Source organism: Perca fluviatilis, chromosome 9 (genome assembly GCF_010015445.1).
Source record: "Perca fluviatilis chromosome 9, GENO_Pfluv_1.0, whole genome shotgun sequence".
In the NCBI taxonomy this organism is placed as follows: domain Eukaryota; kingdom Metazoa; phylum Chordata; class Actinopteri; order Perciformes; family Percidae; genus Perca; species Perca fluviatilis.
The window spans coordinates 31,357,908-31,572,933 of NC_053120.1; the positions used below are offsets into that span (position 1 = coordinate 31,357,908).

The 215,026-nt window shown below is 41.1% G+C and overlaps 2 protein-coding genes and 1 long non-coding RNA gene across 5 annotated transcripts; 1 reads left to right on the forward strand and 2 right to left on the reverse strand.

Moving 5' to 3' along the window:
- Positions 1-3,375: 3,375 nt before the first annotated feature.
- scp2b (sterol carrier protein 2b) lies at positions 3,376-43,851 on the reverse strand. 2 transcript variants are annotated; one of them, XM_039810884.1, is made up of 6 exons: positions 43,595-43,851; positions 37,972-38,071; positions 34,792-34,848; positions 34,486-34,615; positions 33,600-33,679; positions 3,376-4,068 (listed from the first exon to the last, which is right to left on the reverse strand). In XM_039810884.1, exons 1-6 carry the CDS (start codon positions 43,705-43,707, stop codon positions 3,973-3,975), a joined length of 576 nt encoding a protein of 191 aa, XP_039666818.1. In that variant the 5' UTR covers positions 43,708-43,851; the 3' UTR covers positions 3,376-3,972. The 2 variants fall into 2 exon arrangements, with proteins under 2 accessions (XP_039666818.1, XP_039666819.1); XM_039810885.1 differs by lacking the exon at positions 34,792-34,848 and having other exon boundaries at positions 3,936-4,068; positions 43,595-43,847.
- Positions 43,852-45,865: 2,014 nt separating this feature from the next.
- On the forward strand, positions 45,866-156,009 carry uhmk1 (U2AF homology motif (UHM) kinase 1). The gene is made up of 9 exons (XM_039810883.1): positions 45,866-46,691; positions 47,324-47,453; positions 143,750-143,936; positions 149,350-149,541; positions 153,491-153,585; positions 153,743-153,819; positions 154,001-154,099; positions 154,225-154,313; positions 155,407-156,009. The coding sequence occupies exons 1-9, from the start codon at positions 46,385-46,387 to the stop codon at positions 155,551-155,553; spliced, it is 1,323 nt and encodes a 440-aa protein (XP_039666817.1). The 5' UTR covers positions 45,866-46,384; the 3' UTR covers positions 155,554-156,009.
- On the reverse strand, positions 105,504-106,784 carry LOC120565258. Of its 2 annotated transcripts, none has more exons than XR_005640212.1 (5): positions 106,733-106,784; positions 106,326-106,402; positions 105,954-106,031; positions 105,631-105,708; positions 105,504-105,534 (listed from the first exon to the last, which is right to left on the reverse strand). It is a non-coding gene; the product is annotated as an uncharacterized LOC120565258 (long non-coding RNA). The 2 variants fall into 2 exon arrangements; XR_005640211.1 differs by having other exon boundaries at positions 105,506-105,534; positions 106,326-106,384; positions 106,733-106,783.
- Positions 156,010-215,026: the final 59,017 nt, after the last annotated feature.

The following is a 215,026-nucleotide window of genomic DNA, read 5'->3' on the forward strand; positions in this document are numbered from 1 at the left end:
CAGGTCCCCGGGTCATCGGGGGCGACTGGCGCAGCTCCCTGGGGCATCCGGGGCGACTGGCATCGGAGGCTTGGGCCCCGTTATACAGTACAGGCCAAAAGTTTGGACACACCTTCTCATTCAATGTGTTTCTTTATTTTCATGACTATTTACATTGTAGATTCTCACTGAAGGCATCAAAACTATGAATGAACACATATGGAATTATGTACTTAACAGAAAAGTGTGAAATAACTGAAAACATGTCTTATATTTTAGATTCTTCAAAGTGGCCACCCTTTGCTTTTTTTGATAACTCTGCAAACCCTTGGTGTTCTCTCAATGAGCTTCATGAGGTAGTCACCTGAAATGGTTTTCACTTCACAGGTGTGCTTTGTCAGGATTTATTAGTGGAATTATTTCCCTTATTAATAAAAAAGCAAAGGGTGGCTACTTTGAAGAATCTAAAATATAAGACATGTTTTCAGTTATTTCACACTTTTTTGTTAAGTACATAATTCCATATGTGTTCATTCATAGTTTTGATGCCTTCAATGAGAATCTACAATGTAAATAGTCATGAAAATAAAAAGGAAACGCATTGAATGAGAAGGTGTGTCCAAACTTTTGGCCTGTACTGTAGCTGTTTGCAGTTCTAGTTACAGTTTGAATTTCGTCATGCCACTTATATATCAGTTACCCCAAGGTCTTATAAAGCTAACAATTGTGGTGTCCCTTCAATCCTATGTGTACAGTTCGCGGCTAGTTGGCTACACTTTCGGCATAACTAGAGTATATTTACAGTTTGAATTTCGTCACGCCACTTATAACAGCTCCCTAAGGTCAACAAAGCTAAGCTCTTAACAAAGCTAAGCTCAGATTTCAATTTAATGCATTTTTGTGAATTTTAGAGGTCTTATTAGGAGGAGGCAAGCTAGCTATCTCTCATTGATAGAGCTCCATCCAGCTCACTCGCGGACAAGAGGCGTTTATTTCCCCGATCGTTTGTTTAAATAACTCAATACACATATCCATTATAAGATTAACTGGAACCTGTGGTAAGAGATTGCTGACCGTGCCCTCATTCACACAGACCGGCCATTTAGCAGGAAGAGGGGAGCTGCAGGCCCTGGAGCTCTGTCAGGACAGCGGCGTTTGGTAGTCCACTAACCCAGAAATGATGACTTTGCGCGGGTATCGAGCACTGTGGGCTGCCAGCCGTGACGGAGCTCCATCTACATCACAGCAGGCCGGTTTAGCCATCACTTTTTGTAAAACGGCCCATATTTGACCTCTACATAGTTGATTTCTCGCATAAAAAAGTCTCAGAAGTGAATTCAGTGGTAAAACAGCAGATGAACAATTTCTGAGATCTGCGCCACCTAGTCAGAAGACTAACTGACCTCAGATCAGTTAGTGACACTATCTACATTTTGGGGCGTTACAAAGATAGAAAGGTAGAGCCAAATAAGGAGGAGTTGAGAAGTTGACATCAACTTTTAGCTTTGTTCAGATTCACCCGTTTTCAGAGGCAGTTTAAAATTGTGAGATTTGCAGAGGAAAGAGGTGTCAGTGGGATTTTGAGGTTCTATGTATGTCCTATTTACTCACCAAACTGTCGTTATTCAACTATGATTCAACTATATTTGTGTTTTGTGTGAAATTCATTGGAATAAAACTGCTTAAAACAAATTATATCCACACTGCCCAAAAAAGGCCTAAATGTATTAACTACATGGTTAAAATTGGAGCTAATTTGACAAACATGATTGTGCAATTATAAGGTTCAATACAACTTTTATGTCTGTACAGCTTAATTTAGAAGACACTGGAAACAGCTAGCTTGGCTCTGCTGCCTTTAATCTCACACAGGGTGTATCACTTCAGGGACATCAGAACCCATTCTTAATAAATGTTTTTAACAAGTGCATATGTACTTACTCAATACTGAGCGCTTGCACTGGGTCTTTTGCAATTAGTGAGAGTGATGGGGTTTTGGGAATTACTTACTGATTACATGTCTACTGAGCTGCTGTTTTTAGGCTGAGAGAGAGACAGACCTCGGTTTGTAGCCTTGAATCCCCTTCTGAAATGGGAGAAAACACTCTGAACCATTCTTTGGTTATTACTCATCATATTTTTTGGCAGGCTCTCTGCCCCTCAGATGGGCTCTGGTCACTGTGACTGTGACATGTTTTTAATAAGTTTCCACTAATAATAATAATTCATTTTTTTTAATTTTCACTTGAGTAGAGCTTGTATGACATTATTCTACTTTTTAAAGGGTAAATGGTTTTTTTCAACCTGGATACTATTTTCCTATGTTTTTGTGTGTTTGTTTTTGAAACAAGCTACAAGTAATAGGGCAATTGTCCAGCTTGTATTTACTTTCACAAAAGTGCTCGTTTTGCCACTGACCGGCTCAGATTAACATTCTAAGTGTCTGACAACATATGGAAAGGATCCCTTCAGAGATAGACCTTTAAAACCTCTTTGAGATCTTTCTGTTTAACCAGGAACCGCTCTGAAGTCGCTGGCACTAAACCCACCAGACTCCATTTAAAAACTCAATACTTTTAGCGTGTATAGAGCCAACATATTTTCACATGTAAATCTGTAACCTATGTGTTTATTTCAATCAAAACTAGAGTTGTCATGGTTGGAAAAGTGGAAAGACGACCCAAAACGGCTTTTCCTAGTTTCATTTTGTTTCTGTCGACAGACACTTAATCATAATAACTTATTAATCTGAGCCTGACAGTGGCAAAATGAGCACGTTTGTGAAGGTCAAGCTGGACAAAAAGGAGTCATTAGTGACCAAGGAATAACACTACCGTGACTACAGAGTGCAAGAGCCAAGGCAAAGCTGCAGTAGAATCTAGGTCAGAGCTAGTTAACAGATTTGTCTTTCAGCCATGTTCCTCCATTTACAAAGTAAAAACTACAATGTAGCAGACTGGAACAAGGTGGCTGCAGTGTTGGGAAAATGCAGGGTCCTCCCAAGCCCAGCCAACTCAACAGTGACTTCCAAGTACTGTCACGAGTGAACAGAGAGACATTATTGGTTAAGGTCACACTAATACAGTATAATCTCAAATAGGATCCCTATATTGCAACTTGTTTGTTGATATATTGTGGAGCCAAGGAGTATGATCATGTGAATTTAACATCTACCACAGTGAATAAACCCTGAAGCTTATGTTAGGACATCAGGCCAATACAGTATTTTCATTTTAACATCCATAAATTCACCATTACTATTTGATCATAAAAGTCAAGAAGCCCTCATTTTAAAAATCAGGGCCAGCATAGAATTCTAAAGTCAATGGCATTACTTAAGTGTGTGAGCTAAATACAATTACTGCTTAAGAAAAACAGACCCACGTCAAGACCACATTGCTGCAAAAGAAAATTTATTAAGTAGAAATCCTTTTAGAGGTTCATACAATAATGACAGTACAGCAGAAAAGTACAACCCCCTCTGTTAAAACATTGGGCGATCACAGTGAAAAACATGTTATTGGCTAAAAACCTTAGAGCGAACTGCAAGTCTGAGACGAGGAGGCACTTAGGCTGCTGTCCATGATTGTGGAAAATTACATCAATCTGCTCTACTCAAAACATTTCCAGACACAGTACACTAAAAGAAAGATTTCTTTAGCAACAGACATGGGAAGTTATTGAAAACTGGACATGAACTGAATTAGTATCTATAAGTAGGGAGCACTTGTCACTACTCTAGTGTACTGAGTATTATTGTGAGAGGGACTTAATTAGAGAATATGTCTATCTTATTCTCCAGTTATATTGGCAGGGCTGCTGACTAATCCCCTGGTCGATCAGTGAGGTTGCTTGAACAAAAGTGGTTCAGACCTGTAATGAGAAGCTTTACAGACCTTTGAGATTTATCTGAAACTAGACTTGCTGTAATATTCTTCGTGGTTAACTATTCAGTGTTCAGAGGTGTAGTTGCAGCTAGCTCAGACATCTCATCTACAGCTTGGCGTTGCCCGGCTGCAGCTGCAGGCTCTGAAGCTTCATGGCCAGTCCCATGTTCCCCGTGATCTTCAGCTTGCCCTGGAAAAACGCCTGTGAAACAGAGAGGGAAAAATGTCATCCAGACAGTTGTGAATCTGAAGTACGGTTCAGTCTGTATTGGAGAGAACTACATGCTGCTAGTTTTAAGAGATACTGTGAGAGATTAACTCAACCCAGGGAAAGTGGGACACAGCAAAAACTACAAAAAAAGCTTATGAAATGTCAGGAAACTGCATGGCACACAGGCACAGAATGGGTAGAATTAGATAAATGAATGTTTGTGGACCGGAGTACAGGAGGTTATGATTTAACCACTCTGAATGAGCAGAAATTCTTAGAATATTAATAAAGTTCTCAGAAGGAAATAGAAAACTTTTTTTCATAGTGTGACAGAAATTGTAGAACTGAAATTATCAATTTTTCTTTTGTATTAAAAACATCATGCAAATGGACAACCTGTCCAAACTCTAAATGTTGGGGGATAAAGCAGTGGAAAAACTGCATTTGGAGCATGTACAGCTGTACAGCTTCATGACATAAACAGTGCAGTGATGGCTTTTGTGGGGGACTCCTGATAATGTAACTGCTGTAAATGGCTGTGTACTGATGGCAGAGAGGTGGTCATGACATAAATCTTCCAGTACAAATGACCTTGGTTGACCTCATGATTCACTGCTTTTGCAAAGCACAATGTTTTTGGAGAACACAGCATGAAAATCATGAAAGAGAATACAATAAGATAAGATTAAGGTTTAATTCATTCCTCACTGAAAAATTATGTATGGGCAAAGGCTGGAAAAAGATAAGAAATGGAGACCACTTTGGCATCACCAAGGTAAAAAAATAAAATAAAAATTGAAGAAAACATAATGACCATTATCAGGATATTTGAGACTAATCTTGAAGGAAATGGCTAGTGCTTTTAAAAAAATATATTTTTCTTATCAATCAATCAATCAATCAATCAATCAATCAAAATGTATTTATATAGCACTTTACAGCAACCAACAGGTATCCAAAGTGCTTAACATCAGAAACCAAGAGTAAAAACACATATACAATAGAAAGAATGAACATAGAAAACAGTGAAGTCAGAAAAGGTTACAAAGAAACAGAAGAATGAAATCGTCACACCACTGCTACTTATTAATAGCCAGACTAAACAGGTAAGTTTTGAGTTTGGACCTAAAAAGAGCTACATCTGTGTTAGTGCGAATATCAGGGGGTAACTTGTTCCAGAGTCTTGGGGCAGCAACAGCAAAAGCCTGATCACCCCACCGTTTATACCTTGACCTTGACACTTCTAAAACTTGCTAATTTGAAGAACGCAATGACCGGTTGTGTTCCCACAAAGTTAAAATTTCAGACAAATACTCCGGGGCCAGACCATTTAAGGCCTTGAAAGCAAACAATAAAATCTTAAAATCTATTCTAAAATGCACAGGGAGCCAATGTAGGGTGTAGAGAAGGGAGTGATATGTGCACGTCTAGATGTATTTGTTAAAAAGCACAAAGTTGAAGCTTAGCTTTAAATGCACAAGTTGAAGACGTGAGATGGAGGTCTGATTCAGACCAACATAAAGAGCATTACAGTAATCCAACCTTGAACTAATAAAAGCAAGAATCGCCTTTTCTAGATCGTGCCGGTTAAGGAAGGGCTTAACTTTAACCTATGTGTTTAACTAAATAACAAAAGACAATGATGAGATTAAGTAGTGTGTGTGTGTGTGTGTGTGTGTGTGTGTGTGTGTGTGTGTGTGTGTGTGTGTGTGTGTGCATGCGTTTTAAGATGTAAGATGTGTTTTTAATAGTTATTGGACAACAAGATCCTGGCACATAGAAATAAGATATATCAGGCTTTGGATACACAATACTTAGTAGGATCAATTAAAGGTCCAATATGTAATATATTTACTGTAATAAATCCAAAAATGACCCCAATGCGTCATCAGATATTAAGGAAACATGTTAAGTTTAAATACTATCTTTTCTGACAACAATGGCATTAGCGAGTAATTTCTCCTTTTGAAATTTCCGTTCCGTGACAGAATTTCGGTTTGTGTTTTGGCCTGTGTGTTGTTATCAACTGCCCAGTTTGACAGCCAGGCCGGGTTGCCAAATATACCTGTAAAAACGTAAACCCAGCGCACTACAGCTGTAACGTTAGTGCAGCCATGAAAGCAGCAAACAAACAAACAGGATCAACAGAGATAGATTCTACCCGACCTAAAAAAAACAGCATATTTCTAACAGTTGCGTGACCGGGTAAATATTGGAGATGTATTTTAAAGATGGAGACAGCTTAAAGCCCAAAAGGTCGCAGAGTTGGCTAATTTCCTCCTGAAGAGGTAGCTAAGCATTAGCTTCAAGCTAATTTATCACGGCTACAAGGGACAGGCATTTTATGTCATTTCAACATTTGTGTACTCACATTGAATTATATAGCTAGAGTACCCAAGCTGGTTACTTGCAAAAACAATTGAGACACAGCCAGTACAGTGATCCCGACTGGTCCTAGCTAACGCTGCCATGTTACCCTGCGGTAACACTGCTAACGTTACCGGAGGACCAGGCAAGCGGGCCACGGCTGTTTGCAACGTGTAGCCTGTTCAGCAGCCGTAGGCGACAACGGTGAGTTATTTTAACCGGTCCGGGCCTCCCTGTGTAAGTCGCCCTCAACGACAGTCGCCCCCGATGACCCGGGGAGTGTGCGAAAGCGGGACCCAAAGCCAGACGGTGGGGAGGCAAACGTCAGGAGATATCGAGAGGTGTGAGCTGCAAAGTCTGCGGTACATTGCTGTTGCAAATGTAGTGGTTAACGGTTCATCTCCATGCATTTACAGACTACCTTTAACAATTATTTACAATAAACAAACTTCTCAACCCCCCTGACCACAGGGGACAGCAGAGAGAAATGAGAGAGTGACTGAGAGGGTGGAGGGGGGGAGGCAGGTGTGGTGGTTGAAGGAGCAGGGCAGGTGATTAAGTTGTTGTAAATGGTGTCATAGGTGTCATAGTGTTTTCCTCTGTGGGTGCTCACAGGCGCACGCCCTTTAAAAAGAGAAGTGTGAGCTGCAAGGTCTGTGGTACATTCCCATTGCAAATATGCCATTCACATTGATTGAGTAAAAGGGCCAAAACTCGTCTACGTTGATTATAGCGCCCCCTAATGGCTGATCTTCACCACATTTTGTACAGAGCCTCAGAGCGGCATGCCAAGCGAGCATCACAAGTTTTGATTGTCAGAGATATTGCAATTGCAAATTTCCCATTTAAATGCATTGAGTTATTGGCCAAAACACAAACGTTGATTATAGCGCCCCCTAATGACAGAGCTTTGCCAAATTTGGTACAGAGCATCTTTGCTGATAACATTTACCCTGCCCTGTGAAGCAACTTTGAGTCTATGAAAAGCGCTATATAAATTCAATTTATTATTATTATTATTAACATTTAATTTGGCCGAGGTATATGATATATGTGTGTGGTACCTAGCTAGGAAAATTTGTTCGTCAAATGCGCATACTTTAACATAACAAAATTCTTTTAATAACTTTTGGTCAGGTCCATCTGTAGATGCTATGTAACAGGTTTCGTGCAGATCAGTCGAACTGCCTAGGACAAGTCGGAAAAAGTTGGTTTCGCGTATTGCCCAAAAAACTTTTAAGCAGAAATGGCCGTGGCCTATATCATGAATCTAGACTTGGATCCCATAGGCCACGCCCACTTTGACCCCTCAGTACCCCACTCTAGGGTTGGCCTCAAGAGTGGCCTAGATGGTGCCCATCAAATTTTGTAAAAGTCAGATGAGCCGTTCATGAGATAAACTTTTTGTACTTGTAGCACTCCCTAGTGACCAATTTCCGTAAACGTGTGGGGGACCTCCAGAGGGTCATGGCAAACAAGAATCTAAAGTTTGGCGTTGATAGCATTCATTTTGGCCGAGATATAGCAAAGTTGGTGTTTTCATAGTTAACTACACAAATTAGTTTGTGCATAATATGCGCAATTTTTATCCTATAAAAATTATTTTAATAACTTTTTGTCAGGTCCATCTGGAGATGCTACCTGCCAAGTTTCATGCCTGGTCTCAGTGGTCTCACGGTCTACACTCTAAGAAATATCTGTACATTAACAGTTGTATGACTGTATATTTTAACAGAAATTGTCCTTAGTACGTGATTCACAGGTATATTTCTGTTAATTTACACTTCAAATTGCATTATGGGAACTTCATCTCTGCCAAATCAGTTTCTGGCGGCCATATTCCATCCATGTACAAAGCGGGATAAAGCGGTACGAATTTGACCTGCATTTCAGCGGTAAGTAATTTTATGCAAAATATGTTATATTGTCTGTTTTGGTAGCATTCAATTCTTAATTTTCGATGGTTAATGCTAATATGGTTAGCTAAAATTAATGTTAGCTAACATGAGCTGGTGTTCACAACGGCATTACCGTGTGCTATTAATCAGCACTTTGAGATTTGGAGATTAAAAAACAGATTTTTTACCAACTAAGCAGCTTTGTATGAGGTATTTTCTGTAACGTTAGGTCAAATAAGAACCCATTATGCCCTGCTTCAACATTATTTGTGGGTCCTTATGAATTATTTACAGTACATCGTCTGTATTTTTAATCTGAGCGGGACTTTTGCGGCTCATGAAACATTAAAGCTGCAAGCAGCGATGGACGGGCCCTCGTGCCTCTGCGGGCGTCGGGGTTACTGGCGGATGTCGTTACTGGCGGACGCCGCTCCTTGCGACCGTGCATTTGCGCAGCACTCAGACACTGCAAATCGTCACCAATGAAAAGGGAACTCCCTGCTGAGTTCATTGATACCTCACATAAGACTCTACCTTAAACGGGTCACCATTTATGAAAGGGGGCGTGGCTCAAGCATAGGGAGTGGGCCAAACCATCACCAATGAATAAGGAAGTCGCTGCTGAATTCTTTGATACCTCACATAAGACTCTACCATAAACGGGTCACCATTTATGAAAGGGGGCGTGGCTAAGCACAGAGGGGCGGGCCAAACAATCACCAATGAATAAGGAACTCTCTGCTGAGTTCAATGATATCTCACATAGGGCTGGGCGATATGGCTGAAAACTGTTTCACGATATAAGTGTTTCTTATCGGTCAATATTGACAATTATTGATATTTTTTATGACCTACAGTACAGGCCAAAAGTTTGGACACACCTCATTCAATGCGTTTTCTTTATTTTCATGACTATTTACATTGTAGATTCTCACTGAAGGCATCAAAACTATGAATGAACACATCTGGAATTATGTACTTAACAAAAAAGTGTGAAATAACTGAAAACATGTCTTATATTTTAGATTCCTCAAAGTAGCCACCCTTTGCTCTGATTACTGCTTTGCACACTCTTGGCATTCTCTTGATGAGCTTCAAGAGGTAGTCACCTGAAATGGTTTTCCAACAGTCTTGAAGGAGTTCCCAGAGATACTTAGCACTTGTTGGCCATTTTGCCTTCACTCTGCGGTCCAGCTCAACCCAAACCATCTCGATTGGGTTCAGGTCCGGTGACTGTGGAGGCCAGGTCATCTGGCGCAGCACTCCATCACTCTCCTTCTTGGTCAAATAGCCCTGGAGGTGTGTTTGGGGTCATTGTCCTGTTGAAAAATAAATGATGGTCCAACTAAACGCAAACCGGATGGGATGGCATGTCGCTGCAGGATGCTGTGGTAGCCATGCTGGTTCAGTATGCCTTCAATTTTGAATAAATCCCCAACAGTGTCACCAGCAAAGCACCCCCACACCATCACACCTCCTCCATGCTTCACGGTGGGAACCAGGCATGTAGAATCCATCCATTCACCTTTTCTGCGTCGCACAAAGACATGGCGGTTGGAACCAAAGATCTCAAATTTAGACTCATCAGACCAAAGCACAGATTTCCACTGGTCTAATGTCCATTCCTTGTGTTTCTTGGCCCAAACCAATCTCTTCTGCTTGTTGCCTCTCCTTAGCAGTGGTTTCCTAGCAGCTATTTGACCGTGAAGGCCTGATTCGCGCAGTCTCCTCTTAACAGTTGTTCTAGAGATGTGTCTGCTGCTAGAACTCTGTGTGGCATTCATCTGGTCTCTAATCTGAGCTGCTGTTAACTTGCGATTTCTGAGGCTGGTGACTCGAATTAACTTATCCTCAGCAGCAGAGGTGACTCTTGGTCTTCCTTTCCTGGGGCGGTCCTCATGTGAGCCAGTTTCTTTGTAGCGCTTGATGGTTTTTGCGACTGCACTTGGGGACACATTCAAAGTTTTTGCAATTTTCCGGACTGACTGACCTTCATTTGTTAAAGTAATGATGGCCACTTGTTTCTCTTTACTTAGCGGATTGGTTCTTGCCATAATATGAATTCTAACAGTTGTCCAATAGGGCTGTCAGCTGTGTATCAACCTGACTTCTGCACAACACAACTGATGGTCCCAACCCCATTAATAAGGGAAACCATTCCACTAATTAACCCTGACAAGGCACACCTGTGAAGTGAAAACCATTTCAGGTGACTTCCTCATGAAGCTCATTGAGAGAACACCAAGGGTTTGCAGCGCTATCAAAAAAGCAAAGGGTGGCTTGAGGAATCTAAAATATAAGACATGTTTTCAGTTATTTCACACTTTTTTGTTAAGTACATAATTCCATATGTGTTCATTCATAGTTTTGATGCATTCAGTGAGAATCTACAATGTAAATAGTCATGAAAATAAAGGAAACGCATTGAATGAGAAGGTGTGTCCAAACTTTTGGCCTGTACTGTATTTAGGCCTTTATTTGTTCTCAGGGTTGGACTCTTATGAATTCTGAAAAGTTTCGAGCCAACTGGACAATGTACACTCAAGTTACACCCACTTCCTGTTTTGAAGGTGAAATGCACAAAATGGACGCCCCGCCACGCCCTATGACGAACAGTTTTTCTTTTAATAACTTTTCATCTTTAACGTCTTAAGATAGAACAGACCGAATTTGAAGTTGACTGGATGAAATCTCTAGGAGGAGTTCGTTAAAGTATGACATGTGGAAATGGCCAAAATCACACTAATTTCTTTCAATTCAAAATGGCAGACTTCCTGTTGGGTTTACGGTATGGCTCCAATGACGTTTTCTGTGCGTCTTGACATATTACATATGTGTACCAAGTTTCGTGAGTCTATGTTAAACGCAATGCAGGGGCTACATTTTTTTAACCCTGTAGGGGGGCGCTAGGGAGCCATTTTTGTGCGCCTATTCCCGAACCCCTTAAAATACGTACATTTTCACCAGACTTGATGCGACCGCCAATTTTTGTGAGTTTTTGATTATGTTAACCCCAAAACAAAATTTTTTCAAAAGAAAAAAATACATTCGTTTCAATAATAATAATTAATATCAGTGGCCTAATATTTTCAAAAATTTGGGGGTCGCCAAAAATGGCCCAAAAGGGCATTTTCAGTTTTCGGCCGAAATACTTTCATCACCGAAACAATACGGCCGAAAATGTTGTGATGATGCAAACAGAAACCGCGACCTGCACGTGTGTCAGTACCCGATCCACCTGCAAAGCATCTCCAAAGCAAAGAGGTTGAGACGGACCACGGAGTGAAAACAATGAAAAGTACGCTCTTAGAGTCTGTCAGCACACGTTTCAGTGAGATCTATTCGGATCCTCTGCACTTCATCGCGACTGTACTTGATCCGCGTTATAAAGACCATTACTTGGATGCGGAAATAAAGCAGGGCGCACGAGAAATGATCCAGGTCGCGATGGATGCGGAGAACCCGCGTGGAGACAGAGCGCACGGAGCAGCGCCCAGCGCAGGAGGAGATCAGAGCGCAGAAAAAAAGACTCGTCTCTCTGCACCAGATGAGGGGCATGCACCCTCGTTGTCTGATATGTTCAGTGAAATCCTGCAAGAAAGTGCCTCAAATAATAATAATAACAATAGGTAAGCTATTCTGTTCTTAGGCTACTGTATACTGTATGTGACAGACTGTATCAGATTGTAGCCATATTTCTGCTAGATTTTTTTAAAATTAAACTTTAATATGAATTTATACAATTGCAATGCCTTGATTTTAGTAAAGTTAGTACACAGTCATAGCCATAAATGCAATGGTACTAATAATTGGCTTAATTTCTTTCGGTGTTTCGGTTTTCGGTCTTGGTTTCCTCTTTTGTCGGATTTTGGTTTCGAGAATTTTCATTTCGGTGCATCACTAATCGTCACCAATGAAAAGGGAACTCCCCGCTGAGTTCAACGATACATCACACAAGACTCTACGTCATACAGTTCATTAGCTGTGAAAGGGGGCATGGCCAAAGTATAGGTGGCGGGCCAAACCCTTTACCAATAAAAAGGAAGTTTCTGCTGAGTTCATTGATACCACACATAAGACTACCTTAAACGGGTCACCATTTATGAAAGGGGGCATGGCTTAAACATAGGGGGCAGGCCAAACCATCACCAATGAAGAAGGAAATCTCTGCTGAGTTCAATGACACCTCACACAATGGTCTACATCAAACGGGTCATTAGTTATAAAAGGGGGCGTGGCTAAAGCTTAGGGGGCGGGTCAAACCATCACCAGTGAAGAATGAAGTCTCTGCTGAGTTCAATGATACCTCACACAAGGGTATACCTTAAACGGTTCAAATGTTATGAAAGGGGGCATGGCCTGAGTAAGTGGGCGTGGTTAAAGTATAGGGGGCGGCTCAGTATCACATGTAGACCACACATTATATGTTTGATGTAAATCGGATGATCTTTGTTTGTGGCTACTTTGAAGAATCTAAAATATAAGACATGTTTTCACCTGTGAAGTGAAAACCATTTCAGGTGACTACCTCATGAAGCTCATTGAGAGAACACCAAGGGTTTGCAGCGCTATCAAAAAAGCAAAGGGTGGCTACTTTGAGGAATCTAAAATATAAGACATGTTTTCAGTTATTTCACACTTACATAATTCCATATGTGTTCATTCATAGTTTTGATGCCTTCAGTGAGAATCTACAATGTAAATAGTCATGAAAATAAAAAGGAAACGCATTGAATGAGAAGGTGTGTCCAAACTTTTGGCCTGTACTGTATGTCATGTGCATGTGCAACAAGAGGGGAGACTGTCAAGGCTATCATGCAAGGCTATTAGCAATAGCACCTAGCGTTAGCCTTAGCCAACTCCTTCACCACTAACAGACCGAGCTGGAAAATCAAACTTTTCCCGAAGCCCGTGTGGAGGGCCACAACATCATGGCCACCAACAAAACTCAGCAAAGATTGTTCTTCCTCGGGCTTTAACTTCTGGATATTCAGCAGCGTTGCCACAACGGACCGAATGGCTTCGCTCGCATCTTTCTCCCCCACAACTCTAGCGCAGGGCCTCAACGTCATCTTTCTTCGCCACTCCCTCTGTTTAGCTGATTGTACAAAAACTTTGGTCAAGAAAACCCAAGACTATACCGCAAACCCAGACTGAGTACTGAAGCGAAATTAAAATAGAACGGAAGTACGTAGGAGGGTCGGAGTCAGGCTAGGTCTGCGGTACTCTGCCGTTGCAAAATATCCCATTAACATTGATTGAGTAGAAGGGCCAGACTGGTCTACGTTAGATACAGCGCCCCCTAATGGCCGATCTTCGCCGTGAGCGGCATGCCGAACGAGCATCACATCTACAGTCAGAGGCGCGGGAAGTCGTTTTCTGCAGGGGGTGCGGGGTGCTGGCGGGGGGGTGCGCAGACCACTCTACCTCTGCCTCTCCCCCCCTCCATGAAGTAGGCTACATGGTACGGTGCGTACTGCACAGTGAACTAAATAGGCATACATAAATCACATGCCAAATCACTATTGGTCAAAAGATGAATGACTTGGGGCGGCCTCTAACTCCCCCAGTAAGAGCTTGCGCCACATGTAGGCTGAGTGCTTTGCAGCGGCCCGGGTTTGAATCCGACCTGCGGCACTTTGCTGCGTGTCATTCCCCCTCTCTCTCTCTCTCCCCCTTTCCTGTCTATTCACTGTCACTATCTAATAAAAAATAATCATTGTAAACAACTTATTTTATTCTGATTGGATAATTATCACCATAACGATTAATGCCAATTGGGTAATCCGGGCTTGATCGCAGTTTGCAAACAGAGGGTGCTGCAGCACCCCCAGCAGCCCTACTTCCCACGCCTATGTCTACAGTTCTATATATTTGGAATCATCCAGTGCAAAAATAAATATATTGAACATTATAACTCATACAGGACAAACTATTAACATTTCTTACACACCGTGTATCAATCTTGGATGTAACAGTATGGATTAATTGCACAAAGACCCGAAAAACTCTCGATTTCTAGGCTGGATGCAAAACCTTCTGTAAGGGCTAGGAAGACAACAAAAACATGAGCAGAAAGGGGCAACTGTTAGCTTTTAGCTCCAAAAGACCCTACGTTTCTACTATTTATAATTATAAAGTTATGAAGTTATGAATCAGAGGTGCCGTTTGGCATTGTATACAACATGCTCGACCTCAGAAGGGTTTAAAAGGCCCAAACTGGTCTATGTTGACTATAGCGCCCCCTAATGGCCGATCTTTACCAAATTTGGTACAGAGCCTCGGAGCACCATGCCGAACGAGCTTCATAGGTTTCGTGTTGATAGCATTTACTGTGGCAGAGATATTGCAATTGCAAATTTCCCATTTAAATGCATTGAGTTATTGGCCAAAACAAACCGAACCGATCTTCGGTTTGTTTTGTTTTGGTACAAAAACCATTATAGCGCCACCTAGTGGTCCACATGTGTAATTTTTGGTAGGTGTGGTCCATGACCCATTGTCCATCTACCCTGTAAATTTAAAGTTGTTCACATTAGCGTAAGTGGTGAATCTAGACTTGGGTCCCATAGGCCACGCCCACTTTGACCCCTCAATACCCCAATCTAGAGTTGGCCTCAGGAGCGTCCCTAGACGGTACCCATCAAATTTTGTAAAAATCAGATAAGCCGTTAATGAGATATAAACTTTTTGTACTTGTAGCGCCCCCTAGTGACCAATTTTCGTAAAACGCGAGGCGGACCTCCAGAGGGTCATGGCAAACAAGAATGTAAAGTTTGGCATTGATGGCTTTTATTTTGGCAAAGATATGGCAAAGTTGGTGTTTTCATAGTTAGCTACACAAATTTGTGCGTAATATTCGCTATTTTTATCCTATCAAAATTATTTGTATTAACTTTTTGTCAGGCCCATCTGGAGATGCTACCTGCCATATTTCGTGCCAATCGGTCTCACGGTCTAGGAGGAGATCGAAAAAGTAGATTTTTGATAAATCGCGATTTTTGACGGAATAAAAGTGTAGGCGGAAATGGGCGTGGCCTATATCACGTGATTCAATTGGATCCAGGGAACGCGTGGATGTATGGTTTTTGAATGTCGGGTGTACGGTGTGGGAGTTATAGGGCCAAACGCGTTTTTTCTGCTATAGCGCCACCTAGTGGTGGAAGTGGGTACATTTTTGCGCCTGAGGTCCTTGTGGAGTTTTGGACCACTCCTGAAAATGGCAACCCCCCCCACCCTGTACAGTTTAGGCTGTAGTCAGAGTTTTAGGCGGAGAAGAATAATGATGGAAAATCCTTCGAAAAACAATAGGGGTCCACAGCCCTGCTGTGCGAACAGCATAACTCTTGCTACCGCCGGTTCTTGCAGACTCGGGCTTCTTTCAGTTCAATAGGGCCTTCGTCGCTGTCGGCGCTCGGGCCCTAATAATTAATGTTTCCCTCGCTTTGACCCTCCCCCCGCTCCACCGTGTGTGTGAATGGCCCAATCCCAAAGTAAGCCACGAGGACTAAGGACTCACAGACTTAATTGATCTCAGGTACTAAGTGAGTGAGTGTGTGAGGCCACATGGGCTCAGATAGGTAGAAATGGGATCGGGACAGCACTTCACGAGATCACATGTTACCTTGGCGACGTTTAATAACAAAGATATTGCTGACACTTGCCGGTTTGGGGATTTTCATTTTAAGTTTGTTGCTTTCCACACGGCCAAGGCCCAGGAGACGGCTACCTGATTCCAAACTCTTGTTTTACAAGCTGGACAACAGGTTGGTCCGTTCCGTGGTCGTGTGTCATGCTGTTGTTTACCTTCATAATTTCCGGATTTCCCTATAGTCTCCGCGGTAAACGTCACAACGCTTTGAACTCTGGGTAATTCCCTTTGGTGAAGTCTGCATCGATGCAGACTCACGGAAAGGGCTCGGTAAGTGTGTACTCAAACCCCCACACCCTTTGAAATTCCACATTGGGACAACCCTAAGACCTTACGAATTTCGCGAGAACGTGCACCAAAGTCCGTGAGTCTGTGAGTCCGGACTTTGGGATTGGGCCTCTGTCAACCACTGTGTGAAGAATAAAAAATTTAATGTTAATCTCCTCCAGCTCCGCTTTGTGTAAAAGGTAATTATTTCATGGACATTTAGAAGAATATGAGAAGGTTAATTTTGTTGGTATTGTGAGTTTATGTTTTGTTTGGTTGTGGTCAGACAGGCTTACGTTAATGTTAATATATTGCAGCGCGACATTAGTGGTTCATACTTAATTGTCTTGCCAACTAATCCAACGTTGATTTCGTTAATGCTGTTGCTAGTTCCATGGGGTCTGGCTTGTCTCAGTTTGGCAGTTAGCTACGTTAACGCTATGAGGAGGCGAGACAGAGCGAGGCTGTTAACGTTACATGACACATTATCATATAATAGGCAACTCATTCCAAAGTTAATCTCTTGTCTCTAAGCACTGATCCTGATGTTGACATTGATAGTATTATAACATTTTTTATTTTTTCGACTGAAATCAGAACAAATATATAATATATGGCACCTATACAGAGAGAATATTTATATTATCAAGCAAATTCACTTGTCAGTACCCCATTTCCGGTTTAGCGTGCTTTTATTTTGAAGGCTTTTCCGTTTGCAAGTGCTAATGTTTTGATAGCGCGTCAAGTCGACAGAGTGAGTTCAGGATAAAGACATTTAGTAACGTTTTGAGAGTAAGTAAAAAAAAAATTATATTTTTGGAGATACAGGCTACAGGCTTACATGCATATTTTAACATTGGTGTTGGCTAGTTATTTCTTCTGGAGTGAGTTCTAGGCTAGTTTGTGTGACGTTACGGAAGCTAACGTTAGCTAGCCATATTCCCTAGCTGTCTCTCCTTTGCCCCAGAAATCATTACTCATCACATTACTTTTCTTGGCAGGCAGGCACAACTCGGTAAAATATGTGTGTGTAATAATCGCCTTTAACTCAAAGTATGTTTCCCACATATGAAGGGAAATATGTTGCAAAATGGGAGAGCTTGTACACTTGAGAACTTGTATAAAAACATTGAATACACTTGTATTCAATATGCATACACATTTGAGCTGATAAAATGGAAGCTTGTATAAATTTGCTCTTAATGAAATTTTTACTCACAGAAAATATTTACACCATTTTCTGAATGGGGTGTCACTAAAAAAGTGTACATTGATGTTTACATAACTACAATGACAGCTAAATATTTCACATTTTGCAACATTTACCTTCATATCCACAGCGCTTAGTTGTTAGGTTTGTGTGGCTTTTTGACTTAACTTTTAAAAAAGAGGCAGTATATATAGTAGACATTAGAACAATTTGACTACAATGACTGTACTTTGAACTAAAATAACTGTTGTACTTGGTGTTTTCAGATTTCTACCAGTGCAAACAGCAGTTGGATGTCTCAGAAGACACCAAAGAAAGCCATGCGGTCTTGCTAGCCTTTACGACGCCTTACTACTGGTAAATTAATGGGATACCATGTTTTGTTTTTTTGCTTGCTCTCACTATATTTAATTGTGGCATATGCAAGTTTAGAAATGCCTCAGTTTCTGACTATGTAAAACATTGTAGAACACATATAAACATTAACAGGGCCATTTTTCCCTGTGGGTTTCCAGACGGCGGAAGAAGCTTTTCCCTCTTACAATTCTTTTAATGTGCACTTGTCCAGATTTCACCATGAGGGGAGGAAGCTGTCTTTTAATCGTAACGTATCTTTGCAGTTGAAGTGTTCTTGGGAGTTTTGTGGCAAAGAATGTGGAAGCATAAAATGTCTTGTAGCTCACCTTAAGTGTCATTTGCAAGAGGGTCTTGAAGTGACATGTCCTTATAGTGGATGTGCAAAGACTTTTAAAGTCATATCCTCTTTTACATGTAATTTATCAAGATGTCACAAGCAGTGTGATGTTACACACATTGATCAAAGTTATATCAGGGAAACAACAGAGTATGCACCTGCTGGTTTGGATAATGCGTCAGACATTGATAGTGAAGTACAAATAGTGCAGCAAGCTGGAGAGTCTGACCCTGGGTCAGCCCAGGATAAGTTCACTGAAAACATGGCTCTTTTTTTTTCTTGGTTTACAAGCAAAAAATCTGGTCCCTGCATCTACAGTCACGGAGATTGCAAGTGAAATGACTACAGACTACAGGATATGCAGCATGAGTTTACTATGGATTTGTTTTCAAGAGGTCTCCAAGAATATGGTGTGCAAGATGATGCTTTACAAAATCTAGGGAACTGTGTATATGAGCAAAGCCCTATGCAGCGCACTCTACATGCAAGTAGTGGCACCTTAACCACACACCACAAAAGACTTGTTTTACAGGAGAAAATTCAACTTGGTAGAACCAGTACAAATAACTTTAGGCCATGATGACAAAAGCAAGACAAGACATTTTCACTATGTTCCCATTTTAGAAAGCTTAAAAGCTATCTTGAGAAATGAAAGTGTACAGCATCAAATTCTAAATCCTATTCATGCCGACGAGAGCATGCTATGCGACATTGGTAGTGATGTTACCCGTGAACCCCCTTCTTCGAGGCATATATCGAAGAAATGAACCAATTTGGAATGAAGCTTTGTATCGGAGCTTGATTCGTTTTGAGATAATCACGTGACCAGTGACGTCCGAAGCTTCGTTTCACACACACTCACGTGACTGCTTCGAAGTTGAATTCAAAGCTTTAAAAATAGTGCGACACAGGGCGCGCATTTGTGGGTTGTTGCAGTAGGAGAGTCAGGAGAGTTAGTGAATATAGAGAGATTATTATAGCGAGTAGAGAGTTCATAGAAAGTTTATAGCGAGTAGAGAGTTCATAGAAAGTTTATAGCAAGTAGAGAGTTTATTGCAGGTAAGTTTATAGCGAGTAGACAGTTTATTGCAGGTAAGAAAAGAATATAGGCTCAGCCCAGGAACAGTGGAAAAGATTCTGTTTCTGAATAAAAATGACATGTGATGTCTATTCCCACAAACATTTGTCACCAAGCACAATAATATCCCCCTGACCTGTCCACGAGTACGATTATTCTCCATAAGCACCATCACTGTCCCAAAGTATGTCCTTGCCACTGTCAAAGCACTGCCCCAATCAATTTCTATAAACACCACACTGGCAGTAGACTACATGTCACACTGTTAGATTGCTCATATAGCCTACGCCTTCTGCACTGCCTATCTCACCTATTTGGCTGAGGAAACAATGTTGCTCTAGGCTACGTACTCAATATAATCACAGAAACGTGTGTACAATATGTTCTACATTAATTTCCCTCCAAAATTGTTATATTTGTTTACAAACACAAGAAACGTTCACAACCAAAATCCTAACTTTATAGTTTTATTTTGTGGAGATGACATTTTCATTGATGCAAGATCACAAATAGTCATTATTTATCCATGAATTCATACACAAAATGTACTCATCTTCGACTCAAAGACATTCGTGACTAATATTTGTGAAACTTATATTTTTGTTGTGACCTAATATTTATATTTATACAATTAAAGCGCCCATATTATGCTCATTTTCAGATTCATAACTGTATTTTAACAGAGAACTCCGGGCAATTTTTACGTTAATCTTGATCGCTATATGTATATGAGTACTGTCGATAGCAAAAAAAATGAGCCGAATCGGTGCTAGCAACACGGAGTTGCTGCAGCTAATGCCGAGAGCTCCCACTCAGCTAAAACGGCAGTTATGGGGGCATAAGATAAAGAGTGTCTTTGTGCCTCTTAACAGACACAAAATGCAATTAAAATGTTTGTGCAACACGAACAGGGCCCTTACATGACAAGAATGGGTTGCGAACTTAGCCATTGTTTAAATTCACCTACCCTCTTAGCTGCTAGCTGCCGTCTGGGATGAGTGAGTGTGTTCAGCCAGGCTCCGGTAATAATCATCACGCAGCAGTTCCATGTGTATTGTAGCATATATATCCATTTTGTGTGCTGTCGTTTTTTGTTGAATTTGTTGATTCAATTGTGTGGTAGTTTCCTTAGCCAGGCTAGCAGCCCCGACCGGGCATCCTTCTACTTCCTCCCCGCCGTAATGCTAGTTACTTTACAAGAAACAGGCATCATTTGGTCTGTTTCCATGTAGAGTTACATAGTCTCTGATATGATCATAACCACTACAGTGCTCAATTACCTATTTTTGAGGGGGGAATAAACTTCAATATTTCGCCGTGAAAGCATGAACTGTCCTCTGGAGGACATCCACCAGACCAGCGGGCGCCTGTGGATTGTTGTGCGACGGCATGCAAGGGAGGCGGGGAGGAAGTAGACGGATGCCCGGTCGGCGGCTAGCCTGGAACGAAGAAACTACCACACTACGCCACTGTAGAGACTCATATTCACCAACGACAGCACACACAATGGATATATATGCTACAAATACACATGGAACTGCTTCGTGATGATTATTACTGGAGCCTGGCTGAACACACTCACTCATCCCAGATGGCAGCTAGCAGCTAAGAGGGTAGGTGAATTTAAACAATGGCTAAGTTGCTAAACGCATCTTGTTGTCATGTAAGGGGCCTGTTCGTATTGCACAGACATTTTAATTTGCATTTTCTGTCTGTTAAGAGGCACAAAGACACTCTTTATCTTATGCCCCCATAACTGCCGTTTTAGCTGAGTGGGAGCTCGGCATTAGCTGCAGCAGCTCCGTGTTGCTAGCACCGATTCGGCTCGTTTTTTTTGCTATCGACAGTACTCATAAACATATAGCGATCAAGATTAACGTAAAAATTGCCCGGAGTTCTCCTTTAAGGTTTTACCAGAATAGGTTTACATGGTTTAATTTTCAAAAAACACCATATTGTTGTTGTACTGCACAGCTCTCTCTCACTGCTGCAGATCCTCTTTTCACCTGGTTTCTGTTTTAGCTACAGAGTGAGACCTCTTTTCATCTTCTTCTTCTGTACTATCTTTGATTGCACCGCGCATTACGCGCGTAGCTCAGATGTAGAGCATGTCAGCTAGCTAACTCTAGAGACAGTAAAAGAAAGCCTGTTTCTCCAACTTTGGTCAGTTACAAGGCAGGAATAGCTGGGAGACTTCTTAATGGAGCGCACATGTAAGTAGTTCTTTTGTAGATTATGGTGAACTTGTGTGTGTTGTAGCAGTGCTTTGCTATTGAGAACGACGTAGCATGCTAGCGTAGCCCGGTTAACGCTAGCATTAAGCCGGCTTACGCACGCTATGAGCTAATGGTTGTGGTTAGCCGCACAGTTCATTTGGACTGTGACGTCACAGTCCGAGGCCGATTTTGAACAGCTCACTAGGAGACTGAAAGCAGGACACATTCAGAAACCTGTATCTCACTCAAAACAGCATGGATGGATTTTTTTCCAAAGTTTGTGTGTGGAAGCACCAGAGACACAAAAGAACACCCCAAATCCCAGAAAAAGTGTTTTTTTCATAATATGGGCACTTTAACAAACAATACACTGGGACATAACGCGTCCCAGGAGCATCTGTGAAACAGTTTGTGACACAAGGCTATTCTTCCTTGTCCTGTCCTCATAGAGTATTGAAGCTTCGAGTATCAAACCTTTTTTCGATACAATTGGATTGAAAGCTTCAGTTCGCCATCACTAGACATTGGAGATGGTTCGGTCTCTAAATCTAGTGAACTGTTTGCCTCTGATCCATATGCTCTTCGGATCATGTTGTTTCAAGATACTTTTGAAGTCGCAAACCCTCTGGGGTCCGCCAGACTAAAACACAAAGTTCTTGCTGTGTACTACACTTTAGGTAATGTCTATGCACAGCACCGTCCACCGTTGACTCAATACAGCTTGTACTACTTTGTTTGGAGGACTGTAAGTTGTTTGGACCGGAGAGAGTTTTTTATGTTTTATTATCAGACTTGTGTGACCAGAGGCCTGTACTACGAAGCAGGATTTGGCGTTAACAAGCTAACTTCAGGTTCAACCCAGGATTTTCTGTATCACGAAGGTGGATCAGTTGTTACCGGGTTCAATCGCCGTGGTAACTTATGCTGAACACCTAACCTGGTCGAGAGCAGAGAGTTCATTGAGGAGTACATAGAAACGAGGCATCTCCTCTTCCAACTTAAAAAGCTTAGACCCAAACATCACTACCTTTTACATTATTCAGATCTCACATTACAGTTTGGACCCTTAATTCGTATATGGACTATGCGATTTGAGAGCAAGTACAGCTTTAAGAGGTGTATTCGGGCAAGTAAGAACTTCAGAAACATCACAAAATCCCTTTCAGAGAGGCATCAGCTGCTGCAGGCCTACCAAAGCATGGGGCAATCTGTTCACCCGAGTTGATCATGTCTGACTGTACAAGGTTTTACCCAGTTGTATGATAGTCAGGTTAAGGACGCATTTAAAGTGTTTGATGTCTCAACATCAAATTCGGTAGTGACAGACAAAATTACTGTACGAGGCACATGCTATGCAAATGACATGCTTGTTATTTTGAGCTGCGAGGGTGGATTGCATGCATTGTAGTGAAACAACAAAAGACTGTGCTTCTTTTGCTCCGACAGAAAAGATCAAGTCTTGATCAAGATCATGGTGTTTTTGAAGTAGAGAGTGAAGGTGGTACTTTTATTTGCCAAAGACTTGATGGGCTTCTTGATTACATCCCACTTAGACACTACCGTAGAGGTGGCAGACTGCTGGTTGTTCTTAAACACAGTCCACCATAGAGCCTGTAAGGGAGAAGATCAGAAGCACACTGCCTTCGCTGGAAGAGGAGCAAATAGAAACTCTTGTCACAAAGTTGATGGATATTGGAGTTACAAATCTGGAAGACTGCACGTTTTTAACAGCAGCTGACTTGGATGGGATTTTGTCGTTGATACAGTCCAGGCGGCTGATAAATGCATTCTCCTCAGGTAGGTAATGGGTTTGATTAGACATTTAAACACACACGCGCACACACACACACACACACACACACACACACACACACACACACACACACACACACACACACACACACACACACACACACACACACACACACACACACACACACACAACCTTCTTGGCATGACAGTACATTCAGCTCTTTCTCAGTGTCTCTGCCTCACACAATCGTTCTCCTTTTTGAAATTCACATTTTTTGATCGATTGTTCCTCCCTAGCATCTCAGAGCACCTCGGTTGTGTCCAGTGCGCCAATCGAGCATCTGGTGGGGACGCCAACTGTGGTGCTAAACGAGCATCTGGTGGGGACGCCAACTGTGGTGCTAAACGAGCATCTGGTGGGGACGCCAACTGTGACACCTCCACAGAAGTTTCAAATCCCATGGCAGAAGTTCCCAGTTACGTTGATGAATGCACTGAAGGAGAACAAGAGACCACCACCAGAAGGCATATGATCCGGTTCATCATGGAAAACATGATGGCACACAACAGGCAGAAGCAAGTTGAAGCAGGTTGCACAGTAGCTGGTTGAGAGATACCCTGATTCCTTCTTGGACAAATGTGACATAAATGTTGTGGGTCAAGGTTTTGCATCCCTTGTAATGCAAATGGAGAACAAATAATACATGGTATAAATAAAGCTCACGTGCAAATATTAATGTGTATTAATGTTATATGAAGGAGAATGTGTAAAACTGTTACAGAATCTAAAATATTTTATTGTGCAAACTAGGGGTGTAACAGTACACAGAAGTCACGGTTCGGTTCATACCTCGGTTAAGACATCACGGTTCGGTACGAGTTTGGTACAATGGAGTGTTGAACGAGGGTATTTGAAAATCCAAAAACAGCTAAAATCATACTCCTGCTTCTTGAAATGTATTTGTATTAATCCAAAAAACAGACAAAACTATACTTCTGCTTTTTGAAATGTATTTGTATGAATCAAAAAAACAGTCAAAACTATACTTCTGCTTTTGAAATGTATTAGCTCAAGAACAGTTGAGACTGTACTTGTTACTGTTACTGTACTGCAACCCAAAAACAGCTAAAATATATTACTGCTCTTGAAACTATAATACTGCTTTTGATTTTGGTTTGTGAGTGTTGATTCACTTCTAAAACTATATGATTGCTTAGAAATATAATCATGCTAAACGTTGTGTTACTGATATTATTATAAACATGGTTAGAGACATCTTAGTGTGAATTACTGTGTGTAACTGCCTGTTTGACCCTGCAGCCGTAGAGAGGAAGTATTTGCAAAAGGCTTCAGATGGATAAGTTGTATTGTGCAACTGTCTGCTTGAACCTGCAGCTGGAAAGAGGAAGTGTCCAGTGAGGCCCTAGATGCACACAGGAGAGATAAAGATGGCTGCATTGACCTAGTGATGAACTGAGCTGTTAGATTGTATGTTAGATGGTAAATGCATATGCATATAGGAAATATCGTCACATGAGATGTTTTTTACGTATGTCCAGCCTGATAGCTGCATTAAGATTGTATTGCCATGTAAGGTAAAATAAGATGGTAAAACACACCTCACTGTGATTGGGGGTTGAACCCCATGAAATGTGTATATAAATATGGGTGTCGGCAGCAGGGTGCGGCTCTTGGCTCTCTCGACCTTCACCCTTGCTGTAGGGGCATCTTAGTTCATTTAGCCATTTATTCATTTTTTTGCTTATTTGTTTTTTCTTGTTAACTTTTTGCTTCAAATAAATTAAATCCACCTGTGTTCATCTTGAGCAAGGGGACCCAAAAAGTCTTTTTTGACTTTTTTCCTTTTTTTTTTCTCCTTGTCCTCCACTTCACCCGTGTGAGTGGGGAACACCCTGAAAAGGGGAAGTGGGGACTCCTCTTCAACCGCGTGGTTTGCAGCAACCCCGGGGACCGATCTGACAAGCAGGCCTTTGATCCTCCAGCTGAACGGAAGCTTCTGTGACCAAGGCAGAAGTGGCTGTCCGAATGTGAGTAATTAATTGTAATTGTTTGGTTGTAAAGATCGCCTGTGTGCTGTGTATTTCACATACGGGGGACATCTAGGTTGTCGATCAAAAGCCTCGTCTCGTCATCGGGTTTACACCGTAGCGAGGACCTGTTAACGCGGGTGTGTGTGTCTCTCTCTAAAAATAATCTAAACCATAGGGAAGTATCTGAAACAACTCCTTTAATATAGGCTTAACCATCCGCCCCGCTGACCGTATCTGTAATGGCTGTACGGCAAAAGAGGGCATAGCGGGCGAGGGTTATTGAGGGGGAGCAAAGGGGTTGGCTTTAAAAGAAAAAGTGATACTATGCCTCGATAACTGTCACATCGCTCCACAGGAGGGAAAAGCAAAACAAAAATGCAGAAGGCAATTTTTTTTTTATTGTGCATGTCTCAGGCTGTACCACCTAGTGTCATGTTCGGAGTCGCGACACTGGAAACGTAACACTAATCTACAACAGCAGTCTTATCCACCACTCTCGCCTGTACTGCTGGAACTGACTGGGAAACCAAGTTTTCCCATACTTGCGATCTTAAAGAGGCTGGCGGGTCCTTTAACTCAAGTGGGTCGCCACCACTCGCCATATTCGTCCTCAGTGCTGCTATCTCTAACTGCATACATAGGCAGAGCTCAGCTACATAGGTGCCAATCACAGCTTCAGAGCTAAAGCAGGGCTACAGATTAGGTGTGCCTAAAGAATCCGTGTATCTAACAGTAGTTTCGCATTACATTAATTAATTTTCATGCAAGTTTAATATATACCGTGTATTCTCCATGTAAATTCATGCATCGAACCGTGACGCCGGTACCATTTCGGTTCAACATGATTACATGTACCGTTCCACCCCTAGTGCAAACTGCAAACTAGTAAAATAAACAAACGCGGTTTTAATTTTATTTTTTATTAATTAGAAAAATCCCTATAAACCCTCCTAGAGCGTGAGTCCCATCTGCACCAAAATTTGCGTGTAAACTTGGTGGACCCTCATGACAAAAACGTATTAAAAGAATTTCCGTAGTTGAAAATGTGCATGAACATGTGCATGTTATAGAAGACCGACTTCCTGTATGTGCCAATCAAAACAGGAAGTGTTGCGTATCTTGGCAACAGTTATTCTGAATCAGAGGAAACTCGGCACAGCTGTTCCCTGTGCTCCGCTGAGACTGTGTGCAACATTTGAAGTAAATCGCCCAGGCATCCCACCAGTACCTCTGACGTGCTGCAAGGAGCGAGGGCCCGTTCAAAGCTGCTTGCAGCTTTAACTATTAATTTTACGTTTTTGTTTTAGAAAGAAACTAACTCATTTCATTTCTGACAAACGATAAATAAACCGTTAAAAGTGTAGTGTTCATTTTATTATTACTGTTACTGTATATTGCTATGAAATTGGTAATAAGTAATTCTGTTTTTGTTTTACAGCAGAAGAAGCATCTTAAACGGACAGAAAGGAGAGGGATGTGTGTCTGTGTACAGCTATCTTTATGGAGGACAACCATGGGGTATTAACATTTTTTTAAATGGAGGACCTTTTCGCAAAGTGAGGACATTTAAGCCGGCCTCACTTTATTTTCACTGTAATGGCCTTTAGAAGTTATTTACATGCTTCTTTGAAGTTTTCAGTGAGATCCTCAGAAAGGTGCAAAAATCAGTTACTGTGCATCTATGCCTGTGTACGTACTTTGAATACACACTTTTGCTCTCTATTGCCCTCTTCTGATATGGATTTATTACACCGGAGCAACTTTTTGGTTTCTACTGCCCTCTTCTGACATGGATTTATTGCACCGGAGCAACTTTTTGGTCTCTATTGCCCTCTTCTGATATGAATTTATTGCACTGGAGCAACTTTTTGGGTCTCTACTGCCCTCTTCTGATATGGATTTTATTGCACTGGAACAATATTTTGCTCTTAATTGCCCACTTCTGGCATGGATTTGTTTGCACTGGAGCAACTAAAACTACCGAAAGACATGTCACATGGTTTGAGTAGGTGAAATGAAATGCATATTCACTTTCATTTTGGTTTATTTAACTATACTTGTGATATATTGTAGAAAGTATTTTCATACTCTGACTGAGATTTACTTACTTAAATGTAACTTTAAAAGGTTCCATGGCATGAAAATTTCACTTAATGTTTTTTAACATTAATATGCATTCCCCCAGCCTGCCTAGTGGCTAGAAATGGTGATAGGTGTAAACCGAGCCTTGGGTATCCTGCTCTGCCTTTGAGAAAATGAAAGCTCAGATGGACCAATCTGGAATCTTGCTCCTTATGAGGTCATAAGGAGCTAGGTTACCTCCCCTTTCTCTGCTTTGCCCGCCCAGAGAATTTGGCCCACCCATGAGAAAGAGAGAGACATCATGGCTTTCAAACGAGCAAAGTGGCAGTTGGTCAAGGCCACACCCCCACCCTCCACCTTGCCCCTCCCCCCCTCTCTCTCCTCCTCAATAGCTACAGACACAGAAATGGCACATCCTAAGGAAAGCTCATTGTGGGACTGGCTCTAGTGGCTGTAATTCTGAATTCTGGGAAAGAGACTTCAGATACAGTATTAGGGGACCACTAAGGTCTATATAAAAGTATCCAAAGATCACCATGTCATGGGACCTTTAAATTCCAAACTGACTTACTCTCAATGTATAGCCTTTTTGTGAGAAATGACTGTTATGTTACAGCCTGACCGAGGTTTCAGTGGCCGTTTTATTACTCTGCATTCTGCACTGTTGTACAACAGAAATACACTTGCTGTGTTCATCAGCATACACCTTGTTCATGTTATTGATAGGCCAGTTGGTTTCAGATGCTGGTTGACCTTTAGTGGGAGGACTGTATTTTTCTTAAAAATGTAAACTTCACTCAACTCTTCAGATGTGTGCTTACACAGGCATACAGTATTTATGGATGATTTAAATTCCAATAATGCTTTTGTTGGATGAAAACTGGGTGTTAGTGGCTTAGATTGTTATTGTTACACATGCTAAACCTGTGTCCAATACATAAAGATAACCAAAGCTCTCAAGCATATTTACTATATGCACACATGTTCTGATAGTGATGTTAATAGGGTTTTAAGTGAGTGCCCAAGAACCACAAGTCATTTGTGTGGGTCCCAGGGAAATTTAGTGGGTCTCCGATAAGGCTGCACAATGAGGAAAATGTGCAGCGTTGTTGAATATCGCGATAATGATATAACTTGTAATGTGACAAATTGTGTTAATGTTGTTAAACTTAATATGGTTTCCCTTTGGGTAATGTTTTTGTCCTTTTGTATTTTCAAGGAATTTTACAAGATGAGTTAATAAAAATCTTTTTTTCATCAGATTTGTTTAAAATGTTTTACAGAAATGTATTACCATATACGTACACCATTAATTAACAGAAAAGTTAAATTTGTATTGCTGTAAGTAATATTAACAAAAACAGTCTTCCTTATTTACTGTGTTAAACCTTAAATAGAAAATTGCAATTATTTTAATTACAGGACAAAATCCCGGTAATGAGCTGCCAGTACTTAGTTTACAGATTTATTTCTTAGAGTGTAGGAGGAGATCGAAAAAGTAGTTTTTTTTTTATAAATCGCGATTTGTCATGCATAAAAGTCTAGGCGGAAATGGGTGTGGCCTATATCAGGAGATTCAGCTGGATCCAGGGAACGCGTGGATATATGGTTTCTGAATGTCTGGTGTACGGTGTGGGAGTTATAGGGCCAAACGCATTATTTTTTCTATAGCGCCACCTAGTGGTGGAAGTGGGTCAATTGTTGCGCCTGACGTCCTTGTGGAGTTTTGGACCAGTCCTGAAAATGGCACCCACCCACCCACCCCTCCAACATGTATGGTTTAGGCTGTAGTGGGAGTTTTACTCGGAGAAGAATAATGGAGGAAAATAATCCATAGGAAAACAATAAGGTTCCGCAGCCCTGCTGTGCGAGCAGCGTAGCTTTGCTACCGCCGGTTCTTCAAGACTCGGGCTTGGACCCCTAATAATAATACTCAGGAAAGCAATAGGGTTCCACAGCCCTGCTGTGCGAACGGCGTAGCTTTGCTACCGCCGGTTCTTCCAGACTCGGGCTTGGACCCCTAATAATTCCTTTAGGCTCACGCAAGGGTCTACCTTAAATGGTTAACATGTTATTAAAGGGGGCGTGGCTTAAGCATAGGGGGTAGGGTCTGAGAAGAAACTCTCTGCTGAGTTCAATAACACCTCACACAAGACTCTACCTTAAACAGTTCAAATGTTATGAAAGGGGGCGTCTCAGTATCATATGTAGACCACACATAAGTTTCATGTAAATCGGATGATGTTTGTCATATAAGGCTGATTTCCTGTTGACAGCGGAGGGCGCTATGACCAAAAGTCAATATTGGCCTGTATATGTCCTCAGGCCTGGACTCTTGTTGATAGTAGAAAATTTCAAGCAGATATAACAATGTACAGTTACAGCCACTTTCTCGTTCATCGCTAAACACTCAAAATGGCCGCCACGCCACGTCCACACCATTTGATGAAAGTTTTTCTTTTAATAATTTTTCATCTGTAAGGTTTTGAGATGGTACAGACCAAATTTGAAGTCCATCGGATGAAATCTCTAAGGAGGAGTTTGTTAAAGTATAGCAACTTGACTTTTAGGCCTACTTCCCGTTGCCACTAGGGAGCGCTATGACTTGGAGTCAATTTTGTCTGGTAAATGTCCTCAGAGTTCGAGGCTTATGAATCATGAAAAGTTTCAAGACAATTGGACAATGTACACTCAAGTTACACCCACTTCCTGTTTTGATGGCGAAACGCACAAAATGGCCGCATCGGCCACAGCTATGCCCTGTGACGAAAAGTTTTTCTTTTAATAACTTTTCATCTTTAACGCCTTAAGATGGCACAGACCAAATTTGAAGTTGATCAGATGAAATCTCTAGGAGGAGTTCGTTGAAGTACGACATGTGGAAATGGCCAAAATCGCACTAATTTCGAACTTTCAATTCAAAATGGTGGACTTCCTGTTGGGTTTAGGGTATGGCTCCAATGACATTTTTTGTATGTCTGGACATGCTACATAGGTGTACCAACTTTCATGAGTCTACGTTAAACACACCGCAGGGGCTCAATTTCTTTTACTTTGTAGGGGTGCTAGCGAGCCATTTTTGTGCGCCTCTTCCCGAAACCCTTAAAATACGTACATTTTCACCAGGTTTGATGCGACCGCCAATTTTGGTGGGTTTTTGAGTATGTTAAGCCCCTTAAAAAGGTGATTAATTTGCCGGACGAAGGAATAATAATTCCTTCAGTTTCAATAGGGCCTTCGCCGCTGTCGGCACTCTGGCCCTATTAATTCCTTCAGTTTCAATAGGGCCTTCGCCGCGGTCGGCGCTTGGGCCCTAATTAAAAAAAATTAAAACAGCGCCATCTAAAGGCCGATTGACGCCATATTTGGCACACAGCCTCATTGGCACATGAGGAACCACTGTGTTAAGTTTTGTGTCCATCGGAATAGCTGTTGGCGGAGCTAATGAAGGTAAATATGTCCGCAATGATTAGAGCAATATGTGTATTAAATCTGGTGACGATCGGAGCAACTATGTCCAAGTTGAGCCCTTCCAGGCCTTAGGGGGCACTATGGAGCCCGCTTACAGGTATGGGCTAAATCACCGTACAGTCTCGCAAACCTCCCAGGTGTTTATGTGGGCGCCAATTTTTGTGAGTTTTCGTATATATTTTGAGGCCGTCAAAAATGTGCCCAAGAGTTAAAACTATTTAGGGGGCGCTATAGACCAACCATACCACTCCCAAGCCTAAATGTGAATTCAGTTGAAAGAGTTTACTATTCTGCACATGGCTGCAAAATTTGGAGAGTTTTCGTGCATCCTAAAGTCCTCAAACAAGTGTTGGTAAAATGAAGATTTTTGCAGGAAAAGCAAGATTTGGGAAATTTCAGAATTTCAGAATAAAAATAGCACCATGGACTACAAAATGAGACCTATGTCCCCTCCAAATTTGGTATATTAAAGGGGTGATAGAATGCAAAACCGATTTTACCTTGTCATAGTTGAATGATGACAGTTTAGTGGGTAACTAGGACATACACAGAACCTCTAAATCCCATTGACACCTCTTTCCTCTGCAAATCTCACAATTTGAAACTGCCTCTGAAAACGGGCAAATCTCAACAAGCCGCCTAGTTGACGTCAACTCGGCGGCTCCTCCTCATTTGGCTCTAGTCTCTCTCTTTGTCATGCCCCAGTATTTACATAGGCTACACAACTGACCTGAGATCAGTTAGTCTTCTGAATCTAGGTCATGCAGATCTCAGAAATTGTATACTGTATATTGTAAAAGCTGCTCCTCCTAACAAGAACCCTCACATTCATAAAAATGCCTTAAATTCAAATCGGACTGTTAGCTTTTGTTAGCTTTGTAAGACCTTGGGGTAGCTGTGATATAAGTGCCGTGACGAAATTAAAACTGTAAATATATTATAGTAATGCCGGCAGCCGGCCGCGGAGTCCTGGTAGTGCAGTGTAATCCACAAAGGGTGACTTTGCCCTGGGTATGGAGCCCAGCAGGCTGCCGCTTTCTCGTCAGACTGTGTGGAGCTCCTAAAGTCCGACACGTCTTACCAAATTTGCAATTAGCCATACATTTTCGTAAAACGGCCCATATTTGAGCTTTATATAGTTGATTTCTCGCATAAAAAAGTCTCAGAAATGAATTTGGTAACGAAACATTGCAGTGTCTGGAATATGAGATTCTGTCACGTCTCTAATGTGTGTGTATGTGGATTCGCTCAACCAATCAGCGCGCAGCTCATCTAAATATTCATGAGCATACCATATTTGGAAGAAAAGCTCTTGTTGAAAATAGGGTCAAAACACAGGGATGCATAAGGGCCAATAAAATATCAACCAGGCCATTTTCAGCCCAACCAATGTTACATACCCCATTAGGAGACCATAAGGAACAGTGTGAAATACCCTATGTAATCATTCTATCACCCATTTAACTTATTACTTTTGGCCAATTTAAGGCTCACGTTAGGGGGCACTATGGAGCACCCTGGCAACGCAACCCAACCACTACAGAACTTTGTAGTTTAAAATAGGTCTGACATGTGTGCAAATTTTTGTGAATTTTCCAGCATGCTAAGCCCCTCAAAAATGCGAGTTACATGTCGGAATAATAATAATAATAATAATAATAATAATAATAATAATAATAATACTTACAAAAACAATAGGTCCTTGCAGTTTCACTGCTCGGGCCCTAATAATATATATGATAATATATAAGAAACTTTAAAGAATTTGGTGTGGTGGTCTTTTATTTTACCTGACCGAAAGTTCCGTGCCTTTTTCCATCATCTGATGTGAAAATCAAATTTTCACACAGTCAAATAAATACAAAGAGTGCAGTGATTCAACAGATAAGATTTGACTCAGGTGCTTCTCAATTGTTGGTGTGAATCATTAATGTTTAGAGACTAGCTCTTACATTCTGAAGTTCAACTGAAGCAAAAATGAGGCATAAGAGTTTCTTCCAAAGTTACGGTCTTTTAGTACAAAATTCCCTCTTCATGTAATGGTTCTTCCACAACAGCTCGGCGAGAAAACACAGTCCAGGAAAACACAAAGAGGGAATTTCATACTAAAAACATTGCAACTTTGGAAGATACCCACTTGATTTTACTCTATTCTTTTGTTTTGACTGCACTTTCAAATCTGTTTTTGCACAGACAGAACTGTGGATTTGTCCCCCATCACTTACATTGGAATTGCTTTAGGAAGCGATATCTTTATGGCCAATATGTGGAGGAGAAACAATTACAGCAAATGGAAACTGTTCCAATGCACAGGTAGATGTACAGTAGCCTATGTGTTGTTTCAAAACATAAAATGTTTACCTATTCTTAAAGACGAAGTGCATCAATATTAACTCTGAGTCAATTAAATAAAGGAATTCATATACTATACATTCATTAGTGAATTTCCCATTTCATAGACACAAGCTGCTCTGACAAAAATAGAGCTGATGCGCAAGAATAACAGAGGAGTAAAGCAATTCAAATTTTTTTTCTGACCAATAGCCGACCCTCATTAAGCGATCATTAACCGTTACCCACCAAGCCCAGAGGCTCAGACATACTTCACGGCTGAATCCAATGGACAATGGGGGTAAGACAGGTACAATCTAAATACTTCCACACACTTGACTTAAGACAAAAAGGTAAATGGTATAGTCTACTTATGACTTCTCTGAATCAGAATCATCATCAATACTACATGCAAAGGTGTCCACTCAAACCACAGAGAGATTGAATACTCACAGACTGTGGGTTCATCTTCCCTGTCATCAAGGCCAACAAGTCTGTATCTGACATGGCAATGGTGCAATCTGCTTTCTTAGCTGCAGGGCAGAGATACAGGAGATACGCTTAGTTAAAAAACAGAAACAGGCATCTCAGGGATATTTATTCAGTGACTTGCAGGTCTTTGAAGGTGTAAAGGCAAAAAGAAATATAAATGTCTAATAAAGCACACACAGACTAAGCAAAAAAACAGTCTGCACAGACCTTGAACTTTAAAATGCATTTCAACCTATAGTTAAGTATTAAAGTGCTCACATTATGCTCATTTTCAGGTTCATATTTAGAGGTCATATCAGAATAGGTTTACATGATTTAATTTTCAAAAACACCATATTTTTGTTGTACTGCACACTGCTGCAGCTCCTCTTTTCACCCTGTGTGTGGAGCTCTCTGTTTTAGCTACAGAGTGAGGCATCACACTTCTCTTCCATCTCTGTTGGGAGTCGCACATGCGCAGTAGCTAAGTAAGGACTACTACCCAGTCAGAAGCAGAGTATGAGGGCGTGCCATGCTAGCAGCTAGGCGAGCATTATAACGTGTGTTACAAAGTGATGCACGTTCGTCACGGAAGTAAAAGCTGGACTACAATAGAGCCGTTTGGTGCAGTTTGTGAACAGTGTTTTCTGTTGGAGATGGTCCCTTTGGGTGGACTTTGGGCTTTTTCACTTTGTAAACCTATAATGTGCACAAAAAAGATATATAACACAGTAAAGGAAAGGGAAAAAGACATAAAAAAGCATAATATGAGCACTTTAACAAAAGCACATTTCACAATAACTTTCCACTGTCACATGAAAGAAGAGAAAGCCCTGATACTGTTTTACAGGCCCCTGAGTTTTCTTACCGGCGTCATTGTGAACACAGCCTTTGCCGTTCTTCACGTCCACAAACCAAATTGCCTCCTGTCCATTTGGGCCGTCCTTTACTTTGAAGGCAAACACTCCCCCAATCTTTTTCACAAACTGCTCCCCTTCCTGTTCAAAGTACACAGAGATTTTACACACAGTAAACCTTACAGCATCTGTATTACACATGAACTAAGTTTTTTCGCTACCTATATTTACAAGCTTATGGCATAGTCACTTAGCTAGGGGCCACATACTATCAGGGTCTAGGACTAGGGTTGGGTATCATTTCGGTTTTCCCATACCTGTGCTAAAACGATTTGTTTTTGTATGTCCTCTTCATCTCCAAGAGCTTCTGCATGCTGGACAACACAATTTTGTAAACATTGCCATCTATCCATCTATCTATAAATTGCAGGAACGTCTGTCTGTTATGCGCATACCTCTCAAACCATTAGTCCAATGGATTTAAAACTACGGGCAAGTAGTAAGTGCAGTGCCAAGTTTGATGTTGATTGGATGATAAATGCAAAAGAAGCACACATTGGCTTTTGCCGCTGGCCACACACACACACACACACACACACACACACACACACACACACACACACACACACACACACACACACACACACACACACACACACACACACACACACACACACACACACACACACACACACACACCACACACACACACACACACACACACACACACACACACACACACACACATCCATGAGGCTTATGTCTGATTACTAAATCAGGAAGTTAGTAGTATACAGGAGAGTTGCATTTGAAGTGGTTTGGGGTCCTTCTGTAAGTACTTTTTGGGGTACAATTTGGTTTAGATGAATTCTACAAGCAGCAATACCACAGGCCAGCAATCGTCCCGTTCCAAACAGGAACTTTTTCAATGGGTAGTACTGAGAAATTTTATGGAGCTGATAGGCTTAATTAGCTTTGTATCAAATCAACGAACGTTCATTAATATAAAATAGTTGTGTACTGTTGCTTTAAGTGTTAAACACAAATACACATAATTTAAACATACCTGTCAATATACACAGTATATACTGTCATATCCACCTACCTCAGATATATCAGCAAACATTTATATTAATAATTCTTTATTTATTCCAGCACCATTTGCACGTTTGCATTATCAAATCCTCAATCCAACAATCCAATAGAGCTGTTTGTTTACATAAGTTAACACCACCTGTTTTCCGGTGCGTCAAGCACCGGAAAACAGGTGTTGTTCGGTACCGAACGCATACTTGTCTACTTGCAATGGGAAAGTCAATCTATCATTAGCAGATATTCCCTCTCAAAAACCTGCATATATGCGCAAATTTTTGGTGGGAAACTAACAAGACTGACTTGTGATTCTTATTCATAGGCCTACTATAGAGTCACACACCATTATGTAGCCGGTTACGCTGCCACCTGGTGGAGATCCCAATACACTACAAACTTAAAATGGCCAATACTTTAACAGCTATATTGGCTGCTATGACTAAACAAAAACGTATCGGCAGCTAAAAAAAACGTAAATGACTGTATTTATATAGCGCATTTCTAGTCTTAAGGACTACTCAAAGCGCTTTTACATAGTACAGGAACCATTCACACACATTCATACACTGTGGCGAGGCTGCCGTACAAGGTGCCACCTTCTCATCAGATACACACACATCAGAATCACACAGAATCACACACATTTACACAGGACACTTCGACATGGGACTGCAGGGCCAGGGATCAAACTCCCAAACTTCCAATTGGCAGGTGACTGCTGTATCACTGAGCCACAGCCACACCTCTAATCACACCTCTAATGTATGTTTATTGATATATACACTACCGGTCAAAAGTTTTAGAACATCCCAATTTGTTTTAGTTTTTTATTGAAATTTTAGCAGTTCCAAGTCCAATGAATAGCTTGAAATGGTACAAAGATAAGTGGTGAACTGCTTGAGGTTAAAAAAATGTAAGGTTACCCAAAACTGAAAAATAATGTACATTTCAGTATTTTACAAATAGGCCTTTTTCAGGGAACAAGAAATGGGTTAACAATGTAAAGCTGTTCTGCAGGAATGGAGGTTGATCAAGCTTTGAAAGTTGGTGCTACCAATTCCCACAGGTGTTCCAACTTGTCTGGATTACTTACAACCCCCTCTGTTTGTATAAAAGTATTGTTGGAACACACTGTGGTACCGTACCCTCGTGAACATTATTTGAACAGTATTGTACTGCAGAAAGTAGTGTGTTGCTATAAAAGTGGCGGGAAAAAGGCAGTTAACGGAAGAGAGACGGACCATCATAACACTTAAGAATGTTGGTCTTTCCTACAGAGAAATTGCGAAGAAAGTCAAGGTGTCAGTGAGTACAGTATTCTTCACCATCAAAAGGCACTTTTGGGGGAAACTGACAGGAAGAGGTCTGGCAGACCCAAAGCCACAACAGAATCAGAAGACAAGTATCTGAGAGTCAACAGCTTGTTTGATAGGCCGCTCGCAGGACAACAGCTTCAAGCACAGCTTAATAGTGGTCATAATAAGCAAGTCTCAGTTTCAACTGTAAAGAGAAGACTTCAAGCTGCAGGTTTGATAGGTCGAGTTGCAGCAAGAAAGCCATTGCTAAGACGTCAGAATAAGAAAAAGAGGCTTGCCTGGGCCAAGAAACATCATCAATGGACTACTGAAGACTGGAAGAAGGTGCTATAGACTGATGAAACAAAATTTGAAATCTTCAGTTCATCACACAGGATTTTTGTACGCCGTCGAGTAGGCGAAAAGATGGTTCCTCAGTGTGCGACATCAACTGTTAAACATGGAGGAGGAAGCATGACGGTCTGGGGCTGTTTTGCTGGATCCAGGGTTGGTGATTTGTACAGAGTGAAAGGCACCCTTGGCTACCACAGCATTTTGCAGCGCCATGCAGTACCCTCTGGTATGCGCCTAGTTGGTCAGGGGTTCATCCTACAGCAAGATAATGACCCAAAACATAAGTCCAAGCTATGCCAGAACTACCTTAGGAAAAAAGAACTAGATGGTAAGCTTAAAAACATGGAATTTTGAAACCGCACTAGATACCAGAACCCATTAGTAGGATCGGAATACTGTACAATGAAAGACATTTATGGGAACTTCTGCAACAGAGTTGGGAAGAACTTTCTGAAGAATATTTGATTTCCATTGCAGAAAGAATGCCACGAGTGTGTTCAGCTGTTATATCTGCCAAAGGGGGCTACTTTGATGAGTCAAAAATTTAGAATACATTTTGGTTTATAAATTGATTCCATGATTTAAATTGCTCATTTGTTCTATTCTTTACAATAGTACAATAAGACATTGAACTGCATGAATTTCAATAAAAACCTGGAAAAATTGGGGTGTTCTAAAACTTTTGACCGGTAGTGTATATATAGTCACAAGTCTGCAATTAACGACAATATCTTCTATTCTAAGTCATGTAATCACCTCTTGGAGCTTCTTGTTGATTTCCTGGAACACAGCGTGTGCCTTGAACCCCTCCAGTCTGTTACTAGTACTAGTGTTGCTTGAATTAATAGCTTGAATCCTTGAAAAGATAAAGGGAAATGAATGAGAATGAAAAAATTAAGGTTAGCAATGTAAGAAATGGATTAAAACCCTGCACAGAAACATACATGGTTGCTGAAGACAAAACAATCACTGATTAAACATTCACTTTGATAGTTATTGTCATGTATGGATCTTGCCATTGGATCTCACAATAGTTTGTTTACCCTTGTACATTTCAAATTGTAACAGTGTTTCCGCTAGGATTTTTTCCATCAGCGAGGGTGGGGGTTTTTTTACGCAGAAATATGTATCCGGCTGCACGAGTCAAAGTCAGAGGGACCACAGCGTTCACCAACGTTGGCTTCTTGTCCCACCTGGGGTCTGAAACAGTAGATTCATCAAATTAAATGCCCATAACGCTATTTTACAAGATACCGTAGCTGTTATATTTCACAGGACTAGCGTGGTTTTCATGGTAAATTATCCATCAAGGCTTTCGCCGCTGTTTGTCCCTCTGTTAGACTCGTTTTTTTATTTGGTTGCCATGACTTCGCGAGTGATGACGTCCTGTCACGGTTCCGGTTGCTCACCCTTAAAGAGGAGAGAGAGAGAGGATGACCGTTTGCTTGAGTTCAGTAAAGCAAACGGCTCTGCAGAGTCATGTAATTCCGACAGTGTCTTTGCAAATACATTCATATGTAAAATAGATGGTGGCGATAAGAGATAAGGAGGTGTAAAAAAAAAAAAATGGATGAAGCTTCTGGGTCTGAAAAATAATCAAATGCGAAAGTGCCTTAAACCTGCATTCAATCTAATTTCCAGCAGGTAACTCCATTGGTTGCAAAAAGAAGTCCGCTTCTATAGAAGTCTATGGAAAAATCTCACTTGATTTATTTCCTATAACTGCCGTTACCTAACGTGACACACACAACGTCGAAGGGGATTTGTTTTTGATTCTCGGCATGTGGCTGTTGCCACAGCCAGAAGAATTTTTTTTTTCAAAAGACGCTGGAGGCAGCAAAAGGAAACGCGAGTAGAGTCAAGCAGGTACCATGTAATGGGAAACCGCCATTAGCTATGCATATCAATGGCTCTGTGTACATTAACCCAATCCTACTCTCCGTGAGGGTTGGGTTCCGAACCCATACTGTTTTTGGGTACCAAGCGAATTACGTCGGTACTACCGAGGGCCGAGTCACAATAAATCAAACAGTGCCAAATTTCGGTACATGAGTGCGCAATTAAGTGCAAGCTTTTCTGTCCTCTCTGCAAGTTGACAGAGAGCGGGGCTCCGACACACACACAGAGCTGTGGAGCGGACAGAGCAAAACTACGCAGACTCTACAGTTTGTTTAAGTCACAGCAATGCTGGTTAAGCAGTTGCAAGTGTAGTTACACTTTTATAACTCCACGCAGACACCGTTCACTATAATATTAATGGCGAGCCGAAAGCGGTCGCTAGTGATAGGCGGATCGATCCAAATATTGATAAGAATGATACCAACGTTGGTATTGATATTGATCAATACCAGTGTAATAAGACCGATACTTTAGTTTCAGTTTCTCTCCAGTATGCACCGCTGCGGTTTGAGCAAAGATGCGACCTGGCTGTCTGTGTAAGTGCCGCTGCTTTAAAGTGGTCAAGTCCTGTCACAGCGCAGAGCAGGTACACTTTGCTCCTCCTCCCCCCTCTTGTGATTTGATGTTGTATATGTTTATATGGATATGGTTTAATGAGTGTTTAGCGTTACATGACCCATTCCTTCTGTAAAGCCGTGCCTGTGTTTAGATCTCTCCTCCACGCAGCCCCGCCGCCATTCACACACACACTGCGCACCTGCAACATGGAGAGAGACAGCACCACCAGTCCACACTGCTGACATTTGTCTACAGTTTTAATTGTTATTAACACAGCTGTATATTGTTAAGTATAAGAGGGAAACCTGTATTGGTACCAGTGTTTCCGCTGGTAACTCTCTGTTATTGCGGCCGCCACGGCAAAAAACACATTAGAAGTTATTAAATGCAACTAACTTCAGTTGGTTGACTAATAGCGTGTAAGATGGAGCCTGCTGGATCATAGTTCATAAAAATGCAGCGCAGTGACGATACAGACCTATCATAGCCTACACAAGACGGGTTCGACCCGTGCTGGACCCACTCATAATGAGTCAGCCGTCACTCTCTGAGTAGCATATGCTTCAGTCCATCACACTCCCCCTCTCTTCCTCGGTCTCCCTATGTCTTTCGGTCTGTTTTTTCTTTTTAAGATTTTGGCCTTTATTTTGATAGGAAAGCTGAAGACATGAAAGGGGAGAGAGAGGGGGGAATGACATGTAGGAAAGGCTGCAGGTCGGAGTCGAACCTCTATATTTACCAACTGAGCTATCCGGGCGTCCTCTTTCTCTTTTAATCAGTCTGTTATTGTTGTTGAAAACAAGTGAAGGAGCTTTCTCAGAGATATATTTTTTTATATATCCTAGGCTATTTATTTCAGATAACTTTCATTTACATGTGTTGCAGCTGTATATTTTCAAACTGGTAAAGGAAACCCTGTCTTTGCATTTTATTTTAATAAATCTGTTTTAAGAAAAGAGCTTGTGAATAGTGGCTCTGACTTAAAACTGAATATTTAGCCCACTTTCTAAAAAAATACAGAGCTATATATCGCGTATCGCCATTCAGCGCTAATGGCGATGCGAGGAAAAATTTGGGTGCACCTAAATTTTGTGCTGGTGCACCTAAATAAAAAAGTTAGGCGCACCAGTGCAACCAAGGCAAAAAGTTAGTCTGGAGCCCTGGGGTTCCGACAGATCTGCCCCCACTGCTAAAAAAAATCCTAAAGGAAACACTGTTGTAGTAGCGGTAACGTTGACTTCTTGGACATCTTCCACACGAACACGCTGGTCAATCAGTCAACAATTTAAAACTTTGTTGTCTATGTATATTTCTTGAAGAGCACTTATCCGCCCTAGTTTTTCCATTCTTCAATATGTGCCAAAATAGTATCTACTGATATAGACCATGTTGATCGATTTGATCTGCTAATGATAGCATGCTATCTCGGAGCCCACCGATGTCTTCTATTATGTCCGCACTTTGCCAGCCTTTTTTTGCCCACAGCTCTGTTCTGAATGTGAGAGATAGCCACGTCCCCTGATTTGCATATAAGAACTGGAAATAAATAGAGGGAAATCAATAAATGTGGGATTAGGAAATAAAAGTACCATGAAATAAAAGTAAAACATTTTAATATATTTAATTGATTCATTTATATGTGAATATTTACATGTATTTTATTATTTATGTATTTATTGCCTCATTTATTTATTTCATGATGTATTTCAAAGGCATATTTATTCATTCATGTATTGACGTATTTATTTATTCATTTAATACTGAATAAAACGGCATTCCATAAATTGGCTGTACAAGTTTTAAACTACAACTCAGAGTTGTTTGAATGACAGAAATCTGCTCAGATGAGATCTTAATGAGTGCAACAGGACATGTACAGTACAGAACAGTAGGCTATGTTTAGGATCCCCAAAACATAGATAAAAAACTTCAAAAAATGAACAATTATCTAACAAACAAAATTAACAAGAACTTACTTTTGATAGCCCTAGTCTTATGTGATTTAACAGGAGTTTGCACAGAGGAGCAGGCAGGAGCTGACAGCAGCTCTCCTCTGCTCCCTACTATGTTCACATAATCTGCAATAAACGGCTGGTTGCTATGGACACTGCTATAAACCCACGGACGGAGCTAGCATATTGTTTGAATCATGTGTGTAATGAATATTACAACTATTAGCCTTATCGTGTTTACATGGCAGAGAAATCAGGTTGTTGTTCTCTCTCTCTCATCATTATGTTGAATGTAGCTTAAAAAAAAAAAAAAAAAAAAAAAGACAAATGTATTGACAGTAAACAAATATCAATAAAAGAGGTTTAATCCCTGGTCGGATCCGCTTGTTGTAGGCCTATTTAAGGACATTTTACATGGTGCAGCAGATCTGCCAGCTGGTCGTAGCCATTATGCTAACTAAAGCTGGTTTTCATAGTGTATCACAGGTAGGAAGATTCGCTAGGGATCGGGGATCATTTGCTTTTGTCTGGTTCTCCGATTTGACCAATCATGTTTGCTTTAAACTGAGGTTAAGACCTCTGACCTCATTAGCATTTGACAAAAATGTAAAAATATATTTAATGCATTTATTTAGTCATTCTTTTATTTATTCTTTATTTACACAATCATTCACACATTTATTTATTTCAGGATTTATTTATTCATTTATTTATGCATTTATTTATGTATTTATTTAAACATTTATTTATGCATTTATTTATTTAGACTTAAAAGGAGAACTCTCACCAACACCAGATGGATCACACACACAAAATGGATATATATACTACAAATACACACGGAACTGCTGCTTGATGATTATTACCGAAGCCTGGCTGAACACACTCACTCATCCCAGACGGCAGCTAGCAGCTAACAGGGTAGGTGAATTTAAACAATGTCTGAGTTGAAAACGCATCTTGTTGTCATGTAAGGGCCCTGTTCATGTTGCACAGACATTTTAACTGCATTTTGTGTCTGCCGTTTTAGCTAAGTGGTTCTGTCCTCCATAACACACAGGCCAAAACAAATACAGACATTCCATCCCGGAATACAGGCTTTAGCATTGTTGTCAGAGAATATAGGATTTAAACTTAGCATGTTTCCTTAATATTTTGTGACAAATTGTGGTCATTCTTTTATTAAATACAGTAAATATATAAAATATTGGACGTTGAAAATGTCAGTTTTCACGGTTGATTTGTTTAACTGTTTAAGTTAAAAAAAATACAACATCTTTCCAAAAGACAATGAGTAATCGTGTTAAATAATCGTAATTTCAATATTGACCAAAATAATCGTGATTATGATTTTTTTTTCATAAACGAGCATCCCTAATATGGCTGTATCCCAGCACTGTATATCTGGTAAAACAGCTGACATGACACAGCACAAAGCCCACTTAATCATTTATTACTTGCACAAAAAATGACTGTGGCCTCCCCCTTTTACACCTTCACTTCCTAGTTCACAGTCGGTGAAACATCAAAACAGCGACTTTCAGTTAAATCCAGGATGTCACCATGCACCTGTCAGCTAGCTAGCCGAGGAGAAGCTGACACTGCACAACAAAACAAACTAACTGTGCTGGTAACATTAGTCCACAATCAGCTAATGAAAAGGACAGCAGTAGATTTATGTAACGTTAGCCTACTTCTATCACAGATTTACGGCAGTTAAAACTACATACAACTACAATATCGTATGTGCTAATTATGTTGTAACCAACAGCAAGCTAAAGCCTTGTATTGTATGAAAGAGCTAGAGTAGCTAGAGACTTCAACATACGTTAACGTAACTAACGTTAGCTGTTTGTTTGACATTTCGTAGCTACTTGGAACAAAGACGGTGACCTCAATGAATGATTTAAAAACATGTAACCTTAACGTGTCACAATAATACGGTACGTTACGGTGTTTAGTATTCTTACCTTGGTGTCAGTATTTCAGGCATTTTGCTAGAAAGGTAGGTGAACCGAGAGTGCCGCAGTTGTAACAGACCAACAGCTAACGTTAGCTTGTACTTGACTGCTGTGCTGTCCATATATATATAGCTATATATATATATATATATATATATATATACAATGGCCTGCTGTCTGGTTTGCTCTATGCTATATACTGTCTATGGCTCTGTGGGTTTGCTAACTAACACTTCCTTGTTTCTTCGAAGGAAAAAAAGATGTCACGCGTCATATCATTACGGTAAAACACATGCGCAGTAAAATCTAGACTGCACCCAAAGGTTCAGAGATGGTTTAGAATAATAATAATAATAATAATAATAATAATAATAATAATAATAATAATAATAATAATAATAATAGTATAAAGGCTCTTTGATAGGTTCTTGCAATAGCAGTTCTTGATAAATAATTTCAGTTTTAAAGGAAACCCCTTTTTAACTTTGTTATTATTACAGAATTTGTCTCCAACTAGTCACATTTCCTGCCAATTCATGTCTGAGTAATCTGAGTAAATCTTGTATGTAATTCCTGATGTGTTTATTTGAGCATTTATTGTTGTAATGTCAACTTCTCCAAGAAACATACTACTATTAAATGGATCGATCATTGAAACTTTGATTACTGCACCTCTAATAAGTCAACATATCCTCATTTTATTTATATTCTAGTAATTTATTTTATGTCTTTGTTGTTTATATAGCCAACCTTATACTTGTTTTTGTTTTTTAACTGCAGTGCTTACTTGTGTTCAATTTGTTGTTGTTTGTTTAGGACTCTTGTAATTGTAATTGCTCACTATATATTTTTTTCTTCTCTTCCTTAGGTGAGATTCCTTCTATAAACCCCTAGGGGTTTTATTAATCTCACCTGCACAATCTTTATTTTATTACTTTATTTTCTTTTGTTACTGTTGTCTTGATTTTCTTGTGCAAAATAAACAAATAAAAAACACACTTAACATTTGGCACAGCATCAAAAACTTCTGCATATTCTTTTGGCATAACTGGTAACCCGAATTTGAATTATACATGCCCTAAACGCACCTACGCCATGCACTTCACGCCGTGCGCTTAGATCGTTAAAATAGGGCCCAAGGAGTATATTAGATTCAGTAAAGCACAGTCCAGTTAAATCTTTAAAAGTAGTAATTTGCTTGGATTCTGCAGCAACAATACAAAGTTTTAAAGGTCCTATGACATGGTGCTCTTTGGATGCTTTTATATAGACCTTAGTGGTCCCCTAATACTGTATCTGAAGTCTCTTTCCCGAAATTCAGCTTTGGTGCAGAATTACAGCCACTAGAGCCAGTCCTACAATGAGCTTTCCTCAGTATGTGCCATTTCTGTGTCTGAAGCTATTGAGGAGGAGAGTGGGAGGGGCAAGGTGGTGGGTGGGGGTGTGGCCTTGACCAACTGCCACTTTTCTCGTTTGAAAGCCATGATGTCTCTCTCTCATGGGTTGGCCAAATTCTCTGGGCGGGCAAAGCAGAGAAAGGGGAGGTAACCTTGCTTGTTATGACCTCATAACAAGCAGATTCCAAAACGGCTCATCTGAGCTTTCATTTTCTCAAAGGCAGAGCAGGATACCCAGGGCTCGGTTTACACCTATCACCATTTCTAGCCACTGGGGGACCATAGACAGGCTGGGGGAACTCATATTAATGTTAAAAAACCTCATAAAGTGAAATTTTCATGCCATGGGACCTTTAAGTCAGGACAAACGACAAGGAAAGATCTATTTATAGAGGTATATTCGAAGCTCCTAAATTTACAGCATCTAGGAATAGATATTCATTTTTGTTGAATTCCAGCACATGTGGGTAGAGGGAAATGAGATAGTGGACAAAATGGCTAAAAATGCATTACATAAAAATAATAAACTAAACGTTAGGTTGTGAAGAGCAGAAGTAAAATCAATCATTCATCAGAGAGTTAATATTAAATGGCAGGAAATCTGGGACAAAGATACAAAAGGTAGAGAGTATTACAAAATTCAAAAGGCGGTTAGGGTGAGAAGATATGAAGGTAAAGGTAGAAAAGAAGATGTCAGGTTTACTCGGTTAAATTGTAATACAATTAACCAAATAAATGTAAGCCATTTACATACACAAGTAGGCCTGATACAATAGTTGGAACTGTAAAAATCAGCAGGTTTTTGCACATCCTTCAGAAAGAGAACATTCATGTACCATTAGTCTATGATACCATTGAGAGGAAGTATTGGGATACGCCTTACCGTAAGGGGGCAGACTGCAGGTAAAGATGCACCGGAAAGTAGAGACGAGGAAATTAGAAACGGAAGTAAGACTGATAACAACCAAAACTTGATTGCAGTTAAAACTAATAACGTTACACTCTAACGTTATTGTTTTCGATACAAATGCTGTATTATGGGGGAAGCATTTCCCTGTGTGTTGTGGAAGTGGTTTGTTTTTGTGCTGAAACTCAGTGGCTAACGTTAGTTTAGCCATTTGGAGCAGCAAACTTAGCTAACTTTTTCTCAGCTGACTTGCGTGAATTCATTTTGACAGCCTCAGTAACTTTAAGCAAACAGTAACAGTCTAATATGCCCAGGAAGTGCTATATGCTTATCAAGTTTGCGGGCGCAGCTGGATTGTCTGCTAGCTGTCGTTGACACGTCCTAGTAGTTTTATGTGGCGTTGATATAGCCCGGTTTGCTCGCAATGCTTCTGCAGCTGCCCCCACTTGTCAACTAACGTTAGCTGGCTCCGCTCCTCCTGTCTGTTGTTGCCCGATGGCTCACTGCGGTTCCCCCGAGACGAGCCCAAAGGTACAGGCACCGCGTCCCGAAAGCATCGAACCGACACAGGGTAGCGTAGACCAAAACATAAAGCCGGTACTGTTCGAGATCTTCGGCGAGATATGGACGGTTCAATCACGGCTCGGCCAGGGAGTCTCAGCCTCGGTGTACCGGGTCAGCTCAGGCAGAGCCACCACCACCGCCGCTGTCAAGGAGTTTCAGACCGACACTCATGGAGGAGATTACGGGTATCACAAGGAGAGGTCCGTGCTGGAAGATATCCAGGGACATAAAAACATTGGTAAAAACATTAACGTTAGCCAGTTTTACTAAAACATGTTGACCTGTGTCCGTGGTAGCAGGCAAAGAATACTCTAGGGCTTCTCCTTTTAGTAAATTAGTTGACTTAATGCTGAATAAATTATTTCCAAGAAACTCATGAGCACATCGTAAGCACACGATTTAAAGTGGTGCTTTTGCATGATTAAATGTCATTATTTACTATGAGCTAACAGATTACTGCTTTCATGACAGAGTATATAATACTACTGTTTTCCTTATGTGATGTCTTTTACAAATAGAAAATGCCAAATCATTTTATTTGAATTTTGCTTGTCTGTGGAATACACCTGGCAGAATATTTTGTAAAACAATTCTTGAAAAAATATGATGTGCTTTTTAATTCTGCATATGATAACCTATGAAACCATATCTGATTTCAGTAAAACATTAAATTTGTCAGTGTTCAGCAAAAATAATTATGGCTGACAATTGTTGCTCTATAAACCTATTGAAAAAACAAACTTTTATTGTCATTATCCTGTAGTTAATGGTATTGTCTAGTCGGAGGGTTCATTTACTTTTTCTTAAACGTGATACAGTGCAACAGTGTAGGCCTAGCTGCTTATAATGACAGCTTTGTTCTCCTCTCAGTGACACTGTACGGGGTGTTCACCAACCACAGCTGTATGGGTGTTGCCACCCGCTGTCTTCTGCTGGAGCTCTTGGATGTCAGTGTATCTGATCTGTTGGTGAGAGGCAGCAGTGGTACCCAGGTTGGTAGGTAAGTGAAGAGATGCCCCTGCTTCTCATACAGTATAGCCTAACTCTGACTGTACAAGGTTGCCTGTTCAGCAAGAGTGGCTGCACCATGTATAGATTTTAGTGCTTAGGGCTCCAGACTAACTTTTTTTTTTACTAGGAGCACTGTAGCCCCTAACTTAAAAAAAGGGAGGTGCACACCTTAAAGGGTAACTACTGTTTTTTTCAACCTGGACCCTATTTTCCTATGTTTTTGTGTCTAAGTGACTGATGGGAACAACAATCTTTGACCTTGAGCAAGAAAGCTGCAGTCGGCGAAGCAAGCTACAATGTAAGTTAATAGGGCAATTGTCCAGCTTGTATTTACCTTCACAAAAGTGCTCGTTTTGCCACTGACAGGCTCAGATTAATATTCTAAGTGTCTGACAACATTATGGAAAGGATCCCTTCAGAGATAGTCCTTTTAAAACCTCTTTGAGACCTTTCTGTTTAACCAGAAACCGCTCTAAACATGTAAATCGGTAAACTATGTGTTTATTTCAACCAAAGCTAGAGTTGAGATGGTTGGAAAAGTGGAAAGACGACCTAAAATTCCTTTTCATAGTTTTATTTTGTTTCTGTTGGCTTTGAATGAAGTGTATTTTGCGATGCTAAAATTACTGTTTATTCGCATGTCTGGTGGGTTTAGCAAACGCGATTCTGCGGATGTTTTTAAGTTTAAAAAAAAAAGGATCTTGCTCTTTAACAGAAACGTCGACCTCCTTAGAAATCCTTTCCTTAATGTTGTCAGACTTCTAGAATATTAATTTGAGCCTGTCCGTGTCAAAACAAGCACTTTTTTGAAGGTAAATACAAGGTGCACAATTGACCCTTTGCTAAGCCCCGCCCTCCGTAGTTACTGTTGCTACGCCTGACAAGCTTTTGCACCTGGCACATCTAATTCAGTATGTATACACCAGTGTCAGACATTCCCAAGGAGATAATTAGTAATTTTTGGATTTTTGGCGAACAGGTGAAATATCTGAGAGAGCAAGACAAAGAGGACTGCAGTATGCATTCAAGGGATATATCTACGACATAATATGCAACCGATTAGAGAACAATTTTATCAAAATTTTTATTTGAAACAGGGACAATGCACAAATAAAAATTAAACTTGTAATACAAGAGAATATGTCTTGAGCCAGATTGAAGCTAAAAGCCTATAGGTCCCAGCGCAAGCAACAGCCGCCTCATACGCTGACCATTCAAATGGGAAACACACAAATTGAGGAACAGCTATGTTCATGCACAACAGGGTAAGTGAAATTTGAAACTAATAATTATAAATCAAACAGTTTATCCATAAGTCTTGTGGAATAAACACATTCTTCCGCTTATATTTTTAGTGCGCCAGGCTACTGCTCACACATCGTGGGTCTAATCTACACCTTAACCTGGCAAGATCCAGAGATGCTGAGCTTAGCCATACATCATCAACAACACAAACAAAGTCCTCCTGCACGAGTCTACCACAGCAGTGGCACGAGCCAAGGGATAACAAAATAAGGGCAGTGCCAATATCATTGGTAGTTGTCGCTAAATATATATATGTTTTAAAGTATGTCAGTGAGCCTCCGTCTTGCCTTTAATCATCTTATTTTATGTTCAAATATATGCATTATGAACAAAGAACCGTCATTATTTCAAAGCAATGCTGTGCTGAATTAGCTCGCTAGCTAACATTAGTGTGTTCTTACCTTAGAGCAAACGTAGGTGTTTTTGTTAATCCTGTTGACATTTAGTTGTGAATTGGGCCTCCCACACTGCTTGATCCATGCCCTTTGGGTTTTAGTTTTCGGGAAGGGAAAAAATTCCACCACCCCGTCCAAACTTTTAGAATACCGGGTATCCGATTTGCACAATCCATACGCACAATGCTTGGGCATGTTTCCCTCGCTCGAAAGCTTGCAAGACCTCCTGCGCCTAGTTATGGTTGCTAAGCCACGAGACCTGGTGCTAATAAGGCACCGGTACCTTAACGACCGTTATCGGACCAAATAGCAACGCGGATTTCGGCGCCTTATTTAGGTGCCACTTAAATGCCTGCGCTTCTCTCTGATGCTCCAAAAACAGACGTTAGAGGGAACTGAAACATCACCGCACGGGACACTACACTTGGCAGCAGGTAACGTTAGCCTACAGTTAGTTAGCAGCTGGAGTAAACACGGTTAAAATGCTGACAGCTAAACGGTGTGACAGTGTTTCTGTATTTCACTGTAGAGGATTCTAACACCAGACTGTATCTGCCGTTGTCTGAAAAACAACACAGACTCAGCCTCGCCTCGCCAGTGTCGTGCTGCATTCAAAGTAATTGTAAAATACCTTTTTCCCATCCAGTGGTTGTTTTTGTTGTTAACAGGAATTTACTGGTGAAATAAGTTATTGTTATTACATTTATAATAAATCATTTAATTTTGACCCTGTGGCCTTAGCAATACACAAGCCGTACTTTTGTGCTCCTTTTTTGTTTTTTTAGATCAACTTTTTATTGTTTTATATTTTTGAACAGACAAATACAATTGAACAAGGTGCTTTATTTATTTATATATATATATATATATATATATATATATATATATATATATATATATATATATATATATATATATATATATATATATATCTATCTCTTTCAGTTAACTTACATTGTTTCGCCGCTGCAGCAATCTTGCTTAATACTGGACCAATTTCAAAGATTGCTGTTCCCATCAGGTTGAAAAGAAAAACGGTAGTTACCCTTTAAATCGACCTGCTAAAAATATCAAAAAAATACATAATGGCTTGCTCATTTCTCTAACTGTCGACAAGAAAACAATTGTCTTAAACTAAAAATCAAAAAACGCCAAAAATATCAACAACTGGATCAACCTATCAGAATACATATCTATGGAAAAGATAACCGCTCATAACAATAACCATCTCATAGCATTTACATAAAGATGGTCCCCGTTCTTACACTCCTTTGGGCTGGGCTAATGCTGGGCACATTCCCATACACCTAAATTCCTATACCTCTACATATTATGTTTTCATACTGACACACACACACACACACACACACACACACACGTATATTCAAGCTATTGTTTATGTTTACCATCTACTGACCATCTTCACTTGACTTATTCATCTATTCTTTTCATCCTTCTCTCTCTCACATACAAATCCATTCACTGCTTGTCATTTCAACAATTTTTTCATAGTATTTTAATTGTACTTTGTATTGTAATGACCAGACTTAATTATGAACACCATGGCATTGATGGCTACCCTTAATATATTAATAATAGCATTGTCTTATTGTATTATGTTTATTATTATTGATGTTACTCTTACCATCCGGGGTTTTTTTCTGGCTCAGAATAGGCCTTTTGGTTGACGCATTAAGCAAGTCTTTTTGAGCATACATCAAACACTAAATGTCCTGCATTCTGATAAATTTTTTGCACCAACTCATGGTGAAAATGTCTTTATTCATGTGAAGGAAAAAAAAATGGACGTTAAAACTGGGATCCAATAGAGAGCCGAAGTCACGCCTTTCTACTTCCGGCCAATGGGACCTAGCTTTCGAAAAAATATGAACGAGGGTCAATGGAGAGATAATTATTTTTTGATCCCATTTGAATTGAGCCATGGATTACAAATATGATGTTCGTCAGTTTAAAAGATAATTTTTCAACCGAAGAAAGTCTCAGTTTATTGTTAAACTGTTGAAGTATAAGACCGTGAAAATACGTAATTAGAAAGACTATACACTTCATGGATGACATCTCGCTGTGTTTATCGTACCGGGGATGTAACGTTACTCTAATGAGCAGAGGATCTCGCTTGTTCTTTTGCTTATCTGCTGAAAACCCTTCACTGGATAAAACCCAGCAGTTAAGATAACGTTACATGTGTTGTGGAACAGAGCTAATCTAGCTAGCTAGCGAGCAAGCTGAGCATTAAGCTAGGTGAGGTAGCTAGTGTGAGACGGGAGATGTAGTTCACTGAGCGGTTTCACACAAAACTAAGTGGTACTATGACAAACTTACGGCTAACTGAGACATTCTTCGGTTGAAAAATTATCTTTTAAATTGACGAACATCATATTTGTAATCCATGACTCAATTCAAACGGGATCAAAATTATAATTTGCCTCTACCCGTTCACTACCGTTCATATTTTTTCCGAGTTTAGAACCCATGAGTTCCACCGGAAAGGGTGTGACTTCGGCTCTCTATTAGCGCTAGCTTCACAGTGGAGCGCTCAGGTCCAGTCACAACTATGCAGCAGCTTGCTTATCAGTGAAAGCTGCATTCGTAAAATATAGCGGCTGTGGATAAGACTAGTTGACTAGTTTGACTTTGAAGTCAAAGACGTTTTGGCGCTGGTGATTTTCCTGTGGCGCTGACTAAAACTCTTCGGGGGGCACCAAAAAAATTCTCTATGCAGGAAAAACCTTGATTAACATAACACACAAACCTGCCAACTGACTTTGTGGTTGCACAGGTACTCACTCGCCTAGCAACATTGAGGCTAAAGCAAACCATCTCTTTATTCTGTTATAGTAATGAGCTTACGTCTGTTACATAAAAGCCAGTGCTCACTGCATCCAAAGAGAACTCTGGCTGGTCTTAATAAGAGTTAATAAAATGTGCAGTGTTCTACGGTGTCAATTCATGCCATGTTATCTGAGGTGGCCAGTGAGTTTTTGCGCATGTATCATGCTTGCTTTTTGATTGGAGAAAAAGATTCCTTTGCATGTCGTTGAGGGTTGGCGCCAGAAACTGACCCAGTTTCAATACCTAAGGAGTAAATCTCATCAGCATCAGTGAGCCAATAAGCATGCAGCATGGTTCTACCAAGATCTTATATTGCTGGTGATTGGCTGTCTAACGTTACACGTCGTAGAGACGAGCAGGAAAAACTCTATGTTGCGCTCACATAGTAGGAGCTCAAAATAAATAAAAAGATTTGTGCTATAATGTGTAATGTTGCAATTTCCTTGTGTTTTATTAAATTGGTATCGAAAAATAATTATTGTTTAGGAACTGGTATTGAAGGCACGGTATTGGTATCTGTATCTAAATTTTTAGGTCCCGAGCGCCGACAGCGGCGAAGGCCCTATTGAAACTGAAGGAATTATTGTTTCTTTCTTTCTATTTAGGGCCCGAGCACGAAAGTGCAAGGCCCCAACGGTGCCTTGCACTGAAAGTGCGAAGGAACCTGTTGTTTTTTGTCAGATTATTTTTCCGAGTCCATCGTCGCATTTTTGAGGGGGTTAGCATGCACGAAAACTCACAACAATTTGCAAACATGTCACAACTGGTGAAAATTGCAAAGATTCAAAATAATTACACATATGCAGGTGGCACTATTGCAGAAAACCCCGCGTTTGGCCCTATAACTCCCAAGCCGTACATCGCACATTCAAAAACCATATATCTTCGCATTCCCTGGATCTAGCTGAATCTCCTGATATAGGCCACGCCCATTTCCGCCTAGACTTTTATGCGTGAAAAATGGCGATTTATTGAACTGCCGAACTCCTCCTAGACCGTGCGACCGATCTGCATGAAACTTGGCAGGTAGCATCTCTAGACGGACCTGACAAAAAGTTATCCAAAGATTTTTTATAGGATAAAAATTGCACATATTACGTACAAACAAATGTGTGTAGCTAAGTATGAAAATACCAACTTTGCCGTATCTCAACCAAAATAAATGTTATTAATGCAAAACTTAAGATTCTTGTTTGCCATGACCCTCTGGAGGTGCCCGACACATTTTACGAACATTGGCCACTAGGGGGCACTACAAGTACATAAAGTTTATACCTCATGAACTGCTCATCCGATTTTTACAAAATTTGATGGGTACCATCTAGGGCCACTCATGAGGCCACCCCTATAGTAAAGTACGGACTGGTCAAAGTGGGCGTGGCCTATGTGACCCTAATTGGTTTTAGCCCTTGGGCACATTTTTGACGGCCTCAATATACACGAAAACTCACAAAAATTGGCGCACACATAAACACCTGGGGGCTTTGCGAGACTGTACAGTGATTTGGGCCATACCTCTAAGCGGGCTCCATAGCGCCCCCTAAGGTGTGGAAGGCCTTAACATGGACATAGTTGCTCCGATCATCACCAGATTTAATACACATATTGCTCTAATCATTGCGGACATATTTCCCATTTACCTTCATTAGCTCCGCCCAACCGGAAGGCGGCCATTTTTAATTATGCAATTTTCAGGTGTTTTACATTCTTTCGAACTCGTCCTAGGCCGTGATTTCAATCTTCTCGAATCTTTGCAGGTAGTATCTGTTGACCCTCATGACGAAAAGTTATCCAGAGAATTTTGATAGTTGCAAAAATGCACAAGTTATAGGAACTTCCTGTCTAAACAGGAAGTTGCCTTATCGTGGCAAGAATTATTCGGATTGCCGCGAAACTTGACAAGGTTGTTCCTCATGACCAGTTAAGGCATCTGTGCCAAACCTGGTGGCAATCTGCCATTAGATGGCGCTGTTTAGATTTTTTTAAATTAGTCAGCAAAATATTGATATATGGGAAACATACTCTGTCTAACTACTCCTGGGGAGTGAGTCTGATCGGCACGAAAACTTGCATATAGACTCGGAGGACCCTCGTGACAAAAACTTATCAAAAGAGTATTGATAGCTAACACAATGCGCAAGTTACAGGGGACCAACTTCTATAGGTGGGTGTCGAAACAGGAACGGTTGTATCTTGCACACGGCTATTCCGATGGACACAAAACTTAAGACAGTTGTTCCTCATATGCCAGTGAGGCTGTGTGCCAAATATGGTGTCAATCGGCCTTTAGATGGCACTGTTTTCATTTCTTTAATTAATTAGCAAATTCGCTTTATGCAAAACCTACTTTTTTTAACTCCTCGTAGAGCGTGAGTCCCATCTGCACAAAAATGTACGCATGGACTCTGTGGACCCTCCTGACAAAAAGTTATCAAAAGAATTTTGATAGCTAACACAATGCGCAAGTTACAGAGGACCAACTTCCTGAAGGTGGCTGTCGAAACAGGAAGTTGCGTATCTTACCAAGACTTAGTCCGATTGCCACCCAAAATGACACAGTTGTTCCGCATAGGGGCTTGAGCATCCATGCCAAATTTAGAGCGAATCGGCCATTAGATGGCACGAAAACTTGGATATAGACACGGTGGACCCTCGTGACTAAAAGTTATCAAAAGAATTTTGATAGCTACAACAATGCGCAAGTTATGGAGGAACAACTTCCTGTAGGTGGGTGTCGAAACATGAACGGTTCTATCTTTGCAAAAGTCATTCCGATTTACATGAAACTTAGAATGTGTGGTCTACATGTGATGTTGCATTTGCCAGTACCCCCCGGGGCAAGAAGCGAGGGCCCGTCATCGCTGCTTGCAGCTTTAATATTATTATTTTCCCGTCAAATGAATTGCCTTTTTGAGGGGCTTAATATATATAAAAACTCACCAAATTTGGCGGTCGCATCAAGTCTGGTGAAAATTTACGTGTTTTAAGGGTTTCGGGAATAGGCGCACAAAAATGTCTTGCTAGCGCCCCCTAGAAAGTTAAGATAATTGAGCCCCTGCAGTGCGTTTAACGTAGACTCACGAAACTTGGTACACATATGTAACATGTCAAGATGTACAAAAAACCTCATTAGAGCCATACCCTAAACCCAACAGGAAGTCCGCCATTTTGAAATAAATGTTCGAAATTAGTGCGATTTTGGACATTTCCACATGTCGTACTTTAACGAACTCCTCCTAGAGATTTCATCCGATCAACTTCAAACTCGGTCTGTGCCATCTTAAGAAGTTAAAGATGAAAAGTCGTTAAAAGAAAAACTTTTCGTCATGGGACGTGGCCGTGGCGGGGCGGCCATTTTGTGCGTTTCGCCGCCGAAACAGGAAGTGGGTGTAACTCGAGTGTACATTGTCCGATTACCTCGAAACTTTTCAGGATTCATAAGAGTCCAACCCTGAGGACAAATAAAGGCCGATATTTACTTAAAGTCATAGCGCCCCTGGTGGCAACAGGAAGTAGGCCTAAAAGTCAAGGTGCTATACTTTAACGAACTCCTCCTACAGATTTCATCCGATCAACTTCAAACTTGGTTTGTACCATCCCAACACCTTAACGATGAAAAGTTATTAAAAGAAAAACTTTTCGTCAGACGGTGTGGGCGTGGCGTGGCGGCCATTTTGAGTGTTTAGCGATGAACAAAGAAGTTGTTGTAACTTGAGCGTTGTCGTATCTGCCCGAAATTTCTCACGATTGACAAGGGTCCAGGCCTGAGGACACCTACAGGCCAAAATTTACTTTTGGTCATAGCGCCTCCTGCTGGCAACATGAAATGCGCCTTATATGACAGACATCATCCGATTTGCATGAAACTCAGAATGTGTGGTCTACATGTGATACTGAGCCGCCCCTTATAATATGACCACGCCCACTTACTCAGGCCAAGCCCCCTTTCATAACATTTCAAACGTTTAAGGTATACCCTTGTGCGAGGTGTCATTGAACTCAGCACAGACTTCCTTCTTCATCGGTAATGGTTTGGCCCGCCCCCTATGCTTTAGCCACGCCCCCTCAGGGCTCCACACTAACTTTTTGCCTTGGTTGCACTGGTGCGCCTAACTTTTTTTATTTAGGTGCACCAGCACAAAATTTAGGTGCACCCAAATTTTTCCTCGCATCGCCGTAACGCTGAATGGCGATACACGATATATAGCTCTGTATTTTTTTACAAAGTGGGCTAAATGTTCAGTTTTAAGTCAAAGCCACTTTTCACAAGCTCTTTTATTAAAACAGATTGTGATTAAAATAAAATGCAAAGACAGGGTTTTCTTTACCAGTTTGAAAATATACAGCTGCAACACATGTAAATGAAAGTTATCTAAAATAAATAGCCTGAGCTCCTTCATAAGCTTTCAACAACAATAACAGACTGATTAAAAGAGAGAGAGGACGCCCGGATAGCTCAGTTGGTAAATATAGAGGTTTGACTCCGACCTGCAGCCCTTTCCTATGTGACAGGCATGAAAACGGGTCAGGGGTGAAAAAGGTGAGAAGGATATTACCCCTCTAGGGGGGTCCTGGGGCATGCCCCCCCAGAAGAAAATTTTAAATATTCCATATTTTAAAGCATCAATCTGATGCATTTTGAGATGCATTTTTTGCCAACCAACAGTGTAATATTTCAATATGCACTCATTAAAGTTAATATGACTGGCAAAACAGTTAAAGTCCTTCTGACATTACACAATAATAAAAGTCATAATTTTTAAAGACTAAAAAGTTTTGGATACATTTGTACTTCTTCCAACCATATATTAAATAAAGAGTCAATGTGGATTTACATATTGCAATAATATCATAATCCTACAATGAATCATTGTGAAAACTAAAATGTACTACTTTGGCCAGGTCATCATCAAAAAAGCAAATTAGTACATTCATGATTTTGTCCATGCTGATATTAGCTGCTTTATTTACATTTATTAAAAACGTGGCATTGTTTATCTTTTCATATAGCTAGAAGTCTAAACTCTGGGACAAGGCCGTTATGTTTAAATACCTGCCATGCTGATTCCAAACAGACAGCTTTATCAAGGCAGTTTGGGCTTCAGATAGCTTTTACAAATCATGATCCGCTATGAACGTGCACACACGTATTGTTTGTATCACGGTCGGTCAGTAAAGGAACAGTCGCAGTCTTAACGGTAGCGGTCGTTGCCGGTAACGTACTCTTATTACAGAGGCTATGAAATGTCTGTATCGTCACTGCGCTGCAATTTTATGAACTATGATCCAGCATGCTCCGTCTTACACGCTATTACTCAACGAACTGAAGTTAGTTTAATAATGTGTTTTTCGCCGTGGCGGCCGCAGTAACAGAGTTACCAGCGGAAACACTGGTACCAATACAGGTTTCCCTCTCATACTTAACAATATACAGCTGTGTTAATAACAATTAAAACTGTAGACAAATGTCGGGAGTTTGGACCAGCGGCGCTGTGTCTCTCCATGTTGCAGGTGAGCCGGCCGGTGTGTGAGTGAATGGGGGCGGGGCTGCGCGGAGGAGAGATCCAAATCCAAACACAGGCACGGCTTTCCAGAAGGAATGGGTCATGTAACGCAACATTAAACCATATCGATATAAACAACATCGCTCCGTTAGTGGAGAGGCAGCGGATGCGAGGACGTTAGGTGCACCTTACAAATTTTGGTCGCATTTGCGACCAAATTGGTCGCACTCTCGAGCCCTGCCCCTTTCACAGCTTTCAGTTGTTGTATTGGGCTATAATTCCCTGGCGCTAAGGTTATGTAAATTTGTGTCTCATCTGCATAACTATGGTAACTTATTTTGTTGTTTTCCATAATCTGAGCCAGTGGAAGCATGTAGATGTTGAACAGAAGAGGCCCCAGAACTGAGCCTTGGGGAACTCCGCACGTCATATTTGTATGCTCAGATGTATAATTACCTATAGACACAAAGAAGTCCCTATTCTTTAAATAGGATTCAAACCACTTTAGTACTGAGCCAGAAAGACCAACCCAGTTTTCAAATCGGTCAAGTAATATGTCGTGGTCGACTGTATCAAATGCAGCACTGAGATCAAGTAATACTAAGACTGAAATTTTGCCACTATCTGTGTTTAAGTGGATGTCATTAAAGACTTTAACGAGACCCGTCTCAGTTCTGTGGTGTGGTCGAAAACCTGACTGGAAGGCATCAAAACTGTTGTTTAGTGATAAGAAAAGGTTGAGTTGTTGAAAAAACGCTTTTTCTATGATTTTACTTAAAAATGGAAGGTTTGATATCGGCCTATCAGTTGCTCATTAGTGACGTATCTAGATTGTTCTTTTTTAGGAGTGGCTTGATGACTGCAGTTTTTAGGGCCTGTGGAAAGATCCCTGAGAGCAGAGATGTGTTTACAATCTGTAGAAGATCAGAAGCCAAACAATTCGAAACATTTTTGAAATCATCCGTTGGTAGAATATCAAGGCAACAGGAGGAGGTATTCAGGTGTTGTATAATGTCCTCCAGGTTTTTACGGTTAATCGTATTAAATTGTGTCATATTTGATTTTGTTTTGTGTGAACACTGTGACAACACATATCCTGTACTTGATATGGAAGCACTGACTTTGTCTAATTTTCTGAATTTTGTCTGTGAAGAAGGAGGCAAAGTTATTGCAAGCCTTGGTAGACAATAGTTCAGATGCTACTGGTTCTGGAGGATTTGTTAATATATCGACAGTAGCAAACAAAGCACGTGAATTATTATTGTTTCTGGCGATAATGTCAGAGAAAAAGGACCGCCTTGCATTCCTTAGTTCCAAATTATAAATGCGAAGTCGCTCTTTATAGATCTTATAATGGACCTGGAGATTAGATTTTCGCCAACTGCGTTCAGCTTTTCGACACTCTCTTTTTTCTGTTCTCACCACTATAAAATTTCTCCATGGAGATCTTTTCTTACCAGAGACAGCTTTGACCTTAGTGGGAGCAATAGCATCAATAACATTTGTAATTTTACAGTTGAAATTATCTACAAGCTCAGTGACTGCAACCCCTGAGAGGGTGGGCGTGGAGGAGAAAAGCTGAATGAATGATTCACTGGTGTTTTCAGTGATATACCGTTTTCTGATTAACTTTGTTTGAACACTTTTGGGCACCGAGATAGTGCCGTTAAAGAAAACACAGGAATGATCAGAGAGAGCAACATCAGTCACCACAACCTTGGAAATGTTTAGACCCTTGGAGATAATCAAGTCCAGTGTGTGCCCCTTATTGTGCGTGGGCTGTGTCACATGCTGAGTCAGTCCATAGCTCTCAAAAACACAACACAGTTCTTTGGTCCCTCGGTCCTGGGGGTTGTCAACATGAATGTTAAAATCACCAGCAATAATTACACGGTCAAAGTTAATACAGATTATAGACAGCAGTTCATTAAAATCGTCAAAGAAGTTTGCACTGTATTTAGGTGGCCTGTAGATATTTAGAAGTATAGCTTGAGGGGAGGATCTTAGCTGAAGAGCCACATATTCAAAAGAAGCAAAATTTCCATAAGATAATTGCGTACGTTGGAATGAGTCATTAAACAAAATGGCAACTCCACCTCCATTCTTATTCACTGTATTCTCACTCATACAACTGAAGTTAGGGGGGGCTGACTCAATGAGAACAGCAGCACTGTTGTTATGGTCCAACCAGGTTTCAGTTAAAAACATAAAATCAAGATTGTGCTTAATAATAAAATCATTGATTAAAAATGATTTTCCTGCCAAAGACCTGACGTTTAGTAGAGCTAGTGTGGTCTCTCATGGTCAAATCCTTGCTCAGGTGGGGGCTGTGGTGGATCACTGCCGCACTTTGTTGTGTCTTCCTCTTGTTTTGTTTGTGTTGATTTATCTTGTCTCATGCCCTTGGCCGAGGGAGTAGATGGGTGGTGCAGAAAGTAAAGTAGGCTAGAGGTGAACAGCTTTACTCCTGGCTTGTTAAGGAAGAGTCCGTCTGCTTTTTAAAAAGATGTCTGCGGTCCCAGAAAATGTTAAAATTGTCAATGAACTGCAGAGAATGGTCGGTACATGCAGTTGAAATTCATCTATTCAGTGCCAGCAGTCTGCTGAATCTCTCAGCTCCTCTTCTGACTGGCGGTATAGGGCCACTGATAAACACCTTCGCATTTATGGAGCTGACTGTGTTCAGCAGATCCATAAACTCACGATTCAGCACTTCAGACTCGCTTTACAACATCATTTGACCCTATGTGCAGTATAATGTTCTTAATAGTTGGGTGTGCTGCTACGATATCTGGGATTCCTTGCGCTAAGTCAGACACCATGTCTTTGGGAAAACAGAGTATTTTGGTGTTTTTACTGCTTTTGATATCTTTTACAACAGCGTCACCCACAATCAGAGTTTGGGGCCCAGTCGTTAGCTTTCTCTGTAGTTTTATAACTTTATAATTGCTCTCAGTCCTTACCCTGCTGTGTGACGGTGAGATGCAATCCAGGTTATGTCCAGGGTCCTGCAGCAGAGGAGCAAATCTGTTCTCCACCTGCACACTCAGTTGTTGGGGAGGCATTTTGTTGCTAATTTTCCCTTTTGCAGCTGTCCACGGCTGTGTCGTACTAAGTACAGGGGTTGAAGAGGCGCTCTGCCTGGATGGTAATGCAGGCCAGCCGGTCATATCACAAATCTCAGGGCGCTATGCCCTGCCCGTTAGTCGTCCTCCCAATTGACCGTTCGCAAAAGCCACGCCCCCTAGTTATTGTTACTACGCCCGTCAAACAATTGAGAACCAGACACATAGCCATGGCGGACCAAGTGATGCCTGTTTCTTGTAGAGTAACTAGCGTTGCAGAAGGCTGTAGTCTTGCGCTTAAGTCCCGTGGGAATTCAGTTGTAGCAGGAAAAGGTAAACAGCAGTGTGCAGATCGGAGCTTAATGTGTGAAAAGTGAAGAGCGGAGGTGTTCACAAGGGAAGAAGCTTGGAGTAAATATGATAAATAAAAGAGCTAGCCTTCAGTGGCGCTGTTACTGTACGGGAAACAGGCATGATTTGGCCCGTTTCCATGTAGTTACATAGTCACTGATATGATCATAACCACTACAGTGCTCAAATACCTATTTTTGAGGAGGGAATAAATCTAAAAAATTTTGCGCAGCATGAACTGTCCTCTGAAGGACATCGCCCGTAGCATGAACTGTCCTCTGGAGGACATCCACCAGACCAGCGGCCCCCTGTGGAGTTGTTGTATACGGCGAAGCGAGAGAGGAAGTAGAAGGATGCCCCGGACGGGGCTGCTAGCCTGGCGCGAAACTACCACACAATTCGCCACTGCAGAGACTCATATTCACACAAAATGGATATATATATATATATATGCTACAAATACACATGGAACTGCTGTGATGATTATTACGGAGCCTGGCTGAACACACTCGCTCATCCCAGACGGCAGCTAGCAGCTAAGAGGTATAGGTGAATTTAAACAATGGCTAAGTTGCTAAACACGATCTTGTTGTCATGTAAGGGCCCTGTTCATGTTGCACATTTTAATTGCATTTTGTGTCTGTTAAAGAGGCACAAAGGCACTCTTTATCTTATGCCCCCAAAACTGCCGTTTTAGCTGAGTGGGAGCTTAGCTTTAGCAGCTCCATGTTGCTAGCACCGATTCGGCTCGTCTTTTTTGCTATCGACAGTACTCCTATACATATAGCGGTCAAGATTAACGTAAAAATTGCCCGGAGTTCTCGTTTAATCAGTGTTCAAAAAGGACAACGTTGAGGTTGTTTGGGGTACGTTTGTACCATAGGCGCATCGTTTCACGATCTTGCTGAAATCGCAATGTTTGACGGGGGTCCTTCTCCTTAGTTACAGTTGCTGAGCTAGGATTGGACGAGGACCGTTCGAGGGCGGGGTTTTGCGAACGGTCAATTCCCAGGAAAATTATTTACTCTTAGGCTTTGCACCAAGAGAGTTCCAGGGAGGACTACCACTTGTTGATTTATTATCCGTTCCACAGCTCTCCTGTTTGTTTGTGGTCTTGCTGGTGCTAGTTAGCCGTGTGTTAGCATGCTTTTGTCCATTGTTTTGGTTCAGTGGTAAAGTGGTGTCATTTCCACAAGATCTGTTCACTTCCACGTTTACTTCTAACCGGTAAATTTTGGTTTCCAGAACTGCAATCTTCTGAAGGAGTTTGTAGTAGTCCTCCATGGAGAAGGGAGGCATATTGCTGCTAATTAGCTTTAGCTACAGTCACTTTGACAGGCTTGAGCTATTTGTAGGCCATGCTCACGCAGAAAAATGTTGAAAAATGGCAATAGCCTACTATGCCTATAAAAAATGTATAGTCCAGTGATTTATAAGTATCCAGAGCCGTTGCTCATAGTTTCTCTCAGAGGGAAAGCAAGATTATCAGCAGAAATATGCAAGCAGAGGCAGGAGCAAGCAGCAAAGCGTCTGCACTGTAAGAAGCAGGAGTTTAAGATGAATGACTTGGGGCGGCCTCTAACTCCCCCAGTAAGAGCCCCATGTAGGCTGAGTCCTTTGCAGCGGCCCGGGTTTAAATCTGACCTGCGGCCCTTTGCTGCGTGTCATTCCCTCTCTTTCTCTACCCCGTTCCTGTCTATCCACTGTCACTATCGAATAAAAAATAATAATAAAAAGATGAATGACTAGTCCAGCTGAGCAGGCATCAAGTATGCCTTTCCAGTTCAATAAACCAAGTACTACCACATTTAGCCGCCCGATTCTGAAATGCTAATATCCCTCTGGGTAGAATTTACTCCCGGACTGTCTCTGTAACCTGTCCCCATAGTGCAGGGTCTTCAGAGATGATGGTACCTGAGGTGCCATTACCTTGTTCTGTAATGCTGATGACCGGCCTCATCTCTGTCTTTTACCACAACAACTTTGCTAAAGTTAACGTTAGCTGGTAGAAGGCAGCGATTCTTCCAAGCTAACGTTGGTTAGCTCCTCGACATCCTCCTCTTCGTCATTCCCAGCTCTTTTTAAAAAGCTATTTATTCGCGGGGCATTTTTTATAGCAGCCGCTTCTTTCTCTCCCTTTTCCACACTTTCACTTGCTGATACAACCCAATCTGACCGGGGATCAGTTACAAATTAATTCCACTCTTTCAATCTCAACTCGTTCTTAGAAAGCTGATCTTGAATCAGTACGATGTAAACAACCTGCTCTATGCCCACCCACCTTTCCATTAGCCAATCTACACCGTGCATGCGGCCTTCTCCCAATCATTACCTGTCCAGTCATCATACTGACTTATAAAACACACAATCACAAGACTTAATCTTTTTGGTAAACATCTTTTATTTTATTCTGATTGGATAATTATCACCATAATGATTAATGCCCATTGGGTAATCCGGGTTTGATCGCAGTTTGCTAACAAGGGGTGCTGCCACCAACAGGGGGTGCAGCAGCACCCCCAGCACCGCTACTTCCCGCGCCTATGGTCGCCGGTCATGGCTGAGCACGTGAAAATCGGCCAATTCCGGTCACTGGCCGGTCAATCGGTGCATCTCTAGTTTTAATCTGTGCTCCAGTACGGTTTGCATTAGGTGTTAAAACCAACTGTATCAAAACCGAATTGGACTACTATGGACTACGCGACGAGACAGTTTTAACCGGTCATTAAACTGTCTCAGTGTAATAATGATGCCATACAGACAGCAGTTGGACAAAGCAGCTTATCAGCACCAGCCGCATGTGTAAAATATAGCAGCTGTGGATGAGAGGGAGGCTGGCATCTGGAAATCAGACACTTTGGTGCTGGTGATTTTCCTTTGGCGCTGGCTATAAACCTCTTTGGGGGCGCAAAACCTTCTCTATGCAGGAAAAACCCTGCCATCATTCCTACTGTTATGCATTACACAGTGGGGCAAAAATGTATTTAGTCAGCCACCAATTGTGCAAGTTCTCCCACTTAAAAAGATGAGAGAGCCCTGTAATTTTCGTCATAGGTACACTTCAACTATGAGAGACAAAATGAGAAAAAAAATCCAGAACATCACATTGTAGGATTTTTAATGAATTTATTTGCAAATTATGGTGGAAAATAAGTATTTGGTCAATAACAAAAGTTCATCTCAATACTTTGTTATATACCCTTTGGTGGCAATTACAGAGGTCAAACGTTTTCTGTAAGTCTTCACAAGGTTTTCACACACTGTTGCTGGTATTTTGGCCAATTCCTCCATGCAGATCTCCAGAGCAGTGATGTTTTGGGGCTGTTGCTGGGCAACACAGACTTTCAACTCCCTCTAAATATTTTCTATGGGGTTGAGATCTGGAGACTGGCTAGGCCACTCCAGGACCTTGAAATGCTTCTTACGAAGCCACTCCTTCGTTGCCCGGGCGGTGTGTTTGGGATCATTGTCATGCTGAAAGACCCAGCCACGTTTCATCTTCAATGCCCTTGCTGATGGAAGGAGGTTTCACTCAAAATCTCACGATACATGGCCCCATTCATTCTTTCCTTTACACGGATCAGTCGTCCTGGTCCCTTTGCAGAAAAACAGCCCCAAAGCATGATGTTTCCACCCCCATGCTTCACAGTAGGTATGGTGTTCTTTGGATGCAACTCTTCTTTCTCCTCCAAACACGACTGGTTGAGTTTTTTGGTTTCATCTGACCATATGACATTCTCCCAATCCTCTTCTGGATCATCCAAATGCTCTCTAGCAAACTTCAGACGGGCCTGGACATGTACTGGCTTAAGCAGGGGGACACGTCTGGCACTGCAGGATTTGAGTCCCTGGCGGCGTAGTGTGTTACTGATGGTAGCCTTTGTTACTTTGGTCCCAGCTCTCTGCAGGTCATTCACTAGGATCCCCCCGTGTGGTTCTAGGATTTTTGCTCACCGTTCTTGTGATCATTTTGACCCCACGGGGTGAGATCAGTGGTCTTGTATGTCTTCCATTTTCTAATAATTGCTCCCACAGTTGATTTCTTCACACCAAGCTGCTTACCTATTGCAGATTCAGTCTTCCCAGCCTGGTGCAGGTCTACAATTTTGTTTCTGGTGTCCTTTGACAGCTCTTTGGTCTTGGTTCATAGTGGAGTTTGGAGTGTGACTGTTTGAGGTTGTGGACAGGTGTCTTTTATACTGATAACAAGTTCAAATAGGTGCCATTAATACAGGTAACGAGTGGAGGACAGAGGAGCCTCTTAAAGAAGAAGTTACAGGTCTGTGATAGCCAGAAATCTTGCTTGTTTGTAGGTGACCAAATACTTATTTTACCGAGGAATTTACCAATTAATTCATTAAAAATCCTACAATGTGATTTTCTGGATTTTTTTTTCTCATTTTGTCTCTCATAGTTGAAGTGTACCTATGATGAAAATTACAGGCCTCTCTCACTAATCACAGCACTCGCGGCACTAATCACTTAGCCACAGAGGTGGGGTCGGGCTGGATGGGGCGGTGTCCTCGTGGCTGGCCTCTGATGGCGTGGGGTTAGAAAAAATAAATAAATAAATCCCGAAACAAACGATCAGAAAAAAATGTATTGTCACTTCTTAGCAGACAAACTCCCTCCCACTCGGGTCTGGGAGAGGTCCACATACAGGATGGGGCATCTGGGTGGGACAGACCTACAACGGGCCGGCGACCACCCAAGGGTTTGATCGGCGGCTCAGAGAAAGACATCACGAAGTTTAAACACAAAAACATTTAATAAACTAACATGGAGGGGCTGCCCCACCTGTCTCCTGCTAGGTCTTTCGATCGTGCTGTGGCGGCCCCGGTGCAGGGTCCCTGGCTCGGTCAGGTCCGGCCTCTCTTCCCACTCCACATAAAGTTCAGCGAGATACACCTCGCCACCGCCAATTATTTTACCATTACTAGTATGTTGTACATAAATACCATTAGCCTATATTATACTTATGTATTATTCACACCATGTATTATTGAATAAATATTTTATACGTGACAAAAGTGCTGATACAGCTATACTAATTTTCAATTATGTTACTATTTATTGATTACGATTGTACTTTTTTTTTAAACTTTTTTTTACTCTGGTTTAGTTGTTTTTCTTCTTTAAAAAAAAATGTATCTCAATTATTATCATCTCTGCCACAATTATTACATTCCGTCCTACTAAGGCTCACCAAACATGTACGTACACCATGCTGGTCATCCAAACCTCAATTGACATGAATACGCCATCCATACACACATTTACCTTATATATGAATTGCACATTTGTACATTCAATCTTCAATCACACCAACCTTTAACGAAACCGCTGTATATATTTTTTGACTATCTGTAATTATGTTTTCTACATATATGTATTGTTTGCTCTATATGTCACCTTTCTGTAACACACTATCTTCACAAATAAAAAAATAAAAAATAATCGACCTGCAATGCAATATTTCACATTTCCCCCATTGTAATTTTTTAATTGAATGGTGCTTTACAAATGCACATTCAGAAATGTAAACCATGTATTATTATCATCGATTATAACCAGTGGCGGCTGGTGATAATTATTTTTGGGGGTGCTTTCTTTGTGTGAAGAGGATGCAAATAAATACAAAGCAGTATCAAAAAGCATGTTAACTACTTAAACATAAATTTTGCTCTCCTTTCCTTCTGGCAGGCAAATTTCTCAATGACTCTCTGATTAAAGTCTGTCATCTCAGTAACAAGTCTCTTTTCCATGGACAGCATGGCCAGTGCATTCTGCCTCTCCTAGGTCATGGTGTTTCTGAGAAAAGCTTTTATTCTTTTCAAGGTTGAGAAGCACTCTCAGCTTCAGCCGTGGTCATGGGTGTGGTAATGACAACTTTTAGGAGAGTCACAGTTTCGGAAAAGACTTCTTTGAGATTATTCTCCATGAACAGCTGGAATAGGTCCACAGCACCATGGTAGGCTTTGAACTCTTCCTTGCTGTAGAAGAGACTGAGCTCTGTCTACAGCTTGCTTCCACTGAGCAATCGGGTACACTTTCATGGTGCTGCTCAATGCATCTTCAGGAAAGGTATCCTTGTACTCCTCAAACCCGTCCCCCTGCAACAAGGTGGCACAGACAAAGGAAGGAGAAACGCTCCCTAGTGTGTCCCAGGATGGTGTCACAGACCTATAGAGATAATAAAATATATATATATATATATATATATATATATATATATATATATATATATATATATATATATACACACATTTATATATATAAATGTGTAAATGTAAGGTAGTAGCCTGGAGTAGGCCACTAGTTGTCACTGTTGCAATGGCTTTCAAAAGAAAAATAGAGCCAGTAGTAGTTTTTGGTGGCTTCATATTTCATTTAATCATTATTTTTATGTTGCGAATTTATTATTTTCAGGATGCTGTTGTATAATATTAAAATTATTTTAGCGTATCTGGAGGATTTATTGTTAACATTAACAAATTGAGATCGATCAGAGAAATAGGACTTAAACCAGCTTAGTGCGATTCCTTTAATGCCAACTAAATGTTCCAATCTCTGAGGCAAATCCTTTGTCAGCAGCAGTTAGAAGGTCGTTAGTAATTTTCACCAGTGCTGTCTCTGTGCTATGATGCATTCTAAATCCTGACTGAAAGTTCTCGAATAAACTATTGCTATGTAGAAAATCACATAACTGATTAGCGACTACCTTCGCAAGGATCTTGGAAAGAAAGGGGAGATAAAGGTCTATTGTTGGCGAAGACATCAGGATCGAGGGTGGGTTTTTTCAGAAGAGGTTTTATCACAGCTACTTTAAATGACTGCAGTACATAACCTGTTAATAATGACATATTGATCATATCTAGTAATGAAGTGTTAACCATGGGTAACGCTTCTTTAAGTAGCCTCGTTGGGATGGGGTCTAAGAGACAGGTAGAGGGCTTAGCTGAAGAGACCTTTAACATTAATTGTTGAAGGTCTGTAGGATAAAAGCAGTCTAGCATATGTCAGGTCTTGTCTTTCTTTCTAGCAGTCCTGCATTTAAAGGTGAACCGTTAGAATTTGAGGGCAAAAGGTGATGAATTGTATCTCTAATTGTTTTAATTTTATCATTAAAGAAGCTCATGAAGTCATCACTACTCAGAGCTATAGGAATAGATGGCTCAATAGAGCTGTGACTATCTGTCAGCATGGCTACAGTGCTGAAAAGAAACCTTGGGTTGTTCTTATTTTCTTCTATTAGTGATGAGTAATAGTCTGATCTGGCATTTCTGAGGGCCTTCCTATAGGTTTTCAGACTGTCTTGCCAATCTAAATGAGATTCTTCCAGTTTGGTGGAACGCCATTTACTTTCAAGTTTTCGCGAGATTAGTTTTAATTTGCGAGTTTGGGAGTTATACCAAGGTGCTAGTTTCCTTTGCTTCATCATCTTCTTTTTGAGGGGAGCAACAGAGTCTAAAATCGTCCGTAGGCAGGCCGTAGCTCCGTCTACAAAATTATCAATTTGGGAGGGACTAAAGTTAACATAAAGGTCCTCTGTTATATTAAAGCATGACATTGAGTTAAAAGCTGCATGCGCAACGTGAGAGGTCGGAGAGGTTAAAGCGTCCATATTATGCTAATTTTCAGGTTCATAATTGTATTTTAAAGTTGTACCAGAATAGGTTTATATGGTTTAATTTTCAAAAAACACCATATTTTCATATTTCTGCACAGCTCTCTCTCACTGCTGCAGCTCCTCTTTTCACCTTGTCTCTGTTTTAGCTACAGAGTGAGACCTCTTTTCTTCTGTGCTATCTTTGATTGCACTCGCACATGTGCAGTAGCTCAGATCGTAGATCATGTCAGCTAGCTCCATAGACAGTAAAAGAAAGGTTGTTTCTCCAACTTCGGTCAGTTACAAGGCAGGATTAGCTGGGAGACTTCTAAACAAGGGCGCACATGTAAGTAGTTCTTTTGTAGATTATGGTGAATTTGTGTGTGTTGTAGCAGTGCTTTGCAATTGAGAACGAGGTAGCATGCTAGCGTTAGGATGCTAGCACTAGCATGCTAACGCTAGCATGTCTAACGCTAGCATGCTAACGGTTGCGGTTAGCCAGCTCGTTTTGGCTAGTGACGTAAAAAGCCGTGCAGACTTTGAACAGCTCACCTGGAGACTGAAGGCAGGACACATTCAGAAACCGTATCTCACTCAAAACACCATGGATGGATTTTTTTCAAAGTTTGTATGCATGTGGAAGCACCAAAGACACAAAATAACACCCCAAATCCCAGAAAAAGTGATTTTTTCATAATATGGGCACTTTAAGGGCTCCTGGTCCCATAGGGCTTATTTGATCTAAAAATGAGACTTTATTTACAAAAAAGTGCAAAAGTAAAGCCATAAATGAAATAGTACAGTGCAACGTTAATCCCTACCAACTAAACAACGGTGGATAACAAACAAAAGCGCAGATGTGCATGAATACAAGATCCCAAACTGGAAAAATGCTGCCAACAAACGCTGCTAGATTTTACGATTTGGACAGTAAACTTGATAAGCTCCTGGCATTACAAACGGAGACAAACTCTCTCGTGTCGTCTCTATCGAAGAGAGTGGACTCAATTGATAACAAACTTTAGATGCTTAATGGAGAAATGCATGTCCACGCCACTTAATTAAGTGCACAGAAAGGACGCATTGATGAGCTACCAGAAAACCTTGATCAAGCATTGGAATACAATGACAAATTGAAGAACCGACAGCGAGAGAAAAATCTAAAACTTTTGAATGTGCCGGAGTCCTTTTCTGGTGAACCTAATACAGGTTGAATGGGGTTTAATGCTACAGGAGACGAATATTGAGAAGGCGCATCGACTAGGCCCACGGCAGAAAAAACCACGAAATCCACGAGGCATAATATTCCAGGTCCAGCATTTCCAAACAGTTGCAAATCTTGAAAGCCGTTAATGCAAGCGCAGCAAACCAGGCAAATCTAACCGAGGAGACGGAGCCAAAGACTAGTAAGTACAGAATAATTTCTGACATTTCTGTACAATTAAGGAAGAAACGGGATGCATTCTGGCCTCTGAGGGAGAAATTGCACAAGCTAAACATCACAACTAGGATGAGACATCTAGCAGTTCTGTGGGTCGTGATTGGAGATGAAGTACTAAGATTCCCAACTGTATGTGAAGCAAAAGATATCCATCGATTAAACTGTGAGAGAGGGCCAACTAACCAAGTAGGTCCTGAGGCAGCTCAGTGAGTGAAGAGAAGGATTTGAACTGAACTTTCTTTTTTTTCTTTTTCTTTTTACCCTTCTATCCTTCTCAATTTGGGAAATTCAACGACTGGAGAACAAAAAACTAACTTTTTTTCATTGTTAAATGTATTGTATCTCAAGGCTTTTTTTTTTTCTTCTCTCTTCCACTTAACTGAGACGTTTCCGTCCTCGACAATTAATGGATAAAAAATGGACGACTAGGGTTACAGACATGTTTTGTTGCTGTTGTTGGTGGTGTTGCTGCCTGTTAAACTAACGTAGAGATATATGATACCCAAAGGACGGATCTGATGTCTGATTTAATTTATAATAAGGGATAGCTGTTTAAATTTGCGATACATTATTTTCTCTCCTTCTCCCGGCTTTCTTTCCTCAGTCTTCTCATTTGAATAGGAATTCTGCTCTCTCTCTCTCTCTTTCATATCCATGTAGAGACGTGTGTGGGGGTTGTTGAGTGTGTGTGTGTGAGAGGAGTGGTGGTGGTACTTTGTGTTTGGGAGGGGTGGAGCGGGAGACGGCTTGGTCCTGTATGTGTGTGTGTGGGTGCGTGTGAGTGTGTGTATATGTGGGTGGGAAACATGCTTACTGAGCGAGTGGGAGGTCGGGGAGGGGGGTTAGAGATGAGGGGGAGTGGGAGGGTGGGTTAGGGAGGGGGGGGGAATGTTTGTTTGCATAAAACCAATGTGCTATTGTATAAGTAAGGTACCAGGAACTTTAAGTCCACACAAATGTACACCTTTTGATTTGGGACAGTGTGTGTTGAATGTATTTCTGTTCAATTAAGGTTCCAGGAAAAAAGCTTTAAGTTGATTTACTAAAATGATTATGTACATTAAATTTGATTATAGAATCATAGATCATGGCCCGACGCAAAGGAAGGAGTAATTAAACCTTAGCAATGCATGCTCTTTAAGGAGGGATCCTTAGGAGGGAATAGGTTTAAGGGTTGTAAGGGGATTGGGGGGCAGAGTGATAAATGTCTGTGTGTTTGAGCATGAATGGATGTTTGAATGTGTGTCTTTCTTAGTTTTGTCTTATCAATTTATGTTGGGTTCTATTGACAATAGCTAGAGGAGCATTATAAAGGAGATCCATTAGCTTATTACTCTATGGCTTATAAAAGTATTGCGCAAAACCTTCCGAATACAATACAAATTGCGACCTGGAATGTAAATGGGTTACAGGAAGGTACTAAAAAGCATAAGTTCCTATACCATTAGGGAAATTATCCTCTTACATTGTCTTTCTTCAGGAGCTTCATTTTAAAACAGGACAGATAGAGTACCTTAAGAGACAATGGGTAGGAGAAGCCTTTGAAGCAACACTTACATCTAGGAGCAGAGGGGTGGGCATTTTAATAAATAAAAGGTTATCTTTCAAACTAATTTCACGACATCCAGATAAATATGGCAGGTACTTAGTAGTTAGGTGTGAATTGTTTGGAGAGATTTTTACTCCTATAAATGTCTATAATAATGTCTGTATAAACCTATATCTGATGTCTTTTCTAAGAAAGATACAGACAGTCTTAGATCAGGGGTCATTATATTTGGGGGAGATTTGAATAATATCTTTAGTTCAAAGGACAGCTCAACAACAACCAGAAAGGTAAATCCACCAAATAAATTCCTCAATTTCTTATTTACTAATGACCTTCAGGATGTATGGAGGACCTTACACCCTAATATAACAGATTATACATACTTTTCACATGCACAGAATAGCTATAGTCAAATTGATTATTTGTTTATTTCTGGGAATGAATTAGAGTTGTAATGAGTAAAATCAATGATATTGTAATATCTGATCATGCTATAGTGACATGCATGTTGTCACCTTAAGAAAACATAACGTCTCACAGGATCTGGAGAATGAATAGGAAATATCTAATGGATACTGACTTTCTGGAATATGTCAATAGCCATATAGATCTATTTATAGAAACAAATGTGAAAAGTGGGGATCACCAGGACAGACTGGGTATTGACATAGTTTGGGATACTTTTAAGGCATACCTAAGAGGAGTTATGATCGGATATGCATCAAAAAAGAAAGTGGAATTTGACAAGGAATTAGATAAAGTGAGAGGAGAGATAAAATTACTCCAGAGAGCACATAAGACTCAAACAAAAAGGAAGCTAAATTAAAACTGGACAGTCTGTTATTTAAGAAAGTAGAGGACTTTAAGCATAATTCTAACAAAAAAAAATTATATAGCTGCCAATAAATCAGGCAAGCATCTGACCTCTTTAATAAAGAAAGTTTTGAAAAGGAAACCTATAGTTTTAAGAGATGTAAACTCAAACAAAGTCCACGCAAATAATCAGGCCATAAATAATGAATTTAGATCATTTTATGAAGAATTGTATACTTCAGAAATAAAAGCCCAGGACCCTCTCCCTTTCTTAAAATCAATTAACCTAAAAAGTCTTTGTCCTGAGCAAATTGAAGATCTTAGCAAGGATATAACTAGGGATGCACCGAAATGAAAATTCTTGGCCGAAACCGAAAACCGAAAAAGAGGAAACCAAGACTGAAAACCGAAACACCGAAAGAAATTATGCCAATTATTAGTACCATTGCATTTATGGCTATGACTGTGTACTAACTTTACTAAAATCAAGGCATTGCAATTGTATAAATTAATATTAAAGTTTAATTAAAAAAATATCTAGCAGAAATATGGCTACAATCTGATAGTCACATACAGTATATAGTAGCCTAAGAACAGAATAGCTTACCTATAATTATTATTATTATTATTATTTGAGGCACTTTCTTGCAGGATTTCACTGAACATATCAGACAACGAGGGTGCATGCCCCTCATCTGGTGCAGTGAGACAAGTCTTTTTTTCTGCGCTTTGATCTCCTCCTGCGCTGGGCGCTGCTCCGTGCGCGCTCTGTCTCCGTCTCCACGCGGGTTCTCCGCATCCATCGCGGCCTGAATCATTTCTTGTGCGCCCTGCTTTATTTCCGCATCCAAGTAATGAGCAAGCAAGCAACGCAGATCAAGTACAGTCGCGATGAAGTGCAGAGGATCTGAATAGATCTCACTGAAACGTGTGCTGACAGACTCTAAGAGCGTACTTTTCATTGTTTTCACTCCGTGGTCCGTCTCAACCTCTTTGCTTAGGAGACGCTTTGCAGGTGGAACGGATCGGGTACTGACACACGTACAGGTCGCGGTTTCTGTTTACGTCATCACAACATTTCGGCCGTATTGTTTCGGTGATAAAAGTATTTCGGCCGAAAATTTTCGGTGGCCGAATATTCAGTGCATTCCTAGATATAACCAACATAAAAATACAATCTGCTATAAAAAACTTCCCCCCAAAAAAAGCTCCAGGAATGGACTGTTTTCCTATAGAATTTTACCCCACATTCTGGGCTTCTTCCTTCCTTCTTCCTTATTCACAGAAGTGGTTAACTGCAAAAAAAAACAATAGTCTTCCTGAAACAATGTACCAAGCGACTATATCTGTTATACCAAAACCAGGTAAGACTTGTGAAGTACCTTCTGATTATAGGCCTATAAGCTTAATGAACTGTGACAAGAAGATCGTAACCAAAATTTTGAATAATAGACTGGTACAAATTCTGCCAAGCTTAATTAATTACGACCAAGCTGGTTTTATACAACATAGGGATTTAATTACTAATACCAGAACTTGTATCTCCCTCACACAATATGCAAAGAAACGTAAAATAGATTTAACATTAATGGCAGTTGATGCAGAAAAGGCTTTTGATCGACTAGAATGGTCCTACTTATTTAAAGTTTTGGAGGTATACAATTTTCCATTAAATTTTATGAATATTAGAACCCTGTGCAAGACTCCTAAAGCATACGTATATACAAACGGAATTCTATCAAAACCTTTCTCATTAACTAGAGGAACTGCCCAAGGATGTCCTCTTTCACCATCATTATTTGCATTAGCAATTGAACCCTTGGCTCAAAAAATTAGAGAGACAAAAGAAATAGAAGGTATCGAGTTGGGAAAAAACAGTTTAATTAAAGCCTATTCGCGGATGATTTATTACTTTACTTAAGTAATGCAGTCACCTCAGTTCCATACGTTATGAAAATAATTACAACCTTTTCAGGGATCTCAGGTTATAAAATGAACACTGCAAAAACGGAGCTATTGGCAATAGACTTCTGCAAAAAGGACTCGGAGAATCTCACACAATTTCGGATACAGAAAAAAAATATAAAATATCTTGGAACCTATATTAGCCATGATAAGACCCAGTTGTATAAATATAACTTTCTTCCACTTGTGAAAGACTTTAAGAAGGATGTTAGGCAGTGGCAAGACTTGAAGATTAATTTAATAGGAAGAGTAACCTCTTTAAGATGATGTGGCTACCGAAATTCTTATTTAAATTTCAAACTATTCCTATAACGCCTCCTAAAACCTTTTTTAAAGAGGTAAACTCAATACTTTCTTCGTTCATTTGGTCAAATAAAGCATGTAGATTGAAAAGGAAACTTTTGTATCACTCAAGAGCAGAAGGGGGTCTAAATCTCCCTAACTTAGAGTTCTATCACGTAGCAGCTCAGTCATTTTATATTGATCGCATAATAAATAAAACAAACGAAGATCCATGGATAGACATAGAAAACAATCAATTACAGTGCAACAGTTTACTGTTAGCACCTTTTTCTAAGGGCAACATCAAATCAACAAAATTTGTTATTAATAGTACATTAAAAGCCTGGAATAAAATAAAAAGAATTCTCCATCAAGAAATAGGGCTTCTCAGGCATATACCTATTTGGAGCAATCCATCAATAAATATACAGAGCACGCAGCTTTACTGGGAAACAACTGGGATAAAAGGTGGAATACAGCAGTTGTCAGATGTCACAAACCACGACACTGTTGCACCATTCAGTGAATTAAAAAGCAAATCTACCTAAAAGATACAGAATTATTTAGGTATATGCAACTGAAAAACCTGATTACCTGCAATTTTGACTTGGAAAAGAACATCAGCCCTGAAATATCTAACATTTTAAGCCAAAGCAACAAAAAAAGGAGGCTGATCGGCTCTATGTACAATTTACTGATAAGCATGGAAAGCAGTGATGCATTATTACAAAGTATATACAATAAATGGATGGAAGACCTAGGGGTTGACGTTAAAGAAAAATGGAAAGAAAGCTTGTCACTTACATACAAATTAACTACTAACGAAAATCTGCGTCTAATACAGTTTAAGATAATGACAAGACTATATTAACACTAGAGATAAAATAAACAAGTTTGATAACACATCATCAGATATGTTTAAAATGTAATCTATATGGTGACTCCCTTATGCATGCCTTTTGGTACTGCAAAGGAATTAAGAAGACTTGGCAAAGTATAGAGACTTGGTTATCTAAGTATACTAACAGAAAAATCATATTTTTTTCTGCGGAAATACTATTAAATCTTCAATTTCGATGCCATATGCCAGCACAAGGTTGAGGGTGTGGTTAAAACTGTGATTGACCTTATGCACACTCTGACTAAAACTAATTGAATCTAGTAGTGAGTTGAAAGCAATACTAAGGCGATTGCTGTCAATGTCCACATGGATATTAAAATCACCTACAATAAGTACTTTGTCTGATTTAAGAACTACACATGACAAAAACTCAGAGAATTCCGATAAAAATTCAGAATAAGGACTTGGAGCTTGGTAGACAACAACAAATATAATTGGCTGTAATGTTTTCCATGTTGGATGTTGAAGATTAAGAACAAGGCTTTCAAATGAGTTATAATTTAGTTTAGGTTTAGGATTAATTAACAGGCTTGAATCAAATATGGCTGCAACTCCCCCTCCTCGGCCTGAGCCTCTACGAATTTGAGTATTGTTGTGACTGGGAGGACTGGCTTCATTTAGACTAACATATTCTTCATGGCACAGCCATGTTTCAGTAAGACAGAATAGATCAATTTGATTATCTGATATCAAATAATTTACTAGTACTGCTTTAAAAGACCTGAGATCTGATATTTAATAGTCCACATCTAATTTTCCTATTCTGGAAATTCTATATCATTGCAGTGGTAGTTTTAATTCCAATTAGGTTAAGTATAGCCCCTCTTTTGTTTACCTTTGATTTAACTGATCTGAGTCGGGGGACAGACACCGTGGTTATGGGATTATGACCAATAATAATATCATTGATTAAAATTGTTAGTGTATTAAAAGAATTATCTGTCTCATTTTTTGGGACAGGCTGTGGCTGACGGGGAATGGATGCTAAATTGACTATGCTATGTTGACTGTGAGAGGCAACAGGGACAGAGATTGTATTAGTGCGTGGTGGAGTGAGAGTAGTGCAGGGCAGAGTGGAATCAAGACATCTAACAGTGTGTGTGTGTGTGAGGGGTATTTCCGATGATAATGGTGTCAAGGAACTGTTCATTTACCTGAGGGGGGGCATCGTGTAGCTTGCTGGTTAGCTAGCAACAACGTTGACGGAGGCCCTCTCCAAAAACCGAACCCTCTTCACTTGCACTTCACAAGTCAGCACTCACAGATGCTCCTGCTTGTGTTAGCAAGCTGTGGATAATATGTCACTGCTGCCAAAATATAGAATATTAGCAAGCTGTGGATAATATGTCACTGCTGCCAAAATATAGAATAAAATTCCATGGAGGCAAAATCATGAGGGATCAGCTTCACCTCCCCGCTAGCAGACAGGCTAACTAGCCGTTAGCATGACAACTAGCTAGCCGTTAGCTAATGGAGCAGAGGAAAGTTTTACAAACGGCGGAGAAAATGTGGCTCGGTGTCGGTCCGTCGCGGGTCTCTGGGCCAGACCGGTCCAGTTCTGGTCTCGGAGTCTCTGGGGCACACAGCTCCGGCTCTGGTCTCGGTTTTCTGGTCGCTGTCTCTGTAGGTTACTGTCTTCAGGACCGACCGGTGGACACTGAGCTGACTTCCGTTACCTGTTTCCTGTGTTACCTCTAACCAAGCAACACATTGCCCTTGTCAAGGGCAGCTTTTTATGTTTTATGTTAAACATGAACAATGTTAGAAAAACCTTCGAACTAGGTCTCAACCAGCTATTAAGTTCTGAAATGGGCTATGCGAAAAACACACCAGCCTAGTAGGAGTAATAGACATAGATTATAAACTGAATAGTCTGCATTCTTCATGTTTTTCCAGCCTAATTAAATGTTCCTTTAAAGTTTGGTTCCAAAACTTGCATACAGTGCTCTCGAGTCAAACTTGTACAGTACTCCAGATAGTGCTAGTCCATAGCTGCTGAGTGCGCCAGCCCCGGTCCCTACGCCGGCTCCAGCATCAGACGAGGAGTCCCCCCGCCGTCCTCCAGCCCCGACCATGGCACCTGGTCCAGCCGCGGAGCAGCCCGTGTGGATGTTGCGCCATTCTCCCAGTCCAGCTCCTGACAGAAAACGTCCGCATCCTTGGCTGTAGTGAAGGTGAGCACTCTCCCTCCATCAGTTAATCTCAGTGTGGCCGGTTAAATACGGAAGTTTGAGACGCCTTTAGTATGTAGCTTGCGCTGTGCTCCTATTAAACAACGGCACCCGGTCCAGCCGTGGAGCAGCCCGTGTGGATGTCGCGCCATCCTCCCTGTCCAGCTCCCGACAGAAAACGTCTGCATCCTTGGCTGTAGTGTAGGTGAGCACTCTCACTCCATCAATTAATCTCAGTGTGGCCGGATAAATAAGGAAGTTTGAGACGCCTGTAGCATGTAGCTTAGCTGTGCTCCTATAAATTATTTGTGCCGCTGGACAGTGAATGCACTGTAGTCAGGCTTAAAGCGTAGACCTTTCTGCTGTACTTGTCTCGCCCCCTGAAGGATTGCTTGGCGGTCCTGATATCTCAAACACCTGAAAATCAGAGTAGGTGTCGTTGTACCCTTGCCGTAGATTCTGTGTGCTCTGTCAATCTTGATGATAGCCCTGTTTTGTAAGGAGGGGATCCACACTGGTAACTGATTTTGCAGGAACCCAACTGGGTCATCTTTTTCGCTGCCTTCTTTTAGTCCAGTGATGCGTACATTGTTGCGTCGTGATCTGTCCTCCATTTCGGCTAGCCCTTTTTGTTGTTTTTCCAAGACCTTGGCCATCATGTTTTCCATGTGTAGGTGCGCCGCCGCCGCACCTGAATTAAATATATTATAGGTTCAATACCATTTCACCAGTGATATTATACTTGTTATTAAATATGATATTAATACACTATATTGGAACTTACGCATTTACTCTATCAGCAATTTTCTCCCACGCAAATTCTCTCTTTTGCAGCAGCCGCTTTGTTGCTTTTTAAATGAAATACCGTGTATATTCAAACACGCTGTATGTGCGCATGAGTATTTCCGCCAACCAGTTTGTTTGTGGTTGTTACCATGGTGAATTGTAGTATCATGGCTCCATTCGTGCTGCCTTTTTATTGTGGTGGTGCACGCGCTTAACTCTGAGTGAACCTACTCCGAGTTGATTGAACCAACTCAAATCAGCTGGACCCGAAAACTCAAGAGTTTCCCATCTCATGGTAAATCAACTCAGAGATCAGTGTTAGACTCGTGGCCAGATGTACGTACATTTGCGAATGTAGTGTTATCAGCACCATGGCCAAACTGCAGAAAGTGCAAGCTGTGATTCTTCAGTTTACGTCGCATTTACCAATCTGCATGACAATAGACTCGGTGTACCCTCGTGACAAAAAGTTATCAAAAGAATTTTGATAGCTAACACAATGTGCAAGTTATAGAGGACCAACTTCCTGTAGGTGGCTGTCGAAACAGGAACGGTTGTATCTTGGCAAAAGTTATTCCGATTTACATGAAACTTAGAATGTGAGCCGCCCCCTATACTCTAGCCAGGCCCATGTACACAGACCACGCCCACCTCCATAACATGAGAACTGTTTAAAGTGCCCATATTAAGAAAAAAATCACTTTTTCTGGGATTTGGGGTGTTATTTTGTGTCTCTGGTGCTTCCACACACATACAAACTTTGAAAAAAAATCCATCCATGCCGTTTTGAGTGAGATACGGTTTCTGAATGTGTCCTGCCTTCAGTCTCCGGGTGAGCTGGTCAAAATCTGCACGACTTGTGACGTCACAAGCCAACACAAGCTGGCTAACCACAAACGTTAGCATGCTAGCGGCTAACGCTAGCATGCTACCTCGTTCTCAATAGCAAAGCACTGCTACAACACACACAAGTTCACCATAATCTACAAAAGAACTACGTACATGTGCGCCCTCGTTTAGAAGAAGTCTCCCAGCTAATCCTGCCTTGTAAGTGACCGAAGTTGGAGAAACAACCTTTCTTTTACTGTCTATGGAGCTAGCTAGCAGACATGATCTACATCTGAGCTACTGCGCATGTGCGAGTGCAATCAAAGATAGTACAGAAGAAGAAAAGAGGTCTCACTCTGTAGCTAAAACAGAGACCAGGTGAAAAGAGGATATGCAGCAGTGAGAGAGAGTTGTGCAGCACAAAGTAACAAAAATATGGTGTTTTTTGAAAATTAAACCATGTAAACCTATCCTGGTACAACCTTAAAATAGAATTATGAACCTGAAAATGAGCATAATATGGGCGCTTTAAGGTAGACTCTTGTGACTGGTATCATTGAACTCAGCAAAAAGTTCCTTTTTAATTGATGATGATTTGCGCCGCAACATATGCTTAAGCCACGCCCCCTTTAATAACTAATGATCTTTTTCTTGTACACTATTGTGTGAGGTATCATTGAACTCTGCAGAGAGTTCCCTTTTCATTGGTGATAATTTGCAGTGTCTGAGTGCCACGCAAATGCACGGCCGCAAGGAGCGTCGTCCGAGGGGCGAGGGCCCGTTCGCTATTCAAATTCGCTATACGTTATTTTTCCTAGATCGTGAGTACCACAAACATTAGCAGGTAGACTCGGTAGCCCCTCATGACAAAAAGTTATCAAAAGAATTTACGAGTTATAGAGGACCAACTTCCTGTAGGGGGCTGTCGAAACAGGAAGTTGCGTATCTTGCCAACATTTATTCCAATTGCCACAAAACATGACACAGTTGTTCCTCATGGGCCAATGAGCATATGTGCAAATTTTGGATTTCAGGTTGCGCTGTTTTGATTTTTTTTAACCTGTTATAAAACAAAAATTCCATGCTTTTGAGGCGGCCTCTAGCTCACCCAGTAAGAGCGTTCTCCCCATGTTGGCTGAGTCCTGCAGCGGCACAGGGTTGGAATCCGACCTGCTGCCCTTTGCTGCGTGTCATCCCCCATCGCTCTCCCCCTTTCATGTCTATCCACTTTCAAAATAAAGGGAAAAGCCCCCAAAAAATAATCTTTAAAAAACATAATAAAATGAAATTCCATGCTTTTTGGTCTATACGGCATACCCAAATTAAAAGTGGTACAGCTCCCATATACTTTGACACTTTGGGGTGTGCTTGATATCATTGGAAAGGTAACACTCAAGTTTTTGTTACAAGTGTGGTGATTCTAGGCCTTACTGACACAGAGTTACAGAGGGTAGACTGGAGGGGTCTGTAAACACATCTAGGGGAGATACAGACAACACAAGACCAGAGCCACATGTCTCAACTTACTACAGAAAACATTTGAGACATGTATGTCTGTCCTTTTTTCTTAGGTCCATTTGGAAAGTGCAAAGCAAAAAGACAAAAAAGTGCAAAATACAAAACCTATCAAATACACAAACATACATCAATCACACACAAACTTGTGTAACAATATCACCGATGTGGATGAAGGGAGATTGAAAAGGTATGAATGCACACTCGACTCTCGACACTAGCTGCACAGTCTTTTTCAGTGTCATGGCAACTTTATTACAGTTGTATAACTGCTATAAACCATCTTATGCTTTGTGTGTGGGCTTAATTGAATCATGAGAGGCTACGCTTTCAATTGTTGTGTCGCATGACCATATATTTTGAAGATTTATATATATATATATTAGGGCTGGGCGATAAAACGATAACGATATGTATCGCGATAGACACGTAATCAATATCAATAGAAAATGCGTTCGATAAAACGTTCGATAACTTGTTTTTCTTCTTCGGAAGAAACCAGAAGGCACTCACTCTCTGGTAACCTAGCAACGTAGGGAGTGACACTCTAACAGCCAATCATGTAACAGTATCAAGTTTGGTTGCGCCACATCGCTGTCTCGTGTTGGATTCTACAATAACGGAACCGGCGGCGTGGAGCGATAAGTGGAAAGTGAGTGCCGCAGCGAGCGAGGAAATTGTTGATAAAACATGAAAAGTCAGTATGGCAGTTTTGGGGATTTTATAAGTCTGACCGTCGTCCCCACCAACACTACCGCAAACTTGTTTCACCACCTTAGCCGCGCTCACACTTTGGAGCACAGCCGTATTCGCCAGCAACGTCCAACAATATCTGCAGCTGCTACACCGCACAAGCAGCAGACCGCCATGGAGAGGTACTCTGCATCAGCACTTACTAAACGCTACAAAGAAATAACGGAGGCAGACGTGCTGAGCACTGTCCAGAAGCCAGGTTACCAACCTAGCACTAAACCTGCAGAAAATAGTTCTTCTCAGGTTTCAGGTTTCTCTATGTTTATATTTAACACTTTGCACCATTTTATTACACCTTATTAAGCAATTCTTACTTATTCTTTCTTCACTGTGATTTTAGACTTATGTTTACATTTTAATTTTGATTTCCATGGTTGTGTTGACATTTCTGCTTTTATAACTGAGGGGATTATAATCAGAGGAAGGTTAAGTTTAAAATAAAAATGTTTAAATTTAATATATTTTTCTCCTGGTCCTTATTTTAAAAAGGTCATAAAAAATATCAATAATTATCGATATCGACCGATATGAAACACTTATATCGTGATACAGTTTTCAGCCATATCGCCCAGCCCTAATATATATATATATATATGCACCGGCTATATATGATGAAAACTCTCAATGAATATTCACTAATTATAGGAGGAGACATGAATGCGGTACTAGATTTAAATCATTTTAAAGCCCCAAAACACATATCGGACATGTTCAATGCAGTTGTGGAATCCCACCATCTTACAGATATATGGAGGATGCACAATCCTACTAGCACGTGTACGTGTCAGCGCTATTCTCGCACATGTAGGGAACCTCGTGAATTAACCTGCAACATGTCAGCTGTTTGGAAATTCTTCAGCGTGTGTGCAGAGGATAACAAGTTTTCAATATGCAACACTTGCATGGAAAAAGTAGGGCGTAGAGGGACTACACCAAAAATCAAAATCACATTTTTTTTGTTGGATATTGGATGTGAAAATAAGGAAATGGTTCTAACATTGCACTTTAGATGTGTGTGAATTTCCCACACCAGGAGGAATTTATATAGTTCTATTTTATAGTGATCCATTATCTGTTCAAAAAATTTTCTATGTTCTGTGCAAAATGTTCTATTAAAGAAAAGATCGAAAATAAATATTTGTGTGTGGTGTTAAGTGGTTAGAAAAAATTAAATCAGAATTGGCTAAAATCGGTATCGGCTGGCCTAACTCAAACAAAATCGGAATCAGCCTATAAAGTTGTAATCGGTGCATCTCTACCTTCTTCCTTTATCTTCGCTTAAGATCAGCCCTAAAATGCACCCAATCATTAAATGCTTTTGCTCACAAAACAACACATTTGCTCACCATTTCTACCCTCTTCTTTACTAAGGCAAATTGTTTGCTCTTTAGTTCTCTGCCACTTGGATTATTGCTCAGTAATCTGGTCACCTGCTTCAAAAACCCTACTTAGAAAACTTCAAGTAGCACAAAACAAAGCAGTCACACTTGTTCTGACGTGCAGTTCTAGGTCCAATGTTGTTAAAATGCATGAACATCTTAAATGGTTGGAGTGTTGAAAAAAGACTATTGGCCAATGTGCTTACTTTGTTGCACTCTGTTATTCAAACTCAGACACCATCATTTATTTTTGCTAGCATAACTTACAGTTCAGATATCCATACTTATTTAACAAGAGGAGCCAGAAGGGGGCAGATGACTTTACCTTTACCAAAATCCAATAACTTGAAAAAAACTTTCATTTAAAGTTCTTTGTGGAATAAAATCCCAAGTAACATTCGTTTTATTACAGGAAAGGTATATTTTAAAAAGAAAGTCAAATCTTGCCTTCATTTAAATTATTTATCATGAGCTTTCTGATTGTGTGGGGAAAAAATATCAGATTTCCGTCTATTTCAATGTGAGTTACCTTAATGTTAGCCATGTAACATACTGTAATATATAACTTAGTTTTCAAGATATTTCTCTATTTGCTTGGTTATTTTTTTCATTTAATTTTAATTGTAATTTTTCTTCTTTGTTATTTAGTTTTGTAATCAGATATTGTGGTATTTAGTTTCTTTTTTTTCTTCTTTTTTTCAGTATATGTTATTAAATGTTTTAATATTGTATGATTAAATGTTGTTTTGGACCCCAGGAAGACCAGCTGGTCGTCTAGGTGTCAGCTAATGGGGATCCTTATAATAAATATAAATACAAATACAAATATGGCTTTTTGATTTTCCGGTGAGAGGATTAGTTTCCAGGATTTATACTAAACTGATCCAAGTATCCGTAGGAGAACTCCCAATAGTAAAGAAATGGGAGCTAGAGCTGAGCCCGGAGGGGAGCGTAATTAATTGGGAGACAGTTTGGGACAGCATTTCCCACTGTTGCAAGAACCCATATCACCAGCAGATCCACTTCAACATATGTCATAGGACATATTGGACTCCTCAGAAGAGATACATCTCTAAAGTCATTCCTACTTCCTATTGCACGTCCTGTCAACCTGAACAAACTAGAACTTTCCTGCACATGGTCTGGGAGTGTGAACAGGTGCATGAGTTTTGGAATAAAACATCAGTAATATCTGATGTGATAGGATGTCGAATTCTTACTGACCCAATTGTTTTGTTACTCTAAATTACACCTACTTGGGAGCCAAGAAAATGATAGCTCAGCGCTGACATTTTAGCAGTTCAAGTCCAATGAATAGCTTGAAATGGTACAAAGGTAAGTGGTGAACTGCCTGAGGTTAAAAAAAGAGTAAGGTTACCCAAAAACGAAAATGAATGTACATTTCAGAATTTTACAAAAAGGCCTTTATCAGGGAACAAGAAATGGGTAAACAACGTAAAGCTGTTCTGCATCAATGGAGGTTGATCAATCTTTGAAAGTTGGTGCTACCAATTCCCACAGGTGTTCCAACTTGTCTGGATTACTTACAACCCCTCTGTTTGTATAAAAGTATTGTTGGAACACACTGTGGTACCATACCCTCGTGAGCATTATTTGAACAGTATTGTACTGCAGAAAGTAGTGTGTTACTATAAAAATGGCGGGAAAAAGGCAATTAACAATGGAAGAGAGACAGACCATCATAACACTTAAGTTGGTCTTTCCTACAGAGAAATTGCGAAGAAAGTCAAGGTGTCAGTGAGTACAGTATTCTTCACCATCAAAAGGCACTTAGAAATGGGGAAACTCTGACAGGAAGAGGTCTGGCAGACCCAAAGCCACAACAGAATCAGAAGACAAGTTTCTGAAAGTCAACAGCTTGCGTGATAGGCGGACACAGGACAACAGTTTCAAGCACAGCTTAATAGTGGTCGTAATCAGCAAGTCTCAGTTTCAACTGTAAAGAGAAGACTTCGAGCTGCAGGTTTCCCAGGTGAAAAAGAATGCTATTAAAAATATACTTTAATAAAGTATACTAAGTATATTTTCTACATTTTGTACTATTTTCGTCAAATCCAAGCATAGTTAAATGTATTCAATTATGTATTAACTTCAACTTAACATCTATTTGACTACACTTCAAGTGTAAATAGTATACTAAAATGGAACAACTTTTTTTAAACTTCAAGTGCACTAAAATACACTAATGAAAATCAAGATTCATGAGCAATTAAGTACACTTACAGTACAATTGCATTGTATTGCCAGTTTAATGGAAATACACTTAAAAAGGCTTTGCAGCGCAACTTATAGTTGTGTTTAAGTACATTTTGTGCATACTGCCATCAAACTTATAATTACTATAAACAAATATAAATTTAATTTAGTATGCCTCTGTAATATTTCAAGTGATCTAAAAAATGCACTTCATAACTATATTTAGTGCTTTTAAAGTGTCCCACTAGGAAAATAATAATGTGTTTGAAGTGAAGTTCAATTACAACCTAAACATCATAGACACGTACTTTCAGTGCAATGTTATTATAGTGTAAGGTAGAAATGAATTGTTTGAAGTATACTTCATCTGTACTTTTATCCGCATTTTGTAATACTTAAGCATGAATGTTGCTATTACACTACAAGTGTATTATATTACAATTCAGTTAAAGTGCATTACATCAACAGATTACAAATTGCACTTCAGAAAAGGATCTTTATTATTGACACAAAAGTAACACACAAAAGCAGATATTGGCAAAAGCAGGAACCTTGAACCGTCGACTTTCTCTGAAATGCCGGGAAGAGAACAATGGTGAACAACTTACTACACATGCACATCTAGCTCTGACTTAGGGCTGCACGATTATGGCCAAAATGATAATCATTTTGATTATTTTGAGCAATATTGAGATCACGATTAGTTATCAAGATTATTCGTTGATTTGAACCAAAACAAATTTTATTGTCACATAGGCTAATTATAACTGCTTTTACATCCATATTGTGCTACATTCCTGCTAATACATCCATATTGTGCTACATTCCTCTTTCTTTATTGAAGGATACTGTGAAGGAGTATGCCATTTCAGCTGTTGTGCGACCGCTTTCCACACATGCACGTTTGCCGTCAAAGATACAGGCAATGCCATTTTCTGTTCATGTTAATGGTACATGTGGTGCCCGGTATCTATTGGACGAAATAGCAACGCGGATTTCGGTGGCTCATTAGCCTGGGTAAACCCTGACGACCTTCCGGCAAATTTTAGATTTGCTCTGCAGGTCAGTCTGGCGAAGAGCCCATTCAAACCCATTTCCAATGTCCTCAAAATTGAGGCACCAATCACAACCGCTGAGGTGGGCTTTACACCAATCACAACCGTTGAGGCGGGCTTTACGCGACGAGGATAGCGCAGCGACGGCAGGTCAGTCTGACGTGACGATTTTATACCGGTCAATGCTATAATTAACTGACAACATAAGTTATACGAGTTACAGTTCTCAAGGACGCACGCACACACGGACAGAGACACTGTCTCTTTCTCCTTTCTCTCAACTTCTCCGCCGTGTGTGGCGTGTACCCGTTCGCGGTGTGAAGCGTGTGTCCGCGCTATTCTTGCACATGTAGGGAGCCTCGTGAATTAACCTGCAACATATCAGCTGTTTGGAAATTCTTCAGCGTGTGTGCAGAAGATAACAAGTTAGCAATATGCAACACCTGCAAGGAGAAAGTAGGGCGTGGAGGGACGACACCAAAAACCAGAATCACATTTTTTTTGTTGGATGTGAAAAGCGTCACCCGGATCGTTGGTCTGATTGGTTGAAGGACTAATCCAATGGCACCCAGAGGTATTTGAGTGGCGTCCGTTGGTGACGCCCCTCTGGAAATGAACTGTCAATGAACCTTTCCCAGACCCACTCTCAGTTACAGCTGAGATGGGTCTGGTGTTAACCAGGCTAGTGGCTCATTACACTGCCACTTACATGTCTGCATTGCGCTCTGATGTTCCGAAACCCGCGTTAGAAGCAACATAAACATCGCTGCATGTCACGCTAGTAAACACTAATAACACATTACACAGCAGGTAACGTTAGCCTACTGTTAGCTACAGTAGTAACTGGATTAAACACGACTAAAATGCTGATAGCTAAATGGTGTAGTGTGACTGTATTTCACTGTAGAGGATTCCAACAGCAAATAGTCTGCTGCTAAAGCTATGAGCTAAAAGACACAAACTAGCACTATGGTCACTGCTGTTGTCTGAAAAACAAAACATACGGGACAAAATGTTGCGTTTACTGGTAAACTGGTAAACATCGTGACCGGCTTATGATGACCGACTGCTACCTGTTGTGGAATTTTCCTCACGTTACTCTGTCCTCTGTGACTGTCTACATCTAGAAACTAAGCTGCACGGTGCAGGGAACAACTCTGATTGGCTCATGGAGGCACGTGATCAGACGGTGGTTTATGGAGCGCTAGATTGGCTTTGCAAAAACTTTGATAAGGAGCGTTCTATGAACTGAATGACGCATTTTAAATATCACTCGATCACGCAAATTTGATCATGGGAAGCCAAAATCGTGATCGTGATTAAAATTTGATAAATTGTGCAGCCCTACTTGAATTACTAGAGGCCTTGTAGCTCTCATTGTTGCACTTCCTCCGTAGAAAGGCCCGGATCTCTGCCACCTCGTGTTGGGGAATCGCTCCCTCACTGCATCTGTGAAAACAGGAAAGAGACATGGGCATGAATTAAAACAAGATAGACAATGTATAACATTGAAATACAATCATTGATGATAATGGATTTGTCAATCAATCATGACAATGGATTTGGATTCATAATTATGACATTACTCAGGGTTTATACACATTTCCAAGGTCAAATTCAAGCACTTTTCAAGCACTTTCAAGGTCCATTTTAAAGCTTTTTCCAGCACCTTACACCACCGTAAAATATATACCAATACATAGTCAAAATTATTATTTAGTGTTTTTGTCACAGTAAAAGACATACTACTATAAACAGACAAAATTATGTTTCGTAATAGCAGAAGGATCAGATAATTAAGCAAAACACAAGTTTTATTTTTCAAAATGTATCACTGTCTAAGCTATCTAACCTGCTTGAGTCAATGTAAAAACAATTACCCCAAACAAAATCACTTGACAGGTTCACTTCACTAACCCTGAATTATCACCTTCTCTTCATGGTTCCTAACATAATATACAGTAAGACAGCTATGGAGAGGAGCACTGAGTGGGGGGGTCTGAGCCAAACGACATGCAGCTGAGTCATTGTGTGTCAAAATCCAGGAAAACAGTTGATGCACCCTCTTAGATTTTGCTCAAAGTTTATGCTACCCTTAATGTCCTTTCACACTTTTTTCCAAATCTAGGGCATGCCGTACAAACTTGTAACGGTTCAGTCATATTGACATGTTTGTCTTCCACCCTACAAAGTTTGGGCTGCCTATGAATTAATGTCAAAATATTGCTTCCCAGATAATGTGATTTTCAGACTGTAAAACTGAAGTAAATAGCTAGCTAGGCGCTAACGTGTACAGTAGGCTACAGTTGGCTTACTTGAAACTTACCTCATGTGACTCGAGAGCGCAGACTCGCCCATTGTGAAAAGCTGCACATCTTTTTTGCAGACTTTACAAGAGGCAACTCGTAGGGTTTGTCCCCGTTTAATCCATAATAATTTTTCATCTTCCAGCCAACGTTCATTGAAACGACAACCTGTCGGCAGCGTTATTACCATTCGAATCCCACCATAGATATATGGCCACGCCAAGACCCGCCCTTCAATACCATTTATTGGCCAGGTGTCCATGATGCTTACGCAAGGTAACGTAACCGTGACCAATCGGCTATCCTAACCTTAACCAATCGAGCTGCTTCCTAGGGCGGGTCTTGGCGTGGTGGCAGATCGTGTCAATACACTTTCCATTAGTAGGCTACAGTAAATTAATAAATTACTAAATTTCCACCAAAAGTGTTTGCATTTTAGCATATTTTATGACAGTACTTTGATATGCTAATAAAAGTACACTTATATTTTAGTGCACTTTGTTTACAGTGTACTAAGATTACACTACTGATGAAGTGAAATCAGTGTACACTTTCAAAAATTATACTAACTCTGTATTACAAATAAGTGTACTTACTATAAGTACACTAAATTACCACTCTACATTTTTGTATTTTAACATATTTTATAAAAGTACTCTGAAATGCCACTAAAAATACACTTATTTTTAGAGTGTACTGTATAAAGTGTACAGAAGTCACACTTCTAATGAAGTGAGATCATAGTACACTTTAAAAAAATATACTAACAATTAATTTCCAAAAAATATACTTCCCATAAGTACACTGAATTGCCACTCTAAGTATGCCTTTTTTCTTTTTTTTTTTTTTTTTTTTCTTTTTTTTTTTTTTTTTTCCTTTTTTTTTTTTTTCCTTTCTTCTTGGGGGGGGGGGGTTTTTTTTTTTTTTTTTTTTTTTTTTTTTTTTTTTTTTTTTTTTTTTTTTTTCTTTTTTTCTTTTTTTTTTTTTTTTTTTCTTCCCTTCTTTTTTTCTTTTTTTTCTTCTTTTTTTCGGGGGGGGGGGGGTTTTTTTTTTTTTTTTTTTTTTTTTTTTTTTTTTTTTTTTTTTTTTTTTTTTTTGGTTTTTTTTTTTTTTTTTTTTTTTTTTTTTTTTTTTTTTTTTTTTTTTTTTTTTTTTTTTTTTTTTTTTTTTTTTTTTTTTTTTTTTTTTTGTATGTCAAATTGAATACACTTAAAAAAATATACTTCTATACAATTTAAAATACATTAACAAAAAAGTACACTTTCAAAAAGTACATTTAAAAAATAATTTGATTACTGGTAAATTAGTATACTTACTTTTTGGACTCTGAAGTTGAACTTGAAGTTGAATCTATTTTGAAGTATACTTTTAAAAAGTACATATTAAATACTCTTTAAATAAAGCACAACAAGTAGAAGCATACTTGTTTTATACTTCATGTACTTCATTCATATTTCTAATACACTAAAGTATACTACTTTTTTACCTGGGTTGATAGATCGAGTTGCAGCAAGAAAGCCATTGCTAAGACGTCAGAATAAGAAAAAGAGGCTTGACTGGGCCAAGAAATATTGTCAGTGGACTACTGAAGACTGGAAGAAGGTGCTATGGACTGATGAATCAAAATTTGAAATCTTCGGTTCATCACGCAGGATTTTTGTACGCCTTTGAGTAGGCGAAAGGATGGTTCCTCAGTGTGTGACATCAACTGTCAAACATGAAGGAGGAAGCATGATGGTCTGGGGCTGTTTTGCTGGATCCAGGGTCGGTGATTTGTACAGAGTGAAAGGCACCCTGAACCAAAACGGCTACCACAGCATTTTGCAGCGCCATGCAGTACCCTCTGGTATGCGCTTAGTTGGTCAGGGGTTCATCCTACAGCAAGATAATGACCCAAAACATAAGTCCAAGCTCTGCCAGAACTACCTTAGCAAAAATAACAAGATGGTAAGCTTAAAAACATGGAGTGGCCAGCACAGTCACCAGACTTAAACCCCATTGAGCTGGTTTGGGATGAACTGGACAGAAAAGTGAAAGCAAAGCAACCTACAAGTGCCACGCATTTATGGGAACTTTTGCAACAGAGTTGGGAAGAACTTTCTGAAGAATATTTGATTTCCATTGTAGAAAGAATGCCACGAGTGTGTTCAGTTGTTATATCTGCCAAAGGGGGCTACTTTGATGAGTCAAAAATTTAGAATACATTTTGGTTTATAAATTGATTCCATGATTTCTTTTTTAACTTAAATTGTTCATTTGTTCTATTCTTTCATTTCAGAGTACAATAAGACATTGAACTGCATGAATTTCAATAAAAACCTGGAAAAATTGGGGTGTTCTAAAACTTTTGACCAGTAGTGTACACAAAACACTGTGGCTCAAGTGGTGTTACACATTTAAAATATATAAAAACAACATACAAAACAGGCTACATTTAGTGCACACACATTATAGGCTCCGTAAAGTTCAGCTAACGCATACTAGCATTAGTGCTTGGTGGGCTGTAAACGCAGCCGTAAATTTGCGTGGAATGTAGAATGGTTGGCATTTGGTCACAAACTCCACTAGCAATTAGTTGGATACAACCACCCCATTTCTGCACCAGTCCGTGTTAACACAGCCCACCTCCACTAGTCTTACCCGGCGACAGAGCAGCAGGCCTGGTAGCTGGATAGTCCGGTACACTGTTATTCAGCCATGTTTCCACAACAACAAAAACACAGCAGTCTCTGAACTCGCGTTGGGAGTTTTGTTGAAGTTGGATGTAGTCCAGTTTGTTGTCTAATGAGCAGGATTGATGGAACAGGTGGCCGGCTAGCATTAGCTTTCCACTTAGCTAGGTCATACTCCAGCCCTTGTTTGCGTTTCACCGATGAGGATGTCCCCTTACCGGCTAGCGGCATCGGGCGACACCGCAGGCTGAGGTGCTGGTCTCCGTAGCAGGCGAAGCTCGCGGAGTGTGTTGAGTATTCCGTCTGTAATAAAGTTTCCTGCATATTCTCCGATCTGTACCAATGTATCCCTGTGGTACACATGTGCGGTAGTTTGAATGCACATAATTGTTGTAAAAATGTTCTACTGAAAAGAGAGCCTGTTTAGCGAAGCTTCAAGATGGCTGACACTTGGTTTGCTTCGGTAAACTTTGTGTAAAGACAACGGTCCAACCTCCTATGGACGGGTTGAAAACATGCGAAAGTATCACCTACTACTGGCTGTAGTCCATTGCCTCTGGGCAAAAAATCTTTCGATGACGAGGGAAGCACGGTCATTCGAAAATACTACCTTGTTTCAACTGATACAAAGCTTAATGCTAAATCGGTGACGTATCCCTTTAAGGCAGTGGTTCTCAAACTTTTTCGGTCATTCCCTACTTTGGACAAGGGGGAATTTGTAGCTTTTCTATCTGCATTGGCAGACAAAAACTCATGATAGACCTCTTCAAATTATAGCATAGGGCCTCTTGAAATGATAATCATAAAACAAGCTCTATATATATATATATATATATATATAGCTTGTTTTATGATTCATTAGGAGTATACAGTTTTAGTGTATTAGTAAATGGCACTTTGTTGAAGTATTTAATGTGTCAACTCTCACTGATTCTTGCTGACTCATTACATGGCGTTAGTAGTTTTAGGAGTAGGAGTTGGTATACATATTCAGGGGAGCGCAAGGACAGGTACAGCTTTATCAATACTAGTTAAACAGTTGTACAGTTTTATTCCCAACGTGTATATATTTTCAATTATTTGTTCTTATATTCTATCCTATTATTATTTCATGTATATTGTATCCTATTATTTCATTTATATTCTGTGTGTGCTGTGTGTCTGATATTGTGCTGCTGCAACACTGGTATTTCCCATTTTTTTGGGTTCAATAAAAATCTATCTATCTATCTATCTATCTATCTATCTATCTATCTATCTATCTATCTATCTATCTATCCATCCATCTATCTAAATATCTATCTATCAATCTGTCTGTCTGTCTGTCTGTCTGTCTGTCTGTCTGTCTATCTGTGATCTTATGTGGTGGGCCGGTCTGGGCCAAAATGTCAGGTGTGATTTTTGGTCCCAGTCCGTCCCAGCAGAGAGGAGCTTTTCCAAACTAAAGTTGATCAAGTCATACCTGAGGTCACCATGTCCCAGGAATGGCTCACTGGCCTCGCCGTCATCAATATCAATCACTCAATAGGGGAGCAGATTTCATATGATGACATCATTGATGATTTTGCATCAAGGAATTCCAGAAAGGTCAGGTTTTAGTTTTAGTTTGGGTTTTCTGTTCTAGGTGCTATAGTGTAATAATTACATTCTGTTTAGTGTGTTTTCACATTTGTGTGATGAAGGATTTGTGCTATTTCGAATATGGGGGGCACTTTCGGGGGGGGGTCACCGCCCGTCAATTCCACCCGGGCTCAAACCTTATTACTTTTGCAAACCTGATTTTAGCGATGGAATAGGATAAATGACGACAGGTTCAGCTCAGTTGTAGCCTAAAGTCAACAGCCTGTCTGCGATTCCCTGAATGAGGGCGCCTCAGTCAGCCTACTGTTTAGTCTGCGCAGATAACTTTGGGGAATTCGGTCGTCAGAGTATGGCTACTTTCAACCACTCAAAAGGTATGGCTAATGGAGTGAAAATTAAATCTAATCAAATGAACACGTTAAGTAGGCTACAGGTGTAGGCCTAGTATTTGTGGAACCAATCTGTGATCCCTGATCACAATTATGGCAATTATATCTGAATTAGCCTAGCTTATTCACCACAGAGTCCAATTTTGTTGTGCAACGTTAGACAAAATTGCTAACTGTAGGCATGTGTAGCTTAGGAGTAGCCTATAATGAGTTTTTAAAGTGTGCTATAATAGCCTGCCATAACAGCTTGAGCACCGCTACCTCCCTACCAGACACTTTCTTATTTTTAACTGTCAATGCCAATGAAAAATAAATAATTCGACCTGACGGATCATCAGACTCATTCCTATCAGAACTGAAACACTGGAACAACAAACCCTGACTCACAGTTTCCCAATAGATGGATATACGTTTCTTTGTTTAAAGAAAACAGCCAGGTTCAGGTGAGAAAGTATAAGATAAGCCTTTAACATTATCCCACTGCACTGAACAGCAACCCCATATTCACTTATGTTATAAATAGGTGAATTTATAACCTTTGGTAGCCTACACGATTCATTCTCTGTTGATTAGTTGATTACATTTGCCTTCTGGTTGACAGCACAAAGGAGTGAGGAGAATAGAGAGGGAGAAGGGCAGAGAGAGCAATATGAACAAGGTGAGAAAATGGCTATAAGATATCTATATGTATATATATATAGTAGGACTACTGTGTTTTGTTTTCTCTTTTATTTGAAGATTATTTTCTAGTGGATTACAAAATGTTTTGTATATGATTGTCAGTGATATGATGGAGGGAGGGAGATAGAGGGAGAGAGGAGGATGGAGAGAGAGAGAGAAGGATGGAGAGATAGTGGACAAAGAGAGGGACCTGGAAGAACCAGGTGAGAAAGTGGACATATACGGGCAAAAACACTTAAAACATTCCATTCACATTATATTTACGTATGCATTTAATGGAGGACTAGGCTCTTAAGAAAAAGAGATGTTGTGTTTTCCCCATCTGGTTCAGAGGCGTTATTAGATTAGATGAAAAAGTTGAAAATTAACAGCAGAAAAAAACATGAATAATCCTGTCTAAAAATATGTTAAGGCTTATTTTACCATTCAATGTATGTGCAGGGGCGTAGCTCCAAATTCTGGGCCCTGTAGAAAGACATTTTCTGCCCCCCTGGGCCTCCCCCTGCAGCAAAGCTATGAATTCTAGCATATTTTTGGGCCCTCCTCACATGAGGGCCCTGGGCACTCAGTCCCCCTTTTCCCCCCAGTGCGACGCCCCTGGGTATGTGTTCTGCAATAATCATGCTTTGTAGTTTCCATCTTTTTTCACAGCAGATGGCTTGAATCTGTTGATAGTTTGTCATAATTGCATGTCTCAATCTGCCTATTTCTTTCCCCAAAACTCACCAGAAGTCATGATTCAAGGGTTTAAAAAAAAAAAAAATCTCATGGGGGCATGCCCCCGAACCCCCTAGCTTAACTGCTATCAACTTTTCATTAGGGGCTGAGCACCCGCAAAGGTCAGATCCTAGAATCGCCCCTGGTTGACTCCCAACGGTTCTCATGGGCTTTATAACGTGGTTTAATGTACCAAAACAACGATCAATCAGCACATTTCTGGTTAGATTTTTTTGACAGTTTTCAGTGGTTATGTAGCCTGGATGCCTGCCGAACTTAGCCCCGCCCACAAAATTTGAGGTCGGCAAGTTCGGTCTGGACTCGCTCCGTTGAGAAGCAATTATTGCCCGAACAAGATCTGTTCAGATTGTCGGACAGATGATCAACAGTAACAGAATCAATCACGTCACCAAAGAACGCTTGGGTTGAATTTGTTTACATCAGGTGGCTGCCGCTGGAGAACTGAGATGTGTAGATTCCTCCATCGCGTCTGTTACAGACGATATCGACAGCGCATTCATTTTAAAATCCTCATCGGAGGAGCTCAACAACTGCCCGAAAGCATGGTGGCGTTATATGGTGGAGCGAGATAGAGAGAGACTGTGAGAGAGAGCGTTATTGGTGGAAATATAGAGATAAGACTGAAGAGAGAGCGTTATATGGTGGAAGAGACGGAGAGACGCAGAGAGAGAGCGTTATATGGTGGAGAGACATAGAGAGAGACTGAAGAGAGAGACGTTATATGGTGGAGAGACATAGAGAGAGACTGAAGAGAGAGCGCGTTATATGGTGGAGAGACATAGAGAAACTGGAGAGAGGGAGGGCCCAGCTGCAAACAAAGCGTCGAATCAGAGAAAAAAAACGTATTCCCGATTCATCTGTAGAAACGCAACTGTAGCAAGCATGTCACTATCACTAACGTTATCTACATTTATATTTACACGCAACAAATGATATATCCAGCTTCTAAAAGTCGGAAGTTAGAACGAATGCATTGTGCAAAAAAAAAAGGAAAATTTCCTCCCGTTTGGCGCGCCCCACCTGTCACGTCTCTATTCCCCACCAGTGGGGCGCGCCCCACACTTTGAGAACCGCTGCTTTAAGGTGATGTTGTATTAGGTGAACTAAATTTAACTTTTCCTCGTCATACTGCAATCCCCTTGATATTAGTACAGTGATCACAACATACCCTGGTAAATAAATGCTTCTCCTACATTCAAGTCCAAATGTATCTGCAGTTGTGCATGGTTGGCCCTGATAAAAAAATCACAACACTGAATCTGCCATGTTTTACAGACTCTCCAGACTCTCCTCACAGTATGAGAAAACCATCAGAGGAGGAAGTTATTGCTAGACAGGTGTCATACTTCAGTCAAGCGATGGTCTAAAGCACAGCGGCCAAGAGCATCAGGAAATCCTGAGTCTCAGTATCCACAGGAAGATGTCATGGTGACCACTGTGACCTTAGACCCTACATTACTAGTTGACACAACTTATACAAGAAACCCTTTACTCTGATGGAGAACATGATCTCTGGACAGTTTCCATCAAAGTTAAAGTTGCTGCTCTGTGGCATATTTTAAGGAGCTCCTTTGGTGTGAAGTATAACATTAATTACAATAATTACATTCATAAGTCCACAACAGGTGATATGAAAAACATATTTCATTACAGTGTTTCCCACACATAGACTAATGTGTGGCGGTGTGCCACACTATCAACACACCGGCCGCCGCACATTGCGTTATTAATAATTTTTTTTAAATGCTATTTAAAACACGTTCCGCTGCATTTCCTTTCCCTGCTCTGTCTGTCACTTGTGTCTCGCTCACATATACACACACACACACACACACCCAGCTCCTCCCACCGTGCTGTGTTTGGTGTTTTTAGCCCCCATGTCGCCTTCCAGGCAGCGCGGCAATGGTTATAATTAGTGTTAATGTGAGGGTTAGCTGCCTGGAAGGCGACGTTGGAGGCTTAAAACACCATCGAGCCCACCGTGCACACAGCGTCTGTCTCCATAAAGGAGAGAAGACGGCTGGCGAAATTCACAAGTTCACGAAAGGTTGGTATATATCTCGTGAACACCTTTACACAATCACAAATTCACAATCACCGACCCGACTCTCAGCAAACAAGCTAAAGCCTCAACTCTCTAAAGCCTGCTTTAGAGAGTTGAGCCATCACGATGGACGATGATATTGTCCATCGGCACAACCCTAATGCCTACTGGGCACTAGTTGAGGGTTTAGTCCCGGCCACGAACATTACCTGCCTGACGCTCTATCCCGGCTTTGATGCCTGCTGCCTCAACCCGTTCTCGCTGCAGGTAGCATACCTCAACTTCAGGCAGGAGTATGGCCCTCTCCAAGCCAACAGACCAGAGTATGTTTAGATGAGAGTAATTTATAACACTATTATATTATTATACACTTCTATTATAGTCGTCAGTTTTCTACACAAATAACAAACTGTATTAAAATAATGAATGTACATTCTGTAACTACTTATATATATAGCCATATTCTACTGCACTTCATACTATTCCTCCTGCACATACAGTGCACTTATTCTTACGTTACCGTTTCTGCACTACAATGGTACTGTTACCACACTGCACATATCTGTCTATGTGGTTCATACTGAATATCCATATTTATTCCGCTTTTCGTATAATATCAAATATTATTCTGTTAATACCCTGCATATATCTATATTCTTACTATGTTACTCCTACTACATTGCACATATCTGTACATGTTGTTCATTACTTACACTTAGTTATACATATTTGATTTTTTTTCACTTCTGGTTGGACGCAAATTGCATTTTGTTGTCTTTGTACTTGTACTCTGCACAATGACAATAAAGTATAATCTAATCTAATGTGCATTATTGATGCTGAGGGATTAGCAGATTTTTAAACTCTGATGTGCATACATACCTTTTATGGAATAGAATAACTGAAAATGTTACATCAAATAAGTCTATCACTCTTGATCATATTGACTATGTTAACAGGATTATCAATATCAACATTGCACCCCTATCATTCTCTAGGCAATTCCGATACACAGCCTACAGGCAGGTGGTCCGATAGACATATGGGTTTCTGGGCAGGGAGATCAGGAAGGCAATACCAGCTTGCGTTGTGGCCGCAATCAGGAGGCAGTTTCCAGAGGAAGGGAGGCAATCAATAAATATATTTTGTTTTGACTTAAAAGTTTAACAAGTATTTATTTAAGTAAAATCATAAGAGCATAAACGTGTACACGGGTCTGAGTTGAGCAGGCACACAGGCTTCTCTCATCAGACTGAATTTTCTGGCTTATACATCTCTAAGAGCATTTTGATTTGTTTATTAAAAGTTGGAGGAGTACCGTGGTTTAGACTTGGCGTCCCCTGGTTGGTGCACAGACTGGTCCCAGTCTTTTGGCACATGCCCTCTTCATCAGTTGTTAGACAGACTTTAGCTATGCTGATGATCAGAGAGAACAATGCACTGCTGTTGCCTGTCACAGGTTGAGGAGTAACTTATTTTCATGGTCAAACTGATATCAAACTGATATTAACTTCATTGCTGCACTCTTGTTGCTCTCTGACCACCGTCATACAGTGCTGCTTTCTGCACGTACAACAGTATCCTTTTCTCATTTTGCCTTACCAAGCTGTCACAGTGCTCTTCCACTAAACACACTAAACACACAATACTATTCAACTATAATTTGTATCCGCATAAAGCATAGCCAGCTTGACTGATTATTTTTATTTCTTACAGATCCCCCTTTTCACACCTCAGGTGTGAATACTACTAAGCTTTGGCCCTCAAACTGGTAAACAATTGGCCGCACTAGGGGAAGAAGAAGCAAGATTAATATAGCATAGCATTACATTGGTGATTCACTTCCTTCATTGTCCGAATCAGTCTCATCACCATCCTCCATCCCCAACAGGGGCATGGAGTAGGCTGGAGGAGCATCTTTCTGGAGATCTTTTTTGGTCAGAGCCACATCAGTCCATCTGTTCACCAGAGTGCGACAACAAGGGATGCAACAGCATCCACAACACACCAATATGCCCAGAAACACTGCCACGGACATAAGCATGGAGAGCACAATTGCTTTGCCAAAAACGTCCTCCAGCCAACTGGTGATGGGGTTTTCAGCCACACCCGAGTTCTCTGCTAATTCATTGGCTAGAGAGGTCAACCCCTCCAAGGCTCTAGTGATGCTACCATCTGGGGCAGTATTATTGGGAATAAATGTACAACAAGCATCTCCAAACATGTGGCACACACCCCCTTTTTCTGCCAACAACATGTCTAGTGCCATACGGTTAAACCTTGGCTGTGTGACATTGGGAGCGAACAAAGATGTGTTGTAAGTGTACATACAAAACTTCTTAGGTAGGTGTCCCACATTCATGGTAGAGCTGTTGGATTGTGTGATGCAAGTATAGTTACCAGGGTAGGCGACCACTCCTGGAGGCGGTTGTATTGCTCGCACTCTGGGATACAGGAGAGACAGGGTCCTGCAGACATCACTTTCCATGGTCACATCACTTTAAAGACTTAACATACAATTATAACCAATAGGGTCGTCCACCGGTGAGAGTGGGAATGGTACTGTCCCCAAATGAGGTCTTGCTTTAGCACAGATAACACAGTCAGACATGTTATGCGTTCTAGCAGTATATTTCATCATTTTGAGCCACGTGTTACCTGAGAGTGTGAAACCGGTTTCCATCGCCAACCTTTCCTCAATGGTAAAGTCCTCTAGGTTCAAATATTTTAATAATGGCCCTTTAGAGTCTTTCAGGACACCCATACATGTGTTCATTGCGTCAACCTGGACAGTAATGGATGTGGACAGTGTACTATTACTCCATGGGTCTGTAACTCGAATGATGAACTGTCCTAATGGATCTTTCCCTTCAGCATACAATCCCATAACATAAGTCCCTGCATCCTCTGGTTTTGGATCCTTCAACGTCACATATATAGTATTACATTTCCGTTCCTGGCATCTTCCTTCCTGCTTTCTACCGACACTCAGTCTGGATTTCAGGTCTCTACGTGTTATCGTAAGGTGCATTGTATCATATGGTTCACATCCCACATTTCCCCAATCTGAGCCTGTGTTAGCTATGGCACACTTCCAACTGCCACACCACTTGTCTGAGTTGGTCGTGACGCATATGTATATGACTTCCTCTCTCCTGTCTTTGGTGGTGCATGGCACTATGTCGCATATGTCTAATAGGGCTGTGCCAGTGTTTCCCCTAATAAATGACAATGTGATCTGTCCCTTCGTTCTAGTCACCTGAACCTCCCTTCTTCCTCTGTCATATTTGGCATGTATGAACCAAAATAACAACATAACGAGTATGGCTGTAGATATTAGCATACCTATCCAGACCTTCCATGTGCATCTATAGTAGTATTTTGGTCTGGGTTCACTCCCTTGGCCTGATTGCCTAAGTTTGAACGGGAGTGGCATTGTTGATCAAATCAGCTCTAACTTCCCTCAAATCACGGGAAGGTGTAGGTGCTGGGGCACAATATGTCAGGTGGTGCCAAGCAGCTCCTGCCATGCCTTTTACTTGGACAGAGTGTGAGGTAACCTCCCTCACTTCGTACGGTCCAAGCCACCTGGGCTCGGTCCACTTTCTCTTGTGGACTTTCACTCACACCCAGTCACCTACCTTGACACTGCTCCGGGGCTCCTCTTCTCCCGGGGTCTGTGCTCTGGCAACCTGTTCAGATAAAACTGAAGAAAGACTGGTCAATGCCTTCATGTTGTCATCATATTCTTGTTTACACACATCCAGAGATGGCATATGACCTCCATCCCTGGGTGGGCCTGGCATTTTTCTTCCAGTCAGTAACTCATGAGGAGATAAGTGTGTGTCGGATCCTGGGGAACTGCGCATAGACATAAGAGCTAACGGCAGTGCTTCTACCCATGTTAGTTTTGTACCTTCACACGCTTTAGCGATTTTTCTTTTCAGTGTCTGGTTGGCCCTCTCCACTAATCCCTGTGATTGTGGATGATAAACTGACCCATATCTGTGTATGATCCCTAATGCCTCTTCTACTTTCTGTAGATGTTTGTTAGCAAAATGAGATCCATTGTCTGATCTGATTGTGCGTGGTACGCCATATCTGGGTACTAGTTCATTTTTCAGCCATTTTACAACGGTCTGTGCTGTTTCATCTTTACTTGGTATCGCTTCAACCCATTTTGTGAATCTGTCTACCATTACAAGGAGATACCTTTTTCCCCCTACTCTGTTCTCTGGCCCCATATCTGTGAAATCTATGGTGATGTCTTGAAAGGGGGCTGTAGGCACAGGGAATTTTCCTGCTGGTGCCTTGAATGGTTTCTTGTTATTGTGTTTGTTGCATGTGTCACATTCTTCCACACAGTTGGTGATGATGTCTGACATCCATGGGTGCCACCATAGTTCTTTCATGTTTGTCAAGGTTCTTCTGGTTCCCTCATGGGTGGGGCCTTGCATGGTTGGGAACAATAGTTGACATAGCTTTGCCGCAGCCACTATGTGTCCAGTGTGTGACCTCCAAATGCCGTCTTTATCCTTGCATGCTCCTTTTCTCTGCCATTCTGAATGTTCATATGGTCCGGCCTCTTCTTGGATGTCTTTTATGTTTTCTGTGGTTAGTTCTGTTGGTCCTCCCTCTGGTTGCAGTGTCATTTGTCTGGGAGTGTACCCTCCAACTTCTTTGGCTCTTTGGTCTGCTGCTTCATTTCCTTTTGCCACTCTTGCGTCTGCTTTGTCATGTCCTTTGCACTTCATTATTGCCACTGCTGCTGGCGCTTTTACTGCTTAGTAGGGTTACCAGTTGATCCTTGTGCTTGACAGGAGTCTTGCTAGTGGTCAGGAAATTCCTCTTCTGCCATTGTGGTCCATCTATATGCACCGCTCCATGTGCGTATGCTGAGTCTGTGTAGATATTGACCCTTTTCCCTTTTGACCACTGCAGTGCTTTTGTGAGTGCCAATATTTCAGCCATTTGTGCTGATGCAGGTTGTGGTATTATTCCTGAGTCCACTTCGGTGTGTGTACCGTCTGCGTGTTATTCCATCACTGCATAAGCAGCCACATTTCCATTTTCTCCTTTGTAGCAGCATCCATCTGTGTACAGCCAATGTTGTGCATCTGGCAGAGGTTTGTTTTTCAGGTCTGGCCTGAGTTTCAGTTCTTGTGCTGCCACTTCTTCACAGCTGTGGGGTTGTCTCAGCTCCTTCTGTATTTTCAGTTTTCGTTCAGTACTGAACGTGAATGCATTGCTCTGCAGGAATGCGGTCACTCCGTGGTCCGTGTGGATCTGCAATGGGTGATGCATGACCAGCTGGGTAGTTTTTTGGACAGCTTTCGATAGTGCAGCCAGATGTTGAGCACAGGATGTTTGTCCTTGTTCATGGTGTCCAATTTTGAGCTGTGGTAGGTTAGCACTAACCTGTCTCCCCCTTTTTTCTGGAAAAGAGCGGCATGAACATGTCCGTTCTTGACAGAAACATCAAGATGAAATGGAATGGTGTAGTCAGGTGCAGCCAATATGGTGGCCTGGGAGAGTGCTTCCTTAGTGAGGGAGAAGGCAGTTTCAGCTTCAGGAGACCATTGAAGGAGAGCATTTAGGTTTCTGTTTCCAGCTTCCGCCACTAGGTCTCTGAGTGGTTGGATGAGGAGGGTGTAATCAGGGATATAGTTTCTGCTGTACCCCGTCAAACCCAGGAAAGAGAATTGTTTCTGTGGCGTTCCCGAGACTCCAACCACCACAGTGCTGCCATATGATAAGGGAAGCTGAGTTGTGATACAGGAATATGTAGCCCCAGAGTCAGCCAACATTAAGTGTTTCCTTCCATTTATGGTGCATTCAACGAGTGTCTCTTTCGGGGGTGAATACGTGTCCAATTGGTTGGCTGAAGTCTCTGGGCCCCATCAGTATTGTTCTCCCATCCAAACCTGAGTGGGCAGGTGGGTTATTATTAGTCTTTTCTGGTATTACTTCAGTTGTGCCACCAGATGTTGCCAGCTTATCATTTTTCCTTTTCAGTTTACCCAGCAGTTTAGTCAGCCCCCTTGTGACATCTTTCGCTACAGCTTTCTTTTGTTTACGCCCCCATGCAGGTCCCCACCTACTACTTCCTTTTTCTTTCCATTCTGTGTCTGCCACTCGTGCCTGACTCTCTGCTCTGATATTCAAAGTTCTCAATACACTCTCATCTCTCCCTATGTCTGTTAACAGTCCTTCCTCTTCCCACTTACAGAGTATCTTTTTCCCTGTCTCAACCCATTGTTTCTGCTGCCCCCCCCTCGGTGCTTTCTTCCCCAGTTTCATCAACAGAAAAGCTTTCAGTTCTTCCATTTCAGCACCGTATGCACAATCTTTCACTTCTTTATGCTATGATACAGTCCGAAACACACCATATATGAGAAACCGTATATTATTTTCAACGAACAATTGTCTCTGCTTTTCAAAGTGTCAATTTGACTCTGTAACGTCAGTCTGTCCCTTGTCCTGCTGTATGTTGCTCTCAAAATCTGAGTCTAGCTCTAAACTCACTTCGTCACCACTACCTGTTACTGTTTCACTCTTTTCCTAAAGTATTCTCCCCTGTCCGTTCTGACACTTTACACAATGAATCCTCAATAGTAATTTTTTTTACTTCAAGCTGTGCCTTATTAATTATATCCTCTTCACAGTATACCTCAAAATCAAACAGCGCTCTGGTAATTTTATTCTCTTCACAATATACTTCAAAATCTGCCTCCGTATCGAAATGTAAAAAGTTTTCTGTCATTGCATTGAATTCACAATCATTGGCTTTTTAACAGTATCTACCAACCAACAGACTGCGATTCCTCTAATTAAGTCAAATTAAACCAACTCTCCAATTTTTCTAACCAAGAGCTTTTTACGGTGAATTCACAAACATTGGCTTTTTACAGTATCTACCAACCAACCGATTGAATAAACAACCATTGGCTTTTTACAGTATCTACCAACCAACCGACTGCGATTCCTCTAATTAAGTCAAATTAAACCAACTCTCTGATTTTTCTAACCACCCAGATAGCAATGAGTTGGCGGACCACCGGCGGTGCTCCAGAGGCAGTAGAAGCGTCAGAATGGGCTCGCGAAAACCGTTTGCCGGTGGCCGCCGGCAGCGCCGCTTTTAAAAGCGGCTGCCGCGCCCTACCTATCGTTCGAGGCCGGCCCGCGGACAACCGCCCGTTCGCCGCCGTTATACCAAAGGTGGCCATTCTGCGGCCCGTCGGAGGCAAACGCTATTTCTGGCGATCTGCCGCCGGTTATTGTGTGTATATATATATATTCATTTATTTATATTTAATATTTATAGCATGCAGTTTATCAAGAATAATGATTGATCAAACCAGACAAATTTCCATTTGGCGTTTTAATTCCACATTTCAAAGTACAGTAACTGTCATTGAAACAAGACGTGTCAGATCACTTAAATACACACACATATATATTATATATTTACACATACATACATACTGAGGTAAAAACAGTAGTAGAACAGACATGCATAACTGCAATGCTGACTTGTGACACAAGGATTTACAAGTTCTATTTAACAATAGAATAAAAGTTAAGCACTGTGACAAAACGAAAAAAGCAAATGTTAACAACAGAGTAAGTAGAATATTTGGTGAAATAGGATTTCCAAGCTATTTTTAATAGAATAACAGTTAAGCACACTGATGGAATGAAAGTAGAATTTTGGTACTAGTTAATGTGCAATATCAAGTAACAGGTATGAAATTTACAGACTATAATACCATTGTTAAGCACTGACAATGAAATAAGCCAATACTAAAGTTACGTTAAAATATTTGGTACCAGAACAGATAATGAGCAGATATCAAGTATTAGAGGTATAATCTAGGATTTACAAGCTATATTTATAAATAGAATAGTTAAGCACTGTAACAATGAAATAAGCAGCAAATTGTATAGGAAGTAATTGAGATCTTTGGTATCAAAGAATGTGCAGGATACCAGGTAATATACATTTTGACATTAAATTTACACATGACAACAAGTGGGAACAAACACAGTTAACAGCAGGAAATCTGGCTGTAGAGAACACAGCCAATCAGAACGTGTGGAGTGGTTGGGGTCTGCGTGGGGTAGTGGGCTAAGAATTGCGGGACAGTCTAAGTAATGATAATCAGTCTTTCAAGCCTGACTACGGGATCTCCAGAATGAGGCAGCGCAAAATGGGCATATCTTCAGTGATCCCTCGTGCGCCTGTATAAAGGACAAACAACCTCACCATCCCATATCCATCAAGGAGCTGCCCTGAAGGCAGGGTCATGGGGAATAAAAAAAAAAAAAAAGAAGAAGAAAAAATAATTTCCACAGAGAATAGTGTGGATTGGGTGAGTGTAGTCTGGCACTTCTGGCTTCTTGATGTTACTGACTGCAGGATAAAGAAAGTGTTCCGTTGTCCAGTGAGCGGGGTGTCAGTAGTCAGCCTAGGTTTAAAGGGGTCGGCTGTGGGTCCCTCTCAGCTGTCGCGGCGCCTTTTCCGCCTTCACGGTCAGATGCTTTCAGGTAACGCGTAACGTTAACCTGGACCGCCTCATCAGTGGCTCTCCAACAGACACATTGGCACTGAAATGTTGCTGCATAGTTTCCATTTTGTTGTCCATGCCTTACGCATCACATCTCAAACTCCAAAGGCGTCGCAGCATTAGGGTCTGATCTGCACCTACAGGGGTTCCCAGAATAAAAGAATAAAGTAGTCAGTCCTGGTCCCACAACTACTAAACTATGACATTTATATCTAGGTCTACTACATGTTCAGGTGGCCCCAGTGGGAATTAAACCAACAACCACAGGTGTTTGCAAGTTTACCTGATTGCCAAGTGCAAGAAAAACGTCTTCAACATTGTCCCAACTTGCTTCACCTGCTCTTGAAGTGAGCCGCTGTCCCAAAGCTACAAAATGAAAAGGCATATGGTAATTTTGAACCTAAATTACACACAAAAAAAGTAAAATTTAAGAAAGAGTGCATATTCTCACCTGCTCGTGCATTGCTTTCCCTCAGGGTGTGGTTCTCCTCCCTCAGAGCTTGGTTTTCATTCTGGAGTCTCTGGAAATCTACATAAAATAAATAAATAAATACCATATTTCCTGGAAGAAAAGTTTAGCAGTAGAGATAACACACATCAGGTACTGATAAGAGAAATAAGGGTTAAAAGCAAAATTAAAGAAAATGATACATGTACACATACACTATATTATGTCTCGTATGACCGCTTCATCTCATTAGACACCATTGCTTATTATAGTGCATTCACATCTTTGTGTGTAAAAAAAAAAAAAAGAAAGAAAATTAAACTCACAGCCAATTTCTGATCCATCATTCAGGGAATGTCTGAACCAATGATAGCGCCAGGGCCTCTTTTATGTTTGTGGATGGCCTGTAAATGTAAAAAAAAAAACACTTTCAGTAAATAAACAAACAAGTGACATTACAGATTTAAATTTCCAGATATTTAAATATTTCCAAAAGTAAGATAATCTGAAAATATCAGAGACATTGAATTTCAAGGCACAAGTATCATTAACTATAAGGGTTATATGGATATGCATACCCCACTGTCGAAGAAGTTGTGACTTTCACAAAATCTTCCACCGACACATTCAAGCCCCATTAAAGAAACATGTCTAGGTATAGAGAGATTATGTCAGGGCAGTAAGAGTAAAATGCTCACCTCTAAAATTCTCTGTCAGCTCAGACAGCCGCCAGTCAGTTAGCTTATCAGCGACAAAGCTGTCCATTCAAAATAACCTGGAGAAAACATAGCAATATAGCTAGAGGTTAGCAACAATTCGAAGACTTGACCCACTTCTTAACTAACTCTCACTACTTCAACCAGTAGAGCACTGTTTAATATGATAAGCACGGCACAGCTGGTAAACATTAGTCAATTATTGTGTTGCGTCGCGATAGCCGTGGCTACATGCCAACCACAGAATTAGCTACCACGGCTAACGCTAGTCTCAACGTAGCAACTAGCTAAGCCATGGTCATTTATTTCAGCAAATGGTGCTAAACTAGCAACGGGGACATGGACACAGAAAAGTTTACGTTACATCAACAGTGAAAATAATCGCTTACCTTGAATACACGACGAAGTTTCACCGAAGAAGCACAGGCCAAAACGGATAGATGGCCGCGGTTTACTTCAACGACTGTTGTGAGAAAATTCAAAATTCCAACAACTGGGGGGGTGGGGGGCCTTCTTCTTCTACGGGGGTAGAGAGGGCAGGAGGTGTTTCTTCTTCCTCTTCTTCTGAATTTCTGGCAGACTGATGTGTATGTTATAGGAGCAAGGGTTTAATATATGAACTTATTTCTTCTACTTCTTAGTTAATATATCCATGTTTAGAGGGTGTGTCAATTTATTTCTCCTACAAATGGTGATACTGTTTTATCATAATGTACACAACACACAAGTGTGATTGTTCATATTATAAATGTTGACATGACAATATAATAATTAAAAATACATTGAGAGAGAGAGAGAGTGAGAAAGCCAACCCTATAACCCAGAAATGGTTACTCTCTGAAAAAATAACCCACGATTTTAACCCAACATAAATAACCCAGAAACTGGGTTGAAGAAATAAACCAGGAGTTTATATAAATAATTTGATATATTTTACATATATTACTGTATAATCGATTCAGAGTTTCAAAGTAATTTAAATGTCATTTCCTAAATCATACCTTATCATGGAATCAAAAGTCAAGAATCTGTTATAAACCCTAATGGCTTTGGAGCAAAAAAACTATTTGATGTAATTCACATATAGGCTATTATGATTTTATAATCGCTTCAAATGTGAAAATTAGTTAAAACGCTGTCAGTTCCACTCTAACTCCCAACATGCCAAACCAACATGGCTGGTCGATTCTGAGAGTAGCCTTGTATTTCAAAGCGGCTTGCCACCAGCCGGCCGCGGTCCATTAGACAGAGGCAACCGCCAGAGAAAGTGAAGCAGTCGGCCCGCCAGCTGTTCGCCGGCGGCATCTCGCAAGAAATGGGAGTGACGTATTCGGCGGCAAACGTTTCATCCCCGCCAGCGGGACGCACCTATAGCCGACAGTTTAGGGCCGGCGGCAAAAAGAAGCCCTGCGGATATTTTTTGCTATCTGGGCAAGAGCTTTTTACGGTGAATTCTCAATCATTGGCTTTTTACAGTATCTACCAACCAACCGATTGAATAAACAACCATTGGCTTTTTACAGAATCTACCAACCAACCGACTGCGATTCCTCTAATTTAGTCAAATTAAACCAACTCTCCGATTTTTCTAACCAAGAGCTTTTTATGGTTTTATTTCATCCAATGTATTCAACTTTCCGACCAGTTGTAGATCAAAAGCTTTTTACGAGTCTCTTATAGCCAATTTATAGGTCTCGTCAGACCATTGAACCTTCGAAGGTTTACCTCTTTGATTTTAGTTTTGCCCAACTCTCCGGTCTCAATGAACCAAGAGCTTTTTACAGGTCTAATTTAGATTTAATTTTTGTTGCCCAACTCCCCGAATCACGGCGGACCAGGAGCTTTTTACAGGCTAATTTAGATAAAAAAAATGTTTGTTGCCCAACTCCCCGAATCACGGCGGACCAGGAGCTTTTTACAGGCTTTCTTTTCACTCTGTTAACAGTTCTTATTTTGCAATTTCGTTTTACTGTTTAGTTTTCTTTTATACTCTTAAGATTTCATTCAATTTACCAACGGCACTCTTGTTCTTCTTCACTCAAAAATTTGGTTATGCTCAATGTGCAGAAGTTAGATAGTAACAGGTCTCTGCTTACCTTATTTTTGACAGCGCGCTGTTTTGAGTGAAGGAAAAACTGGAGTCCGTCCTGTCTGCTCAATTCAGGGGAAGCCTAACCGGTCTGAATTGAAATGCAGGGGAAACTGGAGTTTGGGGCTAGCTAGCTGCCTGCCAACAGCTCATAGCTAGCTTAATAAAATGCGGGGGAAACGGGGGTGTTTGTGCTAGCTAGCTGCCTGCCAACAGCTCATAGCTAGCTTAATAAAATACGGGGAAAACGGGGGTGTTTGGGCTAGCTAGCTGCCAACAGCTTATAACTAGCTTAATGCAAACTGCATTGCTGTCAAGGCAGACAATTACGAAAACCTGTTCTAAAGCTCAGTCTTCCCCTCCCTCTCTCTGTATACTGAAGCCCTGATGCTAGGAATTTGCAGTCAGCGCATTTTTAATCCAGATGAGGGAATGATTTCAGACGCAATTTTAGCTACTCCTGTCATCAAATCATCAGCTACCAAATGTTAGCTAATGCAATAGCCATGTATGTTACTAGTTAGATGGTGGATTGCCCAATACATACATGCTCAAATCACTTCTTTATTCTGAAATTATTAGACTAAAACATTACGAAATCAGCCAAATTAAGAGTTACAAGAATTAAAAGTAAGACTTAATCTGCTAAGAGCTCTTTTTCGGTGCATGGAATTTCTGCAGGTGCTAGCACTTGGTCCTCCAGTCTTGCCCGCGCCTGATTCAGGTGAAAGCTTTGATGGTGGTGGACTTGATTCCATCGAGTGCACCGAGGGAACAGCATCGGTAATCAGCCTCACACGAGACTCCAACAAATCTCCAGGTCTATAACTCTCCGGAGTGAAATGAGCACCACAAACGACTGAGTGTGTGGTGACAGACGCGGCAAGTCTGCTCACTTCACCTGCACAAAACGCACCCAAAAACGAAAAACCTTGCTTTTCCTACAAGGAAAATGATGTACACGATTTCCTGACAGACTGGACCTTGTGCAACCAGCACAAACACAATAATTTACCATTATGACTTACATAAACTTCCTCTATATCTTGCTCTCTCTCACCACTGTAGAGTGAGAAGCAAGCGGGAGCACAACCTATTGTTTGCCTCTGCCTACGTCATATGATGCGTTGCTAGCGGGAAAGGCTACTTCAGAGCCTGGCTTAAAAATGGGCACCCTTTCATCAAAATTTCTGCTTTAGGGTTTGTGTAACAAAGCAATTTCTACTTATGTGTTTTTAAAAGACCTAAACCTAAACATTACGTATTAATTCAGTTATGAATTCAACCTGCACATTGCTCTTTAAGCACCGCCCGAGTCATTACCATAGATTGTATTACACCGTATTCAGTGTTGTATAAAGTACTAGAAAGCAAAAGTATCGTACTAGAAAAAGACTTTGGTAGAAGTGAAAGTTACCTTTTAGAATATTACTTAAGTAAAAGTCTTAAAGTATCTGATATATACTGAACTTAAGTATCAAAAGTAATTTTCTGATATTTAATGTACTTAAGTATTTTAAGTAAAAGTAAAAGTTTTTTTTTTTTTTTTTTTTTAAAGCAAGCGGAACTTTTATTGTGGCTTTCTTATAGTAAAGCATATTTAGGGTTCCCATATTTCTTAATCTCACTCATCAAATCAAAATCACATTCTTTTCTAGGACTTTTCAGGCACAATTATCTTAAGTTCAAAGAACAAACAGCATAGTTTTAGAGCTGACATCAATGTACAGAAACATTTCTTGCAACACTGGTGTATGACGTTATCTTCACCACTACCCTGTTCACCGAGTTCACCACTATCGCCGGGTAGTCGCAGGGCTCAACATAAAAAAAAATCCCCACTGGCCCCCGGGGCCAGTAGATCAGAGTTTTGCTGGCCCCTTCTACATTTTTACTGTCCCTGAAAGAAATATCATAGGTGTGATTGGAAAAGGACAAAAAAGCAGGAAAATATACGCATAATATATGACGCTTTAGAAAATGGTTCTAACCCAGCTAGCCACTGCCACTGGATGTTTAGCCTTTAGCAGCAAAGCTAGACCAGGGGTCATCAACTACATTTTTCCAAGGGCCAGAATTGTTTTAAGCAGACACTCCAGGGGCCGGACTTTCAAATAAAGAAAATAAAATTATACCTAATACGCATCATCTTGTTTGATATTTTCACTTTCTTACTAAATTAATGCTATATTTTTTACATTAGTAAGCAAACCCCTAAAAACATGGAAAATCCATAATGATAACTAGATAGGCTACTTAACTAGAAAATGATCTCAGATTTGTCCTGTATGCCTAATTTGAAATAACACAATTCTGTTGCTAAATAATACAACCGGCAACATCATCAAGAATGAAGAACGCGTCATTCACGTGCATATTAAGTAGCCACATGTATTTGTTTTGGTCTTATAACACATCCATAGGTTTACCGCTCCAGCGGAGAGGATGGCTCGTTTAGACAGCAGCTACGTTTACAAGCTTTTGTCCAAAGTTCAATATTGGTTGCAAATTAAGACAAACCGCAAAGTCGCTATTTGCAGAGTAGAGCTGTGTTTGCACAGCGCGGTGGACGAGAGTGGACAGCGCAGACTTAGATATCGGTTTCTATGTGTTTCTGCCTGTAGAACAGGTAGGTGGGTTATTGTTATTAAGTATTGACTTTTTAATCATGGAGGTTTTATTGTAGGCTACCTACTTACAGTAACGAGTTCAGACTGATGTTGGCACCCCCCACTCAATTAGCATACAGGCACAGGGAAAAATAAATGTGGAAATACAGAAATAAATAAATGTGGAAATACAGAAATAAATAAATGTAGAAATGTGGAAATACAGAAATACAGAAATAAATAAATGTAGAAATAAATAAATAAATAAATATAAGGGCCGCAGGTCCGATTCAAACCCGGCCGCTGCAAAGGACTCATGGAGCACAAGCTCTTACTGGGGGAGTTAGAGGCCGCCCCAAGTCATTCATCTTTTGACCAATAGTGATTTGGCATGTGATTTATGTATGCCTATTCAGTTCGCTGTGCAGTACGCACCGTACCATGTAGCCTACTTCATGGAGGGGGGGAGAGGCAGAGGTAGAGTGGTCTGCGATCCCCCCAGCACCCCGCACCCCCTGCAGAAAATGACTTCCCGCGCCTCTGTCTTCCACCACTGTTTAACACTAGGTTATGTTATGGTTCGATGCTGAGGCTTGCTGTCTCAGTCGAGGATTGGATGAATTTTCATCACATGGCTGTGCGTCACACTGTAAACATGATTTCCCTTTGAAGCTAAAAAAGCGTAGAATTTTATGCATTTTACAATTTCTTGATCATGCAAATGGTTGATTTTTTTGCAAATTGTTGAAGGACATTTTCAATGGAATTTTATATCCATTTGTGATTTTTTTTATTTTTTTTAATTTTTTTTGGCTTAACTTTGGAGCTTTTTTCATAATGTCGGCAGGTTCTACCAAGACGCATTCAGGGACGGTCAGAATTTTGAGAATCCGACGAACAATTTGTTTTTTTCAGCTTCTTTATAGGGTAAGTGTTTTTTTCTTTTAAACAAAACATGCTTTTTACAGACTGATCTCATTAAAGTGATGGTTCGGTGTAATTTCACTCTAGGGTCCTTTGCACCATGACCTCGAGCCAAACACCCCCCCAGAAGCTTTCTTCAACATTAGGAGAGTTAGCGTAGAGTAGCGTTATCAGCTGAATAGCTTAGTGCAGGGGCTAATGGACCCACATTTGTATCTCGTAAATGACCCCACTAATAATGCCCGAAATGATACCAAACTTCTACACTAGTACAAATAGGTTATGCACTCCTAAAACGATGGATTGGAAAGTTTGTAAGTACACCAGAAGTTTATGAACACTTTAAGTGGCGTATGTATGACACGCCAATTCGTATGCCATTATGGTGTGTTATCAAGACGCACAATCGCTTTTTAGCGTGTTTATCAACGCCGTTTGGCCTCCATTGACCTACATTACATGTGAATTATCGCCGTAGCGAGTAGAATGAAAGGACGGAAGTCTGCAGAAGGGGTTGGGGGTGGATGGGTAAAACATAGGACTTTCACCCAGTAGAGCCGGGGATCGCGTCCCGCATGTGGCGTTTATCAACCATTTCTTTTTTTTTCTTTTTTAAGCCTTCCCCAGTGTTTTTTTCCTAAACCCAACCGTTTATTGTTTTCCTAAGCGTGTGACGTTGGTCACCGTCGGGTTTTTGTCATTTTTTTTTTAGTGGCAACGCCACATGGTGTCTGTTTACATCCGCTATATACAGCGTAGACATACACGTGGATAGCTCAAAATGTGTACAGATAACACGCCATTTGGCTTTAGGAAAGTGGCGTGTATGTTTACACAAAGTCATGATGCCATGTTGCTTTTTCAATCCCACCAGCGGGTTTTGGGGTTAAGAGGGTTTAACTTTATTGTGTTGACAGATGACACTATATAATTATACAATATACTCTACAGTACTTCAAAGGTACATAATCTGTAGCTTGACGAACATTTCACAGCATAAATATGGCAATGGCAATGAAAATGTATTAAGTGAAAAGATCTAAGTTACTCTGTGAAAAATGGACACAGCACAGTCCTCACAATAGCTTTTGATACTTTAATTACTAAGCAGTCAAGGAGCAAGACACCTGTCCAGCAATAACTTCCTCCTCTTATGGTTTATCATGCTGAGGAGAGTCTGGTGGGTCCAAGAACACCTCATCTAACAAGAACCTTCAGGACCGAGCATCTGGTCAACATGGCAGATTCAGTGTTGGACTATACTGTCACTTTTGATCAAGGTAAAAAATGTACTCTACAACTGCAAATACATTTGGTCTTAAATAAAGGAGAAGCATCTATTTAACAGTGTGTGTGGTGATCAATACTAATATCAAGATGATTACAGTATGATGAAAAAAAGTTTCATTTGTATTCTTTATTGTTTAACTTACTACAACATCATCTTAAATGTAGTTATGGCAACACCTAGTTACTCAGTTTAGTCAAGTATGGAGGAAGAATTTGATTAGCTATTAAAACCCATTTTCATTCGTATAACTCGAGTTAAAGGTATGGCTGGGCAGTCGAAATGTTAAGTAGTGCTAATTAAACCCACCAGCGATCTCGGCCGACACTGTCTTTTAGCAGGCTCAGTTGTAAAACCTAAAGATATTTGGTATTGATGACAAAATCCTCGTAATATAAACCTACCCGGAGGACAATGTCAAGCCGATTCGTGCCTTTGAGCACAGCAGTGAATTGACTGCATTTTTATAGTGCTTTTATAGTCTTAACGACTACTGAAAGATCTTTTACATAGTACAGGTACCATTTACCATATACAGTACACACACATTCATACACTAGTGGCCAAGGCTGCCATACAACTTGCCACCTGTTCATCAGAGGAACATTCACACACATATGGCGCAGCATCGGGAGCAATTCAGCGTTCAGTGTCTTGCCCAAGGACACTTCGACATGGGACTGCAGGGGCAGGGATCGAACCACCGATTGGTAGATGACCACTCTATCACCTGAGCCACCCTACTTGAATAAAAAAACTATAAAACTATTACCATTCAGCTTTGGAAAGGCAAATAAGGTGCCCGGACAGTTAGAGGCGAAGGCTTCTTATTCTGTTTAGTTTAACAGCAGTTGGCATCCATCGATATTATATCGATATCGATATATGAGGCTAGATATCGTCTTACATTTTGGATATTGTAATATCGCAAAATGACACAAGAGTTGTCTTTTTTAGGTTTTAAAGGCTGCATTATAGTTAAGTAATGTAATTTTCTGAACTTACCTGACTGTTCTAGCTGTTCTATTATTTGCCTTTACTCACTTATTACTGATGATTATTTATCAAAAATCTCATTGTGTAAATATTTTGTGATAGCACCACTAGTCAACCCTACAGTATCGATGTATTTTATCAAAAATTTGATTTTCTCCATATCGCCCAGCTCTAGATGAGAGGTCAACAGACTCCTTTGAAAATGGCCTAACTTAAGTTATTTAGCCCCCCTTATCGAAAGCTACTTTCATTTGATACCAAATATCTTTAGGTTTTACAACTGAACCTGCTAAAAAACTGTTGAGTCAGGACCACTTTGTCAATAAATAGATTTTATTCATTCATTTGTATTTGGCGGTATGGCTCTGTTCTGGGGCCTCCCCGCTCTTCCACATGCATACGTAGAAAACCTGACGCAGGAAGAGCACACCTCCTAGCCCTTCCATGTGCATACATGGAAAGCCTTAAGCAGGATGTGTGGCAGGATCCTTCTAGGGCACAGAACAGAGCATCATCAATAACAACAGACAGCACATTGACTAAGTCAGACAACATGAATGTAAATGTAAAAGGAGGAGCTGGGATGGAGGTGGGTTGCAAGCACTATCAGAGATGCAGGGAGGTAGGCTGAGAAAAGCAGTTTAAATAGAGCGCTCTATTTGGGAAATCCAATTATATGCTAAGAGGGAATCAGCTGAGCCATCAGCTGGTGTGCTGGGTTAGGGACTATCAGCTATGAGCTGAGATAATAGCCAAGTGTTGTGGTTATGGACATTTCTGTTGAGGTTGTTCATATTTCTGTTACTGTTTTGTATATGTATGGTTGTGATTGGGTATTTTTCTGTTCTCCTGGGGCCTGTTTCACAAAACCAAGATAAGGGATTAAGCTGGGATTTCCCCGTTATCCTGGATGAATTTAGCCTTGACTCGGTTTCACGAAAGCGGAGGCACATAAATCACCATGGAGATTTATTCTGTGCAGCTAGCCTGCCCCCGACCAGGCTAACAGCCAGCATTTATTTAATCCTGATCCCCCAGCAGTGGTTTTACCCTATTGTTATCAGCCTGGATTAAAATACAACAGGTGCATATTGCTGTTCATTTAAGTACTGTTATTATTTAAAATTGTGACCATTATTTTTTTTTTTATAATTATTCATGTGACAGTCACTGTTAGGGCGCTGACACACCAGGCCGATTATCGGCCGTTAGACAGACTGGCGAGGTCAGTGACTCAAATCTGTTCGGTGTGTCTGATATCGGGTAATGACTCAGAAATGATGTTGGGAGAACTCAAAGATGACGACCAGTCCAAAGAGTACAAATCAAATGCAGCTTTATTTACACAGTGAACAAACTCTCATGACAATGAGACAACCATGGGCATACAAACATGTCTGCTCAAGGGTGACCAATATGTACATCAGAATGAATACCTTTTAAACTCTCTGTTTGTGCTTACACAGCATGAGACATCTATTTCAGTTGGAACAGTTTACTCTTAAACTACACCTTTTATGGCCGATGCTCCTAATAGATTCCCACATTCCTGGCTCCGATTCCTCTGTGTGAAAGTTGTACCCAAACTCATAATAGATTTACACATTCTTGTGGGTGAAGTTTGTCCCCAGACTAACCTTCTTGTGTAGTACCCTACATACAAGATATAAAATACATTTGAAACATGTAGGCTGAAATATCCAACCTATCAATCCTCCCTTTTTTATCCTAGTTAAGATACAGTGCTACAATGTGATATGTAACAATATGAACCCCTGGAATGCATTTTGAATGATGATTATCCCCATACATCACTTACATTAAAGATAAACAATGCTAATCATGGCAGAGGCGAAAACCTGGTGGCTGTTTCTTTACCAGGACAAAATTCCTCTGCGATCCCCTCATCAAATTGCTGCCAGCCGAATCTTTGGGGCGATCACATTATTCTTCGTCATGATAGCATAGTTCCTCCATCATTTCCTACATATTCTTAACCCATTTACATTTAATTTTTTATTCACATCTTTTAATCCACTTGGAAAAAAAACATTTCCAGAGTTACAAAACTCCGTTGTTGGAATTAATTCTACTAACACTTTAGGCTTTCCTACAATTACCCCGTCAGTAGGTGACTTGTATTAAACAGTCATTCTTACTTCTCTGAAATCAATACAAGTAATACTAATACTATTTATGTAAAATGCCCTTGTCGCATTTGTTCTTAAAGGAAGTATTATACATTGCGTTTTTGTCATTGAGTGGAGTGATGTCATCCTTATGTCCAACACCCCCCCTCTTTAAACCTCATCTGTTTAACATTACTGTATAAACTAGACAGATGCTTAGCAATAACATGACACTCAGCAATATACTATCTTATAAAATAGACCCATGCATATTTTAGTCAATACCAATTTCCCAATGCATTCAAATTTAGACCGATATTGCAATTATTCAACTCAAATAACCATTTCAACCCATCATTGTAAACACTGTGAAATGTGAAAATTATCTTAAACTCTTCTGATTTTACCTCTGTTAATCAATAAGCCAAAATCGAAATCATTATTAAAATTCAATGAATTGCATAGCTCCACTCTGGAGTCAGTTTAAGTTGTTTTACCTTCTAACAGTTACAGTAACACCACTTTTCAGCTTATGCAGAATAGTGACCTTCACGTCAGATTTCTAAACCTCTATGTATGTTACAAAAGATACTAATTTTGATATGTAGCACTAATCTTGGAAGAAGCTGTCACCGGAAAATTCAATACAAATTTGATAGAATGTATATCACCAGGTACAGACAAAATGTCATTTTTCGCTACAAAGTTGCTTGATATCGAGACATCTCTTAACCCTTCATATAGGTGTGTTTACCTATGTGTTTACCTATGTAATAACCTTATTTTGAAATAATTACTTCTTTAGAGTATGTGTGTTTCCAAAATGTGTACATCAGAATGAATACCTTTTAAACTCTCTTTTTGTGCTTACACAGCATGAGACCTCTATTTCAGTTGGAACAGTTTACTCTTAAACTACACCTTTTATGGCTAATAGATTCCCACATTCCTGGCTCCGATTCCTCTGTGTGAAAGTTGTACCCAAACTCATAATAGATTTACACATTCTTGTGGGTGAAGGTTGTCCCCAGACTAACATTCTTGTGTAGTACCCTACATACAAGATATAAAATACATTTGAAACATGTAGGCTGAAATATCCAACCTATCAGTGTCCTATGCCGTCGTCCGTCTGGGGGGCTGTCGGCATTCATTTTGGCCGACCTGACATGTTCGGTCGGCGGCAGGGCAGTCGGGACTCACCCGGAAATAACGAGCGGGATGAGGTGACTAGAGTCTCTCAAAATCTGACGAAAATCTTTTAAACTGATCTTTGTTGAGCTGAAATGAAGACAGATACAGCAACTGCATGGCCTATTTCTCGCTTAAAATGTTTTCAGAAACCTGTTTCAGTGAACTATTTTAGTACAATATGAGATCGTATTCTGAACGGCCCATGTGACGCGTTCGTCCAATCAGCTGCCGGTTTTCATTTCTTGGGCAACATTACAGATTAGCACCGCCTGCTGTTATAGAGATGTATTACGTCTCGTCTCCTCTCGTCTTTTTGGTCTGTTCTGTGGCAGTTTTTTGGACCTCGGGGACGCGACTGATCATATCGACGGGGTTTTCTGTCAACGGTCGGCCATCGGCTATATGTGTCTACACCTTTACTGTTATATTGCTGTATGAAGACTGCTGTTCATATTGTTAGAAGTTTGATGAATATATTATGGCAGTTGTTGAGATAATTAGAAAAGGCTGATCAAATTTCAAATGTGTTTAAAATGAAGTCTGTTACTAAGCGCAATACATACAATGCTGTACATTTCTATAGTTGACCAATGCACCTTGAATTATTTTAGTTGATTAATTTTTTACTTTTAAATTCTTTAACAATAAGGATCATGTTTGTTCCTCTTCCATGTGCATTGTATTTGGCATTCTTAGCACACAATTTGTGTTGTCCAGTAAACTGGGACTATAATTTGGGAGGATTGTACAATTTTAAGAACATATCCTGATTGTACAATCCTCCCAAATTATAGTCTTCGTTCACTGGACCAGTGACTATCTAGTGTTGTAGACTACTGTACATTCATGTAACAACAGGGAGAGGACACCTCACTGGTTTTTGACCTTATATTTTGCTGGGGGGAAATAACTGATGAATATACTCTGTTCCATTCATGTTTACAGTGTGCATGTAATTTATCACTTAATTATCTTTATAGTTTCTAGATTTTAGAGTGTGTTTATTTTCTGTTCATATATACGAGGGAGCAAGGCATATAATATGTAGAGAAGGAAACTCGTCCTCTATAAAAAATCAAAAAAACACGTGGCAGATAATAGCGGACAGACTGAATAATAGTCTAAAAATATACATTTATGAACTACTGCTCTTAACTGAAACCCTTCAATGAGTCACTGTCATTTGCAAAAACTAACAGTTGTACACTTTGCATTAAAAGCGAGCAGTGGAAGTTAATATGACTTAGGGAATTTATATTTTAGCCTATGAGAGAGAAGGAGAGAAAGTGAAAGATATATTTACGCATCATAGTCCAACGTAGAAAATTGATCTTCATGGTAAATTTCCTGAGTAACATTATCTTCTCCTCACTTTTAAGGCAAAGAGTACAACTGTTAATTTGTGCAAATGATTAGAGTCCTAATCCTTGAAGAGTATGATTATGACGGTTTCAAGTCAGAGCAGTGGTCAGTTAATGTATATTTTTAGGCTACATACGCATTCAGTCGGTCCGCAATCGTCGCTACGCTTTCTCTCGCTGTTTCATTACAGACACAGTGTTTCTTTTCTTTTTATACAAATAATGTGTTTCACGTCCTCATACTTCCACAAGAAGCTGCTGCTCACTCTGTATAAAGTATGTACAATGCGTATTCTCCATTTTGGCATCAGTAAATCTGTGATCGACCTCGCGATCTTTTGAGGAAAGCCATGGACGCGCATCTATCTGAATTACTTCAGCCTGGCTCGACCTAGTCACTCCTCCTCAGCCTGGCTTGGCCTTCGTGAAATGCACCAAGCCAGGATGCACAGATTAGACTAGGTCAAGCCTCGCTTTATTGGTTATGCTGGATTTTTAAATTCTGGGGCCTGTTGCACAAAACCATGATAAGGGATTAAGCCGGGATATTCAGGTTATCCTGGATGAACTGATCCGAAATAAACGTGTTTAACAGTTATTCCGTTGTCTTCTGAATGTGTTCCGCTTCATTTTATTAACATGCATTACTTGTCACTATTGCTGTCACAAGTTTGATTTAAATCCTACGATTGCAGTTGTTGAGATGGTAATAGTAAAAAGTGGGACGATACGGAGGAAATGGGCTTTTCCTCCGCTGCTGTCTCCGTGAAATGTGCCCCCGCCCGTGCAACGCAGGGAGGCGGGGGGAAGCAGGGGGATCCTCCCACACCGTGCAGCGGACTCTAAAAGCGGACTTTTAGCATCAATAACGACGACAATGGCACCTGATCAAACGTCCTTTTTTTACCAAATGGGAGTGAGAATGTGCCATAGAGCTTCTTAATCATTTTATTTTGGGGCTGTCACTTGTCATCTTGGGAGTGAGAAAAAACATGAATAATAACAGGCTACATTGTTTTACAGATATGCTTACAGTGTGTATTGAAGTCACTTCTTCTTCTAGTTTTTGTCCAGTCATGCTTGTTCTGTATGAACATTATTTGTAGAAAGATATTTAGAATTAGACATAGCTTACGGAGATTTGTGCATATGGTTGTAAAACATATTCTCGCATTATGAATAAGCTTCGAAATTAACCCTAGTCCTTATAAATTTCCCAGGAACAAGAATTATTATTTTTTAGTGCTTTACAGGCTACTCAAAGACACTTTACACTAAAACCAGCACATTTAGCGCATAAAAACATATACAGTAATAAAACCAACACATAAAACAAGCATATTAAAGCAATTAAAACGTGGAGTGACTAAGTCGATTTTTTTTAAATCCATACGTATTTAGTCGGTCCGCTATTGTCTGTCGGGCTTTTTTTTTTTTGTTTGATAACAGCCGTATTTCCCTTTTTGCATATTATATGTTTTACCTCCTCGGTAATTTCCATTAGAAGCTGCTGCACACTGTGAAACATATGCGATGGCACGCCTCTTTTCCATTTTGGCATCAGTAAATCTGTGATCGATACCGTGGTCTATTTAAGAAATCCGTGGACGTGCACTTATCCCAGCTATCTACTCCTGGCTTGACATAGCTTCACCTACTTATCCTGGCTTGGCAAACGTGCAACAGATTAAGCCGCGATGAGCGGATCACACTAAGTCAAGCTGCGCTTTTTCAGTTATCCTGGATTTCTTTAGTCTACTTTTGTGCAACTTTTTTGTGCAACTTAGCCTACTTTGCCTTAAAAGTGAGCAGAGGGAATTCTTACCTTTATTAACCCTTATTCATAATGCGAGAATATGTTTTACAGCCATATGCACAAATCTCCATAAGCTATGTCTAATTGGGGGAATGCTGTTTTACAGCATTCCACCTATTGTTATCCTGTTCTTTATTGGGGGAATGCTGTTTTACAGCATTCTACCTATTGTTATCCTGTTCTTTATTAGTGGGAATGCTGTTCTACAGCATTCCAACTATTGTTATTCGGTTCTTTATTTTTCTTCTTATTATTATTATTCCGTACGTTTTTTGGCTCTCCGTAACTTCTGCATACTTTCAGCTATTTGGGGGAATGCTGTTGTGCAGCATTCCACCTATTGTTATCCTGTTCTTTATTTTTTTTAATTGGGGGAATGCTGTTTTACAGCATTCCACCTATTGTTATCCTGTTCTTTATTGGGGGAATGCTGTTTTACAGCATTCCAACTATTGTTATTCGGTTTTTTATTAGTGGGAATGCTGTTCAACAGCATTCCAACTATTGTTATTCGGTTCTTTATATACTTCTTATTATTATTCCGTACGTTTTTTGGCTCTCCGTAACTTCTGCATACTTTCAGCTATTTAAACCATTCAACTTTTCAAATGTTCAGCTCTTTCAGCTAATGATGGGACTTCTTCAACTTTTTTTCTACTATTTATACTTTTAAAATTTTAAGCTTTTTAACACTTTTTTTTAACATTGAAGTGAATGAGAGCAGCCTTCAACTCCTTAAAATCTTCTCCCGCCCCAAAATTTTCAGCTCGCCTTCATACTTTCACCTACAGACGCCAAACAAACTTTAAAATGTTCACAAAATATTCAGCTATCCGGCTATGGCTTTTCAGTTTGATACCTTTTACAGTTTTTTGGAAAAAGCTGTTTAAGTTTGGTGATCATTTCCGGAAATTTTATCGATTAAACAGAGTGTGTTGTATGAGGTAGAGTGGATGATGTCATAGCTAGAGGGTGAAGAGCGAAAAATTATCTTTGTCCCTTCTCAATAAATTGTTCTTCCCCACAATATCTACTTTTCATACACAATTCATACATCAAAAGCGTAGGTAGTTTTTGTCTAGTTTCAGCCAATCTGCTTCAGTTTTGGTGATAGCCTTTTACTTTTGGCGGGTTGAGCTTCCAAATGACAAGAGGTCCATATCTTTCTCCATTGGCTCCAATGTTAAAACTCCTGGATATTTCCCAGCGAAACACTGAACGAACCACTTTTTGAAATCGCTGATATGACCACATTTTAACGTTTATCCATATAAATTTTATACCGATATGTTCACAAAGGCCTTGTGGTGCTCAGGATGACGTCATTTGACTGATAGCAGTTATCGTTTTGCCACTGTGAGGCTTTGTTTGAGAGCTCGCTCTCAGGGACTCTGAATAGCTGAAGCACAGCACAGCTGACAGATTCAGCAGGTGTTGCTCATCAACTTGATTACAGACATCAAAGCATGTTTATAAACATATCCACTGGCCATTCGTTACCATGACAACACTTTCACAGACACACCCAGATACTACAGGCAGTAATATGAACAGTAGTCTATACAGATACTACAGGCAGTAATATGAACAGTAGTCTATACAGATACTACAGGCAGTAATATGAACAGTAGTCTAGATCTGTTGCATTCCACTTCTGTCTGTCTCCTAATCTGTCTCCCTCCCTCCCTCCCTCCTTTTCTCTCTCCGTCCCTCTGTTTTTTTGTTTTTGTCTCCCTCCTCCTCCCTCATTCTCCGTCTCTCGCTGTCTCCTACCCTACTTCTGTCTTCTTCCCTCTGTCTCCTTTCCTCCCTCTGTCTTCTTTCCTCCCTCTGTCTGTATCCCTCCCTCCCTCCTTTTTCTATTCTGTCTCCCTCACTCCCTATCTATCTCCTTCCCTCCCTCTCTGTCTCTCTCCCTCCCTCCATCTCTCTCTTTCCCTCTCTCTCTCTGTCTCTTTTTCTTTACCTCTGCCTCTCTCTCTATCTCTTTCTCTCTCCCTGTCTCTCTCTCTCTTTTTCTCTCTCTCTCCTTCTCTCTTCATCCCTCCTTCTCCCTCCCTTTCTTCCCCCCTCTCTTCCTTTCTCTCTCCATCTCTTTCTTTCCCCCTCTCTCTCTCTCTCTCTCTCTCTCTCTTTCCATCTCTCTCTCCCTCTCTCTCTCTATCCCCCTCTCTCTCTCTTTCCTTCTGTTTCTCTCTCTTTGTCTCTCCCTCTCAGACCTCACAATGTTCTACATATTTTGTCATTTTTCAACTTTTGAGCTCAACAGTTCAGTTTAAGCGTCAACTCTTTTAGCTTTTTAATGAAATTCATACTTCTTAAAACGATTTCCACCTTTTTTCTACTACTCTCTTAACTACTGCAACTACTACAAACATTCACTGGCCGTCGTTATAATGACAACAGATACACAGCCAGATACTACAGGCAGGAATATGAACTTTAGTCTGTCTTCTTTGTTCTATTCTCTTGTTCTGGTCTGTCTGTCTGTCTTCTCGCTTCCCCCTCTATCTCTCTTTTTCCATCTGCCTCTCTCTCTCCTCTCTATCCGGCTCTCTCTCTTCTCTCTCTCTATCCCCTCTCTCTCTCTCTCCTTTTTCTTTCACTCTCTCCATCCCTCCCTCTCCCTCCCTGTCTCTACCTCCCCCTCTCTCTTCCCCTTCTTTCTCTCTCTCTTATCACTCTGTCTCTTTTCTTTCCCCTTTGCTCTCTCTCCTCTCTCTCCTCTCTCTTTTTCTCTCTCTCTATCTTTCTTCTCTCCTCTTTCTCTCTCTTTGTCTCTCCCCCTCTCTCCTTCTCTTTCTCTCTCTCTTTGTCTTTCCTCTCTCTCTCTCTCATCCCCTCTCTCCTCTCCCCCTCTCTCCATCCCCTCTCTCTCTCTCCCTGTCCCTCTCTCTCTCTATTTCCTTCTCCTCCATCCCTCCTCCCTCCCTCCCTCCCTCCCTCCCCTCCCCCTCTCTCTCTCTCTCTATCTCTCTATCTTTCTTTCCCTCTCTCTCTCTCCTTTCCTCTCTATCCCTTTCTTTCTCTCTTTGTTTGTTCTATGCATATGGATATGGCTGATAATAAGTCTTTTTAGTCAATTTGTTGAAACTTCCACTTTTGACAGTTTGTATAGTTTAGCTTACTTGCTTTTCTACAAATGTATTTCAAAGAAATTATTTTATTATTATATATTATATTATATTTTATTAGTGGTGTTCTTCAACTTTTTCAATGAAATTCATATTTATTGAACCAATTTCCACTTTTCCAACTATTCTTCAGCTTCAGCTAAAGACCTCACAATGTTCTACATATTTTGTCATTTTTCAACTTTTATAGCCAACAATTCAGTTTTAGCGTCAACTTTGAACTTTTAACGATTTCCACTTTTCAAATATTCTCACTACCTCAACTTCTTCTTACGGTTTGAGCTATTTATCCAGTTTAGCTTTAGCAATTCAGCTATTCAGCATTCCTGTCGCATTTTCTGCACGGAAATGCATGGTTTTTTCTTGCTTATTCCGTACGTTTTTTGCTCTCTGTAACTTCTGCATACTTTCACCTATTTAAACCATTCAACTTTTCAAATGTTCAGCTCTTCTCAGCTAATGATGGGACTTCTTCAACTTTTTTTTATACCTATTTGGCGCCGTTTTTAAAATTTTAGCTTTTTAACACTTTTTTTTAACATTGAAGTCAATGAGAGCAGGCTTCTACTCCTTAAAATCTTCTTCCGCTCCCAAAAGTTTCAGCTCCTTCATACTTTCACCTACAGACGCCAAACTAACTTTAAAATGTTCACAAAATATTCAGCTATCCGGCTACTACTTTTCAGTTTGATATCTTTTACAGTTTTTGTGAAAAATCTTTTCAGGAAATTTTATCGATTAAACAGAGTGTGTATTGGGCTGCTTAGAGTGATGATGTTATCGCTCAGAGGGTGAAGCTTCAAAAAAATTATCTTAGTTCCTTCTCTAAAATTGCTCGTACACCCACAATTTTTACCTCTCATACACAAATTATACATCAAAACTAATTTTTGTCTAGTTTCAGACAATCTGCTCAGTGTTGTGATAGGCCTTTTACTTTTGGCTGGTTGAGCTTCCCAAATGACAAGAGTAACACAACTCCCTCCATTCACTCTCCTGTATAACTTTTTGCATTTCCCAGCAAAACGACGAACCACTTTTTAAATCGCTGATATGCCCACATTTTTATGTTTATTCACATAAATTTTATACCGATACGTTCACAAAGGCCTTGTGGTGCTCAGGATAACGTCATTTGACTGATAGCAGTTATCGTTTTGCCACTGTGAGGCTTTGTTTGAGAGCTCGCTCTCAGTCTCTGTATAGCTGTAGCACAGCACAGCTGACAGATTCAGCAGGTGTTGCTCGTCAACTTGATTAAACAGATCAAAGCATGTTTATAAACATTCACAGGCCATTGGTTACCATGAAAACACTTTCACAGACACACACCCAGATACTACAGGCAGTAATATGAACAGTAGTCTATACAGATACTACAGGCAGTAATATGAACAGTAGTCTATATAGATACTACAGGCAGTAATATGAACAGTAGTCTATCTCTGGCCTTCCACTTCTCTCTGTCTGTCTTCTCTCTCCCCCTCTCTATCTCTCTGTTTCTCTTTCCCTCTCTCTCTCACTCTCTTTCCCTCTGCTCTCTCCTCTCCCTCTCTCTCCTCTCTCTCTCCATCCCTCCTTCTCCCTCCCTGTCTCCCTCTCCCTCTCTCTCTCTATCTCTCTCCTCTCCATCTTCTTTCCTCTGCCTCTCTCCCTATCCCTCTTTCCTTCTCTTTATCTCTCCTCTCTTTCTTTCCCCGTCTCCTCTCTCTCTCAACAACAAACCCAAAAGACTCTGCTCTTTTTTTCTTCGCCTCTCTCACCTCTCCTCTCTCTCCCTCTCTCTCTCTTCCTCTGCCTTCTCTCTCCTCTCTTCCTTCTCTCTCTCCCCCTGTCTCTCTCTCTTCTCTCTTCTTCCTCTCTCCATCCCTCCTTCTCCCTCCTCTCTTCCCCCTCTCCTCCCTCCCTTTTTTTCCCTCTCTCTCTCCTCTCTCTCCCTCTCTCTCTCTCCCTCTCTCTCTATCTCTCTCTCTCTCTCCTTCTCTCTCATCCCTCCTTCTCCCTCCCTCTCTTCCTCTCTCTCCCTCTCTTCCTCTCGCTCCCTCTCTCTCCTTCTCTCTCCATCCCTCCCTCTCCCTCTCTCTCTCTCTCCCCCCATCCCTCTCTCTCCCTCCCTCTCTCTCTCTCTCTATCCCTCTGCCTCTGTCTCCCTCTCTCTCTCTCTATCCCTCTGCCTCTCTCTCCCTCTCTCTACCTCTGCTGCCTCAATCCCTCTATCCCTCTGCCTCTCTCTCTCTCTCTACCTCTGCCTCTCTATCCCCTCTATCCCTCTGCCTCTCTCTCCCTCTCTCTCTCTCTACCTCTGCCTCTCTATCCCTCTGCCTCTCTCTCCCTCTCTCTCTCTACCTCTGCCTCTCTATCTCTACCTCTCTATCCCTCTCTCTCTCTCCCTCCCTCTGCCTCTCTACCTCTCTCTCTCCCTCTCCCTCTGCCTCCCTCTCTCTCTCTCTCTCTCTCTCTCTGAGTCATTATCAGTTAGAACATATACTCAGACCTCACAATGTTACACATTTTGTCATTTTTAAGCTATTCATCCAGTTTAGCTTTAGCAATTCAGCTATTCAGCATTCCCACGCATTTTCTGCAGGAAATGCATTTTCTAGTTCTAAATATCTTTCTACAATTAATGTTCATACAGAACAAGCATGACTGGACAAAAACTAGAAAAAGAAGTGACTTCAATACACACTGTAAGCATATCTGTAAAACAATGTAGCCTGTTATTAGGGCCCGAGTGCCGAAAGCGGCGAAGGCCCTATTGAAACTTAAGGAATTAATGTTTCTATTCTTTCTTTTTCCCATCAAATGAATTGCCTTTTTGAGGGGCCATCAAGTCTGGTGAAAATTTACGTATTTTAAGGGTTTCGGGAATAGGCGCACAAAAATGGCTCGATAGCGCCCTCTAGAAAGTTAAAATAATTGAGCCCCTGCAGTGCGTTTAACGTAGACTCATTAAACTTGGTACACATATGTAACATGTACAAAAAACTTCATTAGAGCCATACCCTAAACCCAACAGGAAGTCCGCCATTTTGATTTCAAAGTTCGAAATTAGTGCGATTTTGGCCATTTCCACGTCTTACTTTAACGAACTCCTCCTAGAGATTTCATCCGATCAACTTCAAACTCGGTCTGTGCCATCTTAAGATGTTAAAGATAAAAAGTTGTTAAAAGAAAAACTTTTCGTCATAGGGCGTGGCCGTGGCGGGGCGGCCATTTTGTGCGTTTCGCCGCCGAAACAGGAAGTGGGTGTAACTCGAGTGTACATTGTCCGATTACTTCGAAACTTTTCAGGATTCATAAGAGTCCAACCCTGAGGACAAATAAAGGCCGATATTTACTTAAAGTCATAGCGCCCTCTAGTGGCAACAGGAAGTAGGCCTAAAACTCAAGGGGCTATACTTTAACGAACTCCTCCTAGAGATTTCATCCGATGGACTTCAAACTTGGTCTGTACCATCCCAACACCTTAACGATGAAAAGTTATTAAAAGAAAATTTTTTCGTCAGACGGTGTGGGCGTGGCGTGGCGGCCATTTTGAGTGTTTAGTGATGAACAAAGAAGTTGTTGTAACTTGAGTGTATGTTGTTGTATCTGCCCGAAATTTCTCACGATGGACAAGGGTTCAGGCCTGAGGAGACCTACAGGCCAAAATTGACTTTTGGTCATAGCGCCCCCCCTCTGGCCACAGGAAATGCGCCTTATATGACAAACATCATCCGATGTACATGAAACTTAGAATGTGTGGTCTACATGTGATACTGAGCCGCCACCTATAATATGACCACGCCCCCTTTCATAACATTTGAACCGTTTAAGGTAGAGTCTTGTGTGAGGTGTCATTGAACTCAGCAGATTCTTTGTTTTTAATTGGTCATGGTTTGACCCGCCCCCTATGCTTAAGCCACGCCCCCTTTTATAACATTTGAACCCTTTAAGGTATACCCTTGTGTGAGGTATCAATGAACTCAGCAGAGACTTCCTTCTTCATTGGTGATGGTTTGGCCAGCCCCCTATGCTTAAGTCACGCCCCCTTTCATAAATGCTGACCCATCTAAGGTAGAGTCTTGTGTGAAGTATCAATGAACTCAGCAGAGACTTCTTTTTTTATTGGTAAAGGTTTGGCCCACCCCCTATACTTTGGTCACGCCCCCTTTCACAGCTAATGAACCGTATGACGTAGAGTCTTGTGTGAGGTATTGTTGAACTCAGCGGGGAGTTCCCTTTTCATTGTTGACAATTTGCGGCGTCTGAGTGACGCGGAAATGCACGGTTGCAAGGAGCGGCGTCCGCTGGCAACCCCCGACGTGCGCAGAGGCGCGAGGGCCAGTCCATCGCTGCTCGCAGCTTTAATTAGGGCCCGAGTGCCGACAGCGGCGAAGGCCCTATTGAAACTGAAGGAATTATTTTCTGCAAAGTAATTGCCTTTTTGAGGGGCTTAACATATTCAAAAACTCACCAAATTTGGCGGTCGCATCAAGTCTGGTGAAAAATTTTGTATTTTAAGGGTTTCGCGATTAGGTGCACAAAAATGGCTTCGCTAGCCCCTAGAAGAATTAGAAAAATTTAGCCCCCTTCGTGCTAATGCGTTTAGTAGACTCACGAAACTTGGTACACATATGTAACATGTCAAGACGTACAAAAAACTTCATTAGAGCCATACCCTAAACCCAACAGGAAGTCCGCCATTTTGATTTCAAAGTTCGAAATTAGTACGATTTTGGCCATTTCCACGTCGTACTTTAACAAACTCCTCCTAGAGATTTCATCCGATCAACTTCAAACTCGGTCTGTGCCATCTTAAGAAGTTAAAGATGAAAAGTTGTTAAAAGAAAAACTTTTCGTCATAGCGTGGCCATGGCGGGGCGGCCATTTTGTGCATTTCGCCGCCGAAACAGGAAGTGGGTGTAACTCGAGTGTACGTTGTCCAACTGGCTCGAAACTTTTCAGGATTCATAAGAGTCCAACCCTGAGGACAAATAAAGGCCGATATTTACTTAAAGTCATAGCGCCCCCTAGTGGCAACAGGAAGTAGGCCTAAAAGTCAAGGTGCTATACTTTAACGAACTCCTCCTAGAGATTTCATCCGATGGACTTCAAACTTGGTCTGGACCATCCCAACACCTTAACGATGAAAAGTTATTAAAAGAGAAACTTTTTGTCAGACAGTGTGGGCGTGGCGGCCATTTTGAGTGTTTAGCGATGAACAAAGAAGTTGTTGTAACTTGAGTGTACGTTGTCGTATCTGCCTGAAATTTCTCACGATTGTCAAGGGTCCAGGCCTGAGGACACCTACAGGCCAAAATTGACTTTTGGTCATAGCGCCCCCCGCTGGCAACAGGAAATGCGCCTTATATGACAAACATCATCCGATTTACATGAAACTTAGAATGTGTGGTCTACATGTGATACTGAGCCGCCCTCTATAATATGACCACGCCCACTTACTCAGGCCACGCCCCCTTTCATAACATTTGAACCGTTTAATGTAGAGTCTCGTGTGAGGTGTCATTGAACTCAGCAGAGACTTCGTTTTTAATTGGTCACCCGCCCCCTATGCTTAAGCCCCGCCCCCTTTCATAAAATTTGAACTTTTTAAGGTATACCCTTGTGTGAGGTATCATTGAACTCAGCAGAGACTTCCTTCTTCATTGGTGATGGTTTGACCCGCCCCCTATGCATTAGCCACGCCCCTTTTCACAGCTAATGAACCGTATGACGTAGAGTCTTGTGTGAGGTATCGTTGAACTTGGCGAGGAGTTCCCTTTTCATTGGTGACAATTTGCGGCGTCTGAGTGCTGCGCAAATGTACGGTCGCAAGGAGCGGAGTCCGCCAGTAACCCCGACGCGCGCCGAGGCGCGAGGGCCCGTCCATCGCTGCTCGCAGCTTTAATTATTCATGTTTTTTTTTTCTTCTCACTCCCAAGCTTGAAGATGACAAGTGACAGCACCAAAATAAAATGATTAAGAAGCTTTGTGGCATTCCAACACATTCTCACTCCAATTTGGTAAAAAAGGACGTTTGATCAGTTGCCATTGTCGTCGTTATTGACGCTAAACGTCCCCTTTTAGAGTCCGCTGCACGGTGTGGGAGGATCCCCCTGCCTCCCCGCGTTGCACAGGGCACATTTCACAGGGACAGCAGTGGAGGAAAAGCCCATTTCCTCCGTATCGTCCCACTTTATCGCAGGGTGCCAGTGCAACCATTTCTTACCATCAAAACAACTGCAATAGTAGGATTTAAATCAAACTCATGACAGGAATAGTGACAAGTAGCCTAATGCATGTTAATAAAATGAAGCAGAACACATTCAGAAGACAACGGAATAACTGTTAAACACGTTTATTTCGGATCAGAGCGGCAACTGATTTAACACATAAGACTCGAGGATTAATCTTAGCCTGCCTGTTAGCCTGCTCTGGAGCAGGCTAGCTGCAAAGAATAAATCTCCATGGTTACTTGGTTGGGTTAATTCAACCTGCTTTTGTGCAACCAAATCAAAGCTAAATTCATCCAGGATAACCAGAATATCCCTGCTTAATCCCTTATCTTGGTTTTGTGCAACAGGCCGCTGGTGTTGCCTACTGCTTTTTGGATCCCTTTGTTTGTTGGACCTCGGCCTTTTTGTTGATAATAAATCCTCGAGCTCAAACTTCTCTTGCCTGATCTCTGCTTTTGGGTCCTCAAATTCCCCGGCGCATGACACCAAGCTTTACTCCGTGACCTGCCAGAACTCGCTATGCTTCATTAATCGGCCAAGATCGCTGGTGGGTTTAACCAGGGGCCTGTTGCACAAAAGTAAAATGAAGAAATCCAGGATAAATGAAATAGCGCAGCTTGACTTAGTGTGATCCACTCAGCTTAATCGGTTGCACATTTGCCGAGCCAGGATAAGTAGGTGAAGTTATGTCAAGCCAGGTGTACATAGCCCGCTGAGCAGCAACTAATTATGGAAAGTTATGAGGAGGTGAAGCATATAATATGCAGAAAAGGGAAATACGGCTGTTGTTATCAAACGGAGAGAAAAAGCCTGACAGACAATAGCGGACCGACTGAATGCGTATGGTAGAGCTGAAGATCTTTGCCCGAACCCAACGGGACCCGACGGGACCCGACGGGTCTTCGGTCTTAATTTCTATTATTTTACACGGGCTCGGGCCGGGCTCGGGCTTGTGCTTCGGGTTGCATGGGAAATGAGCGGTCAGCTGATGGGTTTCGATTAGCGTGAAAATGGATCCTGAGGAGGTGAAACGGAGGCTGGTCTCTGGAGGACTTAGCCTATTTCTTTGTTCCAACTTCCAAGTGGCCTATAGCCTCCGTTAGTCATGAATAAATGATGTTAAAACATGTATAAATGACTCATTTTTTACGAAAGACAAAGGAGCTGTGTGTGTGCGGCGCAGTCTCTCTCCGACACTCTAATGACTGCTGATAGACGGCCTTTTGTACAGTCGGGCTGTAAACGGATTCGGGCTTTTAAAAAGCTGTCAATCAAAATGTACTTGTCGGGCTCGGGCCGAACTCTATCGGGCTCGGGCCTTTTCGGGCCGTACTTTTAAGGCCCGATTACAGCTCTAGCGTATAGATTTTAAATAATCTACTAATCACTCAACATTGTGCTAACATATGTGCTGGTTTTACTGTAAAGTGTCTTTTAGCCTACTATGTAAAGCACTATATAAATTAAATGTATTTAGCCTACTTTGCCATAAAAGTAAGCAGAGGGAATTAATGTTCCTCGGGAAATTTACCCTAAGCCCTTGACGCCTGAATTTATTTACAATTATATAAAAAAATGTATTATGTGTGTTTCTGGCTCCAAGCTGATGCTAAATTAAGTTGAGATTGTTAATTTGTCTATAGCATATAGAATAGATATAAATTTAGGTATGATGCAAATTAGCGACAACAGGCATTTATGGTAAACATTTTTACAAAATAGTAAAATTAATAAAACACATTTTCCCATCTCAGATATGTAGATTTTATTCATGTCACAAAGTTGTTAGAACTTCTAAACTTTCATTGACAAATAAATTAATCTTGACAACAGCAAGAAAGAAAACACTCTCCTACTCCCTAACATTGACAGTAGTTTTTATACATTCCATGTTACATTCTGTTTAACTCTTTCCTTGTTTCTCCAGTTCATAAGTGAACAAAAAAACACACTATAATAAGTTACACTGTCAGTTTAACTCTGTCCTTGTTTCTCCAGTGCACAGTGAACAAAAAAACACACTATGGGCCCTATTTTAACGATCTGAAACGCAAGTATGAAACGCAAAACACAAGTAGCTTTGTGGGCGGATCTTGGGCACTGTTGCTATTATACCGGCGGGATAAATGACTCTTGCGCCCGACGCAAATCTAAAATGGGTTGGTCTGAAGTAGCTAGGTGTGGTTTGGGCGTAACGTGCAATAAACCAATCAGAGCGTCATCTCTCATTCCCTTTAAGAGCAGGGCGCTTGTTCCATGGCGGATTGCTATTATGACGGCGGATTTGCCGGCGACGCTAGCGGAGCTGCCGGCGCAGATGCGGCAAAGTAATAAATGCCCGTCTTGGCCGAGTGGCGATGTTGCTGCGGCCTCGGGCGCATATCCTCAAGTCTGGAGAGGATTGCTGCAGCCATGGAGCGTGGGCCTCCAAACGCACCACCTGCTCCTGCTGTGCCCTTCCTCTTCCCCCACTCCATCTCCGTCCACTCGCTCCATCAGGAGCGCATCGCGCATTACTCCCGGACCAGATCCCGCCGTAGTTCAACATCACGTCTCCTTAAGTCCTCTAATATTTCCTCATTTATGTCATCAACACATCCATGATTCATGGAAATGTTGTGTAAAACACAACAAGCCACAAAGAATGCTGCGACTTTTTGAGGACTGTACTGTAGCCTCCTGATCTATCCAAACACCTGAAGCGCATTTTCAGTAATATTTTCCTTTGTAATTATGTATGGTTTGCAAAAATGGGAACTGCTGCATCCATTTAGATGAGAGAAGTGTATGCGTTGTGCACACGCTACATTATGGCCAAGCATGCGCCCCTAAAATAGCATCTGAATAACGCGCTACTGACTTTAGACTAGCGCCGCTGACTTTAGACCAGGTTTTTCCTGGTCAGTGGCGGAATTGTTTTCTGAAACTGCAGAATAGCACAAAGTAACGTTTGCGCCGGAACACGCCTCCTCTTTTCGCTGAACCACCCCCAGGAGCGCAAATACATTCCCTAATTTACCGACGTGCGTCTGTGGAGGGAAAAGTCCGCTGCGCGTCGGGTGCAAAATAGGAATGATACATGCGTCGGTGTACAAAGGCAATTGCGCCGAGTGCAAGATAGGGCCCTATAAGTTACTCTGTCAGTTTAACTCTGTCCTTGTTTCTCCTGTGCATAGTGAACAAAATAACACACTATAATATGTAAATTAACAGCTCTGGAGAGAGGGTGGATTGCCTAATGTGCTTATTGTGAGATTGATTTGTTTAGCAGATACATGAAACCGTTAGTGTGCATGAGTCACTTGGGCAGGGTTTCTCAAACTTCTTTTAGATTTAAAAGTTCTCAGGATACAAACAATTACTGAACTTTTCATCTGTCATGTGAAACTGGGTCATGTGGAAAGTGACCATGTCACTTGAAGTGTCTTTGCATGAAACAGTCTTACTTGTGGAATTCACGAAAGCAGTCCTTGTTTTTGTTGAGGCACAGGTGAACGGTGTACGTTGCACATTTAATTACAGTCTGGCCCTTGCAATGTGGGAGTTTGCAGGGTTGTCACTCACTTTCAACCACTGGCCAGTGACCCACACCATCTGAACGGACTTCCTGTGTCGGCATAACCGTAGCTGGACCTCGGATGTTTCTTCTTCTCAAGCTCCCTTTCAACATCCATTGAAGGCCGCCCCCTCTTCTTCTTTGACAGATCCTTCCCTTGCATGCAGAGTGCCTGTGCAATAGATGTTCTGAAAACAAGCAAATCCTTCTGCTTCTTTCTTGGGACTGTCAGTGACTCGCAATCCCGCCGATACAACAACCAGCTGTTGACAATGACGATGTCCACAAAGTGAAAAAAAAGTCTATGGTAGTACTTTTTTGACCTTATGTGGATGCGGTAATATGCAATCAGTGCATCAAGAGCATCAACGCCGCCCATGAACTTGTTGTACAGGCTGATGATGCTTGGGCATTCCACAGTCACTTTCTGTTTCAGATTTTGATCCCATCTTTCAATGTTGGAAACAGGCTGTGCAAAAGTGCTTGCAACGATCACCCCTCTGTTGTCAAACCATTTGACTGCTCTTATTTCCACATTGTCAACAACAACCTGTTGCTCTTCAAGTGTGCCTCTTCCCTTCTTCATTTCTGCATCTGCACTGAAACTGCACCCTCGCAGGCGACACTGCCGTACAGTCCCAAGAGCTGGTATCCCATTGTTTGCAAGAGCAACAAACAAATCCAAGGAGGAAAACCAGTTGTCAAAGTACACCAGATGATTGACAGCACCATGGATAACTTGTGCAAGCTTTAGCACAATGTTTCCACTTGCCCCAATGTCTGGTAGTCCTGGTACAGGCTCAATTTTCCCTGTAAATATGTCAAATTAATGCACCAGGCCTGTTGTGTCACAAAGCACAGAGATCTTGTATCCCCATTTGTATGGCTTATTGGGGATATATTGCTTGAGACTCGATTTTCCTTTGAATGGCACCATTTGTTCATCAATCGATAACATTTGGTCTTGAGGGAGAGCCTGAAATTTGGGGAGGAGTGAATCAATAAGAGACCTGACTTTGAAAAGTTTGTCACTGTTGTTGGGTGCCATGTTGTCATTGAAATGAATGAAATGTTTTATTTCTTCCCATCTGTCTCGGGACATCACATCAGCAACATGCGGTACTCGACATGCACTTGACCAGTACATTCTTGACCTTGGTAAATGGAAAACACTCATGTACACTACAGTGCCAATAAACTGCTCCAGTTCATTCTTATCCAATTTGAGGGCACCATTTGGATTTTGTTGTGTGCAATAAAGATTGCTTTGTTCCACAATAGTATCCAAAAGATCAGAATCAAAAAAGTTTCTGAAGTATTGAATGGGCAGTCTGATTGCATCAGCATCTGGAAGAGCACCTTGCCAAACTGGAATGTCTTTTGCAGACTTATTTTCCTTCACTGTCTTCCATACTACCTTTTGTCTTTTTGTAGTGGTAGCTGATTTCCCTCTTGCAGCAGTAGCACTGGTGGTAGGATGTACATCATGATTTCCTTCGGAGTCTTCATCATTGTTGCTGTTGTCAGTACTCTCACCATCGCTGCTTTCATCATGGTTTTCATCAACTGGTGTAGGAGTGTAGTCTTCATCACTATCCCCACTGTCACTGAGACAGCTGTCATCACTTTCGACTGATGGAATCCTGATTTTAAGTCCGCCTGGTCGCTTCCCATAGATCGTTGTTGTATTCATTATGTTCTGTGTTAAAACAAAGGACAGGAATTGCTTTTATATCCTAACATGACATTTTTATATACTTTTATATCACAACATGCTATTTTTATATACTTTTATATCCTAACATGCAACTTTTATATACTTTTATATCCTAACATGCTAATTTTATATACTTTTATATCCTAACATTCTATTTTTATATACTTTTAAATCCTAACATGCTATTTTTATATACTTTTATATCCTAATATGAAATAATCTGCCTAAATAAAATGCATGTGAGTGCTGAAAGCCATCTTAATACAGCATTATTATAGGTAAGTAATTGCTTTTATATCCTAACATGCTATTTTTATATCCTTTTATATCCTAACATGAAATAATCTGCCTAAATAAAATGCATGTTAGTGCTGAAAGCGATCTAAATACAGCATTATTATAGGTAGCCATTATAGCCGAATCCAGACGTTATGGACGAATGACGCAAATTTGCTACAAACATAAATCTACAAAGTACGTAAAACAATATTCGTCACATGAAGTCTATTTGAATAACATAGCTATAGAAGCAATCAATAAGCTGATACATATTTTTATCTTAGCACAACTTACCTCATTTTGGGAAATTTCTCCAAATTTGCGGCCTTTGGTTAGCGGATTTTGCTAACCAAACATTAGCTTCCGCGAACCGGATGTAGTTCCCACTCCAACCGGTCCTACGAGAAACCAGTGCGTGCAAAAGGTTCCTAGGTATGTATCGAATGTAAACAAACCGGCATTGGGGGAATACACACGCTATCTCGCCTGCAGTCGGAATGGAAGGGGTTTGATGCAAATTAGCGACAGTCGGCGTTAAGGGGCTAAGGACTAGACTTAATTCCAAACCCTTATTCATAATGCGAGAATATGTTTTACAACCATATGCACAAATCTCTATGAGCTATGTCTAATTCTAAATATCTTTCTACAATTAATGATCATACAGAACAAACATGACTCGAAAAATAAATAAGTGATTTCAATACACACTGAAAGCATATCTGTAAAACAATGTAGCCTATTATTCATGTTTTTTTTTCTCTCTCCCAATCTCGAAGATGACAAGTTACAGCACCAAAATAAAATGATTAAGAAGCTTTGAACACATTCTCACTCCCATCACGTAAAATATGGACGTTTGGTCAGGTGCCATAGTCGTCGTTATTGACGCTAAAAGTCTCCACCGCTGCACGGACCCCCCCCCCCGCCTCAACGCATTGCACAGGGCACACTTCACGGGGACAGCAGCGGAGGAAAAGCCCATTTCCTCCGTATCGTCCCACTTAATCTCCGGGTGCCAGTGCAACCATTTCTTACCATCTAAACAACTGCAATAGTAGGATTTAAATCAAACTCATGACAGCAATAGTGACAAGTAATGCATGTTAATAAAAATATATCGGAACACATTCAGAAGACAACGGAATAACTGTTAAACACGTTTATTTTGGATCAGAGCGGCAGCTGATTTAACACATAAGACTCGAGGATTAATCTTAGCCTGCCTGTTAACCTGCTCTGGAGCAGGCTAGCTGCAAAGTATAAATCGCCATGGTTACTTGGCTGGGTTTAATTCAACCTGCTTTTGTGCAACCAAATCAAAGCTAAATTCATCCAGGATAACCTGAATATCCCGGCTTAATCCCTTATCCTGGTTTTGTGCAACAGGCCCCAGCACTATTTAACATTTCAGACTGCCAAATCCATAAAATCCAGGCAAACTGCATTTTCCAAAATATACCACACTAAGGTAACATTGTGTTGGGTACCGGTAGGGTACAGATTCAATCATTGGGAAATTATCAAAGATGTTTTGTCAATATTAATAAAGTTATGAATATGGTTATTAATAACTTTACCAAATCAACATACAATCAAAACGGGGCACCACCCTGAACTTCAGGGGCCAATAAACGAACTGTGAAATCGTCTCATTTAGGTGGTGTTCTATGTAGCCAGAACAGTCTCATTAAAGATAAATGCACACACTACATTCACATATGCACACACAGGATTCATACATGCACACACATGATTCATAAATACACACACAGGTTACACAAATGCGCACAAAATTCACAAATACACACACAAAATTTAAAAAGCACAGAAGATTCACAAATGCATACACAATTCATAAATGCACACAAAATTCAGAAATGCACACACAATTCAGAAATGCAAACAAAATTTAGAAATGCACACAAGATTCAGAAATGCACAGGACAAGATTCAGAAATGTATTTCTGATGCACACACAAATATATCTTGATTTACAAACTGCTTGCGGTCTGTGAGCTGTGAAGCATTTGTGTGTGAATTTTGAGACTCCCCTGACGTGGCTCAACACACAAATGCATTTTTTTAAACAGGGAATGATCTGCAACCAATCAGATATCTCCCTTGTTTTAGCCAATCACAAGAACGCACCCCACGTGGGGGATTGTTTACTTATAAGCTAATTGAGAATGAGGAGGTGTCGTCAGGGCACAGTGCCCCTTCCTCCATTTTGAACTGCTCATGTTCATTGTTTATGTTGGTTGCGGAGGTCTTCATTTTAGAGACGTCGGATTTATCGGGTGGCTGCAATTAGAAGAAAGGACTTTACTTCGACCTAATCTCCCAGTCAATGAGAGTGTGTTGTCTTTATATTCATTCGGGTAAGTTCTCTTAAAATGTGTTTATGTTGTCGGCTCTTAAAGCCACGAAGTGCACTTAGCTAACGTTGTTGCCTAGCCTGCTAGCTAACTACAGTGATAGCTAAGCATAAGTGAATACACCCATGCTAATCATTTAACATAAGGCTGTTAGCTGGGTCGCTGTCTTTTGTGCCATTTGTGTTTGTAAAGTTTAATGTCCGGTGGCATTTTCATCTCTTTTTATAAGCCGTTACTGTATATGGGTAACGTTAGCAGTGATTTAGAAATGTGTGTTTATCAGTTGTAGCTGCAGGATGGGAGGTAAAGCTGCACCTTGTTTACTTCACTAGCAACGTTAAATGAAAGCTAAAATGTATAAGTAGTTTCCCATGTGAAGAGCATTCATAACGGTAAACATGTGTCTTGTGTTTGCTGCTGTCTTTTAACAGGGACTAAGGAACAAACGGAGGCTGCACTAGCATCACCAGAAGGGAGAGATGAGGAGGATAGGGAAAGCAAAAGATGTTGAATAGATTATTTGCTATATTAGAGATTGCCATTCAAAAAATAAATGTATCAAATTAACTGATTTGTCTGTGTCTTTAAGTTTTTGGCAAATGTTGACCATTTAACACACTTAACAACATGTTGGTTATGTTGGTTGTAGCATTGTAGCTTACAGTACTATTTAACCTTTCTCACTTGCAGTTTACTGCATATCATACTGCCTGTGGCAACCTGCATTAGCTGGTAGCGTTTACCTTGTTGTAGTTGCTGATCATATTTTGCACTGTATTTGTTTGAAAGCTAGAAGCTACTGGACAATGAGCTAATGTTACATACATGCAGTAAACTACAAGCTAGCTAATGTAAACTGTTAGCTACTGTAAGCTTAATGTAATTTAGATTAATTAATGCAATTCTCCTTACCGGTAAGTGTTATGACAACTACAAAGTACAAACATGAATGTTTGAAAAGTTTTTAATTCATTGACATGGGATAAATAAGAGAAAACGATAGCCTATCAGTGTCGGTAACATTACCTACCTTAGCACATTGCAGACAAAGTTGCCGACAGAATATTCTCCTCCTGCAAGCAGACTGACACTGATTCACTTTCTCCATCTCAACAAAACAAATTAAACAGCCCAGTTCACAGTTCCACATCAATTTCTTCAAGTGTTTTGAAATGCAGCATTCACACTGTTGCCCCCTATACAGTCTATAGTTGCCCCTGGTTACCGATAGTGTAGGTATGCCGAAATGGTGGACGGGCTCAGGCCATAGGCTCAGACATAGGCACCTCCCAATTCGTGACGTATGTCACGTGGGGTGCGTTCTTGTGATTGGCTAAAACAAGGGAGATATCTGATTGGTTGCAGATCATTCCCTGTTTAAAAAAATGCATTTGTGTGTTGAGCCACGTCAGGGGAGTCTCAAAATTCTTCAAATGCTTCACAGCTCACAGACCGCAAGCAGTTTGTAAATCAAGATATATTTGTGTGCATCAGAAATACATTTCTGAATCTTGTCCTGTGCATTTCTGAATCTTGTGTGTATTTGTGAATTTTGTGCGCATTTGTGTATCCTGTGTGTGTATTTATGAATCATGTGTGTGCATGTATGAATCCTGTGTGTGCATATGTGAATGTAGTGTGTGCATTTATCTTTATTGAGACTGTTCTAGCTCAATAGTGTTCCCTTTTTAAATACCGATCTTAATTAATTTGGTTAATTTATCTGGTATTCTAAAGGAACAGAAGGAAGGGTGAGTCAGAGCACAGACTGTGTTCAACCAGCTTGTTATTACAATAGGTTCACAAATAATCACAGACAACTGCTATTTACAGGATAATAGAATGTATTAACTTCAAAATCATCAATGGCCAATCAATAATCCTTTGATCAATTAAAATCAATATACCCTTTTATAAACTACAACAAAAAGCAGAAACAAAACCAACATGTGGTGAGATGGGTGTGTGTGTGTGTGTGTGTGTGTGTGTGTGTGTGTGTGTGTGTGTGTGTGTGTGTGTGTGTGTGTGTGTGTGTGTGTGTGTGTGTGTGTGAGAGAGAGAGAGTGAAAGAGGAGGGGGTGACGAGGTGTAGTCTAGCCAAAGATTACAAAAATGTCTACTCCTGTGAGCTGCACAAAACAATTTAACCCCAAGAGGGCGGTAGTGGTAGGCTAGGTCCAAGATTAGCCGTTAGCTCGTTCAGGCTAGGCTACGTGCTACAGACAATAGGCTAGGTGCTAGCCGGTTAGTTTATCTGTGAATGACTGAGGCAGCTAGTAAGGCTAGCTGCTAAAGCTAACGTGTCTGCAGCTTTGTGGCGGCGCCATGTGTGGCTAGGGGCTAGCTGTTAGCTAGGGTGAAACACATGAGCACACAAAAGAACACACTACAGAGCGCAGTTGTGAAGCTGAGCTATGCTATCGCGGGACTACGGTTGCTGGCTGAGACCAGCTGCTCACCGTAGCATATATGTTCTTTGTTACACATGATGTGGCTGGGGGGTTAGCCGTTAGCTTGTATATGTGTGTGTGTGTGTGAGATAGATTAGTGAAAGAGGAAAGAAGCACATTTACAGAAAGAAAAACACACTTGAATGAGAAAAGAAAAGGCACCTTGAGTCTTGATTTTCTCGCTCTGAAAATAAACTCTTGTATGCTAACAGGGGGATGTTTACATGTTTAGCCTCTCTGGTAAGCTAACAGCTGATCTGTTGCCTACACGGGTCCACGCCCTGACTGTCTCGTCACGCCGCGGTACCGTTGGTTCGGCTAACTAACGGGAGTTTTACTATCTCGCTCAGAACAGTAACTAAGCTCCATGGAAGGAGCTAGCAATGCAGCATTTACAGTTTACCTAAGCTACATTATTCAACACATCATCAACAAGTACCATGATCAAAGATACATTCACAGCCAAACAGATTAATAATCAAAGTGTGCAGTAAGAGCACCATATTAATCAGATCACAGTAATGGTAACACAAATAGCAACAATAGCACATTACTCATTAATAATACACACCCTGTTCTAATCTGCCCAGAACACTATTAAGCCTCTTACTTTTGGAGAAAATACTAACTCTTAGCACACGCATACAGTGTTTCTACTGGAATTCATAGTCTTTGGATCAGAAAAAAGTTTTACTACTGTGAGTCTGTTCAGTTTTAACGTTACAGATATCACAGAGCTAATGAACAATTCAGATACATAACACATTTTGCAATGTGCATTTCAACACATTTTAACTCACTATGACCACTACTACTGTCATTACTAAACATTGTTCCAAAATATGAACAATAACGTTGCCGTCAGTGGGCTTACTTGCTAGCTAAACACTGCTCCAGCACATAAACGGTACCTTAGAATGTTTTGTGAAACAGGTGATTTAAATTCACCGCTCATTTAACATTCTTTATCATGTTTGATTTGAGCAGTATGCATCCCTACTAAATAAACCTGATAAACAGTTTAAACAGTAATGTTAATACAGCATGTCGGGGGAATATAACGTCTCCTGCAGCGGGGAGTCAGAGGGGCCGCAGCGTTGGCTACCATTAGCTTCTTGTCTCACCTGGGCTCTGATAAACAGTAAATTCAGCAAATTCAGTGACCATAACGCTACTTTCCAAGCGACTGTAGCTGTTAACGTGGTTTTCATGGTATATCAGCCGCCGAGGCTTTCGTTGCTGTTTGTCACTCTGCCTGAGCAGAAACTACTTTACTCGCGCTGTTGTTTATTTGGGGGACATTCTAAAATGCTTAATGTGAAAAAACGCTTAAAATGAAAAATCTTAACGTGGTTTAATGTACTTTAACAACGATCAATGATCACCAAATTTCTCTTTGATATTGCTCCTCATAACCATTGAAAACTAAATAAATTCCAAAAATAAATTCCAATTATTATGGACGTTATCTGAAGAAGAAAACGTTAATGTGAGATAACTTCTATAATCGTTGGATTTCGGTTTAGTTTTTCTGACAGGCTTAAGTGTTATGTGAAATTTGGTGATCACTGATCGTTAATGTATAAATGTATATAGCGCAAACACTGGTATGCTACATTTATTTACCCGCCACCGTGGCATTTGGCGGGTGGCAGGTGCTAATTTCCATCCCTTGCCTCGCCTGTAAAGTGGACGAGAGCAGAAAGTTACAGAAACACTCACATCCTGTTAGGTCCCATTGCGATTTAATAAAATTTTATCGGACCCAGATATATCAGCTTGTACAGTCTCCAGTTGTTTTTATTATGACAGAATAGCTGTCAAAATTCTCTACCTGCGATTTGTTGCTGATGTTAATAAACGACAGCCTTTAGATGATCCATAATCTGAACGTATTTTAATATATTAGGGGCGTCGAAAATAGTGGGCGCTTATTAGTGGGCGCTATAGAGCCAATATACCACGCCCAGGCCTAAATATGATCTCAGATCAAAGTTCTTACTATTTTGAACATGAATTTGAGTTTTTGTGCATCCAAAAGTAACAAAACACCTGTTCGTAAAATGAAAATGAATGTACGAAATGATAAAAAATTAAAAGCTTTGCAATTTAGCTTCGCAATTTAACTTCGCCAAAGTCTTTGGAGTATACTGACAAATTTTGAAGTCAATCCGCTTAATTCTGTAGGAAGAGTTCGTTAAAGTACAACCCCTAAAAATTGTCAAAATTGTCCAAATATGCAAATTCAATTTAAAATGCCGAACTTCCTGTTGGGTTTAGGGGCTGGCTCCATGAGGCTTTTTTGTAAGGTTGGACAGCATACATATGCATACCAAATATCATAGGTCTAGGTGAAACACACTGCTGGGGCTAATTCTTTGAAATGTTTTAGAGGGCACTATTGAGCCAATGTATGACAATGGATGACCATGTATGTTCGAGTTACAAAAACTTTCTTTTTCATGATGTAACATCAAAGTTCGCAGTGCCGCCACAGCGACACCCTTCGACAGAAAATCAGATTGTTCAAATGAGGCATCATCATGGTCTTAAGGCTTTCCTGAACACTTTTGAAGTGGATCTGGTCAACCCGCTAGGTAGAGGACATCAAAGTGTAATGACTGTAACTTCCTGTTGCCAGTAGGGGGTACTATGATTATATCTCAATATTTTATGAAGATGTCTTCAGGCCAGGACCCTTATAAAGCCTGAGCAGTTTGGGGCAGATATGACAATGAAAAAAAAAAAAATGTCTTGATGTCTTGATACGATATACATGCCTTCTAATTTTTTTTTAATTGCCTCTACGTGAAGGTGAAAGGAGGGGCTTTAACTGGTTTAACTGGAAAACTCATAGGGGGCGCTATTGAGCCAATTTGCCATGCCCTAGGCCGAGACAAATATCAGATCGCAATTTTCAGTGTGTGCGTACCAATTTTCGTGTGTTTTTGAGTAGCCAAGAACCTCTATGTTCAAACACATAAAAGAAGAAGAAGAAGAAGAAGAAGAAGAAACATTAGAATTTCAATAGGGCCTTCGGCCCCGATGATGTTTAATAATAAAAATATAAAACAATAGGGTTCTACCCCTTTGGTTTCAAGTTCTGAAAAACCAGAACTTGAATAAAAATTTCCTAAAAACAATTGGAAAGATAATATAATGAACAATGGTGAGTTCAGTCATTGTGAAGCCTTCATATATTTAGGAGACCTTGAGCTTTCTGTTTAACTTCGTGGTATGATTTTTTTTTTTTTTTTTTTTGCAGACCCCAGCAGGGCCATTCCTTGTGGCTTGTCCAGCACTGTGCCAAAGACATCTTGATGGCTCTTGCCTTCCTTCACAGGGAAGGCTATGTCCACGCTGACCTCAAGCCACGCAACATTCTCTGGAGTGCTGATGACGAGGGCTTCAAGCTCATTGACTTCGGCCTCAGTTTCAAAGAGGGAAATCAGGTGGGTGTGCCTGGGAATTTGAAGGTCAGTATAATAGAGCAGGCCTCACTTGGGTGAGAGAGCTAGAGATGTGACCGCAAAGAGAAGAGATCACTTCTAATTAAAAAAATTGCATAGAACATTAAAGCTGCTTTGCCTGGCCATAAGCAACCGACATGTTTCTTTAATTCTGAGTTTAAGTGCACTATTGCAGATCAGATACATTTTTACCTCGTCCAAACAAACTAGTGTGTGTTGAGTATTGTGAGCTCCTCTTTCTTTGGCTTGCTCATCAATAAGGTTATACCCAGGTCGACTTTGTGTTTGAATGGGGTAACCCTCCTTTATCTACTCGGCTTCGCGACCCAGGTAGCGAGTTGGGTTTGATCAGGGTAGACTAGTCTTGATTTCAATGTGAATTGCGCTGGGGCGGGACAAATTATGATTGGTTGGAAATGACAGTGGGGCAGTCTTCACCGGTCCCCGCACACTTTGAAGAAACAACAACATAGACTTTATCTCACTGTGCTTTACACTGGGTTTTCACCATAGACTGTATAAAACTAGGATTTTCACAGGCAGCTTCAACGACAGCAGATCGGAGCAGTTTAATTAATTTCTGAACAGCCGCTGGCAGTGTGTGCCCGGATGTTCAGTAGACTGCGTTTTGCAGAATGGTTGCGGAGTTTCAGAGGAAAAACTGCCTGTAAAAACCCAGAGTAAAAGTAAATGTATGAAAATAAGTTTTGTTTAATTCTCTCGGCACTGCCGCTCTTACTCCCTCTCTCTGGCATGAGACACCCGTGCAGAGACTGCAATTTGTCATCAATGAAAAGGGAACTCTCTGCTGAGTTCAATGATATCCCACATAATAGTGTAAATCAAACGGGTCATAATTTATTAAAGGGGGCATGGCTTAAGCATAGGGAGCGGGTAAAACCATGACCAATGACAATGGAACTCTCTGCTGAGTTCAATGATACCTCACACAAGACTCTACCTTAAATGGTTCAAAAGGCATAAAATGGGGCGTGGTCTCAGTACATGGGCGTGGTTAAAGTATAGGGGCCAGCTCAGTATCGCACGACACACATAAGTTTCATGTAAATTGGATGCTGTTTGTCATATAAGGCTGATTTCCTGTTGCCAGCGGGGGGCGCTATGACCAAAAGTCAATTTTGGCCTATAGATGACCTCAGGGCTGGACTCTTGTCAATCGTGAGAAGTTTTGGGCAGATATGACAATGTACACTAAAGTTACAACAACTTCTAAATGCTCAAAATGGCCGCAATGCCCACACTGTTAGATGAAAACTCAAGCTTTTAATAACTTTTCATCGTTAATACAGGGCTCCAGACTAACTTTTTTCTCTAGGAGCACAGTGGCCCCCAACTGAAAATTTTAGGGTCGCAACCAGAAAATTTAGGGGCACACACTGTAAATCAACATGCTAACCAAATATTCACATTTCTACTAATTTCCACTGTATTACTAATAAATACTTTGATAATAGATGCAGAAATTACAATGTGCTGTTTCAAATTCAGTGTCACTTTTGAAGATTCAACATAGAAGGCACCATTGCTGTCATGACAGTAAACAAAATATAAAAAAAATATACCAGCTCTAGTCTACAATTACAATGAATTCAACTTAAAATTAAACATGCATTGTTTAGGCTACTATCCTTAGGGTTGGGTACCTTTCGCATCTGAACCAATATCGGTACCGATACCTGAAATTCGGTTGCAGTTACCTATTTTCTGTACTTTCCCTCTGTAATTACAAAACAATTTTTTCAGTTGTAAACATGAATCCAAACCTATTTATCCTATGTACTTAGAACATTATGTTATTTTATTAGAATATGTTTCACTCTAAAGAAATTAAACAAAAATAAAACCCCTCCCTCTCTCTTCCCAAACCCGTCCCTACAACCTATTAAATTGACACTGTAACTTTTTTAGTTTAGTTTTATTTTCATGACCGTTTTCAATTGCTCTTTTATGTTTCATGTAAAGCACTTTGAATTGCCTTGTTGCTGAAAGGTGCTGTAGAAATAAAGTTGCCTTGCCTTACAACCTCAGCCAGTCACTAGGGCACATAAACCACTGTACCTACTGCTTGTCTCAGAGGAATTGTAACGTCAACAGCACCGCGACCATTTTCGGCTCGCCATTAATAGCATATCGCAGCAACGCTGTCTGCGTGAATTAAAAAAAAACTGTAACCATACTTGCATCCACTTTATCGGCATTGCCGTGACTCACTGTGACTTCAACAAAACTGCAGAGCCGACGTAGTTTGCACCGTCCGCACCTCTGCGAGTGTGTAAGTTTGTGTCAGAGCTCTGCTCTCTGTCAATTTTCAGAGAGGACAGATAAGCTTGCGTGCTCAGGTACCGACATTTAATGGGTAAAAAAAGGGGGCAAATTTACTGGTCGCACATGTGCGACTGGATGTAAAATTCAGTCGCACACTCTAAAATTTTGGTCGCAAAATGCAACCATTTGGTCGCAGTCTGGAGCCCTGGTTAATAATAGTGATCCCGCATTTATGAAATTATTTGGCCCGCCCCAGCCCGCCCCGCACCACTTTATCTATTTTTACAACCCGCCCCGCACCTGCGACCATTAAATAGACATGCACTGTAATGGAAATGAAAACATCCTTTGTTACAGCCTGAAAGTGCAGAAACATCGCCCTTTTAACTGACAACAACAGACGATTATGAATATAAATTAAATAGACCATAAATCAGGTCATGTGATAAACAATTTAAACATTTAAAGCAGCGTTTATAATCATCTAAAAAAAAAATCTATCCGATTTGTATAGGCCAACAGTTTACAACCTAGTACGCTACATATAAACAATGAACTTTGTTTAGTTTTTTTTTAACACACGGGAATGTTCATTTGCCGTTTTTGCGTTCGCTGTGCAAAAAAAGAATGGCATCCACTGTACCGGGATTTAATCTGTTTCTCCTAGACTCTAGCACCCGGCCAGCAGAGCTGAATGTGCGCTCGCTTGATGCGCTTGTGGCCGGGATACAGAGTATCATTTTTGAAAGCTTGGAAAGCACAGGAAAGGAGATTGACTGGGAATGCCAGAATTTTAGAATCTCCTCTCCGTCCCAAAAGAACTGTCCCTCAATGTAGCGCTGAACCTCGTCTTTCCCGGCGGCAACGTCACTTTCATCCTCCCACTCACTAAAATCATCTCTTTTTCTTTTGACTCGCTCGGCTTCGTCAACTAAAAAATAAAATATAACCATATTTATCCTTCACTTACCACTGTCAAATTCCCTGACAAGTCTTCTGGCCTGGTCGTACACAGCGTTTCTCTCCTCCGCTTGAAACATCTTCAGGGACTTAAAACGGGGACAAAGAAAGTTCCAAGCTTGTGGGTGACGCTGATGGAGATTTTCTCGTTTAGCAGCTGCGTTGCCTGTGCCCGAATATAAACCATGTACTCCGGATCACCGTATTGGGGCTCGCAGTGTTTCTTCAGTTTAAAAAAAAAAGTACGACAAGCTGAATAGTTGGATACGTATCACCCTCCAACTCTTCACTCGCAGATTTAAAAGGCAGCAAAAACTCAGTAACTGTTTAACACATCCAGCTGAATGCCATCCATTCTGTGGAGCTGATCTTTCTCCTGCAAGGCCTGTTGGATTTCATGATACTGTTTACTGACTGACTGCATCATCGCAACTTTACTGTTCCAACGGGTTTCACATTCTTGTATCACGGTGTGTGGGAGTTGTAGCCTACTACAATCCCGGATTTTTTCAGGTATGTCACAAGGCTTTTGCACTTTGCAATGACATCATTCAGAGTTGCGCATATATGTTGGCGTGTTCTCTTTTACATCAAATGTGTGTTTGAGAATGATATTAATGACGTGGGCTGTGCACGGCACCCACTTGTAGCTGCGAAGGGCAGCTTTTATGTTTTCTCCCTGGTCACTTACAAACATTACTTTTGATATGCCGGCAGGTTCAATACCAAAGTCATGCAGCTCATTAATAATTTGCTCGTGGATGTTGTGCGCTGTCTTTTTGAGAGTAGAGTCAAATTCAGCTGTGCGTACGACTCTCCAATTTCCAGTCGTCATTAATGAAGTGACCAGTAAACGCCGTGTATGATCGTTTGTTGAACTCATCGGTCCACATGGCTGACATTTTTTATTTTGTTTTTAATGACCCGCCCCAACCCGCCCCGCAAATAAAGTGACAATTTATTTACCCGCCCCAACCCGCCCCGCGGGATCCGCGGGTTATGAGACGATCCGCGCATCACTACTGGTTAAGGTCTTGAGATGGCACAAAATGAATTTAAAGTCGATCGGATGAAATCTCTAGGAGGAGTTTGTTAAAGTACAATGTCAAAATGGCCAAAATCACACTAATTTCAACTTCAATTCAAAATGGCAATCCTGTTGGGTTAAGGGTATGGCTCCAATTACCTTTTTTGTCGTTTTTTTCGTTAGTCTACGTTAAATGTACTGCAGGGGCTCAAATTTTTAAAGTTTTGTAGGGGGCACTAGCGAGCCATTTTGGTGCGCCTATTCCTGAAACCCTTAAAACACGTACATTTTAACCAGGCTTGATGCGACCGCCAATTTTGGTGAGTTTTTGAGTATGTTAAGCCCCTCAAAAAGGCGATTAATTTGCCGGGTAAAGAATAATAATTCCTTCAGTTTCAATAGGGCCTTCGCCGCTGTCGGCACTCTGGCCCTAATTAAAGCTGCCGTTGGATGGGCCTTCGCACCCTGGTGAGCTTTATTTATCCTTACTGTACAATGACAGATTCAAGTAGCTACAAAACATTAGTTCTGCTAGTATACAGATGGACTGGAGTATGTGACAAGTTAGCTGTTCACTGAATATGATGTGCAAGCCCCGCCCATTTCGAGAACTTAAGGTTATTGTTATGGTTGACCCAGGTGATCTCTGAATTGTCATGATATACCCATGTAGACTGTCTTGGTTTGAATTTCCAAAAGGAGGATTGAACCCTGATCAGAAAAACCTAGCCCAACCCTGGTAGGTGGTGTAAAAGAGCTATTCATCTTTCCCACACTGGGTGTTAGATACTACACATCTGCCTCCTTTCTGAAATTTGAATTTTGAATTCAGACCTAAAGAATTTGAGTTTTCAATTTAAATAAATCTGCATATATTTTAATTCTGTTAATGTCTTTTCATTTATTTTAGTGACACAGTTAGGAAAAGCTTTGTTAAATTAAGTAAATGTTACTTTTCTGTATTGTTTTTATACTGTAAGATTACATTTGGACCACCAACAATGTACTATGGCCACCAAGTTTAGGGGCTTGGTGACTCTGGGGCCATTGCTTCAAAAATATTACCTTTACCTGATCGAATGTTGATTCTATCTCTCTCTCTGTCTGCCTCACCTCCTCCAGGATGTCAAGTACATCCAGACAGACGGGTATCGTGCTCCAGAGGCTGAGCTTCAGAACAGCCTCGCTCAGGCCGGGGTGGAGGGGGACTCAGGCTGCACAACCGCTGTGGACATGTGGAGCCTGGGCATCATCCTGTTGGAGATGTTCTCAGGAATCAAGCTCAAAGACACCGTCCGCTCGAAGGAGTGGAAGGTATGACAAGCTCTACTCAGGGTGGATTGTTGATAATGATTTAGTAGAATCAGACCATTTCAAAATGTGTAAATGTTTTTTAACATGTAAAATGTCTTTACCATCCCTTGCACAATTATTCATTATTAGAGTACCAAATGGATGTATAATAAGAACTGGAAACAGTGTTCAAGGCAGAGCCCTGTTTAGTCCCATGAGAGTTCTTCAATGGCGCATGAAGCCTTCATGGAGCCAAACATTACCCAGATTATTGGCTCTGCTCCCCACTGTGCGACCTATACAGCATGCGCACTAGAGACCTCCGATGGCCAATGATTAAATGATTTAATCGTGCAGCTCTTCTATACTTTCCAAATGTTATCGTTCTGAATGGATCAAATTCCAATGGTGAAACCAGTCATTTTGGGGAGTTGTGACACAAGTCTATGGGGAAAAAGTATTTTTGGGCCAGAGGGCATCACATGACAGTCCGGGAGTTGCATTTCTTCTGTTTAGCCACTAAATACAAGAGATTTCTCCCTGGCACTTTCATGATCGAGCCAGAATAATAATAATAATAATTAAAGCTGTAAGCAGCGTTGGACGGGCCCTCGCGCCTCTGCGCGTCGAGGTTACTGGTGGATGCCACTCCTTGCGACCTTGCATTGGCGCAGCATTCAGACACTGCAAATCATCACCAATGAAAAGGGAACTCCCTGCTGAGTTCAATGATACCTCACACTCTGCAAACTCAAAGACTCTACGTCATACAGTTCATTACCTGTGAAAGGGGGAGTGGCCAAAGCATAGGGAGTTGGGCCAAACCATCACCAATGAATAAGGAACTCTCTGCTGAGTTCAATGATACCTCACACAAGGGTCTGCATCAAATGAGTCATAAGTTGTAAAAAAGGGGCGTGGCTACAGCATTGGGGGCGGGTCAAACCATCACCAATCAAAAAGAAACTAGCGAGCCATTTTGGTGCGCCTATTCCTGAAACCCTTAAAATACGTACATTTTAACCAGGCTTGATGCGACCGCCAATTTTGGTGAGTTGTTGAGTATATTAAGCCCCTCAAAAAGGCTATTTATTTGTCGGGAAAAAGAATAATAATTCCTTCAGTTTCAATTGGGCCTTCGTCGCTGTCGGCTCTCTGGCCTTAACTAGAACTGCAAGCAGTTATGACGGGGTCCAAGCCACCGATGCCAGTCGCCCCCGACGCCCCGGGGAGCGTGCGAAAGCGGAACCCAAAGCCTGGCGGTGGGGAGGCAAACATCAGTAAACATGGAGAGGTGTGAGCCACGACGTCTGCGGTACATTGCCGTTGCAAATGTAGTGGTTAACAGTTCATCTCCATGCATATACAGACTACCTTTAACAATTCTCTGCAATAAACAAACTTCTTAACCCCCCTGACTACAGGGGACAGCAGAGAGAACTGAGAGAGTGACTGAGATGGTGGAGGGGGGGAGGCAGGTGTGGTGGTTGAAGGAGCAGGGGAGGTGGTCAGGTTGTTGTAAATGGTGTCATAGGCGCCGATTTCTATTTTCCTCTGTGAGTGCTCATGGCGCACACCCTTTAAAAAAAAAAAAGTAGTCAAAAATGGTTTGCATTTCAGAACCTTAGGAAATGGACAGTGGCCGACACACGCACCTATTAACTCGATAATTATGCCGTAAAGTAGGCTTTCAACTCAGGACAGCGCCACTTCTCACAAATACAGATAGGATTGGAGATGAAAAGTTTAACTGCCACGTAACCGCGATCAGCTTCGTGGGAAATTAAGACTCAATGCCACCGACATAACCAAACGCTCCACTTAGCACCAACGGCAATGTTTAATTTTAAATGAATGTAGCCTACTGGCAGTCTGGCACACGTGGGTGGTCAGTATTTTCCGTGGGTGCTCGAGCTCCGGAGCACCCATGGTATCGACGCCTATGAATCGTGTTGATTTTGGATTGAAAAAAGAAAAGAGAGTTGCATTTGTTCACTGTGAAGGTTGTAGAAACTTTAGCAGGTGGGTTAAGAAGTGTGTTAATTGTAGAAAAGAAGTGGAGCACGCAAAAGCAAAAACCAAAACGTAACGGTAGGAGGCAAACATCAGTAAATATTGTGAAGTGTTAGCTGCAAGGTCTGTGGTACAATCCCATTGCAAATATCCCATTAACATTGATTAAGTAAAAGGGCCAAAACTGGTCTACGTTGAATAGCGCTCCCTAATGGCCGATCTTTACCAAATTTGGTACAGAGTGTGCTGAACAAGCATCACAAGTGTTGATAGCCTTTACTGTTGCAGAGATATTACAATTGCAAATTTACCTTTGAAATATATTGAGTTATTGGCCAAAACAAATAAACATTGATTATAGCGCCCCCTAAAGGCCGATCTTCGCCAAATTTGGTACAAAGCATCGTAGTGCAATGCTGAACAAGGATCTCAAGTTCTTTGCTGATAACATTTAATTTGGTTGAGATATGATATATGTGTGTGATAGCTAGCTAGGAAAAATTGTTTGGTCGTCAAATGCGCATAGTTTAACGTAGCAAAATTCTTTGAGTAACTTTTGGTCAGGGCCATCTGGAGATGCTATGTACCAGGTTTCGTGCAAATCGGTCGCACAGCCTAGGACGAGTTTGAAAAAGTTGGTTTTAGACATTAAGCAATATTGCGAAAATAGTTTTCAGCAGAAATGGGCGTGGCCTATATCACGTGATTCAGCTTGATTCAAGGAACACGTGGATGTAAGAATTTCTAATGTGCGACGTATAATGTGGGAGTTAAAGGCAGAAAACCATTATAGTGCCACCTAGTGGTCCACGTGTAATTTTTGGTAGATGTGATCCATCACCCATTGTCCATCTACCCTGTAAATTTAAAGTTGTTCACATTAGTGTAAGTGGTGAATCTAGACTTGGGTTCCATAGGCCACGCCAACGTTGACCCCTAAGTACCCCACTCTAGGGTTGGCCTCAGGAGTGGCCCTAGATGGTACCCATCAAATTTTGTATAAATCGGATGAGCCGTTCATGAGATATAAACTTTTTGTACTTGTAGTGCCCCCTAGTGACCAATTTTCGTAAAATGCGTGGGGGACCTCCAGAGGGTCATGGCAAACAAGAATCTAATGTTTGGCGTTAAAAGCATTTATTTTGGCCGAGAAATGGCAAAGTTGGTGTTTTCATAGTGATTTCATAGCCTTGCTACCGCCGGGTTCTTCCAGACTCAGACTTGAACCCCTAATGATGATGATTAATAATAATCCTTAGAAAAACAATAGGGTTCCACAGCTCCGCTGGAGATGTGTACCATGTTGCCTTGCATACACGGTTCCTATGCCCCCTCGGGCTTGGACCCCTAAAAATCCATAGAAAAACAATAGGGTTCCACAGCCCTGCTGTGCGAACGGCGTAGCTTTGCTACCGCCAGTTCTTCCAGACTCGGGCTTGGACCCCTAATAATAATTTAATTTATACCAACATTTAGGGTACACCCCCAAGATTTTTTTTGTACGTCTGTTTCTTATGCCCACCAATTTAGTTAGTCTACGTGAAACTTGAACTAACAAAACAGTGGACTTCAACTTGTTTGTTTGACCCTTTGGAAATAAATAAAAATACTTTTTTTTCAGAAGTCACATATATTTGATGATTCAAAGAAGAAGAATTAATTCGAGCAATTGGTGGACTTGTGATTTCTGACATAGACAATGTGATTTAGTTTTTGCTATTTTGAAAAATGTTTGCATGTTTAAAAAGGTAATTAACAAAGTTAGAGGAAGGCTATTTGTATTTATATTAAAAAACAATAAATATACATTATAGGACTATATTAAATGAATAAAGGACGTTGGTCGAAGTTTCACAAGTTTTTAATGAATTGTTATGAGGAAGGAAAAGTCAAATAGAGCAGAACCTTAGTTGCAAAAGAAAGATAGTATCCTTCAATCTGGTTTCCTCCTCTTTAGGATAACAGTACTGCCATTGTAGACCATATTTTTGCCAGCAACAGTGTGGTGTGCCCTGCAATCCCTGTCTATCACCTCAGAGACCTTATCAAAAGGTAAGTTGTCACACATATAGCTATTAATTCAGACTGCTTCTCAATGACCTCTATGCTATTTACTATACTGTGTATTGACCTGCTTACCTGTGTAAGCAAAGGAATATGGTCTATCGTAATTTTGTTACACTGGACTTTTCTTACTTTGTGTCTGTAGCATGCTTCTCAATGACCCAAAGCAAAGATGCACTGCTGAAACTGCCCTGCTGAGCCCATTCTTCAGTATTCCCTTTGGTATGTGTCAATATTTGAGACGTCCTCCAAGATTAATACATCTCTGAGTGAACCATATTTACTGTTTTGTGTGTGTGTGTGTGTGTGTGTGTGTGTGTGTGTGTGTGTGTGTGTGTGTGTGTGTGTGTGTGTGTGTGTGTGTGTGTGCGTGCGCGTATGTACGTGCGCATGCCTGTGTAAGCTCCTCGCATTGAGGACTTGGTTCTGCTTCCCACGCCTGTCCTGCGTCTGCTTAACCTGATTGAAGACAGCCATCTGCACAATGAAGAAGAGTATGAAGGTACAACACCATATATTTTTTCTGTCCTTAAATTATGAATGACTTAGTGAATTTCCTGATTTGATTTCCTGTTTTTTCCAAGTGTAAGAGAGGTAAGTCAAAATGTCTGTCATTGTTTCTCCCAGACATCCTGGAGGACATGAAAGAGGAGTGCCAGAAGTATGGCTCAGTGGTTTCTCTGCTCATCCCCAAGGAGAATCCAGGGAAAGGACAGGTTAGACTGTTATTCTATAAACCCACAATCTTTAAAAAAATCATTTCAGTTAAACAAAAACTTATGGAGTTATAATAGTAAGAAATACTATTTATTTCACAGCTATTTTTTATCACAGAGAATCCTACATTGTGTTTAAGATGTGCAGACTTCCTTAGGTCGTAGCACACCAAACTTTATGAAGACTTTATGAAGAAGGGGCCAATATACTCTTTTTTTAGTTCAAGTGGTATATAAAGATACAGATGATTTTAGCGTTTATTCTGTTAATGGATTTGAGTAGGATAAGGACCCTTACTACACTGGTACAGTGGTCTCTCCTTTAACTAGTCTACTGTATATCGTCAACGTTTTATTTACGGGATTGTTTCGGTGCCACCGGAGGTTCCGCCGGATGTCCCTCATTTTCGGCCAGATGTCCCTCACCTTCCGCTTTCTTTGTGTTGGCATTCTAAACTCCGGTCATCCTCCGAGCTAGAACTGACAATCAAATTATATTTATCTTTTTTTGAGTAAAATTCTCATCGCAAGCTCGAAAAGCCATTTTAATTCCAGAGGTCGCCTCCCTACGTGCACGTTCCACTAAAACAAGTTCCCGAGGCTATTTTGCCTTGTGCCACCCAAGGCGATTGTGATTGGTTTAAAGAAATACAAATACAGCAGGGCACATTTTTCTCCTGTGCTGGAATGTTGTGTGGACTAGCCAGAGCTTCCTCCGCAGCATTGTGGAGGTAGGTCTGGCAATGAGAGACTACTCCTTTACTTACCCCCAATGTCTACTGTGTGCAGCAGCTGCATGGCTTTCCACTCTGGTGCAGGAGATGATCCGCTACCATTCACTTATGAGTGTATATAAATGCTTTTAATTTTCTCATTTGTATAATTGTAATTGTCTTAAAATAAATTTTTAGTGATACTATTCATGTTATGTGTCTCAACATATAAACAAAGTATTTTTGTTTGTAGCAAGTGAGAGAGAGAGAGAAGAATGCTTGTTAAACAACAAAACATTAGACAAGTAGACATCCGAGGTTAGCACACGTTCAGTTATTTACCTATTAATTCCTCAACATGTCCTGTGTGTTTCCATCAGGTTTTTGTAGAGTATGCCAACTCCAGTGACTCCAAAGAGGCTCAGAGGCTGCTGACGGGCCGCACCTTTGATGGGAAGTTTGTTGTGGCTACCTTCTACCCTCTCAGTGCCTACAAAAGAGGTTACTTGTACCAGACTGTGCAGTGAAGTCCTACAGCTCAATTTACACCTCTGCACTGTTTGCAAGAAAAACACAACTCAATAGGCTACCACAGGGGAGAAGTAATTTATCCCTTTGAAAATAACTACAGCCAACCCAGAGTTATGAGTGGTTGCCCTGCAGTTTGAGTTCAAATGATTCCGTTATTAATGAGCGTAGTTAAAAGTTCTGCATGTCATTCATGTGTTTTTTTTTGTTTTTTTTACAGTAAATCTGTGTTCCATGCAGAGTGTAAATTGAACTCAGCTATGAGAAGTGTACAGCGACACTTTATTTCTTCTTTCTCCAGTCTGCACTGCTGTTGTCAGTGCACATCCATCTAGTTCTTATAGGTTAAAGGCACCAATCTCATTTATTGACTCTGTGGTCTGGATACAGCAGTTCCTTCCATTTCACTCTCATTCATTCATAGAAATTACCATAATAAAAGAATGTGTAATTAAGACAAGTACAATCTTCTCTAGAGATGCACCGATTACAATTTTCTAGGCCGATTCTGATTTCCGATTTTTCATTGAGTTTGACCAGCCGATACCAATTTTAGCTGATTACGATTTCTTTTTTTCTAACCACTTTACAGCACACACAAATACTCATTTTCTGTCTTTTTTTTAATAGAAAATTTTACATTACGCATAGAACATAGAAATGTTTTTGAATAGATAATCAATCGCTATAAAATAGAACTATAATTACTCCTGGTGTGGGAAATTAACACACATCTAAAGTGCAATGTTATGGAAGAACCATTTCCTTCTTTTCACATCCAATATCCAACAAACTAAACTTCTGTATGTATGAAAACAAGGAAAACAGGTAATGGCAATAAAATAATATATAAATAACAAATAAAAATAAAATAAATATAGCCTTAATACAGTTTAAAGATATTTCTCAAAACACACACACAGGCCTGTTTGAACGACAACAGTAACGTTACCTGAAAACAGCGTGTAGTTCCTTTTTTAGCAAGTTTGCTTTATGTGTCATTGTGCATAAATATGAACACTACCATTGCTGTCAACAGGCTTATCTGCTAATGTTAGCTACCGACGGTTACCTCGGAACAATCCAGCAAATTGACGGTATTCTAGAGTGCCGTTACCTGAAACAGATGATTTAACGTCACCCGCTCATTTTACACACAGTTTAGCAACAAAACTAAACGCTGAGGGAAGATTACTAAGTTTTTAATGTTGGTTTTGAGAGGTATGCATCCCCACTAACCTGGAAAGCGTTTTAAACAGTAACATTAATACAGCAGCCAGCGGGGCGTCAAAGGCAGAGGGACCACAGGGTTCGCTAACGTTAGCTTCTTGTCTCATCTGGGGTCTGAGAAAGAGTAAATTTATCAAAGTCACGCTATTTTCCAATAAACTGTAGCTGTCATATTTCACAGGACCCGCCTGAGTGCGGTTTTCATGTTCCAGTTTTTCAGCCTCAGAGGGGAGAGAGAGAGCGGCTGACTGTTCACCTGAGATCAGTAGAGCAGACGGCTCTGCTTAGCCGTGTATAATTACGAGTTTATTACATTTCATAAACAGCTGAATGAGCGGCAGTGCGCCGCTGCTACATGCATATAGTGGAAACCCTGCATGTGCACATGTGATGCTGATGTTGCGTGATGTAAATGATGCGGCGCCCGAGTGAATTTGACCGGCATAAAATCAGCATTATGTCAGACTGACCGGCAGGTCGCTGGTAATGTCCGATGACGTGAAAATCGGCCAATTCCGGTCACTGGCCGGTCAATCGGTGCATCTCTAATATTCTCTGATGTGGGTGGACAGAACAAAAGCCTTTGCAGGGCTCCACACTAACTTTTTGCCTTGGTTGCACTGGTGCGCCTAACTTTTTTTATTTAGGTGCACCAGCACAAAATTTAGGTGCACCCAAATTTTTCCTCGCATCGCCGCAACGCTGAATGGCGATACACGATATATAGCTCTGTATTTTTTTACAAAGTGGGCTAAATGTTCAGTTTTAAGTCAAAGCCACTTTTCACAAGCTCTTTTATTAAAACAGATTGTGATTAAAATAAAATGCAAAGACAGGGTTTTCTTTACCAGTTTGAAAATATACAGCTGCAACACATGTAAATGAAAGTTATCTAAAATAAATAGCCTGAGAAAGCTCCTTCATAAGCTTTCAACAACAATAACAGACTGATTAAAAGAGAGAGAGGACGCCCGGATAGCTCAGTTGGTAAATATAGAGGTTTGACTCCGACCTGCAGCCCTTTCCTATATGACAGGCATGAAAACGGGTCAGGGGTGAAAAAGGTGAGAAGGATATTACCCCTCTAGGGGGGTCCAGGGGGCATGCCCCCCCAGAAGAAAATTTTAAATATTCCATATTTTAAAGCATCAATCTGATGCATTGTGAGATGCATTTTTTGCCAACCAACAGTGTAATATTTCAATATGCACTCATTGAAGTTAATTTGACTGGCAAAACAGTTAAATTCCTTCTGACATTACACAATAATAAAAGTCATAATTTTTAAAGACTAAAACGTTTTGGATACATTTGTACTTCGTCCAACCATATATTAAATAAAGAGTCAATGTGGATTTACATATTGCAATAATATCATAATCCTACAATGAATCATTGTGAAAACTAAAATTTACTACTTTGGCCAGGTCATCATCAAAAAAGCAAATTAGTACATTCATGATTTTGTCCATGCTGATATTAGCTGCTTTATTTACATTTATTAAAAACGTGGCATTGTTTATCTTTTCATATAGCTAGAAGTCTAAACTCTGGGACAAGGCCGTTATGTTTAAATACCTGCCATGCTGATTCCAAACAGACAGCTTTATCAAGGCAGTTTGGGCTTCAGATAGCTTTTACAAATCATGATCCGCTATGAACGTGCACACACGTATTGTTTGTATCACGGTCGGTCAGTAAAGGAACAGTCGCAGTCTTAACGGTAGCGGTCGTTGCCGGTAACGTACTCGTATACAGAGTGCACGGACCGAAGCTTTGTGACTAGCATCTAATGACTAGCAAGCCCTGTCTTACCGCTGCCGGCGTCTTCCTTGAACATGCGCTGCAGAAGGTTGGTGGAACTCGTTTCATTGGTTGGTGGAAGTTCGATGATTGGTCAAATCCATAGACAGTATGGTTAAATCCAGCGCATTAAAACAAATCCCATGTGGACTTTTTAATTTATTTATTTTTCTAAAATAGTCATACGGCACCAGGCCCGAGTACTTACACCCCCCCTCTCCCCCCTTAAACATTTTCTCATCAAATCTACACGATTCACGTAGGTCACCTATTTTGGTTTCAAAACGGCGAATTTCGCCTAAAGGTGAGTGATTTTCATGTCTGTACATGTCATCCCCCCACTCTCTCTCCCCTTTCATGTCTTCAGCTTTCCTATCAAAATAAAGGCCGAAATCTTTAAAAAAAAAGAACGACCGAAAGACAGGGGGAATGCGATGGACTGAAGCGTATGCTAGGCTACTCAGAGAGTGACGGCTGACTCATTAGCGGCGTTACACCAGTCTTGTGTAGGCTATGAAATGTCTGTATCGTCACTGCGCTGCATTTTTATGAACTATGATCCAGCATGCTCCGTCTTACACGCTATTACTCAATGAACTGAAGTTAGTTTAATAATGTGTTTTTCGCCGTGGCGGCCGCAGTAACAGAGTTACCGGCGGAAACACTAGTAACAATACAGGTTTCCCTCTCATAGTTAACAATATACAGCTGTGTTAATAACAATTAAAACTGTAGACAAATGTCGGGAGTTTGGACCAGCGGCGCTGTGTCTCTCCATGTTGCAGGTGAGCCGGCCGGTGTGTGAGTGAATGGGGGCGGGGCTGCGCGGAGGAGAGATCCAAATCCAAACACAGGCACGGCTTTCCAGAAGGAATGGGTCATGTAACGCAACATTAAACCATATCGATATAAACAACATCGCTACGTTAGTGGAGAGGCAGCGGATGCGAGGACGTTAGGTGCACCGGTGCGACCTAGGAAAAATCTTAGTCGCACCCTTACAAATTTTGGTCGCATTTGCGACCAAATTGGTCACACTCTCGAGCCCTGCTTTGTCAGAAGAGGAAGTGTAAATTCAGACACTGATTAGAAACATGTAGCAGGAAACACTGATCTCTTAGTAGTATGAATGTGAATGTCTGTCAACCTGTTAAATTAATAATTGGAATGTCTGTCAACTTGTTGAAAAATGATACTTAATAATAATATTCAATTCAATTCAATTTTATTTATAGTATCAAATCATAACACGAGTTATCTCGAGACACTTTACAGATAGAGTAGGTCAAGACCACACTCTATAATTTACAAAGCCCCAACAATTGCAGTAATTCCCTCAAGAGCAAGCAGTGCGACCAGTGCGACAGTGGCGAGGAAAAACTCCCTCTTGGGAAGAAACCTCGGACAGACCCAGGCTCTTGGTAGGCGGTGTCTGACGGTGCTGGTTGGGGATGCAATGAACAGTGGCGATAATAATAATAATAATAATAATAATAATAATAATAAATTGAATTTATATAGCGCTTTTCATGGACTCAAATTAATAATGGAACAGTGACTTCAAATGGTAGTCGTAGTAGTTCATGTCATATCAGTGCGCTGCAGGGCGTTACAGGATGTAGCGTGGCCCAGCAGAACATGGATGGACGTAGTAGGAAGCTGCAGGGTTCAGCAGGACGCAGCATGACATTGCAGGTCACCGCGGAGCTGAGCAGGGAGTGCAGCAGGACCACGGCGACAGCTGCAACCAGGATCTTGGTGCCAACGTTCTCCAAGGAAATACGCTGGGGGAAAAAACATAAGGACTCCGGGGAGTAAACTCCCCAGAAGCTAGGATTAATAACAAGCATTTCTGGGACGGGATGCACATAAATGTTAATAGAAAGGGAGAGGAGAGAGCAGCTCAGTGTGTCAAAGGAAGGAAGTCCCCCGGCAGTCTAGAACTATAACAGCGTAACTAAGAGAGACAGGTCATAAGGAGAGGTGGCCTGTTCGGGCTTGAAACTCTCCCCTGCTGGATCGGGCTGTGCTTGCCTGCCTCCCTCTACTTTTGTTATATATTATTAATCTAACAATTATGTAGAGAAGCAGTTGGGCCAGTTAGGTGGACACTGCAACTCCTCACTCCCTAACTATAAGCTTTATCAAATAGGAGAGTTTTAAGTTCATTCTTGAATGTGGTGACAGTTTCTAGGAGAGGAGCATGATAACTAAAGGCTCTGGCTCCAATTCTACTTTTAGAGACTCTAGGTACCACAAGTAACTCTGCATTCTGGGAGCGTAGTGCTCTAGTGGGACAATAAGGTATTAGGAGCTCTTCTAGATATGATGGTGCTTGACCATTTAGAGCTTTGTAGGTTAGGAGAAGGATTTTAAATTCAATCCTGGATTTTACAGGAAGCCAATGCAGGGAAGCTAATACAGGAGAAATATGATCTCTTTTCTTAGTTCTTGTGAGAACACGTGCTGCAGCATTCTGGATCCGCTGGAGAGTCTTAAGGGACTTATTTGAGCAACCTGACAGTAGGGAATTTCAATAGTCCAGCCTGGAAGTAACGAATGCATGGACTAGTTTTTCAGCATTGTTTTGAGACAGGCTATTCCTAATTTTGGCAATGTTACGAAGATGGAAAAAGGCTGTTCTTGAGGTTTGTTTTAGATGGGCGTTAAAGGATATATCCTGATCAAAAATAACCCCTAGATTTCTGACAGTAGTGCTGGAGGCCAGGGCAATACCATCCAGAGTAGCTAAGTCTTTAGATAATGAGGTTCGGAGGTGTTTAGGGCCCAGCACAATAACTTCAGTTTTGTTAGAGTTTAACATCAGAAATTATAGGTCATCCAGGATTTTATATCTTTAATGCATGCTTGAAGTTTAGCTAGCTGATTGGTTTCGTCGGATTTGATTGACAAGTATAATTGGGTGTCATCCGCATAACAGTGAAAGTTAATTGAGTGTTTCCTAATAATATTACCAAGAGGAAGCATATGAGCCTTGTGGAACGCCATGGCTAACTTTAGCGTACTTGGAGGATTAACAAATTGAGATCGATCAGAGAAATAGAACTTAAACCAGCTTAGAGCGATTCCTTTAATGCCTACTAAGTGTTCCAATCTCTGTAACAGGATTGTATGGTCAATAGTGTCAAATGCAGCACTAAGATCTAGTAGAACAAGAATGGAGACAAGTCCTTTGTTTGCAGCAGTTAGAAGGTCGTTATTAATTTTCACCAGTGCCGTCTCTGTGCTATGATGCTTTCTAAATCCTGATTGAAAGTCATCAAATAAACTATTGCTATGTAGAAAATCACATAACTGATTAGGAATTACCTTCTCAAGGATCTTGGATAAAAAGGGAAGGTTAGATATAGGTCTATAGTTTGCTAAGACCTCAGGATCGAGGGTGTTTTTTTTTAGAAGAGGTTTTATAACAGCTACTTTAAATGACTGCGGTACATAACCTATTAATAAGGACATATTGATCATATCTAGTAATGAAGTGTTAACCATGGGTAGCGCTTCTTTGAGTAGTCTCGTTGGGATGGGGTCTAAGAGACAGGTAGATGGCTTAGCTGAGGATATCTTTAACATTAATTGTTGAAGGTCTATAGGATAAAAGCAGTCTAAAAATATGTCGTGACTAGTCGTTCTTTCTAGCGGTCCTGCGTTTAAAGGTGAACCGTTAGAAGTTGAGGGCAAAAGGTGATGGATTTTATCTCTAATTGCTATAATTTTATCATTAAAGAAGCTCATGAATTCATCACTACTCAGAGCTAGAGGAATAGATGGCTCAGTAGAGCTGTGACTATCTGTCAGCCTGGCTACAGTGCTGAAAAGAAACCTTGGGTTGTTCCCATTTTCTTCTATTAGTGATGAGTAATAGTCTGATCTGGCCTTTCTTAGGGCCTTCCTATAGGTTTTGAGACTTTCTTGCCAATCCAAATGAGATTCTTTCACTTTGGTGGAACGCCATTTACTTTCTAGGTTTCGCGAGATTTCTTTTAATTTGCGAGTTTGGGAGTTATACCAAGGTGATAGTTTCCTTTGCTTCATCATCTTCTTTTTGAGGGAAGCAACGGAGTCTAAGGTCGTCCGTAGGCAGGTCGTAGCACCGTCTACTAATGTATCACTTTGAGAGGGACTAAGGTTAACATAAAGGTCCTCTGTTATGTTAAGGCATAACATAGAGTCAAATGCTGTTGGAATATCTTCCTTAAATTTAGCTATAGCACTGTCAGATAGGCATCTAGTGTAGAAGTTTTTATCTAATTTAGTATATTCAGGTATTAAGAATTCGAAAGTAATTAAAGAACGATCTGATAATACCGAATTCTGCGGAAATACTATTAAATCCTCAATTTCAATACCATATGCCAACACAAGGTCGAGGGTGTGGTTAAAACAGTGCGTCGCCTTGTGCACACTCTGACTGAAACCGATTGAATCCAATAATGAGTTGAAAGCAGTACTAAGGCTATCATTGTCAACATCCACATGGATATTAAAATCACCTACAATAAGTACTTTGTCAGATTTAAGGACTAAACATGATATAACTCTGAGAATTCAGATAGAAATTCAGAATACGGACCTGGAGCCCTGTAAATAACAACGAATATAATTGGCTGTAATGTTTTCCATTTTTGATGTTGAAGATTAAGAACAAGACTTTAAAACGAGTTATAATTTAGTTTAGGTTTAGGATTAATTAACAGGCTTGAATCAAAGATGACTGCAACTCCCCCTCCTCGGCCTGAGCCTCTAGGAATTTGAGTTTTAAAATGACTGGGAGGAGTGGCTTCATTTAGACTGACATATTCTTCATGGCCCAGCCAGGTTTCAGTAAGACAAAATAAATCGATTTTATTATCTGATATCAAATCGTTTACCAATACTGCTTTAGAAGACAGAGATCTAATATTTAATAGTCCACATCTAATTTTCCTATTTTGTTCTATCGTTGCTGTCGTTTTAATTCCAATTAGGTTGTTGAGTATAGCGCATCTTTTGTTTACCTTTGATTTAACCGATCTGAGCCGGGGGACAGACACCATGCTTACTAGACTATGAGTGGGCGACTGCTCCAACGGAAGCACAGAGGGGCGCATTGCACTGCACCTCTGATTACTAATATCAAACTTGGGTTGTCATGGTTTATGACCATGACATTAATAGACTCGGTCAGATTTTTAGATATGAGAGCGGCTCCGTCCCAGGTGGGATGAATGCCGTCTCTCCTAATCAGACCAGAACGCCCTCCAGTTATTCACATAGCCCACATCATTATCTGGGCACCACCCCGACAACCAGCGGTGGAAGGATGATCGACGTACGGCTGTACATTTCATCATTGGTCAGGTTTGGCAGGGGTCCAGAGAAAACTACTGAGTCCGACATTGTCTTTGCGTATGCACAAAGTGACTCAACATTAATTTTAGTGATCTCCGATTTACGACCATTACCACCTACGTGAAGTATGATCTTACTGTATTTACAGTTCTTTTTAGCCAGCAGCTTTAGATGGGATTCTATATCACCCGCTCTAGCCCCGGGGACACATATGACCGCAGCCGCTGGGGCCACCGGCTTCACATGTCGCAGTATAGAGCTCCCAATTACCAGAATTGGCTTCTCAGCAGGTGTATCACTGAGTAGGGAGAAACTGTTAGAGAGGCGAAGATGCTCCGGTTTAGAGCAACCGTCATCATGTGCACTCCCTGGTTTAGATCTAACGCTACGTTTCCCTCGGACAGTCACCCACTCGCCCGGCTGCTCGGTGTCTGCCGGGGGACAGCTAGCAGAAGCTGCAGAAGCTACAGTATGAGCTACGTGGCGCTGGCTAGCTACGGAAGCATACAATTCTGATTCCATGGTGCGGAGCCGTGCCTCAGACTCACTAAGCCTTGCCTCCAGAGCAGCGAATATACTACATTTATTACATGTATCGTTATCACTAAAGAAGGCAGAGGAATAGCTAAACATTTGACACACAGAGCAAGAAAGAGCAGGAGAGGGAGAGGAATTAGCCATTGCTAATGGCTAAGCTAAAGTAGCTAACAGCGTTTTAACAATTGTAAATTCAGCGAGTCAGTCGCTGTCAGTGAAGCTAAGTATAAGTGCTTGAGTAGAACAATTGTAATTCAAATGCAATCCAGGCAAATAGCCGCTAATTTAAACAATAAAGCAGAGTTGAGTAAGTTTTTGCTGGAGCAGCAAACTAGCGTTTGTAACACGGGAACACCGGAAGTGACACAACACGCTTACCTTACACGTCAGCACGTATGATCTGCTAATTCAATATAATACTTATCATATTATTATTTGTTATGTTCAACGTTTATTGAGAGAAAATGGTTTTGTACATGGGATATACAGGTATCCTCTGCTGGCTCCTTAGGCAGTTTTTAAGGAGAAATAGTTTGGATTGACCCCACAACCAGTAGTTTTCACTCACTCACTGCCATTGTCTGAGCTAGCCAAGGGCCCCTAGTGCCCTGTCCTGTAGCCTTATGCTTTGTAGGTTTTTAATATCAAAAGTCTACATAATCATAGAATATTTTCATCATCAGTTGACTATGCTCCCATTCATGAGGACATACAGTGAGTTCTGTGTTTTGACTGCAATGAAAAGGACATATGAACAAGTGAATATTTTTGAGTATAACTGAAAATGATTGGGGATTCTTCTGGCTTGCACAGTGAGAAAACGACTGTCGTATGAATCAAATCTGAATTGTCCAAAACCTTTTTTTAATTAGAAAATGAGTGTATGAACAAAAGTAACAGAAATAGAACAGTGGAAAAAGATGTCTTCTAACTTACTAAAAGCCAAGTACGCTTTAATTTGACCTTGGTTTAATTGGAATTGTAGATCAGATATACAGATATAAGCAGTAGTTTAAAGTGTAACATTTGTGGTGTCTTCAAAATTTTGCTAATGGCTTAGATTGTTGTTGTTGCTTTCACCAAAGTTGGACATTTTGAAATCCTCCACATAGTGGATTTAAAGAATGTGTAAAGATGGTAAAAAATATATATGGTATATTGTGATATATAACATTATCAAATATTGAGATATAAAATTACCTATATTGGGATTGGGATAGAAGATTTTGACCATATCGCCCAGCCCTTGTTTTACTAATAGAACCTAGGAAGAAGCATGATTATGTCAGATAGCAGTAACAAAGAGACAGTAAGCTTGGTATTTTTGTAGTGGAATGTACTTGTTGAAATGGAAATAGTTTTGTTCTCTTTGTTTTCATTCTCTTGGTTCTACTTTGTACTACCCATCAAGTCCACTCTGTCACACTGACAGGTTAGATTTTTTTCTACACAAATGCCCTGTGACATTTAAGCTAACTAACTAACCAAAATACTGGTATAACAACAATTTGTGCTACAGCTGCATGTGTCTATTCCTTGAGTAGCCCAAGCCATTGCAGATGCCTTAGAGAATTATTCCCTTCCAGCAGAACCCAGTAATAAAGCCAGACTCTTCAAATCAAGCAGTCATCTATTTAAGGGGATATTTCACCATTGGAAAGATTAAATATATCTTTAAATTGGGTCACTTATGTAGTAAAAATGTGATTTTTTTTTTTTTAGAACTTGGTGGCTTCTAGGCCAAGAAAAGCCATAAAATGTGTTTTTGGCTCATGTGGATGAAAGACACCAAATCCCAGAATGCACTTGCTTCGCTGCTTTAGTGTCTACTCCCAAGCCACGCCTACCGTTTACAGACAGAAAGACAGTGAGACGATCAACTCAACAAGTGTGTTTTATTGTCATTTCAACCATACACACAAAAAGTTTCACCGTGGCTCTAGTGGTGTTACATATTTAAAATATATAAAAACGACCTTATATAAAAACGACATACGAAACAGGCTACATTATATGCTTCGTAAAGTTTAGCTAACACATAGCTACTAGCATTAGCGCTTCATGGGCTGTGGTTATAAACACAGCTGTAAATTTGCGTGGGATGTAGAATGGTCAGCATTTAACAGTCACAAATGCCACCAGCAGTTAGCTGGATACAAAGACCCCATTTCTGCAACAGGCAGTCTGTGTTATCACAGCACACCTCGACTAGTCTTACCCGGTGACAGAGCAGCAGGCTGGATAGTCCGGTACAGCAATATTTCCACAACAACAAAAACACAGTTGTGTTTGATGATGCATTAGGGTTGCACAATTTGGAGAAAAAGTCATATTGGGATTGCGATTTAAAATACTGCGATTGCGACATAATAGTATCATGAGTCTACTTGCTTGATTATCAAGGAAAATGCACAAAGTACAAAAGAATTTAAACATACAAAGTTAAATGAGCATAAGAAGAAATACATAAAAAAAATGTGCAATACTTTTTTTAAATAACTTAATATTTTACTAAATTAAATAACTAAAACATCTTTTCAAAATAGACATTTTCGCTTTGCTCAACAGTACAAATGAAATAAATAAAACAATAAATAAGAAAAATACAAACATTTTGTTTTCCCTTATAAACAACATTTAAGGTGGGTGTCACCATATGACACACGCTACCGCCTAAACAGACACAGAACACGCACACAGAACGCATGCTGTGCACGTAAATCGCAAATTTTTTGCCGATCACACAGAGTGACATTGCTTAGATTTATCGTGCAGCCCTATGATGCATGACAAATTACTGTGTACATTGGTCTTTTATATGGTATTGAGGTACTGTGCGGGGGTAGACTTGAATTTTTGTTTGTGTGTGTTGAAAACTAATCTTAACTTCCAAAGCTTTGTCCCCTCAGTTCAAAAGTTGCTGGGGCTTTCTCACTTGTCTTTAATAATGGCATATAGTTGTCATATATCACATACTGGAGGATGGTACTAGTTCTAAATCTGATAGAAAAGGGCACAGCAGGTTTTTAGAATTATAATGTGACTGCTCTGCTTTTATGGATAAAACAAATGCTTACTTATTGATCCAGCATTTGTGTGTATCCAGTGTTTTTGTTCAAAATGAAGTGTGTGCTATGCAGACGTGTACACCCAAAAGTACATAGGAACATGCCACACAGTCTTAATGTCACTTTTCACCCATACTATGATATTAATGGACTAGTCGCTTTTATTTTACTCCTGGTGACGCTGTGTTAGCGTGGTTAACGCTCACTATGTCAACAGTTAACCATTAAGAGATCTGGAACGGAGGGAGAGATGTAAGCCGTAGTTTAATTATAACTTGAATCACATATTTTTAGATTCAGTGTGACTTACACTTCCCTTCCATATCATAGTTTCTGAGAACAAAACAGAAAATTAGTAAATGTGAGAATTTGAAAAGCTGGAACCAGAGCAGCGATTTTTCTTGATAGATTACATAACCGATCAGTCGATTGTTAACGGCCAAGAACAATAACTGTAACGCTAACTATAACTGCAAGCCAGTCACCCCCGACAACCCGGTAAAATGGGCATACTTTAATGTAGCAAAATTATTTTGATAACTTTTGGTCAGGTCCATCTGGAGATGCTACATACCAGGTTTCATGCAGATCGGTCACACAGCCACGCACAGTGGTGGAAGTGGCTGAATTTATTTGTCTGCAGTCCTGAAAATGGCACCCCCCCCCCCACCATGTACGGTGTAGGCTGTAGCGGGACTTTTAGGCGGAGAAAAATAAGAAGAAGAAACCTTAGGAAAACAATAGGGTTCCACACCCTATTGTTTTTCTAAGGATTATTCTTCAGTTGATAAAACTCATGCTACAGCCTAAACCGTACATGGTGGGGGGTGCCATTTTCAGGACTGGTCCAGATCCCTGCAAGGACCTCAGACAAACAAATTCAGCCACTTCTACCACTAGGTGGCGCTATAGCAGAAAACGTGTTTGGCCTTATAAACTCCCAAACTCCGTACATCGCACATAAAAAAATACACATATCCACGCATTCCCTGAATTCAGCTGAAACTCCTGATATAGGCCACGCCCATTTCCGCCTAGACTTTTATGAGCGATTTTTTTTATTGTAAACCTACTTTTTCTAACTCCTCCCAGACCGTGCAGCCGATCTGCACAAAACTTGGTACATAGCACCTACAGACCAACCTGACAAAAAGTTAACAACATAATTTTTATCGGACACAAATGTGTCGCTAGCTACAAAAACACAAACTTTGCCACATCTCGGCCAAAATAAATGCTATCAAAGTGAAACTTTTGATTCTTGTTTGCCATGACCTCTGGGGCTCCCCAACAAATTCTACAAAAATTGGCCACTAGGGGGCGCTTCAAGGACAAAAAGTTTTATCTCATGAACGGCTCATCCAATTTTTACGAAATTTTCTAGGGACACTCCTGAGGCTACCCCTACAGTGGGATACTGATTCGTCAAAGTGGGTGTGGCTTATGAGACCCAGGTTTGGATTCACCACTTACACTAATGTGAGCAACTTCAAATTTACAGTGTAGATGTACAATGGTTCATCACATACCAAAAATTACACATATGGAGGTGGCGCTATAACAGGGGTCGGCAACCTTTTTGATATGAAGTGTTTTATTAGTTATTTATTTATTAATTATGACATCACATCAAAATGTAATATCCAAGGAGTCTGTAATTTTATTCCATAGCAACATTTGATAACATTTATTTCTCATAATCAGGACCTTGTAATTATTATTATTGTATATTATTATTATTGTGATTATGGAAACATGGTTTTAGTATGCAGTGTCCTGATTGGTGGAAAATGGGCTGACAAAAATATCACTGTCAAAGAGCCTGAAGCGAAAAGTTGTGGAAAAGCCCAGCTTTAATGATGAATGGACTGATAAGCAGGTCTGTATGCCTCATTTTCAATGAAACGATGCTGTGGCAAAATAATAAAACAACCAGCATCATTATCAAGAATGAAGAACATGAACATAACTATTTCGTCATTCACGTGCATATTAAGTAGCCACATGTATTTGTTTTGGTCTTATAATGCATCCATATTTACCGCTCCAGCGGAGAGGATGGTTTCTTCAGCCAGCTTAAGTTTATAAGAATTTGTCCAAATTTCAAGATTCCCTGCAAACTAAGATAAACAGACTACAAACCGACAGATTTTGTTTTAGCTTGTTTTGTAAAAAAATTGCTATTTGCAGAGTAGAGCTGTGTTTGCGCGGAGGACAAGAGTGAACTGAGCAGACAGAGCAGATTGAAATATTGCTTTCTACATGTTTATGCCGGTCTACACAGGTGAGTGCATTGATAAGTATTGGCTTTTAAGTCACAAAGGTTTTAATGTAGCCTACTTACAGTAACAAGACTAGCGTTAGTTCATCTGCCCCAGCGGCCGTTGGTAATCCTCTTTGTATTGTTCCCAGTCAGAGATATGAGTCAATCAAACTACCGTAAATAACAGGTCGCGCAACTGGGAACGTTGTAATTTGGCATGCGGATGAGAGAGTGCTTCAGCATTTCAACCATGATTTCAACACATCAATAACTCTCTTGCACACATATTGCCAGTGTGCCATTGGTTAAGGTCCCGCGTGCCCATGGTGGCACGCGTGCCTAAGGTTGCCGACCCCTGCGCTATAATGTTGTAATAACTCCCACATTACGCATCGCACATTAGAAATCCTTACATCCACGTGTTCCTTGGATCAAGCTGAATCTGATGATGTAGACCACGACCATTTCCGCTAAGAAGTTTTTTCGCAATATCGCATAATGTGCAAACCAACATTTTCAAACTCCCCCTTGGCTGTGCATTCGATCTGCACGAAACCTGGTACGCTACTTTTTGTCACCTTACAAAAAGTTATCAAAAGAATAATAATAATTAAAGCTGCAACAGCGATGGATGGGCCCTTGCACCTCTGCACGCGTCAGGGTTACTGGCGGACGCCACTCCTTGCGACCGTGCATTTGCGCGGCACTCAGACACCGCAAATCGTCACCAATGAAAAGGGAACTCCCCGCTGAGTTCAATGATACCTCACACAAGACTCTACGTCATACAGTTCATTAGCTGTGAAAGGGGGCGTGGCCAAACCTTTACCAATAAAAATGGAAGTCTCTGCTGAGTTCATTGATACCTCACATAAGACTCTACCTTAAACAGGTCACCATTTATGAAAGGGGGCGTGGCTTAAGCATGGGGGGGCGGGCCAAACCATGACCAATGAATAAGGAAGTCTCTGCTGAGTTCATTGATACCTCACATAAGACTCTACCATAAACGGTTCACCATTTATGAAAGGAGGCGTGGCTAAGCACGGAGGGGCGGGCCAAACAATCACCAATGAAGAAGGAAGTCTCTGCTGAGTTTAGTGACACCTCACACAAGACTCTACCTTAAACGGTTCAAATGTTATGAAAGGGGGCTTGGCCTGAGTACGTGGGCATGGTTAAAGTATAGGGGGCGGCTCAGTATCACATGTCGACCACACATAAGTTTCATGTAAATCGGGTGATGTTTGTCATATAAGGCACATTTCCTGTTGCCAGCGGGGGGTGCTATGACCAAAAGTAAATATTGGCCTGTAGATGTCCTCAGGCCTTGACCCTGGCAGATACGACAACGTACACTCAAGTTACAACAATTTTGTTGTTCATCGCTAAACACTCAAAATGTCCGCCCCGCCATGGCCACGCCCTATGACGAAAATGTTTTCTTTTAACAAGTTTTCATCTTTAAGGTCTTAAGATGGCACAGACCAAATTTGAAGTTGATCAGATGAAATCTCTAGGAGGAGTTCGTTAAAGTACTACGGAAATGGCCAAAATCGCACTAATTTCGAACTTTCAATTCAAAATGGCGGACTTCCTGTTGGGTTTAGGGTATGGCTCTAATGAGCTTTTTTGTACATCTCGACATGCTACATATGTGTACCAAGTTTCGTGAGTCTACGTACTGCAGGGGCTCAATTGTTTTAATTTTGTAGGGGGCGCTAGCAAGCCATCTTTGCGCGCCTATTCCCGAAACTCTTAAAATACGTAAATTGTCACCAGACTTGATGCGACTGCCAAATTTGGTGAGTTTTTGAATATGTTAAGCCTCTCAAAAAGGCAATTCATTTGCCGGAAAAATAATAATAACTACAACTGCAAGTAGTTATGACGGGGCACAAGCCACCGATGCCAGTCTCCCCCGACGCCCCGGGGAGCGTGCAAAAGCGGAACCCAAAGCCTGGTGGATAAATATCGAGAGGTGTGAGCTGCAAGGTCTGCGGTACATTGCCGTTGCAAATGTAGTGATTAACAGTTCATCTCCATGCATACACAGACTACCTTTAACAATTCTCTACAATAAACAAACTTCTTAATCCCCTTGATCACAAGGGACAGCAGAGAGAAATGAGGGAGTGACTGAGAGGGTGGGGGGGGGGAGGCAGATGTGGTGGTTGGAGGATCAGGGGAGGTGGTCAGCTTTGTGTAAAAAAAAAGTAACTGACACGTAAACGCGATTAGCTTCGTGGGAAATTAAGAATCAATGCCACCAACATAACCAATCACACTATGACAGACGCTCCACTTAGCACCAACTGCAATGTTTAATTTTAAATGAACGTGGCCTACTGGTAGTCTGGCACACGTGGGTGGTCAGTATTTTCCGTGGGTGCTCGAGCTCCGGAGCACACATGGTATCGACGCCTATGAATTGTGTTGATTTTGGATTGAAAAAGTGAGAGAAAAGAGTTGCATCTGTCTAATGTGAAGGTTGTGGAAACTTTGTCAGGCGGGTTAAGAAGTTTGTTTATTGTAGAAAACCAGGGCAGCACGCAATAGCAAAAACCAAAACGTAACGGTAGGAGGCAAACATCAGTAAATATTGAGAAGTGTGAGCTGCAAGGTCTGTGGTACATTCCCATTGCAAATATGCCATTAACATCGAGTAAAAGCAACAAAACTCGTCTACGTTTATTATAGCGCCCCCCTAATTTGGTACAGAGCCTCAGAGCGGCATGCCAAACAAGCATCACAAGTTTAGTGTTAATTGCTTTTACTGTGGCAGAGATATTGTAATTGCAAATTTCCCATTTAAATGAATTGAGTTATTGGCCGAAACAAATAAACGTTGCTTATAGCACCCCCTAAAGGCTGATCTTCGCCAAATTTGATACAAAGCATCATAGTGCGATGTTGAACAAGGATCTCAAGTTCTTTGCTGATAAAATTTAATTTGGCCGAGATATGATATGTGTGTGGTAGCTAGCTAGGAAAAAATTTTGGGTCGTCAAATACGCATACTTTAACGTTAAATTCTTTGTACAACTTTTGGTCAGGTCTATCTGGAGATGCTATCTACAAGGTTTCGTGCAGATCTGTCGCACGGCCTAGGACTAGTTCGAAAAAGGTTGGTTGTGTGCTTTATGATATGTTGTGTGCAATATTGCGAAAACCTTTAAGCGGAAATGGGCGTGGCCAATATAAGGTAATTCAGCTTGATTCAAGGAACACGTGGATGTAAGAATTTCTAATGTGCAATGTGTAATGTGGGAGTTAAAGACAAAAAAACATTATAGAGCCGCCTAGTGATCCACATGTGTAATATTTGGTAGGTGTGGTCAAGGGCCCATTGTCCATCTACCCTGTAAATTTAAACTTGTTCACATTAGTGTAAGTGGTCCATTTAGACTTGGGTCCCATAGGTCACACCCACTTTGACCCCTCAGTACCCCACTCTAGGGTTGGCCTCAGGAGTGGCACTAGATGGTACCCATCAAATTTTGTAAAAATTGGATTAGGCTTTCATTAGATATAAACTTGTTGTACTTGTAGCGCCCCCTAGTGACCAATTTTCGGAAAACACGTGGGGGACCTCCAGAGGGTCATGGCAAACAAGAATCCAAAGTTTGGCATTGATAGCATTTATTTTGGCCGAGATTTGGCAAAGTGGGTGTTTTCATACTTAGCTACACAAATTTGTAATCACAAATATTATTTTTCCATTGATAAAAGTCACACTACAGCCTAAATCGTACATGGTAGCGGGGTGCCATTTTCATGACTGGTCCAGATCCCTGCTCCCTACCTCAGACAAAAAAATATGCTATAGCAGAAAAAACATGTTTGGCCTTATAACTTCCAAACCGTACATTTAATTAATACATTAACATTTAATTGCACATTATTAATACACATATCCACGCGTTTCCTGAATTTAGCTGAATCTTGATATAGGCCACGCCCATTTCCGCCTAGACATTGATGCACGAAAAGTCACGATTTATCATAAACCTACTTTTTCGAACTCCTGCTAAACCGTGCAACCGAGCCGCACGAAACTTGGAACATAGTATCTCCCGACCGACCTGACAAAACTTTATAAAAATAATTTTTATCGGATGAAAATTGCGCAAATTACGCACAAATTTGTGTAGCTAGCTACAAAAACACAAACTTTGCCCTATCTCGGGCAAAATAAATGCTATCCAAGCCCAACTTTAGATTCTTGTTTGCCCTGCTCTTACGAAAATTTACGACAACGTACACTCAAGTTACAACAACTTCTTTGTTCATCGCTAGACACTCAAAATGGCCGCCACGCCACGCCCACACCGTCTGACGAAAAGTTTTTCTTTTAATAACTTTTCATCGTTAAGGTGTTGGGATGGTACAGACCAAGTTTGAAGTGCATCGGATGAAATCTCTAGGAGGAGTTCGTTAAAGTATAGCACCTTGACTTTTAGGCCTACTTCCTGTCGCCACTAGGGGGCGCTATGACTTTAAGTAAATATCGGCCTTTATTTGTCCTCAGGGTTGGACTCTTATGAATCCTGAAAAGTTTCGAGGTAATCGGACAACGTACACTCGAGTTACACCCACTTCCTGTTTGGCGCGCAAACGGACCAAATGGCTCGCGCGCACGGCCACGCCCTATGACGAAAAGTTTTTCTTTTAACAACTTTTCATCTTTAACATGTTAAGATGGCACAGACCGAGTTTGAAGTTGATCGGATGAAATCTCTAGGAGGAGTTCGTTAAAGTACGACATGTGGAAATGGCCAAAATCGCACTAATTTCGAACTTTGAAATCAAAATGGCGGACTTCCTGTTGTGTTTAGGGTATGGCTCTAATGATGTTTTCTGTACATCTTGACATGTTACATATGTGTACCAAGTTTCGTGAGTCTACGTTAAACGCACTGGAGGGGCTCAATTTTCTTAACTTTGTAGGGGGCGCTAGCGAGCCATTTTTGTGCGCCTATTCCCGAAACCCTTAAAATACGTAAATTTTCACCAGACTTGATGCGACCGCCAAATTTGGTGAGTTTTTGAATATATTAAGCCCCTCAAAAAGGCAATTCATTTGACGGGAAAATAATAGAAGAAACAATAATAATTCCTTCAGTTTCAATAGGGCCTTCGCCACTGTCGGCGCTCGGGCCTTAATAATAGAAAGAAACAATAATTTTTTCAGTTTCAATAGGGCCTTCGCCGCTGTCGGCGCTCTGGCCCTAATAACCGGTTAAGGAGAGGAGCCTTGTCGGGCTAGAACTCTCCCCAACCGGATCAGGCTGTACTGGCCTGCCTCCCTCTACTTTGATTATATCGTTGATTATATGGTAGATGAATCTAACGACTATGAAGAGAAGCAGAGAAGAGAAAGGGGTGCTTTGTCTGAAGCTATACACCCTCCCCCAGCGGTCTAGGCGAACGCTGCAACTCCTCACTCCTAACTATAAGCTTTATCGAAGAGGAGAATTTTAAGTTTACTCTTAAATGTGGTGACAGTTTCTGCCCCTCGGACCCAGACTGGGAGCTGGTTCCACAGGAGAGGAGCCTGATAGCTGAAGCCTCTGGCTCCCATTCTACTTTTATAGACTCTAGGAACCACAAGTAACTCTGCATTCTGGGGGCGCAGTGCTCTAGTGGGGCAATAAGGTACTATGAGCTCTTCAAGATATGATGGTTTGACCATTTAGAGCTTTGTAGGTCAGAAGAAGGATTTTAAATTCAGTCCTGGATTTTACAGGAAGCCAATGCAGAGAAGCTAATACACGAGAAATATGATCTATTTTCTTAGTTCTTGTCAGAAGACGTGCTGCAGCATTCTGGATCAGCTGGAGAGTCTTAAGGTTTTTATTTGAGCATCCTGATAGTAAGGAATTACAATAGTCCAGCCTGGAAGTAACAAATGCATGGACTAGTTTTTAAGCATCGTTTTGAGATAGGATGTTCCTAATTTTGGCAATGTTACATGAGTGAAAAAAGGCTGTTCTTGAGGTTTGTTTCTTTTTGTTTTGTCTGAGTTTAACATCAGAAAATTGTAGGTCATCCATGCATGCTTGGAGTTTAGTTAACTGACTGGTTTCGTCTGGCTGGATAAGTATAATCGCATAACAATGAAAGTTAATTGAATGTTTCCTAATAATATTGACTAGGGGAAGCATATACAAGGTGAATAGAATTGGTCCAAGCACTGAGCCTTGTGGGACGCCATGTCTAACTTTAGCATACCTGGAGGATTTATCGTTAACAATAACAAATTGAGATCAATCAGATAAATAGGATTTAAACCAGCTTAGTGCGATTCCTTTAATGCCAACTAAGTGTTCCAGTCTCTGTAATAGGATGGTATGGTCAATAGTGTCGAATGCAGCACTAAGATCTAATAAGACAAGTACAGAGACAAGTCCTTTGTCTGAAGCAGTTAGAAGGTCGTTAGTAATTTTCACCAGTGCCGTTGTTATGATGCTTTCTAAATCCTGACTGAAAGTCCTTGAATAAACTATTGCTATATATAAAATCACATAACTGATTGGCGACTACCTTCTCAAGGATTTTGGAGAGGAAGGGGAGATTAGATATAGGTCTATAGTTGACCAAGACCCAAGGATCAAGGTTGGGTTTTTTCAGAATAGGTTTTATCACAGCTACTTTAAATGACTGCGTTACATAACCTGTTAATAAAGACATATTGATCATATCTAGTAATGAAGTGTTAACCATGGGTAACGCTTCTTTAAATAGCCTCGTTGGGATGGGGTCTAAGAGACAGGTCACATCTAATTTTCCTATTCTGTTCTATCATTGCAGTGGTTGTTATAATTCCAATTAGATTGTTATATAGCCCCTCTTTTGTTTACCTTTGATTTAACCGATCTGAGTCGGGGGACAGACATCATGGTTATTAGACTATGAGTGGGCGACTGCTCCAACGGAAGCACACAGGAGCACTTAGCACTGCACCTCTGATTACTTATATCAAACTTGGGTTGTCATGGTTTATGACCGAAAATAGACTCTCAGATTTTTTGATATGAGAGCGGCTCCGTCCAAGGTGGGATGAATGCCGTCTCTCCTAATCAGACCAGGCTTTCCTCAGAACGCCCCCCAGTTATCTATGTAGCCCACATTATTAGCTGGGCACCACCCCGACAACCAGCGGTGGAAGGATGACATGCGGCTGTACATGTCATCACTGATCAGGTTTGGCAGTGGTCCAGAGAAAACTACTGAGTCCAACATTGTCTTTGCATATGCACAAAGTGACTTAACTTTCATTTTAGTGATCTCCGATTTGCGTAATCGGGTATCATTACCACCTACGTGAAGTATGATCTTACTGTATTTACGGTTATTTTTAGCCAGGAGTTTTAGATATGATTCCACATCGGCCGCTCTGGCCCCAGGGACGCAAAAGATCGCAGCTGCTTTTCTTGGAGCCGCCAACCTCACATTTCGCAATATAGAGATCCCAATAACCAGAGCTGGCTTCTCAGCAAGTGTGTCACTGAGGGTGGAGAAACTGTTAGAAAGGTGAAAATGCTCCGTCATGTGCACTCCCCGGTTTGGAGCTAGCACTACACTTCTCTCGGACAGTCACCCACTCACCCGGCTGCTCGGGGTCTGCTAGCAGAAGCTACAGTATGTTGTCCCGCACCAGCTACGGGGCTAGCTACGGAAGCATACGATTTTGATTCCATGGTGTGGAGCCATGCCTCACACACACTAAGCCTTGCCTCCAGAGCAGCGAATAAACTACATTTATTACATGTAGCTTTATCACTAAAGGAGGCAGAGGAATAGCTAAACATCTGAAACACAGAGCAAGAGAGAGCAGGAGAGGGAGAGGAATTAGCCATTGCTAATGGCTAAGCTAAAGTAGCTAACAGCGTTTTAACAATTGTGAGATCAGCAAGGAAGTCGCTGTAAGAGAAAAGAACTATAAGTGCTTGAGTATAACTGGTATAGTTTAAATGCAATCCAGGCAAAGCATCGTAACACAGAAAGTGAGACAATACACTTACCGTAAACGTTAGCGTCAGTGCACTCACGCAACACAGTGCACGCCTGTAATTGTCATGCAGTGTGAGGTCCAACAGTCTGTTTATTAATTCATATTTTATCCTTTATTTTCTTTCAAGAAGCCATGTTTGAGCACACATGCATATATATTCCTTTAAAAGTTATGGGGAAGAATACAAAAAACAGAAACTGGATCTGTGAATTCTCACAGAATCACAATTGAATTCATATCTTGCTACGCAGTCAGAATCTTATTAACCTGGAGTCCCAGTCTCTGTCACAATAATCATCTATGTGAAATTTTAGGCCTATTGGCCATTTAAAATGTTGGAAATGGCATATAAAGAGCCTTTTTTCCATGTCCACTGAAGTTTCTCAGCTTGCACTCTAGTAACATTTGTGTGGTCCATGTAGCTTTGCATAAAAAAATGGTTGTCATTCGCAAGCCTGCTGTTACTTTTATACTTTAAGTACATTTCCAAGCCTGTACTTTGTTACTTTTACTTGAGTAAAGAAGTTAAATCAGTATTTCTATTTTTACCAGAGTATTTTTAACACAAGTATCTGTACTTCTACTTGAGTACGGGAAGTGAGTACTTTTGCCATCTGTGGCTGTAAGACAGAACACTACAATATGATCCGAGCGGGGCGCATGCAAAGCCCATATCCCACAATGCAATGCGGGCATTCATCTCAGAGATTCGGACAGCGATCTTAACGCCAGTACATATTTAATCAGTGGTTTTGTCTCCAGCAACAACACGTTGCCAGTAAGTTATGCACCGTATTAATGTAAAAATCAGTGGAATACTCCGGAAGTGACGTAGTTAATACCGCTCTGCGTCTGTGAAAGATTGTTGCATGTTCTACGTGAGAATTTATAATATGAAAAAAAAATTGTTTTATGCTAAGCACTTTGATTTGCATTGTCGCAGAAAAATACTAGGCTATATAAAAAACCTACAGCTCTATGTTTAGAAATACAGCCTAATGGCTTGTTTGACTAATTTGCATTTGTTTTGGCTTGTACTGTTGTGAAAAACAAAAAATAAACTATTTACAAAGAGAAGCATTTTTATTTTATTTTCCATGCATTGTTATTTAAAAATGAAATTTTCTAATTTTGCGGTTCATGAATGTTAATAGCAAAGACTAAAGGGGAAAAAACATGAGCATATTTGTTTATTGTGTGGGGCTTTGTTTGATTTAACATCACACTGAATTATTAGTTGTTTTAAATAAATGACTTTTTTGAAATAATTTATGGTAGGCCTAACATATTATTATATTCAGAAGATGATCCTCATATCAATCACTGTGGTTACAGGTTGTAGCCATCCTAGCCTTTACTGAGACTACCTTTTCGAAATTAAGAAGGGACTTGTTTTAGGATGCATTTTCAGGAAATTAAAAGGATAAGTAGATTGTTGCCAAGGTTTTTGTTAACAGAGTAAGATGTATATAGCTCTGTATGGGTATGTGTACATATACAACATGTGTTTTGGCATTTTTGGCACACTTCTACCTCAGCCTACTGCACACAGGCACAAGTACTTTTGCATATTCTGCTGAAATAGAGACCTGTGTGCAGTGGTACAATGCCAACAATCTCATTCAACAATTTCACAAACTGAGGAAAGGGTCGTGACGTGGGTCAGAGGGTATCAGAGGTTATAAATAATGAACCAATCCATTGGCTCTGCTCCTATAGGCACCTTGGTGTTTATATGGACAACACCTTTGGCTGGAAGGCCTGTGTTGAAAGTGTGTATTATCATTTAGAGCGGACACTCACGGTGGATCATATATTTCTAAACTATACGTCTAATTTGGACCTACCTCAATTAAAACTTTAAATAATGTAGCTTGAGGCTGCAGGGGTTCATGATATAATGCAAAGGGTTGTGTGTAGGTTGCTCTTGTCACTGTTTGTGTTACGGGGCGAGGGATGTTGAGGACCCAAAATGCAGAGAGAGCAGGCAGGCAGGAGGACGTTTGAAGTGGAGGATTTAATATAAACAAAAAGCGGCAGTACAAAGACTGGAAAACTTACAAAAATGAACTGACGGGAAAAACACAGGCAGGATTACACTGACGCAGACACAAGGCACAGGGAGGGAACACAAGGACATGGCTACAAAACGATCTGACAAGACACAAAGGGATTCACAGAGGTTAAATACATGAGGTAGGGAGCAAACAAGGAACAGGTGGTAACATCAGGTGAAACACATCAGGGCGGGACAGGACAATCAACAAAGGCGGGAAAACTCAGGAAGTAAATGGGACAAGACAAAACAGAAAACCAGACTATCAAAATAAAACAGGAAACAGGAACACAGACAGAAAACATGACATAAACCAAATGCAAAGCAAAACACCGAAACCATAACAGTTTGTCAAAGATGAGCAATAGATTGTGGCTGTGGGATGTGCTTCAGTCTGGCTACATTTGTTTGTGTTTTTTTTCTATTGTAAGTATAGGAAACTACGTCAAGCGTTATGTGTGAAGCATTTGAACTCGAGGCAAATATCCCTGTGGGGACAATAAAGTATCGCCTGCAAAGTGGTTTCCATGATAAGTAAAAATTAAAACGTCGTAGGACCTTTCCAACGATGTGTTTGCTACAGTGCTGGACTGGGACAAAAATTGGCCCTGGCATTTTTGGCCCAGGCGGCCCACATGTGATTGGTCAGACACATTCCATGCAGACAGACCTCTTAAAATGTGCGCACATTCTATGATGTGAGTTGCCTAGTGTTCAGCGTTCATGTGATCATTACTCCTGCTTTGAAATATTGACCTCTGAACCTTGAACCCAGTACATGTTTGAAGGCTTGTCATTTAGCAACAGAAGGTGCTACACACATAGGACCAGCTGTTATAGAAAGCTCTGGACCTCAGCTGTCATGTAGATATGGTCACCAAAGTTTACCCACTGTAAGCACTGTCAAATATGGTAATAAACTATTTTCACCTATTCAACGATTCTATTTTTAAAATCTGATGACACCAGTGTGTTCCCCATCCCAAAAAAAACAGGGTGTATCCAAAATTTTACACTGCCAACTTCTACTTATATACCAATATATTTTAAAACTACAACTCCCACTAGAGCCCAGAACTTGTTACAAAGCTGTACTAGCTACTTACAAAGTAGTTCTTCCGGGGTGGGTGGGTGGACTTGTTCTGCTCTTGTTTTTCTGCTGTCTGCTATGAATGGGCTTCATTCCATTTCAGATTGCCGCCGCCCACCGGCCGACCGAGCAAACAGTACACGGTTAAATGGATCAATATATAAGCACAATAACCTGTGGCTGGAACTGGAACAAAACCAATGTACAAGCATTCCAATTGCAGATCTCCCCTTCCTCTCACAATCAATCAAGAAATCCAATTTCTGCCAATGCATTACCATTTTTGAGAACAACCATTTCATGTCATTTATCACACTCACACAGAAATATAGGGTTGGGAGAGAACAATTCCTTCAATATCAACAACTTAGACTTAAAATCAAAAGATAAAAATCTGACTCACCAACAACACGTTAAAACCCTGTCAGCTCACAGAAGAACTTATGAAAATTAATAACTTAAAAAAACTGACCTCCCGGCTATATACAGTGATTTCCAACCTAAACACAACAATAACACTCCCATCAACCAAGTGGGAAGCTGATCTGGCCTTCTCTCCCACCCCTGATTACTGGGAACAAATCTGTAAGAATAACTTCTCCATGACTGCTAACACAATTCAATGCAGCTTATACAATATAAAGTAATTCACAGAACTCACATCACCCAAAGTAAAATGTTCAAAATGGGCCTAGCAAACACGGGTATGTGTTCACAATGCACCTCAGGATTCACTGACGACTATCTGCATGCCATGTGGCTCTGTCAACCAGTTCACTAATTCTGTATCACAGTCACTGAGACAATGTCCACCACCCTGAGCTACAGAATCCCATCATCTCCAACACTCTGTCTCCTTGGGGATATCTCCGCAATCCACATCCTGCAAAAATTCAGGAATCCGTTTTTCATTTCTCTAGCTGTCGCTAAGAAAGTAGACCTCCAAAACTGGAAATCAAAGAATTCTTGCCACATCAATCACTGGACAAATTTAATCTCAGAATACATCTCAATGGAAAAAGAAAGAAGCAAATGCCAGCCTTTGAAGACACCTGGTCCCCATTTCTAACATTTCTAAATTCAACAAAAATATAACTACAAGCCGTGTATATTACCAGACATATACCTCCCTCCTCTTTTCAGTTCTTTTACATTATTTATATCATTTAATTATTCTATTTTCCCTTCTTTTTTTTTCCTTGCAGTTATCACTTTACTCATACACACGTACACATACTATCAACACCATCCACGCATAACATGTTTTTCCAACTCCCTTCAAACACGAAAACTGTGATCACCCAATATGAATCGTAGATCATTCTACCCAATTACTAATAATACGTCCTTGTGTTTGTCAACTGTCCTGTCCAGTCCCGTCTTGTCAGTTCTGTCATTGTCCCGTTCCCTCTGTTGTTCTGTTCGTGACCTTGTCGCGTTTTATGTGTTATGTGTTACACTTTGTACGCGGTGCTTTAATCCCCCCTGCCCTTATATGGATCCAGGGTCTCACTAAAACAGAATCTGAATGTAACACTGTGTATATAAAATATATTTCTCTAAAATAAAAATAAAAGTTGTCCTCCGAAGAGGGTGGTAGAAAAAAAAAAAATCTCTTGATATAGACCACGCACATTTCCGCCTATAGTTTTATGGGAGAGATGCACACCCCTAATATCTATCATACAGGGGCTGGCTGTGGAAACACAGGCTGCGGGGCTACAGGAGCTGTCTGTGGGGGCTAAATTAACTGGGTTAGGGCAGAGACTTGTTCAGTCAGAAGTGATAATTGGTTAGACATGGCTTGTCTGTCTTCCATAAGAGTCCGGATCAGCTGTTCATCTTGTCCAAGCAGTGCTCCTTGGTTGCTTATGGCAATTTGGTTTATAGTGCTGATAGGGTTTGTTTCCATATCCACTGAATCCGTCATGGCCAGATCGTAAAAACACACAAAGTCAAAACTAAGCTTGCAACTGGAAATACAAAAGGCAGACTTTAAAAAAAAAAAAAAACACTTAGGATGGCCCAAGTGTTGACGATCTGGCAGAGACTGGTTGGAAAGCCGGGGTTTAAGACAGGAGTGGTGATTGCTGAATACCTGTATAAGTAAATACCTGTGGCTTCCTACTCACCTTGCGTAAGAAGCCACAGGTGTCCTGACGAGGAGGGAGAGAGAACCGGGAGCACCACACCCACTCAGCACACGACAGACGGAAGACAAAACAAAAACAAGGGAGAGGGAAAACAGACAGCACCATGGGGCCTGTTTCACAAAACCAAGATAAGGGATTAAGCCGGGATTTCCCCGTTATCCTGGATGAATTTAGCCTTGACTCGTTTTCACGAAAGCGGAGGCACATAAATCACCATGGAGATTTATTCTGTACAGTTAGCCTGCTCCCGACCAGGCTAACAGCCAGGATTTATTTAATTCTGGGGCCTGTTGCACAAAAGTAGAATGAAGATATCCAGGATAAATGAAAAAGCGCAGCTTGACTTAGTGTGATCCGCTCATCGCGGCTTAATCAGTTGTACGTTTGCCGAGCCAGGATAAGTAGGTGAAGCTATGTCAAGCAATGATTTACAACCATATGCACAAATCTCCATAAGCTATGTCTAATTCTAAATATCTTTCTACAATTAATGTTCATACAGAACAAGCATGACTGGACAAAAACTAGAAAAAGAAGTGACTTCAATACACACTGTAAGCATATCTGTAAAACAATGTAGCCTATTAATATTCATGTTTTTTTTCTCACTCCCAAGCTCGAAGATGACAAGTGACAGCACCAAAATAAAATGATTAAGAAGCTTTGTGGCATTCCAACACATTCTCACTCCCATCTGGTTAAAAAGGACGTTTGGTTTTGCCTGTTGTCGTTATTGACGCTAAAAGTCCCCTTTTAGAGTCCGCTGCACGGTGTGGGAGGATCCCCCTGCCTCTTGCAAATTATAGACTTGGTTCACTGGACCAGTAACTATCTAGTGATGTAGGCTGTACATTCATGTAACAACAGGGAGAGGACACCGCAATGGTTTTTGACCTTATATTTTGCTGGGGGAAATAACTGATGAATATACTCTGTTCCATTCATGTTTACAGTGTACATGGAATTTATCACTTTATTATCTTTATAGTTTCTAGATTTTAGAGTCCAATTTCTTCAGTGTCTTTATTTTCTATGTCCATATACACTCACCTAAAGGATTATTAGGAACACCGGTAAGATTTCTCGTTAATGCAATTATCTAATCAACCAATCACATTGCAGCTGCTTCAATGCATTTAGGGGTGTTGTCCAGGTCTAGACAATCTCCTGAACTCCAAACTGAATATGTAAACTTCAAATAATGGGAACTAAAGGTGATCTAAGCAACTTTGAGCGTGGCATGGTTGTTGGTGCCAGATGGGCTGGTTTGAGTATTTCACAATCTGCTCAGTTACTGGGATTTTCATGTACAACCATTTCTAGGATTTACAAAGTAAAAGGAAAAATATCCAGTATGCGGCAGTCCTGTGGGCGAAAATGCCTTGTTGATGCTAGAGGTCAGAGGAGAATGGGCCAAGTGATTCAAACTGATAGAAGATCAACTTTGACTCAAATAACAACTTGTTACAACCGAGTTATGCAGCAAAGCATTTGTGAAGCCACAACATGAACAACTTGAGGCGGATGGGCTACACCAGCAGAAGACCCCACCGGGTACCACTCATCTCCACTAAAAATAGGAAAATGATGCTACAATTTGCACGAGCTCACCAGAATTTGGCGTAAACAGAATGAGAACATGGTTCTGTTACCACCTTGTTACCACTGAGCAGGCTGGTGGTGGTGTAATGGTGTGGCGAATGTTTTCTTGGCACACTTTTGGCCTCTTAGTACCAATTGGGCATCGTTTAAATGCCACAGCCTACCTGAGCATTGTTTCTGACCATGTCCATGACCACCATGTACCCGTCCTCTGATGGCTACTTCCAGCAGGATAATGCACCATGTCACAAAGCTTGAATAATTTCAAATTGGTTTCTTGAACATGACAATGAGTTGACCGTACTAAAATGGCCCCCACAGTCACCAGATCTCAACCCAATAGAACATTCTTGGGATGTGGTGGAACTGGAGCTTCATGCCCTGGATCTGCATCCCACAAATCTCCATCAACTGCAAGATGCTATCCTATCAATATGGGCCAACATTTCTAAAGAATGCTTCCAGCAACTTGTTGAATCAGTGCCACGAAGAATTAAGGCAGTTCTGAAGGTTCATTGATAAATTATTCAAGGGTCTACATCAAATGAGTCATTAGTTATGAAAGGGGGCGTGGCTTGAACATAGGGGGCGGGCCAAACCATCACTAATGAAGAAGGAAGTCTCTGCTGGGTAAGTGGGCGTGGTCATATTATAGGGGCCGGCTCAGTAACACATTCTAAGTTTCATGTAAATCGGATGATGTTTGTCATATAAGGCGTATTTCCTGTTGCCAGCGGGGGCCGCTATCACCAAAAGTCAATTTTGGCCTGTAGTTGTCCTCAGGCCTGGACCCTTGTGATTCGTGAGAAATTTCGGGCAGATACGACAACGTACACTCAAGTTACAACAACTTCTTTGTTCATTGCTAAACGTTCAAAATGGCCGCCACGCCACGCCCACACCGTCTGACGAAGAGTTTTTTTTTCAATAACTTTTCATCGTTAAGGTGTTGGGATGGTACAGACCAAGTTTGAAGTCCATCGGATGAAATCTCTAGGAGGAGTTCGTTAAAGTATAGCACCTTGACTTTTAGGCCTACTTCCTGTTGCCACTAGGGGGCGCTATGACTTTAGGCAAGGCAAGGCAGATTTATTTATATAGCACATTTCAGCAACAGGGCAATTCAAAGTGCTTTACATAAAACATGAAAGAGCATTCAGAAAACAATTAAACAATTTAAAAACATTAAAAGTCAAGAACAAAATTTACAGTGCAGTATAAGAATTAAAAAAGAAAAAAAAAACAGAAACATAAAAGACAAGAATAAAATTTACAGTGCAATTTAAGCACTGTTAGGTAGGCACTGTTATGCACTGTTAGGCACTGTTCTAGGTACTATTAAGCCCTGTTAGGCAATATTAGGTACTGTTAGGTAAAACATTAAAACAGTTAAACTTTTAAAAGCAGATAAAATAGGTTATTTAAAGAAAGGCAAGATCAAAAAGATAGGTCTTCAGCCTTGATTTAAAAGAACTGAGAGTTGAAGCGGACCTGCAGTTTTCTGGGAGTTTGTTCCAGATATGTGGAGCATAAAAACTGAATGCTGCTTCCCCCTGTTTAGTTCTTACTCTGTGGGACAACAAGTAGATCTGTCCCAGACGACATGAGAGGTCTGGGTGGCTCATAGTGTAGTAGCAGATCAGAAATGTATTTTGGCCCTAAACCTGCAAAAGTATTTTGAAATCAATTCTTTGAGGCACTGGAAGCCAGTGTAGAGACTTCAGTACTGGAGTGATGTGATCCACTTTCCTGGTTTTAGTGAGGACTTTGGCAGCAGCGTTCTGAATCAGCTGCAGTTGTCTGATTGATTTTTTAGGGAGACCTGTAAGGACACCGTTACAGTAGTCAAGTCTACTGAAGACAAAAGCATGGACAAGTTTTTCCAAATCCTGATGAGACATAAGTCCTTTAACCATTGATATATTTTTAAGGTGATAATAGGCTGATTTTGTAATTGTCTTAATGTGGCTTTTAAAATTCAGGTCTGAGTCCATGACTACACCAAGATGTCTGGCTTTGTCTGTTGTTTTTAACATTGTCGTTTGAAGCTGAGCGCTGACTTTTAATCGTTCCTCTTTAGCTCTTTAAGTAAATATCGGCCTGTAATTGTCCTCAGGGTTAGACTCTTATGAATCCTGAAATGCTTCGAGGTAATCGGACAATGTACACTCGAGTTACACCCACTTCCTGTTTCGGCGGCGAAACGCACAAAATGGCCGCCCCGTCACGGCCACGCCCTATTACGAAAAGTTTTTCTTTTAACAAAATGTCATCTTTAACATCTTAAGATGACACAAACCGAGTTTGAAGTTGATCGGATGAAATCTCTAGGAGGAGTTCGTTAAAGTACGTCATGTGGAAATGGCCAAAATCGAACTAATTTCGAACTTTGAATTCAAAATGGCGGACTTCCTGTTGGGTTTAGGGTATGGCTCTAATGAAGTGGCTAAAGCTTAGGGGGCGGGCCAAACCATCACCAATGAAAAATGAAGTCTCTGCTGAGTTCAATGACACCTCACACAAGACTCTACCTTAAACGGTTCAAATGTTATGAAAGGGGGCGTGGCTTAAACTTAGGGGGCGGGTCAAACCATCACTAATGAAGAAGGAACTCTCTGCTGAGTTCATTGATACCTCAAACAAGGGTCAACCTTAAATGGTTCAAATGTTATGAAAGGGGGCGTGGCTTAAGCTTAGGGGGCGGGTCAAACCATTACCAATTAAAAAGGAAGTCTGTGCTGAGTTCAATGATACCTCAGACAAGGGTCTGCATCAAACGGGTCATTAGTTATAAAAGGGGGCGTGGCTAAAGCTTAGGGGGCGGGCCAAACATCACCAATGAAGAATGAAGTCTCTGTTGAGTTCAATGACACCTCACACAAGATTCTACCTTAAACGGTTCAAATGTTATGAAAGGGGGCGTGGCTTAAGCTTAGGAGGCGGGCCAAACCATCACCAATGAAGAAGGAACTCTCTGCTGAGTTCATTGATACCTCACACAGGTCAACCTTAAATGGTTCAAATGTTATGAAAGGGGGCGTGGCTTAAGCTTAGGGGGCGGGTAAAACCATTACCAATTAAAAAGGAAGTCTGTGCTGAGTTCAATGATACCTCACACAAGGGTCAACCTTAAATGGTTCAAATGTTATGAAAGGGGGCGTGGCTTAAGCTTAGGGGCGGGTCAAACCATCACTAATGAAGAAGGAACTCTCTGCTGGGTTCAATGATACCTTACTCAAGGGTCTACATCAATCGGGTCATTAGTTATAAAAGGGGGCGTGACTAAAGCATAGGGGGTGGGCCAAACCATCACCAATGAAGAAGGAACTCTCTGCTGAGTTCATTGATACCTCACACAAGGGTCAACATTAAATGGTTCAAATGTTATGAAAGGGGGCGTGGCTTAAGTTTAGGGGGCGGGACAAACCACCACCACTTAAAAAGGAAGTCTGTGCTGAGTTCAATGATACCTCACACAATGGTCTGTATCAAACGGGTCATTAGTTATTAAAGGGGGCGTGGCTAAAGCTTAGGGGGCGGGCCAAACCATCACCAATGAAGAATGAAGTCTCTGCTGAGTTCAATGACACCTCACACAAGACTCTACCTTAAACGGTTCAAATGTTATGAAAGGGGGCGTGGCTTAAGCTTAGGTGGCGGGTCAAACCATCACCAATTAAAAAGGAAGTCTGTGCTGAGTTCAATGATACCTCACACAAGGGTCTGCATCAAACGGGTCATTAGTTATAAAAGGGGGCGTAGCTAAAGCTTAGGGGGCGGGCCAAACCATCACCAATAAAGAAGGAACTCTCTGCTGAGTTCATTGATACCTCAAACAAGGGTCAACCTTAAAGTGATGGTTTGGAGTAATTCACCCTAGGGTCCTTTGCAGCATGACCTCGAGCCAAACACCCCCCCAGAAGCTTTTTCACCTGGGTCTAACATTGGGAGAGTTAGCTAGAGTAGCGTTATCAGCTGAATAGCTTAGCGCAGGGGCTAACTGACCCACGTTTGTATCTTGTAAGTTACCCCACTAATAATGCCCGAAATGATACCAAACGTCTACAAGTAGTACAAATAGGTTATGCTTTCATAAAATGATGGATTGGAAAGTTTGTAAGTACACCAGAAGTTTATGAACACTTGCCTGCTCTCTTCAGCTCTCTGTTGCTGTTGCTGCTACCTGCAGTTAGACGATTTCTTAGGGCCGTCTACAAATTACTACACCGAAAAGAGTTACAACCAAAATATTTATTAATTCAATGATTAAATAAGGTAATGTCTCCAAACTTACCTCAATTATTACTTGTCTCCTGCTAGTTATACTACAGCACTTACTTAAAAAAAAAAAGTTAAATTAATAAATAATTTTGTTGCATCTTTTTTCGGTGATGTAATTTGTAGACGGCCCTAAGCACTCGTCTTACAGCAGCAACAACAACAGCAGAGAGCAGAAGCCAGCAGGCAAGTGTTATTTACATAAACTTCTGGTGTACTTACAAACTTTCCAATCCATCGTTTTATGAGAGCATAACCTATTTGTACTACTTGTGGACGTTTGGTATCATTTCGTGCATTATTAGTGGGGTAATTTACGAGATACAAACGTGGGTCCGTTAGCCCCTGCGCTAAGCTATTCAGCTGATAGCGCTACTCTACGCTAACTCTCCCAATGTTAGACCCAGGTGAAAAAAGCTTCTGGGGGGGTGTTTGGCTCGAGGTCATGGTGCAAAGGACCCTAGGGTGATTTGCTCCGAACCATCACTTTAAATGGTTCAAATGTTATGAAAGGGGGCGTGGCTTAAGCTTAGGGGGCGGGTCAAACCATCACTAATGAAGAAGGAACTCTCTGCTGAGTTCATTGATACCTCACACAAGGGTCTGCATCAAACGGGTCATTAGTTATAAAAGGGGCGTGGCTAAAGCTTAGGGGGCGGGTCAAACCATCACTAATGAAGAACGAAGTCTCTGCTGGGTTCACTAGATATGTTTCCATCGACCTGTTTTTATCCGAATTAAGTGATATCGAATGAAAAATGCCTTATGGAAACAGTAAAATCCGACTGAATTTCATGAATATCGACTCAAATGAAATACGTTCGGTCTCATCGGATTTTCTCTTGATCGATATACGGCTTATGCGATAAACGCTGATGGAAACGTTATTTGCCGAATAAATAATGAATTGCGATTAAGTTTTAGGTCATTTTATGGTTGCAACCCGCAATAAAACGAAGAAGAAGAAGTTTCAGTTCATTTCCGCCCAGTATTTCCGCTCTGTTTGCAAAACAAAAACAGATGTAAGTGGACAAACGAGGAGACAAGATACTTTTTCAATTTAATTTACCAGAAAAATATAACAGCTATTTTAGATAGCAAAAATCTAAGAAACGCCATCATTTATCAGGAGCTCGCGAAGGAAATGACCAACAGTTACGACAGGGACATTAAACGCTTAACTTGAAAAAGCTTAACGTGGTTTAATGTATCTAAACAACGATGATCATCACCAGATTTATCATGGTCATATCTTGTCATGAACACTTAAGCCTGTCAAAAAAACTAAATCGAAATCCAACGATTATAGAAGTTATCTCACGTTAATATTTTCTTCATCAGTGGCCACATTAATATTATTAATATGGTGAGGAAAAAGCTTAACGTGGTTTAATGTACCTAAACAATGATCAATCATCACCAAATTTCTCTCTCATATTACCCATCATAACCACGGAAAACTGTCAAATAATCTAACCCAAAGTCCAATTATTATGGACATTATCTGACATAAAGCATTTCTACTTCACAGCAGGGCAGCGGAGTGGCTGGGGGTTGACTCTCCACGGTTCTCATTGGCTTTATAAGTCCTAATGTGAAAAAGCTTAACATGGTTTAATGTATCTAAAAAAAGATCAATCATCACCAAAACATCCTCTTCTATATTGCTCATCATAACCACTTAAAACGGTCAAATCTAACCCAATGTCAAAATATTATGGACGTTATCTGACACATTACAGTGAGATAACTTCTAATCGTTGGATTTCGATTTAGTTTTTTTGACAGGCTTAAGTGTTCATGACAAGATATGACCACGATACATCTGGTGATGATTGATCATTGTTTAGATATTAAACCATGTTAAGCTTTTTCACGTTAAGCATTTTAGAATGTCCCTTACGCCAAGCCGTGGGACGTCCTGCGGAGTAAATGGAAGCTTCCATTTACTCCGCTCAAGGCGCTCAAACAGCGATACACGGCTCAAAAAAGAGAGTTGTCTCGCAGCGGTGCCGGAGGGGAAATATAAGGCAAGTTCCACCTTTTTGATGAGCTGGATCAGATCCTCGGTCAAAGGCCCATCGGAGCTTAGGCTATAGCTTGGCTTCTAATATTAACAACTACTTTTGTCTAGCAAAACTTTGTTCGCAAAAGTTCGCTTGAATCTTGTGCGATTCAGTTCAAAAATGAATGGAAACACCATAAAATGTCTCAAATCAATTCGATATACCAATTTAATCGCAAAACAGCATGTGACGTCATTACGCACAGGTTTTTATTCGCTTTAGAGCCGTTGGATGGAAACACACTTTCATCAGCTTTATTCGCATGAGTTTTTTTACCGAACTTCAGATAATTCGATTGACAAGTGGATGGAAACTTAGCTAATGATACCTTACTCAAGGGTCTACATCAAACGGGTCATTAGACGGGCCGTCGGAACGTTAAGGGGTTAAGCTTAGGGGGCGGGTCAAACCATCACCAATTAAAAAGGAAGTCTGTGCTGAGTTCAATGATGCCTCACACAATGGTCTGCATCAAACGGGTCATTAGTTATAAAAGGGGGCGTGGCTAAAGCTTAGGGGGCGGGCCAAACCATCACCAATGAAGAATGAAGTCTCTGCTGAGTTCAATGACACCTCATACAAGACTCTACCTTAAACGGTTCAAATGTTATGAAAGGGGGCGTGGCTTAAGCTTAGGAGGCGGGCCAAACCATCACCAATGAAGAAGGAACTCTCTGCTGAGTTCATTGATACCTCACACAAGGGTCAACCTTAAATGGTTCAAATGTTATGAAAGGGGGCGTGGCTTAAGCTAAGGGGGCGGGTCAAACCATCACCAATTAAAAAGGAAGTCTGTGCTGAGTTCAATGATACCTCAGACAAGGGTCTGCATCAAACGGGTCATTAGTTATAAAAGGGGGCGTGGCTAAAGCTTAGGGGGCGGGTCAAACCATCACTAATGAAGAAGGAAGTCTCTGCTGGGTTCAATGATACCTTACTCAAGGGTCTACATCAAACGGGTCATTAGTTATAAAAGGGGGTGACTAAAGCATAGGGGATGGACCAAACCATCACCAATGAAGAAGGAACTCTCTGCTGAGTTCATTGATACCTCAAACAAGGGTCAACCTTAAATGGTTCAAATGTTATGAAAGGGGGCTTGCTTAAGCTTAGGGGGCGGGTCAAACCATTACCAATTAAAAAGGAAGTCTGTGCTGAGTTCAATGATACCTCACACAAAGGTCTGCATCAAACGGGTCATTAGTTATAAAAGGGGCGTGGCTAAAGCTTAGGGCGGGGCCAAACCATCACCAATGAAGAAGGAACTCTCTGCTGGAGTTCATTGATACATCACACAAGGGTCTGCATCAAACGGATCATTAGATATAAAAAAGGGGCGTGGCTAAAGCTTAGGGGCGGGCCAAACCATCACCAATGAAGAATGAAGTCTCTGCTGGGTTCAATGACACACGTCACACAAGACTACCTTAAACGGTTCAAATGTTATAAAGGGGGCGTGGCTTAAGCTTAGGGGCGGGTCAAACCATTACCAATTAAAAGGAAGTCTGTGCTGAGTTCAATGATACCTCACACAAGGGTCTGCATCAAACGGGTCATTAGTTATAAAGGGGGCGTGGCTAAAGGTTAGGGGCGGGCCAAACCATCACTAATGAAGAAGGAAGTCTCTGCTGAGTTCATTGATACCTCACACAAGGGTCAACCTTAAACGGTTCAAATGTTATGAAAGGGGGCGTGGCTTAAGCTTAGGAGGCGGGCCAAACCATCACCAATGAAGAAGGAACTCTCTGCTGAGTTCATTGATACCTCAAACAAGGGTCAACCTTAAATGGTTCAAATGTTATGAAAGGGGGCGTGGCTTAAGCTTAGGGGGCTGGTCAAACCATTACCAATTAAAAAGGAAGTCTGTGCTGAGTTCAATGATACCTCACACAAAGGTCTGCATCAAACGGGTCATTAGTTATAAAAGGGGGCGTGGCTAAAGCTTAGGGCGCGGGCCAAACCATCACCAATGAAGAAGGAACTCTCTGCTGAGTTCATTGATACCTCACACAAGGGTCTGCATCAAACGGGTCATTAGATATAAAAGGGGGCGTGGCTAAAGCTTATGGGGCGGGCCAAACCATCACCAATGAAGAATGAAGTCTCTGCTGAGTTCAATGACACCTCACACAAGACTACCTTAAACGGTTCTAATGTTATGAAAGGGGGCGTGGCTTAAGCTTAGGTGGCGGGTCAAACCATCACCAATTAAAAAGGAAGTCTGTGCTGAGTTCATTGATACCTCAAACAAGGGTCAACCTTAAAGTGATGGTTCGGAGTAATTCACCCTAGGGTCCTTTGCACCATGACCTCGAGCCAAACACCCCCCCAGAAGCTTTTTCACCTGGGTCTAACATTGGGAGAGTTAGCTAGAGTAGCGTTATCAGCTGAATAGCTTAGCGCAGGGGCTAACTGACCCACGTTTGTATCTTGTAAGTTACCCCACTAATAATGCCCGAAATGATACCAAACGTCTACAAGTAGTACAAATAGGTTATGCTCTCATAAAACGATGGATTGGAAAGTTTGTAAGTACACCAGAAGTTTATGAACACTTGCCTGCTCTCTTCAGTACGGTGGCCGGGAAGTGCAATGCAACATTACAAAGAATGAAACACTTTTACATTTTGGAAAACAAATTTACATTTTGGAAAACAAAATAACATTTTAGAAAACAAATTTACATTTTGGAAAACAAAATAACATTTTAGAAAACAAATTTACATTTTAGAAAACAAATTTACATTTTGGAAAACAAAATAACATTTTAGAAAACAAATTTACATTTTCGAAAACAAATTAACAAGATGCAAAACACTTTTACCAGTCCCGAAACAAATTTACAAATGACAGATTCTTCACGGAAAGGGAATGTACCACATACCGGAAGTGATGAGGTTTTGTATACATGTCGCCTTGACTACGGCAGTTATGGATCGATCGTCAATAGAGCCGCCATCTTGGAACAGGGGATGCACTGCCTTATATACTGTCTATGGGCCGTCCTTAATGCATCAGCGTCAATGTAGGCAAAGGTCTAACGGAAATAAAATCACTATAAATCGTCAAAATCTCATGCGATGTTCTAGTTTTTTTAAACAAAAAGACAAAGAGACTAATTAATGTGTTAATACAAAGAATATTTATTATAATCAGTTCACAGATATGAGTACAAACGGAAACTTCACCCTTCTGAACTAAGAGGTTCTGCTTCAAAGTGAAGTTTAAACAGACTGAAATGTCCAGGCTCACTCCCCCACTAATGATTCATTTATTTCTGCATGTATTTATTTATTTAGCGAGACTTTAATTCGTGTTTAGCGTAGATCCACAGTCCGAGTCCCGCCAGACTCCCTTTAGGAAACCTGTGATTTAAACTTCAGCAGGCTGTGACAGTCCGCTCCGTTCAGTCCTGGATCTGATTCTCCCGGGCTTCCCTTCCCTCCAGCGGGGCCCAGCAATACGGCCTGGGTCTCCAGCTGCGTGGTGTCGGTTTTGGCTCCCAGGAATGGACAGTGAGCTCCAGGTCCTGCAGCTGCAGACGGACTCAGCTGCCCCCTGCTGTAGCTCGATCCGGCCGCGGCTGTCGATACGTTCCCTGTTTTTCCAATGTTTCCGTCAGGCTGCGTCATATAAAAACTCCAAACCACACGACTACACGCAAGTCACCATAAACTTCATTTACGCCATATACTCACTCACAACAACACAAATTGACTGCCGCTCACCAACAACACCTCATCACTTCCGGTATGTGGTACATTCCCTTTCCGTGAAGAATCTGTCATTTGTAAATTTGTTTCGGGACTGGTAAAAGTGTTTTGCATCTTGTTAATTTGTTTTCGAAAATGTAAATTTATTAAATTTTTCTAAAATGTAAATTTGTTTTCTAAAATGTTATTTTTTGTTTTCCAAAATGTAAATTTGTTTTCTCATAAATTTTTTTTTTTTTTTCCAAAATGTAAATTTGTTTTCTAAAATGTTATTTTGTTTTCCAAAATGTAAATTTGTTTTCTAAAATGTATATTTTGTTTTCCAAAATTTAAATTTGTTTTCCAAAATGTAAATTTGTTTTCCAAAATGTAAATTTGTTTTCCAAAATGTAAATTTGTCTCGAGCTTTGTAAAAGTGTTTCATTCTTTGTAATGTTGCATTGCACTTCCCGGCCACCGTACTTCAGCTCTCTGTTGCTGTTGCTGAACCTGCAGTTAGACGATTGCTTAGGGCCGTCTACAAATTACTACACCGAAAAGAGTTACAACCAAAATATTCATTAATTCAATGATTAAATAAGGTAATGTCTCCAAACTTACCTCAATTATTACTTGTCTCCTGCTAGTTATACTACAGCAATTACTTAAAAAAAAAAAGTTAAATTAATAAATAATTTTGTTGCATCTTTTTTCGGTGATGTAATTTGTAGACGGCCCTAAGCACTCGTCTTACAGCAGCAACAACAACAGCAGAGAGCAGAAGCCAGCAGGCAAGTGTTATTTACATAAACTTCTGGTGTACTTACAAACTTTCCAATCCATTGTTTTATGAGAGCATAACCTATTTGTACTACTTGTGGACGTTTACGAGATACAAACGTGGGTCCGTTAGCCCCTGCGCTAAGCTATTCAGCTGATAACGCTACTCTACGCTAACTGTCCCAATGTTAGACCCAGGTGAAAAAAGCTTCTGGGGGGGTGTTTGGCTCGAGGTCATGGTGCAAAGGACCCTAGGGTGATTTGCTCCGAACCATCACTTTAAATGGTTCAAATGTTATGAAAGGGGGCGTGGCTTAAGCTTAGGGGGCGGGTCAAACCATCACTAATGAAGAAGGAACTCTCTGCTGAGTTCATTGATACCTCACACAAGGGTCTGCATCAAACGGGTCATTAGTTATAAAAGGGGGCGTGGCTAAAGCTTAGGGGTGGGCCAAACCATCACCAATTAAAAGGAACTCTCTGCTGAGTTCAATGATACCTCACACAAGGGTCTGCATCAAACGGGTCATTAGTTATAAAAGGGGGCGTGGCTAAAGCTTAGGGGGCGGGCCAAAGCATCACCAATGAAGAAGGAACTCTCTGCTGAGTTCATTGATACCTGAAACAAGGCTCAACCTTAAATGGTTCAAATGTTATGAAAGGGGGCGTGGCTTAAGCTTAGGGGGCGGGTCAAACCATCACCAATGAAGAAGGAACCTTGTGTGAGGTATCATTGAACTCAGCACAAGCTATGTTTCCATCGACCCATTTTTATCCGAATTAAGTGATATCGAATGAAAAATGCCTTATGGAAACAGTAAAATCCGACTGAATTTCATGAATATCGACTCAAATGAAATACTTTCGGTCATCATCATCGGATTTTCTCTTGATCGATATACGGCTTATGCGATAAACGCTGATGGAAACGTTATTTGCCGAATAAATAATGAATTGCGATTAAGTTTTAGGTCATTTTATGTTTGCAACCCGCAATAAAACGAAGAAGAAGAAGTTTCAGTTCATTTCCGCCCAGTATTTCCGCTCTGTTTGCAAAACAAAAACAGATGTAAGTGGACAAACGAGGAGACAAGATACTTTTTTAATTTAATTTACCAGAAAAATATAACTACTTTAGATAGCAAAAATCTAAGAAACGCCATCATTTATCAGGAGCTCACGAAGGAAATGACCAACAGTTACGACAGGGACATTAAACGCTAAACTTGAAAAAGCTTAACGTGGTTTAATGTATCTATGTATCTGTATAGATGTATCTATCTACCTGCAGTTAGACGATTGCTTAGGGCCGTCTACAAATTACTACACCGAAAAGAGTTACAACCAAAATATTCATTAATTCAATGATTAAATAAGGTAATGTCTCCAAACTTACCTCAATTGTTACTTGTCTCCTGCTAGTTATACTACAGCACTTACTTAAAAAAAAAAAGTTAAATTAATAAATATTTTTGTTGCATCTCTTTTCGGTGTTGTAATTTGTAGACGGCCCTAAGCACTCGTCTTACAGCAGCAACAACAACAGCAGAGAGCAGAAGCCAGCAGGCAAGTGTTATTTACATAAACTTCTGGTGTACTTACAAACTTTCCAATCTATCGTTTTATGAGAGCATAACCTATTTGTACTACTTGTAGACGTTTGGTATCATTTCGGGCATTATTAGTGGGGTAATTTACGAGATACAAACGTGGGTCCGTTAGTCCCTGCGGTAAGCTATTCAGCTGATAACGCTACTCTAGCTAACTCTCCCAATGTAAGACCCAGGTGAAAAAAGCTTCTGGGGGGTGTTTGGCTCGAGGTCATGGTGCAAAGGACCCTAGGGTGAATTACTCAGAACCATCACTTTAAGCCTGTCAAAAAAACTAAATTGAAATCCAACGATTATAGAAGTTATCTCACGTTAATATTTTCTTTATCAGTGGCCGTATTAATATTATTAATATGGCGAGGAAAAAGCTTAACGTGGTTTAATGTACCTAAACAATGATCAGTGATTACCAAATTTCTCTCTCATATTGCTCCTCATAAACACTGAAAACTGTAAAAAACTCTAACCGAAAGTCCAATTATTATGGACATTATCTGACATTAAGCGTTTATGCAGAGCCTATGGAAAAAGCTTACGTGGTTGAATGTACCTAAACAATGATCAATCATCACCAAATTTATCTCTCATATTACCCATCATAACCACGGAAAACTGTCAAATAATCTAACCCAAAGTCCAATTATTATGGACGTTATCTGACATAAAGCGTTTCTGCTTCAGGGCAGCGGAGCGGCTGGGGGTTGAGCTTAGGCTATAGCTTGGCTTCTAATATTAACAACTACTTTTGTGTAGCAAAACTTTGTTCGCAAAAGTTCGCTTGAATCTTGTGCGATTGAGTGCAAAAATGAATGGAAACACCATGAAATGTGTCAAATCAATTCGATATACCAATTTAATCGCAAAACAGCATGTGACGTCATTATGCACAGGTTTTTATTCGCTTTAAAGCTGTTTGATGGAAACACACTTTCACCAGCTTTATTCGCATGAGTTTTTTTACCGAACTTCAGATAATTCGATTGACAAGTGGATGGAAACTTAGCTACAGACTTCCTTTTTAATTGGTGATGGTTTGACCCGCCCCCTAAGCTTTAGCCACGCCCCCTTTTATGACTAATGACCCGTTTCATGTAGGCCCTTGTGTGAGATATCATTGAACTCAGCACAGACTTCCTTCTTCATTGGTGATGGTTTGGCCCGCCCCCTAAGCTTTAGCCACGCCCTAATGACCCATTTGATGCAGACCCTTGTGTGAGGTATCATTGAACTCAACACAGTATTCCATTTAATTGGTGATGGTTTGGCCCGCCTCCTAAGCTTAAGCCACGCCCCCTTTTTCATAACATTTGAACCATTTAAGGTTGACCCTTGTGTGAGGTATCAATGAACTCAGCAGAGAGTTCCTTCTTCATTGGTGATGGCTGGCCCACCCCCTATGCTTTAGTCACGCCCCCTTTTATAACTAATGACCCGTTTCATGTAGGCCCTTGTGTGAGATATCATTGAACTCAGCACAGACTACCTTATTCATTGGTGATGGTTCGGCCCACCCCCTATGCTTAAGCCACCCCCCCTTTCATAAAACCTTACCCATCTAAGGTAGAGTCTTGTGTGAGGTATCATTGAACTCAGCACAGACTTTCTTTTTAATTGGTGATGGTTTGGCCCGCACCCGTATGGTTAATAGCCCCGCGCCTTTTTCTATAAACTAATGACCCATCTAAGGTAGAGTCTTGTGTGAGGTATCATTGAACTCAGCACAGACTTCCTTTTTAATTGGTGATGTTTTGACCCGCCCCCTAAGCTTTAGCCACGCCCCCTTTCATAACTAATGAACCGTTATGGTAGACTCTTGTGTGAGGTATCATTGAACTCAGCACAGACTTCCTTTTTAATTGGTATGATGGTTTGACCCGCCCCCTAAGCTTTAGCCACGCCCCCTTTCATAACATTTCAACTACCGTTTAAGGTTGACCCTTGTGTGAGAGTATCATTGAACTCAGCACAGACTTCCTTTTTAATTGGTGATGGTTTGACCCGCCCCCTAAGCTTTTGCCACGCCCCTTTTCATAACTAATGAACCGAATGATGTAGAGTCTTCTGTGAGGTATCATTGAACTCAGCACAGAGTTCCTTTTTAATTGGTGATGGTTTGGCCCACCCCTATGCTTTAGCCACGCCCCCTTTTATAACTAATGACTCCGTTTCAGGTAGAGCCTTGTGTGAGGTATCAATGAACTCAGCAAAGAGTTCCTTCTTCATTGGTGATGGTTTGGCCCACCCCTATGCTTTAGCCACACCCCTTTACTAATTAATGGCCCACGTTTAATGTAGACCCTTGTGTGAGATATCATTGAACTCAGCACAGACTTCATATTCATTGGTGATGGTTTGGCCCACCCTCAATGCTTTAGCCACCCCCTCTTTCATAAAACCTTACCCATCTAAGGTAGAGTCTTTTGTGAGGTATAATTGAACTCAGCACAAAGTTCCTTTTTAATTGGTGATGGTTTGACCCGCTCCCATAGGTTAAGCCACGCCCCTTTCATAACTAATGACCCATTTAATGTTGACCCTTGTGTGAGGTATCATTGAACTCAGCACAGACTTCCTTTTTAATTGGTGATGTTTTGACCCGCCCCCTAAGCTTTAGCCACGCCCTTTTAGCTAATGAACCCATTATGACGTAGAGCCTTGTGTGAGGTATCATTGAACTCAGCACAGACTTCCTTTTAATTTTTGATGGTTTGACCCGCCCCCTAAGCTTAAGCCACGCCCCCTTTCATAACATTTTGAACCATTTAAGGTTGACCCTTGTGTGAGGTATCATTGAACTCAGCACAGACTTCCTTCTTCATTGGTGATGGTTTGGCCCAACCCTATGCTTTAGCCACGCCCCTTTTATAACTAATGACCCGTTTGATGTAGACCCTTGTGTGAGATATCATTGAACTCAGCACAGAGTTCCTTATTCATTGGTGATGGTTTGGCCCACGCCAGCTATAGCTTACAGCCGCCCCTTTTATAACTAATGACCCGTTTAAGGTAGACTCTTGTGTAGGTATCAATGAACTCAGCAGAAGTTCCTTCTTCATTGGTGATGGTTTGGCCCACCCCTATGCTTTAGCCACACCCCTTTTAATAACTAATGGCTGTTTCATGTAGACCCTTGTGTGAGATATCATTGAACTCAGCAGAGACTTCCTTATTCATTGGTGATGGTTTGGCCCACCCATATCGCTTAAGCCACCCCCCTTTCATAAAACCTTACCCATCTAAGGTAGAGTCTGTGTGAGGATAATTGAACTCAGCACGAGACTTTCTTTTTAATTGGTGATGGTTTGACCCGCCTCCTAAGCTTAAGCCACGCGCCCCTTTGATAACTACTTGCCCCGTTTGCGGTAGACCCTGTGTGTGAGGTATCATTGAACTCAGCAAGATTTATTCATTGGTGATGGTTTGGCCCACCCCTATGCTTTAGCCACGCCCCCTTTTTATAACTAATGACCCGTTTAAGGTAGTCTTGTGTGAGGTATCAATGAACTCAGCAGAAAGTTCCTTCTTCATTGGTGATGGTTTGGCCCACCCCCTATGCTTTAGCCACACCCCCTTTATAACTAATGGCCCGTTTCATGTAGACCCTTGTGTGAGATATCATTGAACTCAGCACAGACTTCCTTATTCATTGGTGATGGTTTGGCCCACCCCTATGCTTAAGCCACCCCCTTTCATAAAACCTTACCCATCTAAGGTAGAGTCTTTTGTGGTTGAATAATTGAACTCAGCAGAGACTTCCTTTTAATTGGTGATGGTTTGACCCGCACCCTATGGTTAAGCCACGCCCCTTTTATAGCTAATGACCCGTTTCATGTAGACCCTTGTTTGAGGTATCATTGAACTAAGCACAGACTTCCTTTTATATTGGTGATGTTTTGACCCGCCTCCCTAAGCTTTTGCCACGCCCCTTTTACAGCTAATGAACCGTTGACGAGTCTTTGTGTGAGGTATCATTGACCTCAGCACAGACTTCCTTTTTAATTGGTGATGGTTTGACCCGCCCCTAAGCTTAAGCCACGCCCCCTTTCATAACATTTCAACTATTTAAGGTTGAGCCTTGTGTGGGGTATCAATGAACTCAGCACAGACTTCCTTTTTAATTGGTGATAGTTTGACCCGCCCCTAAGCTTTTGCCACGCCCCTTTTCACAGCTAATGAACCGAATAATGTAGATTTTTTTGTGGTATCATTGAACTTAGCAGAGTTCCTCTTTTAATTGGTGATGGTTTGGCCCACCCCTATGCTTTAGCCACGCCCCCTTTTATAACTAATGTCCCGTTTCAGGTAGAGTCTTATGTGAGGTATCAATGAACTCAGCAGAAAGTTCCTTCTTCATTGGTGATGGTTTGGCCCACCCTTTATGCTTTAGCCACACCCCCTTTTATAATTAATGGCCCGTTTCATGTAGACCTCGTTGTGTGATATCATTGAACTCAGCAGAGACTTCCTTATTCATTGGTGATGGTTTGGCCCACCCTCAATGCTTAAGCCACCCCTCTTTCATAAAACCTTACCCATCTAAGGTAGAGTCTTTTGTGTGAGGTATAATTGAACTCAGCAAGAGTTCCTTTTTAATTGGTGATGGTTTGACCCGCCCCTATGGTTAAGCCACGCCCCCCTTTATAACTAATGACCCGTTTCATGTAGACCTCTTGTGTGAGGTATCATTGAACTCAGCACAGACTTCCTTTTTAATTGGTGATGTTTTGACCCGCCCCTAAGCTTTTGCCACGCCCCTTTCACAGCTAATGAACCATATGATCGAGTCTTGTGTGAGGTATCATTGACCTCAGCACAGACTTCCTTTTTAATTGGTGATGGTTTGACCCGCCCTCTAAGCTAGCCACGCCCCCTTTCATACCATTTTGAACAATTTAATGTTGACCCTTTTGTGTGAGGTATCATTGAACTCAGCACAGACTTCCTTTTTAATTGGTGATGGTTTGGCCCACCCCCTATGTTTTAGCCACGCCCCCTTTTATAACTAATGACCCGTTTCATGTAGACCCTTGTGTGAGATATCATTGAACTCAGCAGAGACTTTCCCTTATTCATTGGTGATGGTTTGGCCCACGCCCCTATGCTTTAGCCACGCCCCCTTTCATAACTAATGACCCGTTTAAGGTAGAGTCTTGTATGTGAGGTATCAATGAACTCAGCAGAAAGTTCCTTCTTCATTGGTGATGGTTTGGCCCACCCCTATGCTTTAGCCACACCCCTTTTCTAACTAATGGCCTGTTTCATGTAGACCCTTGTGTGAGATATCATTGAACAGCAGACTTCCTTATTCATTGGTGATGGTTTGGCCCACCCCTATGCTTAAGCCACCCCTCTTTCATAAAACCTTACCCATCTAAGGTAGAGCCTATAATTGAACTCAGCAGAGACTTTCTTTTTAATTGGTGATGGTTTGACCCGGCCCCTAAGGTTAAGCCACGCCCCTTTGATAGCTAATGACCCGTTTCATGTAGACCCTTGTGTGAGGTATAATTGAACTCAGCACAGAGTTCCTTTTAATTGGTGATGGTTTGGCCCACCCTCTATGCTTTAGCCACGCCCCTTTTATAACTAATGTCCCGTTTGAGGTAGTCTTATGTGAGGTATCAATGAACTCAGCAGAAAGTTCCTTCTTCATTGGTGATGGTTTGGCCCACCCCTATGCTTTAGCCACACCCCTTTTATAATTAATGGCCCGTTTCATGTAGACCCGGTGTGAGATATCATTGAACTCAGCAGAGACTTCCTTATTCATTTGTGATGGTTTGGCCCACCCTCAATGCTTAAGCCACCCCTCTTTCATAAAACCTTACCCATCCAAGGTAGAGTCTTTTGTGAGGTACAATTGAACTCAGCAGAGAGTTCCTTTTTAATTGGTGATGGTTTGACCCGGCCCCTATGGTTAAGCCACGCCCCTTTTATAACTAATGACCCGTTTCATGTAGACCCTTGTGGGGGTAAGGTATCATTGAACTCAGCACAGACTTCCTTTTAATTGGTGATGTTTTGACCCGCTCCCTAAGCTTTTGCCACGCCCCTTTTCACAGCTAATGAACCGTATGACGTAGAGTCTTGTGTGAGGTATCATTGACCTCAGCACAGACTTCCTTTTTAATTGGTGATGGTTTGACCCGCCCCCTAAGCTTAAGCCACGCCCCTTTCATAACATTTGAACAATTTAAGGTTGACCCTTGTGTGAGGTATCATTGAACTCAGCACAGACTTCCTTTTTAATTGGTGATGGTTTGGCCCACCCCCTATGCTTTAGCCACGCCCCCTTTATAACTAATGACCCGTTTCATGTAGACCCTTGTGTGAGAGATCATTGAACTCAGCAGGGACTTCCTTATTCATTGGTGATGGTTTGGCCCACCCCCTATGCTTTAGCCACGCCCCCTTTTATAACTAATGACCCGTTTAAGGTAGAGTCTTATGTGAGGTATCAATGAACTCAGCAGAAAGTTCCTTCTTCATTGGTGATGGTTTGGCCCACCCCCTATGCTTAAGCCACCCCCTCTTTCATAAAACCTTACCCATCTAAGGTAGAGCCATAATTGAACTCAGCAGAGACTTTCTTTTTAATTGGTGATGGTTTGACCCGCACCCTATGGTTAAGCCACGCCCCCTTTTATAGCTAATGACCCGTTTCATGTAGACCCTTGTTTGAGGTATCATTGAACTAAGCACAGACTTCCTTTTTAATTGGTGATGTTTTGACCCGCTCCCTAAGCTTTTGCCACGCCCCTTTTCACAGCTAATGAACCGTATGACGTAGAGTCTTGTGTGAGGTATCATTGACCTCAGCACAGACTTCCTTTTTAATTGGTGATGGTTTGACCCGCCCCCTAAGCTTAAGCCACGCCCCCTTTCATAACATTTGAACTATTTAAGGTTGACCCTTGTGTGAGGTATCAATGAACTCAGCACAGACTTCCTTTTTAATTGGTGATGGAGTTTGACCCGCCCCTAAGCTTTTGCCACGCCCTTTTTTTTACAGCTAATGAACCGAATGATGTAGAGTCTTCTGTGAGGTATCATTGAACTCAGCAGAGAGTTCCTTTTAATTGGTGATGGTTTGGCCCACCCCCTATGCTTTAGCCACGCCCCCTTTTATAACTAATGTCCCGTTTCAGGTAGAGTCTTATGTGAGGTATCAATGAACTCAGCAGAAAGTTCCTTCTTCATTGGTGATGGTTTGGCCCACCCTATGCTTTAGCCACGCACCCCTTTTATAATTAATGGCCCGTTTCATGTAGACCCGTGTTGAGATATCATTGAACTCAGCAGAGACTTCCTTATTCATTTGTGATGGTTTGGCCCACCCTCAATGCTTAAGCCACCCCCTCTTTCATAAAACCTTACCCATCAAGGTAGAGTCTTTGTGTGGGTATAATTGAACTCAGCAGAGAGTTCCTTTTAAATTGGTGATGGTTTGACCCGCGCTCCCTATGGTTAAGCCACGCCCCTTTTATAACTAATGACCCGTTTCATGTAGACCCTTGTGTGAGGTATCATTGAACTCAGCACAGACTTCCTTTTTAATTGGTGATGTTTTGACCCGCTCCCTAAGCTTTTGCCACGCCCCTTTTCACAGCTAATGAACCGTATGACGTAGAGTCTTGTGTGAGGTATCATTGACCTCAGCACAGACTTCCTTATTAATTGGTGATGGTTTGACCCGCCCCCTAAGCTTTAGCCACGCCCCCTTTTATAACTAATGACCCGTTTAAGGTAGAGTCTTATGTGAGGTATCAATGAACTCAGCAGAAAGTTCCTTCTTCATTGGTGATGGTTTGGCCCACCCCCTATGCTTTAGCCACACCCCCTTTTATAACTAATGGCCCGTTTCATGTAGACCCTTGTGTGAGATATCATTGAACTCAGCAGAGACTTCCTTATTCATTGGTGATGGTTTGGCCCACCCCCTATGCTTAAGCCACCCCCTCTTTCATAAAACCTTACCCATCTAAGGTAGAGCCATAATTGAACTCAGCAGAGACTTTCTTTTTAATTGGTGATGGTTTGACCCGCACCCTATGGTTAAGCCACGCCCCCTTTTATAGCTAATGACCCGTTTCATGTAGACCCTTGTTTGAGGTATCATTGAACTAAGCACAGACTTCCTTTTTAATTGGTGATGTTTTGACCCGCTCCCTAAGCTTTTGCCACGCCCCTTTTCACAGCTAATGAACCGTATGACGTAGAGTCTTGTGTGAGGTATCATTGACCTCAGCACAGACTTCCTTTTTAATTGGTGATGGTTTGACCCGCCCCCTAAGCTTAAGCCACGCCCCGTTTCATAACATTTCAACTATTTAAGGTTGACCCTTGTGTGAGGTATCAATGAACTCAGCACAGACTTCCTTTTTAATTGGTGATAGTTTGACCCGCCCCCTAAGCTTTTGCCACGCCCCTTTTCACAGCTAATGAACCGAATGATGTAGAGTCTTCTGTGAGGTATCATTGAACTCAGCAGAGAGTTCCTTTTTAATTGGTGATGGTTTGGCCCACCCCCTATGCTTTAGCCACGCCCCCTTTTATAACTAATGTCCCGTTTCAGGTAGAGTCTTATGTGAGGTATCAATGAACTCAGCAGAAAGTTCCTTCTTCATTGGTGATGGTTTGGCCCACCCCCTATGCTTTAGCCACACCCCCTTTTATAATTAATGGCCCGTTTCATGTAGACCCGTGTGTGAGATATCATTGAACTCAGCAGAGACTTCCTTATTCATTTGTGATGGTTTGGCCCACCCTCAATGCTTAAGCCACCCCCTCTTTCATAAAACCTTACCCATCCAAGGTAGAGTCTTTTGTGAGGTATAATTGAACTCAGCAGAGAGTTCCTTTTTAATTGGTGATGGTTTGACCCGCTCCCTATGGTTAAGCCACGCCCCCTTTTATAACTAATGACCCGTTTCATGTAGACCCTTGTGTGAGGTATCATTGAACTCAGCACAGACTTCCTTTTTTATTGGTGATGTTTTGATGGCCCGCCCCTAAGCTTTTGCCACGCCCCTTTTCACAGCTAATGAACCGTATGACGTAGAGTCTTGTGTGAGGTATCATTGACCTCAGCACAGACTTCCTTTTTAATTGGTGATGGTTTGACCCGCCCCCTAAGCTTAAGCCACGCCCCCTTTCATACCATTTGAACAATTTAAGGTTGACCCTTGTGTGAGGTATCATTGAACTCAGCACAGACTTCCTTTTTAATTGGTGATGGTTTGGCCCACCCCCTATGTTTTAGCCACGCCCCCTTTTATAACTAATGACCCGTTTCATGTAGACCCTTGTGTGAGATATCATTGAACTCAGCAGAGACTTCCTTATTCATTGGTGATGGTTTGGCCCACGCCCTATGCTTTAGCCACGCCCCCTTTCATAACTAATGACCCGTTTAAGGTAGAGTCTTATGTGAGGTATCAATGAACTCAGCAGAAAGTTCCTTCTTCATTGGTGATGGTTTGGCCCACCCCCTATGCTTTAGCCACACCCCCTTTTCTAACTAATGGCCTGTTTCATGTAGACCCTTGTGTGAGATATCATTGAACTCAGCAGAGACTTCCTTATTCATTGGTGATGGTTTGGCCCACCCTCTGCATAAGCGCCACCCCCTCTTTCATAAAACCTTACCCATCTAAGGTAGAGCCATAATTGAACTCAGCAGAGACTTTCTTTTTAATTGGTGATGGTTTGACCCGCTCCCTAAGGTTAAGCCACGCCCCCTTTGATAGCTAATGACCCGTTTCATGTAGACCCTTGTGTGAGGTATAATTGAACTCAGCACAGAGTTCCTTTTTAATTGGTGATGGTTTGGCCCACCCTATGCTTTAGCCACGCCCCCTTTTATAACTAATGTCCCGTTTCAGGTAGAGTCTTATGTGAGGTATCAATGAACTCAGCAGAAAGTTCCTTCTTCATTGGTGATGGTTTGGCCCACCCCCTATGCTTTAGCCACACCCCCTTTTATAATTAATGGCCCGTTTCATGTAGACCCGTGTGTGAGATATCATTGAACTCAGCAGAGACTTCCTTATTCATTTGTGATGGTTTGGCCCACCCTCAATGCTTAAGCCACCCCCTCTTTCATAAAACCTTACCCATCCAAGGTAGAGTCTTTTGTGAGGTATAATTGAACTCAGCAGAGAGTTCCTTTTTAATTGGTGATGGTTTGACCCGGCTCCCTATGGTTAAGCCACGCCCCTTTTATAACTAATGACCCGTTTCTGCGTAGACCCTCCTGTAGACCCTTGTGAGGTATCATTGAACTCAGCACAGACTTCCTTTTTAATTGGTGATGTTTTGACCCGCTCCTAAGCTTTTTCCCCGCCCCTTTTCACAGCTAATGAACCGGTATGGCCGTAGAGTCTTGTGTGAGGTATCATTGACCTCAGCACAGACTTCCTTTTTAATTGGTGATGTTTGACCCGCCCCCAGGCAAGCTACGCCCCCTTTCATAACATTTGAACAATTTAAGGTTGACCCTTGTGTGAGGTATCATTGAACTCAGCACAGACTTCCTTTTTAATTGGTGATGGTTTGGCCCACCCCCTATGCTTTAGCCACGCCCCCTTTTATAACTAATGACCCGTTTCATGTAGACCCTTGTGTGAGAGATCATTGAACTCAGCAGGGACTTCCTTATTCATTGGTGATGGTTTGGCCCACCCCCTATGCTTTAGCCACGCCCCCTTTTATAACTAATGACCCGTTTAAGGTAGAGTCTTATGTGAGGTATCAATGAACTCAGCAGAAGGTTCCTTCTTCATTGGTGATGGTTTGGCCCACCCCTATGCTTTAGCCACACCCCTTTTATAACTAATGGCCCGTTTCATGTAGACCTTGCGTGAGATATCATTGAACTCAGCAGAGACTTCCTTATTCATTGGTGATGGTTTGGCCCACCCCCTATGCTTAAGCCACCCCCTCTTTCATAAAACCTTACCCATCTAAGGTAGAGCCATAATTGAACTCAGCAGAGACTTTCTTTTTAATTGGTGATGGTTTGACCGAGCGCACTTATGGTTAAGCCACGCCCCTTTTATAGCTAATGACCCGTTTCATGTAGACCCTTGTTTGAGGTATCATTGAACTAAGCACAGACTTCCTTTTTAATTGGTGATGTTTTGACCCGGCTCCTAAGCTTTTGCCCGCCCCTTTTCACAGCTAATGGACCCGTATGACGTAGAGTCTTGTGTGAGGTATCATTGACCTCAGCACAGACTTCCTTTTTAATTGGTGATGGTTTGACCCGCCCACTAAGCTTAAGCCACGCCCCTTTGATAGCTAATGACCCGTTTCATGTAGACCCTTGTGTGAGGTATAATTGAACTCAGCACAGAGTTCCTTTTTAATTGGTGATGGTTTGACCCGCCCCTAAGCTTAAGCCACGCCCCCTTTCATAACATTTGAACAATTTAAGGTTGACCCTTGTGTGAGGTATCAATGAACTCAGCACAGACTTCCTTTATAATTGGTGATAGTTTGACCCGCCCCCTAAGCTTTTGCCACGCCCCTTTTCACAGCTAATGAACCGAATGATATAGAGTCTTGTGTGAGATATCATCGAACTCAGCACAGACTTCCTTTTTAATTGGTGATGGTTTGACCCGCCCCCTAAGCTTTTGCCACGCCACTTTTCACAGCTAATGAACCGAATGATGTAGAGTCTTCTGTGAGGTATCATTGAACTCAGCAGAGTTCCTTCTTCATTGGTGATGGTTTGGCCCACCCCCTATGCTTTAGTCACGCCCCCTTTTATAACTAATGACCCGTTTCATGTAGACCCGTGTGTGAGATATCATTGAACTCAGCAGAGACTTCCTTATTCATTGGTGATGGTTTGGCCCACCCTCAATGCTTAAGCCACCCCCTCTTTCATAAAACCTTACCCATCCAAGGTAGAGTCTTTTGTGAGGTATAATTGAACTCAGCAGAGACTTCCTTTATAATTGGTGATAGTTTGACCCGCCCTCTAAGCTTTTGCCACGCCCCTTTTCACAGCTAATGAACCGAATGATATAGAGTCTTGTGTGAGGTATCATCGAACTCAGCACAGACTTCCTTTTTAATTGGTGATGGTTTGACCCGCCCCCTAAGCTTAACCCACGCCCCCTTTCATAACATTTGAACAATTTAAGGTTGACCTTTGTGTGAGGTATCATTGAACTCAGCACAGACTTCCTTTTTAATTGGTGATAGTTTGACCCGCCCTAAGCTTTTGCCACGCCCCTTTTCACAGCTAATGAACCGAATGATGTAGAGTCTTCTGTGAGGGTATCATTAAACTCAGCAGAAAGTTCCTTCTTCATTGGTGATGGTTTGGCCCCACCCCTATGCTTTAGCCACGCCCCCTTTTATAACTAATGACCCGTTTCACGTAGACCCGTGTGTAGGATATCATTGAACTCAGCAGAGACTTCCTTATTCATTGGTGATGGTTTGACCCACCCCAATGCTTAAGCCACCCCCTCTTTCATAAAACCTTACCCATCTAAGGTAGAGTCTTGTGTGAGGTATAATTGAACTCAGCACAGAGTTCCTTTTTAATTGGTGATAGTTTGACCCGCCCCCTAAGCTTTTGCCACGCCCCTTTTCACAGCTAATGAACCGAATGATATAGAGTCTTGTGTGAGGTATAATTGAACTCAGCACAGACTTCCTTTTTAATTGGTGATGGTTTGACCCGCCCCTAAGCTTAAGCCACGCCCCCTTTCATAACATTTGAGCAATTTAAGGTTGACCGTTGTGTGAGGTATCATTGAACTCAGCAGAAAGTTCCTTCTTCATTGGTGATGGTTTGGCCCACCCCCTATGCTTTAGCCACGCCCCCTTTTATAACTAATGACCCGTTTCATGTAGACCCGTGTGTGAGATATCATTGAACTCAGCAGAGACTTCCTTATTCATTGGTGATGGTTTGGCCCACCCCCATTGCTTAAGCCACCCCCTCTTTCATAAAACCTTACCCATCTAAGGTAGAGTCTTGTGTGGGGGAGGTATAATTGAACTCAGCACAGAGGTTCCTTTTAATTGGTGATGGTGTGGACCCGCCCTAAGCCTAAGCACGCCCCTTTTATAACTAATGACCCGTTTAAGGTAGAGTCTTATGTGAGGTATCAATGAACTCAGCAGAAAGTTCCTTCTTCATTGGTGATGGTTTGGCCAACCCCCTTTCATAACTAATGACCCGTTTCATGTAGACCCTTGTGTGACGTATCATTGAACTCAGCACAGACTTCCTTTTTAATTGGTGATAGTGTGACCCGCCCCCTAAGCTTTTGCCACGCCCCTTTTCACAGCTAATGAACCGAATGATATAGAGTCTTGTTTGAGGTATCATCGAACTCAGCACAGACTTCCTTTTAATTGGTGATGGTTTGACCCGCCCCTAAGCTTAAGAGCCACGCCCCTTTCATAACATTTGAGCATTTTAAGGTTGACCCTTGTGCGGAGGTATCAATGAACTCAGCACAGACTTCCTTTATAATTGGTGATAGTTTGACCCGCCCCTAAGGCTTTTCCACGCCCTTTTCACAGCTAATGAACGAATGATATATAGTCTTGTGTGAGGTATCACCGAACTCAGCACAGACTTCCTTTTTAATTGGTGATGGTTTGACCCGCCCCTATGCTTTAGTCACGCCCCTTTTATAACTAATGACCCGTTTCCATGGTACGTGTGCGATATCATTGAACTCAGCAGAGACTTCCTTATTCATTGGTGATGGTTTGGCCCACCCTCAATGCTTAAGCCACCCCCTCTTTCATAAAACCTTACCCATCCAAGGTAGAGTCTTTTGTGAGGTATAATTGAACTCAGCAGAGACTTCCTTTATAATTGGTGATAGTTTGACCCGCCCTCTAAGCTTTTGCCACGCCCCTTTTCACAGCTAATGAACCGAATGATATAGAGTCTTGTGTGAGGTATCATCGAACTCAGCACAGACTTCCTTTTTAATTGGTGATGGTTTGACCCGCCCCCTAAGCTTAACCCACGCCCCCTTTCATAACATTTGAACAATTTTAAGGTTGACCTTTGTGTGAGGTATCATTGAACTCAGCACAGACTTCCTTTTAATTGGTGATAGTTTGACCCGCCCCCTAAGCTTTTGCCACGCCCCTTTTCACAGCTAATGAACCGAATGATGTAGAGTCTTCTGTGAGGTATCATTAAACTCAGCAGAAAGTTCCTTCTTCATTGGTGATGGTTTGGCCCACCCCCTATGCTTTAGCCACGCCCCCTTTTATAACTAATGACCCGTTTCATGTAGACCCGTGTGTGAGATATCATTGAACTCAGCAGAGACTTCCTTATTCATTGGTGATGGTTTGACCCACCCCCAATGCTTAAGCCACCCCCTCTTTCATAAAACCTTACCCATCTAAGGTAGAGTCTTGTGTGAGGTATAATTGAACTCAGCACAGAGTTCCTTTTTAATTGGTGATAGTTTGACCCGCCCCCTAAGCTTTTGCCACGCCCCTTTTCACAGCTAATGAACCGAATGATATAGAGTCTTGTGTGAGGTATAATTGAACTCAGCACAGACTTCCTTTTTAATTGGTGATGGTTTGACCCGCCCCTAAGCTTAAGCCACGCCCCCTTTCATAACATTTGAGCAATTTAAGGTTGACCGTTGTGTGAGGTATCATTGAACTCAGCAGAAAGTTCCTTCTTCATTGGTGATGGTTTGGCCCACCCCCTATGCTTTAGCCACGCCCCCTTTTATAACTAATGACCCGTTTCATGTAGACCCGTGTGTGAGATATCATTGAACTCAGCAGAGACTTCCTTATTCATTGGTGATGGTTTGGCCCACCCCCATTGCTTAAGCCACCCCCTCTTTCATAAAACCTTACCCATCTAAGGTAGAGTCTTGTGTGAGGTATAATTGAACTCAGCACAGAGTTCCTTTTTAATTGGTGATGGTTTGACCCGCCCCCTAAGCTTAAGCCACGCCCCCTTTTATAACTAATGACCCGTTTAAGGTAGAGTCTTATGTGAGGTATCAATGAACTCAGCAGAAAGTTCCTTCTTCATTGGTGATGGTTTGGCCAACCCCCTTTCATAACTAATGACCCGTTTCATGTAGACCCTTGTGTGACGTATCATTGAACTCAGCACAGACTTCCTTTTTAATTGGTGATAGTGTGACCCGCCCCCTAAGCTTTTGCCACGCCCCTTTTCACAGCTAATGAACCGAATGATATAGAGTCTTGTTTGAGGTATCATCGAACTCAGCACAGACTTCTTTTAATTGGTGATGGTTTGACCCCGCCCTAAGCTTAAGCCACGCGCCCCCTTCATAACATTTGAGGCATTTTAAGGTTGACCCTTGTGGCGGGTATCAATGAACTCAGCCAGACTTCCGTTATAATTGGTGATAGTTTGACCCGCCCCTAAGCTTTTTCCACGCCCTTTTTCACAGCTAATGAACCGAATGATATATAGTCTTGTGTGAGGTATCATCGGACTCAGCACAGACTTCCTTTTTAATTGGTGATGGTTTGACCCCCCCCTAAGCTTAAGCCACGCCCGCTTTCATAACATTTGAACAATTTAAGGTTGACCTTTGTGTGAGGTATCATTGAACTCAGCACAGACTTCCTTTTTAATTGGTGATAGTTTGACCCGCCCTAAGCTTTTCGCCACGCCCCCTTTTCACAGCTAATGAACCGAATGATGTAGAGTCTTCTGTGAGGGTATCATTGAACTCAGCAGAAAGTTCCTTCTTCATTGGTGATGGTTTGCGCCCACCCCTATGCTTAAGCCACCCCCTCTTTCATAAAACCTTACCCATCTAAGGTAGAGTCTTGTGTGAGGTATAATTGAACTCAGCACAGAGTTCCTTTTTAATTGGTGATGGTTTGACCCGCCCCCTAAGCTTAAGCCACGCCCCTTTTATAACTAATGACCCGTTTCATGTAGACCCGTGTGTGAGATATCATTGAACTCAGCAGATACTTCCTTATTCATTGGTGATGGTTTGGCCCACCCCAATGCTTAAGCCACCCTCTTTCTTAAAAAACTTACCCATCTAAAGGTAGAGCCATAATTGAACTCAGCAGAGGACTTCTTTTTAATTGGTGATGGTTTGACCCGCACCCTATGGTTAAGCCACGCCCCCTTTCATAACATTTGGACAATTTAAAGGTTGACCCCTTGTTGTGGGGATTATCATTGAACTCAGCAGAGAGTTCCTTTTTAATTGGTGATGGTTTGGCCCACCCTATGCTTTAGTCACGCACTTTTTATAACTAATGACCCGTTTCATGTCGCCCGTGTGTGAGATATCATTGAACTCAGCAGAGACTTCCTTATTCATTGGTGATGGTTTGGCTGACCAACCTTAATGCTTAAACCACCCCTCTTTCATAAAACCTTACCCATCCAAGGTAGAGTCTTTTGTGAGGTATAATTGAACTCAGCAGAGGGTTCCTTTTAATTGGTGATGGTTTGACCCTCTCCCTATGGTTAAGCCACGCCCTTTATAACATAATGACCCGTTTCATGTAGACCCTTGTGTGAGGGTATCATTTAATCCAGCACAGACTTCCTTTTAAGTGGTGATGTTTTGACCCGCTCCTAAGCTTTGCTACGCCCCTTTTCACAGCTAATGAACCGTTATGGCCGTAGAGTCTTGTGTGAGGTATCATTGACCTCAGCACAGACTTCCTCTTTAATTGGTGATGGTTTGACCGCCCCTAAGCTTAAAGCCACGCCCCCTTTCATACCATTTGAACAATTTAAAGGTTGACCCTTGTGATGAGGTATAAAATGAACTCAGCAGAAAGTTCCTTCTTCATTGGTGATGGTTTGGCCCACCCCTATGCTTTAGCCACGCCCCCTTTATAACTAATGACCCGTTTCATGTAGACCGTGTGTGAGATATCATTGAACTCAGCAGGGACTTCCTTATTCATTGGTGATGGTTTGGCCCACTCCTATGCTTCAAAGCCCCTTTCATAAAACCTTACCCATCTGAGGTGAGAGTCTCTTTTGAGGTATCATTGATCTCAGCACAGACTTCCTTACAATTGGTGATGGTTTGACCCGCCCCTAAGCTTAAGCCACGCCCCCTTTCATAACATTTGAACCATTTAAGGTTGACCTTTGTGTGAGGGGTATCATTGAACTCAGCACAGACTTCCTTTGCAATTGGTGATAGTTTGACCCCCGCCCTAAGCTTTTGCCCACGCCCCTTTTCACAGCTAATGAACCGGGATGATGTAGAGTCTTCGGAGAGTTATCATTGAACTCAGCAGAAAGTTCCTTCTTCATTGGTGATGGTTTGGCCCACCCCTATGCTTTAGCCACACCCCTTTTTCTAACTAATGGCCTGTTTCATGTAGACCCTTGTGTGAGATATCATTGAACTCAGCAGAGACTTCCTTATTCATTGGTGATGGTTTGGCCCACCCCTATGCAAAAGCCACCCCCTCTTTCATAAAAACCTTACCCATCTAAGGTAGAGACCATAATTGAACTCAGCAGAGACTTTCTTTTTAATTGGTGATGGTTTGACCCCGCTCCCTAAGGTTAAACCCACGCCCCCTTTGATAGCTAATGACCCGTTTCATGTAGACCCTTTGTGTGAGGGGTATAATTGAACTCAGCACAGAGTTTCCTTTTAATTAGTGGTGATGGTTTGATCACCCCCCCCCTAAGCTAAGCCACGCCCCCTTTCATAACATTTGAACAATTTAAGGTTGACCCTTGTGCAGGGGTATCAATGAACTCAGCACAGACTTCCTTTATAATTGGTGATAGTTTGACCCCGCCCCTAAGCTTTTGCCACGCCCTTTTCACAGCTAATGAACCGGATGATATAGAGTCTTGTGTGAGATATCATCGAACTCAGCA

What these genes read in the sequence shown, in the direction of transcription:
- scp2b (XM_039810884.1), bottom strand. Translation starts at nt 43,707, where the DNA reads ATGGACAGCACAGCAGTCAAGTACAAGCTAACGTTAGCTGTTGGTCTG. An exon ending in CCTGAAATACTGACACCAAG is followed by an intron (nt 38,072 to 43,594) that starts GTAAGAATACTA and finishes TATCTTTTCAAG; the next exon opens with GATTCAAGCTATTAATTCAA. An exon ending in AACAAATCGTTTTAGCACAG is followed by an intron (nt 34,616 to 34,791) that starts GTATGGGAAAAC and finishes TACTTTGAACAG; the next exon opens with GAAGGGGAGCAGTTTGTGAA.
- uhmk1 (XM_039810883.1), top strand. Translation starts at nt 46,385, where the DNA reads ATGGCTCACTGCGGTTCCCCCGAGACGAGCCCAAAGGTACAGGCACCG. An exon ending in TCCGCTCGAAGGAGTGGAAG is followed by an intron (nt 149,542 to 153,490) that starts GTATGACAAGCT and finishes CCTCCTCTTTAG; the next exon opens with GATAACAGTACTGCCATTGT. An exon ending in ATTCTTCAGTATTCCCTTTG is followed by an intron (nt 153,820 to 154,000) that starts GTATGTGTCAAT and finishes TGCCTGTGTAAG; the next exon opens with CTCCTCGCATTGAGGACTTG.